Source organism: Canis lupus, chromosome X (assembly GCF_048164855.1).
Source record: "Canis lupus baileyi chromosome X, mCanLup2.hap1, whole genome shotgun sequence".
In the NCBI taxonomy this organism is placed as follows: Eukaryota; Metazoa; Chordata; class Mammalia; order Carnivora; family Canidae; genus Canis; species Canis lupus.
Window position 1 is genome coordinate 62,116,173 of NC_132876.1, and position 288,358 is coordinate 62,404,530.

Sequence of the window (288,358 nt, forward strand, 5' to 3'; positions counted from 1 at the left end):
TACCATACTATTTGATCACTACAGCTTTGTAATATAACTTGAAGTATAGAATTTTAATGTATCCAACTTTGCTCTGCTTTTCAAAGTTGCTCTGGCTGTTCAAGGTCTTTGTGGTTCCATACAAATTTTAGGATTATTTATTCTAGCTCCGTGGAAAATGCTGTTGGTATTTTGATATGGATTGCTTTGAATGGGTAGATTGTTTCAGGTAGTATAGATGTTCTAAGAATATTCATTTTTCCAATCCATGAACATGAAATGTCTTTCCATTTCTTTGTCTCATCTTCAGTTTCTTTCACCAGCATTTCATAGTTTTCAGAGTATAGTTCTTTCACCTTTTTAGTTAGGTTTATTCCTAGGTATCTTATTGTTTTTAGTGCAATTGTAGCTGGGATCAATTCTTTAATTTCTCTTTCTGCTGCTTCATTATTGGTGTATAGAAATGCAACAGATTTCTGTACATTGATTTGTATCCTGTGAATTTACTGAATTTGTGTATCAGTTCTAACAATTATTTTTTGGTTTTATTTTTTTAATAATAAATTTATTTTTTATTGGCGTTCAATTTGCCAACATACAGAATAACACCCAGTGCTCATTCCATCAAGTGCCCCCCTCAGTGCTCATCACCCATTCACCCCCACCCCCCGCCCTCTTCCCCTTCCACCACCCTTAGTTCGTTTCCCAGAGTTAGGAGTCTTTATGTTCTGTCTCCCTTTCTGATAACAATTTTTTGGTGGATTCTTTTGGTTTTTCTATATAGACTATCATGGTGTCTGATAATAATGACAATTTGACTTCTTCCTTGTTGATTTAGAAGCCTTTTATTTCTTTTAGTTATCTGATTATTGTGGTTAAGATGTCTACTGTTATGTGAAATAACATTGGTGAGAGTGGACAAACCTGTCTTGTTCCTGACCATACAAGAAAAGCTCTCAATTTTTCTCCACTGAGGATGATATTCATTGGGTTTCTCATATATGGGCTTTAAGATGTTGAGATATATTGCCTCTAAATTTACTTTGCTGAGAGGTTTTTTTTTTTCTTTTCTTTCTTTCTCTCTTTTTTTTTTTACCATGAATGGATATACTTTGTCAAATACTTCTACATACATCTATTGAAAGGATTATATGGTTCTTATCCTTTCTTTTATTAATATGTTCTATCATGTTGATTGATTTGCAAATATTGAACCACCCTCAAAACACAAGGATAAATTCCACTTAATTGTGATGAATTATTTTTTTAGTGTATTGTTGGATTCTATTTGCTAGTATTTCATTAAAAATGTTTCCATCCATATTTATCTGGGATATTGGCCTGTAGTCCTCTTTTTAAGTGGAGTCTTTATCTGGTTTTGGTACTAGAGTAATGCTGGCCACAGAATGAATTTAGAAGTTTACTTTTGTTTTTATTTTTCTGTTTTTGAATAGTTTGAGAAGAAAAGGTATTAACTCTTTTTTTTAATGTTTTGTCAAAACAACAGCTGGTGGTGAGTATGTGGAGAAAGAGGAATCCTCTTGCACTGTTGATGAGAATGCAAACTAGTGAAACTACTCTAGAAAACAATATGGAATTACCTAAAAAAGTAAAAATAGAACTACCCTATGATTAACCAATTGCACTACTGGTATTTACCCAAAGAATACTAAAATATTCATTCAGATGGATATATAAACCCTGATGTTTATAGCAGCATTATCTACAACATACAATATATGGAAACAGCCCAAGTGTGAATTGATAGATGAGTAGATAAAGAAATATACATAAACAGTGAAATAGTACTCATCCATAAAAAAGAATGAAGTCTTGCCATTTCAAATAATGTGGATGGATTTAGAGTATTATGCTAAGTGAAATAAGTCGAGAAAGACAAATACCATGTGATTTCATTCATATTTGGAATTTAAGAAACAAAGCAAACAAGCATAGGGGGAAAAAAGAAAAACAGAAGCAAACCAAGAAACAGACTCTTAACAATAGAGAACAAACTGATGGTTACCAGAGGGGAGGTGGGTGGAGGGATAGGTTGAATAGGTGATGGGGATTAAGGAGTATATTTGTTGTGATGAGCACCATCTGTTGTATGAAAGTGTTGAGTCAGTATAATGTACTCCAGGTACTAATATTACACTGTATGTTAACTAACTGGAATTTCAATAAAAACTTAAAAAATTAAACTTATTGTGGTAACCATTAAAAAAGAGAAAATTTTAAAACAACAGGAATAAAGGAAACAGTTACATACAAGGAAAATATTATAAGACTTCGAGCTAATTTTTCAACCAAACATTAAATGACAGAAGGAAATGTCATGATACATTCTAAGTTTTGAAAGAAAAAAAATACAGCAAACATGAGTACCCAAAACAGTTATAATTTAGTACAAGAGACATAAAAGCTCTCAGAGAAGCAAAAGTTAAAAACCATTCGTAACCACTAAGCCAGCCCTATAAGAAAACTTAAAGAGGAGCACCTGGATGGCTCAGTGGTTGAGCATCTGCATTTGACAGGTCCCAGGTCCTGGGATCAAGTCCCGCATGAAGCTCCTCACAGGAGCCTGTTTCTCCCCCTGCCTATGTCTCTGCCTCTCTCTGTGTATCCCTCATGAATAAATAAAATCTTTAAAAAAAGAAATGCTAAAGAGAATTATTTGAGTGGAAAGAAGAGGCCAAAAATAGAAGTAAGAAAATGATAAAAGGAAAAAAAATTCACAGGTAAAGAAACATACAGCAAAGGTAATAGACTAATATAAATTCAGGGTAGAGATTAAAACATAAAAGTGCTAAAATCAGTTATATAAAAGAAAATTATTCAAGAAATACAGAAAATTAAAGATGTAAAAATATATTATATATATACTTATACATTATACATAATAGGGAGAGTAAAAATTGTATGCTTTTACTCTGTGTCCAAGGTTAAGCAACCATAAATTTAATATATAGACTTCTATACACACAAGATGTTATATGTGAACCTAGTGGTGACAACAAATAAAAAACTTAGATACACAAAAAGGAAAAAGAAAAAAATCCAAGCATAACACAAAGATAAACCCACCAAACCACTGAAGGGAAGCAGAAGAAAAGAGAAACAGAGAAGAAATACAAAAATAAACAGAAAACAATTGCAAAATAGCAATTAGTACATACCTATCAATAATCACTTTAAATGCAAATGGTCTAAAGAGTAAAATAAAAAGACAGGGTGACTGAGTTGATTTCAAAAGAAAACAAGACCCACGTATATGCTGGTATAAGAAAATTACTTCAGACCTAAAGACACATACATGCTGAAAGTGAAAGAATGGAAGAAGATATCCAATGCAGATGAAACCAAAAAACAAAAAATCTGGGGTAGCAAAACTTATATCAGACAAAATAGGCTTTAAAATAAAGACTAGCAAGAGACAAAGAAGAGAAATACATAATGATAAAGGGGTAAATCCAACGGGAATATATAATAATTGTAAATACCTATGTACCCAACATAGGAGTACCTGAATACACAAAGCAAATATTAATAGACATAAAGAGACAGATTGAGAGTCATATGAGAATAGTATTATTATTAAAACCAAACTTATATCAGTGGTTACTTTATTAGACAGAAAATCAGTTATGAAACATTGGCTTTGAATGACAAATTAGACCAGTTGGACTTAACAAACATTTATAGAACAATCCATTCAAAAACTACAGAATACACATTCTTAACAAGTGTACATGGAATATTCTACATAATAGATCACATGTTATGCCACAAAACAAGTCAATAAATTTAAGAACATTTAAATCATATCAACCATCTGTTCTAACCATAAGATTAAACCAGAAAACAATTACATAAAAAACTAGAAAAATCACAAACACATGAAGGATAAAAATATAATACTAAACAACCAATGGGTCAATGAAGAAACAAAGAAGAAATTTTAAAAAATACTGGAAACAAATGAGCATGAAATCTCAATGGCCCAAAATTAATGGGACATAGCAAAATCAGTTCTATGAGGGAAATTTAAAGTGCCCTATGACCCAGCAATTGCACTGCACTTATCCAGATAAGATACAGATAAGATACAGATGCAGTGCAGTGATACAGATGCAGTGAAACGCCGGGACACCTGCACACCAATGTTTACAGCAGCAATGTCCACAATAGCCAAACTGTGGAAGGAGCCTTGGTGTCCATCAAAAGATGAATGGATTAAGAAGATGTGGTCTATGTATACAATGGAATATTACTCAGCCATTGGAAACGACAAACACCCACAATTTGCTTCGACGTGGATAGAACTAGAGGGTTTTATGCTGAGTGAAATAAGTCAATCAGAGAAGGACAAACATTATATGGTCTCATTCGTTTGGGGAATATAAAAAATAGTGAAAGGGAATAAAGGAGAAAGGAGAGAAAATGAGTGGGAAATATCAGAGAGGGATACAGAACATGAGAGACTCCTAACTCTGGGAAATGAACAAGGGGTGGTGGAAAGGGAGGTGGGCAGTGGGTGGGGATGACTGGGTGATGGGCACTGAGGGGGGCAGTTGATGGGATGAGCACTGGGTGTTATGCTATATGTTGGCAAATTGAACTCCAATAAAAAATGGAAAAAAATAAAGTGATACAGGCCTACCACACAAAAAAGAAAAATCTCACATAAACAATTTAATCTGACACCTAAGAGAACAACAACAACAACAACAAAAACAAACAAAACCTAAATTTAGTAGAAGGAGGGAAATAATAAATTTTAGAGTGGAAATAAGTGAAATTGAATCTTAAAAAAATAGAAATAATCGTTGAATCCAGGAGCTGATTTGTTTAAAATTTGAACAAAATTGATTAACCTTTAGCTATACTCATGAAAAAAAGGGAGAGAGTTCAAAGAAATTAAATCAGAAGTAAAAGAGAAAACTAACAACTAACACCACAGAAATACAAAGGATTATAAAAGAATACTATGAAAAACTATATGCAAAAAAGTGGACAACCCAGAAGAAATGGATAAATTCCTAAAAATATGCAATCTTCCAAAACTGAATCACGAGGACAAAAAATTTGAACAGACTAATTACGACTAAAGAAATTAATTTCAAAAAACTCTCCCAAAACACAAGTATAGGACCAAATCACTTGTCAGTTGAATTCTACCAATATCTAAATAAGAGTTAGTTTCTATTTTTCTCAAACTATTACAAAAAATAGAAGAATGAAAACTTCCAAATTCATTCTACAAGGTCAGCATTACCCTGATACCAAAACCTGACAAAGGCATTATGAGAGGGGGTGGGGAGAGAAGGAAGAGAGAGAAAATTACATGCCAATATCCTTGATCAACATAGGTATGAAAGGATTTTTAAGGTATAAAAATCCTTAACAAAATATTAACAAACCAAACTCAAGAATACATTAAAAGGATCATTCACCACTATCATGTGGGAAGCATTCCAGGGATGCAAAGATGGTTCATTATCTGCAAAACAATCAATATGATACATCACATTAAAAAGAGATAGGATGAAAAAACATATAATTATCTCAGAATGTTCTAGATGCAGAAAAACACATTTGAAAATATACATCATTTCATGATAAAATCTCTCAACAACATGGGTTTAGACTGAATAATGCATCAATAAAACAAAGATCATATATAAAGAAAACAGAGCAAATATTGTATTCAATGGTGAAAAACTGAAAACTTTTTCAGATGAGAAGACAAGGATATACACACTCATCACTTTTATTTTATATAGGACTGGATGTCCTAGCCACAACAATCAGACAAGTAAAAGGGAAGATGTTCAAATTGATAAAGTAGAAGAAAAACCTTTACTATTTGCAGATGCAATGATACTATATACTGAAAACTCTAAAGATTCCACCAAAATCAATTAGAACTAATAAATGAATTCAGCAATGTTGCAGAATACAAGAGACATACATAAATTTGTTGCAATTTGTATACACTAATAATGAAGATCAGAAAACAATCTCATTTACAATTGCACACTAAGATAAAATACCTTGGAATAAACTTAACCAAAGAGATGAAATACTTATACTCAGAAAAGTATAACACACTGAAAAAATTGAACACAATACATACAAATGGAAGTATATACTATACTCATGGATTGAAGGAAATAATATTGTTAAAATGTTTATACTACCAAAAGGAATCTACAGATTTAATGCAATCCCTATCAAAAGACAATAGTATTTTTCATAGAACTAGAAAAAATATTCCTAAATTTGTATAAAACCACAAAATACTCCAAATATCCAAAGGAATCTTGAAAAAGAGCAGAGCTGGATTTATCAAAATCCAAGATTTCAAGCAATTGCTGCAAAGCTGTAGTAATTAAACAGTATGGTACTGCCATAAAAGAAGGCACATAGATGAATGGAATAAGATAGTGATTCCAGAAATAAACCCATGCTTATATTGTCAGTTAATCTGCGACAAAGTAGGCAAACATAAACAATGGGGGTAACTATAGTGTTTTCAATAAATGGTGTTGGGAAAGCTGAACAGCTACATGCAAGAAAATGAAACTGGACCACTTCTTATATCAAAACATACTCAAATTGATTAGAGACTTAAATGTGAGATCTGAAACCATAACACTCGTAAAAGAAAATTAGGCAGTAATCTCTTGGATCTTTGCCCTAGCAACATATTTATGGCTATGTCTCCTCACCCAAGAGAAACAAAAGCAAAAATAAATTTTGGGGACTCCACCAAAATATAAAGATTTTGCACAACAAAAGAAACTATTAACAAAAGAAAAGTTAGGAGAAGAAGGCAAGATGACGGGAGTAGTGTCTCCAAGTCACCTGTCCCCACCAACTTACCTAGATGACCTTCAAACCATCCTGAAAATCTACGAATTCGGCCTGAGATTTAGAGAACAGCTGGAATGCTACAGTGAGAAGAGTTCGGGCTTCTATGAAGGTAGGAAGACGGGGGAAAAAAGAAACAAAGAAACAAAAGGCATCCAAGGGGGAGGGGCCCCGAGAGGAGCCAGCTAAGGCCTGGGCAAGTGCCCCCAGGACAGGAAAGCACCGGCCCGGAGAAGCAGGAGCTTCACCAATCTTCCCAGGTGGAAAGGCGCTCACAGGGAGTAAGACCAGGACCCCAGGAGGGCGGGGATGCCATCAGGCTCCCTGGGACACTAACAGACACCTGTGCCCCGGGGAGAGTGCGACGAGCTCCCTAAAGGGCTGCAGCGCACACAGGACTAGACCTGGGAGCAGCTCGGAGGCCGCTCTGGCAGAGGAAGAGGCTCCACACAGAGGGGGCTGTGTGGCCCCGGGAGCAGCTTGGAGGGGCTCAGGTGGCAGCTCTGCGCAGAGGGGGCTGCCTGGCCTGGAGAGCAATTCCAACAGTGCAGGCCCTGGAGCACAGGGCACCGGGGACACAGCCCAGGATCCGCCACCCCCGCCCCCAGAAAGGCAGAGGCAAGGAGGGCACAGGACAGCAAGGACGATCCTGCCCCAAGCTGAGCAGATCAGCGGCCCCACCCCCAGAGCATCCAGGCCCTGCAGACTGAGAGCCTCGTAGCTACTCTGGGAGCTGAATCCAGGGCTCCAGAGCTGGCTGCCGCCACTGTGGTTGTTCCTCCTGGGGCCTCACAGGGTAAAAAACCCCCACTGAACCTCACAGTGGCCTCACCAGATAAACAGGATACACATTACTCACTGAGCCCTACACCAGGCAGGGGGCAGAGCAGCTCCCCCAAGTGCTAACACCAGAAAATCAGCACAACAGGCCCGTCCCCCAGAAGACCAGCTAGAAGGACAGGTGAAAAACAAATTATTGACCAAGCAGCACTCAAAAGTTCCAGGGGAATTCAAGGGACTTACAGTATACAGAATCAGAGGATACTTCACTGTGGTTTTTTTTTTAACTTCTGTTTCCTTTTCCACACCCCTTTCTTTTCCTTTCTTCCTTTTTCTATTTTTCTTCTCTTTTTTTCCCTTATTTTTGCATTTTTCTTTTTCTCTTTTCTTTCCTTCTTTCTCTTCTCTCTTTTACTCCTTTTCCCAATACAACTTGTTTTTGGCCACTCTGCACTGAGCAAAATGACTAGAAGGAAAACCTCACCTCAAAAGAAAGAATCAGAAACACTCCTCACTCCCACAGTTACAAAATTTGGATTACAATTCAATGTCAGAAAGCCAATTCAGAAGCACTATTATACAGCTACTGGTGGCTCTAGAAAAAAGCATAAAGGACTCAAGAGACTTCATGACTGAAGAATTTAGAGCTAATCAGGCAGAAATTAAAAATCAATTGAATGAGATGCAATCCAAACTAGAGGTCCTAATGACGGGGGTTAACGAGGTGGAAGAACGAGTGAGTGACATACAAGTAAAGTTGATGCCAAAGACAGAAATTGCAGAAAAAAGAGACAAACAATTAAAAGACCATGAGGATAGATTAAGGGAAATAAATGACAGCCTGAGGAAGAAAAACCTACGTTTAACTGGGGTTCCCGAGGGCGCCGAAAGGGACAGAGGTCCAGAATATGTATTTGAACAAATTCTAGCTGAAAACTTTCCTAATCTGGGAAGGGAAACAGGCATTCAGATCCAGGAAATAGAGAGATCCCACCCGTAAGATCAATAAAAACCGTTCAACACCTCGATATTTAAGTTAAGCTTGCAAATTCCAAAGATAAAGAGAAGACCCTTAAAGCAGCAAGAGACAAGAAATCCCTAACTTTTATGGGGAGGAGTATTAGGGTAACAGCAGACCTCTCCACAGAGACCTGGCAGGCCAGAAAGGGCTGGCAGGATATATTCAGGGTCCTAAATGAGAAAAACATGCAACCAAGAATACTTTATCCAGTAAAGTTCTCATTCAGAATGGAATGAAAGATAAAGAGCTTCCAAGACAGGCAGGAACTGAAAGAATATGTGACCTCCAAACCAGCTCTGCAACAAATTTTAAGGGGGACTCTTAAAATTCCCCTTTAAGAAGAAGTCCAGTAGAGCAATCCACAAAAACAAGGACTGAATAGATATCATGATGACACTAAACTCATATCTTTCAATAGTAACTCTGAATGTAAATGGCCTTAATGACCCCATCAAAAGGTGCACGGTTTCAGACTGGATAAAAAAGCAGGACCCTTCTATTTCCTGTCTACAAGGGACTCATTTTAGACATAAGGACACCTACAGCCTGAAAATAAAAGGTTGAAGAACCATTTCCCTTTCAAATGGACCTCAAAAGAAAGCAGGGGTAGCCATCCTTATATGAGAAAAACTAAAATTTACCCCGAAGACTGTAGAGAGAGCTGAAGAGGGACACTATATCATACTTAAGGGATCTATCCAACAAGAGGACTTAACAATCCTCAATATATATGCTCCAAATGTGGGAGCTGCCAAATATATCAATCAATTAATAATCAAAGTTAAGACATACTTAGATACTAATACACTTATACTTGGTGACTTCAATCTAGCACTTTCTACACTTGATAGGTCTTCTAAACACAACATCTCCAAAGAAACGAGAGCTTTAAATGAAACACTAGACCACATGGATTTCACAGATATCTGCAGAACTTTACATCCAAACTCAACTGAATACACATTCTTCTCAAGTGCACATGGAACTTTCTCCAGAATAGACCACATACTGGGTCACAAATCGGGTCTGAACCGATACCAAAAGATTGGGATCATCCCCTGCATATTCTCAGATCATAATGCCTTGAAATTAAAACTAAAACACAACAAAAAGTTTGGAAGGACCTCAAACACATGGAGGTTAAGGTCAACCAAGAAATTAAGGAAAAATTAAGAAGATTCATGGAAACTAATGAGAATAAAGATACAACCATTCAAAATCTTTGGGACGCAGCAAAAGCAGTCTTAAGGGGGAAATACATCGCAATACAAGCATTCATCCAAAAACTGGAAAGAACTCAAATACAAAAGCTAAACTTCCACCTAAAGGAGCTAGAGAAAAAACAGAAGATGGACCCTACGCCCAGCAGAAGAAGAGAGTTAATTAAAATTCGAGCAGAACTCAACGAAATCGAGACCAGAACTGTGGAACAGATCAACAGAACCAAGAGTTGGTTCTTTGAAAGAATTAATAAGATATATAAACCATTAGTCAGCCTTATTAAACAGAAGAGAGAGAAGACTTAAATTAATAAAATCATGAATGAGAAAGGAGAGATCACTACCAACACCAAGGAAATACAAACTATTTTAAAAACATATTATGAACAGCTATACGCCAATAAATTAGGCAATCTAGAAGAAATGGACGCATTCCTGGAAAGCCACAAACTACCAAAACTGGAACAGGAAGAAATAGAAAACCTTAACAGGCCAATAACCAGGGAGGAAATTGAAGCAGTCATCAAAAACCTCCCAAGACACAAGAGTCCAGGGCCAGATGGCTTCCCAGGGGAATTCTATCAAACGTTTAAAGAAGAAACCATACCTATTCCACTAAAGCTGTTTGGAAAGATAGAAAGACATGAAGTACATCCAAATTCGTTCTATAAGTCCAGCATCACCTTACTTCCAAAACCAGACAAAGACCCCACCAAAAAGGAGAATTACAGACCAATATCCCTGATGATCATGGATGCAAAAATTCTCAACAAGATACTAGCCAATAGGATCCAACATCATATTAAGAAAATTATTCACCATGACCAAGTAGGATTTATCCCCGGGACACAAGGCTGGTTAAACTCTTATAAAACAATCACTGTGATTCATCATATTAGCAAGAGAAAAACCAAGAACCATATGATCCTATCATTAGATGCAGAGAAAGCATTTGACAAAAACAGCATCCATTCCTGATCAAAACTCTTCAGAGTATAGGGATAGAGGGAAATTTCCTCGATATCTTAAAAGCCATCTACAAAAAGCCCACAGCAAATATCATTCTCAATGGGGAAGCACTGGGAGCCTTTCCCGTAAGATCAGGAACAAGACAGGGATGTCCACTGTCACCACTGCTATTCAACATAGTACTGGAAGTCCTAGCCTCAGCAATCAGACAACAAAAAGACATTAAAGGCATTCAAATTGGCAAAGAAGAAGTCAAACTCTCCCTCTTCGCCGATGACATGAAACTCTACCTAGAAAACCCAAAAGCCTCCACCCCAAAATTGCTAGAACTCATCCAGCAATTTGGTTCTTAGCAGGATACAAAATCAATGCCCAGAAATAAATGGCATTTCTATACACTAAAAAGGAGACTGAAGAACGAGAAATTAAGGAGTCAATCCCATTTCCAATTGCACCCAAAAGCATAAGATACCTAGGAATAAACCTAACCAAAGAGGTAAAGGATCTATACCCTAAAAACTATAGAACACTTCTGAAAGAAATTGAGGAAGACACAAAGAGATGGAAAAATATTCTATGCTCATGGATTGGAAGAATTAATATTGTGCAAATGACAATGTTACCCAGGGCAATTTACACGATTAATGCAATCCCTATCCAAATACCATGGACTTTCTTCAGAGAGTTAAAACAGATTATTTGTTCTGATCTGTGTGGAATCAGAAAAGACCCCGAATAGCCAGGGGAATTTTAAAAAAGAAAACCATATCTGGGGGCATCACAGTGCCAGATTTCAGGTTGTACTACACAGCTGTGGTCATCAAGACAGTGTGGTACTGGCACAAAAACAGACACATAGATCAATGGAACAGAATAGAGAACCCAGAAGTGGACCCTGATCTTTATGGTCAACTAATATTTGAAAAGGAGGAAAGACTATCCATTGGAATTAAGACAGTCTCTTCAGTTAATGGTGCTGGGAAAATTGGACATCCACATGCAGAAGAATGAAACTAGACCACTCTCTTTTACCATACACAAATAAACTCAAAATGGATGTAATATCTCAATGTGAGACAAGATTCCATCAAAATCCTAGAGGAGAACACAGGCAACACCCTTTTTGAACTCGGCCACAGTAACTTCTTGCAAGATACATCCACGAAGACAAAAGAAACAAAAGCAAAAATGAACTATTGGGACTTCATCAAGATAAGAAGCTTTTGCACAGCAAGGGATACAGTCAACAAAACTAAAAGACAACCTACAGAATGGGAGAAGATATTTGCAAATGACATATCAGATAAAGGGCTAGTTTCCAAGATCTATAAATAACTTATGAAACCCATCACCAAAAAACAAACAATCCCATCATGAAAATGGCAAAAGACATGAAGAGAAATCTCACAGAGGAAGACATAGACATGTACAACATGCACATGAGAAAATGCTGTGCATCACTTCCCATCAGGGAAATACAAATCAAACCCACAATGAGATACCACCTCACACCAGTGAGAATGGGGAAATTAACAAGGCAGGAAACCACAAATGTTGGAGAGGATGCGGAGAAAAGGGAACCCTCTTATACTGTTGGTGGAAATGTGAACTGGTGCAGCCACCCTTGAAAACTGTGTGGAGGTTTCTCAAAGAGTTTAAAATACACCTGCCCTAGGACCCAGCAATTGCACTTTTGGGGATTTACCCCAAAGATCCCACCTGCACCCCGATGTTTCTAGCAGCAATGTCCACAATAGCCAAACTGTGGAAGGAGCCTCGGTGTCCATCGAAAGATGAATGGATAAAGAACATGTGGTTTATGTATACAATGGAATATTACTAAGCCATTAGAAATGACAAATACCCACCATTTGCTTCCACGTTGATGGAATTGGAGGTATTATGCTGAGTGAAATAAGTCAATTGGAATAGGACAAACATTATATGGTCTCATTCATTTGGGGAATATGAATAATAGTGAAAGGGAATAGAAGGGAAGGGAGAAGAAATGGGTAGGAAATATCAGAAAGGGATACAGAACATAAAGACTCCTAACTCTGGGAAACAAACTAGGGGTGATGGAAGGGGAGGAGGGCGTGTGGTGGGAGTGAACGGGTGACGGGCACTGATGGGGGCACTTGACGGGATGATTACTGGGTTTTATTATTTATGTTGAAAATTGAACACCAATAAAAAATAAATTTATTATTAAAAAAAAAACAAAAGAAAAGTTAAGGGACGCCTGGGTGTCTCAGTGGTTGAGCATCTGCCTTTAGCTCAGGGCATGTTCTTGGAGTCCCAGGATCGAGTCCCACATAAGGCTCCCTGCATGGAGCCTGCTTCTCCCTCTGCCTGTGTCTCTTCCTCTCTCTGTGTGTGTCTCTCATGAATAAATAAATAAAATCTTAAAAAAAAAGAAAAAAAAAGGATAAGTTAAGCTCCCTAGTGGGAGAAGATATTTACAAATGGTACATCCAATAAGGGGTTAATATCTAAAATGTATAAAGAACTTCTACAACTTAACACCAGAAAAACTCTACAAATATTGTGATTAAAATTGTGTAGAATAAGTGCTTAGACATTATTCCAAAGAAGACATAGAGATACCAATGAATACACACAAAGATGGTCAACATCACTAATCATCATGATAAAGCTAATCAAACTACAATGAGATATCACCTCACATCAGTCAAAATTGGTGAAATAAAAAAAGACAAGAGATAAAAAAATGTTTGTAAGGATATACAGAATAGGGAACCCTCATGCACTGTTGATGGGATTGTAAAATGGTGCAGTTGCTATGGAAAATAGTATAAAGTTTTCTTAAAAAAATAAAACTAGAAGCACCATATGATCCAGTATTCCCACTTTGGGTATACATTCAAAATATTTGAAAGCAGGGTGTCAAAGAGATATTTGCACACTTATGTTCATAGCTGCACTAGTCATAATAGCCAAGAGGTGTACAAAACACAAATGTCTATTAATAAGTGAACTGTACATCTGAAACTGATGATGCACTATATGTTGGCTAATTGAAGAAATTTAAAAAACACTTTACTATTTGCCCCTAGTCATTTCTCCAGAATCATCTCCCACTAATCCCTGATTTGCACCTTATATTCTACCTATTTTGAGCGAGTTTTTCATTGTTGTTGTTGTTACTCTAAGTGCTCCAAACTATTTCCATCTTCTGTGACTTTGCATGTTCCTGCCACAGATGAGAATTTTTTTTCCTTTCCATTTCTGCTTAGAATTCAATCTCATCATTTTGTGTACCTCTTTTCCTCCATAGTCCCTCAATTCTCCTAAGTACACAGAAACCTTAAAAATCCTTCTTCTCTGAGTAACTTTGGCCAAAATAAATGAATAGCAGTAACTTAAAATTCCATTCATATTAGCAATTAAATGACCAATATTGGCTTAAAGTCTCTTCAGGTCTTTAATACTTTTGAAGAGTTACAGAGTTTTAATTAAAAGTACTAATCTTGGGCACCTGGGTGGCTCAGTCAGTTAAACATCTGCCTTCGGCTCAGGTCATAATCTCAGGGTACTGATTTTGAGCCTAGAATAGGGCTTCATGCTCAGCAGGGAGCTTGCTCTTTCTCTCCTTTCCCTCTCCCTCTGTTCTCTCTCTCTCAAATAAATAAGCAAACTCTTTAAAAAAATGTTTAAGCAGTAGGTTGCATATAGAGAATGAGTGAGTATTCTCAAGTGAATGAATATTTTTTTGGTTCGAAGTCCTTTATTCCACACTTGGAGTAATGAATATTCTCAAGTAAATGAATATTTTTTTTGGTTAGAAGTCCTTTACAGCCTGAGCACGTGACCACTCCCACTTCAAGTTCCCAAGCTTAGAGTTTCCCATTTATCATGTCAATCAAATCCTTGAGCTAAATTCTACCTTTACTGACTAACGATAAAGAATGTGGCCTGGGAGTCTTTTCCCATAACTTCATCTATAATCAAGTAAGCCTCAGTTTAGTTTGCATTTTCTTCTTTCTTAGACTGGAACTACAATATTTTGTATATCTGTGCAACCTTTAGCTTGTTTTACCTCCATTTTTAAAGCAATGATAAGTTTAGAGTTCTTTTTTTTTCATACTTTTAATTTCTTAGAGAAAAAATTTGCAAATGCTCTGAAAAGCATGATTTTTCTCTTTGAAGGGGGAAACAAGTAAAAAATCAACAGGTATGATAAGCAAATTTGTGAAGTGATTATGTTTTTTTTTTCTTTTTAAAAAGTTGGAAAGGTGTAGCAACATCATCTTTTAAAAATTTATCTTGATCCTGATGAAAGAGCCCCAATAAGATCAATAACAACATGGGATGTTCTTGAATGGATTGCCACCTAACTGTGACAAAAGATTTGTATATGGTATAGTGACTGTGCATTTTAGATTTTCTGGTTAAGTCCCAACTTCAAATATTTTGTACTTTTGTCAGATCTTTGTGTTGATTCTTATTTTCTTAATTGTTCATTGTTATTTGCTATCATTTTTCTTTGTTTTAATTGAAATATATTTGACATTTAATACTGTCTTTATTTGAGGTATACAACATGTCGACTTGATATATTTATATATTGTAATGTGATTGATACTATAATGATAGCATTATCATTTCTGTGATGGAATAATTAAGATCAAGTCTCTTATCAAGTTTGATGACTTAAATACAATATTGTTGTCTATATTCACTGTATTGTGCATTAGACATCCATGACTTATTTATCTTCTAGTTCAAGTCATGTACCCTTAAAAACATATCTATTTCTCCACCATTTCACTGTTTTATGAATTAGGGTTTATTAAATTCTACATATAAGTGATATCATATGGTACTTGTCTTTGTCTTATCTCACTTAGAATAATGTTCTCAATGTCCATCCATGTTGTTGAAAATGGTGGGATTTCCTTTTTTCTCATGGTTATAAAATATTTTGTTGTACATATATACTACATCTTCTTTTTTAAGATTTTATTTATTTATTCATGTGGGGGGGAGAGAGAGAGGAGTCAGAGACACAGGCAAAGGGAGAAGCAGGCTCCACGCAAGAAGCCCCATGCGGGACTTGATCCCAGAATCCCGGGATCACGCCCTGAGCTGAAGGCAGATGTTCAATCGCTGAGCCACCCAGGCGTCTGTATACTACATCTTCTTGATCCCTTCATTCGCAAGTGGACACATAGATTGTTTCCAATGTTGTATATTTTAAATAATGCTGTAGTATATATGGGGTGCATATATCTCTACAATATCCTGCTTTCTTTTCCAGTGGCCCAGAAGTAGAACTTCTGAATTATATAGTAGTTCTATTTTTAATTTTTTGAAGACTCTCCATTTAAGGACCTCCACATTTTGAGAAGTCTCCATGGCTGGAGAAATTTACATTCCTACCAACAGTAGACGATAGTTCCCTTTTTTCCACATCTTTGCCAATACTTGCTATATCTTGTTTTTTTTCTTTTTTTTCTTTCTTTCTTTTTTTTTTTTTTTTTTTTTTTTTTGATGATAGCCATCCTAATAGATGTGAGATGGTATTTCATTGCAGTTTGGGTTTGTATTTCCCTGAGAGTGATGTTGAGAATCTTTTCATGCACTTGTTCACCATTTGTTTATTTATTTTCTTTAGGACAATATTTAGTGCCTCTGCACATTTTAAAATCAGTTTGTTGGGGTTACTTTGCAACTGAATTTTAAGTAGTTCTTTATATATGTTGGATATTAACCCATAATCCAATATATGATTTCTAATTATTTTCTTTCATTCTGCATGTTGCCTTTTATTTTGGTGTTTCTTTTGCTGAGCAGAAACTTTTAAGTCTGATGTAGTACTACTTGTTTACTTTTGCGTTTGTTGCTTATACTTTTGGTGTCATATTCAAAGAATAATTGCCATGATCAATGTTGAGGAAATTCTTCTTTGTTTTCTTCTAGGAGTTTTATGATATTAAGTCTTATGTTTAAGTATTTGATTCACTTCAAGTTAATTTTTGTGAGTGGAGTTAGATAGGAATTTAATTTCATTGTTCAGTATATGTTTACACAGTTTCCCCAGCACCATATGTCAAAGAGACTATACTTTCCCTTTTCTGTGTTCTTGGTTCTCAAGTTGAATATTAGTTCAGTATATATCCAGGTGTTTCACTCTGGGCCTTCCATACTGCTGCATTGGTCTGTGTGTCTATTTTATGACAGCAGCACACTGTTTTTACTACTTTAGTTGTGTAGTATAGTTTGAAATCAGAAAGTGTGATGAACTGAACTTTGTTCTTCCTTCTCAGGATGGCTTTGACTGTTCAAGGTCTTTTGAGGTTACATACAAAGTTGAAGACTTTTTTTCCTATTTCTGTGAAAAATATCATTGGAACTTTGATATGGATTGTGTTGAATCTATAGATAAGCTTTGGGTAGTATGTACATTTTAATGATATTTATTGTTTTAACTCATTAACATGGAATTTTTTCTGTTTGTCTTCTTTGATTTGTTTCAATAAAGTCTTTTAGTTTTCATTGTACAGATAATTCTCTCTTTTAGTTAAATATATCCCCAAGTACTTTATTATTTTGGATTCTATATTAAATGGGATCATTTTCTCTCTTTTTTATAGATATTCCATTATTCATATGTAGATATTCACTGATATATGTATATTATTGATTTTAAATCCTGCAAGTTTATGTAATGTGTTGATAAGTTTAACTGTTCATGAGTCTTTGGGACAGTATGAAATCATATCAACTACAAATAATTACAATTTTACTGCTTTTCTAATTAAGATGTATTTTATTTATTTTTCTTGCCTAATTGTTCTATCAACTATTCTAGTTTGAACTATATTGAATGAGTAGTTAGCATGGGCATCTTTCTCTAATTCGTTTGTTTCAGGTTTTCATTTAAATTCCAGGTATAACATATAGTGTAATAATAGTTTCACATGTAGAATTTAGTTATGTATCACTTATATACAATACCTAATGCTCATCTCAAGTGCCCTCTTTAATACTCATCACTTATTTAATCCATTCCTCCTAACCACTTCTCCTACTGTAGCCCTCAGTTTGTTCTCCATACTTGAGTCTATTTCTTTGTTTGCCTCATTTCCCCACCCATATGCATTTGCTTTGTGTCTTAAATTCCACATATGAGTGAAATCATATGGCATTTGTCTTTGCTTTATTTCATGTAACATAATACTCTCTAGCCCCATCCATGTCATTGCAAATGGCAAGATTTCATTCTGTTTTATGGCTGAGTAATATTCCATTGTATATATACATATGACATCTTCTAACTACTAGTGTAATTGGTGAATTGTAAGATAGTTCTATTTTTAACTTTTTAGGAACCTCCATAGTTTTTTTTTCCCCAGTGGCTGCACCACTTTGCATTCCCACTAACAGCGTAAGAGAGTTCCCCTTTCTCTGCATCCTCACCAACACCTGTTTTTTCTTGTAATGTTAATTTTAGTCATTCTGACTTGTTCATATCTCATTGTAGTTTTGATTTGTATTTCCCTAATGATGAGTGATGTTGAGCATCTTTTCATGTGTCTTGTTAGCCACCTGCATATCTTCTTTGGAAAAATGTCTATTCATGTCTTCTGCCCATTTCTTAACTGGATTATTCATATTGTGGCTGTTGAGTTTTATAAGTTCTTTATATATTTTGGATGTTAACCCTTTTTCAGATATGTCATTTGCAATCAGGTTCTCCCATCCTGTAGGTTGCCTTTTAGTTTTTTGTTAATTGTTTCTTTCATTGTGCGGAAGCTCTTTATTTTGATGAAGACCCAATAGACTATTTTGGCTTTTGTTTTCTGTACCTCAGGAGACATATCTAGTAAGAAATTGCTACAGCCAATGTCAACAGGTTATTGCCTGTGTCCTTTTCTAGGATTTTGATGGTTTCTTGTTTCACATTTATGTCTTTCTTTTGTTGAATTTATTTTTGCATATGAAAGTGGTCCAGTCATCTTCTTTTGCATATAGTTGTCTAGTTTTCCCAACACCATTTGTTAAAGAGACTGTCTTTTCCCAATGAATATTCTTTCCTGTATGTCAAAGATTAAATGCTAATACAGATGTTGATTAATTTCTGGGTTTTCTATTATGTTCCATTGAACAAAATATCTGTTTTCGTGACAGTGCCATACTCTTTTGATCACTACAACTTTGTAATATAACTTAAAGTCTAGAATGTTATGGCTCCAGGTTTTCTTTTCTTTTTCAAGATAGCTTTGGCTATTCGGGGTCTTTTGTAGTTCCATACAAATTTTAGGATTGTTTCTTCTAGCTCTGTGAAAAAATCCTGCTTGCATTTTTATAAGAAATGCATTAACTGTGTAGATTGTGTTGGGTAACTTAGACTTTACAAAATATTTGTTCTTCCAATTCATGAGCATGGAATATATTTCCATTTGTTTGTATCATCTTCCACTTCTTTCATCAGTATTTTGTAGATTTCAGAGTACAGGTCTTTCACCACTTTGGTTAGGTTTTTTCCTAGGTATCTTACGCATTTTAGCGCACTTGTAAATGGGATTGAATCCTTGATTTCTCTTTTTGCTGCTTCAATATTGGTATACATAAATGCAACAGATTTCTGTATGTTGATTTTGTATTTTGCAATTGTATTGGTTTGTTTATCAGTTCTAGTTATTTTTTGGTAGGTTCTTTTGGGTTTTCTATATACAGTATCATGTCTTCTGCAAATACTGGAAGCTTAACTTCTTCCTTTTCTAGTGTGAATGAGTTTTATTCGTCTTTGTTGTCTGTCTGTGATGGTTAGTACTTCCAGTACGATGTTAAATAAAAGTGATGAGAGTGGACATCCCTGTCTTGTCCTGACCATAAAGGAAAAACTCTCAGTTTCTTGCAATTAAGGATAATGTTAGCTGTGGGTTTTTCATATATGGTCCTTATGATGTTGAGGTATGTTCCATCCACATGTACTTTTTTGGGTGTTTTTATCATGAATGCATGTTGTGCTTTTGTCAAATGCTTTTTCTTCAATTATGGAAAGGTTCATGGTTCTTATCCTTTCTCCTATTAATGTGATATATCACCTTGACTGATCTGAGAATATTAAATCACCCCTGCAACCCAGGAATATGCCCCCACTTGATTGCAGTGAATGATTTTTTAAATGTATTCTTGAATTCAGTTTGCTAGTATTTTATTAAGAAGTTTTGCATCTCAGTTCATCAGGAATATTGGACTGTAGTTATTTTTAAGTGAGGTCTGTATCTGGTTTTGCTATCAGAGTAATTCTGGCCTCATAGAATGAATTTGGAAGTTTTCTTTCCTGTTCTATATTTTTGAATAGTTTGAGAAGAATAAGTATTCACTCTCCTCTAAATGTTTGATAGAATTTGCCTATGAAGGTCTGGATTCTTGTTTCTCGGGAATTTTTTGATTGCTGACACAATTTCTTTGCTGCTTATTGGTCTATCTAAATTTTCTACTTCTTCCTGTTTCAGTTTTGGGAGCTTATATGTTCTAGAGATTTATCTATTTCTTCTAGATTGTCCAATTTTTTTCACATATAACTTTCTCTCATGATTGCTTGTACTTCTCTGGTGTTGATTATTTTTTCTTTCTTGTATGTGACCTTATTTATGGGTCCTTTCTGTTTTATTCTTGATAAGTCTGGCTACAGGATTGTCGATTTCATTGATTTTTTTCAAACACCCGACTCCTGATTTCACTGTTCTGCTATATTGTTATTTTAGTTTCTATAGCATTTATGTCTGCTCTAATTCTTATTATTTCTTTCCTTGTGTTGTTTTTAGATTTTATTTTTTTTCTAGCCCATTTTCGTGTACTATTAGGTTGTCTATTTGAGACTTTTTTTGTATCTTGAGGTAGGCTTTGATTGCTATAAACTCCCCTTTTAGGACCAATTTGCTGCATCTCAGAAGTTTTTGACCACTGTGTTTTCATTTTCATTTGTTTCCATGTACTTTTTATTTTTTTCTTCGAGTTCTTCATTGATGCATTCATTGATTCATTGATTAGTATCATGTTATTTAACCTCCTGGTCTTATACAGTTTTTCTTGTGGTTGACTTCTCGTTTCATAGATTTATGGTCAGAAAATAATCATGGTATGATTTCAAACTTCTTGAATTTTTGGCTTTTTTAAGAGGGCCAATATGTGATCTATTCTGGGGAATATGCCATGTGCACATGAAAATAATCTGTATTCTATTGGTTTTGAATGAAGTATTCTGATTATATCTATTAAATCCATCTGTTACAAGTGTCATTCATAGACATTGATTCCATGTTAATGTTCTGTTTACATCAGTTTGTGGATGTACATGGTGTATTAAAGTCCCCTATACTACTGTTTTATTCTTATCAATTAGTTAATTTCAGTTTCTTATTAACTGTTTTATGTATTAGGTGCTCCTATGTTGGGTGCACAAGTATTTACAATTGTATAACTTTTTGGTTTGTCACAATTATTATTACATAGTGTTCATCTTTGTTGTATCTGTATATGTTGTAAAGTCTATTTTGTTCAATATAAGTATTGCTACTCTAGCATTCTTTTCTTTGTGTGATTGAAGTGTCTTATTTTGTCTCCCTTTCTGATTTTATCTTCTTTTGTGTTTTTCTCTCATCCCCTATGATCCTCCATTTGGCTTCTCTTTTTTCCTCCATTTTGCTTCTTAAATTCCACATATGAGTGAGATCATATCATAACTGTTATCAATGATCGACTTATTTCGCTTAGCATAATATCCTCTGTTCTATCCACATAAATTGCAAATGGTAAGATTTCATTTTTTGATGGTTGAGTACTATTTCATTAGATAGATGATAGATAGATAGATAGATAGATAGATAGATAGATAGATAGATAGATATCTCATATCTATTTTATCCTTTCACCTGCCCATGGGCATCTAGGTTTTTTCCATAATTTGGTATGGTGGATATTGTTCCTATAAACATTGGGTGCTCCTTCAGATCACCACATTTGTATCTATGGCATAAGTACCCAGTAGTGCAATTGCTGGGTCATAGGGTAGCTCTATTTTCAACTTTTAGAGAAAACTCCATACTGTTTCCTGGAGTGGTTGCAGCAGTTTGCATTCTCTCCAACACCCTAAGGGGATTCCACCTTCTCTGTATCCTCGCCAACATCTGTCATTTCTTGAGTTGTTAGTTGTAGCCGTTCTATTTTGAGGTGGTATCTCATTGTGGTTTTGATTTCTATTTCCCTGATGCTGAGTGGTGTTGAGCATTTTTTTCATGTGTCTGTTGGCCATTTGTATACATTCTTTGGAGAACAGCCTATGTATTCTGCCCATCTCTTTAATTTTTTTTTTCTGCCCATCTCTTTAATGGATTGTTTGTTGGCTGTTGAATTTGGTAAGTTCCTTATAGATTTTGAATTATAGCCCTTTATCTGGTAAGACAATTGCAAATATCTTCTCCCATTCAGTTGGCTATCTTTTGTTTTGTCAACTGTTTCCATTGCTGTACAGAAACTTGATGAAACTTTTATCTTTAGGAAATACCAAAGTTCATTTTTGCCTTGTTTCCCTTGCCTTTGGAGACATGTCTGGAAGAAGTTCCAGTGGCTGATGTCAGAGGGGTTGCTACCTCTGTTCTCTAGGATTTTGATGGATTCCTGTCTCACATTTAGGTCTACCATCTATTTTTGTGTCTATTTTTGTTTATGGTGTAAGGAAAAGTTCAAGTTTCATCCTTCTGCATGTGCCTGTCCAATTTTCCCAATATCATTTGTTGAAGATACTGTCTTTTCCATTGCATATTCTTTCCTGCTTTGTCAAAGACTAGTTGACCATAGAGTTGAGGGTCCTTTTCTGGGTTCTCCTATTCTGTTCCATTGATCTATGTGTATGTTTTTTATGTATGCTTTTGTGCCAATACCATACTTCCATGGTGATTATAGCTTTTTAATAGATAATAGAGCTTGAAGTCTGGCATTGTGATGCCACCAGCTTTGGTTCTTTTTCAACATTCCTTTGGGTATTTGGTGTCTTTTTTGGTTCCATACAAATTTTTAGGATTATTTGTTCCAGCTCTGTGAAAAAAGTTAATGGTATTTTGATAGGGTTTGCATTGAATGCATAGTTTGCTCTAGGTAGCATAGATATTTTAGCGATATTTTTCTTCCAATTCATGAGCATGGAACTTTATTCCATTTCTTTATATCTTCCTCAATTACTTTCATGAGTTTTCTGAGTACAGATCCTTTGCCTCTTTGGTTAGGTTTATTCCTAGGTATCTTAGGGATTTTGTTGCAATTGTAAATGTGATTGACGCTTTCTCTTTCTTCTGTTTCATTGTTAGCATATAGAAATGCAACTGATTTTTTGTGCATTGATTTTATATCCTGCCACTTTGCTGAAGTCCTCTATGAATACTAGCAGTTTGGGGGCAGAGACTTTCGAGTTTTCACATTGCTTATCTTGTCATCTGTCAGGGCTGAGAGGTATACTTCTTTGCAGATTCGGATGTCTCTATTCCTTTCTGGTCTCTGTTATTTTTTTATCTCTCTCCTTGCTTACAAGATCTGCTTTACTATTTCTTGCAGAGCTGGTTTAGTGATCACAAATTATCCTAGTTTATGTTTGTCCCAGAAGATCTTTAAATCTCCTTCTATTTTAATGATATCCTAGCTGGATAAAGTATTTTTGGCTGCATATTTTTCTCATTTAGCACCCTGAATTTTAATGCCAGCACTTTCTGGCCTGCCAGGTCTCTGTCAGTAGGTCTGCTGCCAGTCTAATGTTTCTACCCTTTGTAAGTTAAGGACCTCTGGTCCCGAACTGCTTTCAGGATTTTCTCTTTGTCTCTGATATTTGCAAGTTTCACTATTATATGTCAGGGTGTTGATCTATTTTTATTGATTTTGAGTGGGGCGCTCTGTACCTTCGGGATTTGAATGCCTGTTTTCTTCCCCAGATTAGGGGTGTTTTCTGCTATAATTTGTTCCAAGGTACTTTCTGCCCCACTCCATTTCTTCTTCTTCTGGGACCTAAATTATTTTAATATTGTTTTGCTTTATATCATTTATCTCTTGAATTCTCCCCCTTGTTATTCAGTAGTTGTTTATCTCTCTTTTTCTAAGCTTCTTTATTCTCCATTATTTAAAAAAAATATTTTGTTTAGTTATTCATGAGAGACACACAGAGAAAGGCAGAGACATAGGCAGAGGGAGAAGCAGGATCCTTGCAAGGAGCCCGATGTGGGACTTGACCCCAGAACCCCAGGTTCACGACCTGAGCCAAAGGCAGACAACCACTGAGCCACCCACGTGCTCCTATTCTCCATCATTTTGTCTTCTATATCACTAAATCTCTCTTCTTCCTCATTATTCTAGTAGTTACAGTCTCTATTTTTATTGCATCTCATTAAAAGCCTTTTAAATTTTGACTTGTGTAGATTTTATTTCTTTTACTTTCCCAGAAAGAGATTTCCTATTGTCTTATATGCTTTTCCTAGACCAGCTAATATCTTTATAATAATTATTCTGAACTATATTTCTGACATCTTACTTATATCTGTACTGATTAGGTCCCTGGCATTCAGTACTGACTCTTGTTCTGTTTTTTGAGGTGAGTTTTTCCATCTTGTCATTCTGTCCAGAGAAGAATAAATTAAAGAGAAGAAAATAATTTTTTCAAGGAACCAGCTCCTGCTTTCTTGATCTGTTCTATTTTCTTTGTTTCTATATCACTGTTTCTCCTGAAATCATTATTATTCCCTTCCTTCTGTTGGCTTCAGGCTTCAGAAGGTGTAAGGTTAGGTTATTTGAGATTTTTCTATCCCCTTTAGGTGTAAGGTTAGGTTATTTGAGATTTTTCTAGCCCCTTTAGGTGTAACATTAGGTTATTTGAGATTTTTCTTGGTTCTTGAGGTAGGCCTGTATTGCTATAATCTTTCCTCTGTAAACCACATTTTCTGCATCCCAATGTTTTGGGGCCATTTTGTTTTCATTTTCATTTGTCTCCATGTATTTTTCCATTTCTTCTTTGATTTCCTGGTTGACCATTCATTATTTAATAGCATTTTGTTTAACCTCCTTATATTTGTGGTCTTTCCAGATTTTTTTCTGGTGGTTGAATTTTAGTTTCATTGTTTTGAAGCCAGAAAACGTTCATGGTATGATTTCAGTCTTTTTGTATTTGTTGAGGCCTGTTTTGTGACCTAATGTGTGATCTATTCTGGAGAATGTTTCATGTGCATTTGAAAAGAATGTGTATTCTCTTGTTTTAGGGTTGAATGTCGTTATGTTAAACTCGTTTGGTACAGTTGTGTCATTCAATGCCACTGTTCTCTTGTTGATTTTCTATTTGGATGATCTGTCCATTAATGTAATTGGAGTAGTAAGTTCTATTCTTGTAGTACTATTGATTAGTTTCTTTATATTTGTTATTGACTGTTTCATGTATATGGGTGGTCCCATATTGGATGCATAAATATTTACAATTCTTATGTCTTCTTTTTAGATCATGTGTTCCATGATTATATTGTTTTTCCTTGTCTTTTCTTACAATCTTTGTTTTACACTCTATTTCATCTTGGCAGACAGCATCTCCTCTGATGTCCTGCTCACTATTCCCTTGCACTGTAGTCAATAAAGTTCTATCTCCTTTAAAAAAATACAAGAACAAACACAAAAATAAAATTAATTTGTCCGATAAGTATTGGTATCCCTTCTTTTCATATCCGTTAGAATGATAAATGATTCTTAATATCCTCACTTTCAATCTGTAGGTGTGTTTAGGTTTAAAATGGGTCTTTTGCAGGCAGCAGACAAATGGATCTCGTTTTTATATACATTCTTACACACTATGTTTTCTGATTGGAACATTTAGTAAATTTTCATTCAAAATAATTATTGATAATGTTTTTATTGCCATTTTATTCCTTGTTTATGGTTGTTTCTTTATATTTTCTTGATTCTTTCTTTTCTTTGTCATTTTTTCTCTTTCCTTTCCCCTTAACGAGTCCCCTTTAATATTTCTTGCAGTGCTGGGTTCATGGTCATGAACTCCTTTAGTATTTGTTTGGGAAATTCTATCACTCCTTCTCTTCTGAATGATAGCCTTACTGGATAGAGTATTCTTGGCTACAGAGTTTTTCCATTCAGTACTTTGAATATATCATGTCACACCCTTCTGGCTTGCCAACTTTCTTTAGAGAAATCTCTAGCTAGTCTTATCAGTTTTCCCTTGTAAGTTATGGACTTCTTTTGTCTTGGTAATTTTAAGATTTTTCTTTATCACTATATTTTGCAAATTTAAGTACAATATGTCTTGGTATTGGCTTGCTTCTGTTGATTTTGATGGGAGGTCTCTGTGCTTTGGGGATCTGGATATTTGTTTTCTTGCCCAGGTTAGGGACATTTGCAAGTATTATTCTTGGATTAAATTTTCTGCCCTCTTTTCTCCCTTTTCTTCTTCTTGGACTCCTAATAATACAAGTGTTAGAACATTTGTGTAGCACTGAGCTCCCTATGTCTATTCTCCTGTTGCATATTTCTTCTTTCTTTGTTCAGCTTCATTACTTTCTGTTACTTTGTGTTCTAGATTATTAATTAGTTCCTCTGCTTCTTCTAGCCTTCTGTTCATGGAATCAAGCATGTTTCTTGTCACATTAATTGCACTCCTCATCTCTGATTCATTCTTTTTTAACTCTTTTATCTTTGTGGTAATGGTCTTACAGATATTTTTTATTCTCTTCTCATACCCAGTGAGTATCCCTATGATCTTTGCTTTAATTTCTCCATCAGGCATGTTACTTATATCTGTTTCACTTAGATCTTTGGCAGTGGCCTTATCTTGTTCTTTCATTTGTGATAAATGCCTCAATCTCTGCATTTTGTCTATGTCTCTGCCATCTTTTCTGTGTTAGAAAAGCCAGTTATGTCTCCTGCTCTTGGTAGAGAGGAGAAGATGTCCTCCTGCCTTATGAAGAAGAGGACATGTACTGCCGAGGCCCTGGCACTTCAGGGATTATATACAGTGTATGCTCTATGCCCTCTGCTATTGTGCTGAGGAGATATTTGCTCCTCTGTCCTTCAGGTCAATTTTCTGTAGAGGTTCTTCTTGTCTGCTGGTAGTATTTGATCCCTGGCCTTGAATGTGGTAGGTTTTAACTAGGTGTGCTGTGGTCTGCTTGTGAAATGAGACCTGTCACCACATCTACCAGAAATGAAGCCCTACAGAACTCTTTGGTTGTGAGAAGTGGTGTCAGCAGGGTTTTGTGCTGATCTTCAGAGGTCTGGCTGCCCTGGGACTGTGGCAAGTGTGACTGAGGTAGGCGATCCCAGTGTAGTGCAGGGGGTGGGGGGCTTGGTGTAAGCAAGTTAGATAGCTAGTGTTGGTGCTGTTTTACTTCCCACAGGTGGCTCTGTGTTTGTGCTGAGGGGTATGGGAGGGAAGTGGTACTAGGCAGCTCCTTTTTTACCAGAGAAGTATTTCTGTGAAGGCTGCCTCACAAGAATGCACTCTGAAAAGAGTGAGTAAGCTCTCTACTATGTGTTCCTGGTGCTCTTCAGATTGCTCTTTCCAGGCTGTGTGCTCCTTAGTTGTTTGCTTGCCTTCTCTCCAGGAGGGCACTATTCCAACTAAACACACTGACCTTTTTAAGTTCTAGACTTTAAGCTCTGTTGGTTGCAAGAACTCATTTTCAGCCCCTGAATTTAGCCCCTCTCATTTTCCAAGCCAATGGCTTTTGGGGAAATATTCTTGTACATTCCCTTGTGAGCTTCTCTCTCTCTCTCTCTCTCTCTCTCTCTCTCCCTCTCCCTCTCCCTCTCCCTCTCTCTCTTCTCCACAGCCACAATTCACTCCTCTCTACAGCACAAGTTATATGTTTCTCCCCTAAACCATGTCTCCACACTTTCTACACTTTTTGATGTAGACTCCTCTCACCCTTTAGTTGTGGAGTTTGTTCTGTCAGTTTTAGGTGAATTTCTGGGGTATTTAGGATGATTTGGTGGTTATTTTGTTGCATTCGTGGGATGAGGTGATCCTAATGTCCTCCTATTCCATCCTCTTCCTCTGTTACTCCAGGTTTCTTTTGACTTCCATTTCCATGATAGATGTTTTTCCATCTTCTCACTTTCAACCTGCAGCTGTCTTTAGGTCTAAACTGGGTCTCTTTAGGCAGCATATAGATGAGTCTTATTTTTTTATTCATTAAGCCACCCTACGAGACTGGACACTTTAAATAATATATTATGGCAACCTTTGGTACTGGTACACTTTTCTCTCAAGTCTTGTTATGTGCTTGTTTATATTACTGTGCAAAGCCTCTAACATTGCCCTCAGAGGATGCAGCCTTGATTACACACACATTCACCCTGGGAGAACACTCATTTTGGCAGGGCTTTCCTTGTCTCCTTCTCTGATCACTCCCAGATCTTAAGTTTCACTAATTGCCTACTGATTGGTCTGTATTTTTTAAAATATGCACTACAGCATAAATTGACTTAGAGTCTGATCCAAATTTCAGCTCCTTTTAAAGGATATTTGCCTAGATCAGTGTTTGAGATTTGTTCTATCCTCTGGATGTCTCTTTTCAGATGCCTTTCTGCCTATTTTTCTCCAGAAAATTATCAAAGACTTAGCCTATAATTCAAATTATTCTATTAATTTCCTTCCAATTGTATTTTGCCACTTCCTTCACTGTTTTAGAGTACTCTTAGGTTTAAATCTCTATTGTAAATAAAGTCAGTTCCTTTGTGGGGAGATTCATAGTTCTCTCTTCTAAGCCCTCATTCTTTCCTAGTGCAAAATCTCCAAGGTACAGCTCTGGTACTGAGGGCCAGCATAGTAGGATACTTCCCTGTGACATCCCAGCTTTTGGAGATGAGTGCTTAGTGTAGGAGGGATGTAGCAGGTTTAGGTCTCTTTGCCTTGCCTGTCTTAGCATGCATCCCCTGTGCCACATTTCAGTACAAGAGTGATCAAGACCCAAGTATTCTCAGTGCCACCATGTTCCATATCTAGCCTTGTCTCATGAAAGAGGGCTGGGTGAAAGAATGATGTCCACCATGTCTTGGCTGCACTGGATCAGGACTAAGCCTCAGGAACAGGTAGTTGGGGGAATTATGAGAAACACCTGTGTCCTATTCCACCCAAGAAGATACACCTTCAACTGAGAACTAGCAGGAGAGGAAGCCATATATTTTCAACTATTTTATTCTGCAGTGGAGTTTCTCCCTAGATAAGCTTCTATGGGGATAAAGAGGGAGTGGTTCTTGGTTCAAATACCATAAACTTTGTTTCGAAAGTTTTAGATTTTCTTAAATACATGCTTTTTTCATTTATTTTATACCATTAGGACCATTTCTAGAGATTTTAAGTGGCTGTTTATATTTTATAATTTCCACTAGTTTCACTGGGAAGCTTATCCCACAAAGCTCTTCATGCTGTTATCCTGGAAGTAGAATCTATCCATTCACATGTCATGCTATTATTGATGTAGTTGGATTTATATCTATCATTTTAATTTTGTTTTCTATATATCTCATGTCTTTTTTGCCCTATTCCTTCTTTCATTCTCTCTTTTGCATTAAGTAAATATTTTCTAGTGGAACGTTTTTAGGTTATTTTTCTCCATTATTTTAAAAGTTATTTTCTTAGTTGTCCTAGGGCTTAGCATATATGCCTTAGCAGAATACAGTTCACTTTAAAAAAAAAGATTTTATTCATCCATTCATGAAAGAGAGAGAGAAACAGAGAGAGAGAGAGAGAGAGAGGCAAGGACATAGGTAGAGGGAGAAGCAGGCTCCATTCAGGAAGCCTGATGTAGGACTCAATCCCGGGTCTCCAGGATCATGCCCTGGGCCAAAGGCAGGCGCTAAACTGCTGAGCCACCCGGGCTGCCCTATAGTTCACTTTTATATTAACTTAGTTCCTTTGAGATATACAAATGTTACTTCTGTATAGTTCTATTCCCTCTTCCTTCCTTATTCCCCATTTTGTTATACATATTATATCTATTTAATATGGTAAAATATATTAACATATCATAATGTATGTGATCTATTTAAAAATCTAAGAGTCGGGATCCCTGGGTGGCGCAGTGGTTTAGCGCCTGCCTTTGGCCCGGGGCGCGATCCTGGAGACCCGGGATCGAATCCCACGTCAGGCTTCCGGTGCACGGAGCCTGCTTGTGTCTCTGCCTCTCTCTCTCTCTGTGACTATCATAAATAAATAAAAATTTAAAAAAAATCTAAGAGTACATTATTTTATTTATTACATTGTATGAATTTTTAAGAAAATAAGATAGGAAAATGGAACTATTTATTTATAGTTTATTATATTAATCTTCTAGTTTACTACTTCTGTCCCTCTACCTCAGGATATCCTACTTTTTAACTTTCTTTTTTGCCATCCTAGGGAGATTTGTTAAATTTCCAGCCTTGGCCTACCATTAATGTTATTTTAAAGAGACAGAATAAAATAAATTATTTTGTGGGTTTAATTATGTCCCTTCTAAAAGATATGTCCATTTCCCCATCCCCAATATGTGTGAATATAACTTCATTGGAAAATAGTATCTTTGTTCAATGTAAATCATTAAGGTTCTTGAGATGATAGCATTCTGGATGTAGGGTGACCTAAACTACATGACTGGTGTTTTTATGAGAAAGAGGAGAAGGAGTTTTAACACAGGGACACACAAGGAAGACCACACGAAGAGATAGAGTCCAGTCTCCATCTGCATGTGGTCTTCCTTGTGTGATACTGCCACAAGCCAGAAGCCACCAGAAGCTGGAAAAGGCAAAGAAGGGTTTTTCCCTAGAGATTTTGTAGGGAGTGTGGCTACTTTGGTCCTAGATTTCTGGACTCCAGAACTATGACAAAACAGATTTCTCTAGGGCAGCCCAGGTGGCTCAGCAGTTAAGCGCTGCCTTCAGCCTGGCCTGATCCTAGAGACCCGGGATCAAGTTTCAAGTCAGGCTCCCTGCATAGAGCCTGCTTCTCCCTCTGCCTGTGTCTCTGCCTCTCTCTCTCTCTCTCTCTCTCTCTGTGAGTCTCTTATGAATAAGTAAATAAAATCTAAAAAAAACAACATTTCTCTGTGGTAATTTGTTATGGCCATCCTAGGAAACTAACACAGCCAATCAGGTAAACATTCCAGACTTTTTTCTTTGTAAATCCATGTTTGCTTTCATTTATTAAAATTTCCTTCCACTTTCAATTAAGATTTTGGGCACAGGGTTAATACTGGTGACTTTAATTGCAACAAAGTAATTCAAAGCATTTGATTTATCATAAACAACAAATGAAAACTTATGTTAACATTTACATCTTAATAACTTTCCCTTTGTCAACCTCGTTATTAAAGTCAAGAGAAAAGCAAGGAAATTGTGCCAGTTTATTGATTTGCTGCTTATCATCTCTAAATTCTACCTTCTGAGTGCTCTATGAAAATGGTCCAGAGACATTTAAATATTTTTCCTTTTGTCAGGTAGAACTGAATATTTGTCAGTAGATGGAACTGGAAATACAGTGCAGGAAGAGAGTTTTGCTTCCTGCTTCTGACAATTTACTGGCTAGGCTGTTTGCCCAGCTTGTGCAAATTTCTTTGGTGCCTTGTTCCTGTGGTGCATTGTTTTGGTAGCACTCCCAGCAGCTTCCTCTGGCAACCTTCTTCTGATGTCTTTGTAGTAATGTGCTTCTGGTGTTACACACCATGTGTTCCCAAGAACACATTTCTCAGGAACCCTAAAGGACTGACCCCAGAGGGTAGGCTTCCAGAAATTTCCAGAAGTCAGAGTTCCAATGATTTCCAGAGTTTAGTTTCAGCAAGTTCTGCCTACAGGGCACCATCTTTCCTGCTATTTAATAAGACTTGTCTGGCTTTATTCTCTCCAACCAAGTCTGGATCTTAGCCCTAAGTGGAGAGTAGGGTTGAGGGTACTATATCTCAACTCTAGGGGTAGTGGCTATTCTATCTACTATTATATATCTGCTATTCCTATATTTGTTAGTATATATTTACCCCTTATAAGGTAATCCCTCATTACTCCAATCTCCTGTTATCATTAATAATTTTGTATCTTGAACTGTCTGGTACTTTGAATTACTATGTGACTTTTCCCTCCTGATTGCACTCAGACTGGTACTGAGACAATCATTGGAATAACAATGTCCTGGGATGCCTGGGTGGCTCAGAGGTTCAGCCTCTGCCTTTGGCTCAGGGTGTGATCCGAGTCCTGGGACCGAGTCCCACATCAGGCTTCCTGCATGGAGCCTGCTTCTCTCTCTGCCTATATCTCTGCCTCTCTCTCTCTCTTTCATGAATAAATAAATAAATAAACTATTTTAAAAACATCCCAATGTCGGGATCCCTGGGTGGCGCAGCGGTTTAGCGCCTGCCTTTGGCCCAGGGCGCGATCCTGGAGACGGGGGATTGAATCCCACCTCGGGCTCCCGGTGCATGGAGCCAGCTTCTCCCTCTGCCTGTGTCTCTGCCTCTCTCTCTCTCTCTATCTCTGTGTGACTATCATAAAAAAAACACCAATGTCCTATAAAGTTTGAAATACAATATGAATATATTCACATGACTTTACAGCAAGCAATTCCTGTGAAGTGGGTACAGCAAGTACTATTACAATTTGCAGATGAGGAATAAGGATCATAGAATATAAGTTGTCCAAAGCCACATAGTCATTTTGATTATCTGTAAAATGGGGATAACAGTAAAACCTACCTCCTTGGGTAATTATAAAGATTAAATGAGTTGAAGTATATAAAGTGCTTAGGACATAGTAGTGGCTTGGTAAATGTAAACTGTTTTATTATATATATATATATATAATACTTGTAAAAATTATTCAGTATGGTGTTTTGGTAAACTATTTGCAATGAGTTGTCTAGGGCTTACATATTTTTTCAACATCTTTCTTTTTGTTAATGGCATTTTTTTCAAGTACTATAGCATAACCACCAAAGATAGAACTATTATATCACAATTACCTTGTGTGGTTCTTTCTTTCTAATGGTAGAACATGGTCAGAGTGAGAGCTTAAAAACTTAGGCTAAGATTATTTTAGCATAATGCAATTCTAGACCAACTGTGATCATTGGCTAAACTCTGAGTGAGGAAACCAAATTCCTAAGAATTCACTCCTAAACTTAAATCTTCAAATTTGATTATTTTAATGAATGAAAATAGTACATGTACTGTAAAACATAATTTCTAATCTCAACAGGCTCAGCTTCTATTTATTACTTTTTTTAGTCAAGGCTTGAAGTGGGAACAAAATATTAGGGAAAAGTAGAGAAGGAAACTCAGTTTATTATATATTTATCAATTATTCTACAAATCCTTTAATCACTTAAGGTTTTTGCACTGGGGGTTATTCTGTATGTTAGTAAATTGAACACCAATAATAAAAAATAAATTAAAAAAAAAGATTTTGGTAACTAAATAGTTAAAGTCAGTACTGCACTAAAAATTTAGCTTTTGTGTATTAAAAAAAGTCCCAAAGCTTGCATACAGATTTGTATACAGATTTGCAATAATATATAAAACCATCTTGCATACAGACATGTAATAATACATAAAATCCATGGTTAGCATAAAACACTTTGGCAGTACTTGAAGACACAACTGAAAATTATCCTAAGGGAATGAGACAGATATGGCACGTGTTAAACTTTCAGAAGGGAAAAATAATAAAATGCTTCATATTTGACAGCATATTTCCCCCACGACATCAGATTTTAGAACTGGTCATTATAACAATATAAGCCTTGCACTCTGGACTGGTAAGTAGAATATTTTAGTCTGGAGCAAAAACCATTTTGGGCAGCCCTGGTGGCGCAGCGGTTTGGCGCCTGCCTTTGGCCCAGGGCGCGATCCTGGAGACCTGGGATCGAATCCCGCGTCAGGCTCTCTGCATGGAGCCTGCTTCTCCCTCTGCCTGTGTCTCTGCCTCTCTCTCTCTCTGTGTCTCTATGAATAAATAAAATCTAAAAAAGAAAACCAAAAAAACATTTTAAAGCAAAACAAGTGACGCTGAAATAGGGGCTCCTTTTCCTCCCTCAGTCACAAGATCCTTCAGTGGCTGGCCTCTTTTCGGTGAAGAGGCAAAAACGAAAAACAAAACAAAACAAACCCAAAACAAAACAAAGCCTCTTCGGAAAAAGAAGAAAGCATCTGAATGAAGTCACCCCCTCACGTGTTCCTCATTACAACGCCAGAGGGAAAGGTTCTCAACAGGAAAGAGCTTGACTGTCCTCACAGGAAGAGAAACGGACTCAGGCGCTCTCGGAAGAAAACTGCACCATGGAGTTCTACGACGTCAGCCAGAGCGCCGGCCGTCAATTAGCACCTCCCCCTGTTTCCGGGAGTGGTAGCTAGGCAACCGCCGGCCTCCGGTAGACCAGAGGACATTATGTTGCGTTAGTGCCCCTAGCGGGAAACGACGAGAACTGCAGGATCTTCTCAGTTTTTACCTCCCCTCTCTCCACCCCTTTTGCTCGTCCCCCCCTCCACAACTTCGGCTCCTCCCCTCTCTTCTCTCAGGCTCGCCAGCTCGTGCTTGCTCTCGCTCACTCGCTCTCTTGCTCGCTCTCTTGCTCTCTCTCTCTCGCTCTCCTTTCCGCCTCCTCAGCTCTTGGGCTAGAATATCTGTGGGTCGAAACGTGATGCGATGAATCCAAGAGAGACCAGAGAGACCGAAACTAGGACGAGGAGTAGGGCGGAAGCGGTGGGACTCCTGGGCATGGGGGCTTCACCACAATAGAGGCAGCGCCCCCACCCGCCCCCGCCAGCTCCTCCGGAGCAGAGCCCCCAAACCCCTTAGGGAAAAGGATGGCGGCGGCACCTACCCAGATCGAAGCCGGTGGGTAACTGTGTCTGGGGGCTAAGGAGATGGGAGCTTGGCGCGACGGCTGTCAGTTTCTTTTGAAAAAGCTTCTGTTTTTCTTTACCTCCCTCTCAACCTCTTTTTCCCCTTTTCACAGAGCTGTATTACCTGATCGCTAGATTCTTGCAGTCTGGACCCTGCAACAAATCCGCTCAGGTGAGAGGGAGAAGGAGATCTAGGAGACGTGGGGAATGGTCCCAATGGGGAAATCGAGGCATCGGGTGTGCGGTTTCACTGAGGGTGAGGGAAAGGCCGGCCTTGACTAGTCCTGCCGTCAGTGGCTGGGTTCTAAGTGGGGAGGGAGGAATGTGTTGATGGCCCTAGCTGCTCCTCATATCTGTGTTTCCCTTTTGCTCAGGTGCTAGTGCAGGAGCTCGAGGAGCATCAGGTACGGAGCCCCTTCGGGAAGAGGTGGGGAGGGCTGGGGTGAGACTGGAGGAAGAGGAGGGCAAGTCAGGGGCGGAGGACACGGGCTGGGAGGGAAGCTTGGATCTGGGCATTGGAGTGAACCAGCTTCTTCCCTCAAAGGGGGCGGATATCACCGGGGTCTTAACTTGCCCCTTCTTTTTTACCATGGGAGGCGGCTTTTCAATATTTCCTCCCCCTCGGCCTCCTTCCTACACTGGACTAGCTTTGGGGCAACAGCTATCGGACCTAGAAAAATACAGACGCCAGAGGGTCGGGGACCAGGACCCAGGTTGGTTCGGGTTAATTGGGAGCCAGGCCTATATATGGTTTGCCCACCCCCAACCCTTTCTTTTCTCCTGCCCCCAGTTGATTCCTCGCCGCTTAGACTGGGAGGGAAAAGAACACCGAAGAAGCTTCGAGGATCTGGTGAGTAAAGTTTTCATTTCAACTTAACCCAACTCTTTATCCACTCCCTCCCCACCTCGTTCCTCCAACCCGCTCCCGACCCCTCAGCCAACAGGGCTCTAGAGCTTTTTGCTGGGCCGAAGAACGACTGCCCCTTCCCCCCCCCCGCCGCCAGTCGGAGAAAGGATACCTTGCCCTCCCCTTGGTTTCGCTTATTTCCACCCGAAAACTTTGAAGAATGTGAGTTAGTTATCAGAGATGCCGTTTTGTAGATTATGAGTATGTTACAAACATTGAGAAAGGCCCATTGTAGGGGGAAAAGGGAGAGAAACCTGGGGGTTATCTTGGGGCACGTACCAAGGACTGACGTTGGCCAATGACAGCGTTGGTAACAGCCCAGAGTTCCGGATTAGTGGAAGAAAACTGTTTTCTGGTTGGTCCTGGCTTGAAATACGGGAACTGAGGCCAGGCTTAGTCTTTGCGGGTGGAGGTACGGGGGAGGGGGCTCAGGGGGGTTGTTAACCGACCCTGGATTGGGCAGAACGACACAATTAAAAATGATAGGAAGCATCAAGCAAATTCCAAAATTTGCCGGTTTTAGGTAATCGACTACCGAATAAAAAAGCATAATTATTGTATATATCACATGTTAGAAAATAGCTCATTAAATCATAGATCGCATTTCTGCATATACATTTTCACCAACAACTACGAGTTATGACCTTTTTGAGAATTGGTGAAACATGATTTGGGGGTTTAGAAGAGACAACAGTGGTTATATTTTAAAATATACTTTAGTAAAGGACCAAAGGCATTGGATTGACTGTGTTGTTTCTCCTACAAATATAATTCATAGTGTACATGCACTTCTGTTCAGCGTTGACACACACAAAAAGGTGATCTTGTTTTTATTTTTGGAAAGATGTCCCCTTGCATTAGCCTCTGGTACAGTGAATTGGGAGGAAATGAAAGGAGAAAGTAACATTAATGTTACTGAAATCTAAATTCAGCTATCTTTCTTTCAAATAAGATCCAAATGGAGGAAAATCACAGTTAAAGAAAGTTGAAGGGGTATGGTAGACTCTAAACATAAATATAATAATTTAATAACAATATTTAAATGATTTAGTATATTAAATTATAATAAGGCCATGTTAATAATTATGACTAAATAATTTTATTTTGCTGACTAAATATTTTTTGCATATCACAAAATAGTTTGGTACTGTGATATGGATAAACTTCATGTGTAATATTAATGGTACAAAATTCTCAGGTGGATAAAAATTATTTTGGGAAAACTGCGTGTATTATCAATGTATTTAATTTGTAGTCAGACTTTTTGTTGAAGTCCTGCCAAAAAAAGGGCAAAACAGTGCCTACCAATATCTATTTAAACACTTTTATAACTAAGGTGGTTTTGAAGATGGAGTTTTATACTGGGGTATATTGAATATGTTTTCATTGACATTTGTCTCAAAGCAGACCATTTTAAGCAAATAGCAAAAGGCAACTTAAAAGTTTTTAAAAAATTACTTGGCAGTGATAAAAAGCAAATGACATCAAAATAATTTAAAGCCTACTAACCACACACACACGTAAAACCAAACCAAACAAAACTCAAAATCCAGTTTACTAGACTTCCTTTCCTTATATTGTAGAGGCATATTTTTACATAATTGTAATCAGTGTCCATTTTAAGCTCTATGTTTTCTTAACACTTTAACATATAATTATATTTGAATGGACATTGTCATTTCAATGGTAAAAGATTTGTTACATTTAAGTTTGCTATGATTTGAATCAACATTAAGTTGAACATTTTAGGTTGCTTCCAGTCTTTCATTAATATCTTTGCGTAGTTAAGTAGCCTTCTTTTTTCCTTTTTTTCTTTTCTTTGGATTTATTTTCCTGGGCAATATTTCTAAAGTGGAGTTTTCAGGTCAAAGGGTCTCATCAGTTTTATAACTTTACTTATATCTTAAAAAATTGCTCTCCAGAAGATAGTACTAATTTCTGATGTTACCATAAAGGTACTTAGAGTGAGTTTTTAAATATTTTTAAAATCTTTTAGTGGCTTTATTAGGTGAAATAGTCCCTAGTTGATTTAATTAGTTCTTTTTTTCATTATTGGTGAGGCTTAAATTTTAACCATTTATCTTTCTAATTGTTGTTAATCCATTTGTATATCCCTACATGTGCCTGATTTTCACATTTATCTTTTAAATTTTTTTATATTTCCGTACACATTATTGCTTTTATATACACAAAATTTCATCTATTTTTTGAACATTGTCTATAGTTTAGTGTATCTTTTTTGTTTTTAATTTAAGTTTCATATTGTACAGAAGTTTTTATTTTTCTGGGATCTAGTGTTTCTAGGAATATTAAACTTTGATAATATGGTCCAGTCCTATTTTAAATTAAATATCTCTTCTCTACCTATGGATTTCTTTGTAAGGGAAGATGGGGTAAGGTTGAGTGAGAATTTGAACAGGAGGTAAAGAAATATTGTGGCTGAGAACTGAATGTGCTGAGTTAGATTGATTGTAGATGCATCATTTGTTTAGTTGCTTAGAATTATTTCACATTTGACTTTTGATTTTGTATGGCTTCATTGTGGAAGAGATGGGTTTTTTTCTTAGTGTAGGTATTTTTTCAAATGCTTTTAGAACAATGGATTTATACAATGTGATCTTTGATTTGCCTACATGTTTCAGGTTGAAGTTTAGGGCAAGTATTAGTAGTAAAACCTTATGTACCTATAATATTTATAAGTAATATAATCTTATATGTTAAATTATATAGCAATACTTCAAAATGAAGGTGTACTAGGGTAAAAAAGAATGAATACAAATGCATGCAGAGGTAAAGGATTATAAATAAGGATATCAAAACATTGAATTAAGATTGCATAGCCATGTATATTACATCCAGGAAACAAAACTCCTGTCTTTCTATCTGTACGTGTATCTTCACTTAAATTGTATATGCTGCTTAACTTGGTTTATCCGGAAGAATATTAAGATAATAAGTTGGATTTCTTCAGCACTTCATTACTGTTATTATTATGCATTCTAGAGATCCCTCTTTTTTCTTTCTTAAATCTGATTTTGTGTTTTATTTATAATTTGGAACACAAGGGAAGGTGGTATTTTGTTAAAGCTACTGGGAGGCAAATATTGACATATTCAGATCTGAAGTGCCTTTTAAAATATGAGAGTCTTTATACACAAAATGTTTGTCAGTTTATGTTGAACTATAAGGTTTCTGAATATGACATTCAAAATAAAACATTCTAAATTAACTTTCAGAATTTTATGTAATGATAAAGGGAGAAATTTGAAGTCATGGTGAGTGTTTTTGAAGTTTGATCTGGACATGTTTCATTTCTGCTTGACTCTTATTTACAATGTAATAGAATTAGATTTGCTTCTTACAATTCATCTTGTGGTAGATAATTTAAATAATTACAGATGTCTGTTCGTTTGTGGTGACCCTGTCGAACTGTTGGCTATTTTATTGCTTCCTCCTTGGAGCTTTATTGGGGACTACAAACACAGTAATGAGGGGTATGTTTGTATGTGTGTATTTAAATGAATAGTTTTTGTTAACATACAAATTTTATATATTGAAATTGTGACTTGGACACTTTTTAAAGGCATGTTTTAATATTTTATAAGCACTTTAAGGGGACTTGCATTGTAAGACTGAGCCAAAGGTATAATTATCTTTAGGTGTGGTATATATTTTTACATTTATTCAGCATTTTTCATCTGTAGAATTGAAAGCCTTAATTAGTGCTTTCATTTAGAGTGACATATATTGTATTACCTTTATTTTATATTCAAATTGAAAATATATTGAAAAGTTTATCAAGATTGTATGTTCATTACTATCTTTTTAATGTGTACATCTATGATGATATTGTCATAAGAACTTGCGTCTGCATATAATATGCAAGTTTAAAAATGCTTTCACATTATCTCATTAGATCCTCAGCAAGTACTTTAAAATACTGTATTTGAATTCTAGACATACCTGTATCTTTTTTTACCTTACCTAGCTCTTGTTCTCTAATTACTAGTAATAGCTTAAATTGTCTATTAGAATAGTAGAATTATTTTTGAGTGCTGGTGGCATAATTATTGCATCCCTAAGTTTGGAAGTAATTTAATTGTGTGTGATTTATTGCCTGCTATGTGGATACCCAGCCATGTTTGGAAGAACAGAATGCATCCAGGGAAACAAAAAGGCATGTGTTACTCAACCCCAGTGTGGATATAGTGCCAACTTATAGGTCCTATGGTAGAGAGTAATTGATGCCTAGAAATTAGTATTCCTCACTTTTTGATTTGTTTGAGACATGTACATATCTACACTTTCGCTTTCTACAATATGTTGGTTTTAGGTATTTGTCTAGATTGATCATTGTCTTTTTTTCACACTTTGGCCCTAAGAACATACTTTCAATAATTTAAATCCTAGGAAACTGGTATCTTAGTACAAATGAAATGGCATTAAGAAAGTGGAGATAGCTGCTGTTAGGGAGTCAGAATCTGGATTGGATGAATGTTCCTTTTACAATTTTGTCCTGAAAGCACCTTTGTCAATTTGAATATTAGTTTGTGTGTTTTTGTTCTTGGTTTACTGATGTTGATTACTGATCGTTTAATAAATAGTTTTTTTGGTAGAAACCAAAAAAGTAATTTTAAGGCAATTTAGTGTTTGTTGGGTCAGAGACGCCCTTGTTTGACATTTCTCATACAGGATTTTGTGAGTAGGAGAAAAGAAAATGAGATTTGGTTGGGAAGATAGTGTTTACTTGGTGAGAGACCCTGGGCAAGTTACTTAACCTCTGAAGGATGCAGTTTCCTCATTTGTAAAATAAAACTCCCTATCTATTTTACAAGGTTGTTGTGTGAAACAAATGGGTTAAATATGAAAGAATGCATTTTGTTAATTGAAAATGCTGCATAAATGAATTGGTACTGCATTTTAAAAATAGGCATAGAGGTGAATGGAAAATAGATATCTAAAGAACTATGACCCCAGATTTTATGTTATTGGCTAGCTAATTATCACCACTTCATTTTCCTAATATTTTTATAAGGTGAGGGGCATATCAAACAGTACCACTGGAAAAAAAGTATTTAAAACTTTGCAGCCCATTGTACAAACCAGTGGTATTACTCTAGTAGAAAAGTCTACCTGCTTTATTTGCCCTTTCTGCCCAGTTTTTCCCCTTTTTCATTTAAATTCAGCAAACATTAAAACTCAATACTTTATGATATAATATTGGAGTATTGCAAACATTTATATTTTACTGAGAAGTATCAAGAAGAAAATAAACTTATTATTTTTTTGTGTTTTATTCTAGTCTTATTTTTTGTACATGCGTATTTTCCCTTCAAAATCAGATCATCCTCTGAGTTTTTTATAACTTTTTTTTTAACTTAATGTTGTGGGGGAGAATCTTAAACATTGAGGGATATTATGTGTTAGTCACTGTGCACAGTATGTTTACTGGGTAGGGGTACCTTTGTATTTGCCTGGAATGCCTTCCATTCCTTTTGTCTGTTCTTGTGAATTTTCACTTAGCCTTCAAGTGTGAAGTTAGACAGGAACCTCTACCCCTAGGCTGAAGTAGGTATTATATTTCTTTGCTTCTCTTAGCTCTTTGTATTACCTCTCAGCACTTGTACTTTGATTTGTTTTATTTACTAGTTTGTTTCCTTCACTGGGATTGTGCATTCCCTTAGGGCAGCAGTTTAATTGTCTTCCCATCTCATCTCTATACATTAAATGTCTGAATGAATAAATGCACAAGTGAATGATTTTGTTTTTGTTTTACAAATCATATGAGGTAGTTATCCTTACTCCCTGTTTTACAGATGCAGAAGCTCAGGCTCTTAGACTGAGCAACTTTGCAGGTCACAGAGGTAGGAACTGAAGATGGTAGAAAAATGAAAATCTAAGTCCTTTCTACTGCTACAATTTCACACTGCTTGAAGGAGTAACAGCTAGTAAATTTTAGAGCCCAAATAATCTGGGCTTTCAGACTTCAAAGTACCATGCATATCTCTATATTATACTTATATTGATGTATGTGAAACCCTGATCTGTTTTTCAAAATCTATTTTGTTTTCTGTCCCTAAATATAAAAAATAATGTGACTAATTTTTTTATATGTACTTCACCCCTCCTCCCTTGCCCATATCAAAAAAATAAAATCTCAGATAAAATATTATATTTCACTTCTTCAACATATAGGCCCAGTTTGATTATTCATTTTGCCTGTGTAGTCATGATCTTAGAAAACAAAACACAGAAACAATTATCTTTGTATTTGTTTTTTTTTCACTTGACCTATAATTTCTAATAGCTAAGGTAAAAATGTTATTACTGCTCTCTGAAAATTAGTATTTCAAATGTAGTGCTTGGTATGGGCGTGGCACCCTGAAGTTAGGTACCTTTTGCATTTTATTCAGTTCTCCGCTGGATTCCTTTTAACAATTATGATGAGTAGGATCATTTCTGTGAACTCCTGGTCTTCTCACTTGTCATAATAATTCTGAAGTTTAGTAATTCATTTGTTAGGTTTGTTTTTTAAGTCGGCCAGTCTTCTTATCAAGAATGTTTATAATCCAGGATTCATTTAATTTCTTTCAGTTAAATCAACTGTACTTTTTTGCAGTCTTCATGATAGTTATTGCTATAATTTTTTAACTGCCTTAATAAGACAGTAATGGGAAGAACAATGGACGGGGAAACCCAGATTTCTGTACATTTACTGTGACCATTGGACTTCACTTCTCCAAATCTGTTTTTCCTACTGTAAGATGTGAAGTTAGGTTGATTATGTATGAGGAAACTTCTAAATAAAACATCCTATAATTTAACTCCTTGGAGCTCTTTACAGAATAATATAGAAGTTTGAGTTATACTCTTGAACTTTGTTTTTAGAGAATGCTTTTCTTCTGTCGATATCAAAGTACTTATTGTGTTACTTGGGTCATTATATTCCAGGGAGAAAATGTGGTTAAATAACTGAAATTAGAATGTTTGAGCTTTAATTGAAAAGAGTGACTTATTATGTTGAGAATTTCATAGAATAATACATACTTTTAATATTAAATCTTATTACATCATGCATATTTCTAATACAGAATTTTTTAAAGACTTAAAAGTAATTACTGAGGGTAGATAAGAGTTATTAGGCTAAAAAAAGATCACCTTTAAAAAATTCCAACTTTAATGAAAGCAGATAGATTGAAATAAATGTCGACTACCACTTATAAATCCTGATATTTGATGTAGAAGAAATTATTATTTCAAGAACTGAGCTGGTATAGTCTGGAATCCTGTTGATATTGTTTAAAGGAGATGCTAGCATATTCAACTCAAATGTATTGTTATTGCTATTGTGTTGATAGAATCTGTGTTTACTACTGGTTCATAATCAAATTTTTATTGATTTTAGAGGAATGGACTTTTTTTGAATGGGGCCAGTTAGAAATTAAGCAATCTCCAATTGTATAAGGTAGAAATCAAACTTGTGAAATTTATTTAATAGCTTATAATAAAAGTCTTCAAGGGGGAGAATTTGGTGTAGATAAGCCCTGTTTGGTTGTTTTATTAATGATTCTGTATTTTAAAATTATTACCGAGGAATTGATAGAAAGATTACAAAATTGGCTGAAAATCAAACATCATTGTTTCTATAAAATGAAGTTGCCAGGTGACTAAAGATGTCAGTTTAGGATATAGTTCTGACAGATTTTCTGTAAGAGGGTGATTCTAAAAAGAAAATTCATATTAGAGAAATATTTTCTGGATTATAGATGGCTAGATACATTGTAATTTCTAGGCCGGTGAATAACTCTTAAAATAGTAATGGAATGAATAAAATAAAATTGATAAAAAGAAAATGCCAGCTAGGAAGGGCACTTGATGTAATGAGCACTTGGTGTTATACGTTAACTGATGTATCACGAAATTCTACCCTGAAACTAATAATACACTATATTGTTAACTAACTTGGATTTAAACAAAAAATAAAAACAACCCCCCCAAACCCAGGCAAACAAACAAAAAAGAAAATGCCAGTCAAGACATAAACTACCATCCTATGTAAAGACTTCATGCAGTGTTTACTTGATGAAAAAATAATGGCTGATAAAGGAAGCCAAGTATATCTGAGACAGTGTTGATGGGAAAAAAGACATAAGCTATTATAGATGTTCATATGCAGTATTTTAAAGTAGTTTTCTTTCAGATACATATATTATAGAGTACTTAGTATACTTACTTGAAGGCATATATAGGAAAATGTTCTAATGTGGAGGGAATGAATTACAAACTAGGATTTTAGGATATCAGTGTTTGTAGATAATACTAGATTGAATTGAAGCAGATACTTTTTTTTAAAGATTTTACTTATTTATTCATGAGAGACACACACACAGAGAGAGAGAGAGAGAGAGAGAGAGAGGCAGAGACACAGGCAGAGGGAGAAGCAGGCTCCATGTAGGTAGCCTGACATGGGACTCAATCACAGGTCTCCAGGATCATGCCCTGAGCTGAAGGCAGCACTAAACTGCTGAGCCACCCGGGATACCCGAATCACCTACTTTGACTTTAATAATACCTGTATGTTTAACTGAGAGGTGTTTCTGTGTAGTTATTTGCTTAGAAAACAAAACTAGAGATATGAGAAGTAATTGAAAGAATTTGCCCGATCCTTTGTCCCCATCCAGAAGCTAAACCTTTTAAATGCAGATATAAAATAACCAGGCTAGATTGCCATTCTTTCTGAGCATCATGACAGTTCCCAAGCCCCATTTATTTTGGTAGATTAAAATGAATTTTTCCTGGGACTTAAAAAGATAATTTGCAGGAAATAATTTTTAAAAATCACAATAGAATCATTTATTCACAGAATTCTGAATACATGTTGGATTGTAGTTCTTCAGCTTATGTTTTCTAAGAAAATACAAAAAGTACCTAGATAAGAGAATCTAAGATTTTTCCTCTTTATAGAGGAAGTGTCATGTGATATTTCTTATAGTTAGACTTTACTTTGGTTTTTTAATGTTCATTGATTCGCTGAACAAATAATTAACAAGAACATATATAATTGCTTCTTTCGAATCATTAGGGATGATTTACAAAATTATTCTTTAATGTTGTATTGTTCTTGACCTGTTGATTATGTACTGATGTGAGGTCCTATGTGATATTTTTTATGTATATATATATGTTTATATATATTTACATATATATATTTACATTTTTATTTATATTTATTTTTCTTTCTCTTTCTCTCCCTTTATGTCAAAATGAAAATATAGATGTTCTTTTTATTTAAGGATTTTTAATAGTCTAGTTCTCTGTTTGCTTCTTTAATAATTAGATTTTTATGAAACACCGTGGGGACTTGAACATTAGCTTAGATAAAAAATGAACAGTATTGTTGTTGTTTAATTTTCACATCCCTGTCTACATATGTTTATCATCTTCAGAAATTTGCTTCTGTGTTTTAAAAATGAGTTAATGTTGTGATGAATTTTGAGTACATAGCTTATTTAGAGCATAGTATTTATAAAAACATAATTTGATACTGTTTGGAAACCAATTAACTTTTAAAAGGAACACCAGTTCTGTTTTTTTAAGTAGATATGTCCAGTTAATCCTTAAGGGATTTAGGAGAGAATATGGTGCAAGTAATACCTATTTTTTGTATCCTTATAATTTTTTGTATATTATTTTTATTGGAGTTTGATTTGCCAATATATAGCATAACACTCAGTGCTCACCCTGTCAAGTACACCCCACAGTGCCCGACACCCAGTCACCCCAACCCCCCCTCACCTCCCCTTCCACTACCCCTTGTTCATTTCCCAGATTAGGGGCTCTCATGTTCTGTCACCCTTTCTGATATTTCCTACTCATTTTCTCTCCTTTCCGCTATAATCCCTTTCACTATTTTTTATATTCTGCGAATGAATGAGACCATATACTGTTTGTCCTTCTCCAATTGACTTAACTTCACTCAGCATAATACCCTCCAGTTCTATCCACATTGAAGAAAATGGTGGGTATTTGTCGTTTCTAAAGGCTGAGTAATATTCCATTGTATATATAAACCACATCTTCTTGATCCATTCATCTTCTGATGGACACTGAAGCTCCTTCCACAGTTTGGCTATTGTGGACATTGCTGCTATAAACATTGGCGTGGAGGTGTCCTGCCATTTCACTGCATGTGTATCTTTGGGGTAAATCACCAGTAGTGCAATTCCTGGGTCCTAGGGTAGTTCTATTTTTAACTCTTTGAGGAACCTCCACACAGTTTTCCAGAGTGGCTGCACCAGTTCACATTCCTACCAACAGTGCAAGAGGGCTCCCCTTTCTCCACATCCTCTCCAACAGTTGTTGTTTTCTGTCTTGTTAATTTTCCCCATTCTCACTGTTGTGAGGTGGTGCCTCATCATGGTTTTGATTTGTATTTCCCTGATGGCAAGTGAGGCGGAGCATTTTCTCGTGTGCTTGTTGGCCATGTCTCTGTCTTCTTTGGTGACATTTCTGTTCATGTCTTTTGCCCATTTCATGATTGGATTGTGTGTTTCTTTGTTTTTGAGTTTAATAAGTTCTTTATAGATCTTGGATACTAGCCCTTTATCTGATAGGTCATTTGCAAATATCTTCTCCCATTCTGTAGGTAGTCTTTTAGATTTGTTGACTGTTTCTTTCACTGTGCAGAAGTTTTTATATGGATGAAGTCCTGTGAGTTCATTTTTGCTTTTGTTTCTCTTGCCTTTATGGATGTATCTTGCAAGAAGTTGCTGTGGCCAAGTTCAAAAGAGTATTGTCTGTGTTCTCTAGGATTTTGATGGAATCTTGTCTCACATTTAGATCTTTCATCCATTTTGAGTTTATCTTTGTGTATGGTATAAGAGAATGGTCTAGTTTCATTCTTCTGCATGTGGCTGTCCAATTTCCCTAGCAGCATTTATTGAAGAGACTCCTTTTTCCAGTGGCTAGTCTTTCCTGCTTTGTCGAATATTAGTTGACCATAAAGTTGAGGGTCCATTTCTTGGTCCTATATTCTGCTCCATTGATCTATGTGTCTGTTTTTGTGCCAGTACCACACTGTCTTGATGATCACAGCTTTGAAGTACAACTTGAAATCTGGCATTGTGATGCCCCTGGCTCTGGTTTTCTTTTTCAATATTTCCCTGGCTATTCGGGGTCTTTTCTTATTCCACACAAATCTTAAGATTATTTGTTCCAATGCTCTGAAGAAAGTCCATGGGGTTTTTATAGAGATTGTATTGAACACGTAAATTGAATTGACATTTTCACCATATTAATTCTTCCAATCCATGAGCATGGAATATTTTTCCATGTCTTTGTGTCTTCCTCAATTTCTTTCAGAAGTGTTCTGTAGATTTTAGGTTATAGATCCTCTACTTCTATGGTTAGATTTATTCCTAGGTATCTTATGCTTTTGGGTACAATTGTAACTGAGATTTATTCCTTAATTTCTCTTTCTTCAGTCTCATTGTTAGTGTATAGAAATGCCACTGATTTCTGGGCATTGATTTTGTATCCTGCCACACTGCCAAATTGCTGTATGAGTTCTAGCAATTTTGGGGTGGAGTCTTTTGGGTTTTCTACGTTCAGTATCATGTCCTCTGCAAAGAGGGAGAATTTGGCTTCTTCTTTGCCAATGTGAATGCCTTTTATTTCTTTTTGTTGCTGGATTGCAGAGGCTAGGATTTCTAGTAATATGTTGAATGGCAGTGGTGAGAGTGGACATCCCTGTTGTGTTCCTGATCTTAGGGGAAAGGCTCCCAGTGTTTCTCCATTGAGAATGATATTTGCTGTGGGCTTTTCCTAGATGACTTTTAAGATTCTGAGGAATGTTCCCTCTGTTCCTACACTCTGAAGAGTTTTGATCAGGAATGGATGTTGTATTTTGTCAAATGCTTTCTCTGCATCTGTAGAGAGGATCATATGGTTCTTGTTGTTTCTCTTGCTGGTATGATCTATCACATTGATTATTTTACGGGTGTTGAACCAGCCTTGCACCCTAGGGATAAATCCCAGTTCGTCATGGTGAGTAATCTTAATGTACTGTTGGATCCTTTTGGCTAGTATCTTGTTCAGAATTTTTGCATCTGTGTTCATCAGGGATATTGGTCTATAATTCTCCTTTTTGGTGGCGTCTTTGTCTGATTTTGCAATTAAGATGATGCTGGCCTCATAAAACGAGTTTGGAAGTATTCCGTCCCTTTCTATCTTTTGGACCAACTTAAGTAGAATAGGTATTGTTTCTTCTTTAAACATTAGATAGACTTCCCCTAGGAAGCCATCTGACCCTGGACTTTTGTGCATTGGAAGGTTTTTGATGACTGCTTCAATTTCCTCCCTGGTTATTGGCCTGTTCAGGTTTCCTATTTCTTTCTGTTCCATTTTTGATAGTTTGCAGTTTTCCAGAAATGCACCCATTTCTTCCAGGTTGCCTAATTTATTGGCGTATAGCTTCTCATAATATGTTTTTAAAATCGTTTGTATTTCCTTGGTGTTGGTAGTGATCTCTCCTTTTCATTCATGAGTTTATTAATTTTAGTCTTTTCTCTTTTGTTTTTAATAAGGCTGGCTAATGGTTTATTTATCTTATTAATTCTTTCAAAGAACCAACTCCGGGTTTGTTGATCTGTTCTACAGTTCTAGTTTCTATTTCATTGAGTTTTGCTGGAATCTTTATTAACTCTCTTCTTTTGCTGGGTGTAGTTTTTATTTGCTGTTTTTTTCTCCAATTCCTTTGGGTACAAGGTTAGCTTGTGTATTTGAGTTTTGTCCAATTTTTTGAGGGATTCTTCTATTGCGATGTATTTCCCTCTTAGGACTGCTTTTGCTCTATTCCAATGATTTTGAATGGTTGCATCTTCATTCTCATTAGTTTCCATGAATCTTTTCAATTCTTCTCTAATGTCTTGGTTGACCATTTCATCTTTTAGCAGGGTGTTTTTTAACCTTGAGATGTTTGAATTTCTTCCAAATTTCTTCTTGTGATTGAGTTCAAGTTTCAAAGCATTATGGCCTGAAAATATGCAGGGGACAATCCCAATTTTTTGGTATCAGTTGAGACCTGATTTGTGACCCAGTATGTGGTCTATTCTGGAGAAAGTTCCATTTGCACTTGAGAAGAATGTCTATTCAGTTGCCTTTGGATGTAAAGTTCTGTAAATATCTGTGAAATCCATCTGGTCCAGTGTATCATTTAATGCTCTTGTTTTTTTGGAGCTGTTGTACTTAGAAGACCTGTTTTTGCTGAAAGTGCCGTGTTGAAGTCTCCCAGTATTAGTTAATTATCTAAGTAGTCTTTACTTTGTTTATTAATTGATTGATATACTTGGCAACTCCAACATTAGGGGCATAAATATTGATGATTGTTAGGTCCTTTTGTTAGATAGATCCTTTAAGTATGATATAGTGTCCCTCTTCATCTCTTACTAGTCTTTGGGATTAATTTTAGTTTATCTGATATGAGGATTGCTACCCCTGCTTTCTTCTGAGGACCATTTGTATGTTAAATTGTTCTCCAACCTTTTGTTTTCAGGCAGTAGGTGTTCTTAGATATAAAATGAGTCTCTTGTAGATAGCAAATAGATGGGTTTTGTTTTTTTATCCAGTATCAAACCTGGTGTCTTTTGATGGGATCATTTAGCCCATTCATGTTCAGAGTTACTATTGAAAGATATGAATTTAATGTCATTGTAATACCTATTAAGTCCCTGTTTTGTGGATTATTTCTTCGGGTTTCCTCTTTCTTTTACAGTGTCCCCCTTAATATTTCTTGCAGAGTTGGTTTGGTGGTCACATATTCTTTCAGTTTCTGCCTATCTTGGAAGTTCTTTATCTTTCCTTCAGTTCTGAATGAGAGCCTTGCTGGGTAGAGTATTTTTAGCTGCATGTTCTTCTCATTTAGGACCCTGAATATATCCTGCCAGCCCTTTCTGGCCTGCCAGGTCTCTGTGGAGAGGTCTGCTGTTAATCTAGTATTTCTCCCCATGTGTTTAGGGATCTCTTGTCTCTTGCTGTTTTAAGGATTTTCTCTTTATCTTCGGAATTTGCAAGTTTCACTATTACATATTGAGTTGTTGAATGTTTTTTATTGTATTTTTGGGGGTATCTCTCTATCTCCTGAATCTGAATGCCTGTTTCCCTTCCTAAATTAGGGACGTTCTCAGCTATGATTTGTTTAAATATGCTTTCTGTCCCTCTGTCCCACTCAGTGCCCTCTTGAACCCCTATTATATGTAGATTTTTCCTTCTGAGGATATCATGTATTTCCTTTAATCTTTCCTCAGGGTTTTTTATTTGTTTTTCTCTTTTTCCCTCAGCTTCCTTCTTTGCCAGTATCTTACTTCTACATCACTCTTGATTCTACCTCATTAACCCTTGTTTGTAGGACCTCCAGTTTGGATTGCATGTCATTTAATTGATTTTAAATCCGGCCTGATTAGTTCTAGATTCTGCAGTCATGAAGTCTCTTAATTCCTTTATGTGTTTTGCCAGAGCCCACCAGTAGCTTTATAATTGTGCTTCTGAATCGGCTTTCTGACATCAAATTGTAATCCAAATTCTGTAACTCTGGGAGAAAGTAGTGTTTATGATTCTTTCTTTTGTGGTGAGTCCTTTTTCTAGTCATTTTGCTCAGTGTAGAGTGGCTGTATGAGTGTGCTGCATCAAGAATATTAACCACGACCTAAGTAAATTTCACCCTCGATAAGTCTGCCAAGATCAGAGACCAGAAATTGAAAACCAAGATCAGAACGAAGTAACACAAAAGGGCCACTAAAGTGAAAAACAAATTTTCAAACAAAGTAGTAAAAAATAAAAGGCCAAGTATCCTAAAGAAGAAGAGAGAATAGAAAAAGAAAGGAGGATAAAGAAAAAAAGAAAAAAAGTAGGGGTTACTGAGATATGGTGGTGGTGACAAAGTTGTAGTGGAGGGAGAATGTAATCTACCTGAGGGTTCCTAGAGCATGATCCTCTTGTTTCTGAGTATATTAAGTTTTATATGTTAGAAGATTCTCTGTCCCAAATTTATATAAAGCAGAAATACTTGTAGAAGGCCCCAACATTGACCACTAAAACGTAAATGAGATAAAAGAAGGAGGCAGAATGGGAATGAGGAATTTCACAAAATGAACCAGCACAGTATACTACTTGGTTCTGGGTACTTACTGGTCATGTTTTAGAATGTATTAACCTCTGGCATTGTAGAAAAATGAGGTAGAGAAAACAAAAACACAAAACAAACAACAAAAAACATATCATTTATATCTCCCCAAATTAATTTGGGTATGTTGAAGGGAATCTAGAAGTGGAAAATATATCTAGGACCTGTACTTGTAGAAATATGAAAATCAAAAAGGAAGAATCTTAGAAATGAAGAGGTGGTAAAATATTGTAGTTAAGGTGAAAAAAGAGAAAAAAAGTATTAGAAATTTACAGTCTGATATAAAAACGAGTTGTCCTGGAAAAAGGAGGGGTACCCCCTGGTTCTATATAGTGTAAATCCCTTGACTTCCTCTGGAGCTTTCCAGCCTGCTAGGTCAAGAACTTGCTCTTCCCCTGTTGTTCCAGCTGGTCTTATGGGGGAGGGGCCTGCTGTGGTGACTCTCTGGTGTGTGTACCTGGGGGAACTGACCCCTCCCCACAAGTGCTGGGCTCAGTGGGAGCTTTTTACCCTGTGAGGCCTCTGTTTCCTGGAGGCCCCATCTTTCCCAAGCACAGTGTGACACAAGGAAGAACAACACCTAGGGCAGCGGCCTGGTCTCCATCCCTGGAATCAGCTCCCCACTTCACTACCGCAGGTCCCAGTCCACACTGGCCTAGATGCTCCCAGGACAGGGTACGCTGATCTGCATAGCTTGGAGGTGCCCGTGGGCTGGAGCGTCAGTCCCAGCTGTCCTCTGCCCTCCCTGTTTCTGCCAGTCCTAGGGGGAGTGCAGGATGGTGGGCTGTGTTGCCTGTCCCCCTGGGATCTGGGGCCTGTCCTGCTGGAATTGCGCTCTGGGGCTGCAGCTCCCAAAGGCACCAGGGCGCAGACCCTTCCACCCGGAGCCCCCGCCTGACTGGCTTCTTACCAGTGCCACACAGCCTGTGTACTCCAGCCCTTTACCAAAATCGGCCAGAGGAGTGTGGTGCCCTTTCTCCCAGGTGCGCTTCCTCTATTAGTGACTCCAGGAAACTAGAGGCTCCACTCCCCCACCTTGCGATTCCGCTCAGTTCCCCCCCCCTTTTTAAAGATTTTATTTATTTATTCATGAGAGACACAGGCAAAGGAAGAAGCAGGCTTCATGCAGGCAGCCCGATGTGGGATTCGATCCCAGGACTCCAGGATCACGCCGTGAGCAGGCGCCAAACCTCTGAGCCATGGAGGGATCCCCTTGATTTCCCTTTAAATCACCTTTCTATCTGGGAAGAATCTGGTGTGGATTTTTTAAAGTTCCTGCTTTTCTGAGGCTGGGCTTTCCTGTCCCAGAGGCTCTCTGGTCTTAGCCTGGCCCCTTGCTGGGCCCCTCCCCCACTTGATTCTTTTTTATCCCCCCCCCCCCCACCTTCCTACCTTGTTAGATACGAAAACCCTTCTCTCTGTAGCATTCTAGCTGTTCTCTCTTTAAATCTCAGGTCGATTTCATAGGTTTTCAGGATGGTTTGACAGTAATGTAGGTAAGTTGGTGGGGCCAGGTGAGTTGAGGACCCCTAGTCCTCTGCCATGTTGCCTGAAGCCTATTCTTATCATTTGAATAGAATCTAGATTCTCTGATTCTTGAACAATTCATCATTACTGAATAGATCAATTTACCAGAAGAGTTTACCCATTGTCTTTGTAGTTTAATTTTAGGCATGCACACTTTTGCTGTTTTGCAATACTTATTTCATAAGATTAACAGCTAAGCAAATGATTTAATCAAGGCATGTAAAAGTAAGTTTGAGTGCCATACCATTTAAATGCTATCATTTAGATGTGCTTAATTTTTGTAGCTGTTTCTTTAATTTGGTTGAAATATTTAATGTTTAAAATGTTATTTTCCTGATTCTGTATATAAAAATTATACTTTGTTCCAAGATGGAATGGTTTGGTAATGGATTAAATTATGTTTTTAAACCAAATTGGTTTTCCTGTTTTATTTATGCTTTTTAGGTGGCAGCCAATGCACACATTCCTCCAGACTACCTCCTTAAAATTTGTGAGCGGATTGGTCCCTTACTAGATAAGGAGATCCCTCAGAGTGTTCCTGGGGTACAGACATTACTAGGTGTTGGTCGGCAATCTCTGTTACGGGATGCCAAAGGTAAGATTTTCAGTTTTTAGAGGAAGAAATGGATAACGGCTTATTTTTATGTTAAGCAAATATTCCCATGCTTTCCGAAATACTAGTTTTCTTCTAGCTTTCCTTATTTTTCCAATCTTATTCTTATTTTCTTATAAGTAAATTTTTAGAGTCCTAAAAGGAGCCCTCTACCGTAAAATAGTGAATGCAATAGAGGTAAATAATATGAATATTTTTTAATCCTGTGAAATAGAGATCTTAAAACATCACTGCTTTGATTAATGTAGTATGAATGCTTAAAATAGTCTTTCATTATATTTTATTATTTTTAAGTAATTATGAGTCTTTATATCATCCTAATCACATTGTATATTTTATAATAGGTAAATGAAAAATGATATATTAAAATTTATATATGATATATAAACATTTTTATAATTGGAAATATTAAAAAAAGAAAATATTAAAAAATATATCAATCTATTAGTGACTGTTCAATAATAGTTTTTCTACTTTACTGTTTTTCAGTTTTAAAGATTTTCCCCAAAGTTTTTCATGGAACCCCAATATGTAAAATATATAAAGTAGTATTTTATGAACATAAAAATATGAAAATAGGCATTAAGGATGCCTGTTAGTTTAATAAAACTTCAGGTCCAGCAACTAATTTGTTTTGTTTTATTAGCATCATGTCTTTAAAAATTCTAATTCACAACAGTAAATAGCTTCAAAAATACCAGTTTTAAACATCTCATTTTATAATATAAGGAAATTCTTCAAATCAGTTAATTTGGAAGCTTTTGAGAGAGCAGTATAGGGGTGCTTGGTTGGCTAAGTTGGTTAAAGTGTCGAATTCTTGATTTCAGCTCATGTCGTGATCTCAGGGTTGTGAAATTGAGCCCCGTGTTGGACTCCATGCCCAGTGTGGAGCCTGCTTTGGATTCTCTCTCTCCCATTCCCTCTGCCCCTCCCCTCAAAAAAAGAGTAGTGCAATATTTTTTATCACAGTTGAATTATTAGGAATATGTCCTATTTGCTTGAGCTTTTGACATAAAGGACAAAACCATAACTATAGTCAGTTATCATCTGATAAGGCAGTATTGATACCTATTATGGCATAATTTGCAGGCACTCCATAATGTGTGTACCAAGTATAAATATTTCTGAATTTTACCTGGCATACTTGTGCTATAGTTGTAACCTTGCTTATATAGTTTTATATAATTAGAAATGTATAAGCCTAAAGATCAAGAAGGACCAGTATAAAACTAAAACCTTATTAATCCCTGACATATTTACATAAGATTCAAATACACACATAATAAAAGCTCTAAGTTCTAGAAACAAAATATCCTGGTGATATATTAAAATGTTGTTGTTTACCAGTCATAATATGTTTTATAACATGTTTAAAATTATACACATTAATTTTTATTGTGGTAAGAGTTAAAAATATATTCTAACAAATGAAATTGAAAGCAGACATTTACCTCTAAGGTACAATTTAAAATAAAACACTATTCTATTTCTTGACTAACTTTTCAATCTTTTTGAATAGACTGTAAGAGTACACTATGGAATGGGTCTGCTTTTGCAGCTCTACATAGAGGCAGACCTCCAGAACTACCTGTAAATTATGTGAAACCTCCAAATGTGGGTGAGTAATATCCATGTGAGCTATGAACATATTCTTGATTTGTTTCTTCCTGATCTCATTATACAGCCAAAAATAGGTAACAGAATTAAATTTGAAGTATAAACAAGCTGCTTATATTCAAGGAATTTCATAGTCCAACTTTTTAAAGCATTTTTAATGTAATTATGTTTTTGTGTTCTTGTTTTCTTTTTTCTCTTTCTTTCTTTCTTTCTTTCTTTCTTTCTTTCTTTCTTTCTTTCTTTCTTTCTTTCTTTTTCTTTCTTCTTAGCAGATGCATTTCCTTTTATATATACTATAGGTGTTTTTAACCATATGGATGTCTATTTACATATCTAGGTACTGAGCTTAAAGATTTTACAGGGAACTATGTAAAGATGACTTTCAGAACAAAACAAAATACATTCTGCTTATATCTGTTTGCTAAAAATAATGATGTGATTGATTTCATATGTCTTTATTAAAACAAAAAAGTCACTCCTCCCCCTTTTAGTTTACTGAAATTCACACGTTCCATTCAAATTATTCCTGGGGCATCTCTAGCCAGACCATTATGAAGAGATACTACTAGTGGTTTCCAAGGAGATGTAGCTACAAAACCATTTGTACTAAAACTTAACTCTTAAAAAGAATGTATAAATAGCTGGATGAGTAATTGTCACTCTGCTTTCCTATTTTCTCACTCTTCTAAACAATTATTTTGTATAGTGCCTAGGTCTTAAAGAATATTCCTTAAATTCAAATTGAAAAATAAAAATACATTTTAAAAGGAATACTATCTTATATAATAAGCCTATTGAAGTTACCCCAAGAGGTTAAACAAATTTAGGCTAGAAATAATTTCAAAAGTTATTTAGACAAAATTATTGATAAAAATTCATAAGGGTTATTGAAATAAATTAGATGTTTCCATATATATTACTAACAATACTATTCCATGGACTAGATGTCATTGGGTGAAGAAGACTACTGATGTGGGTCTAATTGGAAATGACATTTTTAACATTTCTTTTTCATTTTCAGGGGTAGTTTGTTTACCCTTTAAAATTTTCCAGTGTTCACTTTTCCTCTTTATTACGAATAAAGCTTTATTCATAATTAACTTATTAGCTTGAATTAAGATGCCTCTTATTATTCATGCATTAATTTATGTTCAAAAGATTCAATATTTTTAACTACACTATCAACATTATTTGTAATGCTTTATACTTCTATAAATGGTCACATGTAAAGTGCCGAAGAGTAGCATTTAGAGTATTAGGTTTTCCATCTTTCTTTAGTCTTTCTTCCCTTCCCTTTTTAAAAACTATTTTAACTATATACATTCAGACTTCTACCGGTTTTATACAGTGAACACTTTACATTCTGACCTAGATCACTTTGTTATTTTTATTGTAACTGCTTAGGAATTTCAGTGTTCCTGGCATTGATGCCTTTACATTCTTAATTCTGCCTTGTAATTTGAAGAGGAGGTATTACAATAGAAATGATTCAACCCTGATGTATTTTCATGTAGTATATACTAGTCAAAAACATTTAAGTTTAGGATATTTAGAATTCACAACCTGGTAAAAACTCGAGGAGTTGTCTAGGAAAGTAGCAAGATGAGTAAGAAGTCTTTTAAATTTGTGATTTAAGTGTTATCTCATTAAGGGGTATGTACAGTTCTGTATAGCTACTTTAAAATCAATCAGTTTTATAGTTTCCCAATGTAAATAAAATTTAATCAAGATTAAGTGAGGCACCTGGGTGGCTCATTCTGTTGAGCATCTGACTCTTGGTTTGGCTCAGGTTGTGATCTCATGGGTCATGATCTCTTGGGTCCTGAGATTGAGCCTCCTGTGGGGCTCTGTGCTCATCAGGGAGACTGCTTGAAAGATTCTCTCTGCCCCATCCCCAACTTGATCCCTTGGGTGTATATGCACGTTCTTTCTCAAGTAAATAAGTCTTAAACACTTAATCAAGAATATGATCTTGAAAATTTAATCAATGAATCTTAGAACTTTAGCAACACTATTTTTAAAAATTATTTATTTATTAAAAAACTTTATTTTGAGAGATAGAAAGAGCCAGGGGGAGGGTTGGTGGTTAGAGGGGCAGAGGGAGAAGGAGAGAGAGAATCTTAAGCAGACTGCATCCCGTGACCCTGGGATCATGAACTGAGCCGAAATCAAGAGTTGGATGCTTAACTGACTTAGCCACCCAGGTGCCCCAACAGCACCATTTTGTAATAGAAGTGTTTCTTGGTCAAGTAAATGTGGGAAACACTGAGTTTAAAAAAAATATAGAAATAAATCAATGCATGTAGGACTGCTCAGAGCCTTTCATATGCTAAATGCATTGTAAATTACCATATGGGGAACATTTCCTAAATAATTTAACAGTAGAAACCCTTTTTCTAAAATATGTGTAACATTCTGAAAATTTCCTGGAAACAGATTTGAGAAACTGGATAATAAACCCCTATTTACACCAGAAAAAGCCAAAGTCTAGAGAAGCATGGGGCTGGTATAGGTTATACTGCTTGCCTTCCAGTCTATTTCTATACCGTATTTTCTTAATATAACCGATCTATACTTATAGGGCCCCAAAGATAGAAGATTAGCCATATTACATATAAACATGCATTATTTATTTATTTATTTAGATTTACTTTTTATTTATTTTTAGAGAGAGAGAGTATATGTGGGTGGGGCAGAGAGAATAGGAGGAAGCAATCTCCTTACTGAGTGGGGACCCTGAAGTGGGGTTAGATCTCAGGACCCTGAGATGATGACTTGAGCCAAATTATAGAGTTGAACACAAGTGACTGATCCACTCAGGAGCCCTTATTACTTTTTATTTTTTAAGTCAAATATATTATGTTATAATTCCTATTAAATAAAATTTTCCCCTTTATAAGTTTGTAGTCCAACAAGTTTTGACAACTATATACATTTGTGTAACAGCACAATAAAAGTGTAGGATATTTCTGTCACCTCCTGAATTTCTTCATGTCTCATTGCAGTCAATCCTCTGCCCCTCCGGGTATTCCTGGAAAACAGGAAGTTTGTCCACTCTGCTTTTGCCTCATTTACAATTTCATCTGAATGAAATAATAAGCATGTAGCCTTTTGTTTATATCTGATTTTGCTTGGAACCTAATGATTTTTGATTTATGCATGTCATTTCATGTATCAGTAATTTATTCCTTTTTATTACCAAGCAATATTTTATTGTATGAATGGATATACCATGATATGTTTGTCAGTTCTTCAATTGATAGGCATTTGAGGTGTTTCAGATTTTGGCTATTTTAAATAAAACTACTATATACTTTTTAATATATATCTTTGCATGAACATTTGTTTTCATTTCTCTTGGGTGAATATCTAGCTAATGGGATTGTTGGGTCATATGGTAAGTATGGGTTTAACTTTATAAGAAACTGCCAAATTGTTATGAAAGTGACTATTACATTTTGTGTTACTACAGCAATGTATAATTTTAGAATTAGCTTCTTAATTTCTATCCAGAAACAACTAGGATTTTGTTTGGGATTACCTTGAATATGTAGATAATATGGGGGAAATGAATATACTAACAACATTGAATCATACAATCCAGAGCATGGTATAATTTCCCATTTATTTAGATCTTATATAATTTCTTTTTTTAAGATTTCATTTATTTATTCATGAGGGACACACATAGAGAGAGGCAGAGACACAGGCAGAGGGAGAAGTAGGCTCCATACAGGAAGCCCAATGTGGGACTTGATCCGGGACTCTGGGATCATGCCCTGAGCAGAAGGCAGACGCGCTAAACCGCTGAGCCACCCAGGCATCCCTTCTATAATTTCTCATAGCAGTATTTTGTAGTATTTAGTGTAGAGGTTTTGCACAACTATTGTGAATTTTTTCTCTTAAGGGTTTCATGTTTTTTTGGTGCATTTTAAGTTACGTATTTTAAATTTTCAATTTACAGTTTGTTGATAGTAAATAGAAATGAGTTTTGTTTTGTTTTTGTATATTGATCTTGCTAAATTCATTACTTCTAACAGCATTTTTTTTAGATTCATCAGAATTCTCTACATAAATGGTCATGTTGTCTATAAATGAGACAGGTTTACTTTTCCATTCTAATCTTATCTGCCTTATGGTTCTCTCTTGCACTAGTGAACTGCTAGTGCTTCAGGTATAATGGTGAATTGAAATAATGAGACTGGATATCCTTCCATAGTTCCTGATTTTAGGGGGAAAGCAGGCAGTCTTCCACTATTAATTATGATTGTAGATAACTTTATCAGTTTGAGGGTGTTCCTTTCTGTTCCTGCTTTGCATAGAAGTTTTATCATAAAAAGATATGTTCCACTTTTTAATTTTATCCAGTATAGTTAGACTTACATCAGTTATTTCTTGGGGCTCATATTAACTGGTATTTTATGTAGAATAGTGCTACCCAATAGAACTTTTTCTAATGATGTTTTATTTGATGCCATCCAAAACAGTAGGCATCAGCCACATGTGGCTTTTGTGTTGTAGGCAAGGAACTCAATTTTTAACTTTAGAGAATGTTTACTAATTTTTAAGTCTATAACCGCATACGGCTAATGACCACTATAATAGAAAATGAAGATCTAGAACAATATGAAAACCAGTAAGAAGCTTTCTGAATAGGTACATAATTTAGTAGTAATGTATTTGACTAATGATTCATAACAAACTTAACCTGGAATGTTTTCTACTTTTGTACTTAGAAACTACTTTTATTTAGCTTTTCCTATTTTGATTTTAGTAACTCACTTCAAAGATCATATTGTCCCACTTCTTTCTAGTGAGTTTCACAATTGTCTTTGGCCATAAACAGTAAAATTCTGACCTTATCTGGACTTTCCACAATCTTGGATTATTTATTCAAATGTTCCCATCCTTTGTGTAGTTAATCAATAATGTTACTTAGTAATTTAATGAAATGGATGTGAGGGAGCATCGTAGCATAGACTAACTAGTCTAATACTTTTCATGTATGTGTACTTAAGTTTACCAAGGCATGTGTACTTAAGTTCATCAAGGGTGAATTTCTAAATCACTCTAGGGAAAGAGCAAAGGTACCTATGATATTTATGTTATAACAAGTCTAAGCTCCAGTCATGCCATTTCCTTAGCTATATGCTTGACTAATCAAATTGGATTTGCATTATACCAAAATTAAATCAAGGGAAGAAACTTGAACTAAATTCAAAACTATATTAATACCTAATGCCACCAAAAAAATCCTGGAGCATATGTAATTAATTATTTGGAGATATTACTTGAGATCTTGCCCTTTAATCACCAAATATTGTTGTTTCTTCATTCCTTTAAAGATTAGTATTTGTTTTGGAAACTTTGTAAGTAGTTGCATTAAAATTTGAAAATAAAAGTTCATTCAAGCACAACTCCAATACTCAGCTCGTATTTTAGTACAGAACTAATTTCAAAAGTCTGTTTCATGTCCATTTGAAATGAATATTTGAAAGAACTAGTATTATAGTTAATTTCCATCATTATAAAAGTTTGCAAAGTTTTCCTACTTATATTCTAAAAAATTTCTATAAAATTACCTGTAGAAATGGCAGCCCGATGGCTTGTTTATTCTAGTTTGAGACTGACAGACATTATTACCCAAGGAACAAATGTGCATACTCGTTTCTAAACTGAAACAAGGGTGTGATATGACAAGACTAGTTTTAAACTTTTTTTTCTCTTTTATCTTCAGTAAAATTGATATATAGTATTGTCCTGTAATTTACATAGTAGGCCTGTATTTTATACTGTATTTTACTGTATATATACTATATTTTATATAGCTTAGGAGGCTTGCATTAACTCTCTAAAGCCAAATTAATATTTATATATTGCCATAAGCTCCCATTTAGCATTGATTGGCTCTTGACTTATTGGCGATTGTGTGGTTATATGTCACATGTAAACCCATAATTCACTGGGAGGTGGGAGACTCACCTCCTGTTACTGTAAATATAAATTGAAAGATAATCCAATGTAAATTTATTTGGCTGAGGTGACTGGGTTTCTTCCAGGAATATTTGTTATCCTTCTTCTCTAATTTTATATATATATTGATACATATAATATCTGCATAGAGCCTGCTTCTCCTTATCTCTTGTCCATGGATAACACTTTTGACAGGCTTTACTTTTTCTTGCCTCCTTCCTCCTTTTTGTACTCACATAACTGTACATGAAACAAGTTGATTATAAAGTCATTACTTTTATGTATCTGGACAGGAGCAGGTGTTTCTTGTCACACCTGCAAGCAATTAGAACTTGAAAATAAACTCAGAATATTTTGTGAGTGCTACATTGTTAGTGCTCACTAAATATTACATGAATAAAAGTAGTATAATTGCTGCCATATGGAAACTTAAGCATGCCTTTTAAATGCATTGATATGGTTTTATATAGCTCATATGAATTTCTTATTTGTATTCATGTCAATATTGTATTAATATTAGGATTAATAGTTTGTTTCTTTATTTGAAAGAAAACAGCCTTTATTATAGGAGTCTTAGTATCATCATGTAAAATATAATAAAAAAAGAATTTCTCTGTTCCTATTTTGAACATTCTTTCCCTTCTTCATTATTCTTTATTATTCCTTTAGCTTTTTCATTCAGTATACACCAAACCATTTGAAAAGAATCTTTTGGTATTTATTTTATACATTTTATTAAGTACCTTAGAGAAATAGAACTTCATATTTATGGTTCACAGAGGTAAGCTATAAAACAATTTCAGATTTGTTTAGTTGAAGAAAAATACAGCCTAAAACATCTGTGTTTAATAGCCAAATCCAGTTAAATGGTTTAGGAGATAATAAAATAAAGATTTAGGGTATTTATTCCCAAATAATGTTAAGTGAACTTTGCAAAAAGGTTAAATGGAATTAGAAATATCATTTATTTGCTGTATCTTAATAGTATCCTAGGAATAAGACATTCAGTGATCATGAATGTAGATACTCTGTGGGTCTTAGTAGTGTAGTTTAAATTGTACTCTGGATAGGTGTTGTGGGATGGGAATGGCATCAGCCTTAAAAACTCTAAGGCTGTTCTGTGTGGTTAAGTTTCAGAGACATAATTTGATCTATAGTAGCATCGAATCTATGAAAGAGATAAATCTGTTGTTTTGTGCTTTTACTACAGTTTTCAGTTTTTATTAAAATTTGTTTCTGTTCTTTTTCTGGCTTCTTTTATAACACTTTTTTTTGTTTAGTTGTTAGAGCTTTTTTTGGAAACCTTCAAATCAAGCTTCACAAAAAATATTGCTAGTCATTGTAAATCTAGAATTGACACGGAATTTCATGAGTTACTTTCCATTGTTCTTGAAAGAGTATTTTCTTAGTTTACTGTTCTCTCTGCTTATAAAGAGTATTTTCTTAGTTTACTGTTCTCTCTTCTTATAGGAGCCAGTATGTTCAAGTGCATTTAATTAATTAATTAATGAAGATTTTATTTCTTTATCTGAGAGAGAGGGAGAGAGGGACAGGGAGCTTGACAAAAGACTCCATCCCAGGATCTTGGAATAAGGCAGACACTTGACTGACTGAGCCACCCAGGTGCCCTAGTTCAAGTGCATTTTAAACAATCAGAAGGATGGGATCCCTGAGTTGCTCAGCAGTTGAGCGTCTGCCTTTGGCTCAGGGTGTGATTCCGGAGTCCTGAGATCGAGTCCCACATCAGGCTTCCTGCCTAGAGCCTGCTTCTCCTTCTGCTTATGTCTCTTTCTCTCTCTTTCTCTGTGTGTCTCATGAATAAGTAAAATAAAAAAAAAGTAATCAGAAGGTTGCATATTTGCTATGATTCTATTTTCTGATTAAAGTTAAGAAAAGTAGAACTATAAATGTTGATCAAGTGACTTTTTGGTAAAAGAGAGAAAACTAAACCAAAATTATTTTAGCCTTCTTTAAATATATCTTATTTTCTGAAGAATTTTGTATTTGAATATGATATTGATGGTGATCAGGGTATGGTATTAGAAGCCTGATTTGTGAACAATAATCCTTTTGCTTTATGTGTATAAAGACTCTTTTGGTTAGTTATTGGCTGATCCTCTGGTTTTTTATTCAGTCTTAAGCTTTTGCTGAAAGCACTCCCTCTCTATTTCATCTTCCTCCTAACCTCCACATTCCTGAGGTTTGTCTTTGAGGTAGGTGTATAGATGCTATTTTTTAGAAGTTCAAAATTTTGCTTTATTGTTTTGAAGTTGTTTTAGTGGATTTTAAGACATTTCTTGACCCAACAGTCATACTATTAGAATATGATTTTGGTAATTTCCTTTGGCCTTCATTTGCTTTGTAAGGCTGTCCTAGCAAAGTCAGATTGAGATTATTCTTTAGACTAGCTAGACCCACCATTTCCCAGCGTTCCTGATAATGAGTAACAATTTAAACTCTCTGGTTTGTTTATGGCTTTTTTGTATATGAAAGTAGCTTGACCTATAGTTAAAAAATCTAATTCTTTTATCTTTCAATGCCATTTACAGAAGAATTGGAAATATTCTGTTTTATATATATATATATATATAATCGGTCTTAAAGTTTAAAATGAAAAGTTAGAAAATTATACGAGGATTTCCTGAACATTAGGTATGGCACATTATTAGGTTGTGGGGTGACAGGTAAAATTCCTTGAATTATGGGACTGATATATATTAAAAATCAGATAATATCACCAGTTTATATACTTTTGTTTTATCTGTATCTGGATGCTAAGTTAATAATATACTGTTTCTCCCAATAGGTATGGTAGTTACCTGGCCTTGGTTAAATATATTTCTTAGTGTCATTGATCAGATATTTCCTGTAATATAAGCAGTAGAATTCAGTGAGTTCGTCTGGGTAGGGAAAGTTACTTATGGTTAATGATTTTCTGGTTTAAATGGAGAAGTGTTTTTTTGTTTTTTTGTTTGTTTGTTTGTTTTATCAGGAAAGGGAGGGTGATGCTTTTTGTCAGTACCGAACTGCTGATTCTGTAGGTAATTAAAAATAACCTTGTGGAGACTTGGGTGGCTCAGTCAGTTAAGCATCCAACTCTTGATTTCAGCTCAGGTCATAATCTCAGGATCTTGAGTAGAGACCTAAGGGCTCTATACTCAGCCAGGAGTCCACTTGGGATTCTTTTTTTCTCTCTCCCTCTGTCCCTCTTCTTCACTACTGCCCCAGTAAAAAATAAATCTCTAAAAACTTTTACCATGTTAAAGCCTCACCAACTAGAGACCATGAAGAACAAGCCTATAGTCTGAAAAAAATCAGATTTATTGAATCACTAGTGAAGAGAGTATGCACCAGAAGAACAATACAAGGCCTCTGGATAAGAGTGAATGAATGGAAGTGTGTTTTGTAACTTTTGGATTGCCACTGTAGAATTCTGAGAAGGGTCTGAAGTCAACCAGGATTAGTTTTGGATTGGTGGCCACTTTTGAAGCAGATTAAGTGAAGTAGGGATTAACTAGGGATTGGGGGGCTATCATGAAGCAGGATAGTTTAGGAATTTGGTATCTCCCTCTAGTAATAAATGAAAATAAAGCAACTCTAGAGGCATCATTGGTAAGAAAGCAATAATCACTCAAAAAGGGGTCATTATGATATTTCACAACTGGTGCATGACCTGGGAAATCAGTGTTTCCTTTAACTTTTCATTTGGCTTTATCTGTGTCTAACCTCCTATCCTGATTAATTGCAAGACTGCCTTTTCTATTTTTTTTTTTAATTCATAGCTGGTAATCACTTTTTCAGTCACAGATAGGTTTTGATTCTTTCAACATGTAGTCTTACAAATATTTTTTAAAAGTTTTTATTTCAATGCCAATTAGTTATCATACAGTATAATATTTGTTTCAAATATGCAGTGTAATGATTCAACACTGTTACTTATGTAACAGTACATAATGTTGTTATAGAAATCAGGGTGCACATATCCCTTTGAATTAGTATTGTTGTATCCCTTAAGTACCTAGTAGTGTGATTCCTGGATCATATGGTAGTTCCATATTTAAGTTTTGAGGAACCTCCATATTGTTTTCCAGAGTGGCTGCGTGAGTTTGCATTCCTGCCAACAGCAGAAGAGGGTTCCCCTTTCTCTACATCCTCGCCAACACCTGTTGTTTCTTGTGTTGTTGATTTTATAGCCATTCTGACAGGTGTACTTTTGATTCGTATTTTCCTGATGATGATGATGTTGAGGCTCTTACATGTGTCTGTTGGCCATTGCAGCTCTTCTTTGGAAAAATGTGTATTCATGTCTTCTGCCCACTTATTCACTGCATTATTCATTTTTTGGGTGTTAAGTTTTATAACTTATCGAAATATTCTGGATACTAACCTTTTATCAGACATGTCATTTGCAAGTATCTTCTCTCATTCCACAGGCTGCCTTTCAATATTGCTGATTGTTTCCCTCGCTGTGCAGAAGCTTTTTATTTTGATTAAGTCCCAATACTTTATTTCTGCTTTAATTTCCTTTGCCTCAGGAGACAAATCTAGAAGACACTGCTATGACCAATGTCAAGAGATTACTCCCTGTGTTCTCCTCTAGGATTTCTATGGTTTCGGGTCTCACTTTTAGGTCTATAATCCATTTTGAATTTACTTTTGTGTGTGGTGTAAGAAATTGGTCCAGTTGCATTCTTTTCCATGTTGCTGTCCAGTTGTCCCAACACCATTTGTTGAACAGACTGTCCTTTTCCCATTGGATGTTGTTTCCTGCTTTGTCAAAGATTAACTGACTATATAGCTGTGGGTTCATTTCTGGGTTTTCTATGCTATTCCATTCATCTGTATCTAGTTTTGTGCCAGTTCCATACTGTTTTGATCACTACAGCTTTTAAAATAACTGAAGTCTGGAACTGTGATGCCTCCAGGTTTGCTTTTCTTTTTCAAGGTAACTTTGGCTTTTTGGGGTCTTTTGTGGTTCCATACAAATTTTAGGACTGTTTTGTCCTAGCTCTGTGAAAAATGTTGGTGGTATTTTGATAGGGATTGCATTAAACGTGTAGATCACTTTGGTAGCATGGACATTTTAACAAATATTTGTTCTGCCAATCCATGAGCATGGAAAGTCTTTCCATTTGTTTGTGTCGTTTTCAATCTCTTTCATCAATGTTTTGTAGTTTTCAGAGTCCAGGTCTTTCACCTATTTTGTTAAGTTTATTCCCAGGGATCTTCTTGTTTTTGGTGCACATGTAACTGAGACTGATTCCTTGCTTTCCTTTTCTGCTGCTTCATTGTTGGTGTATAGAAATGCAACAGATCTCTGTATGCTGATTTTGTATCCTGTGACTTTACTGAATTCATCAGTTGTAGTAGTTTTTTTGGTAGAGTCTTTCAGGTTTTCTACATGCAGTATCATGTCATCTGCAAAAGGTGAAAGTTTTACTGCTTCCTTGACTGTTTGTGTGTCTTTTATTTCTTTGTGTTGTCTCATTGCTGTGGCTAGGACTAGGACTTCCAGTATTATGTTAAATAACTGGTGAAGGTGGACCTCCCTGTCCTGCTCCTGACTGTAGAGGAAAAGCTTTCAGTTTTCCTCATGAGTCTATTAGCTCTGGGTTTCTCATATATGGCCTTTATGATGTTGAGGTATGGTCCCTCTAAACCTACTTTGTTGAAGGCTTTTATCATGAATGGATGTTGTACTTTGCCAAAGGCTTTTTCTATGTCTATTGAAATGATCATATGGTTCTTATCCTTGCTTATATTAATGTGGTGTATCATGTTGATTGATTTATGAATATTGAAACATCCTTGCAGTTTGGGAATAAATCCCACTTGATTGTGGTGAATGATTTTTTTTAATGTATTGTTGGATTTGGTTTGCTAGTATTTTATTGAGAATTTTTGGATCTATGTTCATTAGGGATATTGGCCTGTCGTCTTTTTCAGTGGAGTGTTCATATGGTTTTGGTATCGGGGTAATACTGGCCTCATATAATGAATTCGGAAGTTTTTCTTACTCATCTATGTTTTGGAACAGTTTGAGAAGAATAGGTATTAGCTCTTTTCTAACTATTTGGTACAATTCTCCTATGAAGCCATCTAATACTGGGCTTCTTTCTCTCTCTTTTGCTGTGCAAAAGCTTCTTATCTTGATGAAGTCCCAATAGTTCATTTTTGCTTTTGTTTCTTTTGCCTTCCTGGATGTATCTTGCAAGAAGTTACTGTGGCTGAGTTCAAAAAGGGTGTTGCCTGTGTTCTCCTCTAGGATTTTGATGGAATCTTGTCTCACATTTAGATCTTCCATCCATTTTGAGTTTATCTTTCTGTATGGTGAAAGAGAGTGGTCTAGTTTCATTCTTCTGCATGTGGATGTCCAATTTTCCCAGCACCATTTATTGAAGAGACTGTCTTTCTTCGACTGAATAGTCTTTCCTCCTTTATCGAATATCAGTTGATCATAAAGGTGAGGGTCCACTTCTGGATTCTCAATTCTGTTCCATTGATCTATGTGTGTTTTTTATTTTTTAATTTTTTCTTTTATGTGTCTGTTTTTGTGCCAGTACCACAGTGTCTTGATGATCACATCTTTGTAGTACAACCTGAAATCTGGCATTGTGATGCCGCCAGGTATGGTTTTCTTTTTTAAAATTCCCCTGGCTATTCCAGTTTCTTTTCTAATTCCACATAATTCTTAAAATAATTTGTTCTAACTCTCTGAAGAAAGTCCATGGTACTTTGATAGGGATTGCATTAAACGTGTAAATTGCCCTGGGTAACATTGACATTTTCACAATATTAATTCCATGAGCATGTAATATTTTTCCATCTCTTTGTGTCTTCCTCAATTTCTTTCAGAAGTGTTCTATAGTTTTTAGGGTATAGATTCTTTACCTCTTTGGTTAGGTTTATTCCTAGGTATATTATGCTCTTGGGTGCAATTGTAAATGGTATTGATTGCTTAATTTCTCTTTCTTCAATCTCATTGTTAGTATATAGAAATTCCACTGACTTCTGGGCATTGGTTTTGTATCCTGTCACACTGCCAAATTGCTGTATGAGTTCTAGTAATCTTGAGGTGGAGGCTTTTGTGTTTTCTATGTAGAGTATCATGTCATTGGCGAAGAGGGAGAGTTTGACTTCTTCTTTGCCATTTTGAATGCCTTTAATGTCTTTTTGTTGTCTGATTGCTGAGCCTAGGACTTCCAGTACTATGTTGAATAGCAGTAGTGAGAGTGGTGATCCCTGTCTTGTTCCTGATCTTAGGCGAAAGGCTCCCAGTGCTTCCCCATTGAGAATGATATTTGCTGTGGGCTTTTCGTAGATGGCTTTTAAGATGTTGAGGAATGTTCCCTCTATCCCTACAGTCTGAAGAGTTTTGATCAGGAATGGATGCTGTATTTTGTCAAATGCTTTCTCTGCATCCAGTGAGAGGATCATATGGTTCTTGGTTTTTCTCTTGCTGATATGATAAATCACATTGATTGTTTTACGAGTGTTGAACCAGCCTTGTGTCCCAGGGATAAATCCTACTTGGTCGTGGTGAATAATTTTCTTAATGTATTGTTGGATCCTATTGGCTAGTATCTTGTTGAGAATTTTTGCATCCATGTTCATCAGGAATATTGGTCTGTAATTCTCCTTTTGGGTGCGGTCTTTGTCTGGTTTTGGAATTAAGGTGATGCTGGCCTCATAGAACGAGTTTGGAAGTACTCCATCTCTTTCTATCTTTCCAAACAGCTTTAGTAGAATAGGTATGGTTTCTTCTTTAAAAGTTTGATAGAATTCCCCTGGGAAGCCATCTGGCCCTGGGATTTTGTGTCTTGGGAGGTTTTTGATGACTGCTTCAATTTCCTCCCTGGTTATTGGCCTGTTCAGGTTTTCTGTTTCTTCCTGATCCAGTTTGGTAATTTGTGGCTTTCCAGAAATGCGTCCATTTCTTCTAGATTGCCTAATTTATTGGTGTATAGCTGTTCATAATATGTTTTTAAAATTGTATTTCCTTGGTGTTGGTAGTGATCTCTCCTTTCTCATTCATGATTTTATTAATTTGAGTCTTCTCTCTCTTCTTTTTAATAGGGCTGGCTAATGGTTTATCTATCTTATTAATTCTTTCAAAGAACCAACTCCTGGTTTTGTTGATCTGTTCCACAGTTCTTCTGGTCTCGATTTCCTTGAGTTCGGCTCGAATCTTTATTAACTCTCTTCTTCTGCTGCATGAAGGATCTATTTGCTGTTTCTTCTCTAGCTCCTTTAGGTGTAAGGTTAGCTTTTGTATTTGAGTTCTTTCCAGTTTTTGAATGGATGCTTTTATTGCGATGTATTTCCCCTTCAGGACTGCTTTTGCTCTATTCCAAAGATTTTGAATGGTTGTATCTTCATTCTCATTAGTTTCCATGAATCTTTTTAATCCTTCCTTAATTTCCTGGTTGACACTTTCATCTTTTAGCAGGATGGTCCTTAACCTCCACGTGTTTGAAGTCCTTCCAAACTTCTTGTTGTGATTTAGTTCTAATTTCAAGGCATTATGGTCTCAGAATATGCAGGGGACGATCCCAATCTTTCGGTATTGGTTCAGACCCGATTTGTGACCCAGTATGTGGTCTATTCTGGAGAAAGTTCCATGTGCACTTGAGAAGAATGTGTATTCAGTTGAGTTTGGATGTAAAGTTCTGTAGATATCTGTGAAATCCATCTGGTCCAGTGTTTCATTTAAAGCTCTTGTTTCTTTGGAGATGTTGTGTTTAGAAGACCTATAGAGTGTCGAAAGTGCTAGATTGAAGTCACCAAGTATAAGTGTATTAGTATTTAAGTATGTCTTAACTTTGGTTATTAATTGATTGATATATTTGGCAGCTCCCACATTCGGGGCATATATATTGAGGATTGTTAAGTCCTCTTGTTGGATAGATCCTTTAAGTATGATATAGTGTCCCTCTTTATCTGTCACTACCGTCTTCGGGGTAAATTTTAGTTTATCTGATATAAGGATCTCTACCCCTGCTTTCTTTTGAGGACCATTTGAATGGTAAATGGTTCTCCAACCTTTTATTTTCAGGCTGTAGGTGTCCTTCTGTGTAAAATGAGTACCTTGTAGACAGGAAATAGAAGGGTCCTGCTTTTTTATCCAGTCTGAAACCGTGCGCTTTTTGATGGGGTCATTAAGGCCATTCACGTTCAGAGTTAGTATTGAAAGATATGAGTTTAGTGTCATCATGATATCTATTCAGTCTCTGTTTTTGTGGGTTGTTCCATTGGACTTCTTTTTTTTTTTTTTAAATTTTATTTATTCATGATAGGCACACAGTGAGAGAGAGAGAGAGGCAGAGACATAGGCAGAGGGAGAAGCAGGCTCCATGCACTGGGACCCCGACGTGGGATTCGATCCCGGTCTCCAGGATCGCGCCCTGGGCCAAAGGCAGGCGCTAAACCGCTGCGCCACCCAGGGATCCCCTGGACTTCTTCTTAAATGGAATTTTAAGAGTCTATTACCCTAATACTCCTCCCCATAAAGTCAGGGATTTCTTGTCTCTTGGTGCTTTAAGGATCTTCTCTTTATCTTTGGAATTTGCAAGCTTAACTATTATATGTTGAGGTGTTGAATGGTTTTTATTGATTCAAGGGGGGGATCTCTCTATTTCCTGGATCTGAATGCCTGTTTCCCTTCCCAAATTAAGAAAGTTTTCAGCTAGGATTTGTTCAAGTACATATTCTGGACCTCGGTCCCTTTCGGCGCCCTCGGGAACCCCAATTAAACATAGGTTTTTCTTCCTCAGGCTGTCATTTATTTCCCTTAATCTATCCTCATGGTCTTTTAATTTTTTGTCTCTTTTTTCCTCAGTTTCCCTCTTTGCCATCAACTTGTCTTCTATGTCACTCGTTCTTCCACCTCGTTGACCCGCGTCGTCAGGACTTCTAGTTTGGATTGCATCTCATTCAATTGATTTTTAATTTCTGCCTGATTAGATCTAAATTCTGCAGTCATAAATTCTCTTGAGCCCCCTCTCCGAGAGCCGCTGCCCGAGCCCCTCCGAGCTGCTCCAGGGGCTGTGCAGCCCCCTCAGTGTGGAGCCTCTTCCTCTGCTGGAGCTGCCTCCAGGCTGCTCCCAGGGCCGCGCAGCTCCCTCTCCGCGGAGCCGCTGCCTGAGCCCCTGGAAGCTGCTCTGGAAGCCGCGCAGCCCCCTTGGCGCGGAGCCGCCGCTGGAGCCCCTGGGAGCTGCTCCGGGGTCAAACAGTGTGTGCGCTGCAGCCCTTTAGGGAGCTCCGCGCACTCTCCCCGGGGCGCAGGTGTCTGTTAGTGTCCCAGGGAACCTAAGGGCTTACCCGCCCTCCTGGAGTCCTGCTCTAACTCCCTGCGAGCCCCTTTCTGTCCAGGAAGATTGCTGAAGCTCCTCCTTCTCAGAGATGGTGCTTTCTTGTCCTGGGGGCACTTGCCTGGGCCTTAGATGGCTCCTATTGGGGCCCCTCCCCCTTCAAAGCCTTTTGTTTCTTTATTTCTTTTTTCCCCCCGTCTTCCTACCTTGATAGAAACATGAACTCTTCTCACTGTAGCATTCCAGATGTTCTCTAAGTCTCAGGCCGAATTCGTAGATTTTCAGGATGATTTGAAGGTTATCTAGGTAATTTGGTGGGGACAGGTGACTTGGGGACCCTACTCTTCCTCTGTCTTGCCCCTCCCCGATCATATGGTTATCCTTTGTTTTATTAATGTGGTGTATCATGTTGATTGATTTATGAATATTGAAACATCCTTGCGGTTTGGGAATAAATCCCACCTGATTGTGGTGAATGATTTTTTTATTGTATTGTTGGATTTGGTTTGCTAGTATTTTATTGAGAATTTTTGGATCTATGTTCATTTGGGATATTGGCCTGTCGTCTTTTTCAGTGGAGTGTTCATATGGTTTTGCTATCAGGGTAATACTGGCCTCATATAATGAATTTGGAAGTTTTCCTTATATTTTTACTGTTTGGAATAGTTTGGGAGGAATAGGCATTTACTCTTTAAATGTTTGATAGAATTCACCTGTGACGCCATTTGGTCCTGGGTTTTTCTTTCTTGCAACTTTTTTGATTAGTGATTCAGTTTATTTGCTATTTATTGATCTCAAATTTTCTATTTCTTCCTCTTTCTGTTTTGGCAATTTATGTTTCTAGGAATCCATTTATGTATCCATTTTTTCCAAGTTGTTCAATTTGTTGGCATATAGTTTTTCATAATATTCTCTTATAATTGTATTTCCATGGTATTGGTTGTTAACTTCCCCTCTCATTTGTCATTTTATTTGGGTTCTCTCTCTTTTCTTTTTAGAAGTCTAGTTGTGGGTTTATTAATTTTATTTTTTTTCAAGGTACCAGATCCTGGTTTCATTGACCTGTTCTGTTTTGTTTTTTGTTTTTATTTTCTGTATCATTTGTTTCTGCTCTAATCATTATTTCCTTCCATCTGCTGTCTTTATGCTTCATGTGTTCTATTTCTAGCTCCATTTAGTGTAATGTTAGGTTTCTTCTTTGAGATTTCTCTTGTTACTTGAGGTAGGCTATATGTATTGAGGTAGACTATATGTATTGCTATAATCTTTCCTTTTAGGACTGCTTTTGCTACATCCTACAGGTTTTGATCTTGTGTTTTCATATTCATTTGTTACCATGTATTTTTAAATTTCTTCTTTGATTTCCTGGTTGACCCATTTATTGTTTAGTAGCATGTTGTTGAACCTCCGTGTATTTATGATTTTTCCACATTTTTCTTCTGGATGACTTCTAGTTACATAGCGTTGTGGTCAGAAAAGGTTCATGGTATAACTTTCATCGTTTTGTATTTGTTGAGGCCTGTTTTGAGGGCTAATGTGTGATCTGTTTTGGAGAATTTTCCATTTGTACTTGAAAAGAATGTGTATTCTTCTGCTTTAGGATGGAATATTTGAATATATTTGTTAAGTCCGTCTGGTTTAGTGTGTCATTCAAAGCCATTGTTTCTTTGTTTATTTTCTGTTTAGATCATCTGTCTGTTGATGTAATCTGGATATTAGAATTCTCTCCACTTACTGCATTACTATTAATTAGTTCTTTTATGTTGGTTATTTATTGTTTTATATATTTGGGTGCTCCCATGTTGGGTGTCTACTTACTCACTATTGTAAATCTTTTAAAGCACATAGCATAGAAGAATTTGTTACTAATTGTACTTAAGGGATTTTCTGTATGTTCTTAGTTTGTGAAGTTGAAAATCCTTTATTTTACCCCAGAAATATTTTTGATACCAGTTATATTACCCATGTTGCTGTTAAGTAATTTTAAAACAAATAGATTTTGTTGAATAGACTTGTGGTTTAATAACTGTGATGTTGCCATTTTAGAATACTCTTAAAATCTGGTGAACTTTCTAGTAAAACCCAATTATAATAGAATGAGAATTCCTGTTGATACTGTTAACTAACTTTTGCAGCCTGATGGAAGTACATAGTAGAGAATTTTTGCTGTTAAAGTTACTTTTTCAGACTCAGCAGAATACATTTTCTATAATTTCATTAAAGTATATAGCATTGAAAAGTATAAAGAATATTGACCTAGAATTAGGAGACCTGGATTGAATCTAGGCCTGGCTGTTAATTGGCTCTATGATGTTAGACAAATTACTTAGTTTCTTTGGGCCTTAATTTCCTCACTTACAAATTGAAGAAAATGACTTCCTTCACATCTCACAGAATGACCATGAACTGAAATGAGGTGTCTGTGGAATTAAATCATAATCTTTACAATGTCATGGAGTTAGAATTTTAATTATGATATGGGATCCTATGTGCTGATAGTGTGAATAATAGTAATAATGCCTCATAGATTAAAGATGTAGTATTTTAGTTATCTTTGTGAAAATATCGTCTAACTCACATACAATTATAGTGAGATGCTTCTTTAGTATGTAAACTTGTGTCAGACCTGTTCTTTCACTATAAATCTAGTCATCCTCCCACAAAATTCTTAGCCAAGTAATTAATATATATTTCCTGGTTGCTATAGTAGAATCTCTTGTGAACCACTGTAGGTGCTCTGAGATGTTTATAATCCTCATATTTGCCATAGCTTTGCCAAATAGTTTCCAACCTCTGATGTATGTTTAGAATCATAGTTTTCAGATTGTTAGATATGTTTTAAAAAAGACCTTAGATAATATCATGGAAATTGGTAAACACTATTTTATTTAATATACTTTGAGGTCAAACTCTATCAAGTTATATAGCCTTGTAAAATGAATAGTGGTATTCAGAATAGAATTGCCTGTTTGATAATATAAGTGCCTGGAATTTGCAGTGGGAGATGTGACTAGAAAAGGAGGTGGGTGCCCAGTTATTCTGAACTGTCCATGCTAGAAGTCAATGGAATTTTTGGATAAAGGCCTGGATAGTAAAGATTTTTGGCCTTGTGTGTCATTTGGTCTCTGTTACAACTACTCAACTATGTGGTAATGTGAAAGCAGCCATAGATATTATGTAAATGATTGAGAATTGTTGTTTTCTAATAAAATTGTTTTTACATAAACAGGTGGTGGCCTGAAATTGGACCATGAATTATAGTTTGTCAACCGCTGTTTTATGCTACTAATGAGTTTAGATTTTATCTTGTAGATACTAATGTACCATTGGATATATTTTTTTAAGATTTTATTTATTCATGAGAGACACAGAGAGAGAGGCAGAGACAAGGCAGAGGGACAAGCAGGCTCCTCGCAGGGAACCCAATGTGGAACTCGATCCTCAGACCCCAGGATCACACCCTGAACCAAAGGCAGACACTCAACCACTGAGCCACCCAGGCGTCCCCCATTGGATACTTTTGAATAGGAAAATTATATGATAAAATTTTATTTTGAAAACATAGGTGGCAGAGAGCAGGATAACTTGGAGAGAAGAGAGACTGGAAGAGGCAGACGGGAAATCAGAGGGAAGGCTATTACCGTAAATGTAGACAGGAGATGATAAGTATGGCATCAGTGGCAATAGAAATGGAAATAGTGGACTGATTCAAACAAAATTTTAGAGATGAAATTAATAATAAAATTTGGAAAAAAAATAATTTGGTTGGATATGGTGAATAAAAGAGGAAGAATAAGAAATAATCTGTTAGTGACAAAATTGAGGAGAGGGAGAATATAAGAAACTTGCAATGGAAGGATAATTAGCTTGATATGAGAAATCTCCATCTATGGTATATCCAGGTAGAGGGGATGGATTTCCATGAGGTGACTGGAAATGTGGGCTAGGAGCTAAGGTGTAGGACAAAGGTTAGAGATAAAATTTGACAGTAACTAGTGTGTGGGTAGGTGAGATTGCCAGGGCAGCATGAATACAGAAGATAACCCTCAATAGCACTTGAATGAACTATCAACATTTCATCAAGAATGAGTTAGGGTAAAACAAAAACAAAAATAAGACAAGGAACTAAGAAGCAAAGATTTATAGAGGCAGGGGAAGAATCAAATAAGATCTTCTAAGTCATAAGAAGAGGATTATAGACTTAATCTGCATTCCCTATAAAACTTATTGACTATGTAATTTAAATTCTAAATGGTTTTGGGATATTGAAGGATAATCAAAATTACATAACTTTCTAGAAATAATTTTTAACTCAATTTATCAAATATTTGAAAACCAAATATATGCAAAGCCTTTTCCAAGTGTTCAAGGAAGTCTTTGCTATAAAGGATTTTATTCTTTGGAGATGTTTAGACAGATGCAAGAATATGATTATAGTATAGGGCATTGTCTCAGTCCTTTCAGGCTACTACAATAAACTGGCATAGTCTAGGTGACTTATAAAAACAACAAACATTTCTTTCTCACCATTCTGGAATCTGAGAAGTCTAATATGGCAGAAGGAGATTCAGTGTCTGGTGAGGGCCTACTTTCTGGTTCATAAATGGTACCTTCTCAGTGTAACTTCACATGGAAGAAGGGGCAAGGAAGATTTGTCAGACCTCTTTATAAAGGGTACTAATTCCATTCATGAGCACTCTGCTCTCATGACCTAATCACCTCCCAAAAGGACTCACATCTCAATACTATCATATTGGACATTAGGTGTTCAACATGAATTTGTGGGTGGGATGCACAGTGTAGGGTAGACATATAGACTAAGATTTAAAGGAAATACAAAGTGTAGTGGACATTCAGGAGGGAGAGATAAAACTAATTAAGAGAAACAAGGGACAATTTTAAGGAATAAGTGGCCTTTGGGGTGAACTTTGAAAGCTGAGGAGTGAACATTATAGGTAAAAGGATATCTGCATAGGAAAGACAAGATGGTTTATCTCATTTCAAGTGGAAAATTTATGCTCAAGAGGAGTAGGAATTATGGTTAGATATTTTGAGAAAAGTGGGACCAGATTAATTAAACAAATACTTGAGTGTCTTGCTTCTAAGGGACTTATTAGCTAGGTCATTCTATGATGAATTAATTAATCTGTATCTTTAAAATGCTTATAATCTTATTAGATCAGAGATACGCAGAAGTAACTAATACAAGTACTATAACGAGGTCCAGAAGTAAAGTAGGAGAGTTCTCTTTTGGCTGAAGTGATTGAGAAAGATTTCTTTTTTAAAAAAGGAGGTGGTTTTAGGCTATGTTTCCAAGGTTAAGGAGGATATTGACAGGGTAAAATAGCAGACATAGGCAAAAGGCTAAAGGAATAGCATAAGCAAAAGGTTCCAGGATAGTAAACTGTGAGAAGTTTATTTTAAGACTTGAAATTACCTATTATCTTAATCAGAAATAAGAATAAGAAATTATTTTCTTATTTGATTGTGTGTGAATTGTGTCTTCTATACAGTTGGATCACTTGTATATTCACCTCCTCAGTTAAGATAGAGTTTTGTCACCACAAGAATCCTTCATCTTGCCTTTTTATAACCACACCCATCATCTTCTGCCTCTCTCTACCCACTGCCTCCATCTTGTCAACTACTAATCTGTACTCTATTTGTTTATACAAATGTCATTTTAAGAATGCTATATAAATGGAATCATATAGTATATAACTTTATTTCACTCAGCATAATTACTTGGACATTGATCCAAGCTGTCTTATGTGTTAATATTCATTCTCTTTTATTGCTGAGTGGTATTCCATAGTATGGGTATACCGCAGTTTATTTATTCACCAGTTAAAGGACATTTAGGTTGATTCTACCTTTGGCAGTTACAAATAAAGCTGCTATGAACATTTGTGCTTAGGTGTTTTGTTTTGCTTTGGTGTGTGTGTGTGAAAATAAGCTTTCTTTTTTCGGGTAAGCTTTCATTTCACTGGGATAAAATCCCAAGAATACAATTGTGGGCCATATGGTAATTGCATGTTGAGTTTTTTAAGAAACTGCCAAATTGTTTTAAGAGTAGCTGTAGCATTTTACATTCCCACCAGCAATCTAATTTTTCCACATCTTTGCCAGCATTTGGTATTGTCAAAATATATTATTTTAGATTTTCTCATGGCTATGCAGTGTGCTATATCATTGTGGTTTTAATTTCCATTTTCTTGATGGCTACTGATGTTGAACATCTTTCTTAGTGCTTATTTACTGTATGTATGTCCTCTGCTGAAATGTCTGAGTCTTTCACCCATTTTCTAATTAGATTATTTTTAATTTATTATTGAGCTTTAAGAGTTCTTTATATATTCTAGATACTAGTCTTTTGTTAGATATGTTGTTTCCAAATATTTTCCCCATCTATAACTTTTTTTATCCTCTTTACATAGGCTTTCACAGACCAAACGTTTTTAACTTTAATGACATCTAGTATATCAAATTTTCTCTTTTTGATCATGCTTTTATTGCTAAGAACTATTTGCCTCATAATTCTGAAGATTTTCTCCTGTGTCTTTTATTTGAACAGCTTGATAGTTTTGCATTTAATTCTATGATCCATTTTGAGTTAAATTGTGTAATATATGAGTTTTAGGTGGAGGTTCATTATATTTTTCTTATGAATGTCTAACTGCTCTATCACCCTTTGTTGAAGGATATTCTTCTTCCATAGAATTTGATCTGCATTTTTTTCAAACAACAGTCAAGAATATTTCAAACATTGTCAAAAATCTATTTTTTGGTTCTCTATTCTATTCCACTGATCTATGTGTTTATCTCCTCACCAGTACCACATTGTTTTGATTACTGTAGTTGCATAGTAATTCTTAACATTGCAAAGAGTAATTCCTTCCACTTTTTTTTTAAATTTTTTTTTAAAATTTTTATTTATTTATGATAGTCACACAGAGAGAGAGAGAGAGGCAGAGACACAGGCAGAGGGAGAAGCAGGCTCTATGCAGGAAGCCCGACATGGGACTTGATCTTGGAACTCCAGGATCACGCCCTGGGCCAAAGGCAGGCGCCAAACCGCTGTGCCACCCAGGGATCCCCTTCCTTCCACTTTTTATCAGGATTGTTTTCAATATTCTAGGGTTAGTGCTTTTCCATTTTTTATTTTATTTTTTGAGGAGGGGAAGGGAAGAGGGAGAGAGAGAATCTTAAGCAAGCTCCATGCCCAGCATGGAACTTCATGCAAGCCTTGATTTCACAACCCTGAGATTATGACCTGAGTGGAAATCAAGAGTCGGACACTTAACTGACCCAGGCACCCCTTTTATATGTACTTAAGAATCTGCTTGTCAGTTCCTGAAAAAGACTTTTGAAAGAAATTGCAGTAAGCCTATAAATCAATTTGGGAGACCTGATTTGTTTACTGTGTGGAGGTTTCCAATCCATGACCATGATATGTCTCTTCATTTATTGAGGTCTTTGATTTCTTTCATCCGCATTTTGTAATTACAGCATACACAGATATCGTACCTACTTTGTTAAATATATAGTTAAGTATTTAATTTTGTGAATGATTGTAAATGGTATTGTGTTCCTAATTTTGACTTTTGCTTGTTCATTTTTAGTGTATAGAGATGCAATTAATTTGTGTTTGTTGATCTTATTTCCTCCTACCTTGTTGACCTCACCTCTTATTTCTAGAAATTTTCAAACTCTTTTAAAACATATTCCACCCTGCTATTTTTACATTACAATTTTGGGATTGGATAATTTAACAGATTTAATTATGTTCTTAGTTGGTTTGAGCTAGAATTTAATGTTTTATGTGAAACCTGTTGCAGTCATTGGAACACAATATGGCTATTGGGGCAAATGAAAATTAATTTTTTTCTTCTCACTTTCAGAAAATGTATTATAAAATACTGGTTAGGAGATAAACCTCTAAAAAAAGAAAAAAAAAAGAGATAAACCTCTGAAGCCAGATTGTCTGGGTTTGAATCCTTGCTTGGTATTTACTAGATTGGGATCTTGGAGAGATTACTTGACCCCTCTATGCCTTAGTTTCCACATCTTTAAAAGGGGGATATTAATAATAATTTATAGGGTTAAATAAGTTAAACATATAAAGTTCTTAGCACAATGCCTGGCACATGAAAAGTGTTAAATGTTAAGTTTTATTATATATAACATATGATTTTTTTGGTCAGTTCTGGTCAGTAAAGTATGAGTAATATTTTTTAAATTTTAATTTTGTTAGTTAATATGCAGTACAGTATTGATTTCTGAGTAGAATCCAACAATTCATCAGTTACATATGACACCCAGTGCTCTTCACAAGTGCCCTCTTTAATACCCATCACCCATCTAGCCCATCCCTCCCCTACCTCCCTTCATCAACCCTCCATTTCTTCTCTATTGTTTAGAGTCACTTATGGCTTGTTTCCCTCTCTTCTTTTCCCCTCTTCTCATATGTTTATCTATTTTCTTAAATTCCACATATGAGTGAAATCATATGGTATTTGTCTTTCTCTCACTTATTTCACTTAACATTATACATGCTAGCTCCATCCCATCATTGCAAATGGCAGGATTTCTTTTTTTTGATGGTTGAGTGATATTTCAGTGTGTGTGTGTGTGTGTGTGTGTACATACCACATCTTCTTTATCCATTCATCAGTACATGGACATTTGTGTATTGTTTGGCTATTGTTGATAATGTTGCTATAATCATAGGGGTGCACGTATCCCTTTGAATCAGGATTTTTGTATCCTTTGGGTAAATATTTAATAGTATGATTGCTTGATTGTAGAATAGTTCTATTTTTAACTTTTTGAAGAACCTCCATACTGTTTTCCAGTTTGCATTGCCACCAATAGTGTAAGAGGGTTCCCCTTTCTCAAAATCCTCATCAACATCTGTTGTTTCCTGTGTTGTTAATTTTAGTCATTCTGACAAGTGTGAGGTGGTATCTCGTTGTTTTGATCTGTATTTCCCTGGTGATGGTTTGCATTTATTTTTGACAAATAAAAAATTTGTATATTGAAGGTGTGCAATATATTTTTATATATGTCTATGTTGTGAAATGATTATTGCAATAAAAAATTAACATGTCCATCAACTACAATAGTAATCATTTCTTTTATGAGAACACTTGTGATCTAGTCTCTTAATAAATTTCAAGTATATAGTATATTATTAGCTATAGTCACTATGCTGTATGAGGTAATCAAATGTTTATACCTTTTGATCAGTGTGTCCCCTTTTCCCATACCCTTCTAGCCTCTGGTAACCACCATTCCAATTATCGTTACTATGAATTGAAATTTTTTTTGTTAGGATTCCTTGTATCACTGAGATCATGTGAGTTTTGTCTCATTTATTTCACTTAGTAATAATGTCCACCAAGTTCATCCATGTTGTTGCAGATGGCAGGATTGAATTTACTTATTGCCAAAGACAGCTGTTTTTTTTTTTGTCTCCTGCATTTTTTGTGTTTAGAATTAAAGAGAACAAAGCTCAGTTAAATTTTAAATGTAAATCACAATAAGAATTTCCTAAGGACAAAGAAAATGAATAGAAATATTAAATTTCTAATTATACCTGTGGAAGTGTCTCTTCATATGGTTGATTCAAGTGCTTACTTGAACGTAGGCTTTCTAGAATAAGGGCCTTCTTATTGTACTATTTAAATTGAAATTTATTTTATATAAAACATTATATAGATTTAAATTCTACAATATGTTAATTTGATACATTTATTTGTTCTAATATGATTGCCATTGTAGCAGTAATTAGTACCTCTATCACATTTATAATTATCATTTCCTTTTATTGTAATAATTCAATTCTAGTCTCTTAGTAATTTTGTTGATTTTAATACAATATTTTGTCTATAGTCACTATATTATGCATAAATCCCTAGGACTTATTTACTCCTTTTTGCACGTTTGTACCCTTATACAACATCTGTCCGATCCCCCAACCATCAGCCCCTGGTAACTACCATTTTACTTTCTGGTTTTACAAGTTTGACTTTTTAGATTCCACATAAAAGTGATTCCTTGGTTGAGTTCTCTCACTTAGCATAATGCGATCAAAGTCCATTCACATTGTCACAATGGCAGAATGCCTTTCTTTCTCATGGCTGAATAATACTCCATTTACATATATACCAAATCTTATTAATTCATCCATTGATGGGAATGTGGGTTGTTTCCATATTATGGCTACTATGAAAAGAACTGCAATAAATATGGAACTGCATATATCTCTTCAATATTCTGTTTTAATTTCCTTTGAGTATATATAGTTAGAAGTAGAATTGCTGGATCATATGGTAGTTCTATTTTTAATTTATTGCGGAAGATTCATATTATTTTCCACATTGGGAGAACCAATATACATTCCCACCAACTGGCCAAGGTTTCTCTTTTCTTCATATCCTCACTAATACTGATTAGTCTCTTGTATTTTTGATAGCCATTGAAATAGGTATGATGTGATAATCTCGTTGTGGTTTTGATTTGCATTATCCTGATGATTAGTGATGTTGATAACTTTTTTCATGTACCTGGTGGGCTTTTGGATTTTTTTTTTAAACAAATGCCTATTCTGTTTTTTCTGCCCATTTTTAATCAAATAATTTGTTTTGCTGTTGTTAACTGAGTTCTAAAGTTCTTTATATGTTCTGAATATTAACCCTTTGTCCAAAATATTGTTTGCAAGCATTTTTACCATTATGCAGGTTGCCCTTTTATTTTGCTGATTGTTTCTCTTACTGTGCATAAGTTTTTAAATTTGATGTAGTCCCATATGTTTATCTTTGCTTTTATTGTTTGTGCTTTTTTGTGTCACATTCAAAAAATTATTGCCAAATCCAATGTTGAAGAGCTTCTTGTTTCTTTCTATGAGTTTTATGGCATCAGGTCTTATGTTTAAGTCCATTTTTAGTTAATTTTTATAAGTAGTATAAGATAGGGATCTAATTTCATTGTTTGGCATGTGGTCCATTTATATGCAGCACCATTTTATGGAAGAGACTATTTTTTTTCCCATTGGGTGTTCTTGGCCTCCTTCTTGAATATTAGTCGACTGTATATAAGAGGATTCATTCTGGGGTATATAATGTGTTCCACTGGTCTGTGTGTCTGTTTTTAGGCCAGCACCATGCTGTTGTTACTACCATAGGTTTGTTGTATGTTTTGAAATTAGGTTTGATACCTCTGAATTTGTTCTTTCTCAGAATTTCTTTGGCTATTTGGGATCTTACATACTTCCATACAAATTTTAGGAGTATTTTTTCTGTTTTTTATGAATTATACCATTAAAATGTTTTTAATTTTATTTTTTTACTTACTTTAGCGAGAGAAAAAACTGGCTCATAAGGAAAGAGAGGAGTAGAAGGGGAGGGAGAGAATCTTGAACAGACTCTGCTAGAGCATGGAACCCGACATGGGGCACAATCTTGTGACCCTGATCATGACCTGAACTGAAACCAAGAATTGGATGCTTAACCAACTGAGCCATCCAGGCACCCCTGCCATTAAAATTTTGATAGAGATTGCACTACATTTATAGACAACTTAGGGTAGTATGAACACTTTAATGTTATTCATTATGCTGATCCATGAACATGAGATGTCTTAGTGTTTGTTTATGTCTTCTTTGATTTCTTTTCTTTTTTTTTTTTTATTGGTGTTCAATTTACTAACATACAGAATAACACCCAGTGCCCGTCACCCATTCACTCCCACCCCCCGCCCTCCTCCCCTTCTACCACCCCTAGTTCGTTTCCCAGAGTTAGCAGTCTTTACGTTCTGTCTCCCTTTCTGATATTTCCCACACATTTCTTCTCCCTTCCCTTATTTTCCCTTTCACTATTATTTATATTCCCCAAATGAATGAGAACATATAATGTTTGATAGAGCCATATATTCTTGTTGTGCAAATATTTTACTTCCTTGGTTAAAATTATTCCTAAATATTTTATTTTTGGATGCTGCTGTGAATAGGATAGTTTTCTTTTCCAGTGTTTCATTATTAGTATATAGAAATGTAACTGATGAAGATGAAGATGGGGACAGAGTAGGAAAACCCTAGACTCATCTTGTGCCACAAATACATCTAGATAACTATCAAGTCATCCTAAATATCCCATTAATCAACCTGAAGACTGACAGAAAAATACTCCACACCTAAAGGGAGAGAAGAGGAAACATGAAAGGTAGGAAGTGTGGAGACATTGTTTAGGGGAGAAACAGATCTTGGGTGCTGTAGAGAGGAGAGAGCTGTGGTCATATAAAAGGGCAAGAGAGAGAAGAATACGGTGGAATGCACAAAGAAAATGTTCTCCCAAAGCCATTGGCTTGGAAAATGCAAGGAAATGAATTTCATGAGTTCCTGCAAACAGTGAGGCTTAATGCCTGGAGTTTTAAAGGCCAGTGGGCTTGGCTGGAATTGAGCCTGGAGGACACTGCTGTTCCTGGAGAGAAGGCAGGCAAATAACCAGAGTGAGACTCACAAAAGGAAAAAGAGATATGCAGAATTCAATAAACAAGATTTGAAACAGGCTTGATGCAATGAATAACAAGCTATAAGAAGCATAGGAATGAATTAGTGATCCCGAAGACAAAATAATGGAAAATAATGAGGCTGAAGAAAAGAGAGAAGATATGCAACACAAAAAAAGACTTAGGGAACTCAGTGACTCCATCAAACACAATGACATTGGTATTATAGGAGCCCCCCAAAAAGAGAGAAGGGGGCAGAAAATTCATTTGAAGGAATAATAGCAGAAAATTTCCCTAGGCCAGGGAAAAAAGAGACATCCAGATCCTGGAGGCACAGAGAGCTCCCATCAAATCCAACAAAAGCAGGCCAACACCAAAACATATTGTAATTAAATTTTCAAAATATAGTGATAAATTAAAAAATCTTAAAAGCAGCAATTAAAAGGAAGTCCTTAACTTGCAGGGGTAAACCCATAAGGCTCTCTGGAAACTTCTCAACGGAAACTTCACAAGCCAGAAGGGAGCGCATGACTTATTCATAGTGCCAAATGGGAACAATCTTCTGCCAAAAATACTCTATCCATCACTGCTATCATTCAGAATAGAAGGAGAGAGAAAAGTTACCAGACCATCAAAAACTGAAGTTGTTCCTGACCACTAAACAAACACCTAAGAAATATTAAAAGAGAGTCTTTGAGTGTGAAGGAGAGACCAAAAGTGACAGTCAAGAAAGTATTAGAGATAATATCCACATACAACAACAGAATAAGCAATAAAATGTCAATAAACACATACCTATCAATACTTTGAATGTAAATGGACTAAATGCTTCAATCAAAGGTTACAGGATGTCAGAATGGAAAAAATACAAGACCCATCTATATGCTGCCTACAAGAGACTCATTTTAGATCTAAAGACACTTGCAGATTGAAAGTGAAGGAATGGAGAAACATTTATGAGAAAGAATGTCAAAAGAAAGCCAGATTAGCAATACTTACATTAGGCAAACTCGACTTTAAAGCAAAGACTGAAAAGAGATATAGAAGGGCATTATACAATCATAAAGAGGATAATACAACAAGAAGATCTAATAATTATAAATATTTATGCCCCCAACATATGAACACCCACATATATAAAACAATAACAGACAGAACGGAACTAATTTATAATAACACAGTAATAGTAGGTGTCTTTAACATCCCACTTACATCATTGGACAGATCGAGAAGTAGAAAATTGACAAGCACACAGTGGCTAGAATGACACATTCCACCAGATGGACTTAACAGATATATTTGCAACATTCCATCCTAAAGCAGCAGAATACACATTCTTTTCAAGTGCACATGGAACATTCTCCAGAATAGATCATGTATTAGCTATCAGAACAGGCCTCAACAAATACAAAAAATGGAAATCATACCATGCCTGTTTTCCGACCACAAGACTATGAAACTAGAAGTAAACCATACACACGCAAAGTCTGGAAAGACCACAAATACATGAAGGTAAAACAATGTGCGGTAAACAATGGATGAGTCAACCAGGAAATCAAAGCAGAAATTTAAAAAATATGGAAATAAATGAAAATGAAAATGAAAATATGATAGTCCAAAAACTTTGGGATGCAGTAAAAGTGGGCCTAAGAGAGAAGTATATAGCAATACAGGCTGAAATCAAGATAGAAGAAAAATTCAAAGAAACAACCTAACCATACAGCTAAGGAATGTAGGAAAAGAAAAACAAAGCATAAAACCAGCAGAAGAAAAGAAACAATAAATATTGGAGCAGAAATAAATGATATAGAAGCTAAGGAAAAAATAGATCAATGAAATCAGGAGCTTTGTTTTTGAAAAATTTAATGTGAGTGATATACCTCTAGCCAGATGTATCGAAAAGAAAAGAGAAAGGACCTGAATAAATAAAAAATGAGACAGGAAAAATAACCAACACCACATATATACAAACAAGTATAAGAGAATATTATGAAAAACTACATGTCACAATTTGGACAAGCTGGAAGGAATAGATAAATTCCTAGAAACATATAAACTACCAAAAGTGAAATAGGAAGAAATAGAACACTTGAAAAGACTAAAAATCAGCAGATAAATTGAATCAGTTATCAAAAAATTTGCAACAAAGAGAAGTACAGGGGACTCCAGAGTAGGTCAGTAATAAGAGTCTGATTCTTGGTTTTGGCTCAAGTAATGTTCTCTGGGATGTGAGATTGAGCCCCGCATCACATTCCTCATTCCAGGAGAAGTCTACCTGAGATTCTGTCTCCCACTTCCCCTCCCCCCCATACTCAATCAATTAATCAAATCTTTAGAGAGAGAGAGAGAGAGAGAGAAGCCCAGTATTAGATGGCTTCATAGGAGAATTGTACCAAATAATTAGAAAAGAGCTAATACCTATTCTTCTCAAACTGTTCCAAAACATAGATGAGTAAGAAAAACTTCCGAATTCATTATATGAGGCCAGTATTACCCCGATACCAAAACCATATGAACACTCCACTGAAAAAGACGACAGGCCAATATCCCTAATGAACATAGATCCAAAAATTCTCAATAAAATACTAGCAAACCAAATCCAACAATACATTAAAAAAATCATTCACCACAATCAAGTGGGATTTATTCCCAAACTGCAAGGATGTTTCAATATTCATAAATCAATCAACATGATACACCACATTAATATAAGCAAGGATAAGAACCATATGATCATTTCAATAGACATAGAAAAAGCCTTTGGCAAAGTACAACATCCATTCATGATAAAAGCCTTCAACAAAGTAGGTTTAGAGGGACCATACCTCAACATCATAAAGGCCATATATGAGAAACCCAGAGCTAATAGACTCATGAGGAAAACTGAAAGCTTTTCCTCTACAGTCAGGAGCAGGACAGGGAGGTCCACCTTCACCAGTTATTTAACATAATACTGGAAGTCCTAGTCCTAGCCACAGCAATGAGACAACACAAAGAAATAAAAGACACACAAACAGTCAAGGAAGCAGTAAAACTTTCACCTTTTGCAGATGACATGATACTGCATGTAGAAAACCTGAAAGACTCTACCAAAAAAACTACTACAACTGATGAATTCAGTAAAGTCACAGGATACAAAATCAGCATACAGAGATCTGTTGCATTTCTATACACCAACAATGAAGCAGCAGAAAAGGAAAGCAAGGAATCAGTCTCAGTTACATGTGCACCAAAAACAAGAAGATCCCTGGGAATAAACTTAACAAAATAGGTGAAAGACCTGGACTCTGAAAACTACAAAACATTGATGAAAGAGATTGAAAACGACACAAACAAATGGAAAGACTTTCCATGCTCATGGATTGGCAGAACAAATATTTGTTAAAATGTCCATGCTACCAAAGTGATCTACACGTTTAATGCAATCCCTATCAAAATACCACCAACATTTTTCACAGAGCTAGGACAAAACAGTCCTAAAATTTGTATGGAACCACAAAAGACCCCAAAAAGCCAAAGTTACCTTGAAAAAGAAAAGCAAACCTGGAGGCATCACAGTTCCAGACTTCAGTTATTTTAAAAGCTGTAGTGATCAAAACAGTATGGAACTGGCACAAAACTAGATACAGATGAATGGAATAGCATAGAAAACCCAGAAATGAACCCACAGCTATATAGTCAGTTAATCTTTGACAAAGCAGGAAACAACATCCAATGGGAAAAGGACAGTCTGTTCAACAAATGGTGTTGGGACAACTGGACAGCAACATGGAAAAGAATGCAACTGGACCAATTTCTTACACCACACACAAAAGTAAATTCAAAATGGATTATAGACCTAAAAGTGAGACCCGAAACCATAGAAATCCTAGAGGAGAACACAGGGAGTAATCTCTTGACATTGGTCATAGCAGTGTCTTCTAGATTTGTCTCCTGAGGCAAAGGAAATTAAAGCAGAAATAAAGTATTGGGACTTAATCAAAATAAAAAGCTTCTGCACAGCGAGGGAAACAATCAGCAATATTGAAAGGCAGCCTGTGGAATGAGAGAAGATACTTGCAAATGACATGTCTGATAAAAGGTTAGTATCCAGAATATTTCGATAAGTTATAAAACTTAACACCCAAAAAATGAATAATGCAGTGAATAAGTGGGCAGAAGACATGAATACACATTTTTCCAAAGAAGAGCTGCAATGGCCAACAGACACATGTAAGAGCCTCAACATCATCATCATCAGGAAAATACGAATCAAAAGTACACCTGTCAGAATGGCTATAAAATCAACAACACAAGAAACAACAGGTGTTGGCGAGGATGTAGAGAAAGGGGAACCCTCTTCTGCTGTTGGCAGGAATGCAAACTCACGCAGCCACTCTGGAAAACAATATGGAGGTTCCTCAAAACTTAAATATGGAACTACCATATGATCCAGGAATCACACTACTAGGTACTTAAGGGATACAACAATACTAATTCAAAGGGATATGTGCACCCTGATTTCTATAACAGCATTATGTACAACAGCCAAATCATGGAAACAGCCCAAGTGTTCAACCACTATGGATAGTTAAAGAAGTGGTATATATACAACATAGTATTACTCAGTCATACAAAAGAACCAAATATTTCCTTTGTAACATCGGGGATGGTGCTAGATTGTATTATGGTAAACAAAACAAGATAATCAGATAAAGACAAATACCATATAATTTCACTCAAATGTGAAATTTGTGAAACACAGCAATTGAAGAAATGGGAAATAATAGAAGGGAAACCAAGAAACAGACCCTTAGGTATAGGGAACAACTTGGTGGTTACAGGAGGGTAGGCTGGTGGGGACAAGGGTAAAATAATTGATGGGTAATAAAGGGTGCACCTTTTGTGATGAGCACAGGGTGTTTTATGGAAATGTTGAATCACTGCATTATACATTTGAAACTAATAATACACTGTATTTAATGAACAGGAATTTAAATTAATACTTTAAGAACAATGGAATTGATAATTGCATGTTGATCTTATATTCTGTAAGTTTACTAAATGTGTTGATTTTTCCCATTTTTTTTGTTTGATTATTGAATTTTTAAAAATCATATGACATACAAATAACAATTATATTTCTTCCTTTCTGATTCAGATGTCTTTTATTTCTTTGTCTTACCTAATTTCTATATCTAGGACTTTCAGTACTATATTGGAAAGAGAGATGAGAGTTGGTATCCTTGTCTTTTTCATGATCATAGAGGAAAAGATTTCGATTTTTCACAGTTGAGGATAATGTTAGCTATGAGTTTGTTGTATATGACCTTTATCATGTTGATATATGCTGCTTTCTATACCCATCCCGTTGAAGGTTTTTAGCATGAAAGGATGTCATATTTTGGAAATACTTTTGTATCATCTATTGATATAATTATGTGATTTTTTATATTTCTATTAATGTGATGATTACGTTTATTGATTTGAGTATGTTGATCCATCCTTGAATCCCAGGGTTAAATTACATTCGGTCATGTTGCTTAATTTATAATGTGTCTTTGAATTTCGTTTGCTAATAGTTTGTTGTGAAATTTTGCATCTATGTTTATCAGGGATAAGAGTTTTCTTGTAGTGTCCTTATCTGACTTTGCTATCAAAGTAATGTTGGCCTCATTGAATGATTTTGGAAATTTTCCTTCCTCTTCAGTTTTTTGAAAAAGTTTGATAGAGATTGACATTAATTCTTTAAGTTTGGGTAGAATTTGCCTTTAATGCTGCCTGTCCTGTGTTGGGAGGGTTTCGACTACTGTATCAATCTGTTTCTGTTCACTGATCTGTTCAGATTTTCTATTTCTTCTTGATTCAGTCTTGTTAGGTTATGTGTTTGTAGGAATTTATTCATTTTTTACTACATTATCTAATTTGTTGGCACATGATTATTGATCCTTGTCTCTTAGGGTCCTATGCATTTCTGTTGTAATGTGTCCTCTTTCACTTATAAGATTATTTCACTCTTCTCTCTTTTTTTTTTCTTAGTGCAGCAATTTTATCTTTTTGAAAAACTAGCTCTCAGTTCTGTTGATCTTTTATTTTATTTTATTTTTTGTTTTGGCCTCTATTCCATTTATTCCTGCTCTGATCTTTATTATCTTTCCTTCTCCTAACTTCGTGCTTAATTTGTTTTTATTCTCTCTAGTTCCTTGAAATTTAAAATTATGTTTATTTGAGATTTTTATGTTTTCTTAATAAATGAAGTTATTGGGGCAGCCCGGGTGGCTCAGAGGTCTAGCACTGCCTTCAGCCCAGGGAGTGATTCTGGAGACCCTGGATTGAGTCCCATGTCAGGCTCCCTGCATGGAGCCTGCTTCTCCCTTTGCCTGTGTCTCTGCGTCTCTCTCTTTCTCTCTCTTTCTCTGTATCTCTCTCTCATAAATAAAATGTTTAAAAAATAAAAAAATAAATGAAGTTATTGCTATAAGACTTCGTCTCAGAACTGCCTATCCAGCATCCCTTAATATTTGATATGCTGTGTTTCCATTTTCATTTGTTTCAAGATATTTTTTATTTCTCTTTTGATTTTTTTTTTGTTTGTCTCATTGATTGTTCAGAAGTGTGTTTATTTTCCACATTTGTGGATATTTCAGCTTTCCTCTTGTTGACTTCTAGTTTCATCCCATTGTGGTCTGAAAAGATAAGGCGTATGATTTCAGTCTTCTTAAATTTGCTATGACTTGTTTTGTGTCCTGTCATATGATCTGTCCTTGGAGAGTGTTATGTGTTCACTTTGGAAGAATGAATTCTCGTGATGTTGGAACACGAGATGGAACATTCTGTGTATGTATGTTAAATCTATTTGGTCTAAAGTATGTTTCAGTTTTGTTTTCTTGATTTTTCTTATGTCTTGTTTGATTCTTATAATTAAATAAGTTGGCTATTAGAACCTTTCTTTTGTATTACAGAACATGGCACAGTAACTCGTGCATGTGGTTTTCTCCTGTGGTGTTACTTCTCACAGATGCCCTAGGAGCATGCATAAGAACCTGGCAGTGGTATGGGAATGGCATGAGCTTAGCACCTTGGGGCTTTGAAGGATACCCATTAGGCAGTGGATGGATCATCTAAGTGGAGCACTCCCAGAGATTAGTGGGGTAGACCTATTGATGTTCTGAAGCAGACAGCATGAAGCTTGTGCCTTCAATGTGTTTTGATATTCTTCTCTGCTTTCCCCCCATTCTCCTTTCCTTCAGTCATGGCGGTCTGTCCTCCAAAATTCTGGGGCTGCCTGAGAGGACCAGGTATCTTCAGTTGCAACCTACACATTTGTAGCTGCTGGAAAATCACTTAGCACTTTTGATTTTGACTACTCTGTGGGAGTAGTTGCAACTTTCAACCTCTGCGGGAGAGGGTGCTGCTGCAGCTGCCAAAATCTCAGCCCCTTACAAAGTCATCCTGGGAAACAGTGCTCCCTTGGCAAGTTCCTCCATCTCTGTGTCCAAATTCATCTCTATTCCACTCTATAGTATGCCAGATTCTCCCTTCATGCAGGCTAGACCTCCACGAAGTCTCTATTGCCTGTGGCTATCCACTCACTTTTGCACTCTCCAGGTTCCCTTTATTCCATGATCACCTGAGTTGGGGTAGGGCATGCTTGCCTAGTCCCTTGAATTGCAGCCCCTATTGAAGCCCTGTCTACCAATAGGTGCACATGTAGGTAAAAACCTCTGGGGTATTCTGGTGTGATGTGTAGAAGCACTTTTTTTCTGCTGTGAAAGTCTAATTAGTTGTTAATCGAAGTGGAGAGAGAAGTGGAACAATTAATCTGCCAAGATGCTGACATTACTCCATTAATGAACTTTAAATTTGAGTTTTGCTATTGATAGTTGTATCTTAGCAATAAAACATGTGTAATATGTGATTCTATAAGAAATATTCATTTTATTTCTAAAATGGAATCAGTTTGAATATATTATGTAATAAACTAGGACTCAAAATAATTGAGAAATCTTTTTTTTTAAAAGATTTTTTAAAATCTTTTTTTTAAAGATTTTATTTATTCATGAGAGACACACAGAAAGAGGCAGAGACACAGGCAGAGGGAGAAGTAGGCTACATGCAGGGAGCCCGACATGGGACTCGATCCTTGGTCTCCAGGATCACACCCTGGGCTGAAGGCGGCACTAAAGTGCTGAGCCACCCGAGCTACCCAATACTTGAGAAATCTAAATAAAATTTTTCTTCACTAAGTATATAAAATATAGAACCTTAAGTTTTGTGTAAAATGGATATTTTATACTTTACTACTTTTTTACTTTTTCCATTTTTAAATTATTTATTAGTTTACAATTTTTGTCTTACTTGTCTTGTTACACAGTTGTTTCAGCATAGGCTTTCTGATCTTTTTTGATCTAATAATGTTCTGTCTTTCATGTATAGAGTTGATAGAAGAGACTGTGCTCTCAGGTATTTCTCACAGAAGTTATGTATTTGCACTGATCTATTTCTTCCTGCTTCCTGCTTACTTTTGATATGATTGACTGAATTTAGGAGAACAAACTCTGTGGTCTTGACTGTTATAGGGAAAAAACTGATGTAGTAATGTTTTCTTAGTAAAACAACCCTGTAATAAATTGTTGATTTTGTTTATTAAGCGTTGTTGTTATTTGGTCCTGTATTGTTTTTCAGGGTTTTTAAAATTACTATTTAATATTTGAAATTCTAGTACTAAGCTTTTTTTAATGTAAATTCAATTAGCCAACATATAGTACATGATTAGTTTTAGATGTAAAGTTCAGTAATTCATCAGGTGCACATAAATCCTAGTGCTCATTCCATCACATGCCCTCCTTAATGCCTATCACCCAGTTACCCCATCTCTCCACTTACCTCCCCTTCAGCAATCCTTAGTTTCTTTCCTATAATTAAGAGTCTCTCATAATTTGTCTCCCTCTCTGATAACTTCCCATTCAGTTTTCCCCCTTTTCCCTATGACCCTCTGCACTGTTTCTTAATATTCCACATATGAGCGAAACAATATAATTGCCTTTTTCCGATTGACTTATTTCACTTAAATGGTACCCTCCAGTTCAATGGTACATATTCATCCTTTCTGATGGCTGAGTAATATTCCATTGTATATTAATATATACCACATCTTCTTTATCCATTCATCTGTTGGTGGACATCTCAGCTCCTTCCACAGTTTGGCTATTGTGGACATTGCTCCTATAAACATTGGGGTGCAGGTGTCCCTTCGTTTCACTATATCTGTGTCTTTGGGATAAATACCCAGTAGTGCAATTTCTGGATCATAGGGTAGATCATTTTTAACTTTTTGAGGAATCTCCTTACTGTTTTCCACAGCTTGCATTCCCACTAACAGTGTAAGAGGGTTCCCCTTTCTCGGCATCCTTGCCAACATTTGTTGTTTCCTGTCTTGTTAATTTTATCCATTCTGACTTGTGTAAGGTGGTATCTCACTGTGGTTTTGAATTGTATTTCCCTGATGACAAGTGATATTGAGCATTTTTTCATGTATCTGTTGACCATGTGTATGTATTCTTTGGAGAAATGTCTATTCATGTCTTCTGCCCATTTTTTGACTGGTTTGTTTGGATTTTTGGGTGTTGAGTTTGATAAGTTCTTTATAGGTCTTGGATACTAGCCCTCTATCTGGTGTGTCATTTGCAAATATCTTCTCTCATTCTGTAGGTTGCCTTTTAGTTTTATTGACTGTTTCCTTTATTGCGCAGAAGATTTTATCTTGAAGTCCCAACCCAATAGTTCATTTTTGCTTTTGTTTCCCTTGCCTTTAGAAACATGTCTTGTCAGAAATTGCTGTGGCTGAGTTAAAAAAGGTTGCTGCCTGTGTTCTCCTCTAGAATTTTGATGGATTCCTGTCTCACATTTAGGTCTTTTATCCATTTTGAGTTTATCTTTGTGTATGGTGTAAGAAAATGATCCAGTTTAATTCTTCTACATGTGGTTGTTCAATTTTCTCAGCCCCAGTTATTGAAGAGACGGTCTTTTTTCCATTGAGTATTCTTTCCTGCTTTGTTAGAGATAAGTTGACCATCGAGATGAGAGCCCATTTCTGGGTTCTCTGTCCTATTCCATTGATGTATGTGTCTGTTTTAGTGCCAGTACCATACTGTCTTGATGATCACAGATTTGTAATATAGCTTAGAGTCAGGCATTGTAATGCCCCCGGTTTGGTTTTGTTTTTCAACATTCCTCTGGCTACTCAGGTTTTTTTATGATACAAATCATAGGATTATTTGTTCCAGCTCTGAAAAATGTCCATGGTATTTTGATAGGGATTCCATTGAATGTGTAGCTTGCTCTGGGCAGCATAGACCTTTTCACAATATTTATTTTTCCAATCCATGAGCATGGGATGTTTTTCCATCTCTTTGTGTCTTCCTCAATTTCTTTCATAAGTGTTCTATAGTTTTTAGAGTACAGATCCTTTATGTCTTTGGTTAGGTTTATTCCTAGGTATCTTATGGTTTTTGGTACAATTGTAAATGGGATCATTTTCTTAATTTCTTTCTTCAGTCTCATTGTTAGTGTATAGAAATGCAACTGATTTCTGTGCATTGATTTTGTATCATGCAACATTGTTCAATTCCTGTATGAATTCTAGCAACTTGTGGTAGACTCTTTTGGGTACTAAGCTTTTAAGTCAAGATAATATATATAGTACATCTTGTGCCACATGCAACAAATGTTCTAAAATAGACTTTTTCTAATACCAGGATTTTAACAGGTGGTTGGTAGTTTTTTCTATAAAATGACAGAATGGATCAGTAATGTAGAGGACAGTGAAGAAAGGATTAATATAAGAAAAGAAGTACATCCTTATAATACATTCAGGATGCCACAGAGTGAGGAAGACAAAGCTATTGTTAATGACTACATAAAGAAAATCACAGTCTGGTTTGTACTTTATTAATTTGGATTGTAGTATTTCATATTATAACTGCAGAACAAATAGAATTGGAGTAAAAGAAATGATATATTAATATCTATCATGTACTAGAATATCATACACCTCAAATTATGGCATTTTTATATGCTTTTTCTCAAAAACCACTCATTATTCTTAATTTCTAAAGGCATTTCAATAACATTTAAAATGTTAATAGAAAAAATAACAGATATCAGGAGAATATTGCATTGAATTTTGACTTTTAATTTAATTAATTCTTTAAAATGTTCTTGATAAAATTTGAGTCTTTTTATGGAATTTTATTTTTTATTCTCTCCCATTTACTGTTCACTAGTATTTCTAATTCATGTTGATAAAGCATAGAAAATTAAACTGAAATAAGTTAATTTTACTGCTTATTAGGGATACTCATAAAATTATCCAGTTTTTTTAAAATTACCCAGTTTTTAAAAAAATGATATGATGAAATATAATGACTATAATATAGGGAAAAGATCCACACAGGAGGAAGTAATCAGTAATTCACAAGAGAAAACATTAGGTTGTACACAATATTTATAAATATTAGGTATAACGCAACAAAGTGAACCAGAAAATTTTATACAAAGAGATACAAACTTGAAATGGTATAAATGTGGCTATGGTATGAAAAACAATGGGTAGAGATAAAAGGAGTGATAAATATGTATGTGATTATCCTAGTGACCTGACATTCTGGATGTTGCTTTCTTAATGGAGAAGTAAAGAAAGCAGGATACCTACATCTGACTAATGCTTGATGTCTCCCCATTCCCCACTCGAATTATAGCTATTATGTTGAGCTATGTAAAATCGCTATTTTTATGTAGAAAATAGTCAAATAGCAATAATTTTGTTCAGCTCAACCCATATAGGATTACTTCAAAACACCTATAAAGTCCCAGTTAGCATATAGAGGAAGAACCTATAGGTTTATCACAAAGAAATAGATGGTATAAATTCATAGCTTAAATGTGAGAACTTGAGATAATGATCTTTTCCATTAGTTTTTTATATTAAAGAGAATGATCTCTAAGCTGTAAATGGTAGATTAAGCATGGGTAAAGAAAAGATAGAAGATACACTTGTCCCTATTTATTATAAGAATCCAAAATAATTAAATCCTGGAATACTGAAACAGTTTTCACTGGCAGGTATTCTTTGTGAAATCAGAGCGGACAGGAGAGATGGAAATGACCCAATGGACAACTATACGAAAAGAAACAAATAGTAGATTCTAGGAATTATAGATTGGTGAATTTAGCTTTAACCCCAAGCAGAATTTTAGACAGGTTTATTGAAGAGGTAGTTTGTGTACTCTTAGAAAAGAAAGAAGTAATCACTAGGAACATATATTTACTAAGAAAGAATGTTGAACTAACTTTATTTCCTCTTTAACCAATAGATAGTATAAGGCAGTTTTTTTTTTTTTTGAAAACTAATGTAGTCTTTGCGGTCTTAAGTTGTATTAATAGAAGTGTGGTTGTAAATAATCCATTGTAGGGATTCCTGGGTAACTCAGTCATTTAAGCACCTGCCTTTGGCTCAGGTCATGATCTCAGGGTCCTGGGATCAAGACCTGAGTCATGCTCCCTGCTCAGTGGGGAATCTGCTTCTCCCTCTCCTTCTCCCCCTACCCAGCTTGTGCATGTTCTCTCTTTCTCTCTCAAATAAATACTTAAAAAAAAGAAAATAACCCACTGTGCTCTGATTAGACCACTAGAATATTTTGCTCAGTTCTTGTTATTTTAAGAGCTTAAGACATTGATGAACTAGAGACTTCTCAGGAAAAAAAAACACTAGTGTTTAGGTGAAAAAGTGTTTTTCTATAGGGGATGATAGGTATTTGTAAAGTACGGCTTTGGATAATTTAGATAGGACCATATATTGAGAGAAGATATAAGGCACAAGTGATAGCTATCTTTAAATATTTGATGGGTTACCATGTAACAAAAAGATTTGACTGGTTTTTTTTTTGTTGTTGTTGTTGTTTTTCAGTGTAGCTCCCAAAGACAGACTATATGATTTCCGGAAGTTACAGGGAAAGAGATTGAGTTCAATTAAAGGTAGAGTCTCCCCAAAATTAGAGTAGCTCAACATATGAATTGGCCATTTTTAAAGAAATAATTATCTTCTCTTTACCAAAAGTGTTTAAGCAGAGGCTAAATGGCTAGCTGCCAGATATGTTACAGAAAGGATAATTTTGGAAGGAGGGAGGTTGGACTAGACTTAGTGGTTCCCAACCAGGGTAGAGTTACAGCATCACCTGTAGAACTTATTAGAAAAATACACTTCCAGAGCTGTATGTATTTGTATAGATCACTTTCCTCATTAAAGTATCTTATTCATTCATGAAATTGGATAAGTGATGAAAGCTGTGTTCAGTGGAATGTAAATTCCATGAGGATTGGGATCTTGTTTGATTTGTTTATAAGCTGTATTTCCAATGTCTTTCATAGTGCTTACTTCATAGTAGGTGGTCAAGAAACATAGGTTTTAAAGAAAAGCCAATCATTTTATTGATAGCTATTCACTTCTCTGTGACTTAATAAATTTAAATCATACAGTAAGTCTTATCCTGTTCTTACTTGAATCTTTAAGCATTTTGGTTTATCATTGAGTTCGTTATCTTTCTTCTTGTTAGAGAACATATAGATGCCTATCTTACAAAATTTTAAAGAAAAAATTAGACATAATGGATTCTGAATAGAACATTTTGTATTTAAATACATTTTGTACATATATACATTTGACTAATTTTTCTACTGATTGAATTTGTCAACATTGCTTGATACAAAGAAATGTATTGTGATATCAAGGATGTTTGTCTGAAAAGGAATGTTATTAAAATATTTTCAAGACAGAGTTGGCATGTTCATATCACTGCTCAAGAGAAAATTCTCTGTAGCTGATTGTTGGAATGTGACCATGACTATGCCAGATCCTTGGATAGAAAGGTGTCACACTTGACGGGATGAGCACTGGGTGTTATTCTATATGTTGGCAAATTGAGTACCAATAAAAAATAAATTTATAAAAAAAATAAAGTCAGCTGTTGAATTGTAAAAAAAATAAAAAAATAAAAAAGAAAGGTGTCACAACTACAGTATAGTATACTATTTCTCTGAAGTTGTCAAATCCTTACCAACAGTGAGTTGAGAGAATGCCTTCTCAGCAGGCATTTTGTTCTGACTAAAATTATGTTGATTGGTTGCCCTGTTTCAAGTATTGTTTTTGCCATTTCTCTTTTGTGACTATGTAGGGCTAATCTATAGTAAATAGAGGTTGAAATAACATAATTTACCCTTTATGGTGTTTTTGAAAAGCTTAAGTAAATAATCAAGGTAATTAATTGTATATTATAAAACTTACTACATGCTTTTGAAGTACTATGGATTTTGGAAGACTTAATAGTGAGAATGCAATAATGAGATATCAATGGATATATTGACCTAGGGTTATAGAAATTTTTTCTTACTTGCATTATACCTAAAATAGAAGAAAAATTCACTCAAATAGTACATTTGGTAGAGACCTTCAGATACATCACAGTGACAATTGTGTGTTTGTGTATCTGTGTCTTTATTGTTATTTTTGAGAAAAAGAATAATAACTTTGAGCATTCTCCTCCCTTAAAGAGAGCATGAACAATATTCATACTAGAAGGATGAGTTCTAATTCTTCCTAGTAACATATTCAAGGTTTGGTTAAAAGTGAATTCTTATATCTTTATAAGTCAGTTATCAGCTGTTAACAATTGAGGAAAATGTTTCTGATAACATCTTCTCTAAATTATATAAGAAAAGCAAAAAGCAGCAATACTGAAAAATAGTGGTTAAATGGACACTGCATGCAAAAAAGAGTATTGACAGAACTCCTTAGTGAATATAGAGGCTAGGGCCTCTTGATATCAAAGGACTGAGAAACATGTATAAATGTTACTACCATCTCAGGTGCTAGATGAATAAACCAAAAAAATCACTGAAATTGGAAAAAAGGAATATTTGCTGCTGCTGTCAAATATATGTTAGAATTTTTTTGAATAGCTAGTAGCAATAGCTAGGAAGAACGCAATAGAAAAATTGTGTTTAAGATAAAAATGTATTGTTAAGGGTTCTAGGTGAAATTTTTACCTATACTTTGATCACAAAGTAGTTGGTTTCATTTCTCTTGTTTCTTTCTAGTCTTTATTATACATGTATGCATATTTTCCATAATTTAAATGACAGTATACTTCTAAGGTTGTATTTTATATTTTTTGCTTTGTAGTTCCTACATTTTTCCACAGTGCTGTAGTTTTGTATTTTAATTATTAGTTTCATTTTAATTATTAGTTCCTACAGAAGAGTCCATCACATAATTCTATAATTTAATTAACCATTCCCCTGTTATTAGACTTAGGTTATTTATCATTCTTTAGTATTATAAATAGTAATTTATTAAACATTTTATACATGTAACTCATTTTTGCTAACCAGATGTGTCATTAGAATAGACTCTGAAGGGTTGGGCATTGGGTACATATATTTTCATGACTCTTGAAGGGTATTGCTGAAGTTATTTTCTTTTTTCTTTCTTTTTTTTTTTGGTGTCAGGAGTTGAAGTTATTTTCCAAATTGATCATGTCACTTTATGGTGTATCTGGAAATATAGTCATATACTGGTTTCAAGTAGTAATTGCTAGCCTTAGGTTTTAGAATTTTTAAAGTGCTAATTTATTAGGTATAGTATTGTATTTCATTATTTTCATTTAAATTTCTTTTGATAGTTGGCAAAATAGTTAAATGTATTGTGATTCAATTTATTTGCATTTCCTATATCATGACTTATCTGTTAATTTCGTTTATCCATTCATCTATTAGATCTTAGTGGTATTCTTATAGATAGTTTTGTATGTTTTGAAATACTAAGATTTTGTCATTTGTTGCAAATACTTTCGATTTCTCTTTTCAATTACTTACTAATTTTCTTTGTAAATGAGTCTTAGTAAAAGCTAATTTGTATGCATTATAAAGATGCATAGTGTTTTCAGTCATTGTTCCTGATTTAACAGCTTTGGCCTGAGTTACTAATGGGATCTCTTAGTTCAATCAAGAATATTTTGTTTATATGCTAAGTTGTGTTCCTTTAGCCTTCAAGAAATTCAGATATGTGTTAGAGGCATGTCTGGATTTCTGGTAGCTTTTTATTGCTCCTCTATGTCTTTCACTACTTTTTTTTCTTTATGTCTCTACTTTTCTTCTTAGATGCTTTCTGATTACTTTTCTTCCTATTGATGCTTTTTTTTTTTTGTTTTTATACTTTAAGCAGTTTTTTTTTTATTTTTTAATTTATTTTTTATTGGTGTTCAATTTACTAACATACAGAATAACACCCAGTGCCCGTCACCCATTCACTCCCACCCCCCGCCCTCCTCCCCTTCTACCACCCCTAGTTCGTTTCCCAGAGTTAGCAGTCTTTACGTTCTGTCTCCCTTTCTGATATTTCCCACACATTTCTTCTCCCTTCCCTTATATTCCCTTTCACTATTATTTATATTCCCCAAATGAATGAGAACATATAATGTTTGTCCTTCTCCGACTGACTTACTTCACTCAGCATAATACCCTCCAGTTCCATCCACGTTGAAGCAAATGGTGGGTATTTGTCATTTCTAATAGCTGAGCAATATTCCATTGTATACATAAACCACATCTTCTTTATCCATTCATCTTTCATTGGACACCGAGGCTCCTTCCACAGTTTGGCTATCGTGGCCATTGCTGCTATAAACATCGGGGTGCAGGTGTCCCGGCGTTTCATTGCATTTGTATCTTTGGGGTAAATCCCCAACAGTGCAATTGCTGGGTCATAGGTTAAGCAGTGGTTTTTTAACTGGGGGCAGTTGTTGCATTTTTCTTTTTATTTATTACCACCGGGAGACATTTGGCGATGTCTCAGATATTTTTCTTGTCACAGCTTTGTGGTGGTAGGGTTCTACTAAAGTCTAGGGGGTAGAGGCCAGAGATGCTAAATATTCTTCAGTAGACAGCTCCCCACAATGATGGTTCATCAGGCCCAAAGTGGCAGTATTTCTGAGGCTGAGAAACCCTGCCTTACAGTAATACACCTTTTCTTCTATCTACTTGCAAAGTATGGCTAGAAAAAAACAAAGCAGAAGTGATGATTGATTGTTTTAAGGACCTAAGAGCAATAAGAAATGTTTGACTAGAGAAGGAAGATTACTAAGTCCCAAAGTTATGGTGTCTGCTTTTTCCATCTTGGAGAAAATTTCTAGTGATTGGGATGGGGATCAAGTGCCAAAAAGAAATCCTTTTAGTTGGTACTGATGCTTCTGGGTTTTCTACCATTTATTTACTTAGTATCTCACAGTGTTATATAAATACTGAGATCTCTGTTATGTTCTTATGATTTGCATTCAAAGTTTCATTGGTTTTGTTATTCATCTTTCATTTTTTTGTCATTTTGTCAGTTTAAAATGGCCAGTGGATCTACCTTTGCCTGAAAAAAAAAAAAAAAAGACTCCATTGCTCTTAAGATTGAGATGTGAAAAGGTTTCATATGTTTATTGTGGCATGGTTCTAATTGTGTTAATTTAGCTACAGATCCATTCTTGCCTTAGATTTGCCTTACTTCAACGTAAAGCTGTTATCATTTGCATTATGTATTTATGCACTATGGTAAAATGTCATCTTGCCTCAAGGTGACTTTGTACTTATAAGCATATTATGTTTTCATTAGAATATAATGTATATATATGGTGTTAAATATTTTCAGTGTATAAGGGAAAACTGGAGGAATTTCACAGAGCAAATGGGTGCTTGTAAATCCTTACGTGGGTACTAAGGTCTCCATTTTCGGTAAGTGAGAAGAATCCAGGTGGCATTTGGAAGAGAATTGGACAGACTTATGCTTTATTCTTTTTTTTTTTAAGAAAATTAATAAGGCAAAACAAAAAGATCTATGATTTTGTATAGGAGTTGCAGTTTCAAAAATTCATTGGTAACTAGTGGGGAAGCCTACAGTTCCAGAAACCAAAAAGCAGAGAACCTATAGACAAACCTAGAAAGGATCATTTGTTACTGAAAATTTAATGTATTATCATAGCTTCCTTTCTTTTTTTCACTGTATAAGTCTATTAATCTTGAAAGTTTAGAGACAGCTGCATAAGGAGTGGATGGTTTTGAGGAAGTAGGACAGCAATTCATAAAATTCACTATGTAATTTTTAATATGTATTATATTATCCAAATATAGTCTCTATTCTAAAATTCCTTCATCTTATGGTAAGATTTACCTATACATTTAATGTGACAGTATCTTTGACTATAGTTTACCAAGAAAGGTAAAATGAGAATATACTTGAGAAACCATAGTAAGGCAAACAGAAAATCAGACTTGTGGGATTTAAAATAAGAGTATTCTCAGGGTACCTGGGTGGCTCAGTGGTTGAGCGTCTGCCTTTGGCTCAGGTCATAATCCTTGGGTCCTGGGATCGAGTCCCATATCAGGCTCCCGGCAGGGAGCCTGCTTCTCCCTCTGCCTATGTCTCTGCCTATCTCTCTCTCTCTCTGTCTCTCTTGAATGAATAAGTAAAATTGTAAAGAAAAGTAAAATATTCTCAGTGCTTTGAGGTAGTAAACTTGAATAAAACCATGAAATGAGTAATGGAATTTAAATTTAGACTTTTTACAGGGTAAATTTGCTATGGTGTATGTACCCTGTTTTATCTCATCTTAATATTTATGATTTAATTTCTTGAAGTAGGTTTTGCTTTTAGGTTTTAAGAAGGATTCTTCTATTTTATGTCTTTCAGTGAATATCACCTCTGGCAGGCAATTAACTGGATGCAGTCGCTTCAGCCATATTTTCCCTTCATCTGCTTACCAGCACATTAAGATGCATAAAAGAATTCTGGGGCACTTGTCATCTGTCTACTGTGTAGCATTTGACCGAAGTGGGAGAAGAATTTTTACAGTGAGTTTAAAATTAATGGTACTGTAGTATGTTAGAGATTTACTGCAATTGAAAGTAGGCTTCATGGGACTGCATTATACTTTGTAAGCAATTCATCCTTCTTAGACACATGAATGCAAGAAAAGATGAATAGTTTACAAATTGAGTGGCTGGAGGGCACTGGAGGTGGGTAGGGGAATGTGTAGTTGGGTGAGGGACATTAAGGAGGGCACTTGATGTAATAAGCACTGGGTGTTATATATAATTGATGAATCACTAAATTCTACCCCTGAAACTAATAATGCACTATATGTTAACTAAATTGAATTTAAATAAAATCTTTAAAAAAGGAAAGTAGAAAAAATACTATGTAACTTTAAAAAAGGAAATTTAAAATGTTTTCTCATTCTATATAACTAAATGGATGAACTATAATGTACTCTATGTTTTGGGAAATCTAATTAAAAATTTAAATCTTAAGAAGGCCTTATATTCTAGAGGTGGTTAATTTATGTGAAATGAATTTATCTATTAAATTTCATTTCATTCAATTTTAGCAAATATTTATTAAGATGCATTTGCCATTTGTCACTTAGTGTAATTGGTGCCTATTCTGCTTAATTAAAACAATTATGTCATTCTTATGGTTGAATAAGTTGTACTATAAAGTTAGTAAACAAAATTACAGTTTTTTTGTTTTTGCTTTTTGAATATTTTGTTTTTGAGAGAAAGAGAGCTGGTTCATGCGTGCACAAGCAGAGGGGAGGGGCAGAGGGAGAGGGAGAAGCAGATTTCTTGCTGATCAGGGAGCCTGACTTGGGGCTTGATCCCAAGACCCTGGGATCATAACCTGGGCCAAAGGCAGCAACTTAACCAACTAAGCCACCCAGATGCCTCCTCCCTTTGTCATTAATTAATACTATTTGTTTGATTTAAACATCCCCAAGGGGATGGGGTGGTGGTGCAAATTTTTGCTTCATTGGAAATTTTCTGTCCTTTTGTGTTACTGCAGGGTTCAGATGACTGTTTGGTGAAAATTTGGGCAACAGATGATGGACGTCTCCTTGCTACACTTCGAGGGCACTCTGCTGAAATTTCTGACATGGCTGTTAACTATGAAAACACTCTTATTGCTGCAGGCAGCTGTGATAAGGTTGTAAGAGTGTGGTGTCTTCGAACTTGTGCACCAGTTGCAGTCCTTCAGGGACATTCAGCTTCTATTACTTCCATACAGGTAAGAAAAAATGAAAAGATATCACTAACATATATAATGAGGATGAGAATTCTCTCAGTTTTTGTTATTTTGTGGGGATATCATTATAAAGAATGGCAACATAAAATGTTCATCTCTAAGGGCTTTGTCCCTATCCTGCTCTGGTATTTTTTTTAATTCCTTTTTCATATAAATTTATTCCTTTTAGGGATAACTCAAAAATCATTGAAAAGGTTTTTCAAATACAGTATTAGACATTTATCTCACAAGTATTTGTGAAGAAGGGAAAGCTTTATAAATGCTGTAAGGAAGCAACACTAAAACCTGTTAGTCAGGTTGTAAACAGGTTCTAACTTGAATATTGGCATGCTTTGTATTAATATTTAATGCAAGATGTTTGTCAGTCAGATTGTGTGTGTATCTGTGTGTGATTTAATGTTAAAGAAAATTTTATTCTTAGTTTTAGTGATTTCCTATTTAAACTTGATGTTTGACATAAAATACATTGATTTCTTTAAATTCTTGTTCATAGAGTATTTTTACTAACTGTTGGTAGTGAAAATCCCGAATACCCCCCAGAAAAACTTTTCTTTAAGAATTTAAGTATTTAAGAGTATTTAACTCTGAGTATTTAACTTAAGTATTTAAGTATTTAATATTCTTAATATTTAAGAATATTAAGTTCTGCTTAGTTCAGCAGAACTTGTCCTCGTCTTTGTGTTGAGAGCAAAAGAGGAATACTTCTGAAACTGTGTTTTATACTTTGGTCAAGGAGACCACTTTTGTGGATGAGATAATTATTCCCATTTACTTTTCTTTCTTCTTTAGTCACTAAGCAGTATGTCAGTCAATGTTTTTGTGTTATTTAATAAAATATCACATGTGTATGAGGAGCTAGAAAGAATTAGGTTTAATGTATATTGGATTTTTTAAATTTTACATCAAATTTTTGATCAGTTGAAATTATTTCATGGATTTTGTTTTATATTATTAGTTATTTGTATTCCTAACACCTTATCTGATTATTTCTAGAATTTGTAAATAAATCTCATATAATGTAAAAAAAAAAACAACTGCTTATATTGAAAAGTGTTTATGATACTGTTTGGCGACGTCATAGTCTCATTTTCTAATTTGTAACTCATTCTGTTTAAATGTGGGAACTCCCTAAAGATCCATGGATCTCTATCCCATTCTTTCCCTTAGTGATAACTCATTAAGTCTCATGGCTTTGGATTTATCTGTAGGCTGATGATTTTCAAATTCAGATTTTCTTCTTGGGAACTTTCCATACTTATATATTTAACTATCCACTCGGTATCATCACATGAATGTCATGAATCTCTAAGTCTACATATTTAAAATTGAATTTCTGTCTTCCTTCCTCTAATCTATTTTTCCTAAAGCTTTCTTAACTAAACAAATTTTATCCTTCCAATTGCTGAGAGTAAGCATCCTTTTTTTTTCTTTGTCTTCTATCTCATATCTAACTTGTTAACATATCATGTTGGCTCTACTATCGGAATAAACCCAGAATCTGATCAATTATCATGACCTTAATCATTGTTATTCCATTATAATCTGTGACCTAGATTATTGAAACAGACTTCTAATGGATCTTCCTGCTTCTTCCCTTCCCTTTCTTGCCCCAGTCTAACCTCTGCATAGCAGGCTGTGTGGTTCTTAAATGGAAGTTAAATCATGTCACTGGTACTCAGAAACTTCAGTAGCTTCCAATTTCAGAGTTAAAGTTGAAGTTTAAATGACTCACACTGTAAGGCCTACATTCTCAGCCCCTTGCTATCTTTTACTTCATCTTCTACCACTTGTTTTCTGTTTTCATTCTGCTTAAGCTGCTACCCTCTTTGCTTTTTTAGACCACTCTAGCTTCACTCCTGTCTTTCCTCTCTGTTTCATGTCTCTGGAATGGTCTTCCTTGGATAGTCACAAGGTTTATTCCTTCTGTTTCTAACCACTTTGTGCAAATGTACCTTTCTCAGGGAGACTTTCTCTGACCACTTTACCATTCTAAAATTTTAAGTTATTCCCTGGGCCAGCACTCTTTATCTCATCTTAATTTTATTTTTGTCCATAGTAATCAGTACCATGTAGCATGCATTCAATATGCTTTACTTATTCTTTGCTAATTAACTATCTCTCTTAACATCATGATGTATATCCTTTTCAGATTCTTTATTTTTATAAGCAAAATTGAGGTAAAATGATATGATACTAATAGTGGTTGCCTCTGGATGGTGGGGTTATAAGTAGCTTTGGTTGTTTTTCTATATTTACTAAATTTTCTTCAATAATTATATATTAATTTATATTCAGAAATGTACATATAAGTGTTTTAATTTTTACAATATCTAACATGATTTATTATTTAAAAACAATCCAACTAGAGTACATTAATAGGCCAAATCCTCCTTTGTGACTGATGAATATGTTTAAATATAATGGTGATAATAAAGGCTCTAATGTTTCTTCAAACTTAATACAATTATACTATTTTATATTTATCTCATGTGTATAAATCAGAGATCAGCAAATTTAAATATTTGATAGTAAATATTTTAGGATTTGTAGGCCATTTGTATTCTGTCACACTTACCTCTGTGTTACAGTACAAAAGCAGCCACAGGCAGTGTAAGGTGAATTTGTTCCAGTAAAACTTTATTTACAGAAACAGACAGCATGCTGGATTTGGCATGTGGGCTATAATTTGCGGACTCCTGCTATAAATTGTGGATCAGGTTTTCCAGTGCAACCTTCTCTATTTCAGAATGGGAAATATAGGCATACTACCTGAGTACTAGTTTCTTTACTATTTCTCAACTATAAATGGATAACATTAATTAATACTATTTGTTTGATTTAAACTCTGTAGTCTTTGTAGAGGTTATGTGTTTCCAATCAAGAAAATTAGATAAATGACTTCTAATATCTGTAATGATCATTTTCTCTAGATTTGAGGTAAACATTTATTCAAACCCTATGCATCTTGATTCTTAATACTTATTTTACTGTTGTTGATTATCTCTATTTGGGATTTTTAAAACTCATGGCATGCAGATACCCTGGTTTGATTTTCAACTCTTTCCTGTATCTCATGCATCAGGAACCCAATGACTCTTCCCTTATCTGTGATTGTTTTCTGAGGATGTATAATATACTGAGAGTCAGAGCCTGAGAATCCTACATGATAAGGCCATTCATGTTCATCTAGGGTAGTAGTCATCCTTTAAATTGGCAACTTAGGTATATTTTTTAATCTGTTTTTTTCCACAATGGTATAGAGGTTTGACCTATTTTACTTATTGTACTAAAACAAATGAAAAATGATTTAAATTTATAAAGAACAAAATTTTTACCATATGTCACAGAAGCTAGAATTTAAGGTAAAACATTAGGGCCAAAATATTTAGATATTAACTTACTAAGCTTTGATTTTAGATTGATTTCTGATGCCCTATGCATATGAACTATAAAAATTCCATAATTATTGCTATATAAGTTTATGTTTAGCAGATTTGCAATGGTTTAATGAATAACCATGTTGTGACTTTTTTCTTCATTAAAAGTAATGAAATAATCTTAAAGTTTGATATTCAGTAATTTAAAAATTACTTTTATTTATTTTTTAAGGTTTTATTTTTAAGTAATCTCTGTACTTAATGTGGGGCTTGAACTCATAACCCTGAGATCAAGAGTTGCATTCTCTACTAACTGAGCCACCCAGGCTCCCCTAAAATTAATTATTTTAAGACTAATATATTTTATCCTAAATTTGATGTCTTTTTCCTACAATTTCTTGATACTTTAAATTTTTGCAAGTTATTCATTAATTTAAGAAATTTAGTTAACTGATTTTTTGAAAGTGAAATTCTTAATTGAATTTGTTTAAGGTAATTTTAAAATGATTATAATTTTAAAACATGCTGTGTTTAAAATAAGTTTGAACATGAAAGCTTTCTATTTGAATTAGAATTTTTTTTTTATAGTTTTGTCCATCAACTAAAGGCACAACCAGATACCTCACTTCTACTGGTGCTGATGGAACAATCTGTTTCTGGCAATGGCATGTAAAAACAATGAAGTTTAGGTAAGTTTAGAATTGGGTTAGAAATTTTGTGCAAACTCAAGCATGTTTATTTTTCCTTACTTCCTTGAGAAATTCTTAACAGTCCATGCATTTATTTTTATTTTTATTTTTTTAAAGATTTTATTTATTTATTCATGAGAGACACAGAGAGAGAGAAAGAGGCAGAGACAGAGGCAGAAGGAGAATCAGGCTCCATGCAGAGAGCCTGATGTGGGACTCGATCCCGGGTCTATGAGATCACACGCTTGGCTGCAGGCGGCACTAAACTGCTGTGCCACTGGGGCTGCCCAATCCATGCATTTAAGTATATGTGTGTGTGTGTGTGTGTGTGTGTGTGTGTGTGTGTATATATATATATATATATATATATATATATATATATATATATTCTTAATACTTATTTTACTGTTGTTGATTATCTTTATTTGGGATTTTTAAAACTCATGGCATGCAGATACCCTGGTTTAAACCAGATTTTCAACTTTTTGAATACACACACACACACACACATATATACATGCACACACACACACATATATACCTATTTCCATTAGATGTTAGAAATTTTAGAATAAAATTTTTATGAAACCAATGTTGAAGATACTATTTAACTTAAACCCAAAGAAATTTTTTTTAAAGATTTTATTTATTCATGAGTGACATACAGAGTGAAAGGCAGAGACATAGGCAGGGGATAAGCAGGCTCCCTACGAGGAGCCTGATGTGGGAGCCTGTTGATCCCAGGACCCTGGAATCATGACCTGAGCCAAAGGCAGACACTTAACCACTGAGCCACTCAGGCATCCCACAAAATTTTTGTAAAGAGTATTTGTTTCATTTATTACTATGGTAAGAAGACTTTGAACTCTTAATGGTAGTAAGTTATCTGGTAATTTGTTTGTAAAGTTATAATAATAATACTGTTATCTTAAAGAGTGTTTGCAAGGTTTAATGCATTTTTAACCTGAATGATGGGAATAGTACTTCTTAAGTACTTCAATTGTGTAGTTTTTATAATATTGATGTTAAATCTGTCAGTATCTAGCAGTGTGGAAAGATTCTTGCATGCTAAATGAGGATGATGGAAAATAAAAATATCTTACTTTTCCCTTAGAGATCGCCCAGTGAAATTTACTGAGAGATCTAGACCCGGAGTTCAGATATCTTGTTCATCTTTCAGTTCTGGTATGTGTAAAAAAGTGAAAGTTTCAAGTACCCAAAATATTAAATGATACAGTTTAATTTATTACAACTTGTAATAAATCTATTTTTAATTTTGTATTGGAAAAAAAGTATATGTTAGTGGAAATATACCCAAAATGTGAACCATATAATATAATAGATGAACCTTTCTTGACTTTAATTAACATGTAATAGTTTTTGAGTTTTTTCCTTTTTTTCTAATATATTTTTATATAAGTCAAAATTTGGCTGGTAAAAAGTACAACTCTCCCCTCATACACACACAGTTCAACATTAAAATCCTGCCCTGACATTTCAGAAAATTTGTACTGTAGTTCCATATAGAAGACACTTTTATAATGTGTAAATGGTGCTTTTCTACTGCTAAGAATCACATGCTAATTGACCTTATCTTTTACTGTGATAAAATATAACAAGATTTACTAATTAAAAAAAGATTTATTTATTGATTAATTTGAAGAGAGAGAGTGCCCATGTTTGTGCATGCATGCATGGAGGGGAGGGGTAGAGGACGGGCATCTCAAGCGTCCTCCTTGCTTAGCTTAAAGTCCCATGCAGTGCTCAGTCTCAAGACCTGAAGATCATGACTGGAGCTGAAACTAAGAGTCAGACACTCAACTGAATGAGCCACCCAGACACTCCTAAAATTTACTGTTTTAATAACCATTTTTAGGTGGATAGTTTTGTGACTTTAAGTATATTCAAATTGTTTTGAATGGATTAGCACCATCCATGTCTATAATATTCTCATAATCCCCCAAATGGTTGAGATTTTACATTATACCATTATAGCCACTGTAAAGAGAATTGTAGCAATAGGTTATTTTATAAATAATTTTGGAGCATCATGATTTTACATAAATACAAAGAAATGAATTCCTCAAGACTCTGACCTTTAATGTTTATTATTCAGAAGCTTGTAATTAGTGTATAGCTGTTGGATTTTCATTGGGTGAATGGTATAGTTGCCCTTTAAATATTTCTATTTAATTTTACTTTTTTATCTGAAATTTTATATGTCTTTAATAATTTGAAGATAGCCTGTGTTTCTTGAAGCCCTCTTAATATAAGGTAGCATATAACTAAGAAGGCAATCAAAGGGTTTTTAAAGTTCCTTGGTACAATGTTTGCTTATTTGTTTTTAATCTTCCAGGTGGTATGTTCATTACAACAGGTAGCACTGACCATGTGATTAGAATATATTATTTGGGTTCTGAGATCCCTGAGAAAATTGCTGAATTAGAATCACATACGGTAAGAGCAAAATGAGAAACTTATATATGTTGCTTTCTTTTTTAATATCTTTGGAAAGTTGGTTTTATTTCTTCTTTTCTAATAGGTACTTTCATTTAATATATATTGGTACTGCAGTCTATATGGTAAGATATTTTTGTAGTAATGAAGATCAGTGTGAGATTCTAGATTTAGTATGGTTGTATTTAAAACAAGTTCTATTTGACCAAATGGGAAAAGAAAATACTACATATTAGTAATAGTTTATGAAAATCATCTTTTAGCCTGCTGTGTTTATTAATTAATTATATGAGCTGTTTCTTACTTTAAAATCTACGTACTTTTTAAAATAACATTGAAAAATGGTGGCATAGAAGGATCCTGAAATCACCTCCTCCTGTGAACACAACAAATCTACAGCTATATGTGGGACAGTGCCCTCTGAAAAGGATCCAAAAGCTAGATAAACAGTGCCTCTACAACAAAGGATATAAGAGCCACATCGAGATGGGTAGGAGAAGTAGAGATGTGGTCCTGAAAAAAAACTCCACCCCAGGAGCAGCAATCCACAGTTGGAGTGATCTCATGATATGGAACTTCTTCTTGAGGAGCAAGGTATTTATGTCCCATATCAGTTAGTCTTACCCTTGGGAATTGCACTGGAGAAATCAGTCCCCAAAGCATCTGGCTGTGAGAACCCAGTGAGACTTATTTCTAAGAGAACCATAGGGAATGAAAAATATACTCTTAAAAGGCTCCTGCACAGATTCACTTTTCATGGGACCCAGATCAAAAGCAACAGTTTGTAAGGCTCCTAGACTTTATGTGAAGAAGACTCATTTACTAATCTTAAAGCATCTGCTAGAGAGGCAAAAACCTGTTGGGACTCTTTCCAGGGACATAGGAGAGCACCATTTTTGCATTCTCTTACCTTGTTGGTCCTGGTATAGGTGAGTGCTATTTTGGAACCCCTTCTTTAGGTCTTTAAGTCTGCTAGCTTCAATGGGAGCACCCTGGCCATGCACACTGCAACTGTGGCGGCTATCCTACCACAACCGGGTGGGCTGAATACCCCATCCCTATACCACATTCACAGCCCTCCTGCCATAGCTGGTGAGCATGCACAGCCCATACAGGGGACACTCCTTGACCACCTGGCTCTAGTGACCTGGGGGTATTATATTTTTGGACCCAATGGGTTTGAAGCAGTTAGACAGTCTTTGGCAGGCTACCATGTCCAGGGCACTACACAAACAGAAGACTGAAACCTATCCCCATGTTTGATGTGAAAAAAGCCTTTTTTTTGTGGAGTATGTCACACATCCAGAGGCTAAAGAAGTGCTCACAGGGAACATGGGCAGAGATTTACCATGTTAGCACCCTCACTTCACCTCATCATAGCTCACCACTACTTCACAGAGAAGATTATACACACGTCTAAAGCTACCATTTTTTGCAAATGTTGTCCAGGGGACACCTGTGGAACTGGTCTGGAGGTTATCAGAGTTTACAATTGTGGACTCAAAGACTCTATATTTGCATATCTTAAAAGATACTGCCTGATAATCTGTCTTCCAATTAGCCTGAAACTAGGCACTGAGATCTCTCCCTTTAGAACAGTGACAGGTTTTGACATACCCTCAACATCTGAGACCTGTCAAGAACAAATTGTCCTACTTCTAGACAATCACAGATGTCTGAGAAACAACCAAATGCTAGGGCATGGATGAACTAATAAGGCTTATCTCCAATGCAAGGCCACACTATACAATTTAATTTATAGGTGGAATCTAAAAAATAAAACAAACAAAAAGCAGAAATAGACCCATAGATACAGAGAAAAGATCTGTGATTGCCAGAGGAGAGGGAAGTGGCAAAATTGGCAAAATGGGTGAAGGGGAATGAGAGATATAGGTTTCCAGTTATGGAATAAATACTCATGGGGGTATAAAGTACTGAATAGGGAATATAGTCAATAATATTGTAATAGAATTGTATGGTGACAGATGGTAGCTACACTCGTGGTGAACATAGTATAATGTATAAACTTGTCAAATTGTACACCTGAAATGGATGTAACATTGTATATCACGTATAATTTAAAATTTTTTGAAAGAAGAGGTAACTATTTTATGTAACATATAGAAACAAACATGGAGTCCAGCAAAATGAGGAGAGAGGTATATATGTTCCTGATGAAAGAATAGGAGAAAACCTCAGAAAAAGATCTTAATGAAATGGAGATAAATAATCTTGCTGGTAAAGAATTCAGAGTAATGGTCATAAATATACTCACCAAACTTATGAAAGAAGGATAAACACAGTGAAAAATTCAACAAAGAGAAATAAACCACAAGAAACTAACAAAGAGAAATCATGAAACTGAAGAATACAAGGGCTGAAGTGGTAAATATACTAGGGGGTTCAATGGCAGACTAGACAAAATAGAACAGATGAGCATCCTAGAAGACAGTACACCAGAAATAACCAAGAACAGCAAAAGGGAAAAAAAATAGAAAAATTGATGTAGTTTAAGGGATGTACTGGATAACACCTAGCAGAATAAAATCTGCATTATAGGGGTTCCCAAAAGAAGAGAGAGACAAAAAAGTAGAAAACTTACTTCAGGAAATGCTGCAAATTTCTCTAACTTAGGGAAGGAAACAGATATTCAGTTCCAGGAAACCCACAGAGTTCCAAATAAGAAAAAGCAAAGAGATCTACATCAAGGAACGTTCAAACTAAAATATTAAAAATGAAAGAGAATCTTAAAAGCAGCAAGAATAAAATAACTTACTGCATAAAAGGTGACCCCCATAAGCCCATCAGCTGATTTTTCAATGGAAGCTTTGTAGGCCTGAAGGGAGTAGCATGGCCTATTGAAGGTGCTGAAAGGAAAAAAAAAAAAAACAAGCAAGCATCCAACCCAGAATTGTGTACCTGGTAACATTATTCAAAATTTAATTAGAGATACAGTTTTCCAGACAATCAAAAACTAAATGAATTTGTCACCATTAAAACAATTTTGTATATTTATTTATTTTTAAAAGGTTTTTATTTATTTATTTGAGAGAGAGAGTGAGTGAGAATGAGAGAGATCACAGAGGCAGAGAGAGAGGAAGAAGCAGACTCGCCACTGAGCAGGGAGTCCGATGCAGGGCTTGATCCCAGGACCCTGAGATAATGATTTAAGCCGAAGGTAGACATTTAAAGGACTGAGCCACCAGGTGCCCTGACCATTAAAACAGTTTTATAAGAAATATTAAAGAGATGAATTTCAGCTGCAAAGAAAAAGAATTAACTGGTAATAAGAAACTATGAAAGTAAAATGTCTCACTAATAAAGACATATATTAAAGGTAGGGGATTAAACATGCGTGAAGCTAATAATGAATTTTAAAACAAAAAATTGGTAAAATTAAGTAGGTAATAGTACAGGGATACACAAAATGAAAAGATTTTGTTAATTAAGGTTTATTTGTTTATTTATTTATTTTGAAAGATTTTATTTATTTATTCATGAGAGACACAGAGAGAGAGGCAGACACACAGGCAGAAAGAGAAGCTGGCTCCACGCAGGGAGCCTGATGTGGGACTTGATCCCAGGTCTCCAGGATCACACCCCAGGCTGAAGGCAGCGCTAAACTGCTGGGCCACCGGGGTTACCCTAATTAAGGTTTTTTTAAATTTGTAATTTCAGTTAGTCAACAATGTTATATTAGTTTTAGCTATACTATATAGTGATTGAACAGTTCCATGCATCACCCAGTGACCATCATGAAAAGTACACTCCTTAATCCGCATCACCTATTTAGCCCATCCCTCCAAAACTCCTCTGGTAAAGATCAGTTTGTTCTTTATAAAGTAAAAGTCTGTTTCTTGATTTGTCTCTCTCTTCTTTCCCTTTGCTCCTTTCTTTTGCTTCTTAAATTCCACAGGTGCTTGAAATCATATGGTATTTGTCTTTCTCTCACTGACAATTCAATTAGCATTATACTCTGTAGCTCCATCCCTGTCATTACAAATGGCAAGATTTCATTCTTTTTTTAAAACTGAATAATATTCCATTGTATATATTCTTTATCCATTAATCAACTGATGGACATGTGGCTTGCTACCGTATTTTGGCTATTATAAAAAATGATGTTATAAAAATAGGGGTTCATGTATTTCTCTGAATTAGTTTTTTTGTATTCTTTGGGTAATTAAAATCTCTAGATCATAAGGTAGTGCAATTTTTAACTTTTTGAGAACTTCCATATTGCTTTCCAGAGTGGCTGCACCAGTTTCCATTTCCAGTAACAGTGCAAGAGAGTTCCCTTTCTTCATATCCTCACTAACACCTGTTGTTTCTTATGTTGTTGATTTTAGCCACTCTGGCAGGTATGAGGTGATACCTCATTGTAATTTTGATTTGAATTTCCCTGATGGTAAGTGAAGATGAACATCTTTTCATGTGTCTGTGGGACATCTGTATGTGTTTTTTGGAAACAATGTCTGTTTATGGCTTCTGCCCATTTTTTAACTGGATTATTTGGTTTCTGGGTGTTGAGTTTTATAAGTTCCTTATGTATTTTGGATACTAATCTTTTTTAACAGATATATCATTTGCAAATATCTCCTCCCATTGCTTAGGCTGCCTTTTAGTTTTGTTGTTTCCCTCTCTGTGCAGATACTTTTTATTTTGATGCAGTCCCATTAGTTTATTTTCCTTTTGTTTCCCTTGCCTCAGGAGATATATCTAGAAAGAAGTTGCTGTGGTTGATGTCAAAGAAGTTATTGCCCTTTCTTTCTAGGATTTTGATGGTTTCCTGACTCACATTTATGTCTTTCATCCCTTTTGAATTTATTTTTGTGTATGGTGTAAGAAAGTGGTCCAGTTTCTGCCTTTTACATGTGGTAATCCAGTTTTCCCAACACCATTTGTTGTAGAGACTAGATTTTTCCCATTAAATATTCTTTCCAGCTTTTCAAAGATTAATTGACCATGTATTTGTGGGTTTAATTCTGAGTTTCCTATTCTTTTGCATTGATCTATATGTCCATTTTTATACTAGTACCATACTGTTGTGAAAACTACAGCTTTGTGGTATAACATGAAGTCCATAATTGTGATGCCTTCAGATTTGCTTTTCTTTTTCAAGGTTGCATTGGTTATTTGAGGTTTCTTGTGGTTCCCTACAAATTTTTGGATTGTTTGTTCTAACTATGTGAAAAATGGTCATGGTATTTTGATAAAGATTTCATTAAATGTGTAGATTACTTTGGGTAGTATATACATCTTAACAGTATTTGTTCTTCTGATCCATGAGCATGGGATGTCTTTCTATTCCTATGACTCATGTTTTCTTTCATCAGCATTTTATAGTTTTCAGAGTCCAGGTCTTTTACCTCTTTAGTTAGGTTTATTCCTATCTATCTTATTATTTCTGGTGCAGTTATAAGTTGGATTGAGTCCTTAATTTCTCTTTCTTCTTCTGCTTTATCATTAACATAGAAATGCAACAAATTTCTGTACGTCGATTTTGTATCCTGCAACTTTACTGAATTTATTTATCAGTTTTAGCAGTGTTTTGGTAGTGTCTTTTGTGTGTTCTGTAAGGAGTATCATGACATTTGGAAATAGTGAAAATTTGATTTATTTCTTGCTGATTTGAATGCTTTTTATTTCTTTTTCTTGTCTAATGGCTGTGGTTGGGACTCCTAGTACTATGCTAAATAACAGTGGTAAGAATGACATCCCTATCTTGTTCCTGACCATAGAGAAGAAGCTCCCAGTTGTTTCCCATTGAGGATACTGTTAGTTGTGGGGTTTTCACATAAGGCCTTTATGATGTTAGAGTATGTTTCCTCTAAACCTATTTAGTTGAGGGATTTTATCATGACTGGATGTTGTACTTTTGTCGAATGGTTTTTCCACATCTATTGAACAGATCATATGTTTCTTATCTTTTTTCTTATTGATGTGATGTATCACATTGATTGATTTCAAATACTGAACCACTGTTGCAACCCAGGAATAAATCCCACTTGATCTTGTTAAATAATTTTATTCATGTATTGTCGAATTTGGTTTACTTGTATTTTGGTGAATATTTTTGCATCCATGTTCATCAGGGATATTAGCCTGTCATTCATTTTTAGTGGTGTCTTTTGTGTTGGTATCAGGGTAATGTACTCAGAGAATGAATTTGGATGTTTTTCCTTCCTTTTCTATTTTTTGAACTATTTGAGGAGAAGTATTAATTCTTCTTTAAATATTTGGTAGAATCTACCTGTGAAGCCCTCTGGTCCTAGACTTTTGTTGGTTATGAATTAGTTATTTTATTATTGATTCAGTTTCTTTGTTGGTATTGTTCTGTTCAATTTTATATTTCTGGATGTTTCAGTTTTGGTCATTTATATATTTACAGAATTTATCCATTTCTTCCAGGTTGTCGAATATGTTGGCATATCATTTTTCATTGTATTCTTCTATAATTGTTTGTATTTCTATGGTATTGATTATTTCCCTTTTCTCCTTTGGGATTCTATTCATTTGAGTCCTTTCTCTTTTTTCTTGGTAAGTCTGGCTAGAGGTTTATCAATTTTATTAATTTTTTCAAGGAAGCAAGCTCCTGGTTTCATTGATGTGTTCAATTGTTTTTTTAGTTCCTATATCGTTTATTTCAGCTCTCATCTTTTTATTTCCTTCTTTCTGCTGGTTTTAGGTGTAGTTTGTCCTTTTTCTAGACCTTTTAGGTATAATGTTAGGTTGTTTATTTGGGATTTTTCTTCTTCAAGAAGGCCTGTATTGCCAAAACTTCCCTTTTAGAAATACCTTTGCTGCATTGAGGGTTTGGAACTATTTTTTTTTTAATTTGTTTCCATGTATTTTTAAATTTCTTCTTTTGTTTCCTGGTTGACTATTCATTGTTGCGTAACATTATTTAATCTCCATGTGTTGTGGTCTTTCCAGAATTTTCTTGTGATTGACTTCTAGTTTCATAGTTTCATAGGTCAGAAAAGATGCATAGTATGACTTTGCTATCTTTAATTTGTTAAGGATACTTTGTGGGGTAATTTGTGATCTATTCTAGATAATATTCTGTGTACACTTGAAAAGCATGTCTATTTTGCTGTTTTAGGATGGAATGTTTTGAATATATATGTTAAATTCACATATTCCAGTGTCTCATTCAAGTCCATTGTTTCCTTGTTGCTTTTCTGTTCAGATATCTGTCCACTGATGTAAGTGCAGTGATAAAGTCCTGTACTAAAATTGTCTTAGTGTCGATTAGTTCCTTCACGTTTGTTATTAACTGTTTTATGTATTTGTGTACAGCTAATATTTATAGTTGTTATATCTTGTTGGAGTCTCCCCTTTATTATTACATAGTGACCTTCTTTGACTCTTGCTAGTCTTTTTTTTAATGTCTGTTTTTTTCTGATGTAAGTATTGCTACTCTGGCTTTCTTTTGACTACCATGTGCGTGATATTTCTCCATCCCTTTACTTTCAATCTGCAGGTTTCTTTAGGGCTAAAATCAGTCTTCTATAGATAGCACATAGATGGGTCTTGTTTTGTACCCGTTCCGTCACCCTATATATTTGATTAGAACTTATAGGCCATTTACATTCAAAGTAATTATTGATAAATATTTATTTATTGTCATTTTATTATTTGTTTTGTAGTTGTTTATGAAGATTTTCTTTGATCCTTTCTTGTTTTTCTCTTTTTCATGTTTTCTTGATACTGATTAGTGATGTGTTTGGATGTCATTCTCTTTATTTTTTACACATATATTGGTGGTTCTTGATATATGGTTACCATTAGTTTTGTGTATAAATTCCTTTGTATATAGAAGTCTATATTAAAGTGATGGTTTCTTAAGTTTGAATTCATCCTTACTCCTCTAATCCCCATGATTAATGCGTATGTTGTTATAATTTATATCCTGTTATTTTATTTTGTGAGATTAACTGATTTTTTACAGAAATATTTATTTTCACTGTGGTTTTTTTTTTGTTTGTTTCCAACCATTATACTGTTACTTTTTGTTTCTCCTTTCCACACAAAGAGTCCCCTTAAATATTTGTAGCAGGGCTGGTTTTGTTTGTCATGAATTCCTTTAGGTTGTTTGTCTTGGAAATTCTTTATGTCTCCTTCTATTCTGAATCATAGCCTTGCTGGATAGACTATTCTGGGCTGCAGATTTTTTCCATTTAGCACTTTGTCACTCCCTTCTGGCTTGCAAAGTTTCCATTTAAAAGTCTCCTTGCTAGCATATTGGTTTTCCCTTTTAAGTTACTATATTCTTTTGTCTTGCTGCTTTTAAGATTTAGTCTATATCACTATATTTTGCACATTTATTTATACCATGTGTTAGTGTTGGCCTGCTTTTGTTGATTTTGATGGATTTTCTGTGCTTCCTGGATTTGTATAACTGTTTCCTTCTCCAGATTAGGGAAGTTTTCAGCTATTATTTCCTCACATAAATTATCTGGTTCCTTTTCTCTCTCTTGTTCTTCTGGAACTCCTATAATAAAATGTTATTAAATTTGATGGAATCGCTTAGTTCCCAAAGTCTATTCTCATTTGGTATTTATTTTTTCTCTCTTTTGTTAAACTTGAGTACTTTTCATTATTCTGTCTTCTCCATCAATAATTTGTTTCTCTGCTTCTTCCATTGTTCTCTTCATTCCATCAAGCATGTTTCTCATTTTGTTTATTGACCCCTTTATCTCTGTAGTGTTATTCTTTATCTCTGTGCTAAGGTCTTCCTCATGTCTTCTACCCCTTTCTTATGTGCAGTGAATGTCCTTATGGTCATTGTTTTAAATTCTCTACTAGGCATGTTACTTACATCTGTTTCATTTAGATCTCTAACCATGGCCTTTTCCTGTTCTTTCATTTGGGATAAAGTTCTCTCATTTTGTCTCCCTCTCTGTGTCTGTTTCTCTGTGTTAATAAAGTCAGCTATGTCTTCTACTCTTCAAAGTAGTGCCTTTAAAAAGATGTCCTGGAATGCCCTGCAGCGTACTATCCCACGTTTACCTGAATCTTGCACTTCAGGAGTGTATACTGTGTGTGTGTGCATGCACGCATGTGTGTGTGTTGCTTGTCCTCTGCTGTTGTGACTGAGTCACTTTTCCTTTCATTGCATTCACCTGTACTGATTCTCTGCCTGTTGTGGGATATCCTTGTTCTCTGTATTGTTAGTGGGAACTGGGCAGGCTAGTTCTAAGGTCATGCCCACCCAGGAACTTGGGAGTAGGGTGGTAGTGTTAGCAGCTTTTGTACTGGGCCACTAGCCCTATGCTGCATCCCCAGAAGCACTGTATTGGCTGGGGACTGCTTGCCGGGCTGGCTGGGGGGTAGGAGGTTGGGTGCTGACTATCATGATGCCTGCGTATGATTGGTGCATGATAGTGGCTTGGAGCATGTGACAAGGCGTGGCCCTACAGCACCAGTTTTGTACTCAGCAGCTGGTCACTACATGGTCAAAATGGTTCAGTATGGCAAGATAGTTGTGTGCTGTGAGGTCGCTGGTTCCTTGCATGGGGGCACCTATGTACTGGTGAGTAGGGGAGGAGTGTGTGGCTTTAACAAAATTTGCCCTGAGGTCATCAGGTCATCACAGGTCAGCAGGCTTGGAGTGGCTGAGTGCTCAGGAGAACTCATGGAGGTGGCCTACTGCCAGTCTGTTAAATAGCAAGTGTCTGTGTAGCCCCATCTCCTGCAGATGACCACGTGTTTATGCTGAGGGATGGGGGTGAAACTCGCGCCTGCTGGGTCCTTCATTTTTGAAGTCCTGCAACATGGTCTGAAATCAGTATGAACAGATCTATCTCCTGTTTGCTCCCCAGCATTGTGTAAAATACTATTTTTATGTTGCCTCTCCATGCAGGTTGCTATCTCTTTAAGGTCAATGGCCCAGCTGTCACTCAGTCTCATGGCTGGCACAGTGCTGAGTAAGCTGACTTTTAAAGTTTCAGGCTCCAAGTCTCACTAATTATACAAATTCACAGAATTTAGCCCCTCTGGTTTTCAAAGTCAAACATTATAGCGATTAGTCTTCTCTGTGTGAGTTCCTTGGTGTGAAGGCCTGTTCCTTTGTGCTCTCCATGCACACAGCTCCCTCCCTTCTGCCAGCAGCCTCCCTCTGCCTTTCTGACCTTCCTAACCTTTCAGATGCAGCTTTTTCTCTCCATTTTGTTGTGGAGTTTATTCTGACAATGTTCAAATTACTCTCCAGTTTATTTATTTGGATATAGTGGTATGGATTGAGCTCAGGTCCTCCTACTCTGCCATTTTCCCTGGTAGGCATCCAAAATGAACAGAGTTAAAATGAACATTAATTTTAAATAAATAAATAAATAAATAAATAAATAAATTCAACATAAAAATAACACACAAGGGGTGATAAAGATGAATAGTTTTAGAATGTATTCATATGTCAGATTCTGTCACTTAAAATTTTTATATATATATATATATGATGTTCAGTGTGAAACTCATTTAATACAAAGCAGAAATCTGTAGTAGAACACAAAAGAGAATGAGAAATGAATTAAGCATAACACTAAAGAAAATTACGAAAGCACAAGAGTGCAAAAGAAAGAAAGACAAAGAATGAAATTGAACAGAGAGTAACCAAAAACAGCCAGAAAATACTCAACAATTGTTGATAAGTACATTTTTATCTATAATTACTATGAAGCTAAATGGACTAAATTCTCCAGTCAGAGACATAGAATAGGTTAATGGATTTAAAAAAAACAAAAGCAAGATTTATTAATATGTTGCCTGCATAGTCATGGCAGATCTAAGGACACAACAAAACAAAGTGAAACTATAGAAAAATATTTTTGATGCAAATTGAAGTGCAAAGAACAGTAGTCTTTTGCATGTTGGGAGTTTTTGATTACTAATTCAGTTTCTTTGCTGGTTATTTGTATCTTCAAGTTTTCTATTTGTTTCTATTTTAGTTTTTGGCAGTTTATATGTTTTGAGGAAATAATCCATTTCTTCCAAATTGTCTAATTTGTTGTCATATAGTTTTTCATAATATTTTCCTATAATTGTTTGTGTTTTTGTAGTGTTGGTTGTTATTTACCCTCTTTCATTTCTGATTTTATTTATTTCATTTTTTCTCTTTTCTTTTGATAAGTCTGAATAGAGGTTTATCAATTTGTTTTTTTAATAATAAATTTATTTTTTATTGGTGTTCAATTTGCGAACATACAGAATAACACCCAGTGCTCATCCCGTCAAGTGCCCCCCTCAGTGCCCATCACCCATTCATCCCCACCCCCTGTCCTCTTCCCCTTCCACCACCCCCCAGTTCGTTTCCCAGAGTTAGGAGTCTTTATTTTCTGTCTCCCTTTCTGATATTTCCTACCCATTTCTTCTCCCTTCCCTTCTATTCCCTTTCACTATTATTTATATTCCCCAAATGAATGAGAACATAGAAGCAGCTCCTCATTTCATTGATCTGTCCTTTTGTGTTTTGTTTGTTTGTTTGTTTTTATTTTTAGTTTCTATATCATTATTTTGTGCTTTAATCTTTATTATTTGCTTACTTCTGCTGGCTTTAGGCTTCATTTGTTGTTCTTTTTCTAACTCCTTTAGGTATAAGGTTAGGTTGTTTATTTGAGATTTTTCTTGTTTCTTGAGTTAGACCTTTATTGGTGTAAACTTCCCTCTTAGGACTGCTTTTACTGCATCCCCAAAACTCCCAACAAACAAAAGTCCAGAGCCAGATAGCTTTACAGGCAAATTCTAACATACATGTAAAGAAGAATTAATACCTAGTCTTCTCAAACTATTGCAAAAAAAATAGAAAAGGACAGAAAACTTCCAAATTCATTCTATGAGGCCAGCATTACCCTGAACCATAACCAAGTAAAGACTCCACTAAAAAAAAAGAGAACTATAGGCCAATATCCCTGATGAACATGGATGCAAACATTCTTAATAAAATGGTAGCAATCCAAATCCAACAATACATTGAGAAGATCATTCACCATGATCAGATAGGATTTCTTACTGGGTTATAAGGGTAGTTCAATATTCATAAATAAATCAATGTGATACACTACATTAATAAAGGAAAAGATAAACATATGATCTTTTCAATAGATGCAGAAGAAGCACTTGACAAAGTCCAACATCCATTCATGATAAGAACTCTCACATAAATAGGTTTAGAGGAAACATACTTCAACATCATAAAGGTCTTATATGAGAAACTCACAGCTAACATCATCTTTAATGGGAAAAACTGAGAACTTCTCCTTTACACTCAGGAACAAGATAGGGATGTTTACTCTCACCATTGTTATTTAACATGTTACTAGAAGTCCTACCCAACATAAATCAAATAATAAGAAGAAATAAAAGGCATCCAAATCAGCAAGGAAGAAGTCAAACTTTCAGTATTTCCAGATGACATCATACTCTATATAGAAAACTCAATACCCTACCAAAACACTGCTAGAACTGATAAACAAATTCATTTGTTCAGTTACAAGATCCAGAATCAATATACAGAAATTTGTTGCATTTCTACACACCAATAATGATACAACAGAAGGAAAAATTAAGTAATCAGTTCAATTTCAGTTGCATCACTAATTTTATACCTAGGAACAATCCTAACTAAATAGGTGAAAGACTTTTTACTCTGTAAAGTATACAACACTGATGAAAGATAGGAAGACAACACAAAAAAATGGAAAGACATCACATGCTCATGGATCAGAAGAACAAATGTTGTTGAAATGTCTATATTATCAAAACAATGTACATATTTCATATGATACATATCAAAATACCAACAGCCTTTTTCACAGAACTGCAGCAAACCATCCTAAAATTTGTATGAGACCACAAAGACCCTGAAGAGCGAAACCAATATTGAACAAGAAAAGCAAAGCTGGAAGCATCTCAATTCTAGACTTTAAGCTATATTACAAAGCTGTAGTGATCAAGACAGTATGGTGTAGGTACAGAAATAGACACATAGATCAATGGAACAGAATAGATAACCCAGAAATGAACTCACAAATATGTGGTGAATTAATCTTTGACAAAGCAGGGAAGAATATCCAATAGGAAAAAGACAGTCTCTTCAACAAATTGTGTTGGGAAAACTGGACAGCAACATGAAGAAGAATGAATCTGGGCCACTTTCTTTTCTTTCACTTTTTTTATTTTTCAAAAGAAAAATAAATACAGAATAGATTAAAGACCTGAATGCAACATCTGAAATCATAAAAAACATAAAGTATTACACAGGCATTAATCCGTTTGACATTGGTTGACATTGGTTGTAGCACCTTCTTAATAATGAGTCTCCTGGGGCAAATGAAACCAAAGCAAAAATAACCTTTTGGGATTATATTAAGATATATATATATATAAAATCTTAAGGAAATATATCTATATCTATATATATCTACTGCACATAGAGGGAAACAATAAACAAACCTAAAAGGCAAGCTATGGAATGGGAGAAGATAATATACATATTATATATCTATTAAGTGTTTAGTATCCAAAAAAGTTATAACACACTTAACCCCCCAGGGGTGCCTGGGTGGCTCATTGGGTTAAGTATCCAACTCTTGATTTTGGCTTAGGTCGTAGTCTCAGGGTATTGGGTCAATCCCTACATCATGCTCTGTGCTCAGTATGGAGAGCACATGTGTTTGAGATTCTCTTTCTCCCTCTCCCACTGAGGGGAGGATGGGCAGAGGGAGAGGGAGAAGCAGGCTCTCCACTGAGCAGGGAGCAAAGGAAAACAAATAAATAGAGAGGCAGATATAAAAACAGACTCTTAGCAATAGAGAACAAACTGATGGTTATCAGAGGGGCAATGGGTGTGACATGGGTTAAGTTGTTGATGGGGGTTATGGAATGTACTTTTGATGAGCACAGGGTGTTGTGTAGATGTGGTAAATCAGTATATTGCCCACCTGAAACCAGTATTACCCTGAATGTTAACTAATTTGATTTAAACAAAACCTTTTAAAAGTGAAAGCTTTTAAAGGGAAAAATAAGGAACCCTTGTGAAACTATACATATGCCAGAAAAAATAAACTAAAATGTACATGGTAATGAAAGGTATAGAAGGGAATTATCAAATGATGAAGGCACCAATCCAACATTAGGATATATTATTTGTAAATATTTAAGCAATCAACATAGGAGCACCTAAATATAGAAAAAAATTAACAGATTTTAAGGGAGAAGTTGACAGCAATAAAATAATAGTAGGGGACTTTAATATACAACTGACATCATCGGATAGATTTTCGAGGCAAAAAACCAATAAGGAATTATTGGCCTTAAAGGACACATTAGGCCAGGTGGACCTAATAGATACATAAAGACTGTTCCATATAAAAATACCAGAATACAAATGAAACATTGTCTAGGGTAGATCATATTTAGACCACAAAACAAGTCTCAGTAATCCAAAAAGATTGAAATCATATTAACCATCTTCTTATCACAATGCTATAAAAATAGAAATCAAAATAAAAAATGAAATATTCATACTTCATCAAGGTGAAAAGCTTCTGCACAGTAAAGGAAACAGTCAACAAAACTAACCAGCAACCTATGGAATTGGAGAATATATTTGCAAATTACTTACCAGATAAAGGGCTAGTATCCAAGATCTGTGAAGAACTTATCAAACTCAACATCCAAAAGAACAAATAATCTAGTCAAGAAATGGGCAGAAAACACAAATTCTCTAGAATACATACACATGGTCAACAGACCCATGAAAAAATGCTCAATATCACTTGTCATCAGGGAAATACAAATCAAAAACACAATGAAATACCACCTTACACCAGTCAGAATGGCTAAAATTAACAAGACAGGAAACAAATGTTGGCAAGAATGTGGAGAAAGGGGAACCCTCTTCCAGTATTCGTGGAAATGGAAGCTGTTATAGCCACTCTGGAAAACAGTAAGAAGGTTCCTCAAGAAGTTGAAAATAGAGCTACTCAGCAATTGCACTGCTAGGTATTTACCCCAGAGATACAAATGTAGTGATCCAAAGGGGCATCTGCACTCCAGTGTTCATAGTAGCAATATCCACAATAGCCAAACTGTGGAAGGAGTTCAGATGTCCACTGACAGATGAATGGATAAAGAAGATTATAATATATATATATATATCCTCTTGATACATATATATATATATATCAATATATCTATATCTATCTATCTATCTATCTATCTATCTATCTATCTATCTATCTATCTATCCCCTCTTGATAAGAATCAAATACATACCATGCTCCATGGTATCTGTGATGTCCAGTGTGAACTTGGTTAAGATGAAAACTTGTTTCCTAGAATATCCTCCCTGTATGGTTCCAGATTAGAGTAGTCCAAAAGAGGAATTTGCATGAGGAAGTAAAGCAACAGCCATACCTTTTGGAAGGTTGTGGCAGTTAGATGCAGTGACAGACATTCTTATAGGTGCTGGAAGGCTCCCAGTTGTTCTGTCTCCTATGCTCCATATCTCACTCTTCTTCCTGACTTCTGACCCTACTGACCAATGGCAACCCCAAGGCCCATCACCAGATCCCAATTGTGGAGCCCCAAAGACAACAGTTTCTCCCCACAGCTGCTGCTTGTTTGTCCCACCTAGGGACGACCTTTTATATATGTATATGTATATATATATATAATATTTGTATTATATATGTATATATATTATACAAAATATTACTCAGCCATCAAAAAGATGAATACTTACCATTTACATTCTCATGGATGTAACTGGAGGATATTCTGCTGAGTGAAATAAGTCAGTTGGAGAAAGACAATTATCATATGGTTTCACTCATGTGGAATATAAGAAACAGCACAGAGGATCACAGGGGAAGGGAGGGAAGACTGAATGGGATGAAATTAGAGAGATGACCAACCATGAGAGACTTAACTTTGGGAAACAAACTGAGGGTTGCTGAAGGGGAGGTGGGTGGGGGGGTGGGATACCTGGGTAATGGGCATTATTATGGAGGGCATGTGATGTGATGAGCATCAGGTGTTATATGCAATTGATAAATTATTGAACACTACATTTGAAACTAATGTACTCTATGTTGGCTAATTGAATTTAAATGGAAAAAGAAATCAATTACAGAAAGAAAACTGGTGGGAAATCACAGATATATGGAGATTAAACAGGATGCTACTGCACAACCAATGGATTGATTGAGAGATCAAAGAAGAAATCAAACAGTACCTGGAGACAATTGAAAATGGAAATACAAAAAAAAAAAAAAAAGAAAATGGAAATACAGCAGTCCGAAACTATAGGATATAGCAAAAGCAGTTTTAAGAGCTAAGTTACAACAATACAGGCATATATCAAGAAACAAGAGAAATCTGAAATAAATAATCTTACTCTACACATAAAGGAACTAAAAAAAAAGAAAAAAAGCCCAAAGTTAGTAGAAGGAAAGAAATAAAGATCACAGAGAGATAAATGGGAGACTAAATGACAGTAGAAAATATCAATAGAATTAAGAGCTAGTTCTTTGAAATAATAAAGTTGACAGATGTTTAGCTATCTTTCAGGAAAAAATGAGAGTGGACTCAAATTGATAAACAGAAGTAAGAGAGAAGTTCCACTTTGTACTACAAGGAATCATAAAAGACTGTATAAACCATTATGTGCCTATAAATTGGACAACGTAGAAGAAATGGATATGTTCTTCAACCATACAATTTTCTAAGACTGAATAATAAAAAATAGAAATAAATCTGTAAAGACGAATTCCTAGCAGGGAGATTGAATCAGTGATCAAAAACCATCCAAAAAACAAGTCTGGAAGCAGTTGGCTTCACTGAATACTGCTAAAACATTCAAAGGAGATTTAATCACTGACCTCATACTCTTCCTAAAAATTGAGGGAATGCTTCCAAACTCCTTTTACAAGGTCAATCTCTGATGTAAACATCAGCAAGGACACCAAAAATGAGGAAACTATAGGCCAATTACTCCTATGTAAGAGATGCAAAAATCTTCAACAAAATATTAGCAAACTGAATTCAGCAATGTATTCAAAGCATCATATGCCACGATCAGGTGGGGATTTTTACAGGATGCAAGAATGATTCAACACCTGCAAATCAACCTACGTGATACACTACATTACCAAAATGAAGGATGAAAGTTATATTATCATCTCAACAGATGTAAAAAAAGTATTTGACAATATTCCACATTCATTTATGATAAAATCTCAATGAAGTGGGATGGGGGGAATGTATCTGAATATAGTGAGGTGATATGTGACTAATTCACAGCTAACATCATACTTAGTGGTGAAAAGGTGAAAGCTTCTCTCTAAGATCATGAAAAAAAACCAGGGTGCCCATTTTTGCCACTTTATTCAACATATTATTGGAAGTCCTATCCATAGTAATTAGCCATGTAAAAAAATGAAAGAAAGAAAGAAAGAAAGAAAGAAAGAAAGAAAGAAAGAAAGAAGAAAGAAAGAAAGAAAGAAAGAAAGAAAGAAAGAAAGAAAGAAAGAAAGAAGAAAGAAAAGGCATCCAATTTGGAAAGGAAGAAGTAAAACTAACTATTTGCAGATAACATAATTCTATATATAGAAAACCCTAAAGATTCCACTAAAAAAAACTATTAGAACTCATATTTCGTAAAGTTGCAGGATAGAAAATCAATATATATAAATCTTTTGTTTTTCTGTACACTGAGATTGGACTATCCAAATGAATATACTAAGAAAACCATCCCATTTATAGTTGCAGCAAAAGATGGACATACCTGGAAATAAATTTAACCAAGGAAATCAAGATCTGCACACTGAAAACCAGAACTGATAAAGGAAATTGAAGAGGATAAATAAATGGAAAGATATTCCATGTTCATGGATTGTAAGAATCAGTATCATGTCCAGGCTGTCCAAAGCAATCTAGAGATTATATGCAATCCTTATCAAAATCCCAGTGGCATTTTTCAGTATTGGAAGAGATAGTTCTAAAATTTGTAAGAACCAAAAAAGACCACAAATAGCCAACACAGATTTGAGAAAGGAGAACAAAGCTGGAGGCATCCCACTTCCTGATTTTAAGCTATACTACAAACTTCTAGTAATCAAAACAGTATGGTGTTGGCAGTAAAACAGACAAATAGATCATGGAACTGAATAAAGAACCCAGAAATAAACCCGCACATATATGGTCCATTAATTTACAGTGAAGGAGCCAAGAATATACAATGTGAAAATAGTAGTTTCTTCAATAAGCAGTGTTGGGAAAACTAGATAGCCACATGCAAAAGAATGAAACTCAAGACCAGTGTCTTACACGATACACCAAAATTAACTTGAAAGGAAGACCTACTTGAGTATGAAATCAAAATTGCTGAAGAAAGCATAAGCAATTGGCAGTTTATGACCCTCTCAGGAGCTTATTGAGTGTAATCTGAAACTGGTCCCTATACTCAGAGGACAAGGAAAGAAAGAGGCAGGGCATTACAGGTTGATAGGTGACAGTTTTCATAAGTTAAAGGAACTTATATATGACCCAAGTCTTGGGTGGCAGCAAGACAAATAGATCCCCATGGCCACCCACCAAATTTAAAAGTTTATCAAGAGGCCTTAACAAGGTCCAGTCAAGTTGTGCAGGTATTCTCAGTAGCACATCATTACCTCAAAGCTTTGGGAGTAGGAAAGGCAAGAGGGACCCATATTCCAAGCTGGGAGGTAAGGAGCCTTTGATTGCCTGGGGTCCAGATCACAGTCAGCTGGTGGTCACATCTTCTAAATGATCTTCCCCAACATTCCACCATTCATGACCAGTTTTTATAATCTCATGTGCCCCCTTCTTGTGATATGGTCTCTAAGTGTTCAGCAAGGGATTTTATTAGCATGGAGGTGGCTCCTTTGATGACTGACTGCATTGGAGGCTAATGCCACAGCAACAATACAGGTCTGTGTAAAAGGAAACCCAGATTAAGAAAATGATTACAGGGCAGCCTGGGTGGCTCAGTGGTTTAGCGCTGACTTCAGTCCAGGGCGTGATCCCGGAGACCCGGGATCGAGTCCCACATCAGGCTCCCTGCATGGAGCCTGCTTCTCCCTCTGCCTGTGTCTCGGCCTCTCTCTCTCTCTCTCTGTGTCTCTATGAATAAGTGAATAAAATCTTTTAAAAAAAGAAAATTATTACAAAATCAGTGACAACTTTTTTTATAAGAGCCCTTGATCTGAGCCACTGATTAAGTCTCCCATGTTAGGGATTGGCTTACAAAGGACATGATATTCACTTGTATTCCTTGTGATTTGATAAAGATGATGCATTAGCAGATTCATTGGAGTGAACATACAACATTGTGTTTGGGTAATGGCACAGGTACCTCCTTGTGAAGCAGTAATAATGTCTAAGGCTATTTTATTTTGGAGTACAGCTTTGTAAGAAATATGTACAGCTTACCAGAGACATTTCAGTGTTCAGTAAGGACAGCTCTTACTGCTATCATTCAATCATGCTTGCTGATTGAATTTATTAAGGGCTTCACATTTGCTATTTTAATGTCTTCTAAATCTAAGCCAATGGAGGGAATAAAGACAGTGGCAAAATAGTCTTATTAGTAGAAAAACCAGACATTTCTCCTGAATTTGAGGGAGAGGGAAGTTAACACCTTTAGAAACTTGACCTGGTTGTACATACCATACATGTTGGCCAGGGGAGGCAGCACTGTCAGGTGTGAGTAGATGAGGTGGGGTCAGGATATGAAATTATCAGGACCCCTATTTTCTCCCTTCTTTTAGTGGTGCGTGTTTCATTTCAGGTATAGTATAGTGCATTTTAACAGTTCCAGTGTACAGCAAGATAAGGTTATCTTAGTTGAGATTGAGTAGTTCTTCACCCAGGGGTATGAAGGAACTCACCTGTCTTGGTGGGATACTGTATTGTAAATTCTAGTAGATAATTCATTTTACAGGAATGATGGGGCTTGGTGTTTTCCACAGTATAGATTTTCCATAGTCTCACAGTTTTGATCCACTGTAAGAATTGGGGCAATGGCTGTTTCCAGAAACTTCTATATCTTTACAGTATTGGGTGCCTGGGCAGGGAACCCTGGTCTAGTATATGGGGCAATAGACCCTACTATTTGGTCATTTAAATATATTAAAGCCTCAGACAGTACTTTTGCCCAGTTGGCCAAGGTAGTTTTGCCTATTATTTAATATGCTGTTTTAATATTCCATTTTCCTTTCTACCAATGCTACTGCTTGTGGGTTATAGGGGAGATAGAACCTTTATTTAATGTCACATTTTATGTTCAGTCTTGCACATCATGGTCTTTGAAATGTGACCTCTGATAATTATGTGTTTGATGAGGATATTCATACATGATATTCAGTTTTTTAAGCCCTTAATGTTACAGCCTGTTTTGTAGGGTGGCAGGGAAAAGCATGGTTTAAGCCAGATGCAGTGTCTCTATAAACCAAGGCATATTTAAAACCCTTTAATAGGGGCAATTTGCCAATTTCTCATAGGTTGGGAACTCCAGTAGATGGCTTGATTCTTTTGGCAGTTCCCTTTGGTGTTGTTTAGAACACACAACATGCTGTTACTACATTAACCAATGCATTGTACTCTGAGAGCAGTCCAGCATCCTTGGCAATATACCATCCTACTTAGGCATTGTGGGTTCCACTCTTTTTTAATGCACCCATTCTGCCTACACTACTGAAGGGTCAGTAGCTAGGGCTCATTCCCAACTAGGGCACCAGCTTCCTGATTGCTAGGGGAATGTCAGTGTCTTAAGAACTGGGACATGAAAAACAGTTGAGAATCATTTCAGGCTCTTACAGATGGACCCAAATGTCATTTTATATATATCTTGACCCCACAAGGACTTTTTAATAATCAGCTTCCTATTGTTCAAGCCATAAACTTAATCCCTTTAGAATAATCTAATTATCAGTGCCAAAGAGTTATTGGCCTGGGCTCAAGAGTGATTGGCAGCCAGACCACTAGTGTACTGAAACCACTCAGTACACTAGCTGCTGTACTGGCTGCTGTATGAGATGCTTTATCTGGAAGAGCACGATGTACATTGCTAGGAGCTGTTGCTCTATGGGGTATATTGGGGTTTTGCCCCCTTCCAGAGCTGGAATCAAAATCCCAGGGGCATTCTCCTCTTTTGTTATTTTTGCTTTCTCAAAGGCAGCACACTGCTGTTGTCCCCAGTCCCATATATGCCCTTTCTTTACCAGGCAGCATGAGGAATGGGAGTATTGTGCCAGGTGTAGATTAGAAGTCTTCCAAAACCCCAAAATCCCTATAAAGGACGACACCTCTTTCCCATTCTTAGAAGTTGGATAGACTTGCACCTGTTCGGTTACAGCTTTATGAGTCTTAGCTGACCAGATGACACCCAAAACCTTATGGCAGTATTTGAGCCTTTAATTTTCTTTGGGTTCATTGCCCATCTTCTTCCTCACAGATGTTCCTGAGCAAAGCCTGCAGGTGTCCTGCAGCAGAGGTAAATCTTTACATGTTAACACTGTATTATCAATGCAATGGGCCCATTTTGCTGATGTGGGAGAGGTGAACAGGGATAGGTCCCCAGCTACCATTCTATTACGTATTGTGGGGCTATGCACGTAGCTTTGGGGGAGTACTTGAAATGTTCATAATTATCTCTCCAACATAAAGGCAATTATATCTTATTTATCAGAAACTAGTCAAAGTCTTTTGCATGAGTGTTCTTAAATATGAGGCACATTTGTAGGAATACTTTTTTCAAAGCATCAGAGCAAAACAGTAACTGCAAATGACAGAAAACTTAAAAACTGATCACTTGATTTGATGAGAGTTCATTATAATACAATGGACAAGAGAACTATAGCTGTATTCTTAAAAGATCACCACTTTTTTTTCTGGCAATGTTGTGGTTATCCCCAGGGGTATTTATATTTCAAAGACATAATAAGATATATAAACTTGAAAGGACAGAGAAAGATGCAAGTTTTCTCCTAGGAGTTTTGAGGTAATTGGTATTTAAAATTAGGGGTCAGAAGGAACGGGGCATTTTGGCTGTTTCCTCATCAGTTACCACAACATTTTCCTTGTCATTTTCATCATTTTCTCTAAGATTCCACCTCTTAACATCCTAATCAGGCTTTCTCATAAGTTCTCATATCTTAATACATAGCAGCTTGCATCCTCCTTGATTTGCAAAACAGGACACTAAGGTCTCTATTATTTTGCTCTTCCATCTTGTCTACCAGCCCCAGAGCTAGCAGAGTAGTGGATGCTCGTAGATACTTTTCTAACCTCAGCTCTTCTAACTTTCTAACTTGAGCTTCAGCCTGTAGTTGGGCATCCATGGCCAACTGGACTATCCACATTTGAGGCCCACAGTAGCAACTTTGTTTCCCTTCTCTTGCCTCAGTGTGGTATGTGCATTTCCTCTAACAAACACATTAGACTGGCTGATATTTTCTGTATGTCCCCATATTCATGTAATAGTCCACAAGTATCTAACATACAAGCCACCCTTCCTTACAGAAGTTGATAGCTAATTTGGGATTTCTCCTGTGGATTCCTCATTCCCAAGGCGCATTTCTTTGGTTTCTGGGCTGGCTTGCCAATTGTCAGTTTATAGCTCTCTTGGGTGCTTTCAGATATAATCTGAAACTGGCCCTTGTACCCAGATGTCAGGGAAAGTCCAAAGAAAGAGGTAGGACACTCTGGGTTGGTAGGTGGCAGTTTTAATAAGCAAAGGGAACTTACACCTGAGGGTTGTTTTGGGTGTCAGCAAGATGAATGGATCCTTGTGCCTGCCAGTAACTTCTTAAAAGTTTATAAAGAAGCCTTACCTGGGTTCATTCAAGTATACTGTTTAGATGTTCTCCATACCACATCATCGTCTCAAGGCTATGTTGTTAGAGCAGCTTTTGGGAGAGGGAAAGGCAAGTGGAACTCATATAGCAAGGATAGAGAAGTGGGTAAGGAGCCTCTAATCTCTGGGATCCAGCTCACAGGTCAATTTGTGGATACATCTTTTTGATGATCTTCCCTGGCAGTGGTAAGGTCCTTGGCATTGGTCTTAGTGACCCAACAAGTGGGACTACTTCTTATTAAAAGACTACTGCTATTATTTATATTCCCCAAATGAATGAGAACATATAATGTTTGTCCTTCTCCGATTGACTTACTTCACTCAGCATAATACCCTCCAGTTCCATCCACGTTGAAGCAAATGGTGGGTACTTGTCATTTCTAATGGCTGAGTAATATTCCATTGTATACATAAACCACATCTTCTTTATCCACTCATCTTTCGATGGACACCGAGGCTCCTTCCACAGTGAAGAAAAACATCAATAAAACAAAAAGGCAACTTTCTAAATGGGAAAGGATATTTGCAAATAATATATCCATTAGGGGATTAATATCCAAAATATATAAAGAACTCATATAACTCAATAACAAAAAACAAACCCAATTAAAAAATGGATGGAGGAACTAAATAAGACATTTCTCTTTCCTAAAGCAGATAGACTGATGGCCAATGGGAACATGAAAACATGTTCAACATCACTAATTATCAGGGAAATGCAAATGAAAACCACAATGTGGTGTTACCTCATACCTATTAGAATGGCAATTATCAAAAAGGCAAGAAATAAGTGTTGGAGACAATATGGAGAAAAGGATACTCTTATGCACTATTGGTGGGAATGTAAATGTAAATCGGTGTAGCCCCTGTGGAAAGCTGTATGGAGATTTGTCAAAAAATTAAAAACAGAACGAGTATATGATCCAGATACTCCACTTCTGAATATTGACAAATACAAAAACACTAGTTCAAGAAGATATATACACTCCTGTGTTCATTGCAGCAGTATTTATAGTAACCAGGATATGGAAATAACCTAAGTGTCCATCCATGGATAAATGGATAAATAAATTGTGGTATACACACACACACATACACATATATACACAGTGGAATACTACTCAGCCACACATAAGGAAATCTTGCCATTTGCGACATTATGGGTAGACCTTGAATATATTCTAAGTGAAAAGTTTGTTGCAAAAAGGCAAGTGACATAATTTCACTATATGTGTATTCTAAAATAACTAAACAAATGAAAAAACCAAACAAAAACAAAAGAGATCCATGGTTACCAGAGGGGGGTGTTGGGGGATGAATGAGAGGGCTTATTTGTATGGTGATGGATGATAACTAGACTTATGGTGGTGATCACTTTGTAGAATATACAGATATCAAAGTATCACATTATACAGCTGAAACATATAAGGCTATGTGCCCAATTTACCTCAATAAATAATAAAGGACATATTAAGTGTATCTTAAGAAAAAAATAATTTACTAATTTAGCTTGTTGATTTTAGTATGATTATTTTCAGAATGTCATCACAGACTCCTGAAATCTAATCCTACTCAATTATCAATAACAGCAGGGAACAGCTTTATGCCTGGGTGACAGCCATTGGTGATTGGCCATTGGTGAATCGAACTTTTCCTCAAGCCATTTCTACATTCTTTGTTAGGAAGCTTGGATCCAGTAATGTTTTTTCATATCCCTGTGTACCTTTCATCTTTTTCCTCTTCTTTTCCTTACATTTTTCTCCAGATAACTATTATGGCAAATGGGGGTACTTAATTTTTAGCTTACTATGCATTTCATATACCTCATTGTCAAAGCTATATAGTCAGCAATTAAAAGCACTAAGCTTTGCAAGTCTAAAAGTTACTGTTTTTATTACTATTGACCTCTCATTTGGAGTAGTATTAGCGCACATCAATAAAAATATGCAGTGTCCCTGTATGATGACTAATAGAAAAAGATACTTTGTGAGTTACAAAATCAATCATGTTCCTGAATTTTGTAGTAAAAGAGACCCCTGTTAGAAACCTTCTTGAGCTTCTGGAAACAGCCTCCTGATTTTGTCCCATCCCATAAACACAATTGAACAATTACTTAAGAATCATTACTGAACCAAGCTGAGCTCTTATCTTTTTTTTTTAATTTTTACTTATTTATGATAGTCACACAGAGAGGGGGGGGGGGCAGAGAAACAGGCAGAGGGAGAAGCAGGCTCCATGCACCGGGAGCCCGACGTGGGATTCGATCCCGGGTCTCCAGGATCGCGCCCTGGGCCAAAGGCAGGCGCCAAACCGCTGTGCCACCCAGGGATCCCTCTTATCTTGATGTTACTTATTCCTAGATACTAAAATCCTGGAATATTATTTAAATTGTGAATAAGAAAAACTTAGGAAATATATAAAGATCTAAATCTGAGACTATCCATTGGGAGAAATCCATTTATACTAGAGTATGCAAAGGAGGCATCTTTACAATTACCACCCAAGAAGGGTATGTATACAAGTGCAGTCAAGTTTATTGAGAGCTGAGTGAGTAGGAGATAGTAGAACAATGAACAATAATTGGGTGGGGGAAAGATGAAGAAAAATTGATTAGTAGAGTTTTGTGTTTTTTTTTTTTTTCCCCAGGGTCCAGCTAAGAGAAAGTCAGAAAACCTAAATACTCCCTGTTGAAGTCAGTGGCTACTGTTAGTCATCAAAAATAAGATGTACTTTCAGAACATCTAAAACCAGTTATTGCAACTGGCAGTGAGAATACAGAATCTCTCAGATAAATACTATAGTGAAATCATTGAGCAGTGTGAATCATGGATACCGCCAAACATATTAAGACAGTTTAATAATTTTTTAAAATGAAAAATAATTAAATAAAAAGATATTTAGTATCTGAGCTTTACTAAAAATTCAAATGCAGTTCAGTAACTGTTTTGTGAAAATATGTACAACTTTTTAGGATACATTTTAGCTTTGTTATCAAGGAATAAAGACAAAGAAAATGCATATTCTGGCTTATATTTTATTCTTCTCACTATAATACACATTATATTAATAAAAGTATAGTTTAATCATTATAAACGAAGATTTAAACAGAAGTATCTAAACTATTGTACCTAAAAACAGATGAACCCTATATAAAATAAATAATCCATGTGAGAAATAGGAAATGATTTATTTTCTGAAATTTAAAAGATAGTAAGTGGGAAATTTAATTCAACTGCTATCAAATTAACTTTAATGTCTCATTTTAGGTTAGTGTGCTGTCTTATTATGGGGCACATAAAAACTAATATCTATTCAAAAATGTTTCTTGAGATTATAATTTAAAAACAGGTTTGCTTATGTTTGGTTTGTTTCAATTTACTGCTGATAAGTATTCCTCATCAGTTAATCAATTGTTTTAGCCTTCTTTTTTTTTTTTTAAAGAAAATTGGAGTTTTTTCCAAGAAAATTACAGCATTAAAAAACCTACTCCATGATGCTTTTGCTTGTGAATTTTAAGGGAAGAATACTTCATTCATCTTACAAATAAACTAACTCTAACCAAAAATCTGTTGTTTTATGTCTTAGGACAAAGTTGTTGCTGTTCAGTTCTGTAACAATGGAGACAGGTAACTATGTAGTACATATCTGTGTAAACAGATGTTTGACGTATTTTACTTCTATTCCTTCAGCAGTAGCTCCCTCTACTGTATTACTTTATTTAGCTGAAAGCCCTTGTCTATTTTTGATGACATCCTTACCTCATGTCTTTTAAACTCCTATCCAATTAGTAGCCATACTTTGTCAGTTCTTCTTTCTGAATGACTTCTTTTTTGTTTACTTTTTTCTATTTCTATTTTCACTCACTTTAGCAAATGATTCTATTATTTGACCCATTACCTTGAGTTTTCTTCTCCTTTCTAAATCTATCCTGTCCATTTCTGCCAGATTTACATTGCTCTGTTTAGAAATCTTTAGTATTTCCTCTTTGTCTATAAAAAATAGAAATCAAATGTCAGGCTCGAATTCAGAACTTTCTAAAACTTGACTTAGACCTACATTCTTTTCTCATTTACTACTCCCCATATAAATCTTTACATTTAGCCTAAGTGACTCAATCATTGTTCCTGTTACATTCCATATTTTTTCTCTCATTCATTTATTTGCTTATATTTTAGCTCATACCATTCTTACCCCGAAATATTACCCCCTCACTCCTCTTTCCCTCTCACAGCTTCCCTCTAGCTTCTACTCTCCTTTACTCTATTTTTCTCCTCCCACCAGTCCCTTTCTGTTCCTTTCTAAGTCCTATCTTCCTTTTAAGGTTCATGTTCTACCTGAAGCCTTTTCTGACTGCTGCATATTTTAGCCATATTGTCTTCCTCTAAACATCTGTATTACTTATTGTCTCTCCTCATATGATACATATTTCCTATGTCTATAAACTTAGAAATTATATACAAGTATTTGTGTACCCCCTCTCAAATGTTTGATCCCCAAAAGATGATAATCTTTTGCCCTGGTCTAAAATTGACCTAGAATAGATTTAAAAATGTAAGCACTTAACATAAATGTTTATCCAGATATTTCTATAAGGACTTTTATGTGGGTGACCATGTTTTAATTTAATTTAATTTAATAAAAAAAATTTGACCATGTTTTATTTTTAAATATTTTTCAGACAGTGGGTGATTGCTATGATGAATTTGTTCATCTTTATTAAATGCGAGAGTAAATAATGATGGTCCACATAGAGTGAAGTTTATATTAGGAATGAGAAAACCTTCAGATAATTTTTTGAGGTTGATTTATTGCACTGTACTGAGTTATACACTTGAAGGTTTGTACAGCTATGATTCTTTCATGCTAGAGGAATCTGAAGTTTTTAATTCCTTGCCTTTTCCCTAAAAGAGAAACACAATTTTATCTTCATTATTTATGTGGACAATAAACAAAGGATATCCAGTTTTACTAATAATTAAAGATACAGTTTAAATTAAGAGTAACATGTTTTTCTTTCAGAATAACAAGATAATGAAGAATGTCAGCACCCAGTATTGCCAAGGGTTTAGGGAAAATGGGCACTCACTCTCCCATAACTTTTGAAGAGACTGTAAGGTGTTAAAAAAAAAAACTTTTCAGGGAAATAATTCATCAAAAGCTTTAAAAATGTGCCGACCATTTGACTGAGCAAAGATATATATAAGGTTGTACAAAGATATGTATAGAGATACTCATCACAAAACTATTTATAATGGTGATGAATGGAAATAGTTTAAATATTTATCTTTAGGGGGTTGATTAAATAAATTTCAATATATCCATATAGTTCCATACTTATTCAGACAGTAGTTTTAAATTTATAAACCTAGAGATCTATAAAATAACACTTAGAGAAAAACATAATAAAACATTATGTGTAGTACAATTCTGTTTCCTGAAGGGGGTAATATATAAGTATATATACATGTCTTTAATAAAGTCAGGTGGAATAGAAATGAAAGTATGAACAGTGATAGAAATATGGGTGAATGAATGTATTTTTGTAAGTTTTATTGAGATATAATGCACATAACATAACTTCAGTGGTTTTTAGCATATTCACAGGGTTGTGCAACCTTTACCACAATCAATTTTAGAACATTTTTAGCACCCCAAAAAGAATTCCTATACTCTTTAGCTATCAATCTCCAATATCTTTATACCTCTACCCTTAACCCTGGGCAGCCTTTAATCCAGTTTTTATGTCTATAGATTTGCCCATTCTGGAAATTTTATATAAATTGAATTATACAATATGTGGTCTTTTGTGACCAACTTATTTCACTTAATGTAATGTTTTCAAGATTCAATCATGTTGCAGTATGTATCATTATGTCATTTCTTTTTATTGCTGAATAATATTTGGATGTATAAATACCACAATTTGTTTATCCCTTTTAGTTGATGGACATTTGGATTGTTACCACTTTTTGACTTGTGATGGATAATGCCATGGTTATTTGTGTATAGGTTTTTATGTGGACTTACATTTCATTTCTCTTGGATTTATAGCTGGGAGGAGAATTGTTGAATTATATGGTGACTCTGTTTATCATTTTGATGAACTACCAAACTGTTTTCCAAAGTATATACTTTTCATTCCCCCCAGTAGTATATGGGGATGAATGTATTACTTTCTTAGAAAAAAAAGTGATTTCTAGTTTGGAAAAAAGTAGTAAGGGTATTTTAACCTTTCTTTGCAGTTTAAGATTTGTTAGTGGAAGTAGAGATGGAACAGCAAGAATTTGGCAATATCAGCAACAAGAATGGAAGAGTATAGTGCTAGACATGGCTACTAAAATGACTGGGTAAGATTGGATGTTAGATATTTCAGTGCTTCTCATATGGTATAGTATCTTTTGATTTACTGAATTATATTTCATAATGAAAATATATTTTCAGATTAGTAAATAGTTTGGGGTTCATTGGTAGTTCTGAAGTTTGCATCTGTATTTAGTCTCTAAGTAAATTGTCTTTTGCTTGTTGATTACTGGATGATAGAAACATTGCTGAATCATTCCAAATTCTGGTCTCTTGTGACCCAAAGATCTCTACTCTACGAATGCCCACAGGATTATTTCCTGCCTTATTTTTCTATAGGTCATTTTTTAAAAAGATTTTATTTATTTATTTATGAAAAATACAGAGAGAGAGGCAGAGACCCAGGCAGAGGGAGAAGCAGGCTCCCCATGGGGAGCCCCATGTGGGACTTGATCCTGGGACTCCATGATCATGCCCTCAGCCCAAGGCAAATGCTCAACCACTGAGCCACCCAGGCATCCCTTTATAGGTCATTTTTTTATATTTATTATACTACTTTCAACTTTGAGGGTTTTCCCTATTAAATGTCATCATAATTTTAGCTATCTCTCTGTCTTATTGAGGTTACCTTTATGATGTTTCATATTGTTAGCATTCCTACTCAACATTATAAGTACACTTAATCAGCATTCTGTTTCATTATATTTCCTGTTGATTGGAAGATATATAATTACATCTTTAGGACATTACAGTTTCTGTCGGCTAAGGCCCTGTAACTAATTATTTTCCCATTAATGACAATATAGAACTGATGTTATAGTCCTAGCCAGCTATTCATATTATATTAAACTAAATCAAAAGTTATTGAATTTTTTACTGCTCTATTATAAGACTTATTAATTTAAAAATTTAAGGGAATAAAGTGTCTATTATATATTTCTTTGCACTTTCTTGAAGCAAACATGACCTTATATTTTATTTTTCAAGGAATTTGTAGATTTTTTTCTAGCTTCATTTTTTTGTTGTTGTTCTTGTGTTAGTAACTAACTACAAAGTTATTTGTCATTTTGTGTCTTTTGTCTCCCTACAATAAGCTTATGGGTATTGCCCTATTTAGGTACTTTATTATTTTATTTTGTGAGCACTGAAAATTATAGTTTAGTATTTTTTTTGAAATGGTCTAGTATTTTTTTTTCTAAAAATTTGCAAGCTACTGGATTTTTTTCATAATTTGCTGTTTTGTTAATAATTTACAAAGTATGAATACTGCAAATTATTTTATTTAGGAATAATTTGCCATGTGGAGAAGACAAGGTCACTAAACTTAAGGTGACTATGGTAGCCTGGGATCGCTATGACACCACAGTTATTACTGCAGTGAACAATTTCCTTTTGAAAGTATGGAATTCTATCACAGGGCAACTTCTTCATACTTTATCTGTAAGTATTTTTGGAATTAATAAAATGATCAATAAGGGCATTATTGTGGAAGACAGGAAATTTAAATTTTAGTTTATTTTCTCTGACTTACTATCCCTTGGATCAGTAATTATTTGAGTCACCTTTGTTGACATATTTGCAAAATAAGGAGGGCACATTGGTATAGCTGCTAAAGCAGGTTCAAAAACTTTTCAAGATTCTTTTGAAGTCTGATACTTATCTAACTTACATGCAATCAATGTAAGTTATTTTGTTTTTAGCATGAGTTGGGATTTTTGTTATTATTGTTTTAGGTGTATAACTATATTTTGACAAGAGAATCCTTTTTTATTCTACTTTCAGGGATTTGTTTATGCAAGAAGCAGGAAAAGGGGGCTTTTCTTCTTTTAAAAAATGAATTTGTTGTAGTAAAAGGCTGTAATATTTGTGACCTGAAAAGCTGATAGGATTAATAGCAGAAATCAACATGGGTGGGGTTGGTTTTTGGTTTATCATGTAAATTTCAGGTTAAATGCCACTTAAAAGCCTTATCTGCTGAAGCCTAACTGCTTCAATTATCACTTCATAAATACTTTAGGGACAAGGGCCAAGTGATTGCCATATGATTTGCAAAATAGTAAGTGATTAGGACTAGAATCCAATTCTCATAACTCATTTGACTTTGTAGTATACCATGGTATCATCCTTATTTTACTCCATGTGAGATAATCTTATCTATAACCTCTGAGGTATCTAAAGATTTGTTTAATTTTGGGAGGATTTCCATATACCTCTAATTCTCTTTCCTAAATGAAATCCTAACACTGTGTTAGTGGAGTTTTAGATTCTTTTTTTATCTGTTTAACCAGTTCTTTATCTCCTTCTGCCTTTCCCTATTCTTTGATCTAAGTTTCTGTTAATCTGTATAGGAAAATCTATAATATTTGCTTGAATCTTTAATAGGAAATGTTTGTTCATGCGACATGCTCTAATAGAAATATAATATGAGCCATATATGTAATACTAATTTTTCTAGCAACCACAACAGAAAAAGTAAAGCACAACAGGTGAAATTAATTTTATAATACATTTCATTTAACCAGTATATCCAAAATAGTAGCATTTCAACATGTAATTAATATAAAAATTATTAAATATCTCACATTTTCAAAATACTAAATATTTGAAATCTAGTGTGTATTTTACACTTACAACATCTCAATTTGGAGTAGCCACATTTTGGATGCTTAATAGCCACATGTGGCTATTGACTACAATATTGCACAAGTCTATATCTCTAAAAATCACAAAGTTCATGTCATAGCCTCTGGTTTTATAGATCTGTGTAAAATTCTGTCTTAATAAGTACCTCAATTTAGAATTTTCTTTAGTGATACTCTTCCCATGGGTTGACTCATAGGTCATCTGTTTTCAGTGAATTTTACTGAAAAAATTTAGAACTGACTATTTTTATCTTTAGTCCTTGTAACAGTCAAATCTACTTAGTTTTGATACTTATCTTTTCTGTGTTAACAGTTTGTTTTTTTGAGGGTCTTAGTGTGGTGTAAAGTTCTTCCACTCAGCAAATACTTACTAAACATCTTCTGTGTGCCTTCAGCGGGGTTTGCTGTTAGGAATAAATAGTAAATTAGAGAGTCCCCATCATCTTAGAATTTACAGCTTATTAGGAAAAAACAAACCACACAAAAATTAATTAAATGATCAGAAAGAGAAGTGTAAAATATAATGCAAGTTTCTAATAGGGTGACCAAACCTGGTATAAACCTATTTGATTCTGGTCAAAATAGGATCAGATACTTCCTAAGGAAGTTAAATTTGGGTTAAGATTTGAAAGATAGGTAGAAATCACCCAGATCTCAGCCTAAATGTCACCTCCTTGACAAGGCTTTCCCTGATAGAATAATCTAGAGTAGTCTTGCAGTCTTTGTCTTATTCTGTCACCTTGCTTTATTTTCAGCATAACATTTATCACTACTTGATATTTTCTTATTAAACAATAAGAAAATTTTGCCTCAATATGTAGGATATCAATAAATATTTGATTAATTACATATGTGAGGGAGTTTGGAGGTCCTTATTGGAAGAGGGTAAAAGTACATCAAAAGTCTTCAGATAGAAGGGAGTTGAAAGAAAGCCAGTTTTTGGCTAGAGCACAGAGAACAGAAAGAATGTCACCAGATAGGACTGGAGAAATGGACAGGGAACAGACCATTCAAGCTCTTATAGGATCTACCCTAGACAAATAGAAAAGCATTAAAAGGTTTAAAAGCTAAGGAATGACATGTGAATTTTGCTTTTGAAAAATATCATATAATTCTGGCAACAGAATAGATTGGAACGAAGCTAAGAGTGATTCTGGTATAGTGTAAGAGCGTAAGAGTCTATGGTAAGATGGGCCATGATGATAATTTGAATTTGTGTAGCAGTGGTGAAGATAGAGGTGTGCTTAATAAATATAAATAAGACAGATGATGTATCTTAAGAAATTACTAAATTTGATTAGGTTTTGTTCCCTATGATCTAATGACTATGTCCTATCCTATGACATGTGACCAAGAAATAAAACCCTTATTTAAAAGCCTCTCTATTCCAATGTACACTGAAATAGTTGTATCATTATTATTTGAGTTTAAGAAAGTAATTTTATTGTTTTGTCATTAGGAACCTGAGAAAGTATTTGTTATATCAAGTTGATTATTTTTTTTTTTATTGGTGTTCAATTTACTAACATACAGAATAACACCCAGTGCCCGTCACCCATGATTATTTAGCATATAACAAAGAAGTAGTTTTTTGGTGGTCACTGGGAAAAGAGTTTTGGTAAACTTTCAGTTGTAAGAGTATTTATTGCGATGGGATTTTACTTACGAATTTTGAGCTACTATGCAGTTATTTTTTAATAAGTTATATTTTTGTCCATATAGGTAATATGGTAGTAGGGTGTCCTATTATTCCATTTTTTTATATGATGATTTGAGATAGAATGCACTTGTGAGAGTCATAAGATATGATGATTTCTAAAAGCTCCTGATGTGTAATATGCTGATGTTTTTCTAGGTGAAATGCAACTTCAGGATGTCATACATCCTTTTTTAAGAAATAGTTTGCCAACACTTGATTCATTTATTCTCTTTAACAAAGATCTGAATCAAGTGTTGGCAAACTATTTCTTTAAGAGGCCAGATAGTATATTAGGCATTGCAGGCCACATATGGCCTCTGTTACATATTCTTTGTTTTTCAAAGCCTTTTAATGTAAAAACCATTCTTAACTCACAGATTGTGTGTGCAAAAATGGGAGCTAGATTTTCCTGCAGGCTACAGTTGCAGACACCTGATCTAAGGTCTCTCTTTATATACTGATATTCATTGGTAAGGGAAACATATAGAGAGCATTGGTTTTCAAACTTTTTTAGCAGCAAACCCATTTTTCAGGTAGCATATCAAATGAAACTTTCAACTGTAAAGTAGAAAAAGGGCAGAGCCACTATACTTTTGTGTTTGAATGTACCATGGGGCCTTCCAAAATATAATTTGAATACTAGGTATTGAGAGTGCTGGATGAAGAGCAATGAAGGTTTGTCTGTTATCTCTGTGGCAGAATTGGGTGTTAATGGAAGATCCTGTTTATTCATTCTCTGGGGGTCTTTTAAATAGCAGTCATAGAAATATCAATTCTATTTCAGGGGCCTGGTTAATAAGCTATAACTGCCTTGGACTACACTTTAAACACCTTTCTGGGTCTTCTGTATTGAGTACTTTTTGAAATCAGCAATTAAACATATAAGGAACTCTAATTGAAATATTTCTTATCGTGTCCATGTAGTAAATACTATGGTGTACATAAATTCATCTGAACCAGATTGATAGCACACTCCCAAGATCTTTTGGCCAAATAAACCAAATACTGTGTGTTGCTTTTCATTTTTAATATTGATTTTATCACAGGGACATGATGATGAAGTATTTGTTTTGGAAGCACATCCATTTGATCAAAGGATCATACTTTCAGCAGGTCATGATGGGAACATTTTTATTTGGGACCTTGACCGGGGGACCAAAATTCGGAATTATTTTAACATGGTAAGGAAAATCTATGCTTGGTTCATATTAAAATAGACATCTCTTATATGACAACTTGGTAATTAAAGTATACTTAGTGCAAAGGAACCTGTCATCTGTGTTTAAATCCATACAATAACTTAGCGAATGTCTGAAGACCTGAGAGTAAGGCCAATTGAGAACACTTTTCAGAGTGACTCTATTATCATGGTATTAGCATTTTCCAAATTCTTGTCCCCAGGTCTAAATTCTAGAAACTCAAATTTAATAGGCTTTTGGAGCTAATACTAACCAAAATCACAAAATGTTTAATGTTTAAACAGTAATCCTAATATATGAATCATAACAGTGTCTATTGTATCTGTTTCTGGTAAACCCTACATAGCTTAGTTAGTAATCAGGAAGTTGTTGGGCAAATGTAGAATTGGAAGCATAGATACTCTTAAGATATATTTCATACAGGGCAGCCCGGATGGCTCAGCGGTTTAGCGCCGCCTTCAGCTCAGGGTGTGATCCTGGAAGACCTGGGATCGAGTCCCATGTCAGGCTCCCTGCATGGAGCCTGCTTCTTCCTCTGCCTGTGCCTCTGCCTCTCTCTCTCTGTATCTCATGAATAAATAAATAAAATCTTTAAAAAAAAGATATATTTCGTACAAACCATGGAGAAATCTGGTGAGTTTATCCCTTTTCCCAGTAGAATACCCTCCTATGTTAATGGCAATACTCATATCCTCCAAATTTAGTGTTCCTTTGAAGAATAGTTCTTGTGTTAACATTTCTAAATTGTCAACCTTTGAACTCCCTTTTATAGACTTTGTATAGTTCTAGAGTGTTAATAATACCCTCTGTCTTTTGTTAGTAAAATTGATTCATGTACTTTAATTTTAGGAAGGCTGTTTTAAGGTTTACTTGCCTTAGAATTTAAGGTGTAAAGATATTATCTTGACATTGCTGAGTTGTCCTTTTGGTTGTGTTTAGGTATTTTTTTATTCTCAGTCACTCATTTAGTACTTTTTGAAATATGACATTGCTAATAATATTTGATACCATGTATTGCATTTTTATTCTTCCTAAATTCTTTCAGAGTGTTACTGTCTCTGTAGGATTCTGGCAACAGAAGCCAGAGAGTCATTGGAATGTTGATGCATCACATAACTCAAGATATTAGGAAGCGGAATCTATTGCCTACTTATTTGTAAATTACCTCTTAAGATGACTTAAAGTGACTCCTCTAAATTTCAGATCGAAGGCCAAGGCCATGGTGCAGTGTTTGATTGTAAATTTTCACCAGATGGAAACCATTTTGCCTGCACAGACTCTCATGGACATTTGCTGCTTTTTGGTTTTGGATGCAGTAAATACTATGAAAAGGTTAGTCTATTTAATTTTTGTTATAGACTATAATTTTGGATTGTATCATTCATAAATTTTATTTGAAGTCTTCCAGTAAATAAGGGTCATTGTGTGTCAATAAATATAAACTTAAAAAGTCACCTTTCTTGATAAAATTTTTCATCACTGCCAGAACAGGCTTGGCAGTTCGAATCACTATCAAGATATAAGATTATGTAGATATAAAAATTTATTAGGAAATCCTTTTGCTTAGAACATATTCTCTGTGCTGCCCTTCAGGTGTAATGAGAGAACAACTTTACCAGATTACATCCTCTAACTTATCATAAATTAGAAGAAAACAGCTGGTGACCAAATGTTAATTTTCTTGCTTGGCCACTTTACCCATTATCCATCTTGTTAAAATACTTTGGAAACTAACTTAATTGGTTCTTTATATTTTATTAGCTATGAATTTGGAATTGATTATAGATTCTTGGAGTTGTAAGAGAACTCAGAATCATTGAGTGTAGCTCAATACTTATACCATCTTTGAGTATTTTTTATGTATTTGGTATTTACCTGCTTTGCCATTTATATTATACTCCCAACTATCCTTATTTGAATAAACTAAGCAATAAAAGTAGTTATAAATGTTTGTATGATGTTTGCAACTTAAATAAAAATAACTAACTTTATCTACTGTGTTATTGCTCTCCTTCTTCATATGCTAATTGGAGAAATATGATATAGAGCCAGAAAGTAATGCAGATTATAGGACTTTGTGGAGAAGAGATCAGATTACCATTTAGGTGATTCACTTCTACCTAGAGGGAATGAATATAAAGTAGTAGATGGCTGTAAGAGTATGTAAAATGTGTCTGATTTGAAACATGCATGTTCTCTAGGAATAAAAATTAATTCTCTATGCATGTTAAATACTTAAAACCTATCATAAAGATTCCAGATCAGATGTTCTTCCACACGGATTATCGACCTCTTATCCGTGATGCCAACAACTATGTACTGGATGAACAAACCCAACAAGCTCCTCACCTTATGCCTCCCCCATTCTTGGTGGATGTTGATGGCAATCCTCATCCTACAAAATTCCAAAGACTAGTACCAGGACGGGAAAATTGTAAAGATGAACAACTTATACCACAGCTGGGATATGTGGCTAATGGTATGTTGCCTCCAAAATTAAATATAAGACATTTTGCAAAATGTTATACTTGCTGTTGTTCTCTCTGTATGTCTCTTGCTAAACTCTTTTATAGGTTATAATATATTTTACCTAATACTTCTATTAATTTTCAATTCCACAGTACTTACTAGAGTACTTTTACATTTTTATGTCACTTAAACTGAGATAAATGGATTAGGACAACAAACATATACTCAAACAGAGAATATATTGATCTGCTTCCTTAGAACCTGAACATATGTATGATCCTGTTGCTTATAGTATTTACTTTTAATAATGATTAACTGTACTAACTTTAATGTGTCAAGCTTTTCTTATTGGTAAAATTCCACTGCTCATGTTATTGGTATTTTAATTTAACAGTCCATAATTAATGGACAGAAGATGAGGAAATTTCAAAAACCAAAAACTGGGAAATGGCTATTTACCCATTCTCTTGTGTGAAATGCAAATAATTATTTAGTGTTTAAATAACAGTCAATCCTGGAGGATGTAAAGGAAGCAGTAATGAGCATGATATGTGATGTAAGGATGCTAGAATAAGACAGTAAAATGTGCTATTCCTTGTCAAAGCAACTGTTCTTTTTACAATTTTAATCCCAGTATAGTTAACATACAGTGTTATATTTATTTCAGGTATACTATATCTATATAATGATTCAACAATTCCATGTATCACCCAGTGCTCATCATGACAAGTGCACACCTTAATCCCTATCACCTATTTTACCTACACCCTACCTACCTCTCCTCTACTAACCATCTGTATGTTCACTATAGTTAAGAGTCTGTTTCCTGGTTTGTCTTTTATTTTCCTTTGCTGATTTATTTTGTTTCTTAAATTCCATATGTGAATAAAATAATGCAGTATTTCTCTTTCTCTAACTTATTTTAATTAATAATACACTCTCTAGCTCCATCCCTGTCATTGCAAATAGCAAGATTTCATTTTATGGCTGAATAATATTTCACTGTGTGTGTGTGTGTGTGTGTGTGTGTGTGCACATACTATATCTTCTTTATCCATTCATCTATTGATGAACACTTGGACTGCTTCTATAACTTGGCTATTGTCAATAATGCTGCTATAAACCTGGAGGTACATGTATCCCTTTGAATTGGTGTTTTATATTTTTTGGGGAATGCTCAGTAGTGCGGTTACTGGATCTTAGGGTAGCTCTATTTTTAACTTAAAAAAAAAAGATTTATTTATTTTAGAAACAGAGAGTGTGAGGGGCGGGACAAAGGAAGAAGGAAAGAGTCTCAGGCAGACTCCCTGCTGAGCTCACTGAGCAGAGTCTGATGTCAAACTCAATCTAACAACCCTGAGATCATGACCTAAGCTGAAATCAAGAGTTAGACACTTAACCAACTGTGTCACCCAGGTGTCCCACTATTTTTAACTTTTTGTGGAACCTCCATACTGTTTCACAGTAGCTGCACCAGTTTGCATTCCTACCAACAGTGCAAAAGGAATCCCTTTTTTTCCACATCCTCACCAACATTTGACATTTCTTGTGTTTTTTATTTTAGCCATTCTGACAAGTATGAGGTGGTATCTCATTGTAGTTTGGATTTGTTGAGCATCTTTTCATGTGTTTGTTAGCAATTTGGATGTCTTTGGAGAAATGTCAGTTCTTTTCTTCACCCCATACTATAATATAGGATTACTTTTTTTAGTCTTCTTGATTGTTTCCTTTGCTGTGCAGAACCTTTTTATTTTGATGCAGTACCAATAGTTCATTTTGGCTTTTATTACCCTTGCCACAGGAGACATATCTACAGAATGTAGCTATGGCTGTTATCTGAGAAATTATTGATTATGCTTTCTTCTAGAATATCTATGGTTTCAGAACTCAGAATTAGGTCTATTTTAAAAAATTATTTCTTATATTCATTTATTTTATTTTATTTTTTATTTTTTTAATTGGAGTTCAATTTGCCAACATGGAGCATAACACCCAGTGCTCATCCCTAAAAAAAAAAAAAAAATTTAAAGATTTATTTATTTTTGGGGGGGAGGGGCAGAGGGAGAAAGAGAAAGAGAAACCTTTTATTTAAATTTATTTTTATTGGTGTTCAATTTACCAACATATAGAATAACACCGAGTGCTCATCCCATCAAGTGCCACCCTCAGTGCCCATCACCCAGTCACCCCCACCCACAGCCCACCACCCCTTGTTCGTTTCCCAGAGTTAGGAGTCTCTCATGTACTGTCTCCCTTTCTGATATTTCCCACTCATTTTTTCTCCTTTCCCCTTTATTCACTTTCACTATTTTTTATATTCCCCAAATGAATGAGACCATATAATGTTTGTCCTTCTCCAATTGACTTATTTCACTCAGCTTAATACCCTCTGGGTCCATCCACGTCGAAGCAAATGGTGGATATTTGTCATTTCTAATGGCTAATATTCCATTGTATACATAGACCACATCTTCTTTATCCATTCATCTTTTGATAAACACCGAGGCTCCTTCCACAGTTTGGCTATTGTGGACATTGCTGCTAGAAACATCGGGGTGCAGGTGTTCCAGCGTTTCACTGCATCTGTATCTTTGAGGTAAATCCCCAGCAGTGCAATTCCTGGGTCATAGGGCAGTTCTATTTTTAACTCTTTGAGGAACCTCCACACAGTTTTCCAGAGTGGCTGCACCAGTTCACATTCCCAACAGTGTAAGAGGGTTCCCCTTTCTCCACATCCTTTCCAACATTTGTTGTTTCCTGCCTTGTTAATTTTCCCCATTCTCACTGGTGTGAGGTGGTATCTCATTGTGGTTTTGATTTGTATTTCCCTGATGGCAAATGATGCAGAGCATTTTCTCCTGTGCGTGTTGGCCATGTCTATGTCTTCCTCTGTGAGATTTCTGTTCATGTCTTTTGCCCATTTCATGATTGGATGGTTTGTTTCTTTGGTGTTGAGTTTAATAAGTTCTTTATAGATCTTGGAAACTAGCCCTTTATCTGATACGTCATTTGCAAATATCTTCTCCCCTTCTATTGGTTGTCTTTTAATTTTGTTGACGGTTTCTTTTGCTGTGCAAAAGCTTCTGATCTTGATGAAGTCCCAATAGTTCATTTTTGCTTTTGTTTCCCTTGCCTTTATGGATGCATCTTTGAAGAAGTTGCTGTAGCCAAGTTCAAAAGGGGTGTCGCCTGTCTTCTCCTCTAGGATTTTGATGGAATCTTGTCTCACATTAAGATCTTTCATCCATTTTGAGTTTATCTTTGTGTATGGTATAAGAGAATGGTCTATTTTCATTCTTCTGCATGTGGATGTCCAATTCTCCCAGCACCATTTATTGAAGAGACTGTCTTTTCTCCGGTGGATAGTCTTTCCTGCTTTGTCAAATATTAGTTGACCATATAGTTGAGGGTCCACTTCTGGATTCTCTATTCTGTTCCGTTGATCTATGTGTCTGTTTTTGCGCCCATACCACACTGTCTTGATGACCACAGCTTTGTAGTACAACCTGAAATATGGCATTGTGATGCCCTCAGCTATGGGTTTCTTTTTAAATATGCCCCTGGCTATTTGGGGTCTTTTCTGATTCCACACAAATCTTAAGATAATTTGTTCCAACTCTCTGAAGAAAGTCCATGGTATTTTGATAGGGATTACATTAAACGTGTAAATTGCCCTGGGTAACATTGACATTTTCACCTTATTAATTCTTCCAATCCATGTGCATGGAATATTTTTCCATCTCTTTGTGTCTTCCTCAATTTCTTTCAGAAGTGTTCTGTAGGTTTTAGGGTATAGATCCTTTACCTCTTTGGTTAGGTTTATTCCTAGGTATCTCATGCTTTTGGGTGCAATTGTCAGTGGGATTGTCTTTCTTCAGTCTTATTGTTAGTGTATAGAAATGCCACTGACTTCTGGGCATTGATTTTGTATCCTGCCACACTGTCAAATGCTGTATGAGGTCTAGCAATCTTGGGGTGGAGTCTTTTGGGTTTTCTATGTAGTGTATCATGTCATCGGCAAAGAGGGAGAGTTTGACTTCTTCTTTGCCCATTTGAATGCCTTTTATTTCTTTTTGTTGTCTGATAGGTGAGGCTAGGACTTTTAGTACTCTGTTGAATAGCAGTGGTGAGAGTGGACATCCCTGTCGTGTTCCTGATCTTAGGGGAAAGGCTCCCAGGGTTTCACCATTGAGAATGATATTTTCTGTGGGCTTTCCATAGATGGCTTTTAAAATGCTGAGAAATGTTCCCTCTATCCCTATAGTCTGATGAGTTTGAGAAAGAGAATCCTTAAGCAGAGTCCCCACTGAGCATGGAGCCCAACCTGGGGTTGAATCACAGGATCCTGAGATCATGACCTGAGCGAAAATCAAGAGTTGGATGTTTAACAGACTGAGCCACTGAGACGTCCCATTATAGACATTTATAAATATATGTTCTTCTTTCCATAAGCATGAATGTCTTTCCCTTTCTTGGTGTCATCTTTGATTTTTGTCATCAGTGTTTTATAGTTTTCAGAGGCTAGGTCTTTCATCTCTTTGGTTATTAGGTTTATTCCTAGGTAAAATTATTTTGGTATAATTTTAAATGTGATTGTTTTCTTTTCCTGCTGCTTCTTTATTAATGTATAGGAATGGAATAGATCTGCACATTGATTATATATCCTGTGCCTCCTGAATTAATATGTTAGTTCTAGTAGTTTATTGAAGTTTTTACATTTTCTATATAAAGTCTCATGCCATCTACAGATAGTGAACATTAAACTTATTCCTTACCAATTTGCATGCCCTATACGTATATTTTTTGTGTGTGATCTAATAGCTTTGGCTAGGATTCCAGTACCATCTTGAATAAAAACGGTGAGAGTAGACATCCTTTTCTAGTTCCTTCCCCTAAGGGGAAAGTTCTCAGGTTTTCCTCATTGAGATATTAGCTGTTTTGTTGTTGTTGTTGTTGTGTTTATATATGTACAGGCTTCATGATGTTGAGGTATGTTTCCTCTATCCCTACTTTGTTGAGAGTTTTTATCACAGATCAATGTTGTACAATATCAAATGCATTTTCTACATCTGTTGAAAGAATACTATGGTTCTCATCCTTTCATTTATTAATATGGTATATCACGTTGATTGATTAGTGAATACTGAACCATGCAGCTAAGGAATAAATCCTACTTGGTCATGGTGAATGATTTTTCTTAATGTTTTGTTGGATTCTGTTGGCTTGTATTTTGTTAAGGATTTTTGCATCTATGTTCTTCAAAGAGATTTACCTGTAGTTCTCTTTATTAGTGGTGTCTATCTGGTTTTGTATCAGGGTATTGCTAGGCTCGTAAAAATGATTTTGCAAATTTTCCTTCCTCTGGTATTTTATGGAATACTTTGAGAAGAATAGGTACTAACTCTTAATGTTTGGTAGAATTCACCTGTGAAACCATCTCATCCTGGACTTTTGTTCATTGGGTGTTTTTTGATTACTGATTCAACCTCCTTGCTGGTAATCAATCTATTCACACTTACTATTTTCTTCCAGCTTCTATTTTGGTAGTTTATATGTTTCTAGGAAGTTATCCATTTCTCCTAGGTTGTCCAATTTGTTGGCATATAGTTTTTAATATTCTCTTATGACTGTATTTCTGTGGCATGTTTATTATTTATCCTCTTTCCTTTGTAATTGTATTTATTTGTGTCTTTATTCTCTGTTTTTTGATGAGTCTGGTTAGAGGTTTATGAATTTGTTTATCTTTCAGAGAACCAGCTCCTGGTTTCATTGATCTCTTCTACTGTTTCTTTAGTTTCTATATCATTTATTTCTGCTATAATCTTTGTTAGTACCTAATTTCAGCTGGTTTTAGGTATATTTTGGTATCTTTTTCTAACTCCTTTAGTATAAAAATAGGTTGTTTCTTTGAGATTTTTCTTCTTAAGTAAATCCTGTATTGGTATAAATTTCCCACTTAGAACCATTTTTGCTGCATTCCAGTGCTTTGGGACCACTGTGCTTTCATTTTCATTTGTTTCCATATTCTTTTGGATTTCGTCTTTCATTTCATGGTCAATCCATTCATTATTTAGTAGTATGTTATTTAACCTCCATGTATTTGTAGTCTTTCCAGAATTTTTTTCTTGTGTTGACTTCTACTTTCATAACTGTCATAAAAAATATGTATAGTATGACTCAAATCTCTTCGAATTTATTGATGCTTTTTTTTCTGGCTTCTATTCTGGAGAATGTTCTGTGCATCTGAAAAGAATGTATATTCTGCTGTTTTAAGATGGAATGTTCTAAATATATCCATTAAAATCCACTCAATGCACCGTGTCATTGTTTGCTTTTTAGTCTCTGTTTAGATATAGTGTATTAAATACTATTATTGTATTATTATTGGTGGTTCCTTTATGTTTGCTATTACCATTTTATGTATTTAGTGTTCCCATGTTGGGTGCATAATATTTACAATCATTATCTTTTTGGTGGATTATCCCCTTGTTATCAAGAGTCCTTTGTTTTAGTCTTTGTTTTAAAATCTATGTTTTCGTGCTCGTTTTAGCAGCACATATACTAAAATCTATGTTTTCTGATATAAGTATTGCTACTATAGCTTTATTTTCACATGCATTTATTTGTATGATAGATGTTTTTTGATTCCCTCACTTTTAATCTGCATGTTTCTTTAGGTCTAAAATGAGTCTCCTGAAGGCAGTATAGATGGGTCTTGTTTTTTTTAATGCATTTTGTCACCCTATGTCTTTTGATTAGAGATTTAATTCATTTACATCAAAGCAATTATTGATAGAAATCTATTTAATGCTATTTTATTACTTGTGGTTATTTATGAATTTTTTCTTTGATTGTTATCTTTCAAGTTTTACTGATTCGCTTAAGTGGTATATTTGGAATTCTTTTTATTCTTTGCCTTTTTATTAGTGTTTTTTGATTTGTGGTTATCATTAGGTTTATATAGAACCTCTTGTACATATGGCCGTCTATATTAACTTCATTGCATCCAGTTTGTTTTGAATCTCAGTTATTGCATTTTTTATTTCTATTAATTTTAACTCTTTTATCTCTGGGTTAAGGGCCTCCATAAAGTTTTCCATTCTTTTCTCAAACTAAGTGAGTATCCTTATGACTGTTGCTTCAAATTGTCCATCAGGCATATTACTTATATCTGTTTAGCTTAGATACCTGGCTGTAATCTTGCTTCATTTGTGATGAATTCCTCCATCTTGGCATTTTGTCTAAGTCTCTGTCTATTTCTCTGTGTTAGGAAAGTCTGTTAGGTTTCTTGTTCCTGAGAATTATGGCTTTATGAAGAAGAAGAAGTCATATAGTGTCCAGGGGCTGGCACCTCAGAGCGTGTCTTTGGTGTGTGCTGAGTATGCTCTACTGTGTTTTATCTGCTCTGTCCTTCTAGACCATTCCTCCTCAGAGTCTCTCCTTGCCTGCAGTGGGCAGTGTTTAGATGTGTGCAGGGGTTTCTGCTGGTCTCCTGGGGAAGGGGCCCATCACACTGAGACTGAGGCAAACTTTACCTAGAAGGGCAGTAAGGGTAGAGTGCAGAGATGTGGGTCCTGGAGTAAGCAGGTTTGGCACCCAGTGTCAGCACTGTGCTATTTGCCAAAGGTGGCTCTATGTCTATGTGAGTGGCAGGGGTGGGAAATGGTGCCAGCCAGCTCTTGTGTCCCAAGAGAGGAGTCTCTGTTTTGACTGCTCTCAAGGAAGCACTGTGAGAAGAAGGAATAATCTCTTCCAGTGTGTCTGGGTGTTTTTCAGTTGTTTTCATGCTCTTCACCCCAGGGTTGTTTTCCTGCCTTCTCTGTAGGAGCAGCACAGTGCCTTCAGGGCTTTATTCCAGTCAAGCTCCACCTTTAAGCTCCCATCTTCAAGCCCTGCTGATTGCAAAAACTCACAAAAATCAGCCCTTCAATTTTCCCAGCCAGTGAATCTGGGGAAGTGTTCTCCTTGTGCATTCTCCTCTGTGTTCCTCACTTTCTTGCCTTTCTCTGTGACCAGGGCTTCCTTCCCTCCACAGAACCCTGTTTCCCACCCAAACCATGTTTCCACACATCCTATCTTTCTTGATGTGCTTTTCTCCCTCTAATTGTGTGGAGTTTGTTCTGTCAGTCCTCAGGTTTATTTTTTGGGTATTCAGAATGATTTGATAGTTATGTAGTTGTCCTCAAGGGATGAGATGAGCCTAGGATCCCCTTACTACACCAGTATCTTCTAGCTGTCTGTATTCAGTTGATAGTCATTTAAGATTCAACCCAGTTTTTACTCCTCTCCTCCCACATTTTCAGCAATTTTAGGTATATGGTGTCATATTTTACATTCTTTTATTTTGTGAGTTCCTTGATTGATTTCTTACAGAAATACTCATTTTTACTGCTTTTGTGTTTCCTACTTACTGTCACTTTTGGTCTTTCCTTTCCACTCAAATAATCCTTTTTAATATTTCTTGTAGGGCTGGTTTATTGGTCATTAACTCCATTAGTTTGTCTAGGAAACTCTTTAGCTCTCCTATTCTGAAAGATAAGCTTGCTGGATAGAGTACTCTTGCCTGCAGGATTTTCCCATTCAGCACGTTGAATACATCAAGTCATTCCTTTTTTGTTTTAAAGTTACTGCTGATAAATCTGCTGATAGCATTATGGGATTTCCATTATATGTAACTGTCTTCTTTTGTACTACTGACTTATTTTTTGTTTACTTATCACTATATTTTGCCATTTTAATTATAATATGTCTTTGTATGTATTCACGTCTGTTGATTTTGTTGGGGGTTCTCTGTGCCTCCTGGATATGGGTATCTGTTTCCTCCCACAGATTAGAAAGTTTTCAACTATTATTTCTTCGAATATATTCTTTGCCCCCTTTCCTATCTTTCCTTATTCTGGGACTCCTATAATGCGAATGTTATTACATTTGATGGAGTCACTAAGTTCCCTAATTCTTTCACATCATTCTTTTTTCTCTCTTTTGTTTATCTTGATTACTCTGTCAGCTATGTCATTAATTTGTTCCTCTGCTTCTGCCAGACTGCTTCATTCCATCAAGTTTGTTACTCATTTTGTTTATTGAATCCTTTATCTCTGCTATTTATTCCTTATCTCTTTTAAGTGCCTCACTGATGTCTTCTGCTCTTTTCTTAAGGTCAGTGCATATCTTTATGATTATTACTTTAAATTCTCTATTAGGCATGTTACTTATATCTATTTTTCTTATATCTCTGACTGTGGCTTAATCTTTTTTTCATTTAGGAGAAATTCCTCTCTCTCTTCTGATTGTGTTTGCCTTTCTGTGTCTGTTTCTGTGTATTGGAAAGTCAGCTATGTCTCCTCTTCTAAGGGGTGATGACCTCTTGAAGAGGTCCTTGTAGTATCCTATAGTATAATGTTCCCTTTTCCTCAGGCCCCAGCACTTCAGCAAATTTTTCTAATGTGTGCTATACACACTTCATTGTTTTGTGCCAGCCACTTTATTCTTTAGGCCCATCTTCTGTAGATACTGTCTTTGCCTGCTCTTGGCATTGTTTGGACCCTGGCCTATTTTGGTGAGCTTTAAATAGGTGTGCTCACGTCTGCTTATGAAATGAGACCTGTTGCCACTGCCACTGGAACCCAGGTCCTGCAAAGCTCATGCATTGTTGGCAGGAGTTTGGGCCAGTCTTCTAAGGGAGAACTGCTGTGCTGAGGCTGAGGAAGTGTGACTTGGAAGGTTAGTTCCATCTGAGCATGGTGGGGTGGGACTGAGTATAAGCACTTTAGGTCATAAGTTCTGGTGCTATGCTATTTCTCATAGGTGGCCCTGATGGATGGGGGAGGGAAATGGCGTCTGTGTTACTTTGTTCACAGACAGGTCTCTCCGTGAATCCTGCCTCTTTGGGACACATCCTGAGATGGGCAGATAAGTTCCCCACTGTTTGCCTAAGGTGCTCATGAGATCAGTTTCCATGCCATATGTCTACAGTCCATTTGCCCTGAATTCTTTCCAAGAGCAGCCCCAATGCTTTTATGTTCTCCTAGAGCCAAACCCATTGACCTATAAAACTCCACGCTTTAAGCTTCACTGTTTTCAAGAACTCATGAAATTCAGCCTCTCTGGCTTACCAAGCCAGTTGGATGAGGATTCATTTTTACCATAAGCACTCTCCTTAGTGCTTATCTCTTACCCTTCTCTATGACCTTCCTCCCTCTCCACCATGGTGGCCATGATATATTCCTCTACAAAAACCGTGTCTCTGTGCTTTCTACCTTCTCTGATATGGCCTCTTCTCTACCTTTAGTCATGATTTGTTCTATTAGTCTTCAGGTCTATTAGTCTTCCAGGGTATTTAGGATGAATTGGTGTTAATCTACTTGTATTTGTGGGAGGATGAGAGCCTAGTGTCTTCCTACTCCATGGCCAACTTCCCCTCCATAGCAGATCTTCTTGTTTATCTGTTTCTCTTGCATGATCTGCTTCCCACACCCTATCCCCCCACACCAGAATGCCTTCATATCATATAGTTTTTAGTTGTAGGTTTCCTTCCAGGTGTGAGGTAGATACTTATTTGTAAATGGAATTGTTTTTCCTTACTAGGGATTTAAGACTCGAATTGTCCTTTATTTTTTTTAATTTATTTTTTATTGGTGTTCACTTTACTAACAAACAGAATAACCCCCAGTGCCCGTCACCCATTCAATCCCACCCCCCGCCCTCCTCCCCTTCTACCACCCCTAGTTCGTTTCCGAGAGTTAGCAGTCTTTACGTTATGTCTCCCTTTCTGATATTTCCCACACATTTCTTCTCCCTTCCCTTATATTCCCTTTCACTATTATTTATATTCCCCAAATGAATGAGACCATATAATGTTTGTCCTTCTCCGACTGACCTACTTCACTCAGCATAATACTCTCCAGGTCCATCCACGTTGAAGCAAATGGTGGGTATTTGTCATTTCTAATAGCTGAGTAATATTCCATTGTATACATAAACCACATCTTCTTTATCCATTCATCTTTCGATGGACACCGAGGCTCCTTCCACAGTTTGGATATCGTGGCCATTGCTGCTATAAACATTGGGGTGCAGGTGTCCCGGCGTTTCATTGCATTTGTATCTTTGGGGTAAATCCCCAACAGTGCAATTGCTGGGTCGTAGGGCAGGTCTATTTTTAACTCTTTGAGGAACCTCCACACAGTTTTCCAGAGTGGCTGCACCAGTTCACATTCCCACCAACAGTGGAAGAGGGTTCCCTTTTCTCCGCATCCTCTCCAACATTTGTTGTTTCCTGCCTTGTTAATTTGCCCCATTCTCACTGGTGTGAGGTGGTATCTCATTGTGGTTTTGATTTGTATTTCCCTGATGGCAAGTGATGCAGAGCATTTTCTCATATGCATGTTGGCCATGTCTATGTCTTCCTCTGTGAGATTTCTCTTCATGTCGTTTGCCCATTTCATGATTGGAATGTTTGTTTCTTTGGTGTTGAGTTTAATAAGTTCTTTATAGATCTTGGAAACTAGCCCTTTATCTGATATGTCATTTGCAAATATCTTCTCCCATTCTGTAGGTTGTCTTTTAGTTTTGTTGACTGTATCCTTTGCTGTGCCAAAGCTTCTTATCTTGATGAAGTCCCAATAGTTCATTTTTGCTTTTGTTTCTTTTGCCTTCATGGATGTATCTTGCAAGAAGTTACTGTGGACAAGTTCAAAAAGGGTGTTGCCTGTGTTCTCCTCTAGGATTTTGATGGAATCTTGTCTCGCATTTAGATCTTTCATCCATTTTGAGTTTATCTTTGTGTATGGTGCAAGAGAGTGGTCTAGTTTCATTCTTCTGCATGTGGATGTCCAATTTTCCCAGCACCATTTATTGAAGAGACTGTCTTTCTTCCAGTGGATAGTCTTTCCTCCTTTATCGAATATTAGTTGACCATAAAGTTCAGGGTCCACTTCTGGGTTCTCTATTCTGTTCCACTGATCTATGTGTCTGTTTTTGTGCCAGTACCACAAGTCTTGATGACCACAGCTTTGTAGTACAACCTGAAATATGGCATTGTGATGCCCCCAGATATGGTTTTCTTTTTGAAAATTCCCCTGGCTATTCGGGGTCTTTTCTGATTCCACACAAATCTTAAAATAATTTATTCTAACTCTCTGAAGAAAGTCCATTGTATTTTGATAGGGATTGCATTAAACGTGTAAATTGCCCTGGGTAACATTGACATTTTCACAATATTAATTCTGCCAATCCATGAGCATGGAATATTTTTCCATCTCTTTGTGTCTTCCTAAATTTCTTTCAGAAGTGTTCTATAGTTTTGAGGGTATAGATCCTTTACATTTTTGGTTAGGTTTATTCCTAGGTATCTTATGCTTTTGGGTGCAATTGTAAATGGGATTGACTCCTTAATTTCTCTTTCTTCAGTCTCATTGTTAGTGTATAGAAATGCCACTGATTCTGGGCATTGATTTTGTATCCTGCCACACTACCGAATTGCTGTATGAGTTCTAGCAATCTTGGGGTCGAGACTTTTGGGTTTTCTATGTAGAGTATCATGTCATCGGCAAAGAGGGAGAGTTTGACTTCTTCTTTGCCAATTTGAATGCCTTTAATGTCTTTTTGTTGTCTGATTGCTGAGGCTAGGACTTCCAGTACTATGTTGAACAGCAGTGGTGAGAGTGGACATCCCTGTCTTGTTCCTGATCTTAGGGGAAAGGCTCCCAGTGCTTTCCCATTGAGAATGATATTTGCTGTGGGCTTTTCATAGATGGCTTTTAAGATGTCGAGGAATGTTCCCTCTATCCCTACATTCTGAAGAGTTTTGATCAGAAATGGATGCTGTATTTTGTCAAATGCTTTCTCTGCATCTAATGAGAGGATCATATGGTTCTTGGTTTTTCTCTTGCTGATATGATGAATCACATTGATTGTTTTACGGGTGTTGAACTAGCCTTGTGTCCCAGGGATAAATCCTACTTGATCGTGGTGAATAATTTTCTTAATGTACTGTTGGATCCTATTGGCCAGTATCTTGTTGAGAATTTTTGCATCCATGTTTATCAGCGATATTGGTCTGTAATTCTCCTTTTTGGTGGGGTCTTTTGTCTGGTTTTGGACTTAAGGTGATGCTGGCCTCATAGAACGAATTTGGAAGTACTCCATCTCTTTCTATCTTTCCAAACAGCTTTAGGAGAATAGGTATGGTTTCTTCTTTAAACGTTTGATAAAATTCCCCTGGGAAGCCATCTGGCCCTGGACTCTTGTATCTTGGGAGGTTTTTGATGACCGCTTCAATTTCCTCCCTGGTTATTGGCCTGTTCAGGTTTTCTATTTCTTCCTGTTCCAGTGTTGGTAGTTTGTGGCTTTCCAGGAATGCGTCCATTTCTTCTAGATTGCCTAATTTATTGGCGTATAGCTGTTCATAATATGTTTTTAAAATCGTTTGTATTTCCTTGATGTTGGTAGTGATCTCTCCTTTCTCATTCATGATTTTATTAATTTGAGTCTTCTCTCTCTTCTTTTTAATAAGGCTGGCTAATGGTTTATCTATCTTATTAATTCTTTCAAAGAACCAACTCCTGGTTCTGTTGATCTGTTCCACAGTTCTTCTGGTCTCGATTTCGTTGAGTTCTGCTCGAATCTTTATTAACTCCCTTCTTCTCTTGGGTGTAGGATCTATTTGCTGTTTTTTCTCTAGCTCCTTTATGTGTAAGGTTAGCTTTGTATTTGAGTACTTTCCAGTTTTTGAATGGATGCTTGTATTGCGATGTATTTCCCCCTTAGGACTGCTTTTGCTGCATCCCAAAGATTTTGAACGGTTGTATCTTCATTCTCATTAGTTTCCATGAATCTTTTTAATTCTTCCTTAATTTCCTGGTTGACCCTTTCATCTTTTAGCAGGATGGTCCTTAACCTCCACGTGTTTGAGGTCCTTTCAAACTTCTTGTTGTGATTTAGTTCTAATTTCAAGGCATTATGGTCTGAGAATATGCAGGGGACGATCCCAGTCTTTTGGTATCAGTTCAGACCTGATTTGTGACCCAATATGTGGTCTATTCTGGAGAAAGTTCCATGTGCACTTGAGATGAGTGTGTATTCAGTTGAGTTTGGATGTAAAGTTCTGTAGATATCTGTGAAATCCATCTGGTCCAGTGTATCATTTAAAGCTCTCATTTCTTTGGAGATGTTGTGCTTAGAAGACCTATCGAGTATAGAAAGAGCTAGATTAAAGTCACCAAGTATAAGTGTATTATTATCTAAGTATTTCTTCACTTTGGTTAATAATTGATTTATATATTTGGCAGCTCCCACATTCGGGGCATATATATTGAGGATTGTTAAGTCCTCTTGTTGGATAGATCCTTTAAGTATGATATAGTGTCCCTCTTCATCTCACACTACAGTCTTCGGGGTAAACTTTGTCTGATATAAGAATGGCTACCCCTGCTTTCTTTTGAGGACCATTGAATGTAAATGGTTCTCCAACCTTTTATTTTCAGGCTATAGGTGTCCTTCTGTCTAAAATGAGTCTCTTGTAGACAGCAAATTGATGGGTCCTGCTTTTTTATCCAGTCTGAAACCCTGCGCCTTTTGATGGGGTCATTAAGCCCATTCACATTCAGAGTTACTATTGAGAGAGATGAGTTTAGTGTCATCATGATATCAAGTCAGTCCTTGTTTTTGTGGATTGTTGCATTGAACTTCTTCTTAAAGGGGAATTTTAAGAGTCCCGCTTAAAATTTCTTGCAGAGCTGGTTTGGAGGTCACATATTCTTTTAGTTGCTGCCTGTCTTGGAAGCTCTTTATCTCTCCTTCCATTTTGAATGAGAGCCTTACTGGATAGAGTATTCTTGGTTGCACGTTCTTCTCATTTAGGACCCTGAATATATCCTGCCATCCCTTTCTGGCCTGCCAGGTCTCTGTGGAGAGGTCTGCTGTTACCCTAATACTCCTCCCCATAAAAGTCAGGGATTTCTTGTCTCTTGCTGCTTTAAGGATCTTCTCTTTATCTTTGGAATTTGCAAGCTTCACTTTTAAATGTCGAGGTGTTGAACGGTTTTTATTGATTTTAGGGGGGGATCTCTCTATTTCCTGGATTTGAATGCCTGTTTCCCTTCCCAGATTAGGAAAGTTTTCAGCTAGAATTTGTTCAAATACATATTCTGGCCCTCTGTCCCTTTCGGCACCCTCGGGAACACCAATTAAACGTAAGTTTTTCTTTCTCAGGCTGTCGTTTATTTCCCTTAATCAATCTTCATGGTCTTTTAATTGTTTGTCTCTTTTTTCCTCAGTTTCCCTCTTTGCCATCAACTTGTCTTCTATGTCACTCACTCGTTCTTCCACCTCGTTAACCCTCGTCGTTAGGACTTCTAGTTTGGATTGCATCTCATTCAATTGATTTTTAATTTCTACCTGATTAGATGTAAATTCTGCAGTCATGAAGTCTCTTGAGTCCTTTATGCTTTTTTCTAGAGCCACCAGTAGCTGTATAATAGTGCTTCTGAATTGGCTTTCTGACATTGAATTGTAATCCAGATTTTGTAACTCTGTGGGAGAGAGGACTGTTTCTGATTCTTTCTTTTGAGGTGAGGTTTTCCTTCTAGTCATTTTGCTCAGTGCAGAGTGGCCAAAAGCAAGTTGTATTGGGAAAAGGAGAAAAAGAGAGGAGAGAAAGAAGGAAAGAAAAGAGAAAGAGAAAAAAAAGGAAGAAAAAAAAATGAAAAAAAAAGAAAAAGAGAAAGAAAAAGAAAGGAGAAAAAAGGGGGGTGGGGGAGGGAAACAAATAAAAAAGCAAAACAAAACAAAACAAAAAAAGAACCTTAGGGGAGTATCTTCTGATTCTGTGTACTTTAAGTCCCTTGGCTTCTCCTGGAAGTTGTCCGTCTAGCTGGTCTTCTGGGGAGGGGCCTGTTGTGCTGATTTTCAGGTGTTAGCAGTTGGGGGAGCTGCTGTGCCCCTGGCTGATGTAGGGCTCAGTGGGGGTTGTTTACCCTGTGAGGCCCCAGGAGCAACAGCCCTAGTGGCGGGGCCAGCTCTGCAGCCCTGGATTCAGCTCCGGCAGGAACGCTGGATCTCTCCGTCTGCAGGGCCTGGAGGCTCCGGGGCGGGCCGCTCATCTACTCAGCTGGGGCAGGAGCGTCCTTGCGGTCCTGGGCCCTCCCGGCCTCTGCCTGTCCCGGGGGGAGGCGGGATCCTGGGCTGTGTCCCGGCGCCCTGTGCTCCGGGGCCTGCGCTGTTGGATTCGCGCTCCCGGGCCGCGCAGCCCCCTCCGCGGAGCCGCCGCCGAGCCCCCTCAGCTGCTCCTGGAACCGCGCAGCCCGCTCCGCACGGAGCCTCTTCCTCTGCCGGAGCCTCTCCGAGCTGCTCCCGGGGCCAGGCAGCCCCCTCCGCGGAGCCGCCGCCCGAGTCCCTCGGAGCTGCTCCGGGTCCCGCCGGGTCCCTCCGTGCACGCTGCAGCCCTTAGGGAGCTCGGCGCACTCTCCTGGGCGCGCAGTTGCTCTGTTACTGTCCCAGGGTACCCGAGGGCATCCTCGCCCTTCTGGGTCCTGCTCCAACTCCCTGGGAGCCCCTTTCCGCCCAGGAAGGTTGGTGCTGCTCCTGCTTCTCCAGGAAGGGGCTCTCCTGTCCTGGGGACACTCGCCCTGGCCTTAGCCCGGCTCCTTGCAGGGCCCCTCCCCCTTGGATGCCTTTTGTTTCTTTTTTTCTTTTTTCCCGTCTTCCTACCTTGATAGAAGCGCAAACTCTTCTCACTGTAGCATTCCAGCTGTTCTCTCTTTAATTCTCAGGCCGAATTCATAGATTTTCAGGATAATTTGAAGGTTTTCTAGGTAATTTGGTGGAGACAGGTGATTTGGAGACCCTACTCTTCTGCCATCTTGCCCCTCCTCCCCCGAATTGTCCTTTATAAGTGAAATGTTGAATATCTTTTTATGTACTCTCTCATAAAGATTTGTACAGCAATGAAATGGTGTTACACATTTGCTAATATTGACTTTAATAATGCCATATGTGTTAAATAAGGGCAAACAGCATGAATATTAAATAGGAGATAAAACTCAAAACATTTGAATGAAATAAATATAATTCATCACACTTCATTTCCTATAAGACCTGATGACTTGGCTACTTTTTTGGCTACCTTTTAGTCTGACTAGATAATAAGATGACAAACATATCTAAGATGTATTTAAGAAAAAGAATATAGGTGGCGCCTGGTTTGCTCAGTTGGTTGAGCTTCTGACTCTTGATTTTGGCTCAAGTCATGATCTCAAGCTCCTGGGATTGAGCTCCACATGGCTTCATACTCAGCAAAGTGTCTGCTTGAGGATTCTCTCCCTCTCTCTCTGCTCTTCCATCCCCTCTCTGGAATAAATAAATCTTTTTAAAAAGAGAAAAAAAGAATATAGAAATAAATAAATTATTCAGATGTAATCATTGTATATCAGTGTGTCAGTAGAAATTTCTGTACTTATCAATATACTGAGGTATTTTCAAAGGAGACAGTATTTAAAAGACCGTTACTTTGTTTTATTTCAGAAAGGAAATTCTCATGAAAGATGTAAAACATTTTCTGTATCTGTAGTTGAACTTTTAACTTACTCAGCTCTCTAATAATCTGGACTTTTTGCTTGGAATATTTCATCAAGAAAGTACATTTGAAAATTCATAATTCAGTAATTATTCTTTAAGATGAGAAGACACTCCTAATAATGGCTAATTTGGGGACATTTGTTAAATCATACACACAAGCTGACATATCAAACAATATAAAAGGTCTTTACAAATACTATTTGATATATGTCTTATTTTCATTTTAATCTTATTTTTTTATTATTTACCTAGAAAATTATAGATGAAGGTTGTTTTTTTTTTGGTTGTTTTTATTATATTTAGGATAGATAAAAATTTAAGTAATTTTGTGGCTTTATATCTTTGATCTCATTAAGGTGATGGTGAGGTGGTAGAACAAGTAATTGGGCAACAAACCAATGACCAAGATGAAAGCATTCTTGACGGAATAATCAGGGAACTACAGAGAGAACAGGATCTTAGACTAATAAATGAAGGAGATGTTCCACATTTTCCAATTAATAGATCATATTCTGCTAATGGTGGTAAGTATGTATATATTTATATGATGGAGGTACTTTGTTTAATTTTACTTGCACTAAGTGATTACATGTAAGAAACATTTTAGGTTTTTAAATAAGAACATTTTTGTTAATTTACAATTGTCATATCGAATACACCAAAGTGCCATAATCTGATTGTCATTTGTTGCTAAAAGGCCTTAGCGTTTCTTAGAAATACAGGTAGTATATTTTAATAAACTGTTTTCTCTTAACTGAAGAATGTATTTGCAGTCTTTACATTTTTTCTAATAAATGAGGTGCTACAATAAGTACAGCCTTTTGGTAAAAGGGGACCAACTTACGTTTTCAAAATTAAAACCACTGTGAATATAAAAATTACTAACAAAAAATTTACCTTTCTTTGTTGAAAAGAAATTAACATTATCCCCTTCATCTCTTGAATTTACAGACATACACTGGAAGATAAGCCCTATTCTTAGGAAATACAGATGCAACTTCTGAATTGATTTTCAAAACACTTTGAATAATGACAATATTCTAATTTATTGTATCATTTCTTTACTTTACTTAAAATATGGCTATACATCTGAATTTTATATAAATCTTAGCTTCTGTCAGTTTTACTTTTTTTTAAATGATGGAGTTCTTCATGAATTTGCATGTCATCCCCTCTCAAGGGCCATGCTAATCTTCTCTGCATTGTTCCAATTTTAGTATAAGTCATGACGAAGCAAGTGCCATCAATTCTACTTTTATCAAGAACTATTAGTTGTACTTCAAAATGCAGTTGTCTTATGGGATTTTGGCAAATGTGTTTCTTTTTACACTTATATAATTGGGGTTTATTTGGATATAATAGCTTTTAGAATCCAAGAATTGGGGCAGCCTGGGTGGTTCAGCGGTTTAGCGCTGCCTTCAGCCCAGGGCCTGATCCTAGTGACCCGGGATCGAGTCCCACATCGGGCTCCCTGCGTGGAGCCTGCTTCTCCCTCTGCCTGTGTCTCTGCCTCTCTCTCTCTCTCTCTCTCTCTTTCTCATGAATATATAAATAAATAAATCTAAAAAAAGAATCCAAGAATTGAATAAAGTGATTTAAATTTGAGGTGATTCACAGGGTATTATACTCATTTCCTGATTATTAAGTATCCCATAAAATTAAAATTAAAACATTTCTTTGTTCACCTAAGGAACACCTAACTAACTCATAAACTTTACTTAACCTGGAAAAAGATAATAAGTGGACTGATAATCCTACAGTAACCAGGCCTTTCTGTTTCTAAGATGTAAAACTTTCTTAGAACCTTGATTTAGAGAATCATTAATGAAATCAGCATTCAGCTCTACCCTCAATAGCTCTACCCTCAATAGTAGAATTCTGTGGATAGATATGAAATGCCATTAGTCAAAACACCCCCACTGAATTCTATTTCCAATGTTTTTGTTTTTTTTTGTCTTTCCTGGGTGCTTTTTTTAATGGTTAAATGAATGATTCCATTTCTACTTTTATTTGCAAATACAACAAAAATAAATTTACAGGGACATGTCTAAGGACTTAGAAAAGGTTTCATTACTTCATTTCACCTTTTATTCATTGCTTATCAGTTTTGAAAATGAAAGTTTGTTAAAGTGTTTTTGTTTATCCTTTTTCTCTTATTACTACTTTTGAACGCCAATTGAAACTTTATTCATAAACCTTTTAATGGGCTAAATATAGGATTTAGATTAAAAGCTGCTTTCTGAAGTAGTGCTAATAAATATTTGTAAATCTACCAAATCATGCTAAATACACTTTTTGTATTTCATAAGCATTTATTAGATGACAGATGTGAATATACTTTGAAAAAATTTAAAAGAGTGATAGAAACTTTAAGCATTTATTGAGTGCCTTGCTTTATTCATCACTGTATAAAAACCATGAAGGTGGTACAGAAAATATAGAACAAAGGGATAGCAATGTTGTCATAGACTTTCCTATTTTAGTGTACTGATCTCTGAAAATTTGGTGCCTTCACTCAGAGAAACTGGTACCTTTATTTTTATTTTAGCTCTGAGAAGTCCAAATATGGATGTATCTTCTTCCCCAAATATTGGGTTTCGACGTAGTGGTCAGATCGAAGGTGTCCGACAAATGCATAATAATGCTCCCCGGAGCCAGATGGCCACTGAACGAGATCTCATGGCATGGAGCAGAAGAGTGGTGGTCAATGAACTAAATAGTGGAGTTAGTAGGTGAGTCAATAAGGTAACATTAATAAGAAAATTGAGAACTTTATTGTTTAGTTAGTCGATTTTATAACTAAAATTATTTTTTAATCAAGCTGAAGTTTTGTATGTTTTTCTACCTTATTCCAGTTAGTTCATTCTGTAACAACTATTTAATAATTATCTTCAATTGGCTTGGCTTTATGCTAAATGGTTTGGGAAATACAGAAAAATTAAAACATAGTCTTCCATGAATTTATAGTCTAAGTTAGAAGATAATACAAATACTATTAAGTAAGAATATGAGACCAGATGTGAGTAAATATTTCAATGATATGTAGACCCAAAATTCAACAGTGGTTCTGAGGAAAGGCCATCAATCTGATATTGGAATAGTTTGGGAATGCAATATAGGTATGTTGTAGATCCCAGTGCTTAGGGTAAATTTTGAAATGCCCTTTAAGTAGACTTCCTTGTATGAAAGGATTTTATTAGGATAAATTTTAAATTTAGAATACCTATTCCTATTTATAAATCCTAACATTTGCATTAATATCAATTCCAATTAATCCACATAGTCTGGAAGTAGATTTAGAAAAGAAGAAGAGGAACGCCTGAGTGGCTCAGTAGTTGAGCATCTGCCTTTGGCTCAGGGTGTGGTCCCAGGGTCCGGGAATCAAGTCCCACATTAGACTTTTTGCATGGAGCCTGTTTCTCCTTCCTCTTTCTGTGTCTCTGCCTCTCTCTGTGTGTCTCTCATGAATAAATAAATAAAATCTTAAAAAAAATAGAAAAAAAGAATATTTGACAGAGAACATACAATCTCTCTTAATCATGCTATCTCCTTTATCAAGCCTTTTACTGATTCATCCAACAAGTAGCAATCATAATTTAATTTCACCTTTTCTTTCTATAGCAATAATAAGAAAAAAGGAGACATAGCTAATTTATGAACTCCTGGCAGTAGAGCAATTTGAAATAATACTTTGCTCAAAATGTTAAAATACAGTTGAAAGAAGGAAGTCAAATAGATACTTGTATGCCAGTGTTCATTGCTATATTATCCATAATACTAGAACAATTGAAATAACTCCAGTGTCTGTTCTCAAATGAATGGATAAACAAATTGTGATATATACATACAAGGGAATATTGCTCAGTCATAAAAAGAATGAAGTTCTGATACCTGCTACCACACGGATAAACATTAAAAACATGCTAAGTGAAATACCAGACACAAAAAAGACAAGTAGCAGATGAAATATATATAGAGATATGAAATATCTAGAGTAAGCAGATTCATATAGACATAAAGTTGATTAGAGGTTAACAAAGACTGGTAGAAGGAGAAATAGAGAGTTACTATTTAGTGGTTACAAAGTTTGTTCGGAGTGATGAAAAAGTTTTGGAAATAGTGGTGATGGTTGTTACACAATATTGTAAATTTCAGTAATGTATACCGAAAAATGGTTAAAGTCGCAAATTTTACCTTTAAAGATTTTTTGTTATCTGACTTTAGACTGTTGGTTTGATTTTTGATGATTTTCTGTCACTTTGACATTTGTTATTAGGGTTCAGGAAGAATGTCGAACTGCAAAAGGTGACATAGAAATCAGTCTTTATACAGTTGAAAAGAAGAAAAAGCCATCTTATACTACCCAAAGGGTAAGTTTAGTATTACAGTACTTTGGGATATACTGCTTGCAAATATTTGCAGATACTGAGTTTTTCAAAGGTAGCAGTTATGTATTAAGCGGCTATTTTGCTAGTTGACTACATATAGGAAGCCTATTTTTTAACCCCAAATTGAAATACATAGCAATTATTAATAAAAAAGAATCACACACACACACACAAAAAAGAATTACACAAAGTCAGGACATCCTCCAAAATTTAGGACGTGTGGTCATTGTAAGTATAAAACATTTGTATTAAAATACCATTTTTATATGGTTAGAGTAAAACCTTAAAATTGTTGGCTGGTCACTAATCACAGTGTAAAAAAATGTTTAGATATCTTAGTAGTCACAAACCACTACCCATGGTCTAAATCTGGTCTACAGCCCATTCCTGTTAATGTAAGTTTTATTGGAACACAACCATACTTATTAACATATGGTCTATGGCTGCTTTTATATACTATAGAATTGAGTAGTTACAACATCTGACTTGCAAAGACAAAAATATTTACACTCTGTCCATTTACAGAAAAGGCCCACTCTTGGCCTACCTAATTATATAGGAGCAAAATCTGATTTATTTTGGAAAGATTCATATTCCCAGTAGAAACTTAGAAACTCCTAAGCAGGGAATCAGATTCCTATACTTCATTAGGTACATAGTAAGCCCCTTACTAGTATTCTGATATTGAACAAACTAGTGGCATAACAATGTATGTTCTTATTCCCAGATCAAACTATAACTCCTGAAAAGTATGGTAATGTGGATAGTCTAAGATGATATTAATTTTATTAAAGAAATCTAGGCAATGGGCACTGAATTTTAAAAGTGTTTTTCAGTATTGATAAACACAATTTTAGGTAAGTATCATATGAATATCGTCAAATATCCTTAGATAATATTTTTTGCCTACATTCTTAATTTTTAAATAAGCTTTGTTAGCTTATTTGATGTTCTCCAACAAGGTTATTTTCTTAGAGATTTTGAATGACTCAGATCCATGATTTATATTATTTTCTCCTGCTAAGCTGATTTGTCAAATATGTCTGAGACTAATTAACAAGGCAGTTGGGTCTGTAAACATTTTATATTAAAAATGGGAAATATTTACATATAGGATAAGAAACTGGTCCTTGATACTGATTTATTTATAAGAATTTTAAATTTGTTTACTCCAATAGCATACTACGGTTTTAACTTTTACATAAAGGTATATTATTAACATTTTATACTTGTAAAGGTTAGAAAACATAGTTTTCACGTTAATTTTAGTTAAAAATTAAATATTTTTATCGGTCTATCAAATGTAGTTTTTTAGAAAACTAAAGAAGTACATATTAAGAATTACATATACATAGGTATGATATAGATATCTTGCTTCTTGCATCTTGTAACAAACTATGAATAATATAGAATATGTAAATTCTGAGTCAGTCCATTCTTACAGCCCAAAATTTAGGCACTCTTTAACTTGATCACAAAATTTTCAAAATAGGAAAGTACTCAATATTAATGGAAGGTGGCGTAAATATACATGTATCTTGTATTTTCTTTTTGGGGATTTATTCCTAATTGTTACATCTATCCCCACCCTACCCCTGCCCAGTTGATTTGCTTTATATATGTTTGTGTTTGATCACTGGGCCTTCAATTTTTTTAAATCTATTTTCTTTCTGTTTTACAGAATGATTATCAGCCTAGCTGTGGGCGGTCTTTAAGAAGGACACAGCGTAAGCGTCAGCATACTTACCAAACACGGTCCAACATAGAGCATAATTCACAAGCATCATGTCAAAATTCAGGTGTACAGGAAGACTCAGACAGCTCCTCAGAGGTTAGATGTCTGCTATTTACTCAGTGTAATTTTTGGTTTCCCTGTTAGTATCATCACCTTGGATTTATTTTTAATAGTCATTTTAATAGAAACTAGTTCTAATGATTTTCTTTTAAGATTATTGTTTAGTAAGGCATTTAATAGGCAAATTTGAGCATTACATTGAATTCCTTTACATATATTCCCTGATTTATACCTAAGATTTTTTTTGCTTTTTTTTTTGGAGTTCAATTTGCCAACATATAGCATAACACTCAGTGCCCCCTCAGTGCCCATAACCCAGTCACCCCAACCACCCGCCCACCTCCCTTTCCACTACTCCTTGTTCATTTCCAAGAGTTAGGTGTCTCTCATGTTTTGCCACCCTCACTGATATTTTCACTCACTTTCTCTCCTTTCCCCTTTATTCCCTTTCACTAATTTTTATATTTCCAAAATGAATGAGACCATATAATGTTTGTCCTTCTCCCATTGACTTACCTCACTCAGCATAATACCCTCCAGTGCCATCCTCGTCAAAGCAAATGGTGGGTATTTGATGGTTCTAATGGCTGAGTAATATTCCATTGTATACATAGACCACATCTTCTTTATCCATTCATCTTGGGATGAACACCAAGGCTCCTTCCACATTTTGGCTATTGTGGACAATGCTGCTATAAACATGGGGGTGCAGGTGTCCTAGCATGTCACTGCATCTGTATCTTTGGGGTAAATCCCCAGCAGTGCAATTGTTGGGTCGTAGGGCAGTTCTATTTTTAACTCTTTGAGGCACCTCCACACAGTTTTCCAGACTGACTGTACCAGTTCACATTCCCACCAACAGTGCAAGAGGGTTCCCCTTTCTCCACATCCTCTCCAACATTTGCTGTTTCCTGTCTTGTTGATCTTCACCATTCCTAATGGTGTGAGGTGATATCTCATTGTGATTTTGATTTGTATTTCCCTGATGGCAAGTGATGTGCAGCAGTTTCTCATGTACTTGTTGGCCATGTCTATGTCTTCCTCTGAAATTTCTGTTAATGTCTTTTGCCCATTTCATGTTTGGATTGTTTGTTTCTTTGCAGTTGAGCTTAATAAATTCTTTATAGATCTTGGATACTAACCCTTTACATATACATATATCTTCTCCCATTCTGTAGGTTGTCTTTTAGTTTTTTTGACTGTTTCTTTTGCTGTGCAGAAGCTTTTTATCTTAAGTCCCAATAATTCTTTTTGCTTGTGTTTCCCTTGCCTTTATGGATGTATCTTGCAAGAAGTTACTGTGGCCAAATTCAAAAAGGGTGTTGCCTGTGTTCTCCTCTAGAATTCTGATGGATTCTTGTCTCACATTTAGATATTTCATCCATTTTGAATTGATCTTTGTGTATGATGTGAGAGAATGGTCTAGTTTCATTCTTCTGCTTGTGGCTGTCCAATTTTCCCAGCACCATTTATTGAAGAGACTGTCTTTTTTTCCAGTGGCCAGTCTGTCCTGCTTTGTCGAATATTAGTTGACCATAGAGTTAAGGGTCCACATCTGGATTCTCCATTCTCTTCCAATGATCTATGTGTCTGTTTTTGTACCAGTACCACACTGTCTTGATGACCATAGCTTTGTAGTATAACCTGAAATCTGGCAGTGTGATGCACCTAGCTCCGGTTTTCTTTTTCAATATTCCCCTGGCTATTCGGGGTCTTTTCTGATTCCACACAAATCTTAAGATTATTTGTTCCAACTCTCTGAAGAAAGTCCATGGTATTTTGATAGAGATTGCATTAAACGTGTAAATTGCCCTGGGTAACATTGACATTTTCACAAAATTAATTCTGCCAATCCATGAGCATGGAATATTTTTCCATCTCTTTGTGCCTTCCTCAATTTCTTTCAGGAGTGTTTTGCAGTTTTTAGGATATTGAGTCTTTACCTCTTTGGTTAGGTTTATGCCTAGGCATCTTATGCTTTTGGGTACAATTGTAAATGGCATTGACTCCTTAATTTCTCTTTCGTCAGTCTCACTGTTAGAGTTTAGAAATGCCACTAATTTCTGGGCATTGATTTTGTATCCTGCCACACTGCCGAATTGCTGGATGAGTTCTAGCAATCTTGGGGTGGAGTCTTTTGGGTTTTCTATGTACAGTATCATGTCATCTCCAAAGAGGGAGAGTTTGACTTCTTCTTTGCCAATGTGAATGCCTCTTTTTGTTGTTGCCTGATAGGTGAGGCTAGGACTTCTAGTACTGTGTTGAATAGCAGTGGTGAGTGTGGACATCCCAGTCTTGTTCCTGATCTTAGGGAAAAGGCTCCCAGTGTTTCCCCATTGAGAATGATATTTGCTTTGGGCTTTTCGTAGGTGGCTTTTAAGATGCTGAGGAATGTTCCCTCTATCCGTATACTCTGAAGAGTTTTGATCAGGAATGGATGCTGTATTTTGTCAAATGCTTTCTCTGCATCTATTGAGAGGATTATATGGTTCTTATTTTTTTTTCTTGGTGATATGATCTATCACATTGATTGCTTTACGAGTGCTTAACCAGCCTTGCATCCCAGGGATAAATCCCGCTTGCTCATGGTGAATAATCTTCTTGATGTACTGTTGGATCCTATTGGCTAGTATCTTGGTGAGAATTTTTGAATCTGTGTTCATCAGGGATATTGATATATAATTTTCCTTTTTTTGTGAGGTATTTGTCTGGTTTTGGAATTAAGGTGATGTTGGCCTCATAGAACGAATTTGGAAATATTCCATCTCTTTCTATCTTTCAGGAAGAGCTTTAGTAAAATAGGTATTCTTTCTTCTTTATACTTTTTATAGAATTCCCCTGGGAAGGTATCAGGCCCTGGACTTTTCTGTCTTGTGAGGCTTTTGATGAGTGCTTCCATTAATTCCCTGGTTAACGACCTGTTCAGATTTTCTATTTCTTCCTGTTCCAGTTTTGGTAGTTTGGGGTTTTCCAGAAATGCATTCATTTCTTCTAGATTGCCTAATTTATTGGCGTATAGCTGCTCATAATAAGTTTTTAAAATCGTTTGTATTTCCATGGTATTGGTGGTGATCTCTCCTATTTCATTCGTGATTTTATTAATTTGAGCCTTTTCTATCTTCTTTCTAATAAGGCTGGCTATTGGTTTATCTCTATTATTAATTCTTTCAAGAACCAACTCCTCGTTTTGTTGATCTGTTCCACAGTTCTTCTGGTCTCTATTTCATTGAGTTCTGCTCGAATCTTTATTAACTCTCTTCTTCTGCGGGATGTAGGATCTATTTGCTCTTTTTTCTCCAGCTCCTTTAGATGCAAGGTTAGCTTATGTATTTGAGTTCTTTCCAGTTTTTGGCTGGATGCTTGTATTGCGATGTATTTCTGCCTCAGGACTGCTTTTGCTGTATCCCAAAGATTTTGAATGGTTGTATCTTCATTCTCATTAGTTTCAATGAATCTTTTTAATTCTACTCTAATTTCCTGGTTGACCCTTTCATCTTTTAGCAGGATGCTCTTTAACATGCATGTGTTTGAATTTCTTCCAAACTTCTTGTGATTTGATTCTAGTTTCAAAGCATTATGGTCTGAAAATATGCAGGTGACAATCCCAATCTTTTAGTATCAGTTGAGACCTGATTTATGACCCAGTATGTGGTCTATGCTGGAGAAAGTTCCACGTGCACTTGAGAAGAATGTGTATTTAGTTGCATTTGGAAGGAAAGTTCTGTAAATATCTGAAATCCCTCTGGTGCAGTGTATCATTTAATGCTCCTGTTTGTTTGGAGATGTTGTACTTAGAATATATGTCAATTACAGTGATCCCTGTGTTCAAGTCTCCCAGTATAAGTGTATTATTATCTAAGTATATCTTAGCTTTGGTTATTAATTGATTTACCTACTGGAAGCTCCCACATTAGGGGCATAAATATTCATGATTGTTAAGTCCTCTTGTTGGATTGATCCTTTTAGTATGATATCATATCCCTCTTTATCTCTTACTATAATCTTTGGGATAAAGTATAATTTTTCTGATATGAGGATGGCTACCCCTGCTTTCTTTTGAGGACCATTTGAATGGCAATGGTTCTCCAACCTTTTATTTTCAGGCTGTAGGTGTCCTTATGTCTCAAATGAGTCTCTTGTAGGCAGCAAATAGATGGTCTTGCTTTTCTACCCAGTCTGAAACCCAACCCCTTTTGATGCGATCATTAAGCCCATTCATGTTCAGAGTTACTATTGAAAGATATGAATTTAGTTCATCATGATACCTATTCAGTCCCTGTTTTTTTGAATTATTTCCTTGGACTTCCTCTTGCTTTTACAGTGTCCCTCTTAATATTCCTTGCAGAGCTGGTTTGGTAGTCACATATTCTTTCAGTTCCTGCCTATCTTGGAAGCTCTTTATCTCTCCTACTATTCGGAATGAGAGCCTTGCTGGATAACGTATTCTTGGCTGCATGTTTTTCTCATTTAGGACCCTGAATATATCCTGCCAGACCTTTCTGGCCTGCCAGGTCTCTGTGGAGAGGTCTGGTGTTAACCTAATACTTCTCCCCATAAGGTTTAGGGATCTCTTGTCTCTTGCTGCTTTAAGGATCTTCTCTTTATCTTTGGAATTTGCAAGTTTCACTATTAAATTTCAGGGTGGTGAACAGTTTTTATTTATTTTAGTGGGGGATCTCTCTATCTCCTGCATCTGAATGCCTGTTTCCCTCTCCAGGTTAGGAAAGTTCTCAGCTATGATTTGTTCTAATACACATTCTGGTCCTCTGTCTCTTTTGGTGGCCTCTGGAATCCCAATTGAACATAGATTTTTTTCCTTCTGAGGCTGTCATTTATTTTCCTGAACGTTTCCTCATGGTCTTTTGATAGTGTTTTCCTTTTTTCCTCAGCCTCCTTCCTTGCCATCAACTTGTCTTCTATGTCACTGACTCGTTCTTCTACCTCATTAACCCTTGTCATTAGGACCTCCAGTTTGGATTGCGTCTCATTTAATTGATTTTTAATTTCGGCCTGATTAGATCTAAATTCTGCATTCATGAAGTCTGTTGGTACCTTTATGCTTTTTCCAGAGCCACCAGTAGCTTTATAATAGTGCTTCTGAATTGGCTTTCTGACATTGAATTGTAATCCAAATTCTGTAACTCTGTGGGAGAGAGTACTGTTTCTGATTCTTTCATTTGTGGTGGGTTCTTCCTTCTAGTCATTTTGCTCAGTGCAGAGTGGCTAAACACAAGTTGTACTGTTTAAAGGTAGGAAAGAAGGGGGAAAAGGAGGGGGAAACAAACAGAAAACAAGAAACAAAGAGGTGTATCCTCTGAATCTGTGTACTATAAGTCCCTTGACTTCCCCTGGAGCTTTCCAGTGCTGCTTGGTTAAGATCTAGCTCTTCCCCTGTCCTTCCATGTTGTCTCTGCAGGAGGTTCCTGCTGTGCTGATTCTCAGGTGTGTGCACCTGGGGGTGCTGCCCCACCCCTGCCAGGTGCATGGTTCATTGGGAGCTGTTTATATTATGAGGCCCCTGTTTCCTAGCAGTCCTGCTCAGTCCCAGGCACAAGGTGACACCAAGAGGAATAACAACAGTGGTGGTGGCCATCTCTCCCGCCCTAGAGTCTGCTCCAGCAGTAGCTACTGCAGTCTCCCATTCTGCAGGGGCCTGGATGCTCCAGTGGCAGGGCCCCTGATCTGTACAGCTCGGGGCCACCTGGTGGCAGGACTGTCCTCACTCTCCTGTGCCCTCTTGGCCTCCGCTTGTCCCAAGGGGAGTGCTGGATCTTGGGCTGTGTCTCCTGGCATGTTGGGCTCTGGGGTCTGCGCTGCTGGAATTGCGTTCCCGGCCGCGCAGCCCCCTCCACGTGGAGCCGCCGCCTGAGCTGCTGCCTGGGCTGCTCCCTGGGCCCTGCTGCGTCCATGCTCCAGCCCTTTAATTAGCTCAGTCTATGGTGCGTGGCATGCTCTCCCCGGGTCTCATTTCCTCTGTTAGTGTCCCCAGGATCCTGGGAGCTCCACTGGCCCTCCTGGGATCTTGCTCGAGCTCCCTGCAAGTGCCTTTCCATCTGAGAAGATTGGTAAAGTTCCTGCTTCTCCGGACTGGGATTTCCTGTCCTGGAGGCACACCTGGCCTTAGCCTGGCTCCTCGCGGGGACCCCTCCCCCACTGGATGCTTTTTAGTTATATTTTTCTATCTTCCTACCTTGATAGAAGCGCGAACTCTTCTCAATGTAGCATTCAAGCTGTTCTCTCTTTAAACCTCAGGCCGAATTCTTAGGTTTTCAGGGTGATTTGAAAGTTATCTAGGCAAGTTGGTGCGGCCAGGTGACTTGGCCTACTCTTCTGCCATTTTTCTCCACTCCCAATAAGATTTTTTTTTTGAGAGCATAAAATATGCCAGTAAAGTTGACTTTCAAGGACACCTGGGTTGCTCAGTGGTTAAGTGCCTGCCTTTGGCTCAGGGTGTGATCTGGGAGTCCTCAGACTGAGTCCCACATCGGGCTCCCTGCATAGAGCCTGCCTGTCTCTCTGCCTCTCTGTGTCTCTCATGAATAAATAAATTCCTTAAAAAAAAACTTTGATTTTTGGACAGTGAGAGGTAATTTGCCCAGAAATAAAAAGTGGAATATAAACAGTGATAGTTTACAGTCCCAGACCTGGTTGACTGTGTATTCACCTGAATACGTAGATTTTCCTTTATTGTTGACTTTGTCAGTCTTGGAAATTACTAAGTGATGGCTTCTTTCAGTCCTACTTTTTTCATGGTAAAGAATAGAGTATTAGAATAGAGAAGGACAAACATTATATGGTCTCATTCATTTGGGGAATATAAAAAATTGTGAAAGGGAATAAAGGGGAAAGGAGAAAAATGAGTGGGAAATATCAGAAAGGGAGACAGAACATGAAAGACTCCTAACTTTGGGAAACGAACTAGGGGTGGTGGAAGGGGAGGTGGGCGGGGGGGTGAGGGTGACTGGGTGACGGGCACTGAGGTGGGCACTTGATGGAATGAGCACTGGGTGTTATTCTCTATGTTGTCAAATTGAACACCAATAAAAAATAAATTTATTAAAAAAATAAAACTTGTAATGAACTTTGGACATCAGAAATAAACAAACATTACATTAAATAAAAACAAAAAAAAAGAATAGAGTATACCAATTCTTTTCTTCCTTTCTTCTGCAATCCTGTCCTTTTGTCTCTTTAGTTGTTAAGTGGATAATGTCAGTTTAATCAATCATTGGCAATATATGGCACTCCTATCATTTTTTCAGCTTTCACAGTTGTTTAATTCTTATCAATGACGCCCTTCCTTCTCTCCCCCACCTATGAAAATCTTGAACTAAAAAGAATGGTCAGATATTGAGGAATGTTGTTACCTTTCTCATGTGATAATAGTGGTGTGGTTTTGTTTTAAAAAAGAATCCTAATCTTACTAAATGTTCGTAGTTAAAATGGGTTTTTTGTAAGGATTTACTTTCAAATAATTACTTGGGTATGAGTCATTTGGTCATGGTACAGATAAAACAAGACAGGCAGCGAGTTATTGTCTAAACTGGAGATTGTGTACACAAGGGTAATTTATTCCCTCTATTTTGGTATGTTTGATATTTCACATAATAAAAAGTTTATTAAGTTTTATGGAGAATAGTTATATTAACTTGGCAGAGGCATATAGATATTTTTTAAACAATGATCTTAATATTTAAGAGGGTTATATTTGAGAACCTTAAGGAGTCTGTTCAGTCTTTGAAATAATAAAAGATGTCCCATATCATTAAGATAGTAGGTGTTAGAAAGTTTTTAATACCTGGTAGGCTTAGTTGTGAGTTACAGTTATATGTAGAAAAATGATTATGTCCATTGTTAAAAATTTATTTATTTTAGAGAGAGAGAGAATGAGTGAGTGAAGGGGCAGAGGGAGAAGGAGAGGAAAGAGAGAATATCAAGCAGACTCCCCACTGATCACATGCCCATCATGTGGCTCAATTCCACATTCATGAGGTCACAATCTGAGCTGAAACCAAGAGTCACATGCTCAACTGACTGAGACATCCAGGTGCCCCCAGATTATGTGTATTTTAACTGGATTGTTGGTTAGAGGAAATACAAAAAGTGTTATAAAACAGGTAGTGTGTGCTAATTAATAATATGCTGATTAATAACCATGTATCTCAATTGCTGGCTCCTTGTTGCAGGAAGATGAAACTGTTGGCACAAGTGATGCTTCTGTAGAGGATCCTGTTATTGAATGGCAAAGTGAAAGTTCTTCCAGGTAGTTTTAATGGTTTTGATTTGGTCAAAATTATTTGAGCATTTTAAATTTAATGTGAAATTGTGTTCTTGTAAGACTCTGGTAAAACCAGAGTTAAAATAGTATTTTATAATGGAAAGGCTGCTTGGTTGGAAATCCAGAGACTTGTTTTATCCTGGTTCTGCCAATATCTTTTTGGGCATGTCACTACACATTAGTTTCCTCATTTCTAAAATAAGTTGCTTTGTAAATTCAAAACTCTGCATCTTAGCAGGCTATATTTAGTTGAGTTTTAAAACAGCTATATTTAACCATTTCCAGGGATTAGGGGCATCTTTATTAAAGGAAGCTTTTGTGACTTGGACAGGAAGTTTGAATTTTAAATTCTGTTATGGGAAATGAACTACTATACTTTATCCAAGAAGCATTTCACTGAAATAACTTAAATAATGATCAAAAATCTATATTGATATTTTTCTGTTCAGTTAGAATTAAATCAAGCATATTATTTATAATGCTATTTTATTACAAAATGATCATCTTTCAATTAGGATGCAAAACTATTCCTTTTCTAAACTTACATATTCATAATTTTGATATCTTTATAGTGATTCATCAAGTGAATATTCTGATTGGACAGCAGATGCTGGAATAAATTTGCAGCCTCCAAAAAGACAGACCAGACAGGCAACACGGAAAATATGCAGCAGCTCTGAGGAGGAGAATTTGAAGTCACTAGAAGAAAGGCAAAAGAAACCTAAACAAACTAGAAAGAAGGTTTGTAAATTTACAAGTTGTTTTTGTTGTTTTTGTTTTTGACTTTGACACTTGAATAATAGTAACAGTTGACTTTTCTCTAAAAATAACATTCCATCTGGGAAACTAAGTAAAATTGTTTAAAATTACTTTAAAATAAAAAGAATTTCATTTTTTTCTGTTATCAAAAGTAGAAGCCAGAATATCTTCATTCTTATTTTAGTCATTATTAAATTAAAAGATTGGTAATCACTTCTCAAAATATAGTAGAGTTTTACATAATAAGGTACTATAATAAAAAAGTGTTATTCTTGTCATATTTCTGTTCATAAATTTCTTTTAAATATTCATTTATTTATTTATTTGAGAGAGAGAGAGAGAGAGCACTAGTCGGGGAAGGGGCAGAGAGAGAGGAAGAGAGAGAATCCCAAGCAGATTTGCCACTAAGCATGGAGCCTGACCACATGGGGCTCAATCTCACTGATTATGACCTGAACTAAAATCAGGAGTCAGACACTCAACTGACAAGCCACCCAGGTGCCCCTCTATACATTTTTGACTTATAAAATGGAAGAGTATAATAAATCACATAGGACTACTTCCATTTCTTTATATATTTTATTTCATCCCAATGATGGTTTCTCTTCCTCACTATAATTTCATTTTTACTAGGTAAAGACTTAATCCACATAGTTATTTGAATATTCATTTAAAAAATTATTTTGTACATATTCTGTATCCTGTTGCTTTAGTAGATAGAATTGTCTTCTTGATTGTTACAATTTTACTGTCAAAAAGATCCTGTGTTACTTATACTCAAATTCACATGGTATTCTAGGGATGTGAAACTATGTGGTTCTTACATAGTATATAATGTCATATTATTATCTGTCAGCCAAAATTAAGCAACATATTAAAGAACTCACTAGATTATCTTTTTGTTTTAAAATTGTATATAATTGATAAATGAAAAATTTTTAAATTTGTATATTTTAGGTTTTATTATAAACTGATTTTTTTTAACATTCTGTTATTTTTCATACTACTGTCATATATTTATGGCTTGTATATTTGTGAACTATATTTTAGAAAGGAGGACTGATTTCTATGGCAGGTGAACCCAATGAAGAATGGTTTGCCCCTCAGTGGATTTTGGATACCATACCACGACGTTCCCCATTTGTCCCACAGATGGGAGATGAGGTAATTGTTACCTATTATAACTTTTTCTCTTGGAACCTCAAGAGCACTCATTTTAATCAGTCTTAGGGCATTTATATTCTCAATTCTATTATAGTTATATGTACATTGTCTTAACTGCACTCCTCCATTATGTATTCTTGTGGACAGTGACGGAATCTTACTAATTTTTTTATTGTTTGTTTTATCAAAAACCTACCTCCATGCTTCAGATACAACATATAATACAAAGAAAGAGTTTGGTTAAAGAGGAACAATGCCTTTATTGCCTTCCCAGGCAAAGGAGGCTACAACAGGGTACGGTCTTCAAAAATTACAAGTCTCCTGGATGAAGGAGTTAGGGGTTGTTATAGGGAAATACAGAATCGAGGTGGTTTTGATAGGAATTGTCTACTTCCTACCACTACTTTTGTCATGTCTTTAGAGTGGTAACAAGTTCCTGAAACAAAAGGCTAAGAAAGGAGGAGGAAAGGTTTGCAGAGAAGAGGTAGAAGGTTACTTTAAAATCTAGATACATTATTATAGCCATTTTGATTTCTGTTCAAATTTATGCTTTTAAGTGGTTTCATTTGTAGTACTTAGCACAGATTCTTCAATATCTTAGATGCTCAGAGAATATTGAAATAAATTGGTTGGCTTATGAAGTCATGAAAATAATTGTCTTTATTTTTAGCTTAATTGCTGCTTAGTAAAATTAAGTGTTATTTTGATCCTAATTCAAGTCCTAATAATCTTTTAAAAAAGCCCATGCTCGACCTGATAGAAAATACATTAGAGGACAATTGCCCCTTTCAGTGATTAGAAGAATGTCATTTTATGGGCAGGTACTTCCTACTGAGCCTATGATTGAATAACATTGCCATATTTATCACTGGTCAGTTAAAAATAGATTTAAATTCTATCTTGTGAGAAAATTTTTATTTCCTTATGAAAATTATAGTAACATTGTAATATTTAACTAAAATTGGCTTGCATACTCTCTGATATACTGAATAATCATTCATTTCTGAGTGATTAAATGCTTACAGTTTTCAAGACTAATAATAGGAATATGATATTGTCTTTATAACAAAAGAAGGGGCAATACTTTGCAAATGGATCTAAAAGTCATGGGACCAATAAAAATTTCACCAAATGTTTCTAAATTTGCCTGTTTTAATATTTTATACTAGACATAGTGATCAAGCAGTCTTATAAATGAAGAATTACTTTGCAATTACCTTTTAATATTATAAAATTTTGATTAGCACTTCCCCGATGATTAGTGATGTTGAGTATCTTTTCACATGTGTATTGAAGATCTGTGTATATTCTTTCGAAAAGTATCTATTCATGTCTTGTGCCCATTTATGAATTGAATTATTTGATTTTTGGGTGTTGAGTTTTATAACTTCATATATTTTGGATATTAACCCTTTATCAGATAGGTTATTTGCAAATATCTTTTCTCATTCCATTGGTTGCCTTTTAGTTTTGTTGATTATTTCCTTTGCTCATAGAAATATTTCATTCTGATGTGGTCCCAACAGTTTATCTTTGCATGTTTCCCTTGACTCAGAAGACATATGTAGAAAGAAGTTACTATACCCAATATCAAAGAAATTAGTGCCTCTGTTCTCTTCTAGGATTTTTATAGTTTGAGGTCTTAAGAAAACCGTAGAAGATAATGGGGAGTCTATTACTGTAGAGATAAAAGAGCTAAAACTAGTCAGGCTGAAATAAAAAAATGCTATAACTGAGATGTGAAACAAATTGGATATAATGATGAGGATGGGAGAAGAACAAATAAGTGATATAGAAAATAAAATAATTGAAAATAATGAAGCTGAAAATAACAATGAAAGGAAAATATTGGATCATGACTGTAGACTTCGGGAACTCAGTGACTCCATAAAGCATAATAACATTCATATTATAGGGGTCCCAGAAGAAGGGAGGGAAAAGGTGGCAGGTTTATTTGAGCAAATTATAGCTGAACACTTAATCTGGGGAAGGAAACAAAGATTGAAATCTAGGAGATGGAATTCCCACCAAAATCAACAAAAGCAGACCAATATGAAGACATATCGTAGTAAAATATGCAAAATACAGAGATAAGGAAGACATCCTGAGATCAGCAAAGGAAAAGAAATTCCTAATTTACAAGGGAAGACAAATCATGTTACCAGAAGACTTGTCAACGGAATCATGGCAGGCCAGAAGAGAGTACCATGATATATTTTCATATTTTCCCCATTCAGCCATAATACCTGATCCAATAAGGCCTTCCTTCAGAATAAAAGGAGACATAAAGAGTTTCCCAAACAAACAAAAACTAAAGGAGTTTGTGACCACTACAGTAGCTCAAGAAATAGGAAAAACACTTTGAGTGGGAAAGTAAATCCAAAGGCAAGAAAGACTAGACAGAAACAGAGAAAATCTCCAGAAACAACAAGGTAACATAGGTAATGGCACTAAATTTATAGCTATTAATAATCACTCTGAATGTAAATCAACTAACTACTTCAGTTAAAAGACATAATGTATCTGAATGAATCAAAACATAAGATCCATCTATGTGCTGCCTACAATAGGCTCACTTTAGACCTAAAGACACATACAGACTAAAAGTGAAGGGATGGAGAGCCATCTATCATGCTTATAGATTTCAAAAATTCTGGAATAACCATACATACATCAAACAAACTAGATTTTGAACCAAAGATAATGTAACAAGAGATGAAGAAGGGCACTATATCATAATAAAGTGATCTATCCAACAAAAAGCCCTAATATACATTTGAATATTTATGCTGCCAACTTGGTAGCACCCAAGTATATAAATGGGTTAAGAACAAACATAAAAACTCAGTGATAATAATACAAATGTATTATGAGACTTTAACACCCCACTTATGGCAATGAACAGATAACCTAAGCAGAAAATCAACAGGGAAACAATGGCTTTGAATGATAGACTGAATGAGATAGATATAACAGATATATTCAGGATATTTCATCCTAAAGCACCAGAATACACATTCTTTTTGAAAGCACATGGAATGTTCTCTGGGATAGATCACATATGGGGTTACAAATCAGGCCTCAACAAATACAAAAGGACTGAGATCGTACCATGCATAGTTTCTGACCATGATCCTATGAAACATGAAGTCAGCCACAAGAAGAAATTTGGACAGACCACACATACATGGGTATAAAAGAACATCGTACTAAAAAAATGAATTTGGTTAACCATGAAATTAAAGAAGAAATAAATACATGGAAACAAATGAAGATGAAAACACAATAATCCCAAACTTTTGGCATGCAGCAAAAGCAGTCACAAGAGGGAAGTATATACAAAACAAGCCTACTTCAAGAAGCAAGCAAAGTCTCAAATACACAACCTAACCTTACATTTAAAGGACCTAGAAGTGGTACAGCAAATAAAGCCTAAAGCCGGCAGAAGAAGAGAAATAATAAAGATTAGAGCAGAAATAAAAGATATAGAACAAAGAAAAAGGGCAGCCCGGGTGGCTCAGCGGTTTAGCGCTGCCTTCGGCCCAGGATCGAATCCCACGTCGGGCTCCCAGCATGGAGCCCTCTGCCTGTGTCTCTGCCTGCCTCTCTCTCTCTGTGTGTGTCTCTCATGAATAAATAAATAAATAAAATCTTTAAAAAAAGAAGAAACAAAACCAATAAAACAAATCAGTGAAACTAGGAACTGATTCTTCAAAAGAATTAATGAAATTAAAAAACCTGGGCAGCCCTGGTGGCCCAGTGGTTTAGCACCGCCTTCAGCCCAGGGCAGGATCCTGGAGACCCGGGATCGAGTCCCACGTCAGGTTCTCTGCATGGAGCCTACTTCTCCCTCTGCCTGTGTCTCTGCCTCTCTCTCTCTCTCTCTCTCTGTCTCTCATGAATAAATAAATAAAATCTTTAAAAAAGAAAGAAATTGAAAAACCTCTAGCTAGATTTATTTAAAAATAAAGAGAGAGAGAGAGAGAGAGAGAGAAGAGAGAGAGAGATAAAGGACCCAAATAAATAAAATCATGAATGAAAGAGGGGAAATCACAACTAACACCACAGAAATATAAAAACTTATGAAAATGTTATGAAAAATTATGCCAGAAGTTGGGCAATATGGAAGAAATGGATAAATTCCTAAAAATGCATAAACTACCGAAATTGAAACAGGAAGAAATAGAAAACTTGAAGATATGAAAAATCACCAAAAAATTAAATCAGTAGTCACAAATCTCCCAACAAACAAAAGTCCAGGGCCAGATGGCTTCACAGAGGAAGTCTACCAAACATTTAAAAAAGAGTTAATACCTATATTCACCAAACTCTTGGAAAAAATGGAAGGAAAATTTCCAGAGTCATTCTATGATACCAGGCTTACCTTGATACCAAAATCAGACAACAACCCCACTATAGGGGTACCTGGGCAGCTAAGTCAGTTAAGCACCAACTCTTCGTTTTGGTTGAGATCATGATTTCAGGGCCATGGAATTGATTTCTATGTTGGGCTCCACACTCAATATGGAGTGTGCTTATCCCTCTTCCTCTGCTCCTTCCACTGTTCATTCTCTCTCTCTCTCTCTCTCTCTCTCTCTCTCTCTCTCTCAAAAATAAAAAATAAAAAAATAAAAAGACCCCATTAAAAGTGAGAATTATAAGCTTGTATCCCTGATGCATATGGATGCAAAAATTCTAAAGAAGGTCCTAGCAAATTGAATCTAACAGTACTTAAAAGAATGATTCACCAGTCATGGGATTCATTCCTGGGTTACAAGGGTAATTCAGTATTTGCAAATATATCAACATGATAACACCACATTAATAAAAGAAAGATCAAGAACCATTTCATTTTCTCAATAGATGCAAAAAAGCATATGACAAAGTACAGCATTCATTCTTGGGAATAAAATGACCTCAACAAAGTAGGGATAGAGGGAACATACCTCCACATAATAAAGTCTGTATATGAAAGACCCATAGCTAATATCATCTTCATTGGGGAGAAACAGAGAGTTTCCTCTACATCAAGAAGACAGGGATGTTCATTTTCACCACTGTAATTTAACATACCTGAAAGTCCTATCCACAGGAAAGAAAAAAGTAATAAAAAGCATCCAACTCAGTGAGGAAGAATTAAGTTTTACTCTTTGCAAATATCCTGATGCCCTGTAGAAATCCCAAGAGACCCCACCAAGAAGTTCCTAGAACTGATACACAAAATCAGTAAACTTGAAGAATACAAAATCAGTGTACAAAAATATTTTGCATTTATATACACCAGAAATGAAGCAACAAAAATAAATCAAGGAATCCATCCCATTTCCAGTTGTACCAAAAGCCAAAAGAGACCTATGAATAAACAACCTATCCACAGACGTAAAAGATCTGTACTCTGGAAACTAGAATAATTATGAAAGAAATTGAAGAGGACACAAAGAAATTGAAAAATGTTCTATGTTCATGGATTGGAAAAACATATTGTTAAAATGTCTATACTACCCTAAGCAATCTGCACATTTAATGCAATCCCTATCAAAATTCCACCAGCATTTTTAACTGAGCTAGAACAAACTATCCTAAAACTTGTGTGGAACACAAAAGACCCTGAATAGCCAAAGCAGTCTTGAAAAAGAAAAGCAAAGCTGGAGGCATCACAGTTCCAGACTTCAAGCTCTATTACAAAGCTGTAGCAATCAAGACAGTTGGTAAATTGAACACCAACAAAAAATAAATTTATTAAAAAAAAAGACAGTATGTGACTGGCAGAAAAACAGACACATACATCAGTGGAACATAGTAGAGAACCAAGAAATGCACCCGTAACTAGATAGTCAACTAATCTTTGACAAAGTAGGAAAGAATATCCAATGGAAAAAAGACAGTCTCTTCAACTCATGGTGTTGGAAAAACTGGACAACAACATTCAGAAGTATGAAACTGGTACACTTTCGCACACCATATAAGAAGCTAAATTCAAAATGGATGAAAGACCTAAATGTCAGACAGGAATCCATCAAAACCATAGTGGAGAACCGTGGAGAAACCATTTTGACATTGGCTATAGCAACTTCTTACTAGACATGTTTCAGGAGGCAAGGGAAAGTAAAGCAAAAAATGAACTATTGAGGCTTCATAAAGATAAAAAGCTTCTGTACAGCAAAGGAAACAACAAAACTAAAAGGCAGCCTTTGGAATGGGAGAAGATATTTGCAAATGACATATCTGATAAAGGGTTAGTATCCATAATATATAAAGAACTAATAAAACTCCACACCCAAAAAACAAATAATCCTGTTTAGAAATGGGCAGAAGACATGAATAGACATTTTTCCAAAGAGAATCTTCAGATGTCTAACATCCATGCACATGATAAAATGCTCAAGATGTCATGATCAGTGAAGTATAAATCAAAAACCATGATGAGATACTACCTCTCACCTGTCACAATGGCTAAAATTAACAACACAAACAACTCCAACAGATGTTGGAGAAGATGTGGAGAAAGAGGAATACTGCAGTGTTGATGGGTATGCAAATTGGTATAGCCACTCTGGATAACAGTTTGGGGGTTCCTCAACAAGTTAAAAATAGAACTACCCTAAGACCCAGCAATTCAGTACTAGGTATTTATCCAAAAGATACAGAATTACTGATTCAAAGGAGCACCTGCACTCCGATGTTTCATTTATCAACAATAGCCTAATCATGGAATGAGACCAAATGGCCTTTGATTGATGAATGGATAAAGAAGTGGCATATATATACAATGTAGCATTACCCAGCCATCAAAGGGAATGATATCTGACCATTTGCAACAATGTGGATGGAGCTAGAGTATTTATGCTCAGCAAAATAAATCAATCATATAAATACAAATACCATATGATTCCACTCATGTGGAATTTAAGAAACAAAACAGATGAACATAGGGAAAGGACAAAAAAAGAGGGGGAAGCAAACCATAAGAGACTGTTAAATATAGAGAACAAACTGGGTTACTAGAGGAGAGGTGGAGAGTGGATGAGCTAAATGGGTTATGGGTATTAGGGAGGGCACTTCTTGTGAGCACACTGATACCATCCATGTATTACTGATACATGTAAGTGATGAATCACTAAATTCTACTCATTAAACCAATATTACACTATAAGTTAACTAACTAGAATTTAAATGATAGCTTGAAACAGACAAAAATGAAATTATATGGTTTTTATCCTTTCTCTCATTAATAAGATTAATTACGTGATTTGCAAATATTGAACCACCTTTGAAACCCAGGAATAAATCCTACTTGATATTCGTGAATTATTTTTGAATGTTTTGTTGGAAGTATTTTAATGAGTATATTTGATCTATGTTTATCCGGGATATTGGACTGCATTTCTTTTTACTGGTGTCTTTATCTGGTTTCGGTATCAGGATAATGCAGGCCTCATAGAATGAATTTTGATGTTTTCCTTCCTTTTCTACTCTTTGGAATATTTGAGGAAATATACGTATTTACTCTTCCTTAAATGGTAGAATTCATCTGTGAAGCCTTCTGGTCCTAGACTTTTGTATGTTGGGAGATTTTTCACAAATGATTCATTTCTTTGCTGGTTATTTTTGTGTTGAAGTCTTCTATTTCTTCCTGTTTCAGTTTTGGTAGGTTATATGTTTCTAGGAATTTATCCCTTTCTTCTAGGTTGTCCAGTTTATTGGCATATCGTTTTTCATAGTGTTCTCTTATAATGTTTACATCTCTGTGGTGTTGTTATTTCTCTGCTCTCATTTGTGATTTTATTTATTTGGATCCTTTCTCTTTTGTTTTTGTTAACTCTGGATAGAGTTTTATAAATTTTGTTAATTTTTTTCAAAGAAACTGCTCCTGGTTTCATTCATCTTGTAATTTTTTTTTTAGTTTCTTTTTTTTAAAGATTTTATTTATTTTTTCATGAGAGACACAGAGAGAGAGAGAGGCAGGGACACAGGCAGAGGGAGAAGCAGGCTCCATGCAGGGAGCCCAACATGGGACTGGATCCCAAGTCTCCAGGATCAGGCCCTGGGCTGAAGGCGGTGCTAAACCGCTGAGCATCCCCATTTTTAATTTCTTTATCATTTACTTTTTCTGTAATCTTTATTATTGCCTTCCTTCTTCTGGCTTTAAACTTCAGTTTTCTTGATCCTTTAGGTGGAAGGTTAGGTTGTTTCTTTGAGATTTTTCTTGCTTTTTTGAGGTAAGCCCATATAGCTTATATACTTTGATCATCAGACTGCTTTTGCTACATTCCAAACATCTTGGACTGTTGTGTTTTCATTTTCATTTGTTCCCATGTATTTTTTTAATTTTTTCTTTCATTTCCTGGTTGTTCCATTCATTGTTTAATATCATTTTGTTTAACCTCCATGCATTTGTTGTTGTTCTAGTTTTTTTGTCTTGTGGTTGACTTCTAATTTCATAGTTTTATAGTCAGAAAAGGTACATGGTATGACTTCAATTTTTTTGTATTTTTGAGGCTTGTTTTCTGACATAATATATGATCTATTCTGGAGAATGTTCCATGTACACTTGAAAACAATGTGTATTCTATTGTTGTAGCATAGAATGTTCTGAATATTTCTGTAAAGTCCATCTGGATAAGTGTCATTCAAAGCCATTGTTTCCTTGTTGATTTTCTGTTTATTTGATCTACCTGTTCATATAAATGGGGTGATAAAATTCCCTACTAATATATTATTACCAAGTAGCCTTTATGTTTGTTAGTAACTGCTTTATATATTTGAGTATTTGCATTTTGGATATGTAGTTATTTACAATTTTTAAATGTTCCTGCTTGATTGCCCCCTTTATTATGCTATAGTGCCCTTTTCATTTCTTGTTACATTCTTTCTTTATAATGTCTACTTTTTCTGATATAGCTACTGCTGCTTTCTCTTGACCTGTATTTGAATGATAAATGTTTCCTCATCTGCTTGTTTTCGATCTTCAGGTATCTTTGACTCTAAAATGAATCTTACATAGGCAGCACATAGAAAAGACTTGTGTTTTTATCCATTCTGACACTCTATGTCTTTTCATTGGAGTATTTTGTCCATTTACATTCAGAGTAATTATAGATAGATATGTACTTATTGCCATTTTATTACTTGTTTTGTCCTTGTTTCTGGAGATTTCCTCTGATCCTTTCTGATCTTTGTCACTTTTAGTCACTCCTTTCCCATCAAAGGGTCCCCTTTAATATTTCATGGCAGGTCTGATTTTGTGGTCATGATCTTCAGTTTTTGTTTTTCTAGGAAACTCTTCATCTTTCCTTCTATTCTGAATGATACCCTTGCTCAATAGGGTATTCTTGACTGCTGATTTTCCCCACTTAGCACTTTGAATATATCATGCTGCTCCTTTCCTGCTGGCCAAGTTTCTGTTGAGAAATCTGCAGCTGCCTTATGTGTTTTCTCTTGTGCTTTAAGGACTTATTTTCTCTTTCTGCTATTCAGACTTTCTTTTATCACCAAATTTTGGACATTTAATTATAATATGTCTTTCTTATTTAAATTCAGTTAATTAACATATAGTGTTTTATCAGTTTCAGAGGTAAAGTTTAGTGATTCATCAGTTGCATAAAACACCCAGTGATCATTACTTCAAGTGCCCTTCTTGGTACACATCACCCAGTTACCTCATTCCCTGACTCGCCTCATCTCCAGAAGCCCTCAGTTTGTTTCCTCTAGTTAGCAGTTTCTTATACTCTGAATTTGTTTTATTTTTCCTTCGTTTCCCCTACATTCATCTGTTTTGTTTCTTGAATTCCACATATGAGTGAAATCATACGATAATTGTCTCCAATTGACTTATTTTGCTTAGCATACCTTCTAGTTCTATCCATATCATTGCAAATGGTAATATTTCACTTTCTCTGTCTATGGAAATCTGGGCTTTTTCCATAGTTTGGCTATTGTGTACATTGCTGCTATAAACATTGGGGCATAGGTATCCCCTTGATCACTATGTTTGTATCCTTTGGGTAAATTCATAGTAATGCAGTTTCTGGGTCCTAGGATAGCTCTATTTTTAATGTTTTGATGAACTTCCATACTGTTTTCCAGAGTGATTGTACCAGCTTGCATTCCCACAAGCAGCATAAAAGGGTTTCCCTTATTCCCCTTTCTTCCCAACATCTGTTGTTTCCTGACTTCCTAATTTTAGCCATTCTGACTGTTGTGAGGTGTATCTCATTGTGGTATTGATTTGTATTTCCCTGATCCTGAGTAATGTTGAGCATTTTTTTCGTGTGTCTCTTGTTTATTTTTGTAAGTCTTCTTTGGTGAAATATCTGTTCATGTCTTCTGCCCATTTCTTGACTGTATTATTTGTTCTTTGGGTGTTTATTTTGATATGTTCTTTATAGATTTTGGATCATAGCCCTTTATCTGATAAGACATTTGCAAATATCTTCTCCCATTCTGTAGGTTTCTTTTGGTTTTGTTGACTGTTTTCTTTTCTGTGCAGAAGCTTTTTACCTTTATTATGTCCCAATAGTTCATTTTTGGTTTTGTTTCCATTGCCTCTGGAGACATGTCTAGCAAGAAGTTGCTGTGGCCAAGGTCAAAGAGGTTGCTACTTATATTCTTCTCTAGGGTTTTTGATGGATTCCTGTTTCATATTTAAGTTTTTCATCCATTTCAAATTTGTTTTTTTGTGTATGGTGTAAGAAAGTGGTCCAGTTTCATTCTTCTGCATGTGGCTGTCCAATTTTCCCAACACTATTTGTTAAAGAGTCTCTTTTCTCCATTGGATATTCTTTCCTGCTTTGTCAAAGATTATTTGACTAAATTACAATACGTCTTGGTGTTGGCCTGCTTTTGTTTAATTTGAATGGAGTCTCTTTGCCTCCTGGATCTGAATGTCTGTTTCCTTCCCCGATAAGGGAAGGTTTCAGCTTTTGTTTCTTCAAATAATTTTCTGCACCCTCTTATCTCTCTTCTTCTTTGACTCTTATAATACACATGTTATTAGATTTGATGAAGTCATTAAATTCCTTAAATCTATTCTCATGTTACATAATTCTTTCTTTTGTTCAGGTTCATTACTTACCACTACTTTGTCTTCTAGGTAACTAATGCATTCGTTTGTCTATTCCGAATTGCTGTTCACTGAATCAAGTATGTTTCTACTCTTATTTATTGCTCTTTTCATATCTGATTGTTTTTTAACTCCTTTGTCTCTGTAGTATCTCCCTGATGTTTTCTGTTCTTTTCTCAAGCCATGAGTATCCTTGACTGTTGCTTTAAATTCTTCATCAGGTGTGTTACTTATATTTATTTTGTTTAGATCTTTTTCTTTAATTTGGGAAGAATTACTCCATCTGTGATTTCATCTAAGTCTGTCTTCTCTGTGTTATAAAAGCCAATTATACTTCCTTCTTTGTAAAAAGAACACTTTACAAAACAGTATAGGGATCTGTAAATTCTTTGATCTGATGAAACAACTCTCTATAGGACCATATTTATCTTGGTGGAATCACTTTACATCTATTTTGCTAAACTTAGCATATGCTTATATACTTCAAGACTAGTGTGTATTAGGTAATGACAGTTGTACAGGTAATGGAGTAGATATATAAGTGAATCAGACAATTAAATACATAAATAATGTTTTTAAAGAATTCATAAAACACATGATTTTTATAAAATCAACTCTTAATGACAACATTACTTTTTACTTTGAATGTTACGCCCTCAGTATTTTGCCTGGATGGCCATACCCACAGATTACTGCCTTTGAAAATGCTCATTATTCAAAGTCTAACTTAAATACCAACTTCTCCTGGATATTATCCTTGCTTTCCATTTGCCTGACACTCTTTCCTCCTGAGCTTTCACACCTAAATTATTTTTTTTTCTTTTTTTTTAAAGATTTTATTTATTCATTCATGAGAATACACAGAGAGGAGAGAGAGAGAGAGGCAGAGACAAAGGCAGAGGGAGAAGCAGGCTCCATGCAGGGAGCCTGATGTGGGACTCGATCCCGGGTCTCCAGGATCACGCCCCGGGCTGTAGGCAGCGCTAAACCGCTGAGCCACCGGGGCTGCCCCTAAATTATTTTTCTTGTATGATACTTAGTATATTCTGCCTTATATCATACTCATACATTTACATGTCTGCCCATATCCTTTTTGAGAAAAAATATTTTATTTATTTATTTATTCATGAGAGACACACACACACACACAGAGAGAGGCAGAGACATAGGCAGAGGGAGAAGCAGGCTCCAAGTAGGGAGCCCTAGTAGAACTCAATCCCAGATCCCGGAATCACACTCTGAGCGGAAGGCAGACGCTCAACCGCTGAGCCACTCAGGCATTGCGTCTGCCCATATCCTTGAGTGAAAGGATTTTTATATTGATACGTTAACCAGGGCACCTAGTGCCTTGTATATACATGTCCAATCATTATTTATTGAGTACAGGAATAAATATATAATAAATGATATCTGGATAATATGTTTATTATTGATATTTTACCTTTTAATTTATATATTAGCATTTAAGCCTTTTTAGTGTTCTACTTGTATTTTTAGAAAAATTCTGACTTAGACACCATTGATTGGTAGAGTGTATCTGTATTTTTTAAATATCAGTATTTTTTAAATGTTACATTTTTTAATTTTATTATCTCTATTACCACTTTAAAATTATTGGGAGTAAGAAATTTTTTCTTATAAATCAGAATATGAATATAGTGTTGTATGTTCTCCTAAGGAGGTGAAAGACATTAACTAATACTATATGAATTCATTTTCTTTCCATACTATGCCAGCTCTGATGTTAATTTTTTGCAAAATAAAAATTCTAATCTATTTGGAAATTACTCTATTTAAGTGGCCTGTAGTTAGAATTGCACATATGTGTATGTGTGTATATATATATATATACATATAAAACATTGATATTTAGAATGTTAATTATTGTTTGAAATATAGTACTTTAAAATATGAACCATTTTGTGTACATTTGTCATTGGTCCCTTTCTTCAGAAATTTGTGAAGCAGCTAATGGGAAAAAGAGTATGTGTACAGTATTTATATTATGCAGTAATTAGTGCAGGGCAACGCAAGTATGAGTACTGAATGAACATTATTTGATGGTGACATACATTTTTAAAATTATAATTATGTTTGTTTTAAACAGAAGACATTTGTAAGAATATATATTGGGATATATAGAGTTGTTAAATAGAATGCAGCTGTTTAATACCTTATGTTTTTTGTTTTAGCTTATCTATTTCAGGCAAGGACATGAAGCTTATGTACGGGCTGTAAGGAAGTCAAAAATATACAGCCTTAATTTACAAAAACAACCATGGAATAAAATGGATCTCAGGGTAAATTTGACATATTCATAAGTGTGCAATTGAAATAGCTTAGGAATTAAGTTATTTGCTTACATGTTTTTTTCTGTTTCATATATATTGCACTATTGATTGTATGTCTAAGATAAGGTAATGTACCATACTCTTGTACAGTTGAATGTTATTGGTCATATTTTGTGTTTTCTGTAACTTGTATGCTATCTGTTGTCTTGATTATTTGACTTAATTTCCTTCAAGCTTCAAGTCTTCTATGTATATACCTTTCTTTAGAGAGAGAGAGAAAGAGAGAGAGAGAGGAGTGTAAAACAGTAGTTCCCTGGTATAGATATTTTCCTTAACAATTACAAAGTTGCAAAGCCTACATTCTAGAGGCTCTATAAACTGACTGCATGTGTGGACTACAGACAGCCTTGTGGTTCCAATGGCTTTAAGATATAGTAAATATCATAAATCTCAAGGAACTCAGAATTTTGTGGTGCTTTATGGATTATCTATTTTATATATTACCCTATACCTACATGGTATTAAGTAAAATAGATATTTATTTTTTTAGAGAAGGTTTTTCTGACTGTACATACATATTCATCCATTGATTCATTCATTTGTAGATAGATATATGCATACAAACAGACATAAGGATACATACACCATCATTTCTAGTTAGAATTATGGGTGTTTTCTTCTTTTGTTTTTCAAAGTTGGAGAACAAGAGACTAAAGAGCAATTTTATATTGGTTTTCCAGGTAAATGAAGAATGGTTATGCAATGATGTTTAGCAGGAAGGATACATGGAAGAATGTATATGTATTGAAATAAAATTTAGACACTTGTAAAATATTATATTAAGTTTGTAAGCTACCAAAATATCTTATCAAGTGAGCTTTACACGGTCATCTCCTGGTAGATAGTGATAGTCTATTCTGAATCATGTGAAAATTTTGGTGTGGGGTTTTTATTTGTTTATTTTTTTTAGAATCAAAGAATGAATAAAACATAATTTTTTTTATTTTAAATTCTAACCCTGTGGCTCTAGAAAATTGTAGGAGGTAGCATATGTGTGAGTGCAAGAGTCTGTAGGAGGTAGCATATGTGTGGGTGCAAGAGTCTAGGCTTTGAAATATGACCTATTTCAATCCCAAATTTGATTTTATACACACATACAAGTGTATAATTTTAAGCAAGTCACTATACCCATGAGGCCCAGTTTTGTCATCTGTTAAGTGTGGCTAATAATCAGTTATAAGTGTGGTTTATAAAATAATTTTGTGGACATTAAAAATGTAAGTCCTTTCTTCAAATTTATCTATCTATCTATCTATCTATCATCTATCTTTCTATCTATCTGAATACTTACATACTGTATTTCTCCTGGAGGAGTGATTCTTTTTTTTAAGATCTATTTATTTATTTATTTATTTATTCATGAGAGACACAGGCAGAGGGAGGAGCAGGCTCCATGCAGGGAGCCCGGCGTGGGACTCAATGCCTGGTCTCCAGGATCATGCCCTGGGCTGAAGGCGGCACTAAACTGCTGAGCCACCCGGGCTACCCAGGAGGAGTGATTCTTAACTAGACAGAGCATCATAATCCCCTAGGGAGTTCTTTCAAAATATGTAGGACTCAGCTTGTACCCCAGACCTACTGAATTCAATTCTATAGGGGTAGGGTTTAAGAATATGAATTTTAAAAATGTTCTCAAGGGGATTCTGTTGCATATGTTTGGTCTAGAGCCCTGTTATTACTACAACCTGCTATTAAGGGTCAAGAACCATGTCTTATTGCCTTTAGCACTTAGTGGAATGCTTAATACTTGGTGAGTATTCAGATAATTGTTTTTAACTGTTCGATAAATAGTGAAATAATCTGCAAATGTTAGGCAATTATTTATATTAAAATAATTTGTTGGTATTTTCATTAATAGGAACAAGAGTTTGTTAAGATTGTAGGAATCAAATATGAGGTTGGACCACCTACACTATGTTGTTTGAAGCTTGCATTTCTGGACCCTATTTCAGGCAAAATGACTGGAGAATCTTTTTCCATTAAGTGAGTAGCTATCTCTGGTTGTTGTGTGTGTGTGTTTGTCTGTATGTATACACTTGACTCTTAATGTAGGGGGTTATGGGAACTGACCCCCACACAGTTGAAAATCTGCATATAGCTTTTGACTCCCAAAAAACTTAACTACTAATAGCCTGCTGATGAGCAGAAGCCTTAGTAATAACAAATTTTTGACTAATATATATTTTGTATGTTTTATGTATTATATTTAGTGTTCTTACAGTAAGGTAAGCTAGAAAAAGTAAAGTGTTGTTAGGAAAATCATAAGGGAGAGAAAATATATTTACAGTACTATATCATATTTATTGAAAAAATCTGCATATAAGTGGACCTGCACAGTTTAAACCCATATTGTTCAGAGGTCAATTGGATATATGTATTTATATATATATATACACACACACACACACACACACACACACACATATGAGCAATTTGCTTAACCTCTTTGAATTTATGCCTTCATCTGCAAAATGTAAACATTAATAACTTCCTCAAGATTATTGTGATGAATTAAAAGGAAAACCTTCATAAATGCTTATTTAACAGCATGGCTAAAACATAGTAGTTGCTTTTATTTCTGTTAATACTAATAGGAATAGCTAATCAGGGACTCATTTCTTAAAGTTTGAAATCTAAGGAGGTGAAAGACCATCAGTTTATAAAATAAAAAAAGTCTAAGCTTTAAGGATCTTCATTGGTGTCTTTATGTTATTGAAGCAACATAGTAGTAGGCATGTACTCCCAAATAAATAAAAGCAGATGTAGTTTAAGTTAAAGTCATTTGCAGGAACCCTGAGGATTTCACAACAGTTTTTAAATGGCTCCTCATTAAAAATATATTTTGGGATATTTAGTAAGTAACATATGCTATTATTTTGGATATTGATTTATATGTGCTTTATTTTTTGTATAGGTATCATGACATGCCAGATGTCATTGACTTCCTTGTGCTACATCAGTTTTATAATGAAGCCAAAGAAAGGAACTGGCAGATAGGTAAGTATAAAATTCTCACTTAACTAATAAGTATGAAATAGAGTTAGTAACTTTTTAACTCCAAGTTATTTTTTTAAGATTTTATTTATTTATACATGAGTGACACAGAGAGAGAGGCAGAGACACAGACAGGGGAGAAGCAGGCTCTTCGCAGGGAGTCTAATTTGGGACTCCATCCCCAGACCCAGGATCATACCCTGAGCCAAAGACAGACGCTCAACTGCTGACCCACCCAGGTGTCACTTTAACTCCAATTTAATAGAAATAAACTAGTTTAACGTGTAGTTGATAAAAGCTGTTAGCCAAATTAGAAAAATCAAATTAAATTTTCCTTCTTGGTTATGTTTAGGTGATTTTATGCACATTGTATGTGACATCTAACTTCTAAACTTTCTGCAAATATATAATCTATTAGAATTATAAAGAAACTCATCAAACGTCAGTTGCCCTGATAGAGTACTTAACACTTGGGCTCTTAAGGAGACCGTTACTGATTGTGGTTTTATTTCTTCTCTTTTTCTGTCACTCTTGTCTTTCTCCATCTCTCTCTGATTCTCTCTGTACCTCTACCTCTTTCTACCCCTTTTTTCTTCCTCTCCCCCACCCACCTTCCTCTGTCCCTTTCTTACCTCCTCACTAGCTATTTGATCTTGGGCAAGTTTTTAATCTCTTTGTGTCCTACCTCTATTATCTTTATAATGGGAATCACATTAAAACATACCTATAAGGTTGATGTGAGCAATAAGTGAATTGACATACAGAAAACACTTAAAATGGTATTTAAGTACTTAAAATTCATACTGTTAAATGTTTGCTATTAGTACTTTTAAATTCTCCTTTTTTTGTGGGAGAAAATTTTTGTTCACAGTGGTTTGGTTTTATAATCCTTAGCCCTTTGGAGGCACAAAATCAGTATTAAGAGATTTTTTTAAAGGCAAAAAGGAGAAGAAACAACTGTAGTAACTAATGTATAGTACAAGAAAAAGTATGCCTAATGATGATCCTAAATAATGGCTAAAAATTATATGTGATAGGGATCCCTGGGTGGCGCAGCGGTTTGGCGCCTGCCTTTGGCCCAGGGCGCGATCCTGGAGACCCGAGATCGAATCCCACGTCGGGCTCCCGGTGCATGGAGCCTGCTTCTCCTTCTGCCTATGTCTCTGCCTCTCTCTCTCTCTCTCTCTGAGTGACTATCATAAATAAATAAAAATTTTAAAAAAAATTATATGTGATAGCATTTATTTAAGAAGGCATGGACATATTTGATTTATTTCAGAAAGATTATAGTACTTGACACCAAAATTTCTTAATGAGGGTAAAATGTAAAATTTATTTATCTAGGAAACTCAGATTGAAACCTCTGATAATCCTAGATACAATGCTACTTCTGTGTCCAACAAAAAGTAGCAAATTAGAATGTGAACAAAGTATTATTCTCAAAAACATCCTTTTAAGAATTTCTAAAACATTATAGGTGATAGATTCCGCAGTATAATAGATGATGCCTGGTGGTTTGGGACTGTGGAGAGTCAGCAGCCTTTTCAACCAGAGTATCCTGATAGTTCTTTCCAGTGTTACAGTGTTCAGTAAGTACACTTATGGTATTTTAATGCCTGATATAATACTGTTGTAGTACTATATGGACATTCTATAAACCCTACTAGGAATAATACCTTGTTAATTTGACTTATCTTTATATGACCTGTAAGAAAGTAATCATAGTACCTGTAAGGAAGGAATTTGATGATAAACCTCTTGGTCCAATATGTGTACTAAAACAAAGAACTGAAGACTTATTTCTACCTCCCTTATGCCTATATTTTAAGTATTTGTGTTTTAAACAAGAATTGCAACTATTATTTCATGAAGAATACCGAAATTCAGTGTTTAAAATAATTGTTATAAAAAAATAAAATAAAATAAAATAATTATTATAGCTGGAATATAGCAATAAATATTAGTACTCTGTCTTTTATTTAATGATATGAATTCTAGGCAGAGGTATTATGTTTGGACATACTATTTGTCTACAATGTTTACTTTAGTTCTTCATTTAAACACCAGCATAGTAAGATTTCTAATAAATGAAGTTTTCTTCAAGAATGATAAAGGTTAAAAAACAGAATGATAAAGGTTTATTCTATGAAGATTGACTTTCAGTCTCGATATTGCTGATGAAAAGGGAATAATAAAATTTTGGAGATGCTGTGATACTGAACACTGTTAGGTTAAAGTGGGTTATCCTACAGAAAAAAATTGATCTATCAAATTGACTTGTTTAACCTAAAAGGAATTTTCCAAAGAGATCTTTTCATTCAGTACCCTGGTTTGATATTGAATACATACTTGATTGGAATGAAAAAAAAACCAAGTAAAATTAAGTGTAAACTTATACTGCTCTCTATATTTCATATTGGTGGACTATTCTCTAATTTCCTCTATTTATTTTGCTGTCTCTATTAAAGGTTTATTATATTATCTTTATGTAAGTGAAATTGTACTTTATGGATAACTGTATTGCCCTTTCCCAAATTTTACCACAAGAAGTCATGCAAATTATGCTAGTATATAAAAGTGTCATGTAAATTTACTTTGTATCTTGTTATTTTTTAATAGCTGGGACAATAATGAAAGAGAAAAGATGAGCCCCTGGGATATGGAGCCAATTCCAGAAGGAAGTAGATATACTTTTAAAAATGAATTTTAATTATTCTAAAAGAAAAATATCAGTAGCATAATATTAGAAACTAATCATTTCTGATTTTTTCATCTTATACCTAGCTGCCTTTCCAGATGAAGTTGGTGCTGGTGTTCCTGTGTCCCAGGAGGAACTGACTGCTTTGCTATACAAACCACAGGAAGGAGAGTGGGGAGCTCACTCCAGAGATGAGGAATGTGAACGGGTTATTCAGGGCATCAACCACCTTCTTTCCCTGGGTATGGTGGATGTGAAAGAATATTAGGACAGAACGAGGAAAACCAGAATTTTAAGTTCTACAAAAGGAAATACATTTTTTTCACTGTATACTTTTAATTTGAGAGGCACTTTTAATCAAGTGACTAGTTTATCATTAATATTTTTATATGTTTGAACAATGTAATAACTGATAAATGTTTTCTATTCTCTGGGGGCTTACAGTAGAGAAGGCAAGCATATAGTTGTCTTTTACTTTCTTTAGTCACTTTGGTGCTCCAGCTGTTCCCTGAGCCTAACTTTGGATGAGGTTTTTGGTAGACAGTGGATGAGTAATATATTTTACTCACATGCCTAAACTGTATTATCTAAAACATATCACTTAAGCTGTTTGGCATTTATCCAGAAAAGACATCAGTTTAAAGTTAAACACAGATCTCCTTTAATTTGTCTCATTTCACCTGATTTGAACCACTGTATTATACAGGATTCATAGATATTATGTCCAAATAAAGAAAATGACATTTTAATAATATTCATCTAATATTAGCATAATTGAATCATCATCATTTTAATAATGTAGTATATTGCCCTCCCTTCTTATTTATATATGAGTTTTTGTTTGTTAACATGAAATATTAATGTCCTTTATAACTACCTTTTTAAATTTTGGTAATATTATAGATTTTGCCAGCCCTTTTGCTGTTCCAGTGGATCTCAGTGCCTATCCTTTGTATTGTACTGTAGTTGCTTATCCAACTGACCTCAACACCATTAGGCGGAGACTTGAAAATCGCTTTTACAGGTCTGTTTAGTTTTATTATTTTCTATAAAGTTCATAGCTTTGTATCTTTTGTTTTCCTTTTTGCATAATGATGCAGTGAGATCTGAATTGTCATAGAGTAAAATAATCATTCAGTATACCCACTGCAAAATTTCTTTAAAAATTTGGAACTCTGATTTTCCTTTTTTCAATAGATTCTCAGTCTTTCAGGGTAAGGAGTGTGGAGTAAAGGACAGGGAAGAGGGATGCCCAGGTGGCTCAGCAGTTGAGCATCTGCCTTCGGCTCAGGGCATGTTCCTGGAGTCCCGGGTTCGAGTCCCATATCAGGCTCCCTGCATATATCCTGCTTCTCTGCCTGCCTGTGTCTCTGCCTCTCTCTCTTTCTCTGTGTCTTTCATGAATAAATGAATAAAATATTTTTAAAAAAAGAAGAGGGAAGAAATTTTGAGTAGCACAAATCACATGTGAAACAAAAACAACAGTTCACTTTAGTTTATTAAAGGCAGATTAAATGGTTTGTAGTTTCATTGTGATTAAGGTGCTATAGAAACTTGGAGCATGATTAAATCCCTTGAGGAATTAGGCAACAGTTAGATTTAATTACCAGTCCCCAAATGTGTTTAGATAAAGAGCCAAGTTATTTTTTTCTTGGTTCCAATTGGGAGATTGTGAGAAAGTAGTGGAGGATACCTTTTAGTACCTCTCTCACCCCAGAGTCTACTATGTCTGAACCTAGTTATTCCAGCATGAACTGGTTATAAATATAATCAGGTGGGTGTATTTTATATTACCTACAATTTCATTTAATAATATATATCATAAACATAACTATATAAAAATCTGTCTTTTTCTAGAACGTGGTTTCTTTTTTTTTTCTTCTCCCCTAAAAACTAAACATTCTTTTGACCTTATAAAAACACTGTTTGTGTTTACACTTACTTGGTTAAATCATTCTTTACCCATAATGTCCTGGATCAGTTCTTTTTAATATGAAGTCCAGTGGTCCTTAATTCTTACCTAGGCTTCAAATACTGTAACTATATACCTTTATTAGTGCACATCCATTTAGACACATTTATTAAGTCACATACATGTGGTAGAACACCTTTAACATACTATGATTGAGTGCTTAGTTGTTCCATGTTGTATATTCTTAGAATAAACTTTAAATGTATTAATCAAGAGTAATAGGGCAAGTTTTTCTTTCATAGGAGAATATCAGCATTAATGTGGGAGGTGCGCTACATTGAACATAATGCCAGGACTTTCAATGAGCCAGACAGTCCTATAGTTAAAGCAGCCAAAATTGTAACTGATGTCTTACTTCGATTTATTGGGTAAGAAGCAGTTTTATCTTCTATAGGAGCTGATTTCTGATTTTTTAAAAATTACATTGAAATATATTTTGACTTTCTTGTTTCTTAGGGATCAGAGCTGTACTGATATACTGGATACTTACAATAAAATTAAAGCAGAAGAATTAAACAGTACTGATGCAGAGGAGGTGAGATTCACAGCATGATTAATAGGCATGAATTCCTTTTCTGTTTTTTGAAGTACAGTAAGTATTATGTGTGTTATAACTGGCTATAAGCATTGAAGCTGATTTCTAAAAGTTGCCTGAGTACCTACATCTTTTTGTATTAAACTCTTTAACTGGGATCCCTGGGTGGCGCAGCGGTTTGGCGCCTGCCTTTGGCCCAGGGCGCGATCCTGGAGACCCAGGATCGAATCCCACATCAGGCTCCCGGTGCATGGAGCCTGCCTCTCCCTCTGCCTGTGTCTCTGCCTCTCTCTCTCTCTCTCTGTGACTATCATAAATAAATAAAAATTAAAAAAAAATAAATAAACTCTTTAACCTGTATTTAGATGGCATATACTAGAAATGTAGTGGTGCTACAATTTTTAGTCAGAAATAGGTGGCCAGTCATTCTGTTTGACTCAGTGAGTTTCAGTGATGAGAAATCAACACTTCATTTTCCAGCTTTAAAAACAAGACAAAGCACTAAATATTTTAAAAGAATGGTTAGTTTTTGGAAATTTTTTTTTAATTTTTATTTATTTATGATAGTCACACAGAGAGAGAGAGAGAGAGAGAGGCAGAGACACAGGCAGAGGGAGAAGCAGGCTCCATGCACCGGGAGCCCGACGTGGGATTCGATCCCGGGTCTCCAGGATCGCGCCCTGGGCCAAAGGCAGGCGCTAAACTGCTGCACCACCCAGGGATCCCAGTTTTTGGAAATTTTAATACGGATTGATTTTCTATGCAATATGTGTAAAATATTAAAGTATTTTAAAGTTTCAGGTTTCAAAGTACATTTTTAGTAGTTTAATGAAATTGCTATTTAATTTCCTTTATTGAAATTTTCAAACATAAGCCAGTTTTTCTTAATGAAATTAAATTAGTATCATCAGCAGACCTACACATATCTAATTTCCCTATACTTCCAATTTACATAAAACCATTTTTCATTGAAAGCTATTATAGAAGCAAAAACCAAGAGGCGGAAATAATGGAATGTAATAATTCAAAAATATTTAATGGAAAACAGTTCATCCCAAGGATGAGTGTCTCAAACATGCTATTGAAATGGCTATTGTATAGATATATTTTACATGTTTATATTGTCTGTGTTAATATCTAGAATGTAAATATCCAATTTTTTCTTTTTATTTTTAATTGACATAACATTTATTAGTTTGAAAGGTATAACAAATTATTCTATATTTATATATATTTGGAAAGAATCACCAAAATAAGACTAGTCACCATACATAGTATAGTTTTTCTCCTGTGATAATAATTTTTTAAATTTACTTTCTTAGCCACGTTCATATATGCAAGACAATATTATTAAACAGTAGCCACTGTGCTGTACATTTTATCCCCAACACTCATTTATTTTATAACTGAAGCTTGTACCTTTTGACCCATTATGTGTATTTTGGTCCCGCACTGTAGTCATCCCCATCTCTGGCAACTACCAATCTGTTCTATGTATCTATAAATAATTTTTGTAGATTCTACATATAAGTGAGATTATAGATGTTTTTCTCTGACTTGTTTCACTAGGCGTAATGTTCTCAGGGTCCATATATTTTTGTCCTAAATAGTTTTCTTTTTATGGATGAATAGTATTCCATGAGGTATATATTACCATTTTTTCTTTATCCATTTACCCATTAATGAACACTTAACATTGTTTCTATGTAATGGCTATTGTAAATAATCCTGCAATGAATATGGGAGTAATATATCTTTTAGAGTTAGTGTTTTCATTTTCTTTGCACAAAATCTCAGGAGTGGAATTCCTAGATAATTCTCTTCTTTTTTAATTTTTTGAGGAACCTCCTTACTGTTTTCCATAGATTGCACAAGTTTACATTTCCACTAACAGCGCGCAAGTGTTCCCTTTCTCCAAATCCTAACCAACACTTGTTATTTCTTGTTTTTTTTGATAACAGCCATTCTAACAAGTGTGAGGTGATATCTCATTGTGGTTTTGATTTGCATTTCCCTGATGGTTATTGATGTTGAGCACCTTTTCATGTACCGGTCAGTCATCTATATCTTCTTTGGAAAAATGTGTATTTAGATTCTCTGCCCATTTTGTTTGTTTTTTAAGTCTTTTATTTGAGTATAGTTTATACACAATGTTACCTTTATTTCAGGCATACAACTCCTCTACATGTTACGCAATGTACACCACAAATGTAGCTACCATCTGTCACCATATAATGCTATTACAGTATTATTGACTCTGTTCCCTATGCTGCCTTTTATTCCTGTGACTCATTCATTCCGTACCCGGAATCCTGTATCTCCCACTTCCCTTCACCCATTTTGCTCATCAACTCCATCCCGTTCCCTCTGACAACCATCAGTTTGTTCTCTGTTCCAATGTTGTTTTTTATTCTTTACTGAAAATGTATCTGACTGTAAAACATTGTATTATCAGATTTAAATGTTATTGACATAATAAGGAAAACTCAGATATTCCAATTAGATGTCATCCTCTTAAAACTAATGAAAAAATTTTCAAATTCCATATATAAGTAATACCATGCAGTATTTTGTTTTGTTTTGTTTTGTTTTGTTTTCTGGCTTATTGCACTTAGCATAATGTCCTCAGCATCCACCCATGTTGTCCCAAGTGACAGGTTTACCTGTTTCTCAAGACTGAATAATATTCCATTGTATGTATATATTACAGCTTCTTTATCCATCCATCTGTTGAGGATACTTTGGCTGTTTCCTTATCTTGGCTACAGTGAATAATGCCTTAGTGAATATATAAGTGCAACTTTATTTCTTTGATATCCTGTTTTTATCTGGATAAATACCCAGAATTAGGATTGCAGGATCATATGATAGTTCTATCTTTACTCTCTTTGAAGAACCTCGGGGATGCCTGGGTGGCTCAGCAGTTTAGCGTCTGCCTTCAGCCCAGGGCATGATCCTGGCGTCCCAGGATCAAGTCCCACATCAGGCTTCCTGCATGGAGCCTGCTTCTCCCTCTCCCTGTGTCTCAGCCTCTCTCTCTCTCTCTCTCTCTCATGAATAAATAAATAAAATCTTAAAAAAAAAGAAGAACCTTGATACTGTTTTGTATAGTAGCTATACCAGTTTAAACTTCCACCAACAGTCCTCAAAGGTTCCTTTTTCTCCATATCTTCACCAACATTTATTATCTTTTGTCTTCTTGATAATAGTCATTCTAATAGATGTGAAATGATATCGTGGTTTCGATTTACATTTCCTTGATGACTAGTGATATAGAATACTTTTTCATGTACCTGTTGGCCATTTTTAGATGTCTTCTTTGCAAAAATGTCTATTCAATCCCAATGCCCATTTTTACATTAGATTTTATTTTTATTATTGAATTATATATTTTTATATATTTTTACTATTAACCCCTTACTAGAGGCAAGATTTGCAAATACTTCATCCCATTCTATAAGTTGCCTTTTCATTTTGTTGATGCTTTGCTTTGCAGAAGCTTTTTAGTTTGATATAATCCAGTTTACTTTTGCTTTTGTTGTTCTTTGTTGCCTTTGGATTTTGTTAAATCCAAAAAAATCCGTTGCCAAGACCAGTGTCAATGAATTTACTCCCTGTGTTTTATTTTCCCCTAGGGGTTTTATGGTTTCATGTCTTACATCCAAATCTTTAATCCACTTTGAGTTGAATTTTATGCATGGTATAAGATATGGGTCAAGTTTCATTCTTTTGCATGTAAATATCCTATTATCCCAGCACCACATATTAAAGAGACTATCCTTTCCCAATTTTGTATTCTTGGCTCCTTTGTTGTAATTTAATTGAGCATATATGTGGGTGTATTTCTGAGCTCTATTCTGTTCCATTGATCTGTATATCTTTTTTTATGCCAATACCGTACTGGTTTTGTTACTGTGGTTTTATAATATAGCTTGAAATCAGGAAGTATGAGGCCTCCAGCTTTGTCTTTCTTTCTCAAGACTGTGTTGTCTATTAGGAACTTTTTTTGTGGTTCCATACAAATTATAAGATGTTTTCTCTATTTCTGTTAAAAATGCTATTGGAATTTTGATAGGGGTTATGTAATCTGTAGGTGGCTTTGAGTCATATGTGCATTTTAATAATAATAATTCTTCCAATTAATTACCACAGGGTATCTTCATTTAATTCTGTCTTCAATTTCTTTATTCAATGTCTTATGGTTTTTGGTATGCAGATCATTCATCTCCTTGTTTAAAATTATACCTCAGTATTTTATCCCTTTTGATGCAATTATAAATGAGATTGTTTTCTTACTTTGGCTTTCTGATAGTCCTCAGTGTATAAAAATGCAACTTATTTTTGTATAGTGATTTAGTATCCTACAACTGTACTGAATTTACTTATTAGTTGTAACAGTTTTTTCAGTTGAGTCTCTAGTGTTTTATATATATAATATCATGTTATCTGCTGAAAGGCATAGTTTTGCTGCTTTTATGATTTGGATGTATTTTGTTTTTCTTGACTAAGTGCTGTAGCAAAGGCTTCCAATACTATATCAAATAGAAGTGGCTAGAGTGAGTATTCTTGTCTTGTTCCTGATCTGAAGAGAAAAGCTTTTAATTTTTCACCATTAATCATGATGTTAGCTAAGGGATTGTCATATATGGCCTTTATTAAAATGTTGATGTATATTCCCTCTACATCTAGTTTATTGAGAATTTTTATGATGAATTTGGTGTTGCTGTCTCAGAGTAGCATTCTTTGAGTTAAAATAGAATATTAAAGTAAAATGTATTTCAACTTTATTTGATTAGAAGGAATACCAGTAGCTCATGGGCGGGTTTTATTTTCTCCAGACATTACCTATGTGCTTCACCACCACCAGGGTGAAAAATGGCGTGTGGGCCTTGCCTCTCTTTGTACTAAAAAACTATGCCTCAGAGGGATATTTAACTGCATCTTAAGTTTTAATACACACTCATATTTTCCCTATAGAAAATAGATGTATTTCTTAAAACGGTGAAAGATTAAATCATGAGTAATTCATGATTATAATATATTGAAGTAGCATGTCATATAGAATGTCTTTAAAAAATATTAACATTAAGTAAAATTTTAGATACCAGTCCTATAATTTTTTCTTAATATTTGATTCTTATTTAAAGAGAAACTTTGTTTACTCTTCCTCTCCCAATATATTTTTCAGTTTGTATCTAGCATATAGGCAAAGTTTGGAGTAATTGTTCCTTCAAACTTTGTTCTGCCTGCTGTCTGCTCCAATGAGGGTGTTATTTGTGATTGTATTTGCCATTTCTTTGTAAATGTTTATCAAATTTGTAAGACTTTGAATATAACATAACATCTTTTCTTACTCTTCCCTTTTAATTTTAGGATACAGAGATGGTTGATTTAGATTCAGACGGTCCTGGTACTTCATCTGGAAGAAGGGTGAGTGAATAAAATAAACTGCTAAGAAGAAAATTTTTCAGGCTTCCTGTGTCAGGGATCCTAAGACCAACTCCACCTGTTTGGAGAATTGCTATAAAGACTCATAGAACTCAGCATATATACTTGTGATTCATTGGTAAGGTTTGTTACAATGACATAATAAGGATATACAGCTGGGATCACAGGGAAATAAATATAGGCAGAGTCCAGAGAAATCCATGTTCAGGCTTCCTTATGCTCTTTCCATTCTTTGAGGAGCCATACAGAGCACACTCTTCCCCTACAATGAAAATGTAGCAATATATATGTGATTAGAGGCTCAGACCTCAAGGAATTTATTGGAAAGCAAGGAAGCATAGGAAAAGCAAAGAAAAGCAGGTGTTCAGTATAAATCACATTGTACAAACAGCATAGGCATAGTAAACCACCTTTGTATTTAGGAAATGGTTCAATTGCTAAGTACCCAGAATGCCAACCAAGGGCTAACCTTACAAGCAAGCCCTGATAAAGATAGTAGCCTCAGATCTGTTATGTTTATTCTGTTCTGTACACTTCCCCTCCATGGTAATTAGGCAAATACTTGTTTCATATAAGGAAAATTTTCTTTGAAATACTGAAAGAAATCATATTAAAAGGCATCAAATGGTAAAGGCTAGACTGTATCATGACAACAAAGGATATATATATAAATATATATATGCATAAATAATAAGTACATAATATATAAATATATAGATAAATATGTATTATATGTCAATTTTGAGAAAATTATGATGCCATTGTCAAGTATACTTACCTACCAGTAAATACTAAGGCATTAAGATTATTAACCTTGTAGAGGAGAAAAAAAATATATTTCCCTGGGTTCTATTTGTGGTTCAGATTTTCTTAAAATGAAAATTCAGAATACTTGAATCTTGCTATTTCCATGAATGTACTGTCTAGTTTTTATTGTATGTATTTTTTGTCCTGGAGAATGATGTCTAAACTAAGATACTTAAATAGCAACTCCTCTATGTTACATAGATATATTAACATTAGGAAAAGAGGAGAGAATCAATGAAGAGTTAAGGAAAGAGTTTTTATATATAATTCTATTAAAATCTACAGGTCAAATGCCGAGGCAGAAGACAGTCTCTAAAGTCTAATCCTGATGCTTGGAGAAAACAATGCAAAGAACTGTTGAGCCTCATTTATGAACGTGAAGACTCAGAGCCATTTCGACAGCCAGTTGATCATCTTTCTTACCCAGTAAACACACACTTGTTTAAATAATTGCCAATTTGTAATTTCCCTTAAATGTTATACATTTAAAAATATAGTTACAAGCTACTTTTCCCTTTTTCCTTCTTTCCTTCCTCCACTCCTCCCTCCTTCTTACCTATTCCTTCTTTTTTGTATATCTTTTAATTGTGAAAATGCATAGTGTGATTAATCATGACTTTGAAATTCCAGTCATGTATTTTGTGTGTAAATTACATAGTTGTGAACCAAATTTGAATCTAAATATCTTTGTAGTTCCTTCCTGCCTTCATTTTGAATATTTGTTTAATAAATTTTATGAACTTCTATTACATTTCTACTCACTGGAGACCCTTAGTAACCTATGTCACTCCTGGTAATTTTTTACTAAATGACTAAATGTATTATCCAATATGATCACTTAGAGTAATCAATATATTCCATATTACTTTTCATCAAAGGTAAAAACATCAGAACTTAGATTATAGGATTCTTTTTTCAGGAGTATATCTATTTATATGTTGAATAACCATTTAGTGTAGATAGCAAATCTATCTTAACTTTTTTTGGAGAAGTTATAGTGGTATTTCAGAAATGCATCAGATCGTCCTCTGAAATTAGTAAACCTAAATACATACATAGGTTTTACTTGGGAAAAAAATACTCAAACAGAAAACACTTATGTTCAACAAAGCTAATTTTGTAGGGAGTTTGGGTAGAATAAATTAGTCTTGTTTTTCTCATACTAGAGGACAACAGTGAATGTAGAATCCTTCATCTTAAAGTAGTCAGTAAAATCCTAATTCCTATTTATGGAACTTCAAGCTTTAAACCATAATTGCATTGCAAGTCTTGATATTTTGTTGTAGTAGTTTGGAAATACAATATATCCTCTTTACTCTAATAGGGCCATCAAGAGCAAGAAGGGGAATCCTCAGAGTCAGTTGTTCCAGAAAGACAAGCTCCATCTCTTTCTGAGGTAGACCTAGAAGTTTCTTGAAAGACATATACTGGTTGTTTTTTGCATTGTTTTACTTTTAAAATTTCTGTAATGTAAATGAAAATTTTATAATTTGTAAAGCTGTTTTCCAACTCTTCTCACCCTCTTTTTATCTTTGACTTTTTTTGGTTGTTTATGTTTTTGTTTTGCTTTTTTAAGGTTTTTTTTGTAAAGAATTATTTTTTTAGAGTGATAGAGCAGGGGGGAGGGGCAGAGGGGGACTCAGTCGGGAGTCCAATGCAGGGCTCCATCTCAGGACCTGAGATCATGACCAAGAGTCAAATGCTTAACTGACTGAGCCACCCAGGCACTCCTATATTTTTGTGTTTCTAAATCAACATCTGTTTCCAAATGTGTTCTTTGTGGCATCTGCATGCATGTTTATTTGTTTCTATAGATCTAAAGTTACTGTAGTAGAGTAGAAAACATCAGTTGCACAATATATAAGTACTGCAGCTGATTGCACCCACTGGAACTTCATTTAGCAACCTTACTGTGTCTTTTGAGTTTTAGTCACATTATACAAGTTCCAACATATCTCCTCTATGAAAACCTTTGTTTCATAAGCTGTACTATGTAGCAATATACTTTTGGTTGTTATGATTTAAGCCAAAAAGTATTTTTAAAGATAGATTAAGAGCAATCATGATTTCTTACACTTGGAGAAATATTTTCTCTTTTTTTATAATACTTTTCCTCTGCTCATTCTTCTCTTTGGCATTTTCTTTGAAAGAAATGTGGTGATTGTGGGTTTTTTGTATATTTTTTATTGGAGTTCGATTTGCCAACGTACAGTATAACATCCAGTGCTCATCCCGTCAAGTGCCCCCCTCAGTGCCCGTCACCCAGTTACCCCATCCCCCTGCCCACCTCCCCTTCCACTACCCCTTGTTCGTTTCCCAGAGTTAGGAGTCTCTCATGTTCTGTCACCCTCACTGATATCTCCCACTCATTTTCTCTACCCTTTAATCCCATTCACTATTTTTAATATTCCCCATACGAATGAAACCATATAATGTTTGTCCTTCTCCGATTCACTTACTTTACTCAGCATAATTCCCTCCATTTCCATCCATGTTGAAGCAAATGGTGGGTATTTGTCATTTCTAATGGCTGAGTAATATTCCATTGTATGTATATATACCACATCTTCTTTATCCATTCATCTTTTGATGGACACCAAAGCTCCTTCCACAGTTTGGCTACTGTGGACATTGCTGCTATGAACATTGGGGTGTAGGTGTCCCGGCATTTCACTGCATCTGTATCTTTGGGGTAAATCCCCAGTAGTGCAACTGCTGGGTCATAGGGTAGCTCTATTTTTAACTCTTTGAGGAACCTCCTTAGTTTTCCAGAGTGGCTGTACCAGTGCACATTCCCACCAACAGTGCAAGAGGGTTCCCCTTTCTTCACATCCTCTCCAACATTTGTTGTTTCGTGTCTTGTTAATTTTCCCCATTCTCACTGGTGTGAGGTGGTATCTCATTGTGGTTTGGATTTGTATTTCCCTGATGGCCAGTGATGTGGAGCATTTTCTCATGTGCTTGTTGGTCATGTGTAGGTCTTCTTTAATGAAATCTCTGTTCATGACTTTTGCCCATTTCATGATTGGATTGTTTATTTCTTGAGTGTTGAGTTTAATAAGTTATTTAAAGATATTGGATGCTAGCCCTTTATCTGATAGGTCATTTGCAAATATCTTCTCCCATTCTGTAGGTTGTCTTTGAGTTTTGTTGACTGTTTCTTTTGCTGTGAAGAGGCTTGTTATCTTGATTAAGTCCCAATAGTTCATTTTTGAAATGTTGTGATTGTTACTTAATGATTTTAAATGGGATGAAGGATCTAATACTAACTGGTTTTCACTCTAAAATGTTGTTTATTGATGGTTATGGTATATGTAAGTATAAATTTTAGATGCCATTCAATATGATAACCTTAGGCATATCTTAGCTGGACTTGACAGATTTAGGTTGAGATATCTTAGATAGAATCTTCTCCATCTCCTAATCAAAATCAAATTAATTCAGAATTTATGCGATTGCAGACCTCCAATGAAGGACAAGTGTCATATTCATTAAAAAGTAAAAATATAGGAGCTAGGCACAGACATGGCCAGTTTGACCTTCAATTAACATTTTAGGTAGAATGCCCTCCTAGCTGGGAATATCTTGGAAATACGTAGCTAATTTGTGACATGGAAGTATTTAATTATATGTGAATAGTCCCATCTTCTATCTTCATTGAGCACTTTGCCAGGGAATTGGGGACTGCTTCAGCCTCTAAGCATAGAATGCAATTCTGTATTATGGACTCTGTAGGTATAAAGCCAGTTTGTGTGCATTTTTTAATTTATGCTCTTGAGAGAATCATATGGTTATCAATTTCAGAGTGAAGGCTAAGACCGTACCAACGACCCCTGCTGTTTTCCTGAGCTACCAAGGGACCTCTGTTTAAATGAATGGTTTTGATTGGGATAGATAGTTGGCCTATTGAAAAGTAGCATGTTTATTTCATGGTGGATTGGTGATAGAAGTCTCAGTACCATGATATTATGTAGTATTGTTATCCAGCCTGTGTATTTAATAATAAATTCTTCTTTGTAGGATTATCCAGATGTTATAGACACTCCTATGGACTTCAGCACTGTGAAAGAAACTTTGGAAGCAGGAAATTATGGTAGTCCTCTGGAATTTTATAAGGACGTTCGCCAAATATTCAGCAACTCCAAAGCTTATACCTCTAATAAAAAGTCAAGGGTATGAAAAACAACATTAGGTGGATTAATTACTTAAGCATTTACATATACACACACACACACAAACACACACACATACACACATATATCAGGTAGTTTTCTTTCACCAGTTTTAAAACTGCTCAAGAAGTATATATATTACAATTCTGACATGGTTACTGAAGTTTGATGTTTTCCCCATGTTTTGTCAGAACTTAAATATCTTTAGAACAAAAGAATAATATTTTTTTTTGTAATCACTGGTATCTGATTAACTTTTAAGTAAGTTGTTCACTCGGTATATATTTGTCTACTTTCACCCCATATAAAATGAATTTTCACTAATTTCTGCAGGCATAATTTTTTCACTTTTGGTTTATTTCATATATATATATATATATATATATACTTAAATATGTTTAAATATTCTTGGAAACTGTAAATTTCATATTTTGGAAGTTTTTTTCAGCTTATATATTATGAACATTTTCCCATGTCATTATGGCTCTTCAACAACCAGTTTTAATGTCTCCATAGTATGCTACTGTATGGTTGTTTTATGTTATTTAACTAGTGCCCTGGTGCTAGAGATTTCGGTGGTTTCTACTTTTTAACTTTATATGAATAATGCTGTGGCTTTCATCTTTAACATCCTTGAACACAATTATTTTGTGTGTGCAATTCTCTGATATTTACTTAGGATAAATTCCTAGAAGCAAAATTATTAGTAGAAGGATAAATATATTTTTATTATTTTTGATACATAATGCAATTTGTTGTTTTAGAATGTTGTTCCAGTTAAAATACTCACTGGCAATGTATGAGAATCTTTTTCCTACCCTTCCCAACATTGGATATAATCTTTTAAAAATCTTTGTTAATTTCTAGGTGAAAATGATATTTTGTTTAAATTCTTTAAGAAGAGTTTTTCAAGTGTATGAAATTGCATATATATATTTTGTCTGAAAGGGTAATGTTGTTACTGGTCCAGGCATGTTTATACTTTTTATTTTATATGATTAAAATAGTTGATTTCTACCTTTTCAGATCTATAGCATGACACTGCGATTATCTGCCTTATTTGAAAGTCGTATTAAAAATATCATCTCTGAATATAAGTCAGGAATGCAGAGTCAGAAGAGGAGAAGGCCACGGTACAGAAAACGTCTAAGAAGCAGCAGCAGTTCATTATCTAGTAGCAGAGCTCCTAGGTATTGCACTGATGTAGAATTTTATGTTTTAAGGCATTTTATGTATAGTACCTCATTTCTTTTAAGTGAGAATTTTAAAAATATTTTTATTTATTTATTCATGAGAGACACAGAGAAGGAGGCAGAGACATAGGCAGAGGGAGCAGGTTCCCCGCAGGGAGCCTGATATGGGATTCAGTCCCAGGACTCCAGGATCATGTCCTGAGCCAAAGGCAGATACTCGACCACTGAGCCACTCAGGCATTCCATATTACCTCATTTCTTAAAGTTTATTGAATACTTTGAGAAGATCCAAAGACCAAAAATATTTTAAGTACTCTTGCACTGTGTAAAGATGGAGTTGGTAACATCTTTATTTAAAAAAAGCTTTAGGGATCCCTGGGTGGCGCAGCGGTTTGGCGCCTGCCTTTGGCCCAGGGCGCGATCCTGGAGACCCGGGATCGAGTCCCACGTCGGGCTCCCGGTGCATGGAGCCTGCTTCTCTCTCTGCCTGTGTCTCTGCCTCTCTCTCTCTCTGTGACTATCATGAATAAATAAATAAAATCTTTAAAAAAAAATTAAAAAAAAAATAAAAAAAGCTTTATTTATATGGATTTTATTATAGCAAAAACTAGGTTTTTTTAATTTTAATGATTGAAATTTAATTTGTCATATTCCCAATTTGAAGCATTTCACTTAAATTATAAGATATTTCTTAGATCAGTTTAAGCATTTTGTATCATACTATCATAGTATGTCACTAATAAAAAAAATATTCATTGTAATATATTTTAAATTGTAGTCCCAAAGGGAAGCAGAAACAAATGAAGTTGCTGCCTAAAAATGACCAGAATACCTCAGTGTCTTATGCCAGGACTAGCTCTCCTTTCTCGTCTCCTGGTAAATATGTCTTTTGTTTTCAGTGTTCTGTATTTTAGTTTAATACTGGATGTAGAAGAGGGAGCATGATTTATAGTACAAAGAACAATGGATTTAGATGTAGAAAAATTTTTATTCCTAGTGCTTCTTCATGACCCTGGGTAAGACATTAGGCCATAGAATTCAGTTTCTTCACTTTTAAAATGAAAGTGTTGAGGCTAGATGAATTTTAAAGTCTTTTAGTTTTAAAAATGTGTAACTATAATTTTTAACTGTATAGTGTCTCAGAGCACTTATCTACAACATATTTGCAAAGATGAAAATTGAGGATTTTCTTGGACAAGTTTTTCTGACATTATGTGCTTAAAAATTTAATAATGTGATGAAACATTTGTTCTCAATATATTCATATTCCCCTCTTCAAAGAACTTGTATTTTTGATGTTGGTGTAAAATAACTGAGTGAGATATAGTTTTAAAACAACTTGTTTCCCTGAAAACATAATTTTCCTGAAAACATAATTATGTTAATATTATAATCTTATTAAATGTAAGTTTCAGATGCTGCTGAAGGCCTTTCATTATATTTACTTGATGATGAACTGGATGGGCCATTTTCTTCATCGAGCTTCAGTGGTTATAGTCGAAGTGGAAATAGCCATGACCCAGGGAAAGCCAAATCATTTCGGAATAGAGTTTTACAAATTAAACAAGGTAGGAAATAAATATGGACAGGGCATTTATTCTTTGCTTTCTTATGACGGCAGCTGAATCATTTAAAAGCTGATGTATTTGGGTAGTAAAAATTAGCATGCCTTTATAGTTAATGACGATTTTAATGTTGTCAAATAAATTTGAATAAGATAGAGTTTTATATCCACAACCAGGAAACAGGCCGTAAGCAGAATCCAGTAACTAGTTCAAAACATATTTTAGTCTTTTAAAATAAAATATCCAATAAATAGGAAAAACTAAATGAAGATATATTTCAAACCAAACCCTTTTTTAAAATTGAGATAACCCTTAAAAATATAAAACCTATCTAAAGATAATTTTGGAATTTTTTTCCTTTGTTATTAGTATACTTTAATATATGAAATATATTTTTATTTTGTGTAAATTTTAATGAAGGATAAAGTAGCATTTCTGTTGTTGAACTATCAATTGACTTAAAAATGGACTTTCTAAAGGTATAATTTATATTAGATATGTGAAAAATATTGAAACATTTGGTTACTTTAAAATAATTAGTGCCTTTATTTTTCCCAGTTTGTATCTTTATTCACTTCTCTGATCATGCTGCATATTGCCTACTCATGCCATTTTCTTCTCCTCTTTTCCTTCCCTTTCACTATCAAATGATGGGAAAGAAGAGCTTATATTTCTTGATTCTTTTTTCTTTCCATCTGAAAACTCCTTTATCCTTTATTGTCTGGCTTCTGACTGCACCACTCTCCAAAAGCTATTCTCCGTAAAATCACTTTTTCTCTTAATAACCAACCAGTGTTCTTTTCTTAGTCCCTGTCTCCTTGGTTTTCTCTATCTTTACATACTATTAAATATCCCTTCTAGGAACACTAATGCCAGGCTTCTTTCCTGATTATCCTACATCTCTGTTTTTTCTATATTTCTACTTTTTCTGTTTTTCTTTGTCTGTACTTACCTCCTATTTGCAGAGTTTCCCACAGGTTTCCTGATTTATTTGTTTTGTTTTGTTTTAGTCTTCTACAAATAATCTAATAACTATATCAATCATCTTTATGCTAATGACTCTCCAAATTCACGTATCTAGCCCTAACATCTCTTTATTGTACCAGTCTTATTTCCAAGTACTTCCTAAGATAATTTCCTTGAGTGCTTATCATCCATCTTTCTGTCTCGAGCATATTTCTATTTCTACACTCACTATTTTAGTTAATGCTACCACCATCTTCTTAGTCACCCAACTTAAACTCTTGCAATGCTCTTAGACACTTATTTTACCCTTCATATCCAGTTAGTTGCTAAGTTTTATGAATTCTAAAACTCTTTAATACCAGTTAAATCCTTTGTCTACAGTTTATTGCTATCACCTTAGTCTCTAGCCTACTTGTCAGCCAAGTAGGCTGATTAGTCAGCTTGGACTGTTACATTATGATACCATAGACTAGGTGGCTTCAACAGCAGGTATTTGTTTTTAGAAACTTTATTGAGATATCACTGACATAAAATATTATATATATTTAAAGTATACAACTTATTTTGATATATATAAACATTATGAAATGGTTACCACAAACTAATTATAACATATCCATCACTTCTACATTGTCACCCTGTGTGTGTTAAGAGTTAAAATCTTTCCTTTCAACAAATTTCAAGTGTACAATACAGTATTGTTAACTATAATCACCATGATGTATATTAGATACCTAGAACTTACTCATTCTGAATAACTGAATCTTTATACACTTTGACAAGTACCTCCCCAATTCCTCTGTTCCCAGCCCCTAGCAGCCACCATCCTACTCTCTGTTTCTGTATGACTGTTTTTGATTATCTATATGTGACATCATGCAATATTTCTCTTGCTCTGCCTTGCTCATTTTGCTTAGCATAATGTCTCCCAAGCTCCTAACATGTCACAAATGGCAAAATTCCCTTCCTTTCTAAAAGCTGAGTAATACTCCATTATGGGTTGTGAGTGTGTGTGCACATGCATGTACATATCATATTTTTACATTCACCTGAAGAAAGACATAGATTATTTCCATATCTTGGCTATTGTGACTAATGCCACAGTGAATAAATAGATGATAGATAGATATAGAGATATAGAGTGTATAGATATTTCTTGAAGACCCTGATTTCAGTTACTTTGGATATATATCCAGAAATGAGGTTACTGTATCAAATGATAGTTGTATTTTTAATTCATTGAGGAACCTCCCTAAATATTTCCGTAATGGCTGTACTAATTTTCCCTTTTCTCCACATCCTTGTCAACAATTGTTATCTCTTGTCTTTTTTTTCCAAAGAAAGAAAACTTAGCCAGTAACATTTATTTCTATACAACAAGGTGAGTGTACAGAAAGACCATTACAAGACCATGTACATCAGACATTTCCCATGTTCTGTATTTCTTCCCTCAGGGGCACTGTGCATGAGGCCTGGGAAAGATGACAGGTACTGGTGCAGGGTGTGGATGGAGGATGGAAGAAATAGGACATAGACATGTGGTATCATGCCCACAGCCACAATGGGTCCTGTCCTTTCTTAAAAATTGTTATTTTAATGCCAGTTAGTTAACATGCACTGTTATATTAGTTTCAGGTGCACAATATGTGATTTAGCAATTACATACATCACCTGGTACTCATCATGACACGTGTACTCCTTAATCCCCATCACCTATTTAACCCATCCCCTCAGTCCCCCTCTCCCCTGGTAATCATCAGTTCTCTGTAATTAAGAGTCTGTTTCTTGATTTCTCTCTCTTCTTCCCTTTGCTCATTTGTTTTGTTTCTTAAATTCAACATATGAGTGAGTCATATGGTATTTGACTTTCTCTAACATATTTCACTTAGCATATTACTCTCTGCTCCATCCATGTTGTTGCAAATGGCAAGATTTCATTCTTTTTATGGCCAAATAATATTCCACTGGGGTGTATGTGTATACACACACACACACACACACACACACACACACACATACACACACCCCACATCTTCTTTATCCATTCATTATTCAGTGGATACTTGGGCTTCTTCCATATCTTAGCTATTGTTGATAATGCTTCTATAAACATAGGGGTGCATATATACCTTTGTATTAATGTTTTGTATTCTTTGGGTAAATACCCAGTGGTGTGACTGCTGGATCATACAGTAGTTCCATTTCTAACTTTTCAAGGAACCATAATGTTTTATACAATGGCTATACTAGATTGCATTCAACAGTGCAAGAGGGTTCCATTTTCTCCACAACTTTGCCAGCACCTGTGTTTCTTGTGTTGGTGAGTTTAGACATTCTGACAGGTATGATGTGTTATCTCATTATAGTTTTGATTTGCATTTACCTCACAGTAAGTGTTGATGAACATCTTTTCATGTGTCTCTTGGCTATCTGGATGTCTTCCTTAAAGAAATTGTCTTTTCATATCTTCTGCCCATTTTTAATTGGATTATTCATTTTGGAGTGTTGAGTTTTGTAAGTTCTTTATATATTTTGGATACTAACCCTTAACTGGATGTCACTTACAAATACCTTCCCCATTCAGGAAGTTGTCTTGTAGTTTTGTTGGTTATTTCCTTCACTATGCAGAAGTTTCTAATTATGATGTCCCAATGATTTCTTTTTGCTTATGTTTCCCTTGACTTAGGGGACATATGTAGTAAGAAGTCGCTACAACCAATGTCAAAAAGGTTAACGCCTGTGTTCTCTTGTAGGACATTCATGGTTTTGATCTCACATTTAGATCTTTAATCCATTTTGAATTTATTTTTATGTATGTTTTAAGGGAGTGACCCACTTTCACTCATTTGCATGTTGCTATCCAGTTTTCCCAACACCAGTTGTTGAGGACATTTTTTTCCCATTGGATATTCTTTCCTACTTTGTTAAAGATTTTTTTTTTAATTTATGATAGAGAGAGAGAGAGAGAGAGAGAGAGAGAGAGAGAGGCAGAGACATAGGCAGAGGGAGAAGCAGGCTCCATGCACTGGGAGCCTGATGTGGGATTCGATCCCGGGTCTCCAGGACTGCGCCCTGGGCCAAAGGCAGGCGCTAAACTGCTGTGCCACCCAGGGATCCCTACTTTGTTAAAGATTAATTGACTATATAGTTGTAGGATTATTTCTGGCTTTTGTATTCTGTTCCATTGTTCTATATGTCTTATTTTTGTGCCAATACCATACTATTTTGAGCACTAGAGCTTTGTAATGTACCTTGAAATCTCTAATTGCAAGGACTCCGGCATTGCTTTTTTTTTCTTTTTCAAGATTACTTTGGCTATTTGTGGTCTTTGTTGTTCTGTACAAATTTTAGGATTGTTTGTTCTAGTTCTGTAAAAATGACTGTTGGTATTTTGAGCTGGGATTACATTAAATTTGTAGACTGCTTTAGGTGATACAGACATTTTGACAATATTTGTTCTTCCGGTCCATGAGCATGGAATGTCTTTCCATTTCTTTGTGTCATCCTCAATTACTTTCATCAGTGTTTTGTAGTTTTCAGAGTTCAGATCTTTCACCTCTTTGGTTAGGTTTATTCCTAGGAGTCTTATTATTTTTGGTGTAATTGTAAATGGGATTTTTTTCTTAATTTCTCTTTCTGCTGCTTCATTATTGATATATAGAAATGAACCAGATTTCTGTACATTGAGGTTTTTCTCCTGTGACTTTACTAAATTTATCAGTTCCAGCAGGTTTTGTTTGTTTGCTTTTTTTGTTTTTTGGGCTATTCTTGGTGAAGTCTTTCAGGCTTTCTCATGTCATCAGAAAATATTGAAAGTTTTATTTCTTCCTTTCCTATTTGTTTTTTTTAATTATTTTTAATTTATTTATTCATGAGAGACACACAGAGAGAGAGAGAGAGTCAGAGACATAGGCAGAAGGAGAAGCAGGCTCCATGCAGGGAGCCCAATGTGGGACTCGATCCTGGTACTCCAGGATCATGCCCTGGGCCAAAGGCAGGCATTCAACTGCTGAGCTACCCAGTCCTTCCCTATTGGATGAATTTGTTTTCTGCTGTGTCTGATACTTCAAGTACTGTGTTGAATAAAAGTGGGGATAGTGGACATCCATTTATCAATGGGCAGTTGGGCTCTTTCTATAATTTGACTATTGTAAATAGTGCTGCAATAAATGTAAGAGTAAGAGTGAATGTATCCCTTTGAATTAATATCTTGGTATTCTTTGGGTAAATACCTAGTAGTGCAATGGCTAGATCATAGGATAGTTCTATTTTTTTAATTTTTTGAGGAACCTACATGTTGTTTTTTAGAGTAGCTGCACCAGTTTGCATTCCCACAAACAGTGTAAGAGGGTTCCTCTTACTCCACATCCTTGCCAACACCTGTTGTTTCTTGTGTTGTTGATTTTAGCCATTATGATAGGTGAGAAGTTATATCTCATTGAGGTTTTGATTTGCATTTTTCTGATGATTTGAGATGTTGAGTACTTTTTCATTATATGTACAGCAAACATTTATTTCCTCACAGTTCTGTAGATTCAAAGTCCAAGATCAAGGTGCCAGCAGGGTATCTGGTCAGAACTCTCTTCCTGGCTTGCTGATGGCTGCCAGATTGACTATATAATTGTAGGTTCATTTCCTGGTTCTCTCTTATGTTCTGTTAATCTGTGTGTCTATTTTTGTGCCAGTACCATACTTTTTTCGTCATTACAGCTTTGGAATGTAACTTGTATCCCAGAACTGTGATGCCTCCTGCTTTGCTTTTGTTTTTCAGGATTGCTTGGCCTATTCAGGGACTTTTGGGGTTCAGTAGAAATTTTAGTATTTTTTGTTCCAGCTCTGTGAAAAATATTGTTGATATTTTAATAGAGACTACATTAATGTCTAAATTGCTTTGGGTAATAGAGACATCTTAATAGTATTTGTTCTTCTGTCCCATGAGCATGGAATGCCTTTCCATTTCTTTGTGTCATCTTTAATTTCTTTCATCATGATGTATAGTTTTCACATCACAGGCCTTTCAACTATTTGATTAGATTTATACCTAAGTATCATAGTTAAGGTGCAATTATTAAAGGGATCATTTTCATAATTTTTCTGTTACTTCATTATTGGTGTAGAGAATTGCAAAAGATTTCCCTACATTGATTCTGTATCCTGCAATTACTGAATTTGTTTATCAGTTCTCACAGTTTTTTGGTGGAGTCTTTTGGGTTTAGTATCATGTCATCTGCAAATAGTGAAAGTTGTACTTCTTCCAGTAATATGTTAAATAGTCATAGTGAGAGTGGATGTCTTTGTCCTGTTCCTGACCGTAGAAGAAAAGCTCTCAGATTTTCCCCATTGTGGATATTAGTAACTGTGGGTTTTTCATATATTGTCTTTATTATGTTGAGGTATATTCCCTCTAAACCTACTTCATTGAGTGTTTTTATCATGAATAGATGCTGTACTTTGTTAAATACCATTTCTGCATAAATTTTGATAATCATATAGTTCTTATCCTTTCCTTTACTAATGTCATATATAACATTGATTGATTTGCAAATATTGAACCACTCTTGCAATCCAGGAATAAATCCCATTGATCATGGTGAATGATTGTGTTATTGTTGTATTTGGCTTGTTACTATTTTGTTGAGAATTTTTGCATCCATATTCATCAACAATATTGGCCTGTTGTTCTCTTTTTTGGTACAGTCTTCATCTGGTTACAGAATCGGGATAATGCTGGTATCATAGAATGTATTTGAAAGTTTTCTTTCCTTTTCTCTTTTTTGGAATAGATTGAGAAGAATAAGTATTAACTCTTCTCTAAATGTTTCATAGAAGTCCCATATGAAGCTATTTGGTCTTGGACTGTTGTTTGTTGGGAGATTTTTTATTACTGATTCAATTTCTTTGCTGGTTATTGTTCTGTTGAGGTTTTCTATTTCTTTTTGTTCAGTTTTGTAGTGTATATGTTTCTAGGAATTTATCCATTTCTTTCAGATTGTCCTATTTGTTGAACTATGGTTCTTCATAATGTTCTCATACAGTTGTATTTCTGTGGTGTTGGTTGTTATTTCTCCTCTCTAATTTGTGATTTTATTTGGGCCCTTTCTTCTTTCCTTTTGATAGGTCTGCCTACCAATTTTATCAATTTTATCAAAGACCAGCTACTGATCTCGTTGATCTTTTACATTATTTTCTTTGTTTCTTTTTTTTTCTTTGTTTCTATATCATCTAATTCTGTTCTAAACTTTAATATTTCCTTCCTTTTTCTGATTTTAAGCTTCATTTATTCTTTTTCTAATTCCTTTAGGTGTAAGATTAAGTTGTTTCTTTGAGATTTTGCTTGCCTCCTGAGGTAGGCTTTTACTCTTTTATACTTCCCTCTTAGGATTGCTTTCTGCTGTAACCCAGATGTTTTGCTTTTATGTTTTCATGTTCATTTATTTTCATTTTTTAAATTTCTTTTTAATTTCCTAGTTGACCCATTCATTGTTTAGTAGCATAGTACTTATCTTCCATGTATTTGTGGTCATTCCATATTTTGTTTGTGCTTGACTTCAAGTTTCATAGCAATGTATTCAGAAAAGGTACATGGATGATCTCAATATTTTTGTTGAGGTCTGATTTATGATGTAGGATGTGATCTATTCTGGAGAATGCTCCATCTGCACTTGAAAAGATTGTATATTCTACTGTTTTAAGATGAAATATTTTTAATATATTTGTTTAACTCCATCTGAATCAGTGTGGCACTCAAAGGCATTGTTTCCTTCTTGATTTTCTATTTACATGATTTGTCCATTGATATAAGTGAAGTGTTTATGTCCCCTACTATTATTGTGTTATTATTAATTTCCTTATGTTTGTTATTCATTGTTTTATATATTTGGGTAATCCCATGTTAGTGCATGAATATTTTCATTTGTTACTTCTTGTTATATTGTTCCTTTTATTATGATATAATAACCTTCTTCATTTCTTGTTACAGTCTTTGTTTTAAAATCTAGTTTATCTGATATAAGTATTGCTACCCTGCTTTTCTATTGACATGCATTTGTGTGATAAATGTTTCCCCATCCACTCACTTTCAATCTGCTGGTGTTTTTAGGTCTAAAATCGGTCTCTTATAGGCAGCATATAGATAGTTCTTGTTTTGTTTTCCATTCTGACAGCTTATGTCTTTTGATTGGAGTGCTTAGTCTGTTTACATTCAGAGTAATTATTGATAGATATGTATGTAGTACCCTTTTACTCCTTGTTTTGCCATTGTATCTTGAGGTTTTCTCTGTTCCTTTCTCGTCTTTGTCACTTTTGGTCCTTCCGTTCCATGCTAAGATTCCCCTTTAATATTTCTTGCAGGGCTGGTTTTGTGTCACATAGTCCTTTGTTTTTTGTTTTCTGAGAAACTCTTTATGTCTCCTATATTCTGAATGACAGCCTTGCTGGATAGAGTGTTCATTGCTGCAGATTTTTCCCATTCAGCAAGTTTAATATTTCATGCCATTCCCTGTTGACTTGCCATGTTTCTGTTGAGACATCTCCATCTAGCCTTATGGGTCTTCCCTTCTAAGTTAATGATTTCTTTTGTCTTGCTGCTTATAAGATTTTTATTTATCACTAGATTTTGCCAGTTTAATTACAATATGTCTGGGTGTTGGCCTGCTTTTGTTGATTTTACTGGGAGTTCTCTGTGCCTCCTGGGGCCTTTCCCAGATTAGGGAAGTTTTCTGTTATTTCTTAAAATAAATTTTCTTCCTCCTTTTCTCTCTTCTTCTTCTGGGACTCATATAATACAAATGTTTTTACATTTGATGGAATCACTACATCCCCTAAATTTATTCTTGTGTTATATAATTCTCTCTTTTTGTTCAGTTTCATTATTTTCCATTGTCTTCTGTATAACTAAATCAGTCCCTGCTTCTTTCAGCCTGCTTGTCATTGCATCAAGCATGTTCCAATCTCATTTACAGCATTCTTCATTTCTGTTTTTTATCTCTTTTATCTTTGTGGTGTCTACCTGATGTCTTCCATTTTTTTTGAAACCCAATGAATATCCATATAATTGTTGCTTTAAATTGTCCATCAGGCATGTTAATTTTGTCTGTTTTGCTTAGGTCTGTGGTTGTAACCTTATCTTGTTCTTTCATTTGGGATGATCTCCTATCCTCTGTCTTGGTATTTTGTTTTAAGTGTTCACCCTCTCCTATGTGTTAAGAAAGCCTTAAAAAAAAAAAAAAAAAAAAAAAAAAGAAAGCCTTGTTATGGTTCATGCTCCTGAAAGTAAAGGCTTTATGAAGAAATGGTCATATAGTTTTCAGTACCTGTCACTTCTGAGATTTCTGTCTGGTGTGTGCTACATATGCTATGCTGTTTTGTTTTGGCTGCTCTGTCCTTCAGGCCAGTTACCTGCAGAGGCTCTCCTTGCTTGCAGTGTATATAGTATTTGTTCCTTGGTCAGAATGTGATGAGTTTTAGTGTGTTCTAGTCTGCCTGTTAAATGAGATCTGATGCTATTTCCACTAAGGCTGATGCCCTATAGAACTCTTGTAGGGAAACATGGTTTGGGCAGGGGTTTCTGCTGGTCTTCTGGGGAAGGAGCCCACCACACTGGTACTGGGGCAAGCTTGACAGAGAAGGGCAGTCTCATTTGAAGTGAAGACCCTGTGAGGTCATTATATTGGGAGGGGAGCTTTTTTCTTAAATTTCAGTGTCGTTAACTTACAGTGTTAGACTAGTTTCAGGTGTACAATATAGTGATTCAACAAGCCTGTACATCACCGGGTGCTCATCATGACAAGTGTGCTCTTTAATCCTCATCACTGATTTCCCCCCATCCCCTCTGGTAACTATCAGTTTATACTCTATAATTAAAAGTCTGGTTTAAAAAAAAAGAGAAGGGCAGTCTCACCAGAAAGCTGGGGTGTGAGACTTGGTTGTAAGCATGTTAAGCAGCCAGTATAGGCACTGCAGTGCTTCCTGCAGCTGGCTCTGTGTCTATGCTGAGGGGCAGGGGAGAAAAATGGCACCAGTCAACCCCTGTTCCCTGAGCAGAATCTTCATGAATGCTACCTCTCAGGGAAGCACTCTGAGAAGAGCAAATAATCTCCCATCTGTGTGCCCTGAGCATTTTCTAGTTTACTGTTTCCAAGCTGTCTATCTCCAGGTTTGTTTTTGTTTTTGTTTTGTTTTTGTTTTTGTTTTTTGTCCACCTTTTCTCTAGGAGTAGCACAGTACCCTCTAGGCTCTATCCCAGATAATCCTGTTGATCTTTAAAACCCAGGCTTTAGGGATCCCTGGGTGGCGCAGCAGTTTGGCGCCTGCCTTTGGCCCAGGGCGCTATCCCGGAGACCCGGGATCGAATCCCACATCAGGCTCCTGGTGCATGGAGCCTGCTTCTCCCTCTGCCTGTGTCTCTGCCTCTCTCTCTCTCTCTCTCTGTGACTATCATAAATAAAAAATAAAAAAAAAAACAGGCTTTAGCGACATGGTGTGGACAGTGGTTTGTGCTGGTCTTCTGGGGGATAGGCCCACCCACCATGCTTAGTCTGAGGCAAGCTTGACTGAGAAGGGCAGTCCCACTAGAGTGCAAGGGTGTGGAGCTTGGTGTAATCAAGTTAATTAGCTAGTGTGAGAGCTACACTGCTTTGCACTGGTAGCTCTGGGTTTATGCTGAGGGGTACTGGAGGGATATGGCTCTGGCCAGCTCCTTTGTTTCTGGAGAGGCATCTCTATGAAAGCTGCTTCTCAAGGAAGCCCTCCTCCTGTGTGCCCCAGGTGTTGTTTAAAACACTGTTTCCATGCTCTGCCCCTAGGTTGTTTGCTTGCCATCTCTCTAGGCACAGAGCTGTGTCCTCAGGGCTCTGTCCCAGTCAAGCCTGCTAACCTTTGAAACTCTAGGCTTTACACCCCACTGATTACAAGAACTCATGAAAATCAGCCCCTCTCATTTTCCAAGTCAATGGCTTTAGGTAAATGTTCTTCTTGTGCATTCACCTATGCGCTCTACTCTCTTTTGCCCTTCTCTGTGACCACAGCTCCCTCCCCTCTACAGTACCCATAATCCAGTTCTGGGTACTTCTGCATTCTGCATACTTCCTACCTAGTTTAATGTGGCTTCTTCTCTCCCTTTAGTTGTGGGATTTGTTTTGTCAGTCTTCATGTTGATTTCTGGGGTATTTAGGATGATTTGATTGTTATCTAGTTGTGTCTGTGAGATGACATTAGCCTAGGGTCAGTCCTTTTAGTCCACCACCATCTTCCTCCAGAAAAGGAATCCAGTCTATAACACCTAGACTATTAAACTAATTTTGTCACTATGGTTACCATAGAACCCTAATCTTTGCTCCTTCCAAGCTTTTCAGTTCACTCTCCTTTTTTCCTCCTGCCTCATTAGCTGTTCCTTCTCAATTATCTATGCCAGTTCTTCTTTATCTTTAGATGTTGGAATATCCCAAGTCTCAGTCATCAGCCACATTCTCTTTCTTTATTCTCCCTCTCAATAAGCACCCTCTGTTCTCTTGATTCTAAATGTCATCTCTTGGGATCCCTGGGTGGCGCAGCAGTTTGGCGCCTGCCTTTGGCCCAGGGCGCGATCCTGGAGATCCGGGATCGAATCCCACGTCGGGCTCCCGGTGCATGGAGCTTGCTTCTCCCTCTGCCTGTGTCTCTGCCTCTGTGTGTGTGTGTGTGTGTGTGTGTGTGTGTGTGTGACTATCATAAATAAATAAAAAATAAATAAATAAAATAAAAAAATATATGTCATCTCTTACTGAAATCTTCCAAAATTATATCTCCATTTCTATATGAGTCTCCCCTGACCTCTAGACAAGTACATCTACCTGCTTTGTTTTCTTTTTGTTGTTGTTTTTATTTGGAACTCTAGTATATTTAAACTGGAATTTTGATATTTTTTCTACCAGACTGCCTAAACCTATTCCTCTTTCAGTGTTCTCCAACTTAGCAAAATATCTCTACCATTCAAACAATTTCTAGGTCATAAGACCCTGGAGTTGATCTTCATTCGTACCTAACACTTGACACCCAATCCATCAGCATTTCCTGTCAGTTCAAACTTTAAAAATAAAAGGTTGGTCCCGATGGCTCCTCTAGAAGGAAAATCTCCAAATCTAATCACTTCTTATCACTTCTATTGGTACATCCCTTATCATGTCTTACCTAGACTATTGCAATGGTGTCCCAACTGGACTTTGCTTTTAATCTCTTCTGTAATTCCTTCCATCTAGAAGAACTATGGTGCTCTTTTAAAAGTATAAATAAGTTCCTTTCATTCTCTTGTTCTAAAACCTTTCATCATTGCCAGTTATCTCCCCCTACCCTGTTTTTTCTTCCATTCTAGTTATACTTGGGTTTCTGTTTCCTCCAGTGGAATGTTCTTTTCCCAGATCTCACTTCATTCAGTTTTCTTCTCAGATAGTACCTCTACATGAATCTTTCTTATCTAAAATACCCAGCATATATAGACTTGAAAATTTTATTTATTATTTTTTGTATTTTATTATTTTTTTAAATTTTCTTCATTGTGTATCAAGCTTTCCAGACTAAAATATAAATTCAAAGAGCAAGGACTTTGTCTCATTATTGCTCTATTTCAAACTTCTAACAATATAGTAGGTAATTATTTGTTACCTACTGCTTATAACCTAAAAATTATTTTTACCTACTGGTAAATATTTGTTCATTGAATGAATGGAATTATTCTGACACATGTTCCTACATGATTCTTTATATAGTTTAAGCCCTTGAAATTTCTGCCCAGCTTCCTAACTACCCTTCATCCTTCTCCCTGCCCCATGCAAAAAACACAATCAGACACAACCCAAAACGTTAGTGTCTTCCATTTATAATAGATTTAAATTTATACTCCAATACTTTCCATGGCATTACCCCGTCTATCTTTGGGTGCTTAAGTATTTTTTGATAGAATTCTTATTTTACTTTTGAAGTTAAATAACCATCTTCAGTGTCGAAGTTTAACTTTAAAAATTATTCATCTTGATTTAGATCACTCCCTTGATGGACCCCTTACAAATGGTGATGGCAGAGAGCCTCGGACAGGAATCAAAAGAAAACTACTTAGTGCATCAGAAGAAGATGAAAGCATTGGAAGAGAAGAGAAAGAGAAAAAAGAAACAAAAGAGAAATCACATTTATCCTCCTCAGAGAGTGGAGAGTTAGGATCCAGTTTAAGTTCTGAAAGTACCTGTGGTTCTGATTCTGATTCCGAATCAACTTCCAGAACAGATCAAGATTACGTAGATGGAGACCATGACTATAGCAAATTCATACAAACCAGGCCTAAAAGAAAACTCAGAAAGCAATATGCCAATGGAAAAAGAAACTGGAAGACAAGAGGCACAGGAGGAAGGGGCAGATGGGGCAGATGGGGTAGATGGAGTAGAGGAGGCCGAGGAAGAGGAGGCAGGGGACGAGGAGGTCGAGGAAGAGGTGCAGCTGCCACTAGAGGGAGAGGGAGAGGGAGAGGAGGAAGAGGTACTTCTAGAGGAGCCACCAGAGCCAAACGTGCACGTATTGCAGATGATGAATTTGATACCATGTTTTCAGGACGTTTTAGTAGACTGCCTCGAATTAAAACAAGAAACCAAGGCAGGAGGACTGTTTTATATAATGATGATTCTGATAATGACAATTTTGTGTCCACTGAAGATCCTCTGAATCTTGGTACATCCAGATCAGGCAGAGTGCGTAAAATGACAGAAAAAGCCAGGGTTAGCCATCTCATGGGATGGAATTATTAACAGTTAATAAATTTAAAATAATTTTAAAAATTCAATGGCCTTCTACTGCAGGGAATTTACTAGGAAATCTACAAAGCAAGTTGTGTGGGGACTTCTGTTTCCTTTCACATTGGTGCTTTTCCATTATGCCAGTATACATTTGTTTCAAGACTTTTGATCTCCACACTTCATTTGTTCAAACAAGCCTTACTCATTAGGCCTTAAATTAAAAAAAAAATCTGCCCACATATAGACACACACACAACACATCACAAACACACTACAGATTTACTACATTAAAGGAGCATTCAGCTTCTTAAGAGTAGCATGACATTTTTATCTCAATTGAATATCCCTCTTTTGCTTTTGTATCACAGAAGTATAGCACCTTCTTACAGAGTTTTATATAGTTTGTTTTTGCCATTTTGATTCTTATACCCAGTAATAATAACTTTTGCACAATACACCAATCCTATAGGCAGCTATTAAATGTTTACAGTTTCTATATTGTAAGAACGATCTGGATTATTTTACTCTTCCCAGGCCAAACTTTATTGAATTGTACTGAACTGAAGTATATATTTATACTACAGTTTTTTGGGGGTGGGGGGGATCTTGATATGCTTTTCGTTGATTTGCTTAATTCATGTTAAAGGTGAGAAAGGGTTGGTGCCTTGTAAATATGTAGCAAATCTTTGTGGTGTGTTCTGATGTTTGCATTAATTTTATTAAAAAAGAATATTTGAGGTATCAATCTAGACAAGGTGCCAAATGCAAAAGTTTCTTGCATCCATTTTCTTTTTCCTATTATATTTTATTGCATTAATAGAACTTGTGTAGTTTAAAGAATAACTTAAACATTTGAAAAAATCCTCATCCACAAAGAATAACTTCTTTGAATAGTAGCTCAGCTACCTCTATTGACTACAACTACTGGAAACGTTAAGGAAAATAGATGCTGTTATTCATTACTGACTAAGAAAAAATAGAACAAGCTTAGTAGGAATGAATACTCATAAGCGGAGAGGTTGTTAATAATTGTATTGGCCCTCAAATTAATAGTTGTAATTAACAAACTTTCATAAGTGTAGTATGCTGTATCTTAGGCTTTTCTTAGAACATACTTGTGTAAGTAGACTTGGTCTACTGCTTATGTATCTCTGCTACCACCTGCTATTTACAGCTGTGAGTGATTGGTTTTCATTTGAATTTTAAAATGTAACAAAGCAGCTAGTTTGAATTGGAATGTTTTGGCTAGCAAATATTTTGAGGCAACTTTAATAGATTTTTGCTCATACCATTCCAAAGGGCTCTTCTGTCATAATATTTAAGAAAAGAACCTAATTGAGTCATTATTTTATAGATTTAAAAAAAATCTTTAAGATCCTTATGGTCTTGTTTACAGCAGTAGAGTGCACATGATTCCGTAAATGAGCTTGAGTTCCAAGATCAATTTTACTCCTCAAATTTGAGAAATTGCAAATTCACTAATTTATTAAGGTGAGTGGGATAATATTGATCTCTGTTATTGTAACAGCAGATTTGTTGCACTTAGATCAGACTTTGGGGATAAAAGAAACTAATTAATGTATGCCTAGTAATCCCAAGATATTCTGAAGCTGATGTGTTTGTTTCATGTTTCCAATCATTTTATGCATCTGAAAATCCTTAAGTACAAAGGAAGGAGTACACACATAACTTTGCTCTTTTGTTTGGGTCAGGTGGGGGTTGTTCCTGTACTTACAACTTTAAGCAATTTTCACTTGCAGTAGAAATGATGTTCAGGCTTTAAGGAGATATTGTTGTGAATTCTTAATGGCACTAACTTCTATTACTGAACAGTAGATCAAGCTGATTTTTTGTTGTTGTAGTATTCTTGTTGTTGTTTTCACTAAACCAAAACTACTGCTGGATAAACTCAGCTGACACTTTTAACCATACTATAGTTTCAAAAACATTCACATTTAAAAATCTGCATTTGATTTTTGCTAAAATATGCTATTTTAATTATTCATCTCATGGGCATTTTGACTAAATTTGTGCCTGTGTTTTCCTAGACTCAATAATACTTTGACTTACCCTAATCAAAGTGATAGTTACTTAAATTCATGGATATACCTAAATGTGTATTATGTGTATCATTTTGGTGTGAAATTTTTTGTTGACATTCTTCTATGAAGAGCTGACCCCTTCAAATGTAGAAGAATTACTATTTGTGTGGTTTTAGCTATCTCAAGCTTTATTTATAATTTATTTTGAAAAATAAAAATGCCACATTAATCTCCCATATATCAAGATTTTCTAGGTTTAGATAATTAGAATAATAAGGCTGAAGACATTTTTAAGCACATTTTATATGTAGTGAAATACTGTGAAAATACTAGTGAACAGCATTTTGCTATAATGTTGATTTCAGTTACTAGAATTTAAAAGTCACCAGGGTATGTTAGATGAGCATATTTACCATTTATTATAAAATAAACAGATTATTTTCTGTTTGCATGCAAATTATTTTAATAAGTTTGAAAATAAAAGTTTGGAAGATAGTATTTTTACTTTTATATCTGAATACTCCCCACCCCCCAGTTTATACTTTGCTTTTTTGTAACACTGCCTCCTGTGAATGTGTTGTAATTTGTATCACATTGAATATTGTACACTTTAATTTTTTAGAGTACCTTTAAACCTAAATAATATCAGGTTCAGGCATAGCAAAGCAAATAGGAAATGAGCCGAAAATTTTAAAGAAAAGTTTAAATCTTAAATCAATTCCTAAAAATAAAACACATTTAGGTCCATGAGAACATACACATGTATAAACCTTATCCTATGCTGGATATTAATAGTCACTGAACTAAAATATTTTTCATGAATGCTAATAATCTTTTAATTCCCAGCTTTAAGATCTTAGCATGTGTATCTGTTTATGAAAACAGAATTTTAGGTTCTGTATCTTGCCATGTGTATCTCTTTCAGCAATAGGATGCTTTCCAAAATATTCACTAGCCTATCAGCCTAATGACTACATTTGTGTGTGTGTGTGTGTGTGTGTGTGTGTGTGTGTGTGTGTGGATTTTTTCCAACTAGACACACTATCTCGGACATTAAAAAAATAATATTTTGTATGGAAGACAGCTGTATTCACAGTCTACCAATTCTTTCCCTCTGTTTAAAGCGCTTAGCCTATATATATATACTCCTTGATCATTCATTTCATTATGCCTTCTAGATAGATAAACTAGGTTTTTATCATGTATTGTGTCCCTCTATTTGTTTTATTTATCCTTCCTTCACTTTCTGTTTCCCAGAGATCAGGCCTATGCTAGAATTCTTCATATAGCACTTTGTTTCACCCAGAGGCTAAGAAATTGAGTAAAATTCAGAAATCTCATTCTGCACAACTGTGTGCTCAGATATCTAACTCAACCTTCTAATACTTTGAAGTAAATGTGAGTGATTTATTATTTTGTGGGTTTGTTTTTTTTTCTGTAATCCTATAGGTTGTCATCAGACAATAACAGAGTGATTGAAAAGAAAAATGTGAATGCCACTTCTTAGTTTTTGATAAAAACTTTTTTGAGCATTTTTCAAAATTTGTACGTTTGTGATAGTGATAAACACCTTAATTACTTGCTTATATATCTCGGGATTTGTTTTATGCACATTTGCCAACTGGTACTTATCTTTAAAGTTGGAATTTTCACATCCACAAAAAACAAATATGCTGTATAATTTTCAGTTTACTTTGATATACAGCCTTTTAAATGATTAGTAACATTTTGAGTTCCAAAATAAAAATAGTCCAGTTATGAGGGAGAGAATGGAACTTTTGACATTTAAAATTCACTGTTTTAAATGTTAACCCCATCCCCAGCATTTTTGTGCTACATGAGGCTTTATGAAGGTTTTATTGAAAATAGAATAAGATCACTTTTAAGGCTTGTTTTAAAAATTAGTGTGAAAATATTTTCATGCTTTTTGATTTTCATCTCTTAGTAAATTTCTTTACTAAGGTTTAATTATGAAGTTTACCAAGTTTTATTTAAATTCTTATATAATTTTTTTCATGGTGCTGTATTTTGTGAAATAAGAATTGCCTTCAAGTTTCTAGCCATTTATTTTTTATACAGCCTTATTCTTGATTATTTTCTTTTCAATCATTCCTCTCCTGCTTACTTTTATCCTCACATCTCTTTCTGCAATGCAGACTGTACCTAATTTAGCACACTTCAACAAGACTGGCAATTTATGATCTACTGATGGGAGAAGTACAGTAGTAAGGCCCTGCAGTTTAGAGTTAAGGTGTGTTTATTTATCTGTATGCCCATTTGTTATTCTTATACCTATCTTAATTAAACCTATAATATGAGATTTTGACATATAAAAGCATGATAAGTATTTTCTAAAAAATAAAACTGTTGATACATATAATCACCATTGGTAATTGACTTTTAAAATCACATAAAAAGTATTTAGAAACCCAGTTGGGAAATGTGTTTTTACATATGTCACCAGATACACATTAGGCAGTACTAGAAATGTTAATTATTTAAACGATACTGTGGTGATGGCAATCAGTAATTTATTTCTTTGTCCTGTAACTTACCATCTTTGTCTTTTGTAATCCCTTATAAAGTATTAACAAAACTGTACTTTATGTTTGTTCTTAGTATCCATAAAATTTTAAGATGGAAAGTCATTGAGTTAATAGTTGATGTGATGTGGTATATGGACAAAATGTCCATTAAACTAAAATTCAGTAAAGAAAGGTAAACTAACTGGCTTGGTTTATGAAAGATGTTTTGTTTGGCAGTTACCAGTCATTTTAAGCAATTATCTTCAAAGACAAAAAAACTGGATTAATTTGTTGCCATTCTTTATGGGATGTTTACAATAAAATTCCAAGTTGTTTGGAATCATTTGCACTCTTGCTGCTTTATGCTTTAACTCAGGTACTGAAGATAAATTAAGAAGAAAGAAGAAGTTTCCTTTCCATTTTTCAGCTTCAAAGATTTTAACATGTAACTCTTGGGTCTTTTCTTTCTTGTTTCATTGTCATTTAATATGTTACTACTATTTTTTTACTGGAAAAACTAGGGTACTTATCAAAAAATTAAGTTTTTTTTCCTTAGTCATTGCAGATATTCTTTGGGCCACTTTTAGGTAATAAAGTTTAACATTTTAGATGTGGCCTACTTGGTGCATTAAATAACAGCATGCAGAGCTTCAGTCAATATTTTGTTTAGAAATGATTAGATTTCTATTGTCTTTATGGATTATAAGTTTTAACAACTAAGCTGTAAATCCGTAACATTTTTACTCATAGTAACATTCCCCACAGAGGCTTAACTATATTATAAATGTATATGGAGGAAGGAGAGAAGTAAAATGAGATGTAACTTTTGATCCAGGAATTGAAAGCCTTAACAGGAACATTTATTTGATTTACAATTGGGAATTTTCTTCCCAGTGGCAAGAACTTCACTTGGTTCAAGGTAAGTAAGCTGGCCGAAGAATGGACTGCATGTTTTATACATATATTGTCTGTATTATGTATTTAGAATAAAAAAGATATTTAGAATAAAAAATATCATTTTTGCCTTTTTATGTGGTATCCTATGGCTATGAAAGGAGCCCAAATTTTCACATTTGGAAAGTGAGGTAAAGATATATTGCTATTTTTGTTTAGTTGTTTGGTTAAAGATAGCGCTATTAAAGGTACAAAAGTGCACATTAAAAAATTCTTTATTAGCAGGCTTTGATGCTTTCTGACTTGACCCTCTAGGTTTTTTTTTTAATAAAGAAGTTTTATAACAAAATGTTATAACAATATTCAGAAGAAGATCCATTGTTTCCTTAGTTGACAAGGTCAAGAACAAAGTACTCTCTACTCTTTTTCTCAGTTATATGTCCCTGACAATTTAAAGTTAACTGCCAAAAATACACAAAATAAAGTGAAGTGGATATATATTAAGCCTGTGAGTTAGTTTTCTTGGAATATTTAATCCCACACACTTATGTTTGCTATCTCAGATCCTTTATATTACTACTTAAAGGATCTTTTATGCTACTCATTGCTGGAAACCCAAATATACCATTAAATAAAATAAACTTTTTATGGTACTGATATTTTCCAAAAGTTTTGAAGAAACATTGTTTTCTTTTTCTTTGCTTTCCTTGCAACTTTAGAATGTTTTCCTTTGCTGGCTATGGCAGTTGCTTTAATAACAATACCTCTCATCTTGAGATTATAAACATCTAATAATTTTACTAAGTTATTGATTATTAATACTGATATTGGAGAACTTTTAAAAAACATTATCAAAAGCTATTATCCTTTCATTAGTGCATAAATTTTGAATTGTTAACTTTCCTGCTCAGCATCTTTATGATTCTCTTCAGAGAATACATTTTGTAGTAAATATATGAAGAAATCAAAACATTTCAGATTGCTTGATTTAGATTACTAATATTACTTAGTGTAACTTATTTTTAGAGGTGTTTTGTAGTTTATTTTTGTCACGTTAAATTCTAAGTAGAATTTATATAGCAACATGTTAATTTATATTTGGAATTTTGCACAGGAAACTAATTAAAGACATTAAACCTGTCTTTTTTTACTCTATTTTAAATTCAATTAACATATTATTATTAGTTTTAGAGGTAGAGTTCAATGATCCATCAGTTTCATATAACAACCAGTACTTATTACATCATGCGTCCTCCTTAATGTCCATAACCCAATTATCCCATTCCCCCACACACTTCCCCTTCAGAAACCCTTACTTTGTTATGATTAAGAGTCTCATAGAGTTTGTCTCCCTCTCTGTTTTTATCTTGTTTTAGTTTTCCCTCCCTCACCCTATGGTCCTATGTTTTTTTTTTTTTCTTAAATTGCACCTATGAGTGAAGTCATATAATTGTCTTTATCTGATTGACTTATTACACTTAACACAATACCCTCTAGTGTCATCCACATCATTACAAATTGCAAGATTTCATTCTTTTTGATTTCTGAGTAATATTCCATTGTATATATACCACATCTACTGTATCCATTCATCTGTTGACGGACATCTGGGCTCTTTCCATGCTTTGGCCATTGTATATATTGCTGCCATAAACATTGAGATACAGGTGCCCCTTCAGATCGCCACATTTGTATCTTTGGTTAAATACCTAGTAGTGCAATTACTGGGTCATAGGGTAGCTCTATTCTTAACTTTTTGAGGAACTGCCACACTGTTGTCCAGAGTGACTATACCAGCTTACATTCCCACCAACAGTGTAAGAGGTCTCCCCTTTCTCCACATCCTCAAAAACATCTGTTGTTTCCTGTCCTGTTAATTTTAGCCATTCTGACTCCTGTGAGGCAGTATCTCATTGCAGTTTTGATTTGTATTCCCTGACGGCAAGTGGTATGGAGCATTTTTTCATATGCTTGTTGCTCTTTTGTAAGTCTTCTTTGGAGAAATCTCTGTTCATGTCTTCTGCCCATTTCTTTTTTTTTTTTTTCCATTTCTTGATTGGATTATTTATTCTTTGAGTTTGATAAGTTCTTTTTAGACTTTTGGATACAAGCCCTTTATCTGATATGTCATTTGTGAATATCTTCTCCCATTCTGTAGGTTGCCTCTTGGTTTTGTTGACTGCTTCCTTTGCTGTGCAGAAGATTTTTATCTTGAGGAAGTCCCAATGGTTCATTTTTGCCTTTGTTTTCCTTTCCTTTGGAGACATGTCTAGCAAGAAGGTGCTGTAGCCAAGGTCAAAGAGATTGCTGCCTGTATTCCTGTCTCAACTTCAGTCTTTCATCCATTTTGAGTTTATCCTTGTGTATGGTGTAAGAAAATGGTCCAGTTTCATTCTTCTGCATGTGGCTGTCCAATTTTCCCAACACCATTTATGGAGGAGGCTGTCTTTTTTCCATTGGATATTCTTTCCTGCTTTGTCAAAGATTAGTTGACCATGGAGTTGAGGGCCCAATTTCTGGGTTCCCTGTCGTGTTCCATTGATTGATAAGTCTGTTTTTGTGCCAGTACCATGCTGTATTGATGATTGCAGCTTTGTAATATAGCTTGAAGTCTGGAATTGTGATGCCATCAGCTTTGGTTTACTTTTTCAACATTGCTTTTGCTATTTAGGGTCTTTTTTGGTTCTATACAAATTTTAGGATTATTTGTTCCAGCTCTGTGAAAAATGTTGGTGGTATTTTGATAGAGATTCCATTGAATGTATAGATTGCTCTAGGTGACATAGACATTTTAACAATATTTGTTCCAATCCGATGAACATGTAACATTTTTTAATTTCTTTGTGTCTTCCTCAATTGTTTTCATGCGTGATCTCCAGTTTTTAGAGTACAGATCCTTTGTCTCTTGGGTTCGGTTTATTCCTAGGTATCTGACGTTTTTGGTGAAATTGTAAATGAGATTGACTCCTTAATTTCTCTTTCCTCTGTCTCATTGTTAGTGTATAGAAATGTAACTAATTTCTGTGGCATTGATTTTATATCCTGCCACATTGCTAATTCCTCTATGAGTTCTAACAATTTTGGAGTTGAGTTTTTGGGTTTTCCATATAGAGTATCATTTCTTCTGCAAAGAGTGAGAGTTTGACTTATTTGCCGATTTGAATGCCTTTTATTTCTTTTTGTTGTCTGATTGCTGAGGCTAGGACTTCTGGTACTTTGTTGAACAGCAATGCTGAGATTTGCATCCCTGTCATGTTCCTGACCATAGGGGAAAGTGCTCAGTTTTTCCACACTGAGATAATTTGCTGTGGGCTTTTCATATATGCCTTTATGATATTGAATTATGTTCCCTCTATCTTTACCTTGTGAAGTGTTCTAATCAAGAAAGGATGCTGTACTTTGTCAAATGCTTTTTCTGCATCTATTGAGAGGATCATATGCTTCTTGTTTTCTTTTATTAATGTATTGTATCACATTGATTGATATATAAAAATTGGACCACCCTTGCAATGCAGGAATAAATCCCACTTAGTCATGGTGAATAATACTTGTAATGTACTATTGGATCCTATTGGCTAGTATCCTGGGGAGAATTTTGGTATTAATGTTCATCAGAGATATTGGTCTGCAATTCTTTTTGCTGGGGGTCTTTGGTTTTGAGATCAAGGTAATACTGGCCTTATAGAATAAGTTTGGAAATTTTCCTTCCATTTCTGCTTTTTTGAAACTGCTCAAGAATAGGTATTAATGCTTCTTTAAATAGTTGGTAGAATCTCCCTGGGAAGCCATCTGGCCCTTGACTCCTGTTTGTTAGGAGATTTTTTTTATCAGCAATTTATTTGCTGGTTATGGGTCAGTTCAGGTTTTCTATTTCTTCCTGTTTCTTCAGTTCTAGTAGTTGATAAGTTTCCAGGAGTGCATCCATTTCTTCCAGATTGCCTAATTTGTTGGCATATACTTGCTCCTAATACATTCTTAAATTGTTTGTATTTCATTAGTATTGCTTGTTATCTCTCCTCTTTCACTTATTATTTTATTAACTTGGGTCCTTTCTCTTTTCTGTTTGATAAGTCTGACTAGGGGTTTATCTATCTTATTAATTCTTTCAAAGAATCAGCTCCTAGTCTCATTGATCTGTTCTACTGTTTTTCTGGTTTGTATTTCATTGATTTCTGCTCAAATCATTATTTCTCTTTTCCTCCTTGGTTTCGGCATTGTTTGCTGTTCTTTCTCCAGCAACTTTAGGTATAAGGTTAGGTTGTGTGTTTGAGAACTTTGCAGCATCCCAAAAGTTTTGAACACTTTTGTTTTAATTTTCATCTGTTTCCATGAATTTTTTAAATTCTTATTCAGTTTGCTGTTTGACTCAATCTTTAGTAGGATGCTCTTTAACCTCCATGTATTTGAGTTTTTTCCAAATACTCTCTTGTGATTGAATTCAAGGTTCAAAAGCATTGTAATCTGAAAATATGCAGGGAATAATCCCAATCTTTTGGTACTGGTAGAAACCTGATTTGTGACCCAGTATGTGATCTATTCTGGAGAATGATCCATGTGCACTAGAGAAGAATGTGTATTCTGCTGCTTTAGGATGGAATGCTCTGATTATGTCTCTGAAGTCCATATGATCCAGTGTGTCATTCAGAGCCTTTGTTTCCTTGTTGATCTTCTGCTTAGATTATCTATCCCTGCTTACATTATCTATCCATTGCAGTGAGTGCAGTGTTAAAGTCCCTTACTATTTTTGTATTATTTTCCATGTGTTACTTTAATTTTGTTATTAATTGATTTATATAATTGGCTGCTCCCTTGTTAGGGGCATAAATATTTACAATTGTTAGATCTTGTATAGACCCTTTAGTCATGATATACTGTCCTTCCTTATCTTATTATAGTCTTTGGTTTAAAATCTAATTTGTCTGATGTAAGGATTGTTACCCCCACTTTCTTTTGATGTCTATTAGCATGATACATTGTTTTCCACCCACTCACTTTCAATCTGGAGGTGTCTTTGGGTCAAAAATTAGTCTTTTGTAGTCAGCATATTGATGTGTCTAGGCTCACTGGAGGGAGGAAGATGGTGGAGAAGGTGGCCTTAGTTTTGTCTGGTCCCTGGAATTCAGCTAGATAGCTTTCAAATCATTCTGAACACCTATGAATTCAACCAGATTGCTAAGAAAAGAATTGTTGCAATTCTACCAATAGAAAACTGACCAAATTCTGCAAGGTAGGAGTGGACAAATGAATCTGAGAGGATATATCAGAAGATACACTATGGGGAGAGGGAGCCTACATAAGCTGGCTACCAGAAAGTGATGAACCAGCTGAGTGCAAAATCACAACTTTTAGAAGTCTGCACTGGTGAGGGACATCCCTGCTTGAAAGGTGCTCAGGTGGTGAAGTGGGGGATAAATCCTAGATGGGACAGTGTGGTCTCAGAGTCACAGAAAGAATGAGGGTGCCTGAGTGCAGCGAGTTCCCAGACAAAGGAGTGGGGAAGCCAGCTGTAATCAGCAAGCCCAGGAGTGGTCTTTCAGCTTGGTGTTGCCATAAACTAAGAACTGTGGCATGGTCTGGTGACGTCTCCAAATAGGAGCTCAGCAATGGACAGAACCACAGTGAGACTCCCCTCCTTCTGCCAGGAGGAGTGGCACCAATTCTCACCACAGGAGTCTGCAAAGTCTGTAGGCTCAAAACGGATTCTCAAGCCTGAGACAAAAATGCTCAGTCACAAGTTTGGTGAACACAAAGTGTGGACAGAAACCAGAGAAGGAAGAGTGACTGCTTTTCCCTGAAGGCACACTGAATAGTGAGATTCCTGTTCTTTCAGCTCCTGGGATAGAGAATGGGAGGTTGCCATTTTCATTCTCATCCTCTAAAGCTGCATCAAAAGCCTTCAGGGTACAAAAGCCACATAGAGCAATCCGGAGCCACATACACTGAGCCCGGCACTCTTGCAAGAGTAGAGCAATTCTACCAAGGCAAAAACACCTGAGAATCAGTGCAATGGGCCTATTCCTTACTGAATCAGGAAGAACATCTGGCTAGTACCAAGTTTACTGGTCACACAGAACTGCAAAATTCCAGTGCTAGGGGAAAATAGTGTATAGAATTTGTGGGGTTTTTTCTCAGGATTCTTTGGTCTTTCAATTTTAACGTTTTTTTTCCTTTTTCCTTATCAACCAATTTCTTATTTTACCAACTCTCAAGTCTTTTTGAATTTCATATTATATATTATATAATATATATATATGTATATTCTTTACAATTTTGGGATATACTTTCTACTAACAGACCAAAATACACCCAGAATCTACTGTATTGCTCTGGTCTGTTCACCTGTCTGATTATATTCTCTCCTTTTTTTTCTAAATTTTCTTTGCAGTTTCAGGCCTCTTCTGATTTGTTTAGTGTATATTTCTCTGGCATTGTTAATATTTTAGTATTTTGTTATCACATTCATCTATTATCCTCTGGACAGAGTAACAAGACAGAAAAATCTCACCTCAAAAAAAAAAAAAAAAAAAACAAGAGGCAGTGCTGACTGCCAGGGACCTAATCAGTATGGACATAAGTAAAATGTTGGAACCAGAGTTCAGAATAATGATTACAAAGATACTAGCTGTAGTTGGAAAAAGCATAGGAGACACTAGAGAATCCTTTTCTAGAAAAAGAAAAGAACCAAAATCTAATCAGGTTGAAATAAAAAAGGCTATTAATGAAATGCAATTAAAAAATGGAGGCTCTAACTTGCTAGAATAAATGAGGCAGAAGAGAGAATTGGTGATAAAGAAGACAAAATGAAAGAGAATAAGAAGCTGAGAAAAAGAGGGAAACAACTACTGGATCACAAGGGGAGAATCCAAGAGAGAAGTGATACCATAAGGAAACAATATTAGGGGTCACCTAGGTGGCTCAGTGGTTGAGTGTCTGCCTTTGGCTCAGGATGTGATCCCAGGATTCGGGATCGAGTCCCACATTGGGCTCGTTGCAGGGAGCCTGCTTCTCCCTCTGTCTCTCTACCTATGTGTCTCTCATGAATAAATAAGTAAAATCTTTAAAAAAAAAAAGAAACAATATTAGAATAATTTGGATCCCAGAAGAAGAGGAAAGGGGGATCAGAAGATAGTTCTGAGCAAGTTATAGCTGAGAACTTCCCTAATCTGGAGAAGGAAACAGGCATTCAAGTCCAAGAGGCACAGAAAACCCTCTGCAAAATCAACAAAAATAGATCAACACATAGACATGTTAATAATAAAGCTTGCAAATTTCAGAGACAATATTGAAAGTAGCTTGAGACAAGATGTTCTTAACATACAAGGGTAGAAACATTAAATTGGCAACAGACCTATCCACAGAGACCTGTCAGAACAGAAAGGAATGACATGATATATTCAGGGTGCTAAATGAGAAAAATATGTAGTCAAGAATACTTTATCCAGTATTGCTGTCATTCAAAATAGGAGAAATACAGAGCTTTCAAAACAGAAACAAAGAATTTGTGATCACTACACCAGCCCTGCAAGAAATATTAAAGGGGATCCTTTAAGCAAAGAGAGAGCCCAAAAGTAACAAAGACCAGAAAGGAACAAAGACAATCTACAGAAACAGTGACTTTACAGATAATGTAATGACACTAAATTCATATATTCCGATAGTTACTGTGATTATAAAAGGGCTAAATGCCCCAATCAAAAGACACAGGGTATAAGGTTGGATAAAAAAGTAAGGCAGCAAAATTCTTAAGTTTTGTGTGTGTGTTTGTGTTTTGCTTTGATTTTTTTTTTTTGCTTTTTAAAAAAAGTTTTTAATATATTGTTAAAATGAGATTTGCAATCCAAATTGTATAATAAACCATTTTTAGGGAGATATTTTGTTAGTCTTGGAAATTGTTCATCTAAAAACAATGAAGTGCTCGTGTTTCTGAATTGTTTGTTTCTTAAAATTTAATTTATAATTTTCAATTTATAAATTAATTTATAAATTAGAGCAAACCTTGTATCTAAAAACAGAAGTTCTTATTTTGTCTAGTCTGATCCTAGGGAGCAGGAAATATGCCTTTGACATTCTCATAATCAAATCACCAAATAGTCCTTTCAGTTTTACATGTTGTTTGTTTTTATTGCAAAGTATATCTCTCAAAATATTCTTATCACCAGAATGCAATTATCTGTAAATTCCATTTTTCAGATAAGAAAATTGAGTTTCAGGAAATCAAGTAATTTGCCAAAAGTCAGTAGACTACTAAATAGAAAAGCCTTGATTCATCCAGAATATCTACTTCCAGGTTTCTAGTCTTAGCTTTTATATCTTATTAATGGAATAATATCTGATTCCATTTACCTTCTTCCCATTCTCCATGAAATAGAGACTCTGAAATAATACATGTGTATCTTGAAGATCACATTTTCTTTTGTTTTTTAAAGATACCATATTTGGAAGTAGAAAAATGAATGGAGCTCTTAAAGTGCATTATATTTGGAAACTTAAACAAGGGTGAATGTTTAGTCCTATCTTATTGTGAAGATGAATTCTGCTAATAATGTACACTAGTCTGCCTCACAGTGCATGATACAAATTTTATCCTTTATTGCTAACTTCCACATTCTATAATTTTCACCAGTTGGAAAACTGAGAATTTGCTTTCCCTTCTGAGTTCAGTTGAGTTTCAGGCAGTTTTCAAGGAATGTAGCAAGTTTCCTGACTTGATCCAGGAGTTTGTTAACTTTGTTTCGCTTTAGGTATTTTTTTTTTACATTCTTTCAACTACCTCTCAGTTTTACTACTTAATTTGTCACTCTTCCTTTACACTCTCATTTTATAAATATGCTCAAATTCAAAATGTCCAGGGACAATAAGACCATTTCAAAAGAAAACATTTACTATCTTAACTTTTATATACCCTTCCTTTAATATCTTTTTAATGATATTAATATATTTTTAATGACTTTGGGGCAAGAGTGGTAGTTGGTGGGGTTTGACTAGCCCTGTAAATAAAGTAAAACTGAATTTGAACCCCTGCTAATTTGAGTTTTATAACAATTCTCTGTAGAATATATGTGGTTATTAGGGACAAAAAGTTTCAATTAATTTAACTCAGGATCCATGGTAGATTTCCCTTCTTTATTTTTAAGGAGTGAAGTTTTGCGGTGTGTTTTGAAAGTTCATTAGAACTGCCCAAGTTGTATTTGGTTCATAGCATTTATATTGGTCTCATTCATATTTCACAATGGCACCTTTTCTCTTCTAACCACCTTCTACTCATTCTGATTGTCATCTAAGGAACAAAAATGTTGGTTTCTAACAGACTTTTGAGTTTTTCTATCAACAAAGATTGCTATAGAAATTAAAGAAAAAGGGAGTAGAAAATAGAGAATATTAATTTTCTCTAGCCTTACTGTTTAATTTCTAGTAACTCAGTTCTCCTTTATTTTGGGCTTCAAAATAGAATTTATTTTTATAGATAGAGCAAGTCAGCTCTGGCTAATGATTACATCTACACTAATCTTTGCTTACATTAGAAAAATACAACCTAGAAATCGGAGTTTGCATCTTGTACTGTAGTTAAACACTGCTTTGTGACCTGGCCTCAGTTTGACAATGTGTATTTAGATAAGTGTAGCCTAGCATGGAGTCAAGTATTGTGGTTATTGTGGAGGGTAAGAGGAAAAGGAAAGCTAAGAGGAAACTTTCAGTTCTAAGATCTATCTTAACCAGAGGAAAGAAAACAGTGGGGTTTGGAGGGTTAATGCAGAATGAAGTCCCCTAATGTTCAGGGTTTAGGTGTCAATGACAGCAGTCTCAGAAACAGATTAGGGAAAATCCCACATTTTTGTTTTCTGAGGGGAGAGAAGTTGCAAAGCAGGCACTGGTGGTGGTGGTAAGATTTTAATGTCAGAATTGCTGTAATAATAATAATAGCTGTATTTCTTGGGATCTCAACACTATTAGGAAGGTATTATTAGCCTCATTTTGCAGATGAGGAAACTGAGGTGTGGGGAAGCAAGGAAACTTGCCCAATATCACACTAATAATAAATGGCAGGATTTATACTCAGATCTTTTTACAAAGCCTATGTGCTTAACTATTATCACACATGCCACTTGCCTTTGGTATAGTTTTGATTCTACCTCTGTCAGAGATTTGAGTGTCTTTGGCCATGATGCTCTTATTTTTTGGTTTCAGTTTTTAGGTACACAAGGCTGAAGATGATTACTAAATGATTTCTAAGGTCCTTATGATTCTATTGCTTTATTTTTTATTTATTTTAATAGATTCTATTGTTTTAAATATCTTGCTTATCCTAATGCAACCTCCTAATCTCTGAAACGTACTCCCATTGGAGGTTCAATTTTCTTAGAAAATTAGAGTGGAAATAAAAGAAACAGAGAAAAGAAAAAAATAAAAGATAGTAAAATAATCTATGAAAAGATTAACAAAATTGAAAAACCTCTAGCTACACTAAGAAAAAATGAAGATAAACTCAAATTAATAAAACCAGGAATGTGAAATAAGACATTACTACTTAACTTACAAATTTTTAGTGAATACTATGAACAATTGTATATTAGTCTGCTAGGGCTATAATAACAAAATACCACAGATTGAGTGGCTTAAAAAATACAAATCTTTATTTTTTCACAGTTCTAGAGACCGAAATTCCAAGATCAAAGTTCTGGTAGTGTTAGTTTCATCTGAGGCTTCTCTCAATAGCATCTTCAGGGTTTCCCCACATGGCCTTTTGTGAGCATGCATCCCTGATGTTTCTTCCTCTTAAGGAGGCACCATTCATATTGGATTATATCTCCAACCTTATAACCTCATTTAACATTATTTACCTCCTTAAAGACTATTTACAAACAAAGTTGTATTAAGGGTTAGAGCCTCAACATATAGGGGGGACATAATTTAGTCCGGAACAAACTGAATGCCAACAAATTAGATAACATGTGGAGTGGACAAAATCCTGGAAAGACACAAACTGCCCAAATTAACAGAGGAAATAGAAAATCTTAATAGGAAGATGGCGGGAGAGTAGGGTCCCCAAGTCCCCTGTCCCCACCAACTTACCTAGATAACTTTCAATTCATTCTGAAAACCTACGAATTCGACCTAAGATTTAAAGAGAACAGCTGGAATGCTACAAAGAGAAGAGTTTGTGCTTCTAACAAGGTAGGAAGACGTTAAAAATTTTTTAAAAAATCAAGTGGGAGAGAGACCCCCGCGAGAATCCGGGCTAAGGCCTGGCAGAGACAGCCTCCAGGACAGGAAAGCCCAGTCAGCAGGATCTTTAAAAATCTGCACCGGATTCTTCCTGGACAGAAAGGCACTCAGCAGGGAACTTGGGCAGAACCCCAAGAGGGGAAGTGGAGCCTCCAGGTTTCTGGGGTCACTAACAGAGGAAGTGCGCCCGGGGGAAAATGCGCCACAGGCCACGACCCCAGCGGGGCCTCAGGAGAAGCTCAGGTGGCAGCGCCAGGCAGAGGGGGTTGCGCCCTGCTGCCTTTGGGAGCCACGGCCCCAGGAGCACGATTCCAGCAGCACAGGCCCCAGATCCCAGGATGCCGTGGGACACAGCCCAGGATCCTGCAGTCCCCCCGGGACAGGCAGAGGTGGGGAGGGCACAAGACAGTAAGGATTCTCCCGCCGCCGGGTGCCCCCAAGCTGTGCAGATCAGTGCCCCCCACCCAAGGAACACCGAGGCCAGTGCAGACTACGAGAATGCAGTGGTTACAAGGGGAGCTGACTCCAGGGCTGGAGAGCTGGCCGCCGTCACTGTTATTGTTCCTCCTAGCCTAACCTTGTGCCTGGGACTGAGTGGGACTGCCAGGGAACAGGGGCCTCACAGGATAAGCCGCTCCCACAAAGCCGTGCACCTGGCAGGGGGTGGGGAAGAGCCCCAGATGCACACATCTGACAATCAGCACAGCAGGCCCCTCCCCCAGAAGACCACCTGGAAAGAGAAGGGAAGAGCAAGTATTGACTGAGCAGCCCTGGAAAGCTCCACGGGAAGTTGAGGGATTTACAGTATATAGAACCAGAGGATATGCCTCCTTGTTTTCTTTTGCTTCTTTGTTCTTTTTTTTTCTTCCCTTTTAGAGTACAACTCGTTTTTAGCCACTCTGCACCGAGCAAAACGAGAGAAAGAAAAACTCACCACAAAAGAAAGAATAAGAAACACTACTCTCTGTCACAGAGTTACGGAATTTGCATTACAATTCAATGTCAGAAAACCAATTCAGAAGCACAATTATAAAGCTACTGGTGGCTGTGGAAAAAAGCATAAAGGATTCCAGAGACTTCATGACTGCAGAGTTTAGATCTAATCAGGCAGAAATTAAAAATCAATTAAATGAGATGCAATCCAAACTGCAGGCCCTAAGGACTAGTGCTAATGAGGTAGAAGAAAGAGTGAGTGACATAGAAGACAAGGTAATGGCAAGGAAGGAAGCTAAGGAAAAAAGAGAAAGACAATTAAAATATGATAAGGAAAGGTTAAGTGAAATGATAGCCTCAGAAGGAAAAATCTACCTTTAACTGGGATTCCAGGGGGCAACAAAAGTGACAGAGGACCGTAAGGCATATTTGAACAAATCATACCTCAGAATTTCCCTACCTTAGGGAGGGAAACACGCATTCAGAGCCAGGAGATAAACAGATCCCCCCTAAAATCCATAAAAACCGTTCAACAACTCCACATTTAATAGTGAAATTGCAAATTCCAAAGATAAAGAGAAAATCCTTAAAGCAGCAAGTGACAAGAGATCCCTAACTTATATGGGGAGAAATATTAGATTAACAGCAGACTTCTCCACAGAGACCTGGAAAGCCAGAAAGGGCTGGCAGGATCTATTCAGGGTCCTAAATGAGAAGAACATAGAGCCAAGAATACTCTATACAGCAAGGTTCTCATTCAAAGTAGGAGAGATTAAAAAAAATAGGAGAGATACAGAGGTCCCAAGATAAGCAGAAACTAAAAGAATATGTGACCACCAAACCAGCTCTACAAGAAATATTAAGGAGGACCCTGTAAAAGAGGAAGCCCACAGAGAAAAGCCAAAATCAGGGACTGAATAGGTATTATGATGACAATAAATTCATATCTTTCAATAGTTACTCGGAACGTGAATGGACCTAATGACCCCATCAAAAGATGCAGGGTTTCAGACTGGATAAAAAAGCAAGACCCATCCATCTATTTACTGTCTACAGAAGATGCATTTTAGACCTAAGGACGCTGACAGCCTGAAAATGAAAGGTTGGAGTACCATTTACCATTCAAATGGTCCTCAAAAGAAAGCAGGGGTAGCCATCCTCATATCAGATGCATTAAAGTTTATCCCAAAGACTGTAGTAAGAGATGAAGAGGGATACTATATCATACGTAAAGGGTCTATGCAACAAGAGGACCTAAAAATCATGAATATTTATGCCCCTAATATGGGAGCAGCCAAGTAAATCAATTAATAACCAAAGTAAAGACATCCTTAGAGAATAATACACTAATCCTGGGAGGCTTCAACACGGCGATTTATGCAAATGAAAGATCTCCTAAGCACAATATCTCCAAGGAAACAAGAGTTTTAAATGATACACTGGACCAGATTGACTTCACAGACCTTTACAGAACATTATATCCAAACGCAACTGAATACACATTCTTCCCAAGTGCACATAGAAGTTTCTCCAGAATAGACCACATACTGGGTCACAAATCAGGTCTTAACTGATACCAAAAGATTGGGATTGTCCCCTGCATATTTTCAGATCATAACACTTTGAACTTGAACTCAATCACAAGAAGAAATTTGGAAGAAATTCAAACACATGGAGACTAAAGAGCTTAATACTAAAAGATAAAAGAGTCAACCAGGAAATTAGAGAAGAAGTAAAAGATTCATGGAAACTAATGAGAATGAAGATAAAACCGTACAAAATCTTTGGAATATAGCAAAAGCACTCCTAAGAGGGAAATACATCGCAATACAAGCATCCCTCAAAAAAATTGGAAAAAACTCAAATACACCAGCAAACCTCGCACCTAATGGAACTGGATAAAGAACAGCAAATAAAACCTACACACAGAAGAAGAAGAGATTTAATAAAGATTCAAGAAGAACTCCATAAAATATAGACCAGAAGAACTGTGGAACAGATCAACAAAACCAGGAGTTGGTTCTTTGAATCAATAAGATAGATAAACCACTAGTCAGCTTTATTAAAACCAAAAGAGAACAGACTCAAATTAATAAAATCACAAATGAAAAAGGAGACATCACAACCAATACCAAGGAAATACAAACAATTTTAGAAACATATCATGAGCAGCTATATGCCAATAAATTAGGCAATCTAGAAGAAATGGACTCATTTCTGGAAAACCACAAGCTACCAAAACTGGAACAGGAAGAAATAGAAAACCTGAACAGGCCAATAACCAGGGAGGAAATTGAAGCAGTCCTCAAAACCTCCCAAGACACAAAAGTCCAGGGCCATATAGATTTCCAGGGGAATTCTATCAAATGTTTAAAGGAGAAACAATACCTATTCTACTAAAGCTGTTCAGAAAGATAGAAAGAGATGGAATATTTCCACACTCGTTTTATGAGGCCAGCATCACCTTAATTCCAAAACCAAAGACCCCACCAAAAAGGAGAAGAATAGACCAATATCCCTGATGAACACAGAGGCAAAAATTCTCAACAAGATACTAGCCAATAGGATCCAAAGGTACATTAAGAAGATTATTCACCATGACCGAGTAGGATTTATTCCCGGGACACAAGGCGGGTTCGACACTCGTAAAACAATCAACGTGATAGATCATAGAAACAAGAGAAAAAACAAGAAACATATGATCCTCTCAATAGATGCAGAGAAAGCATTTCACAAAATACAGCATCCATTCCTGATCAAAACTCTTCACAGTGTAGGGATAGAGGGAACATTCCTCAGCATCTTAAAAGCCATCTACGAAAAGCCCACAGCAAGTATCATTCTCAATGGGGAAGCACTGGGAGCCTTTCCCCTAAGATCAGGAACACAACAAGGATGTCCACTCTCACCACTGCTACACTGCTATTCAACATAATACTAGAAGTCCTAGCCTCAGCAATCAGGCAACAAAAAGTAATCAAAGCATTCAAATTGGCAAAGAAGAAGTCAAACTCTCCCTCTTTGCAGATGACATGATACTGTACATAGAAAACCCAAAAGACTTCACTCCAAGATTGCTAGAACTCATACAACAATTCAGCAGTGTGGCAGGATACAAAACCAATGTCCAGAAATCAGTGGCATTTCTATACACTAACAATGAGACTGAAGAAAGAGAAATTAAGGAGTCAATCCCATTCACAATTGCCCCAAAAAGCATAAGATACCTAGGAATAAACCTAAACAAAGAGGTAAAGGATCTATGCCCCAAAAACCTCAGAACACTTCTGAAAGGAATTGAGGAAGACACAAAGAGATGGAAAAATATTCCATGTTCATGGATTGATATTAGAAGAATTAAATGCTACCCAGGGCAATGTTCACATTTACAGCAATCCCTATCAAAAGACCATGTACTTTCTTCAGATAGTTCGAACAAATCATCTTAAGATTTGTGTGGAATCAGAAAAGACCCCGAATAGCCAGGGGACTATGGAAAAAGAAAAGCAGAACTGGGGGCATCACAATGCCGGATTTCAAAGCTTGATTACAAAGCTGATCATCAAAACAGTGTGGTACTGGCACTAAAACAGACACATAGATCAATGGAACATAATCGAGACTCAGAAATGGGCCCTTACCTCTATGGTCAACTAATATTTGACAAAGCAGGAAAGACTATCCACTGGAACAAGGACAGTCTCTTCAATAAATGGTGCTGGGAAAATTGGACAGCCACATGCAGAAGAATGAAACTAGACCATTCTCTTACACCATATACAATGATAAACTCAAAGTGGATGAAAGATCTAAATGTGAGACCAGAATCCATCAAAATTCTAGAGGACAACATAGGAAACACCCTTTATTAACTTGGCCACAGGACCTTCTTGCAAGAAACTTCTCTGAAGGGAAGGTAAACAAAAGCAAAAATGAATTTTGGTACTTAATCAAGATAAAAAGCTCCTGCACAGCAAAAGAAACAGCCAACAAAAGTAAAAGACAATCTACCCAATGGGGTAGAGAATATTTGCAAATAACAAATCAGATATAGGGGTAGTATCCAAGTTCTATAATGAACTTATTAAACTCAACACCCAAGATACAAACAATCCAATCATGAAATGGGCCAAGGACATGAACAGAAACTTCATAGAGGAAGACATATACTTGGCCAACAAGCACCTGAGAAAATGGTCCACATCACTTGCCATCAGGGAAATACAAATCAACCACACTGAGATGCCACCTCACACCCGTGAGAATGGTGAAAATTAACAAGACAGGCAACAGCAAATGTTGGTGAGGATGTGGAGAATGTAGAACCTTATTCCAGTGTTGGTGGAATTGGAAGATGATAGAGCTATTGTGGAAAACAGTGTGGAAATTCCTTAAGAGCTAAAAAAAAATAGAGCTACCCTATGACCCAGCAATTGCACTACTGAGTATTTACCCCCAAAGATACAGATATAGTGAAACAACTGGACACCTGCACCCTATTGTTCATAACAGCAATGTCCAAAATAACCAAACTGTGGTAGGAGCTAAGTTGTCCTTCAATAGATGCATCAATAAAGAACATGTGATACATATATACAATGGAATATTACTCAGCCATCAGAAAAGATGTATATGTACCATTTACATTGATGTGGTTGGAATTGTAGGTTATGCTGAGTGAAATAAGTCAAACAGAGAGAAAATTATATGGTTTCATTCATATGCTGAATATAAGAAATAGTTGGAGAGATCATAAGGAAGGAGGGGAAACTGAATGGGGAAAATCAGAGAGGAATACAAATCATGAGAAAATCTTAACTCTGGGAAACAATCTGAGGTTTGCTGAAGGAGGAATGGGTGGGAGGATGGGGTAACTCAGTGATGGGTCTTAAGGAACGCATGTGATGTGATGAGTACTCGGTGTTATACACAACTGATGAATTATTGGAAACTACATCTGAAAATATCAATGCTCTATATGTTTGCAAATTGAATTTAAATTAAAAAAATAAAATGAATAAGAAAAATAAATCAAAGCCTGTAATAAGCTATGGAGAAGGTCATTATATAATGATAAAGGACTCAGTCCAAAAAGTGAATATAACATTTATAAATATTTGTTCACCCAGTATAGGAGCACCAATATATAAAACAAATATTAATAGGCCTAAAGGTAAAAATGAACAGCAATACAATAATAGTAGAGGGTTTTAATATACACCAATGGATATATCATCCAGGAAAACTTCAATAGGGAAGATAATCTTTAAACTACACGTTATACCAGACAGACTTGGATATATATTAAACACTCCATCCTAAAGCAATAGAATAAATATTTTTAAGTTCTCATGGAACTTCTCCAGGATAAATCATATATTGGACACAATAAAGGCTTTATAATTTTAAAAAGATTGAAATTATATTAAGCATTTTCCCCAACCATAAGGTCATTAAACTATAGGTCAATTACCAGAAAAAAAACCCTAGAAAAACCATACAATATGTGGAGATTAAGCAATATGTTACTGTGTAACTGATGGTTCAAAGGAGAAATCAAAAGTGAAATAAAAAATACCTGACAAAGGAAAATGGAAATAGAGCATACCAAAATTTATAGGTTGTGGTAGTAGCAGTTCTAACAAGTTCTGAGGGAAATTCATAGCAATAAATGCCTACATGAAGAAAAAAAAATCTAAAATAAACAACTAACTTTACTCTTACTAGAATTGGATGAAGAACAAATAAAGCCCAAAGTTAATAGAAGAATGAATGAATGAGAAAAAGAAAAGAAAGAAAGAAAGAAAGAAAGAAAGAAAGGGAGAGAGAAAGAAAGAAAAGAAAGAAAGAAGAAAAGAAAGAAAGAAAGAAAGAAAGAAAGAAAGAAAGAAAGAAAGGAAAGAAAGAAAGAAAGAAAGAAAGAAAGAAAGAAAGAGAAAGAAAGAAAAGAAGGAAAGAAAGAACAGTAGAAATAGATGAAAATACAATAGAAAAAAAACAGTGGAAATAAAAACTAAATAAACAATAGAAAAAAAACAATAAAACAGAGAATTGATTTTTCAAAATATAATCAAAATTGAGAAACATTTAGCTAGACTCACCAAGGAAAAAAGATCTGACTCAAAATCAGAAAGTAGAGAGGGGATGTTATAACTGATACCTTAGAATATAAAGGATCATAAGAAAATACTGTGAATGATTGTATGCCAATAAATTGGAGAAACTAAAAGAAATGGTTAAGTTCCTAGAAATGTACAATCTACCAAAAGTAACTCATGAAGAAATAGAAAATCTGGTGGCACCTGAGTGATACAGTTGGTTGAGTATCCAACTCTTGGTTTTGTCTCATGTTGTGATCTCAGGGTTGTGACATCAACCCCACGTTGGACTTCACACTCTGTGTAGTCTCCTTGAGATTTTCTATCCCTCTCCCTCTGCCCCTCCCACGGGTTCTCTCTCTCTCTCTCAAATAAATAAATCTTTTAAAGAACGAAATAGAGAATTTGAACAGATCAGTAACTAGTAAGGAGATTGAACCAGTAACAAAAAATCCCAACAAACAAAAGTCCATGATCAGATAGCTTCTCTGAGAATTCAACTAAACATTCAAACAAGAATTGATCTAATCCTTCTCAGTTCTTCCAATAAATAGAAGAGTAGGAAACATTTTTTTTAATTTTTTTTATTTTTTTATTTATTTATGATAGGCACACAGTGAGAGAGAGAGAGGCAGAGACACAGGCAGAGGGAGAAGCAGGCTCCATGCACCGGGAGCCCGATGTGGGATTCGATCCCTGGTCTCCAGGATCGCGCCCTGGGCCAAAGGCTGGCGCCAAACCGCTGCGCCACCCAGGGATCCCAGTAGGAAACATTTTTAAACTCATTTCATGAAAGCAGCATTACCATAACACCAAAATCAGGAAACAAAGCCACAAAAAAAACCCCAAAACTACAAGTCAATATCCCTGATGAAAAATAGATGTAGAAATTCTCAACAAAATATTAATAAAGTGAATTCAACAACATATTAAAAAGTCCATGCATGATGATCAAATGTGATTTATCCTAGGGTTGCAAAGATGATTCAACATCTACAAATCAATCAAAGTGATGCACCATGATAACAGCATGAAGAATAAAAAGCATATAATTTCAATAGATGTAGTAAAAGCATTTCACAAAAATTCAACATCCATTTGATAAAAAATGAATAAATTGGGTATAGAGAAAATGGAACTCAACACATTAAAAGCTATATATGACAAGCCCACAGCTAAGATTATACTGAATGGCGAGTAGCTGAAAGATTTTCCTCTAAAATTTGGGAGAAGGAAAGGAAACTCTCACCACTTTTATTCAATATAATATTGGGAGATTCTAGCCAGAGAAATTAGACAAAAAATATAATAAATAAAAATCATTGGAATTGGAAAGGAAGATGTAAAGTTTTCACTATTTATAGAAGATATTTATAGAAAACCCTTAAGATGCCACCACAAAAACTCTATTAGAACTAATAAACAATTCAGTAAAGTTGCCAGATAAAAAATTATTGTATGCAAAAATTTGTTTCATTTATATACACTAATAACAGTCAGAAAAAGAAATTTAGAAAACAATTTCATTTATAATTGCATCAAAAAGAAAAACAATACTTATGAATAAATGTAACCAGGAAGGTAAATCATCTGTAATTTATAAGACATTGGGGAAATAAGTCGAAAATGACACAAATAAATGGAAAGATAATTCATGCTAATGGATTGGAAGAATTAATATTGCTAAAATTTCCATACTATGCATTTATTCCAAAGAATGGAATGGGTTAGACAGGGAAGGTGAAAACCACAATGAGATACCTCTTTCCACCAGTGAGAATACCTAAAATTAACAAGACAGGAAAAACAACTGTCGGTGACGATGCAGAGAAAGGGGAACTCTCTTAAACTGCTGGTGGGAAAGCAACTGTTACAGCCACTCTGGGAAACAATATGGTGTTTCCTCAAGAAGTTAAGAATAGATCTACCCTATGACACAGCAATTACTGTACTAGATAATTACCCCAAAGATACAAATGTAGTGATCTGAAGGGGCACCTGCACCCTTATGTTAAAGCACCAATGTCCACAATAGCAAAACTGCAGATAGAGATATCTATCAACCAATAAATGGACAAAGATGTGGCATATTACTCAGCCATCAGAAAGGATGAATACTTATGATTTACATCAACATGGATGGAACTGGAGGTATTCTGTTGAGTGAAATAAGTCATTCAGAGAAAGACAATTATATGGTTTCACTTTTATGTGGGTATAAGAAACATCACAGAGGATCATACAAGAAGAGAGGGAAAATTGGGAAGTCATCAGAGAGGGAGAAAAACTATGAGAGACTCAACTATAAGATACAAACAGGGTTGCTGAAGGGGAAGTGGATGAAGGAATGGGGTAATTGGGTGATGGGCACTTGATGTAATGATGAGCACTGGTTGTGATACACACATATCAGATAAAGGGCTAGTATCCAAGATCTATAAAGAACTTATTAAACTCAACAGCAAAGAAACAAACAATCCAATCATAAAATGAGCAAAAGGCATGAACAAAAATTTCACAGAGGAAGACATAGACTGGCCAACAAGCACATGAGAAAATATACAATTGATAAATTTTTAACTGTACATCTGAAACTAATGATGTAGTATTTATTGGCTATTGAATTTAAAGGAAAAAAAGAGGAAAAATTAAATAGGAAAAAAATGGGATAACATCCAGATCCCACACAAGTTTTTATACATAATGCCTAACATGTAATTTAAAATCATCCATCTAGCCTGAGGTCATATTCTGACTGTCGCTTACCGGATGTGTTGCCTTGAGATCAGTTAGTCTTTCAATTTAAAAAAAAAAAGAAAAAAGGAAAAGAAAAAGTGAAATAGTATATGTACCTCTAAGGTGTTTAATTAGCATGGTTTAAATTGTTACTATTTCTCTGGCACTGCCACAAACAGATCAAAATCTCTGTGGCTTTGATTAAAGTTCCCTAATAAATGTTTAAAAAATGTTAAAAAAGGCCCCCGCCGCCAGGTCTGTGCGCCTGTCGCCGGGGGCCGCGGGAGTCCGGACAGGCCAGCAGCTCCAGAGGGCTCGGGGCGGCTCGGGTGTCGGACGCGAGCGGGGCCGTGGCGGCCGGAGCTCCCCGCGCAGGTTGAAAGCTACAGGTAGCAGCCGTGGAAGCTGGAATATTCTGATGCTGGTTATTTTTACTGACCTACAGCAACTCTGCGGCCTAAGCATCACTGGCGAGGGAAACTCAACGTGTGCCGAAATCCGAGAGGAGGTTGAGCCCTTGCCCAGCACAGAGGCTCCCTCCTCCTCCTACGGACCTCAATCCCCGCCGCCCACCTCGAGGAGGCTTACTTAGGGACCTGTCATGGTTGGATAGAAGCTTATCCCACGCCCGTGAGACAGCGGACGTCGTGGCCACCGTACTTACGAACACATCATTCCCCGTTTGGGGCTGCCTCGAACCCTCCAGTCGGACAACGGGCCCGCCTTTATATCCAGCATCCAGCTCATGCTGACTCAGTCACCCCGGCCCTGAACGACCTCGAGGATGATGAGATTCCTCCCCAGAAACTGCTCCCGGGTGACCAGGTTCTCCTCAGGAGTCGCAGCCCCGGCCCCTTGCAAACGCGGTGGACGGGACCCCACACCATCATCCTCACTACCCCAATTGCGGCTAAATTCCTGGGCCACCAGCCACGGGTACACATCAACAACCTTAAACGGGCCCCCGCCGACAGTAAATGGGCCTCCCAGATGGTGGGCCCCACCAAGCTCCGCTTGGTTAAATCTCCTCCTAATACTCCTCCTGAGCCCCCTGATCCAGGCAGAGTCATGTGACTGCATGAGGGGCTCGGGTACCTCGCGCTACTTCTCGGCTTATACCTCTATGCCAAAATCTTGCTACCGGGGAAAAACGCCAACCCTCTGCACGTCGCCCTATGCCCCGGGAAGGACCTTTTGGACCTCTGAGCTGTCTCAAACCTTTCGATCCCCCTGCACTAAGTACCCCAAATCTGGAAAGGTCTGCTGGACCTATTTGGCCCAAATAGGACTCTCTGATGGGGGAGGGGTCCAGGACCAGGCCTCCCGCAACCACTCCCTTAAGAGAGTACAACACCTGTACAAGCACAACCCGGATATAAAGGGATCCATCTCGACTCCTCACGGGGAGCACCCTCCACTAAACCTCTCACCCTAACCCTCCTAAATTCCAGTTACAACCTCTGGAAAAATGTTTCTGGAGGACAAGATTGCTGGATCTGCTTTCCTTTTTCTTCCCTCACTAACATCATCGGGATCCCGATTCCTAATCCTGGCCTATACCCAATTTCTCCAATAAAACGGTCCACATTGGATCTATCGGTGCTCCCATACCGATCCTGAACCTCATCTCCTCCACCCCTCATACCACCAGCAACATCTCCCCTCTCCCCTACTGCGCCCCCTCGGGAATCTTTCTCTCCTGCCCCACAGGACTCTTGTTGCTTAACCGCCAATGACTCTTTAAACTGCACTCTGATCCTTCTGTCTCTGACCACAAGCATCTATTCCTCTGAACAACTCTCAAGTATTCCCTACCCCTACCCCTCGGAGAAAAACAGCTGTTTTTCTCCCCTTCTTAATAGGGGCAGGACTAACAACTGGGGGGGGCGGGACTGGGAACCTCCATTAACTTCTATTACGAGCTCTCCCAGGCAACTCAACGAAGACATGGAACGTATAGCCGACTCCCTCACCGCCCTACAGACTCAAGTCACCAGCTTAGCTGCTGTCACCCTGCAGAACCAATGGGCCCTGGACCTCCTCACCACCGAGAAAGGGGGAACATGCCTCCACCTGAACAAGGAGTGCTGCTATTTTGTCAACCAGTCAGGCATAGTCCCCTCCAAAGTCAAGGAGCTCAGAGATGGGATCTGAGCAAGGTGTCAAGACGACTCTATTTGGCACTTAAACCCTCAAGCCTGGGTGACCTAGGCTCTCCCCTTGGCAGGGCCCCTCTGTATACTCCTCCTGTTAATCGGTCCCTGCCTTATACGTTATGTACAAGAGCGCCTGGGACAAATGACCAGAATATCAGTTAACCAACTCCTCCTACAGCCCTATTCCCGCCTGCCCACTTCCGATGGCCTCTACGACAGCGCCCCACTGCCTGCAGGAAGTAGCCAGAGCAAAGTCAACGCCCCCCTGACACCAGTATATAAAAGAGGCCGGAATGATGGGCCGGCAGGGAAGTCGGGGCACCGAAATGGTGGACCTTCCACCAACCCTCTCTAAGATGACAGACTTTCCCGCCACCCTCACAACGGGCCTCCACATCACCATCGGGAGACCGACACTCTCCACCCAGGAACTTCTGGGAAGTGCCAATCACCTACTCCTCGCCCCGTGTGCCCTGAGCACTAAGTACCTTACAGATATGAACTCGGACCCATGCCTTGGCGATGATCCGACACCCTTCCCCCGCCCCATGCTCACTAACCACATACCTCGCCTTTTTTGGGCACAAACCAGGGTCCTACCCCGACCCAATAAAAGAACATCACCAATACCTTCCCAGTGTGACTTCCCCGACTCACTCCCCACCCCCCCAACGTGAGTCGTGGAACCTCGCCCGAGGGTGCTTGCAATAAAGCTCGTCTGGGATCCAAAAAAAAAAAAATGTTAAAAAAGTCGTCCATCTTTCAAAATTTAGGACCAAATGAGAGAAAACCAAGACATGGTTTTCACATAGAAACACGTAAATAAGTGATCTAAATATCAGAGATAGCAGACACTTCAAAATAATTTTGATTATGCCTAATCCATGATTCTTATTCAACTTCTATGTATATAACTAAGAGATATAAGTGTGTATATATATATGTATATATATAATAAAAGACATGCACAATAATGTCCATAGCAGTTTTATTCATAATAACCCAAACTTGAAATAAATATTAACAGATTAACATTAATAGCACTTCATGTATTTAATATACGAATGTTATAATTCAATGAAGACCTAAAGCAAATATAATAACTAAAATTAAATATAATACTTCATTATTAATATATTTAAAATTTTGGAGGAGAAAAAATAAAAATAAAATTAAAAATTTCAGGAAAATGTGAAAAATCTTAATAGAAAACTGGAATCTATATAAAATAATATATTGAATATTAAAGAACAAAAGTTTAATATATTTGTAATTATTATCTAAAAATAAAGTTTAACAATATATTAGAAACAACAGAAAAAATTAGAAAATTGGAAAATAGGTCATATCAATGGATGGCATAAAGGAAAAGAGGATAGAATATGAAAAAGAGCATAAGACATATGGTACATGTGAAAATGATCTAGTATATGTAATTAGAATCCTGTAAAGAGAGAGAAAGATGGAGAACAAGAATATATATAAAGTAATCTATCAAAAATTTGAAAAACTGATGAAGGTCAGGAAGTTCTAGAATCATGATACTCTAAAAACATCAAGCAAACCATAAAATGAACATAGAGGAAGGGAAGGAAAATAAAATAAGACAAAAACAAAGAGGGAGGCAAATGATAAGAGACTTAACTCTAGGAAATAAACAGGATTGCTGGAGGGGAGGTTGGTAGGGGATGTGGTAATATGGTGATGGACATGAAAGAGGGCACTTGATGTAATGAGCACTGGGTGTTGTATGCAATTAATGAATCACTAAATTTTACCTCTGAAACTAATAATACAGTATGTTAATTGAATTTGAATAAAAAATAAATAAAAGCAACAGACAGGGTAAATTCAAAGAATGCCACACTAGATGCATTATAGTAAAAGTGATCAAATTAAAGGGAAATCGAGGGAGGGAGCTAAAATAGTATCATAGTAGGTGGCCCCTAGGCTTGCCTCATCCCTCAAACACAACTAGATAGGTATCAAATCATTCTGAATACTCAAGAAATGCACCTGAGGGCTGATAGAACAAACTGCACAACTAAGGGAAGTGAAGAGGCCACTTCAAGGAAGGTAGGAAGTGTAGAGGCATGGTTTTGGAGAGAGACAGATCACAGTTGCTGTGGAGGGAATAGAGCCCTCATCATGGAGAGAGATGAGAGAGAGTGGAGTGCACAGGGATACACACAATGAAAATACTTTCCCAAAGCATTGGCTAGGAAAATAAGAGGGGTTTAATTTCCTGATTTTTTGCAATGAGCATGACTCAAAGAATGAACTTTCAGAGGTTCAGACTTGGCTGAGATAGACCCTTGAGGCTGCTGCCCTACTCTTAGAACATTGGTAGGCAAGCAATCCCAGGGCAGACTGTGTGATCTGAGGATCCCCTAAAGAGCATGGGGAGAGTTGGTTTGTACATTTTTGAGCACATTTGTAAAAGATGGCTTTGCCTCTCTAGGGACAAAAGAATTGGCAGGCATGATTATTTTTGCCACCCCTCAATGTTGGCACACAGATGCCTGCTAAAAGTGGCTAATCCAGACACTGGCTGTTTAGCTTGCTCTCTCCCAATTTCAATCCCAATCTCTGGCAGGACTGCCCTTCAGGATCAAATGTTAATCAGTCCCAACTCAGAGAAATACATTCCCAGAGGACCAGGGTAGGTCCCAGCCCCACCAAGTTCCTGAAGTTTGGAACTTCTTTCAAATATTTTATTTATTGAGAGAGAGAGAGAGAGAGAGAGAGACAGAGGCAGAGAGAGAGAGAGAGAGAGAGAGAAAGCAGAGAGAAGAAGAAAGAAAGAAGAAAGAACGAAAGAAAGAAAGAAGAAAGAGAAAAGAAAAGAAAGAAAAGAACATAGAGAGAGAGAAAGCAGAGAGAAGAAGAAAGAAAGAAGAAAGAAAGAAAGAAAGAGAAAAGAAAAGAAAAGGAAAGAAAAAAAAGAAAAGAAAAGAAAAGAAAAGAAAAGAAAAGAAAAGAAAAGAAAAGAAAAATACATGAAGAGGAGGAAGGGCAGATGGAGAAGCAGACTTCCTCTGAGCAGGGAGCCTTATGCAGGGCTCTATCCCAGGACAGTGGGATCATGACCTGAGCTGAAAGCAAACGCTTAAGTGACTGAGCCACGCAAATATCCCTGAAGTTTGGAATTTTAAAAGTTGGCAAGGCCTGACTAGGGTAGAACCCAAGGTGTGTGCACTGATCCAGAGAGTCAAGTGACCCAGAGACAATGAATAATCAGCAATCTGAAAAATGCAAGTGACACACAAGGAGAAATTATTTGCTCCTCTGAAAGTGCTTCCCTGAGAGCAGCAAGCATAGACTCCCTTTCCTGGGGAAAAAGGAGCAGACTGGCACTATATCCTTCTCCCACCCCTCAGCATAAACCCAATTCAGTAAACAGAATGGCACCAAAATTGACTAACTTGTTTACAACAAGCCATGCCCCCTATCTATACTGGTACTGCTTTTCTCATGCAAGTGTACCTTAGGACCAGCACAGGGGGCCCCTGCCCCAGAAGACCAACACAAACCCCCCACATGCACTATGTTCTACTGATCATAGAGTTCTGCAAAGCTTCAGTTCTAGTGGAAATATCATCAGGTCTCTTTAGATGAGCAGATCAGAGCACATCTAATTAAAACTAGATACACTCTGGCCAAGGTCCAAACAATGCTCACTGCAGACAAGGATAACCTCTGCAGACAATTGAAGTGAGGGATAGAGCAGACAAAATATAGCAGCAGAGCACACACAGCACACATCAGAGGTAATTCCTAAAGTGATAGGCCCTGGACATTTTATGACCTTTTTTTCATAATGCCACCAAGAGCAGGAAATGTAAGACACTTTTATAACACACATAAGAAGGCAGAGACTTACAAAAAATATGAATATGGAGGAATTCATCCCAAAAGAACTAACAAGAAAAGTTCATGGTCAGAGATCCAATTGAAACAGGTATAAGCAGTATGCTTGATGGAAGAATTTAAAGCAATGATCATAATGAAGCTAAGTGGGCTTGAGAAAAGAATGGAAGACATCAGGGGGACCCTTGCCACAGAGAAAAAATAGCTAAAAATACAATCAGCATAATACCCTCCAGTTCCATCCACGTCGAAGCAAATGGCGGGTGTCATTTCTAATGGCTGAGTAATATTCCATTGTATACATAAACCACATCTTCTTTATCCATTCATCTTTCGATGGACACCGAGGCTCCTTCCACAGTTTGGCTATTGTGGACATTGATCCTCTAAACATCGGGGTGCAGGTGTCCCAGCATTTCACTGCATCTGTATCTTTGGGGTAAATCCCCAGCAGTGCAATTGCTGGGTCGTAGGGCAGATCTATTTTTAACTCTTTGAGGAACCTCCAAACAGTTTTCCAGAGTGGCTGCACCAGTTCACATTCCCACCAACAGTGCAAGAGGGTTCCCCTTTCTCCACATCTGGGAATAAAGGGGAAAGGAGAAAAAATGAGTGGGAAATATCAGAAAGGGAGACAGAACATGAGAGACTCCTAACTCTGAGAAACAAACTAGGGGTGATGGAAGAGGAGGTGGGAGGGGGGTGGGGTGACTGGGTGACGGGCACTGAGGTAGGCGCTTGACGGGATGAGCACTGGGTGTTATTCTATATGTTGGCAAATTGAACACCAATAAAAAATAAATTTTAAAAATAAAATAAAATAAAAATACAGTCAGGCCAAAAATTTTAAAATGCTATAACTGAGATTTGAAACCAATTGGGTATAATGAACACAAGGATGGAAGAATCAGAGGAAAGAATAAGTGACTTAAAAGATAGAATTATAGGGAAAAATGAAGCTGAACAAAAAGGAGAAGGCAAAATTTTGAAGAGTAGAGTCGGGAAATCAGTGACTCCATCAAACATAATAACATTGGTATAATAGATGTCCCAGAAAAAGAAGAGAGAGAAAGAGGGTATAAGTTTTATTTGAGGAAATTATAGCTGAAAACTTCCGTAATCTGGGGAAGGTAACAGATATACAACTCCACAACACACAGAGAACTACCAACAAAATCAACAAAAGGAGGCCAGCATCATGATACATTGTAGTTAAATTTGGAAAATTTATTGATAGAGAAAAAAATCCTAAATGCATCAGGACAAAAGGTCCCTAACTTACAAGGGAAGAACAAAAAGGTTAACAGCAGATTTATCCACAGAAACGTTGCATGCCAGAATAAGGTGGCATTATATATTCAACATGCTGAATGAGAAAAATGTGCAGTTAAGAGTACTCTACCCAGAAAGATTATTACTCAGAAGACAGTAAAGGAGATTTCCAGACAAAAAAAGGAGTTCAGGATGCCTTGGTGACTCAGTGGTTGAGGATCTGCCTTTGGCTCAGGGCATGATCCTGGGGTCCTGGGATTGAGACACACATTGGGCTCCCTGCAGGGAGCCTCTTTTCCCTCTGCCTATGTCTCTGCCTCTCTATGTGTCTCTCATGAATAAATTAATAAAATCTTTAAAAAAAAACCCTAAAGGAGTTCATGACTACTAAGTAAGTCCTGCAAGAAACATTAAAGGTGCCTCTTTGGGGGAAAAAAGATCAAAAACAACAAAGATTACAAAGGATCAGAAAAAAAATCTCCAGAAACAAGTAATTAAATGGCAATAAATACTTATCAATAATTAATCTGAATGTAAATGGGCTAAATGCTCCAATCAAAAGACATAAGGTGTCAGAATGTTTAAAAAAAAACACCCATATGCTGCCTACAAGGGAATCATTTTAGAACTTAAAACATCTACAGATTGATAGTGAGGAAATGGATAAACATTTATCATGCAAATATATGTCAAAAGAAAGCAGGCGTAACCATCCTTATATCAGACAAACTAGATTTTATACCAACGATTGTAAGAGGAGATGAAGAAGGGCACTATGACATAGTAAAAGAAATTATCTGTCAAGAAGATCTAACAATCATAAATATTTATGCCCGCAAATTGGGAGCAACTAATTCTATAAAACAATAACACTTACAAAAGAACTCACTGATTATAATACAATATTAGTAGGGTACTTTATCACCCCACTTATACCAATAGACCCAACATCAAAACAGAAAATGAAAAGGAAACAATGGCTTTGAATGGCACACTGGACCAGATAGACTTAATATATATTCAGAATATTTCATCCTGAAGCAGCAGAATACACATTCTTTTCAAGTGCACGTGGGACATTCTCCAGAATATAGATCATAGGTCACAAGTCAGTTCTCAACAAGTACAAAAAAGCTGAGAACATACAATTCATCTTTTCTGAACACAATGCTATGAAACTTCAAGTCAACCACAAGAAAAAAATTGTAAACAGCAGACACATGGAGGGTAAAGAACATTCTATTAAGAAATGAATGGGTCAAGCAAGAAATTAAAGAAGCAATAAAAAATACATGGAAACAAATGAACATGAAAACATAATGGTCCAAAACCTTTGGGATGCAGCAAAAGTGGGTTGAAAAGGGAAATATATAGGCAATATAGGTCTATCTTAAGAAACAAGAAAAAACTCAAATAATAAATCTGACTTTATACCAAAAAGACCTAGAAAAAAAAGCAACAAATGAAACCTAAAGTCAGGAGAAGAAGGGAAATAATAAAGATTAGAATACAAATAAATGATACAGAAACTAAAAAACAGTGGAAAAGGTCAATGGAACCAGGAGCTGGGTTTGTGAAAAAAATAAAAAATTGATGAACTGCTAGTCAGACGTATCAAAAAGAAAGGGAAAGACCTCAAATAAATAAATTCACAAATGAGAGAGGAGAAATAGAACAATTTAAGAGAATATGAAAAATATATATGCCATGAAATTGGACATTATGGAAGAAATGGATAAATTCCCAAAAATATACAAACTACCGAAATTGAAACAAAAAGAAAAAGAAAACTTGAACAGACTGATAACCAGCAAAGAAATTGAATCATTAATCACAAATCTCCCAACAAATAAAAATCTGGGGCCAGGGCAGCCCCGGTGGCTTAGTGGTTTACCACTGCCTTCAGTCCAGGGCATGATCCTGGAGACCCAGGATCGAGTCCCACATTGGGCTCCCTGCACGGAGCCTGCTTCTCCCTCTGCCTGTGTCTCTGCCTCTCTCTCTCTCTCTCTCTCTCTAATAAATTTTAAAAAATAAAATCTTAAAAAAATTAAAAAAAAAATCCGGGGCCAGATCGCTTCACAGGGGAATTCTACCAAAGATTTAAAGAAGACTTAGTATCTATTCCTTGCAATGTCTTGAAAGAAAGAAGAAAGAAAAAAAAAAGAAGAAAAGAAAAGGAAAGAAAAAAAGAAAAGAAAAAGAAAAGAAAGAAGGAAAGAAAGAAAGAAGAAAGAGGAAAGAAAGAAAGAAAGAAAGAAAGAAAGAAAGAAAGAAAGAAAGAAAGAAAGAAAGAAAGGTAAACTTCCAAACTCATTCCATGAGGTCAGAATTATCCTGATTCCAAAACCAGGCAAAGTCCCCCACACACACACACAAAGACAGGCCATTATGCATAATGAACATGGATGCAAAATTCTTTTTTTTTTTTTTTTTGGTTGCAAAATTCTTAACAAAATACTAGCGAATCAAATTCAACAATAGCATCATTCAGGGAATCCTTCGGTGGCTCAGTGGTTTAGTGCCTGCCTTTAGCCCAGGACATGAACCTGGAGTCCCGAGATCAAGTCCCACATGGGGCTCCCTGTATGGAGCCTGCTTCTCCCTCTACCTGTGTCTCTGTCTCTGTCTCTGTCTCTCTCTCTGTCTCTCATGAATAAATAAATAAAATCTTAAAAAAAATTTAAAATAAAAGAGTTATTCACCACAATCAAGTGGGATTTATTTCTGGGTCACAAGTGTGGTTTAATATTCTCAAATTAATCAACGTGATACACCACATTAATCTAAGAAAAGATAAGAACCATATGATCCTCTCAATAGATGCAGAAGAAGGATTTGATAAAGTACAATATCCATTCCTCAAAGAAGTAGGGATAGATGGAACATACCTCAACATAATAAAGGCCATATACAAAAATCTCACAGTTAATATCATCCTGAATGAGGAAAAACTTAGAATATTTCTTCTATGGTCAGGAACATGTCAAGGATGTCCTCTTTTACCACTGTCATTTAACATAATAATGGAAGACCTAACTTTAGCAATCAGACAACAAAAATAAAGGCATCCAAATCACCAAAGAACTTAAGCTTTCACTATCTACAGATGACATAGTACTCTATATAGAAAAACTGAAAGAAACAACCCCCAAATTGCTAGAACTGATACATGAATTCAGTAATGTTGTAGGATAGAAAATCAATATACAGAAATCTGCTGCATTTCTATATACCATAATGAAACAGCAAACTGAGAAATCAAGGAATTAATCCCATTTACAACTGCATGAAAACTGTAAGCTACCTAGGAATAAACCTAACCAAAGAGTTAAAAGATCTGTATTCTGAAAAGTATAAAATACTGATGAAAGAAATTGAAGATGACAGAAAGAATTGGAAAAACATTCCATGCTCAGGGACTGGAAGAACAAATATTTTTAAAATACTTTGAGTATGGTACTCAAAACAATCTACGTATTTAATTCAAACACTATCAAAACACTACCAGTGTTTTTCACAGAGCTAGAACAAACAATCCTAAAATCTGTATGGGATCACAAAAGACTCTGAAATGCCAAAGAAATCCTTAAAGAGAAAAGCAAAGCTGAAGGCATCACAAATCCGGACTTCAAGTTATATTACAAAGCTTCAGTGATCAAGATAGTATGGTATTGGTACAAAAGCAGACACATAGATCAAAGGAATAGCATAGAATACCCAGAAATGAGCCCACAACTATATGGTCAATTAATCTTCAACAAAGCAGGGAAGAATATCCAATGGAAAAAAAAACAGCAACAGTCTCTTCTACAAATGGTTTGGGACAGCAACCATACAAAAGAATGAAACTGGACCACTTTCTTACACCAAACACAAAAATAAATCCAAAATAGTTTAAAGACCTAAATGTGAGATCAGAATCCACCAAAATTCTAGAGGAGAACACAGGTGGTAACTTCTTTGACATCAGCCCTAGCAACTTCTTAGTAGATAACTCTCCTGAGGCAAGGAAAACAAAAGCAAAAATAAACTATTCAGACTTCATCAAGATAAAAATTTTCTGCACAGTGAAGGAAACAATAACATTAAAAAGCAACCTTCAGAATGGGAGAAGATATTTGCAAATGACAGAGCCGATAAAGGGTAAGTATCCAAAATCTATAAAGGACTTATCAAACTAAACAATTGAAAGGCAAATAATCTAGTTGAGCCATGGTAAGAAAACATGAAAAGACATTTTTCCAAAGAAGACATACAGATGACTAACAGACACATGTAAAGATGCTCAACATCATTCATTATCAGGAAAATACAAATCAAAACTACAATGAGATGTCACCTCACACATGTCAGAATGGCTAAGATTAATGACACAGGAAACAGGTGTTGGCAGGATGTAGAAAAAGGGGAACATTCTTACACTGTTGGTATGAATACAAACTGCTACAACCACTCTAGAAAACAGTATGGAGGTTCATCAAAAAAGTTAAAAATAGAGCTGCTCTAAGATTCAGCATTGGCACTATTAGGTACTTACCCAAAGGATTGAAGAGTATTGATTCAAAAGCATTCATGCACCAAAATATTTACAGCAGCATTATCAACAATAGCCAAATGATGGAAGGAGTCCAAATGTCTATTGATTGATGAATGAATAATGAACGGAGAAAGATGTTGATAAAAATAAATAAATACATACATACATACATACATACATACATACACACACGATGGAATATTACTTAGCTATAAATGAATGAAATTTTACCATTTGCAACTATGTGGATGTAACTAGAGAATATTATGTTAAGCAAAATAAGTTGGTCAGAGAAAGAAATACCATATTATTTCACTCATGTGGAATTTCAGAAACAAAACAGATGAAGGTTGGGAAGGAGAGGCAATGCAGAAAAAAGACTCAACTATAGAGAACAGAGGTTTGCTAGAGGGGAAGTGGATGTGGGTATTGGCTAAATGGGTGATTAATATTAATGAAGGCACTTGTGGTGAGCACTGGGTGTTGTATGTAATTGATGAATCACTAAATTCTACAAAGATGTTTTTCACTGACAGACTTATTTCCCTTAGCATAATACTCTCTAGCTCCATCCATGTCACTGCATATGACAAGAATTAATTCTTTTTTAAAGGATGAGTAATATTCCATCATATATATATTTCACAACTTCTGTATCCATTTTTCAGTTGATGACATCTGGGCTTCTTCCATAATTAAGATGCTGTTGATAACACTGCTATAAATATTGGCGTGCATGTGCCCTGTCTAATTAGTATTTTTGTATCATTTGGGTAAGTATCTAGTAGTGCAATTGCTAGATTTTAGGTTAGTTCTATTCTTAACTTTTCGAGGAACCTCCATATTGGCTGCACCATTTTTCATTCCCACCAACAGTGTAAGAGGGTTCCCCTTTCTTTGCATCCTCGCCAACATCTGCTGTTTCCTGTGTTCTTAATTTTAGCCATTCTGACGTGTGAGGTGATATCTTTTTTTTTATTGGAGTTCAATTTGCCAACATATAGCATAACACCCAGTGCTCACCCCATCAAGTACCCCCCTCAGTGCCCTTCACCCAGTCACCCCCACCCCCACCCACCTCCCTTTCTACCATCCCTCGTTCCTTTCCCAGAGTTAGGAGTCTCTCATGTTCTGTCTCCCTTTCTGATATTTCCCACTCATTTTGTCTCCTTTACCCTTTATTCCCTTTCACTATTTTTTATATTCCCCAAATGAATGAGACCATATAATGTTTGTCTTTCTCCGATTGACTTATTTCACTCAGCATAATACCCTCCAGGTCCATCGATGTCGAAGCAAATGGTGGGTATTTGTCGTTTCTAATGGCTGAGTAATATTCCATTGTATACATGGACCACATCTTCTTTATCCATTCATCTTTTGATGGACACCAAGGCTCCTTCCACAGTTGGGCTATTGTGGACATTGCTGCTATAAATATTGGGGTGCAGGTGTCCCAGCATTTCACTGCGTCTGTATCTTTGGGGTAAATCCCCAGCAGTGCAATTGCTGGGTCATAGGGCAGATCTATTTTTAACTCTTTGAGGAACTTCCCCACAGTTTTCCAGAGTGGCTGCCCCAGTTCACATTCCCACCAGCAGTGCAAGAGGGTTTTCCTTTCTCCGCATCCTCTCCAACATTTGTTGTTTCCTGCCTTGTTAATTTTCCCCATTCTCACTGGTGTGAGGTGGTATCTCATTGTGGTTTGGATTGGTATTTCCCTGATGGCAAGTGATGCGGAGCATTTTCTCGTGTGCGTGTTGGCCATGTCTATGTCTTCCTCTGTGAGATTTCTGTTCACGTCTTTTTCCAATTTCATGATTGGATTGTTTGTTTCTTTGCTGTTGAGTTTAATAAGTTCTTTTTTTAAGATTTTATTTATTTATGAGAGAGAGAGAGAGAGACAGGCAGAGGCACAGGCAGAGGGAGAAGCAGGCTCCATGCAGGGAGCCTGACGTGAGACTCGATCCAGGACTCCAGGATCACACCCTGGGCTGAAGGCAGGCACTAAACCGCTGAGCCACCCAGGGATCCCCGAGTTTAATAAGTTCTTTATAGATCTTGGATACTAGCCCTTTATCTGATACGTCATTTGCAAATATCTTCTCCCATTCTGTAGGTTGTCTTTTAGTTTTGTTGACTCTTTCTTTTGCTGTGCAGAAACTTCTTATCTTGATGAAGTCCCAATAGTTCATTTTTGCTTTTGTTTCTCACACCTTCATGGATGTATCTTGCAAGAAGTTACTGTCGCCAAGTTCAAAAAGGGTGTTGCCTGTGTTCTCCTCTAGGATTTTGATGGAATCTTGTCTCACATTTAGATCTTTCATCCATTTTGAGTTTATCTTCGTGTATGGTGTAAGAGAATGGTCTAGTTTCATTCTGTGTGTGGCTGTGAGGTGATATCTAATTGTAGTTTTGATTTGTATTTCCCAGATGATGAGTGATGGTAAGCATTTTTTCATGTGTTGTTGCCTATCTGTATGTCATCTTTGGAAAAATGTCTATAACTTCTGCCCATTTTTAATGGTGTGATTCATTTTTGAATTTGATAGGTTCTTTATAGATTTTGGATACTAATCCTTTATCAGATATGTTATTTACAAATATCTTCTCCCATTCTGAAGGTTGCCTTTTAGTTTTGTTGACTGTTTCCTTTGCTGTGCAGAAGCTTTGTATCTTGATGAACTCTCAATATTTCATTGTTGTTTTTGTTTACCTTGCCTCAGGAGACCTGTCTAGTAAGAAATTGTTATGATTGATGTCAAATAGGTTGCTGCTTCTGGTCTCTAGGATGTTGATGGATTCACATTTAGATCTTTCATCCATTTTGAATTTATATTTGTGTTTGGTGTAAGAAAGTGGTCCAGTTTCATTCTTTTGAACATTGATGTCCAAATTTCTTAACACCATTTGTTGAAGAGACTTTTTTACATTGAATATTCTTTTCTGCTTGGTCAAAGATTAGTTGACCATGGCTGTGGGACCATTTCTGGGATTTTTATCCTGTTCCTTTGATATATTTGATCTGCTTTTGTGCCAATACCATCTTGTCTTTATCACTACAGTTTTGTAATATAAAGTGAAGTCCGGATTTGTGATGCCTCCAGCTTTGCTTTTCTTTTTCAAGATTGCTTTGGATATTTGGGGTCTCCTTTTGTGCCATACAAATTTTAGGACGTTTTGTTGTAGCTCTGCAAAAAATGCTTCTGGTATTTTGAAAGGTATTGCATTCAATGTGTAGATTACTTCGAGTAGTATAGACATTTTAACAACATTTTTTCTTCCAATCCATGAGCATGGAATGTTTCTCAATTTACTTGTGTACTTTTCAATTTCTTTTATAAGTGCTCTATAGGTTTCAGAGTACAGATCTTTTATCAATTTGGTAGTTTAACTCCTAGATATCTTTTTTCTTTAGGGCCATTGTCAATGGGATCGATTCCTTGATTTATGTTTCTGCTGCTTCACTATTGGTGCATAGAAATGTAACAGATTTCTATATGTTCATTTTGTATCCTGTAACTTTATTGTATAAGGTTTAGTGATTTTTTGGTGGAGCATTTTGCAATTTGTGTATCATGTCATCTGTAAACAGCAAAAATTTGGCTTTTCCTTGCCAATTAGGATGCCTTTATATATATATATATATATATATTTTTTTTTTCTTTGCTGTCTGATTGCTGAGGCTAAGACTTCCAGGTCTAAGTTGAATAGCAAAGGTAAGAGTGTTCATCCCTCTCTTATTCTTAACCACAGAGGAAAAAGTCTCATTTTTTTCCCCATTGAGGACTGTATTAGCTATGGATCTTTCATGTATGTTCTTTGTAATGTTCTGATATGTTTGTTCTATCCCTACTTTATTAAGGGTTCTTATCAAGAATGAATGTTGTATTTTTTTCAAACACTTTTTCTTCATCTATTGAGAGGAGTATATGGTTCATATTCTTTCTTTGATTAATGTGGTGTATCTGTTGATTAATTTGTGAATATTGAACCACCCTTGCATCCCGGGAATAAATCCCACTTGATAGTGTTGAATAGTTCTTTTAATGTACTGTTAGATTTGTTTTGCTAGTATTCTGTTAAATTTTTTTGCATACATGTTCATCAGGGATACTGACCTGTAATTCCCTTTGTAGTGGGGTCTTACTCTGGTTTTGGAATCAAGGTAATGCTGGTCTAGTAGAATGAGTTTGGAAGTTTTCCTTCTATTTCTAATTTTTAGAAGATGTTGAGAAGAATATATATTAACTCTTTAAATGTTTGGTAGAATTCCCCTGTGAAACCATCCAGCCCTGGATTTCTGTTTCTTGGGAGATTTTATATTACTGATTTAATTTTTTTGCTAGTTATCAGCCTGTTGAAATTTTCTATTTCTTCCTGTTTCACTTTTGGTAGTTTCTATGTTTCTAGTAATTTATCTATTTATTCCAAATCATCTGATTTATTGGCAAATAATTTTTCATAATATTTTTTATAATTGTATTTCTGTGGTGTTGGTTGTGATCTCTCCTCTGTCATTTGTGATTTCATTTATGTTGATCCTTTCTCTTCTTTTTGATAAGTCTGGCTAGGGGTTTATTAATTTTATTAAATCTTTCAATGATCAGTTCCTAGTTTCACTGATCTGTTTTTCTATTTTTCTTTTGTTTCTATGTCATTTATTTCTGCTCTAATTTTTATTACTTCCCCTCTGCTGACTCTAGACTTCATTTGCTGTTCTAGCTTCTTAGGTGAAATATTAGCTTATGTTTTTTAGATTTTTCTTGCTTCTTCAGGTAAGCTTGTATTGCGATATACTTCCCTCTTATGGCCACTTTTGCTGAATCCCAAGTTTTTGACCATCATATTTTCATTTGTTTCCATGCATTTTTTAAAATTTCATCTTTAATTTCTTGTTTAACGTATCCATTCTTTATAGGGTGTCCTTTACCCTCCATGTATTTGTGGTCTTTCCAATTTTTTTTTCCTGTGGCTGTCTTCAACTTTCATACCATTGTGGTAGGAAAATATGAATGGTATGATCTCATTTGTTTTATACTGGTTGAGGCCTGATTTATGAACCTGTGTGATCTATTCTGGAGAATGTCCCATGTGCACTTGAAAAGAATGTATATTCTGCTGCTTTCGAATGGAATGTTCTAAATATATGTTAAGTCCATCTCATCCAGTGTGTCATTCAAAATCATTGTTCCTTGTTTATTTATTCCTCAGAAGATCTATCTATTGCTGTGAGTTGAGTATTAAAATCCTTTACTATTAGTGTATTATTAACAATGAGTTTCTTTATGTTTGTTTTTAATTGTTTTTATATTTGGATGTTCCCAAGATAGGGCCATAGATATTTACAATTGTTAGATCTTCTTTTTGGATAGACCCCTTTATTATGATATAGTTCCCTTCATCTCTTCTTACAATCTTTGATTTAAAATCTAGTTTGTCTGGTAGAAGTATGGCTATTCTGGCTTTCTTTTGGTGACCATTAGCATGAACAATGTTTCTCTATCCTCTCACTTTCAATCTGGTGCTATCTTTAGTTCTAAAATGAGTCGCTGGGGTTCCCTGGGTAGCTCAGTGGTTTAGCGCCCGCCTTTGGCCCAGGGCATGATCCTGGAGTCCCGGGATCAAGTCCCACATCAGACTCTCTGCATGGAGCCTGCTTCTCCCTCTGCCTGTGTCTCTGCTTCTCTCTCTCTCTCTCTCATGAATAAATAAATAAAATATTAAATAAAGTAAAATAAAGTAAAACGAGTCTCTTTTAGGCAGCATAGAGATGGGTCTTGGATTTTTAAAATATTTTTTTAAAAAATAAGAGGGAAAATATTGCTCATGAATGCAAACATAGGGAACTCAGTGATTCCATAAAGCATAATAACATTCATATCATTGGAGTTCAAATACACAAGAGGGGAAAAGGGCAGAAGGTGTATTAGAAAAAATTATGGCTGAAAACGTACCTAATCTGGGAAAGGAAACAGACATCCAAATTCAGAAGGCACAGAGAATGCCTATCAAAATCAACAAAAGCAGGACAACAAGAAGACATATCAGAGTAAAATTTGCAAATTACAGAGATAAGGAAAATATCCTGAGATCAGCAACGAAAAAAGACTTTCTAACATACAAGATATGACTAAATGGTTAGCAAGAGATCCACCCACAGAATCATGGCAGGCCAGGAGGGAGTGATATGTTGAGTGACTGCCTTCAGCTCAGGGTGTGATTCTGGAGTCCCCGGATGGAGTCCCACATCAGGCTTCCTGCATGGAGCCTGCTTCTCCCTCTGCCTATATCTATGCAGAGATATCTCTCTCTCTCTCTCTCTCTCTCTCTTTCTCTCTCTCAAATAAATAAATGAAATCTTTAAAAAAAATAAGACAGAGAGAGAGAGAGGCAGAGACACGGGCAGAGGGAGAAGCAGGAGATCACGCTCTGAGCAAAAGGCAGATGCTCAACCGCTGAGCCACCCAGGCATCCCTCAGTTATAGTATTTTTCTTATTTCAGTCTGACTAGCTTTTAGGTCTTTTATCTCTGTGGTAAGAGAGTTACTGGTGTTTTTCATGTTTTTCTCAAGCCCAGCTAATATCCTCATGATTGTTTTTTTAAATTCTGGATCAGTGAGCAGCCCAGGTGGTTCAGTGGTTTAAAGCCACCTCCAGCCCAGGGCCTTATCCTGGAGACCCAGGATTGAGTCCCACATCGGGCTCCCTGCATGGAGCCTGCTTCTCCCTCTGCCTGTGTCTCTACCTCTCTCTGTGTCTCTCATGAATCAATAAATAAAATCTTTAAAAAAAATTCTGGATCAGCCATACTACTTATGTCTGTTTCAATTAGATCTCATTCTGTGATCTTTTATTGTTCTCTTTTTGGGATAAATTCCTTAATTTTGGCATTTTGTCTAGTTCTTTGTCTTCTTTTTTATGTTAGGATAGTCTGTTATCTTTCATGCTCCTGAGAGTAACTTTATGAAGAAAACGTCATATACTGCCCAGGGCCTAACACTTTAGGAATTGTTTCTGGTGTATGGTGTATGCACTCTGCTACTGTGTTTTGGGTACTCTTTCCATCAGGTCAGTCCTCTGCAGAGTTTTTCTTTGCTTAGAGTGGAAAGAGTTTGGACCTTGTCCAGTGTGTGGTGAGTTTTAACTAGGTGTGCTCTGTTCTGCTTGTTAAAAGAGACCTAATGGTATTTTCCGTACAGCTCAAGCTTGCCGGCACTCTATGGTCAGTAGACTTGTATACTGGGCATTTTTGCTGGTCTTCTTGAAGAAGGGTCTGGTGCTCTTGTTCTTAGGCACTTTCACTAGTAAAGAATCCTCTGCAGATTGCAGGGGATGGGGCTTGTTGTAAATGGCTCAAACCTCCACTTTGGGTGCTGTGCTACTCACTGAAGTCAGTCTGTGTTGGTGGCAGAGAAACTGATGCCATACATCTCCCTCATTCCTGATGATGGATAGTTTGTACCAGTCATGATCAGGGAAGTCCTCACATAAGAGAAAACAATTTTCCTTCATATGTCCTAGGAGCCTCTCCAACCTCTGCCTTCACCATATCTGTATCTGGGCCATCTGCATGCTCAACAGCACAGTGCACCTGTGTTTTATCTCAGACACAAAGGCTGAGTTTCAAAACTCTATACTTTAGGGACCAGGCCTGGTATGAATCCATACTGATCTGTTGGAAAGTCTCACTGTGTTTGGTCTGGTGCTGGTTTGTCCCAGAAGGGCAGTTGCACAAATGTGTAGGAGCTTAGAGTTTAAAGTGTAGCAAAAGCCTGGTGTCCAGTTTTGTTGCCCTCAGCTTGTGTCTCTGTTATTATGATAAGGAACTGGGCAGTACAATGGCAACCATTGGCTCCTTTGTTCCCTGATGGGCAGTGCCACCTCTGTAACATGCACTCTAAGAAAGGGGAAATCTTATCTCACAGTGCATCCCAGGGGATGTGCAGATTATACTGTCTTCTCTTGGGCCAGTGTCCTCCTTCATATGAGTACCACTGTGCCTGCCAGTCCCCAAACAAGCCACCGCATATATTTCTAAAACTGCAATCTTTGAGCTCTGCTGGTTGTAAAAATTCATGATAATTAGCCCAGCCCCTTTCATTTTCCCAGTCAGTGGTTTTGGAGAAGTGTTTTTGGGGTGTGTGTGTGTGTGTGTGTGTGTGTGATCCCCTGTGTCCTGCTCTCTCTCCCCCTCCCTTTCTCTCTCTCTTTCTCTCCACTGTCCATGATGAGGGCTCCCTCTGATCCACGGCCCCTGGTATTCTTTTCTCCCCTTAATCCCTTCTCTGCACCTCCCACCTTCCACAATATGGCCTCTTCTCCTCCTAGTTGTGCAGTTTGTTCTTCCAGTTCTCTGATCTATTTCTTGGGTGTTCAGAATATTTTGATATTTGTATAGCTGTGTTTGAGAGACAAGGCAAGGATGGAGTCCCCTGACTACTCTGCCATCTTAACTCTTCCAATAAAATGGATTTGAACATACCTTCACATAATAAAGACCAAATATGAAAAACCCCCAGCTAGCACCATTCTCAATGATGAACACCTGAGAGTTCTTCTCAAAGATGAGGAACAAGACAAAGATGCTCTCATGAGTTTTATTCAAAATATTCCTGGAAATCCTAGCCACAACAATCACACACACACACACACACACACACACACACACACATCCATACAGAAGTAGTTAACTTGTCATTATTTGTAGATGAAATATTTTTTAAATATTTTATTTATTAATGTGAGAGAAGAGAGAGGCAGAGACACAGGAAGAGGGAGAAGCAGGCTCCTCACAGGAAGCCTGATGTGGGACTCGATCCCAGGACCACAGGATCATGCCCTGAGCTGAAGGCAGACGCTCAAACACTGAGATACCCAGGCATCCTGATTACATGATAATGACATGATATTACATAGAAAACCCCAAAGACCACCAAAAAATTACCAGAATAGAGAAATTCAGTTAAGTTGCCAGATACAAATTTAATATGCAGAAATTGGTAACATTTCTATACACTAATAATGAAATAGTGGAAATAAAATTTTTAAAAAATCTAGAAATGTGAGGAATAGTGTGGTGTAGGAGAATACTGAGCTCTCCTTCTCCCATGAACACACCAAGATAGCCTCATTAGTGTAACTAACTCTGAAAATTACCCAAGGATTGGCAGAACAGACTTTCCACAGTTAATGCAAAGAAGAGGCTACATTGAAAATAATTGGAGGAAAGGGGACATTGTTAAGAACCAAATACTAGGTTGGACTAGTCACAAATGGGAGGGACATGGCAAGCATTGAGAAGCAAGAAGCTCAGACAAATAACTTCACCAAGATATAGAATAGAAGAAACAATATGAAGAGCAGTTTGAAAAATGAGAGGAAAATTTATTTACTAATTTGAAAACATGTGACAGAGGCGCAGGGATCTTTATGAGGCTTCCACAAGAATAAATGATCTGGTGGCTAAAATTTCTCCTCAGCCCCCCCCCACCCCTGTTAATCCCCCACAGCCTAGATAGCAGGACACTTGTGGGAACCAACAAAAACACTTTCTACTTTCTTTTTTTTTAAGATTTTTATTTATTTATTCATGATAGTCACAGAGAGAGAGAGAGAGAGGCAGAGACACAGGCAGAGGGAGAAGCAGGCTCCATGCAGGGAGCCTGACATGGGATTCGATCCCGGGTCTCCAGGATCACGCCCTGGGCCAAAGGCAGGCACCAAACCGCTGCACCACCCAGGGTCCCTACTTTCCACTTTCTTGACTGCACTGCTCACTCAATCCCCAAGTTCTCCAACTCATCTGCTCAATATAACACTCCCACCTCTTCAGGAGTCCCTCCAAAGCTGCTTCTGCCCTGACACATCCTATAAGCAGCCTTGGCATGGATCAGCCATATTCCAAAGTGACTCTTGTCCTGGGAAGAGGGAAAGATATCCCACACAACAGTGCACCCACAGTCCAAGCAGCTGAACCTTACAGCTAGCATGTCAGAGAAATGCCTTTCTAATCAGTGACACTGGAGTCCTGGCAGGCCAATTGAGGAAGGAATCTGGTCTGACTGGCAGTCTCACCCACCAATAAAATCTTTACAGGTATGAAGGAAGAAAGATCACTGAAGTTGCTGTGACTGTAGCCTCAACAGGGAGAATGGGAGCAGGTGTCTGGTGTAACTGCCAAACTTTCCCACCCAATGAAAGCCTTTCAAGGTACAAGGCAGAGAGAGCATCCTTCAGGTTCATGCTACTGAAGTAGCATGGACTGAAAGAAGGCATCAACTCAGACTGGTGACAGGACCAAACTACATGCCATGACAGTCCAAGATTTGCTTCTTGACAGCTTAAGGACTTCACCCTGCTCAGTACAACCACATAGCCAAAGTGGGCCATTGCAGCTGACTAGATTGAAGATAAGTGCAGCTCAGCCACAACAGTACAATGCATGCAGCCCATATAGGAGACATCCATGAAATAGCTGGTTTTGGTGAACAGGGGGGATTGCACAACAAGGCATCACAAGACCTCTTCTTCATGTGATCACTACTTTCAAGACCAGTAATTGTAGGTGAATTTTGTAGTACATATAATCAAACACAGAGAGTTAGACAAAATTAAGATGCAGAAGAATATGGACCAAATGAAATAACAAGACAAAAGCACAGGAAAAGATCTAAATGAAATACAGTTAAACAATGTGCCTAATTATGAATTCAAAGTAATCATCATAAAGATACTCACTAAACTTAAGAAAAAAAAAGGATGATCTCTGTGAGATCTTCAACAAAGAGACAGAAAATATAAAACAGAACCAGAAATAAAGAACTGAGAAACTGAAATAAAAAGTACATTATAGGGAAACAATAGTAGATTAGAGGAGGCAGAATAATGGATCAGTAACCTAAAACACAGGGTGATGGAAAGCAATCAAGGTGAACAGCAAAGAAAATAAATAATAATAATAAAAATTAAGAATAGGTTATGGGAACACAGCAACATCATAAAACATGACAGCATTTATGTTATAATGATCTTGGGAGAAGAAAACTGAAAAAAGAGGCAGAAAATTAACTTGAAGAAATAATAGATGTAAACCTCCCTAATCTGGGGAAGGAAGCAGACACCCATATTAAGAAAGCAGGGTTCCCAAAAATCAATGTAAGGAAGTTCAAACAAAGATGCATATTAATTAAAATGGTAAAAAGTAGTAATAAAAAGAAAATTTTAAATGCATCAAGAGAAAAGAATCAGTTACACACAAGAGAAATCCCATAAATTTATAGGCTGATTTTTCAGAAGAAACTTTGCAAGTCAGAGCAAATGGCATGATATATTCAAAGTGCTAGGGATCCCTGGGTGGCGCAGCGGTTTGGCGCCTGCCTTTGGCCCAGGGCGCGATCCTGGAGACCCCGGATCGAATCCCACGTCAGGCTCCCGGTGCATGGAGCCTGCTTCTCCCTCTGCCTATGTCTCTGCCTCTCTCTCTCTCTCTCTCTCTATGTGACTATCATAAATAAATAAAAATTAAAAAAAAAAAAAACAAAGTGCTAAAAGGGAAAAGCCTGCAACTCAAAATCCTCTACATAGAAAGACTGTTATGCAGAATAGAAAAAGAGCTACAGTTTTCTAGACAAAAGTTAAAAAGTTTGTCACCAAAAACCAAACTTAGAAGAAACATAAAATTGATTATTTTGAATGAAAAGAAAAGGCCATAGTCAGGAATAAGAACATAATGAAAAGAAAAATTCTGAGATAAATGCAAACATATCATAAAAGTAATAGACTAATCACTTATAATAACAGCATAGAAGTTAAAGCACAAAAGTAGTAAAATCAATTAAATATGAAAAAACAGTCAAAAGTTTCACAAAATACAAGACTGTAAGGTATGACATCCATATACACCTATAATTTAATGGGGGAATAATAATATAGTGCTTTTAAATTGTGTTCAAACTTAAGTGCCCATCAACAGGTTGGAATTCGATCTGCCAGTATATATTATAACACCCAGTGCTCATCCATGAAGTGCTCCCTTAGGTGTCTGTCACCCAGTCAACCCATCCCCACACCCACCTCCCCTTCCACTAACTGTTGTCATTTCCCAGAGTTAGGAATTTCTCATGTTTCGTCACCCTCTCTGATTTTTCCCACTCACTTTCTCTCCTTCCCCTATGATACCTTTCACTATTTTTTATATTTCCTTTATGAGTGAAACCATATGATGATTGTCCTTCTCTGATTCGCTTAATTCATTCAGCATAATACCCTCCAGTTCTATCCAAATCGAAGCAAATAGTGGGTATTCCTCATTTCTAATGGCTGAGTAATATTTCATTAAAAGACACGGTGGTTTCTAAACCACCGTTTACCATTCATCTTTCGATGGATACTGATGATCATACCAAAGTTTTGCTATTGAGGACAATGTTGCAATGCTGCTATTAACATTAGGGTGCAGGTGTCTGGCTTTTCACCACATTTTTATCTATGGGGTAAATCCACAGTAGTGCAATTGCTGGGTCGTAGGGTAGCTCTACTTTAACTCTTTTAGGAAACTCCACACAGTTTTCCAGAGTGGCTGCAACATTTCACATTCCACCAAGACTGCAAGAGGATTCCTCTTTCTACAGATCCTCTCCAACATTTGTTGTTTCCTGTCTTGTTACTTTTCCCCATTCTCAATGGTGTGAGGTGGTATCTCATATGGATTTGATTTGTATTCCCCCGATGGCAAGGGATGCAGAGCATTTTTTTCATGTGCTTGTTGGCCATGTGTAGGTCTTCTTTGGTGAAAACTCTGTTCATGAATTTTGCCCATTTGATGATTGGATTCTTTGTTTCTTTGCTGTTGAGTTGAATAAGTTCTTTATAGATATTGGATACTAGCCCTTTATCTGATAGGTCATTTGCAAATATCGTCTCCCATTCTGTAGGTTGTCTTTTAGTTTCATTGACTGTTGCTTTTGCTGGGCAGAAGCCTTTTACCTTGAAAGAATTCCAATAGTTCAGTTTTGCTTTTGTTTCCCTTGCCTTCATAGATGAATTTTGCAAGAAGTTGTTGTGGCCAAGTTCAAAACGGATGTCGTCTGTGTTCTCCTCTAGGATTTTGATGGAATCTTGTCTCATATTTAGATGTTTCATCCATTTTGAGTTTGTTTGTGTATGGTGTAAGAGAATGGTCCAGTTTCATTCTTCTACACATCGATGGCCAATGTTCCCAGCACCATTTATAAAAGAATATCTTTTTTCCAGTGGACAGTCCTTCTTGCTTGTTGAAAATTAGTTGACCATAGAGTTGAGGGCCCATTTCTGGGTTCTCTATTCTGTTTCATTGATCTATGCGTCTGTTTTTGTGCCATTAACACATTGTGTTGATGATCACAGCTTTGGAGTACAACTAGAAATCCAGCATTATGATGACCTTGGCTCTGGTTATCTTTTTCAATATTCCCCTGGCAATTTGGGATATTTTCTGTTTCCACACAAATCTTAAGATGATTGGTTCCAACTCTCTCAAGAAAATCCATGGTATTTTGATAGGGATTGCATTAAAAGTGTAAATTGCCCTGAGTAGCATAGACATTTTAACAATATTAATTCTTCCAATCCATGAACATGGAACATTTTTTTTCATTTCTTTGTGTCTTCCTCAATTTCTTTCAAAATTGTTTTATAGTTTTTAGGATATAGATCCTTCCCTTTTTGGTTAGGTTTATTCCTAGATATCTTATGCTTTTGGGTACAATTGTAAATGGGATTGACTCCTTAATTTCTCTTTCTTCAGTCTCATTGTTAGTGTATAGAAATGCCACTGATTTCTGGGCATTGATTTTGTATCCTGCCACACTGCCAAATTGCTGTATGAGTTCTAGCAATCTTGGCGGGGAGTCTTTTGGGTTTTCTATGGACAGTATCATGTCATCTGCGAAGAGGGAGAGTTTGACTTCTTCTTTGCCAATTTGAATGCCTTTTACTTCTTTTTGTGGCCTGATTGCTTAGGCTAGGACTTCTAGTTCTATGTTGAATAGCAGTGGTGAGAGTGGATATCCCTGTCATGTTCCCGATCTTAGGGGAAAGGCTCCCAGTGTTTCCCCATTGAGAATGTTATTTGCTGTGGTCTTTTCGTAGATGGCTTTGAAGATGCTGAGGAATGCTCCCTCTATCCCTACACTCTGAAGAGTTTTGATCAGGAATGGAAGCTGTATTTTCTCTGCATCAATTGAGAGGATCAAATGGTTCTTATTTTGTCTCTTGTTGATGTGATCTATCACGTTGATTGTTTTACGAGTGTTGAAACAACCTTGCATCACTGGGATACATTCCACTGGGTCATGGTGAATAATCCTCTTTATGTACTGTTGGATTCAATTGCCTAGTATCTTGTTGAGACTTGTTCCATCTGTGTTCATCAGGAATATTGGTCTACAATTCTCCTTTTGATGGGGTCTTTGGTTTTGGAATTGAGGTGATGCTGGCCTCAGAAAACAAGTTGAGAAATATTCCCTCACTTTTGTATCCTTCAGAGCAGCTTTAGTAAAATACGTATTATTTCTTCTTTTTTTAATTTATTATTTTGGTGTTCAATTTGCCAACATACAGAATAATACCCAGTGCTCATCCCATCAAGTGCCCCCCTCACAGTGCCCATCACTCTGTCACCCCCACCCCCTGCCCACCTCCCTTTCTACCACCCCTTGTTCGTTTCCCAGAGTTGTCTTCTATATCACTCACTCGTTCTTCCACCTCGTTAACCCTCGTTGTTAGGACTTCTAGTTTGGATTGCATCTCATTCAATTGATTTTTAATTTATGCCTGATTAGATCTAAATTCTGCAGTCATGAAGTCTCTTGAGTACTTTATGCTTTTTTCTAGAGCCACCAGTAGCTGTATAATAGTGCTTCTGAATTGGCTTTCTGACATTGAAATGTAATCCAGATTTTGTAACTCTGTGTTTCTGATTCTTTCTTTTGAGGTGAGGTTTTCCTTCTAGTCATTTTGCTCAGTGCAGAGTGGCCAAATATAACTTGTATTTGGAAAAGGAGAAAAAGAGAGGAGAGAAAGAAGGAAGGAAAAGAGAAAAAGAAAAAAGAAAAAGGAAGAAAAAAGAAAAATGAGAAGAAAAAGAAAGAAAGGAAAAAAAGGTTGCGGGAAGCAAACAGAAATCAAAAAGCAAAAAAAAAAAAAAAAAAAAAACACAGGGGAGTATCTTCTGTTTCTGTATACTTTAAGTCCCTTGATTTCCCCTGGAATTCGTCTGTCTAGTTGGTCTTCTGGGGGAGGGGCCTGTTGTGCTGATTTTCAGGTGTTAGCACTTGGTGGAGCTGCTCTGCCCCCTGCCTGGTGCAGGGCTCAGTGGGCGTTGGTTACCCGGTGAGGCCCCAGGAGGAACAACCACAGTGGAGGCGGCCAGCTCTGGAGCCCTGGATTCAGCTCCCGCAGTAACTACAGAGCTCTCCATGTGCAGGGGCCTGGATTCTCTGGGGGCAGGGCCGCTGATCTGCTCAGCTCGGGGCAGGAGCGTCCTTGTGGTCCTGTGCCCTCTGGCCTCTGCCTGTCCTGGGGGGAGGCTGGATCCTCGGCTGGGTCCTGGCGCCCAGTGCTCCCGGGCCTGCGCTGTTGGATTGTGCTCCCGGCTGCCCAGCCGCCTCTCTGTGGAGCCACCGCCCGAGCCCCTCTGAGCTGCTCCCGGGCCAATGCCTGTGCATGCTGCAGCCCTTTAGGGAGCTCGGCGCATCTCCCTGGTGCACAGTTGCTCTGTTTATGTCCCAGGGAGCCTGAGGGCATCCCAGCCCTCCTGGGGTCCTGCTCTAACTCCCTGAGAGCGCCTTTCTGCCCAGGAAGATTGGTGAAGCTCTTGCTTCTCTGGGATGGGGCTTTCCTGTCCTGGGGGCACTCGCCCCGGCCTTAGCCTGGCTCCTCACGTGGGGCCCCTCCCCCTTGGATGCCTTTTGTTTCTTTATTTCTTTTTTCCCCATCTTCCTACCTTGATAGAAGTGCGAACTCTTCTCACTGTAGCATTCCAGCTGTTCTCTCTTTAAATCTCAGGCTGAATTCGTAGATTTTCAGGATGATTTGAAGGTTATCTAGGTTATTTGGTGGGGACAGGTGATTTGGGGACCCTACTCTTCTGCCACCTTGCCCCTCCCCTCGGATTTGTAGGTGTTCAGGATGATTTGAACGTTATCTAGGTAAGTTCGTGGGACCAGGTGAGTTGAAGACCCCTACTCTTCCCACATCTTCCCCATCAACTTAATGTAAAGTGTTATATACTTGTTATATATGAACCAAATAGTAACCACAAATCAAAAAACTATAACAGATACACAAAAAATAAATGAACCCAAGCAAAACACTAAAGAAAGCTGTCAAACCACAAGGGAAGAGAGCAAGAAAAGGAGAATGGAACACAGAACAACAATAACAGAAAAGCAAAACATGTAACGAACGGCAATAAATACATCCTTATCAATAATTACTATATATTTTTATTTTTAATAATAAATTTATTTTTTATTGGTGTTCAATTTGCCAACATACAGAATAACCCAGTGCTCATCCCGTCAAGTGGCCCCCTCAGTGCCCGCCACCCAGTCTATACCACCCCAGCCCTCCTCCCCTTCCACCACCCCTAGTTCGTTTCCTAGAGTTAGGAGTCTTTATGTTCTGTCTCCCTTTCTGATATTTCCTACCCATTTCTTCTCCCTTCCCCTCTATTCCCTTTCACTATTATTTATATTCCCCAAATGAATGAGACCATATAATGTTTGTCCTTCTCCGATTGGCTTATTTCACTCAGCATAATACCCTCCAGTTCCTTCCACGTCGAAGCAAATGGTGGGTATTGGTCATTTCTAATGGCTGAGTAATATTCCATTGTATACATAAACCACATCTTCTTTATCCATTCATCTTTCGATGGACACCGAGACTCCTTCCACAGTTTGGCTATTGTGGACATTGCTGCTAGAAACATCGGGGTGCAGGTGTCCCGGCGTTTCATTGCATCTGAATCTTTGGGGTAAATCCCCAACAGTGCAATTGCTGGGTTGTAAGGCAGATCTATTTTTAACTCTTTGAGGAACCTCCACATAGGTCATCAAGACAGTGTGGTACTGGCACAAAAACAGACACATAGATCAATGGAACAGAATAGAGAATCCAGATGTGGACCCTCAACTTTATGGTCAACTAATATTCGCTAAAGGAGGAAAGACTATCCACTGGAAGAAAGACAGTCTCTTCAATAAATGGTGCTGGGAAAATTGGACATCCACATGCAGAAGAATGAAACTAGACCACTCTCTTGCACCATACACAAATATAAACTCAAAATGGATGAAAGATCTAAATGTGAGACAAAATGCCATCAAAATCCTAGAGGAGAACACAGGCAACACCCTTTTTGAACTCGGTCACAGTAACTTCTTGCAAGATACATCCATGAAGGCAAAAGAAACAAAAGCAAAAATGAACTATTGGGACTTCATCAAGATAAGAAGCTTTTGCACAGCAAATGGTACAGTCAACAGAACTAAAAGACAACCTACAGAATGGGAGAAGATATTTACAAATGATGTATCAGATAAAGGGCTAGTTTCCAAGATCTATAAAGAACTTATTAAACTCAACACCAAAGAAACAAACAATCAAATCATGAAATGGGCAAAAGACATGAACAGAAATCTCACAGAGGAAGACATAGACATGGCCAACACGCTCATGAGAAAATGCTCTTCATCACTTGCCTTTAGGGAAATACAAATCAAAACCACAATGAGATACCACCTCACACCAGCGAGAATGGGCAAAATTAACAAGGCAGGAAATCACAAATTTTGGAGAGGATGTGGAGAAAAGAAAACCCTCTTGCACTGTTGGTGAGAATGTGTACTGCTGCAGCCACTCTGGAAAACTGTGTGGAGGTTCCTCAATAATTACTTTAGCAAGGGAGGGGCAAGATGGCGGAAGAGTAGGGTCTCCAAATCACCTGTCTCCACCAAATTACCTAGAAAAGCTTCAAATTATCCTGAAAATCTATGAATTTGGCCTGAGAATTAAAGAGAGAATACCTGGAATGCTACAGTGAGAAGAGTTCATGCTTCTATCAAGGTAGGAAGACGGGGAAAAAAGAAATAAAGAAACAAAGGCATCCAAGGGGGAGGGACCCTGCGAGGAGCCGGGCTGAGGCTGGGGCGAGTGTCCCCAGGACAGGAGAGCCCCGTCCCGGAGAAGCAGGAGCTGCACCAACCTTCCCGGGCGAAAAGGGGCTCCCAGGGAGTTGGAGCAGGAACCAGGAGGGCGAGTATGCCCTTGGGTTCCCTGGGACAGTAACAGAGCAACTGCGCGCCCAGGAGAGTGCACGGAGCTCCCTAAGGGCTGCAGCGCGCACGGAGGGACCCGGAGCAGCTCGGAGGGACTCGGGCGGCGGCTCCGCGGGGGCTGCGGGGCGGGAGCAGCTCGGAGGGGCTCCAGCAGAGGAAGAGGCTCCGTGCGGAGGGGGATGCGCGGTTCCAGGAGCAGCTCAGAGGGGCTTGGGCGGCGGCTCCGTGGAGGGGGCTACGCGGCCGGGAGCGCGAATCCAACACCGCAGGCCCCGGATCACAGGGGGCCGGGACACAGCCCAGGATCCGGTCTCCCCCCGGGACAGGCAGAGGCCGGGAGGGCCCAGGACAGCAAGGATGCTCCTGCCCCGAGCTGAGCAGATCAGCGGACCCGCCCCGGAGCCTCCAGGCCCTGCAGACAGAGAGCTCTGGAGTTCCTGCCGGAGCTGAATCCAGGTTTCCAGAGCTGGCCCCGCCATTGGGGCTGTTGCTCCTGGGGCCTCACGGGGTAAACAACCCCCACTGAGCCCTGCACCAGGCAGGGGGCAGAGCAGCTCCCCCAAGTGCTAAAACCTGAAAATTAGCACAACAGGCCCCTCCCCCCAGAAGACCAGCTAGACGGATAAGTTCCAGGGGAAGTCAAGGGACTTAAAGTACACAGAATCAGAAGATACTCCCCCGTGGTTCTTTTTTTCTTTTTTCTTTTTTTGTTGTTCTTTTGTTTTGTTTTGCTTTTTGATTTGTTTTCTTCCCCCACCCCCTTTTTTTCCTTTCTTTCTTTTTCTTTCCCTTTTTCTTCTTTTTTTTTTCGTTTTTTTCTTCCTATTTATTTCCTCTTTCTCTTTTCTTTCCTTCTTTCTCTCCTCTCTTTTTCTCCTTTGCCTATACAACTTGCTTTTGGCCACTCTGCACTGAGCAAAATGACTAGAAGGAAAACTTCACCTCAAAAGAAAGAATCAGAAACAGTCCTCTCTCCCACAGAGTTACAAAATCTGGATTACAATTCAATGTCAGAAAGCCAATTCAGAAGCACTATTATACAGCTACTGGTGGCTCTAGAAAAAAGTATAAAGGACTCAAGAGACTTCATGACTGCAGAATTTAGAGCTAATCAGGCAGAAATTAAAAATCAATTGAATGAGATGCAATCCAAACTAGAAGTCCTAACGACAAGGGTTAATGAGGTGGAAGAACGAGTGAGTGACATAGAAGACAAGTTGATAGCAAAGAAGGAAACTGAGGAAAAAAGAGACAAACAATTAAAAGACCATGAAGATAGATTAAGGGAAATAAACGACAGCCTGAGGAAGAAAAACTTACGTTATTTGGGGTTCCTGAGGGCGCCGAAAGGGACAGAGGGCCAGAATATGTATTTGAACAAATTCTAGCTGAAAACTTTCCTAATCTTGGAAGGGAAACAGGCATTCAGATCCAAAAAATAGAGAGATCCCCCCCCCAAAAGCAATAAAAACTGTTCAACACCTCGACATTTAATAGTGAAGCTTGCAAATTCCAAAGATAAATAGAAGATTCTTAAAGCAGCAAGAGACAAGAAATCCCTGAATTTTATGGGGAGGAATATTAGGTAACAGCAGACCTCTCTACAGAGACCTGGCAGGCCAGAAAGGGCTGGCAGGATATATTCAGGGTCCTAAATGAGAAGAACATGCAACCAAGAATACTTTATCCAGCAAGGCTCTCATTCAAAATGGAATGAGAGATAAAGAGCTTCCAAGACAGGCAGGAACTGAAAGAATATGTGACCTCCAAACCAGCTCTGCAAGAAATTTTAAGGGGGACTCTTAAAATTCCCCTTTAAGAAGAAGTTCATTGGAACAATCCACAAAAACAAGGACTGAATTGATATCATGATGACACTAAACTCATATCTCTCAATAGTAACTCTGAATGTGAACGGGCTTAATGACCCCATCAAAAGGCGCAGGGTTTCAGACTGGATAAAAAAGCAGGACCCATCTATTTGCTGTCTACAAGAGACTCATTTTAGACAGAAGGACACTTACAGCCTGAAAATAAAAGGTTGGAGAACCATT

The 288,358-nt window shown here is 36.0% G+C and overlaps 2 protein-coding genes, 1 long non-coding RNA gene and 1 other non-coding gene across 9 annotated transcripts; 2 read left to right on the plus strand and 2 right to left on the minus strand.

The window, feature by feature from the left end:
* Window positions 1-34,367: 34,367 nt before the first annotated feature.
* Window positions 34,368-230,437, plus strand: BRWD3 (bromodomain and WD repeat domain containing 3). 6 transcript variants are annotated; one of them, XM_072817333.1, is made up of 42 exons: window positions 34,368-34,710; window positions 34,832-34,890; window positions 35,093-35,122; window positions 35,509-35,568; window positions 52,775-52,925; window positions 54,463-54,561; window positions 102,114-102,274; window positions 103,266-103,487; window positions 107,471-107,571; window positions 108,686-108,756; window positions 109,928-110,028; window positions 131,507-131,545; window positions 136,493-136,533; window positions 139,150-139,254; window positions 140,494-140,647; window positions 144,595-144,729; window positions 145,951-146,079; window positions 147,001-147,226; window positions 165,147-165,314; window positions 167,339-167,522; window positions 169,067-169,160; window positions 170,860-171,009; window positions 179,160-179,236; window positions 179,824-179,992; window positions 181,061-181,174; window positions 194,429-194,536; window positions 196,446-196,570; window positions 197,502-197,584; window positions 199,059-199,170; window positions 200,201-200,262; window positions 200,366-200,521; window positions 201,183-201,303; window positions 202,494-202,619; window positions 202,708-202,786; window positions 208,160-208,216; window positions 209,327-209,467; window positions 210,366-210,437; window positions 213,062-213,214; window positions 214,240-214,403; window positions 215,185-215,282; window positions 215,816-215,974; window positions 228,950-230,437. In XM_072817333.1, exons 1-42 carry the CDS (start codon window positions 34,680-34,682, stop codon window positions 229,702-229,704), a joined length of 5,442 nt encoding a protein of 1,813 aa, XP_072673434.1. In that variant the 5' UTR covers window positions 34,368-34,679; the 3' UTR covers window positions 229,705-230,437. The 6 variants fall into 6 exon arrangements, with proteins under 6 accessions (XP_072673434.1, XP_072673435.1, XP_072673437.1 ...); XM_072817334.1 differs by having other exon boundaries at window positions 215,822-215,974; XM_072817336.1 differs by having other exon boundaries at window positions 201,246-201,303.
* On the minus strand, window positions 137,695-142,255 carry LOC140628211 (uncharacterized). The gene is made up of 2 exons (XR_012026561.1): window positions 142,221-142,255; window positions 137,695-137,808 (listed from the first exon to the last, which is right to left on the minus strand). It is a non-coding gene; the product is annotated as an uncharacterized lncRNA (long non-coding RNA).
* On the minus strand, window positions 165,925-166,029 carry LOC140628885 (U6 spliceosomal RNA). The gene has a single exon (XR_012026815.1). It is a non-coding gene; the product is annotated as a U6 spliceosomal RNA (small nuclear RNA).
* A 25,935-nt stretch (window positions 230,438-256,372) lies between the features above and the next one.
* LOC140628483 (uncharacterized) lies at window positions 256,373-259,196 on the plus strand. Its single transcript, XM_072817815.1, has 3 exons — window positions 256,373-256,532; window positions 256,658-257,079; window positions 258,075-259,196. The coding sequence occupies exons 1-3, from the start codon at window positions 256,373-256,375 to the stop codon at window positions 258,459-258,461; spliced, it is 969 nt and encodes a 322-aa protein (XP_072673916.1). The 3' UTR covers window positions 258,462-259,196.
* The last annotated feature ends 29,162 nt before the right edge of the window (window positions 259,197-288,358 follow it).

Bases quoted from the DNA above. Each gene is read 5' to 3' on its own strand.
- BRWD3 (XM_072817333.1), top strand. From the start codon at position 34,680: ATGGCGGCGGCACCTACCCAGATCGAAGCCG. The intron at 181,175-194,428 runs GTAATTGTTACC...TTTTTGTTTTAG, and splicing joins TCCCACAGATGGGAGATGAG to CTTATCTATTTCAGGCAAGG. The intron at 202,787-208,159 runs GTGAGATTCACA...TTTTAATTTTAG, and splicing joins ACAGTACTGATGCAGAGGAG to GATACAGAGATGGTTGATTT.
- LOC140628483 (XM_072817815.1), top strand. From the start codon at position 256,373: ATGTTAAAAAAGGCCCCCGCCGCCAGGTCTGTGCGCCTGTCGCCGGGG. The intron at 256,533-256,657 runs GTAGCAGCCGTG...GAGGAGGTTGAG, and splicing joins GCGCAGGTTGAAAGCTACAG to CCCTTGCCCAGCACAGAGGC. The intron at 257,080-258,074 runs GTACACATCAAC...GAGCTCTCCCAG, and splicing joins TCCTGGGCCACCAGCCACGG to GCAACTCAACGAAGACATGG.